Source organism: Tiliqua scincoides, chromosome 13, assembly GCF_035046505.1.
Source record: "Tiliqua scincoides isolate rTilSci1 chromosome 13, rTilSci1.hap2, whole genome shotgun sequence".
NCBI lineage: Eukaryota > Metazoa > Chordata > Lepidosauria > Squamata > Scincidae > Tiliqua > Tiliqua scincoides.
This window is the reverse complement of record NC_089833.1, coordinates 311,395-590,101: the sequence shown is the minus strand read 5'-3', so window position 1 is coordinate 590,101 and position 278,707 is coordinate 311,395. Positions and strand designations below refer to the sequence as shown.

At 51.4% G+C, this 278,707-nt stretch overlaps 11 protein-coding genes and 2 pseudogenes across 21 annotated transcripts in view; 8 read left to right on the top strand and 5 right to left on the bottom strand.

Moving 5' to 3' along the window:
• The first annotated feature begins 5,314 nt into the window (after positions 1-5,314).
• RBBP6 (RB binding protein 6, ubiquitin ligase) lies at positions 5,315-37,072 on the top strand. The gene is made up of 17 exons (XM_066640331.1): positions 5,315-5,828; positions 10,819-10,918; positions 13,941-13,977; positions 19,473-19,517; positions 21,849-21,937; positions 22,073-22,169; positions 22,591-22,730; positions 23,813-23,985; positions 24,513-24,616; positions 24,990-25,309; positions 28,813-28,912; positions 28,993-29,071; positions 29,161-29,218; positions 29,984-30,352; positions 30,698-30,799; positions 31,634-33,367; positions 35,013-37,072. The coding sequence occupies exons 1-17, from the start codon at positions 5,663-5,665 to the stop codon at positions 36,613-36,615; spliced, it is 5,316 nt and encodes a 1,771-aa protein (XP_066496428.1). The 5' UTR covers positions 5,315-5,662; the 3' UTR covers positions 36,616-37,072.
• A 36,324-nt stretch (positions 37,073-73,396) lies between these two features.
• TNRC6A (trinucleotide repeat containing adaptor 6A) lies at positions 73,397-129,506 on the top strand. Of its 7 annotated transcripts, none has more exons than XM_066640348.1 (25): positions 73,397-73,500; positions 77,099-77,146; positions 90,853-90,943; positions 92,271-92,292; positions 102,928-103,329; positions 103,957-104,004; positions 106,216-108,822; positions 109,897-110,061; positions 110,360-110,541; positions 111,121-111,201; positions 112,160-112,211; positions 113,409-113,551; positions 113,853-114,002; positions 115,429-115,560; positions 116,192-116,320; positions 116,411-116,479; positions 120,225-120,414; positions 122,711-122,842; positions 123,736-123,894; positions 125,241-125,381; positions 126,081-126,191; positions 126,321-126,533; positions 127,087-127,157; positions 127,272-127,411; positions 128,349-129,506. In XM_066640348.1, the coding sequence occupies exons 1-25, from the start codon at positions 73,496-73,498 to the stop codon at positions 128,710-128,712; spliced, it is 5,847 nt and encodes a 1,948-aa protein (XP_066496445.1). In that variant the 5' UTR covers positions 73,397-73,495; the 3' UTR covers positions 128,713-129,506. The 7 variants fall into 7 exon arrangements, with proteins under 7 accessions (XP_066496445.1, XP_066496444.1, XP_066496450.1 ...); XM_066640347.1 differs by having other exon boundaries at positions 126,078-126,191; XM_066640353.1 differs by lacking the exon at positions 103,957-104,004.
• A 1,090-nt stretch (positions 129,507-130,596) lies between these two features.
• On the bottom strand, positions 130,597-152,210 carry LOC136663832 (mucin-2-like). Its single transcript, XM_066640792.1, has 10 exons — positions 151,844-152,210; positions 143,667-146,072; positions 142,060-142,172; positions 140,480-140,538; positions 139,941-140,089; positions 138,900-139,062; positions 138,592-138,783; positions 134,284-134,514; positions 131,756-131,909; positions 130,597-131,157 (listed from the first exon to the last, which is right to left on the bottom strand). Exons 1-10 carry the CDS (start codon positions 152,208-152,210, stop codon positions 131,083-131,085), a joined length of 3,909 nt encoding a protein of 1,302 aa, XP_066496889.1. The 3' UTR covers positions 130,597-131,082.
• A 1,763-nt stretch (positions 152,211-153,973) lies between these two features.
• On the bottom strand, positions 153,974-166,405 carry NDUFAB1 (NADH:ubiquinone oxidoreductase subunit AB1). Its single transcript, XM_066640744.1, has 5 exons — positions 166,232-166,405; positions 164,686-164,808; positions 157,286-157,373; positions 155,302-155,411; positions 153,974-154,153 (listed from the first exon to the last, which is right to left on the bottom strand). Exons 1-4 carry the CDS (start codon positions 166,361-166,363, stop codon positions 155,320-155,322), a joined length of 435 nt encoding a protein of 144 aa, XP_066496841.1. The 5' UTR covers positions 166,364-166,405; the 3' UTR covers positions 153,974-154,153; positions 155,302-155,319.
• Positions 166,406-167,942: 1,537 nt separating this feature from the next.
• PALB2 (partner and localizer of BRCA2) lies at positions 167,943-184,093 on the bottom strand. 2 transcript variants are annotated; one of them, XM_066640543.1, is made up of 13 exons: positions 183,961-184,093; positions 181,805-181,864; positions 180,291-180,390; positions 178,024-179,685; positions 176,011-176,591; positions 175,044-175,127; positions 174,684-174,845; positions 172,987-173,072; positions 171,167-171,325; positions 170,871-170,987; positions 169,883-169,970; positions 169,192-169,340; positions 167,943-168,435 (listed from the first exon to the last, which is right to left on the bottom strand). In XM_066640543.1, exons 1-13 carry the CDS (start codon positions 184,081-184,083, stop codon positions 168,207-168,209), a joined length of 3,600 nt encoding a protein of 1,199 aa, XP_066496640.1. In that variant the 5' UTR covers positions 184,084-184,093; the 3' UTR covers positions 167,943-168,206. The 2 variants fall into 2 exon arrangements, with proteins under 2 accessions (XP_066496640.1, XP_066496641.1); XM_066640544.1 differs by having other exon boundaries at positions 179,371-179,685.
• A 200-nt stretch (positions 184,094-184,293) lies between these two features.
• Positions 184,294-192,505, top strand: DCTN5 (dynactin subunit 5). The gene is made up of 6 exons (XM_066640698.1): positions 184,294-184,388; positions 185,904-185,972; positions 186,603-186,721; positions 189,214-189,325; positions 191,449-191,551; positions 191,678-192,505. Exons 1-6 carry the CDS (start codon positions 184,341-184,343, stop codon positions 191,773-191,775), a joined length of 549 nt encoding a protein of 182 aa, XP_066496795.1. The 5' UTR covers positions 184,294-184,340; the 3' UTR covers positions 191,776-192,505.
• Positions 192,506-202,165: 9,660 nt separating this feature from the next.
• Positions 202,166-220,445, bottom strand: ERN2 (endoplasmic reticulum to nucleus signaling 2; the record flags this gene model as incomplete). The annotated part of the gene is given in 22 exon segments (XM_066640791.1): positions 202,166-202,393; positions 203,116-203,183; positions 203,322-203,445; positions 203,760-203,887; positions 204,298-204,445; positions 204,669-204,868; positions 204,996-205,095; positions 206,044-206,233; positions 206,727-206,817; positions 207,335-207,590; positions 208,248-208,421; positions 208,795-208,919; positions 209,216-209,366; positions 209,451-209,529; positions 210,033-210,291; positions 210,827-210,928; positions 211,877-211,999; positions 212,437-212,509; positions 216,083-216,155; positions 216,910-216,943; positions 217,609-217,726; positions 220,422-220,445. Coding segments are annotated over 22 exon segments (2,868 nt in total), but the record flags the coding sequence as incomplete, so codon positions are not given.
• Positions 220,446-227,985: 7,540 nt separating this feature from the next.
• LOC136633857 (5S ribosomal RNA) lies at positions 227,986-228,105 on the top strand (annotated as a pseudogene).
• Positions 228,106-228,134: 29 nt separating this feature from the next.
• LOC136634160 (5S ribosomal RNA) lies at positions 228,135-228,257 on the top strand (annotated as a pseudogene).
• Positions 228,258-229,386: 1,129 nt separating this feature from the next.
• UBFD1 (ubiquitin family domain containing 1) lies at positions 229,387-241,033 on the bottom strand. Its single transcript, XM_066640501.1, has 7 exons — positions 240,977-241,033; positions 239,543-239,824; positions 239,223-239,431; positions 237,934-237,999; positions 237,670-237,775; positions 234,771-234,853; positions 229,387-229,760 (listed from the first exon to the last, which is right to left on the bottom strand). Exons 1-7 carry the CDS (start codon positions 240,999-241,001, stop codon positions 229,650-229,652), a joined length of 882 nt encoding a protein of 293 aa, XP_066496598.1. The 5' UTR covers positions 241,002-241,033; the 3' UTR covers positions 229,387-229,649.
• A 305-nt stretch (positions 241,034-241,338) lies between these two features.
• On the top strand, positions 241,339-252,309 carry EARS2 (glutamyl-tRNA synthetase 2, mitochondrial). The gene is made up of 9 exons (XM_066640500.1): positions 241,339-241,656; positions 242,768-242,923; positions 243,650-243,839; positions 246,116-246,588; positions 247,704-247,812; positions 248,163-248,316; positions 248,921-249,051; positions 249,935-250,070; positions 251,909-252,309. Exons 1-9 carry the CDS (start codon positions 241,602-241,604, stop codon positions 251,990-251,992), a joined length of 1,488 nt encoding a protein of 495 aa, XP_066496597.1. The 5' UTR covers positions 241,339-241,601; the 3' UTR covers positions 251,993-252,309.
• A 2,197-nt stretch (positions 252,310-254,506) lies between these two features.
• GGA2 (golgi associated, gamma adaptin ear containing, ARF binding protein 2) lies at positions 254,507-271,641 on the top strand. 3 transcript variants are annotated; one of them, XM_066640571.1, is made up of 15 exons: positions 254,507-254,620; positions 258,998-259,082; positions 260,408-260,483; positions 260,688-260,786; positions 261,475-261,598; positions 264,024-264,127; positions 266,723-266,803; positions 266,965-267,111; positions 267,607-267,688; positions 267,876-267,977; positions 269,092-269,250; positions 269,522-269,659; positions 269,877-270,046; positions 270,708-270,818; positions 271,227-271,641. In XM_066640571.1, the coding sequence occupies exons 1-15, from the start codon at positions 254,578-254,580 to the stop codon at positions 271,335-271,337; spliced, it is 1,632 nt and encodes a 543-aa protein (XP_066496668.1). In that variant the 5' UTR covers positions 254,507-254,577; the 3' UTR covers positions 271,338-271,641. The 3 variants fall into 3 exon arrangements, with proteins under 3 accessions (XP_066496668.1, XP_066496667.1, XP_066496669.1); XM_066640570.1 differs by having other exon boundaries at positions 267,873-267,977; XM_066640572.1 differs by lacking the exon at positions 254,507-254,620 and adding an exon at positions 259,475-259,671 and having other exon boundaries at positions 259,017-259,082; positions 267,873-267,977.
• A 1,576-nt stretch (positions 271,642-273,217) lies between these two features.
• The window catches only part of COG7 (component of oligomeric golgi complex 7), a 134,588-nt gene continuing 129,098 nt past the window's right edge, over positions 273,218-278,707 (top strand). For both annotated transcript variants that reach the window (XR_010795036.1, XM_066640556.1), the window contains exons 1-5: positions 273,218-273,289; positions 276,631-276,846; positions 277,705-277,853; positions 278,138-278,254; positions 278,648-278,707. The exon at positions 278,648-278,707 is cut by the window's right edge and continues 109 nt beyond it. Coding sequence is in view for 1 of the 2 variants with exons in the window: in XM_066640556.1 (XP_066496653.1) it covers positions 276,681-276,846; positions 277,705-277,853; positions 278,138-278,254; positions 278,648-278,707 (492 nt within the window). In the remaining variant the exon portion in view is untranslated. The remainder of the gene's footprint in view (positions 273,290-276,630; positions 276,847-277,704; positions 277,854-278,137; positions 278,255-278,647) is intronic.

Genomic DNA, 278,707 nt, shown 5'->3' with positions numbered 1-278,707 from the left:
GGGGTACAAAAGCATTGGCAGGGTGCTGGTCTCCCTGGGTAGGTGAGGATTCTGGATGCCATGTACCTGCAATGTTTTATGTTGCCCTCCAGTGCCCCCCTCTGGCAAGTCTTGGAAATTAACCACACCATCAGTATTGTCATGAGCAAATCCTTCCAGAGGCACCACACAAATGAGACAAGGGTGTTTGTGTGCAGACCACGCAGGCTTCAAAACACTGGCTCCTCTGGCAAGAGGAAGCATTTGAGATGAAACAAAAATGAGGGGTGGGAGGAAGGGGCGGAACCAGCACTAGGTTGCTAGCCTCATGCTTACCGACCTGTGCTAACTAACAGCTGGTGGTTCCTTCTAAAATACGCAGGAACCCTCAATCAGGGTCTCTTTCAATTCCTTGCTTCTGGAGTAAGACTGGGGCAAACTCCACCCCACCCCCCACAAAGACCCTTCTCCCTCCCCACTTTCTTTCATTCAGCCCACCCAGCATTCTGTCTCTCTCTCGCCCCCCATCACAGAAGAGACCCAGCATGGTCTTTGTCCAACAGGATGAAGTAGCACCCATGCCACCTCTATCCCCCTGGCTTGAACTGATAGGGCCTCTTTTCTCAGGTACATGCATGAAATCAAGACACTCCCCCTGAGGGGTGCAAGATCCACTCTCTTAGATTGTTTTAAGGGATTTGATACATTCATGGAGGATGCTGCCCCAAGAGCTTGCAGCAGAGCCTTCTCCATGGTCCTGGATGGCTATATAGAACCTCCAGGGTCAGTGGCAATGTACTTCTGAACAGCAGTTGCTGAAAAGCAAGCCCAGGAGAGTATAGAAAAGGCACCAGCAAAGGACATGTGGCTGCTTTCACCCTTCCAAGTATAAGAAACCGGCCACCTGGACATGAGCTCACTGCGCTTGGAAAAGCCCACCCCACAGTGCAGGGGGCAAAGTTCCACATTACCTACAGTGTCCCACTCCACCAGGACTTGCACCCAGACCCCAAGCATAGGCAGGGCCTCTGCAGACGCATGGTGGTCAAGAGCCATTTTGAGTCCGGACCATCAGGAGTACAACTGGACACTGGGTTATCGAAAGCCTACAGTACTGGACCCAGCCTTGACTCTGGCAGAAGGAGATTCTCAACAGAAATGAAAGCAAAGTCTCACTAAACAAGGCCATCCTAGCTTCAGCAGTTGCCTGAGAATTTGGGGCACCCAGGATGATATGGCAACATGAAAGTTATCCCCACTGCTACTCCTTCCTCCAACCTATGGATTTGCAAATAGGAAAGTGGAGTTGAAAGAGAAAGTGGAGTGTCTCAGGCACTCTAGCACACCACTCCATGCCTCTTCTTCTGCTCCATTCCCCTTGAATTGAATGGGGCAGGAGGTCTGGTCTAGAGGGTAGAGCCTCCATTTGCCTGAAGATTAACATCCACAAGGTCGCCAGTTCGAGGCCACCGGCACAGTGCGACCTTGAAGCAGCTGGCAAGCTGCAGCTGAGCTATTCCATCTGCTCGGAGCGTGGGAGGATGGAGGCCAGAATGTGAAGCCAGATCGGAGTGTAACACCTTGAATGTAGTGGTTCTTGAAAGAAAGAATCTTCTTTCAATTTGTAAAAATCCCTGCTTGGATTTAATAAGCCTGCCTATGTAAACCGCCTTGAATAAAGTCTTGAAAAAAGACCAAGAAAGGCGGTATATAAATACTGTATATTATAATATTATTATTATTGAAGAAAATTCTGAAGGGAGGAGGAGGAGGTGTGCCAGTGGTGGGGGCCTCTCATCTACTGCCTGAGGCAAGCACGTCATCTGGCCGCATCAATGGGCCAGCCCTGCCTTACCTGGATGTGAGGTTGTCAGGGTTCATGTTGTCATGAAACAACAGTTTCATGACAGAGGTAGTGGGTCCTTCAGGCAGCAATGGTCAGAAGGGGTGGCCCTTGCCCCCAGCCTCAATTTGTGCATCATTCCTCTCTCCCCCACTGTAAAAACAGTAGTCTTGTGATGCAGCTGCCGGGAGCTGCATGTCTACAGCTGTTGGTAAATCGATGGTTCTGAATTTTTAAAAACAAAAATCTCTGTTGGAAGCACAACACGAGTCTTGACTTCTTCCTTCTTGCTTGCCTGGAAAGTGTTCCATCTTCTTGGGTGTGAGATTCCCGGAAGGATATAAAGAAGTGCCCTGCAGTGGAGGCACAGAGCCACAAGGGGGACCAGGGCGCCTGGGCACATTCTGCAGGGATTCAGCTTAGTGGAAACAGAAATCCTGCCCTGAGTTTGGAGCAGAAGCAGTAAGGTCAAACCAGCACATCTATAATATACAGCATTTGTGTAGTGGTTAAGGCTGCACTCCTTTACAGTGCTCCCTTTCCTGGGAGTAAGCAACACTGAACACAGTTGAACTTATTTCTGAGTAGACATGGTTAGGCTGGCACTAAGAACCTGAGCTGTAAACGAGGATGTCCCCAGTTCAAGTCTTGTTCCTGCCGTTGACTAACAAGGGGGCCTTATGCCAGTCTTTCCCACTCTGCCTCAGTCTTCCCCATCTGCAATATGGGTACCATAATCCATACTTCCCTTACAGGGCTGTTGAAAGGACATCCTGACAATTGATGTCAAGTGTTTTGCTGCACACTCAGAAGGCACTATTTGTCTGGCACACAATGACGGTTAACAGATCACAAGACATTAGAGAACATCACTGGATTAGACAAATCCACAGAGGAGCAGAAGACTGCCACTGGTTACATGCTCATCTGCTTAATGTTCAGTTGTTTGGGGGGGGACGGACAACAACAGCAAAGGCTATTACTAGAGGTGTTCATTTCTGGCAAGGAAGATAGGATTACAGCCCAAGCCTGAACACAATGGGCTTACTTCTGAGTAAGGTAAATAATACTGTCTTCAATCACCTCTAGCCATTACCCTTGTGCCCTGTTTAGGGGGTTCTTGGAACCTTCTGAGTGGCTTCCAAGTAGTCCACCTGGTCCTTCTGTCCAAGCCAGAGAGGACTCTTCCTAGTTTTGTAAGTTTCCTTCCTGCAGGTCTTGGCTAGGCAGGGGCATTTGATCTCAGCAGGCTTCCAATGTGGAAGGCTGGTCAGGCCAGGAAATGACTGAGGCCCATGCTGATTGGAGTGCCGAAGTCCCAGTCCCGCTGAGGTCTGAATTCATCAAGCGGTGAATGGGAACTGCCATGGGGGGAGTAGTTGGGGACTGCTACAGCACACGACAAATGTGATGCCCAAAATTACTAAACCAGCATTTCTCAAACTGTAGATTGGGACCTACGAGGTGGGTCGCTACTTGCTTTCCGGTGGGTCACGTAGCACCTAACACAGCTACCACCGAAAATATGGGAAGATGAGATGCTGGAAATGGGGAAGACCGTGTGGTTATTTGGCTTGTGTCAAGGTTGTTGTTTTTTCTTTCTGCCTCACTTTGCTGTTCGAAATTAGTTGAGAAACAACCCAACTTATTGTTGCATTCTCATGAAAGCAACAGGCTCTAGCATCACAATGACCACACTTCCTGCTTGATGATGTCACTTCTGGCCATGACATCACTTCCAGGTTAATGACATCACTTCCAATGGGCCCAGACAGACTGTCACTTTAAAACAGCAGCACTCAGAATAGCAACCACTGTGGGCTCGGAATGCATTCTCTGTCTGTACCGCATCTGAGCATTCTGCCCTAGTGCTGTGCAGTCCTTTTGATTGGGGGGCAGGGATGCTCTGGGCAGTTGCATCATCTGCCCAGCATCCCAGAAAGCCATATGACAGGACGTCCAGGCAGACGTGACTGCCCAGAACATCCTGATCAAGGGGGACTTCGAGCAGCGTCTGGTAGGAACCGGAAGGTGTGCTCACTGGGCAGATTCCTGCAGACGCTGGATCCAGACCCCAGCACACGGTTTGAGCAGCCCGGCACTAAAAAAGTGGGTCCTGGTGCTAGAATTTTTGAAACTAAACAAAATAGAATCTATTTGGGGCAGAGCTGGATCCGAGGGGAGACCATGGGTGCATGCCCCCCCCAAACTGTTCTGCCAGCAGGGAAGGCCACCTGCCAGGATGGGAAACAAAATCAGGTGCCAGAGGAACACCCACTGGGTGGGGCAAAGGCAAGGTTGGCTGCAATGGGAGCTCAGGTATACCCAGCAGGTAGACCTGGGTTCCAAGTCCAAGTGGAAGCCCAAGTCTACCCGCCAACGATCCTCAGCCATGACAGTCACGTTAAGCCATTTCTGCCCAACGTTGCATATACGTACACCTGTATATGTAGGTGTACAGCTGTGGGCTGGGCAGAAATGGGTTAAATGGGGAGCCTAGGTCTACCCACCAGGGAGCCCAGGTGTACCTGCCCACTGAACCTTGGCCACGGAGACAGTAAGACCTGGTCCAGGTCTTACCCACCCAGTGAACCTTGGCCACCGGGGCGTAAGACCTGGGGAGCCCAGGTCTACCCACTCAGTGATGGCTGGCCAGAGGCCGTAAGTTAAATGGGGAGCCCCGGGCCACCCGCATGGCTGAGCTGGGCTCAGCTCCCCAACACAAGCACTGCTTGGGGGGGGACGGGACGGGTACAGGACAGCCCATCTACCAGGCCGGCTGAGACAGCTGCCTCCTGGCCAGTCTGGCCTCCACCCACCCACCTCCAGAACCCTGGAGTGGAAAGGGAAAGGGAGGCGGAGCAAAAGACAGGAAGTGCAGAGGAGGGGCGAGGCGCTGGGGGCTTTCCTCCACACTTCTCCTCCTCCCAGTCCAGAAAGAGGGGCAGCAAAAAGAAGGGGGGGGAGATCCGCCTCCCCCAGCACCAGCAGCAAACACCTGCCATGCGCTCGAGGGGAGAAAAAAAGGAAACCACGTGGTGGCCGCGCTGCAGCGCCAAGCGCGCTGCGCCCTGTAAGCAGGGACACGGGGCAGGTCACGTGGGCGGGCAGCGCGCGGCGGTGGCAAGCTGCCGGCACGCAGGCGAAGGTCACGTGATGCTCTGCTCTCAGGCAGCGGGCGAGGCGCCCTACAGGGAGCAGGGAGGGCGGGCCATGTGGTGCGCCGCTCTCGGGGAGCGCGCGCGCGCGCCAGTGAGAGAGTGGGGTTGGAAAGTCACGTGGTGCGCTGTTCTCGGGGGAGCGCGCGGGGAGAGAAGGTCACGTGGTGCTCTGCTCGGGCAGCGGGCGAGGCACCCCGCAGGGAGGGAGGGCGCGTCACGTGGTGCGCGGTCCTCGGCCAGGGCGGGGCGAGAGCGGCTCCCTTTTGTCATAATGCGCTGGGTCACGTGAGGCCGAAGGTGGCGCACTGTGACGCATGCGCAGTCCGCCCGCCTCGCGCAGCCTCGTCGTCGCCGCTGTGAGGGGAGGCGGTTCGGTCTGCCGTTCCCTCGGCCCCTCAGCGCTCGCGGCCTCGCAGGGCAGCCCGCGGCCGACCCCTTAGGGAGGCAGGCAGGCAGGCAGGCAGGCAGGCAGGGCGCGACCGTCAGGGACGGATCCCCAGCCCCGGAGCGCGCCTGAGGAGGCGGCGGGGAGGGGAGCGCGCAGGCCGGAGCCGGAAGAGCCGCCGCCATGACGGCGGCCCCGCGCAGGGGCTGACGGGAGCGGAGGGGCCGAGGCCGTTGCTGCTGCCGCCGCCATGGCGGGGCTCTGAGCTGCCCCCGCCGCGCGCCCCCCGCCGCCATGTCCTGCGTGCACTACAAGTTCTCGTCCAAGCTCAACTACGACACGCTCACCTTCGACGGCCTCCACATCGCGCTCTGCGACCTCAAGCGCCAGATCATGGGCCGCGAGAAGCTCAAGGCCGCCGACTGCGACCTGCAGATCACCAACGCCCAGACCAAGGAAGGTGCGCGGGGCGGGGGGGTCTCTCCGGTGTGTGCGAGAGGCGGGTGAGGCAGAGCCTCCCCACCGGGGTCCTTCGAGGAGCGCCGCCGCGTGGGAGGCGCCCACCACCCTCGCGTGACCCGGGACCCCAGGCTGTGCGACGCGCGTGGGTGCTGGGGGCCTCCCACGGTGGCGGCGCCCCTCGAAGGACCCCGGTGGGGAGGCTCTGCCTCCCGCCCACTGCGTGTCCCTGCTGCTCTAGGGCCTCATGGTTCTCGCAGCGGAGCTTTTCAAAGGATTCCAGTGGGGAGGCTCTGCCTCACCGGGCTCCTCACCCACCATATGTCCCTGTTGCTCGAGGACCTCATGGTCCTCACTGTGGCGCTTTATTTTTATTTATTTGTCACACTTTTATACCGCTCTTCCTGCACAGCTGCTCACCTCCTTTTGTCCTCGCAACAACCTGTGAGGTAGCTGAGGCTGAGAGAAAGTGACTGGCCCAAGGTCACCCAGGAAGCTTCGTGACTGAGGGGGGGGGGTTGAACCTGGATCTTCCGGGTCTGAGTCCACCTCCCAAACCACTGCACCACCCTGGCTCTTGGATTCCAGTGGGCTTCTGAGTAAGGTAGATAACATCACTTTTCAAATGTCTCCCTTCCTGGAGAACGACCATTTTGGCCTGGGGTGTGCAAGGAGGGGCCCTTCCCTCAGTCGCCTTCCTGGGGGTGGGCTGCCCCCTTGGCTGGCTGGCTGGCAGGCAGGCAGGCCTCTGCCCAGAGAGTCCCTCTGCAGGCCTGGCGGGAGCATGCTGATGTGTGTATGCTTGCTTACTTACCCGCTTCTGGGTAAGGTAAACAACAACCCCGTTTTCAAACACCTTCCTTCATTTTGGTGTAGAGCAGTGATTTTCAGTCTTTTTCATTTCATGGCATACTAACAAGGCACTAAACTTGTCAAGGCACACCGTCAGGTTTTTACCAATTGATAAGGCACACTGTGCTGGTAATGGGTGGGCTTATATCCCCCATTGGCCCTACTAATAAATGACCCTCCCCCAAATTCCTGTGGCACACCTGTGGACCATTCATGGTACACCAGTGTGCCATGGCACAGTGGTTAGAAATTGCTGGTCTAGAGTGTGCAAGGAGGGGCCCGTCACCTTCAGGGGAGTGGCAGGCAAAGTAGGGAAGCAGGTCTCTGCCTCAGGGCATCAGCAGGCCTGGCCGGAAGGCTGGGGTAGTCTTCTTTTTCATAGATAGAGGTATTTGTTTCCAGGGAGTAAGGTGGAATTGAAACCTTACTGGGTGCTTGCTTCTGAGTAAGGTAAATAACACTGTTTTCAAACACCTCTGTTCATATACAATGCCATTTTGGCCTAGGATCCCTTAGGAGTGGCCTGCTCTCTTCATCACCCTCTTAGGAGTGGGCTTGACCCCATTGACGCACCCAGGGTTCAGTAGTGAGGGAGGGTCGCAGCTGAGCACAGCCAGAAAGCTGTATTAGTTTCCCTTCTCTCAACCATGAACTGGTTTCCCTCATCCCAGCCCCCTCCCCTGACCTTTCTCGAGGTGAGTGAGCCTGTCTATCTGATCACAATTTTATAACACTCAGCCTCCAAGAAGCTCTCGGTAGTGAACATAGTTCTTTCTTTTGTCTTCATAACTTGTGAGATAGGTTAGGCTGAGAGATCGTGATTAGGGGCCAGGGAGCTTCATGGCTCAGCAGGGATTTGAACCTGAGGTTCATCGAGTACTTGATGAAATCCTTAAACCTGGTGGGCTTCTCTACCCTATCCCCATACGCAATGCACCAGCACATACCACCAGGGCTTATGGCACGTGGAAACATTCAGCAGTGATAACTTATCATTTATAATAGCACCCTGGTACTTTCCAGGGGAATGCTAAGCCAAAGTACATCAGCCACACAAAGTAGGGCAGTACTTTTCCCTGTGGTGGGGGGAAGGGAGGGGCTCCCAAGGTTACTGGAATTTGTTGCTATAACAAATTCTGTATATTGTAAAGTATTGTAGGCCTAATAATAATATAGCAGGATGGATGGGGAGGTTGGCATTCTGCATGTAATGTTCTTGAGGTCCAGTCATGATTGAGTGGTTAGATCCCTTAGCAGGGATCCTCTCAGGCAGGTCTCTCAACTTTGCAACTAGTTTGGCTGGATGGATTAACCCAGAATCCTGCCTGTAGTAATGCCCTGTAACAGATGTGTCAGAAGATGTTCACAGTAAACAGAGTAGTTACCATATGAGCCATCCCAAGCTGTTCACCCCCACCTTCTGACAGCTCCAAGATTTCACATGCTGCTTTAAGCAATTGAATCATGGCTAATAGCCATGGATGACCTTCTGGTCTCTGAATTGCATTGTGCTTGGTACTTGATGGTGTGGCACATGCTGCAATGTGACTAAGGCATCCTGAATTTCTGCATAAGTGGGACTTTTTTCAGCATTTTACTCTTTCAGGTTTTGCCAGTGGTAAGTGACAAACATCAGGGTTCTTTGTAGGAGTCTGTTGAATAACCCAGGTTGGTTAAAATGAAATAAGCCCAATTTCTTGACCCTTATTGGATGAGCCTGGTGGATGGTTTGATTCTGATAATGCATCTTGCTTCATCCTCTGGCAGAGTGAGTTGTGCTTGGTTTTTTTGTGTGAAAGTTAAGGCAAGTACTGTATCTGCTTGACACTGTGGAAGAGAGGAATATTATAAACATTACGTTCATTTTGTCTTCAGTTCCTGTGCATTGTGTGGCAAGTCTCTTAAGATTATTTTATGCATAGGTCTTGATTTCTCTGACTTTGCCTTGGACAACTGGCATGAAAACCTGGCAGAAAATGTTGGAAGGGGGCGTGTCTGAAAGATGCAGAGTTGGAACAACTGACAAAGGTTCCCTCTTAAGCTAGATATTGAAAATGGCAGGCTCTCCTCTGAGAGTTTCATTCAAATGTAGGTTAGATTTGTCAGCTCTTGAGATTAGGCAATTGGGTTAATGCTTATTAGGCAACAGGTTTGCAGTAGTTTGTCTGCCAAGGAGTCCAGAACACGCTCATGTTTTTGAGGAAAATTGGGTAATTCCGAGTCCTCCATCCCCCTTTTTTTCCTGGCATGGGTATGACTATGCACATTTAGCTTTGTTTGTTTTTTAAAAGTGCACAGGTGACTCTTAAGAGTGAAAGTTAAATGGCAGCTGGAGTGTGATGGTGCAGGCTGATATGGTTTCTTGAAAGAGTCACATACTGGATTCATTTACTTTTCTATAATGCATTTGTAAAGTTCAGCTAATTAAGACAGCTCTTCTAGAGTAAGACTTTCTCAGACCTCTATAAATTCAGAAGTGCGTTGTGGCAGCACCATCAGAATATAGTGTCTATTGCTTCATTTAAGCATAATCTGCATAACCACATATGTTAATCTATGATTAGGTGCTGTTTGAAAAATCAGGGTGATGCATTTATTTATTTGATTTGTAACCCGCCTGTCTCTCCAGAAGGCATCCGAACACTGAACATATTATTCAAGTTGAAAGAGACGTGGGAGGTTGTGTAGTACAACACCACTATATCTCACTCAATGCATTTAACTGCTATAGCTAGCTTAGAGGTGTGTGTTTCGTTAAAAAAACAAAACACAGCATTTTGGTGTTTTAAGGTATTTTCCAGAAATTAAAATGGAGCACTTTTTCAGTTAAAAATAATACTGTGGCTGCATCTGCTGACACAATATCACCTACCTAGTACACTTTTAAAGTGTTTAAAATGAATAAAAATGAGAATGAGATCAAAACGCAGCATACCATTTTCTGCCTTTCAGATCACGAAATCTGTGAAAAAGTAAAGCTATTCTCAAACACCCTTAGCTATAGTATCCTCCAACCCAGGAGAACTTTCTACTGCACAGAGTAGACTGTTCCCATGCCAGGAAGCTCTTGCTGTTGGGAGATTCTTTCTCATGTCTTGTTTGCACATATTTCCCTGTAGCTTCAGCCCATTTTTTTCTAGTTCTGCCTCCAGGTGCTACAGGGAGCAAGTCCTCTTGTCCCTGTGGCAACTGCAGATACCTGGAGATGGCTCTAGTATGTCCCCTTAATCGCCCCTTCTTTAGGCTAAACATACCCTTTTTGTTCCTCATAAAATTTGTTTTCCAGATCCCATCTCATCATGTGACCTTCCTCTGAACCCATTCCAGCTCATCAGTGGCCATTGTAAAACATGGTACCGGGACACAGTGTTCTAAGTGAGGCCGACTAGGCCGGAATAGAGTGAAACTGTTACTACTCACAGTCTGGATTCTCTGCCACTGTTATTGCAGTACAAATTCAAAGACATGCAAAGGGGAAAAAGAACTCTTTTTGGGTTAACGTGGTTATGGCTAAATGAGGGGACACACTGGGTAATGGAAACTGGTGATTTTGCAACCAAAAACATATTTGCTTTCCTGGGAGCCCTTTACAAGATAGACTGAAGTTTCTGCAAATTTGAGATTTAGTCAGATTATGCTTAATCTTCATGCAGTGGAAGATCTTTACTCACTGTTGACAGTAGTTGTCTCTGAGCCCTAAATATGATTGTGAAGACATTCTGCCATTATTCCTGCTCCCCTTGTTCCTTCTGGAAACCTTATGCTATTTTGCTGCATCTGTGTGTGCCAAATTCCATTTGAAAAACAAATGTTAACAATGGTCTCTTCTCATATTGTCCTTCTGATTTGAATTTGATGTCTTAAGCATGTTGGGTATAATATGTTGTACTGCTACACTTAAATTATCCTTGGCATGCATTATAAAGATCAGTAACTATTATAGACAGTATTGCGAGTTTGGATAAAATGCTGCCTCAGTAACAGTGGAGTAAGAGTTGATTGTCCCATGTCATCGGAATGCACAAAATGTAGAGTTTGGTGGTTTTTCTTAAGCGATGGAGAAACTTCTGCTTTGACTCTCTTCATTGTAGTCATACCTGGTTTTTTCTTTCTCTCTCTCTCTCTCTCTCTTCCCCCAGAATATACAGATGATAGCGCCTTGATTCCCAAGAACTCGTCTGTTATTGTCAGAAGAATTCCTATTGGTGGAGTGAAATGTACCAGCAAAACTTACATCATGTAAGTGTCAGGGTTTTTTTAAGACCTAAACTCAGTTTTCCACTACAATAGGTGTGCCCCTCTAATTTAGTACAGTATTTGTTTACAAGTTCTCATTGTAGTTGGAAAGGCAGGTTTAACTTACAGGTGTTTGCTGAAATATTAGGTAGCTTTGAGACGAGATGCTTGCTGTATCACTCTTACATCCGGAATACATGTTCACTGTGGCATGAGTTGCAAGAATAGACTGCAGATGTTCATTTTCACCTGTGACAAATGTTTATTTTTGGCCTTACAAAGCTTCTCCCTAGCAGGAATGGGGAAAGCAGCTTCTGTGTGTCAAAGCTGGCAAAAGTGACAGCAGTGGGGCTTGTGTGAGACACCTCCAACCCCATCCAAATTTCTTGTAGGTGGTCTAGGAGCGCACGGATAGTCTCAGTGAATCTAGAATTGAATGCATCTAGATAGGCCCATTAGGACAGTGCAGGCAACAAGAAGGTTGCTGTGTTACTGAATGCAATTTCAAAATGTCTTGTGTTCTTTGTGGAATTCCTTGAGTAACTAAGAATATAATCAGTTTAAATGTATCTTTGAATTATTTTTTTTAATGTGATTATTTTTAACTGGCTCTTTTGAAGTAATACTCCTTCCTCCCCCTCCCCCCATTGGACTCTTACTACTTGTATTCAGGAATTTGGAAAGTGACTCAAACTTAGATTGACATCCTGAATGTGCGTGCACTCTTTCAAGTGGCTTTTGGGTGTCAAATTTGAACTGTAAAGAGCATTTTAAGCACAGTTTGGGTTATCTGGTCTTGGGGGAAGAGAGTTTAAAACATACTGGTGTATCTGGAGGGGATACATCCCCCCAGCAGATAAAACAAAACCCTATCGCCACACCCATTACCTTTGTTTATCTTCAGTACAGTCATGTGAAATGTCTATTGCTTTAACAGTCTAGCAGGCAGGCAGATTCCAGAGTGGAGAGTGAACCTTAACAGGAAGCAGGAAGTTGGCATTCGCTCTTAGTCTCCCTTCTAGCCTACTTGCTTGTCTGTTAAAGCAAGTGACATTTTACATGACTGTAGTGAAGATAAATGAAGGTAATTAGTGTGAGGAAAAGCAGTACCAGGGGATGCCTGTATTGTTGCTTTAGCCTTCTTGTATTTAGGTAGCCTATATACACTTTACGTTTTTAACTATAAAAGAGTATATAAATATTATCATTAATAATAAGGTAATTGCACTCATTGTCCTGTTTAAACAGAGAGTGCAAATACTTCTTGTATGCTGTAGAGACAGGAGGAGGAGAGAGGCTCATGGGCCTAATTTTCAACATAACAAATCTGGGCTTTCCTACGTATGGAGCAATTGGGCCAGTCTTCTTATGACCAATTCTTGGATGCAGAATGCTATCCTCCAGTGAGCTATAGGGTTAGGCAAGTACAGAGCATCAGGCTGTGAAAAATTCTAGTAGGCTGTGGCTGTGAGGATTGTGCTGTGAATCTTGTTCTTCTTCCACAAGATTCCACGTGTATTTGTTATAGAGGGAGGTAGTTCAAAATAATTTTGCCCCACAAACAAACTTATTCTAAACCTGAATATCTAGTAACTAGAGTTCACACTTCCCAGTGGCTGACATTCACAGGTACCATGGGTGGTGCAGGGTTTTGCCTATGGGTTCAGGTGTTGCCTTGTGGCTTTAAAGGCAAGTGGGAGTGCAGGGGATTTGCATCTCTGTCTACTGTCTTAAGCATTGTACACCTGTGCGGGAATATTTAACCTAATCATACCCTCAGAAAATCCACCCTCAATAAGCACTCTTCCATTCTGACCATTAGACATCTGACCAAGCTGCCTTCTGTTATGCTTGGGCTGTGCTCTGCTGCAAGGGTGCGTGTTCATAATGGCAGACCTCCTTGCATTGTGCGGTGTCCTATCCCATCTTTAGTTCAGCTTATATGTGCCTGTGGGCTTTGCTTTGTGCTGCTAATAGGAACAGCGATTCAGTGAGCAGTGCAATTGATAAAGGCAGTTTTGGGCTTCCCCCACCCAGCAGACATTTGTGAATTTAACATCAGCCTTTACAATGATGGTTCCTATAAAATGTCAGAAACTCAAGGGGGTTCAATGCAAAGTTGTTCTTACCTTGGGTTACTCTGAGCCTTTATGATGGCAGGTAGAAAAGGCATTCTCCGCAGACCACTAGTGGAGTGTGCACAAACATCACTTTGGACAGTCTTTTTAGCAGTGATTATAAATTCCATAAATACTGTATTTCTGTGTTTAGCGAGGCAGGTTTATCCCCAAATCTGGAAATTGTTTTTAAAAGCTTGTGTATGTCTTGCAATTTGCTGGTTGTATAAGTCCCATGTCTAACACAGTCTCTGGACCATCATGCAGGAACCATTGCCACTTGTCCTTTTTTTTGCAAAATTCCCTATTTTGTCTCCCACCTGATTGTTGTCAGGCTTGACACACCCCAGTTTCCAGCTATAGGATTTTTTCTTTATGTAGTCAGCCAGCAATCTCGTATAGGATGTACTATTCTAAGTGTTAATGATTTATATTCAGACGAAATGTGCATAAATAAGACCTTTATTCCTTATTGCAGAATCCTAGAAACAGTCATCAGGTGGTGATGATTGAAATGTTCGCCACCCCTTTTCAGTCAATATAAGCTACCTTCATAGTCTACTCTCCTGGTCCCATTGGTCAGCTTGGTCAAGGTGTTGGGGATTTGGACTTCAAGTCTGTACTTGCTCAGCCAGTCTAAGGGTACAGCCCTAGCCACATTTTCCTGGGAGTAAACCCCATTGATTATAATGTGACTTACTTCTGAGGAGTTATGCGTAGATTGGGCTGTAATGCTGTGTGTCAGCAGGGATCAGACTCTACTGTCAAACCATTCACACATGATGGTTTCCAAGAATTTTGTAGACATTCACTTTTTGGAATTGGTGGTGATGGCAGTGGTTGCCTCTGGTTTGTGCTCTGTTGAATTATTGTGTCTTTTTCTGACAACCTATATTTTCCCTTTTTAGAAGTCGAACTGATCCAGTGAGTGGAACTTCAAAAGCAGTATGTAAAATCACAATCTCACACTTTTTCCACATGTTTCTGTTTAATTTTTAAAACAGTAATGTAGCAATGATTTACCTTAAATATTTATTCCCCTCAGAAAAACTTTTTATGTTGTAAATACCATGTATTTTGATTCTCTTAGTGAAATGAGCAATGCAGATGATTTTAATGTTAATATTGACCCTTGTGCCAAGTGACATGCTGTATTGCATACTGAATGCTGGAGTGTTGCCTGTATGACTTCGTGTTGTACAGATTATGTATGATCATTTACGGATCATGTAAGTGAAGGTCTGAACATTGACTGCCTTGTTCTACATCTGTGTGTCTTAGTTAGTAGCTGTATGTTTGTATAGGTTGTTGCGTGCTTTTCGTTTTCTTGAAATAAAAACATTTGGAGTGTATCTTTTTTGCCACTATCACATTGTGTCACATAGCGCTTCCCTTAATGGTTTTTGAAAACGTTATCAGAAACCACATTATTGATCTTTGTATTTTCTCAGTGGGGTTCAGACACCTGTTGGAACATCTAGGGTGCTTTTGTGCAGCTAACTGAATCCTCCTTATAGTCCAAAGCCTTGTACACTGGAATATATAAGTGTGCCTTTGCAATTTCCATGAGCAGAAATCCATCTAGAACAACTGAGATCTTCTAAGTCTTGCACTTCCTTCCATTTTTCCGTGAGCAGACACATAACTGAAATTAGTCCCAGGAGTCAACCTGCTACATCACACATTTTACACCACAGAATCCAGACCAGCTCAGTGGAGGAGAGGTCTCCTCTTCTCCTTTCCTGCGCCAGCTTTCTCCAATTCCTTCTTTTGTTTTGTCACTGAATCATCTTTTGAGTTGGGCACTTGAGTGCGCTTTTCTTATGCCTTCCATTGCTTACATAGAAACATATGGGTGATATTTTTCCTTCCATTTCTGTTCACTAATTTTAGTCTGTAACAATCCATTCGCTTTACATTTTGACATTCTGAATTATTTTGCTTAACTTAAAATATTGCAAAGGTGTTCAGAATTACAACTTCGCATATCTTTTGTCTCCTCATTAAGTGTGACTGGTTTATTTTTTCTTTTCTGTTTTTGGTGGTCAGTGAAAATATCAGTGAAGTTATGATCAGTACAAATACTTCATTTTGTAGTGTGACATTTAAAAAAAGTTTGGGTTCTGATGCAACAGGAAACCACAGTTGGAGCAAATTGTGATTAATAAAGCAACTTAACATTTTGTATTGATCTGAGATCCTGGCTGGTTGTCCATGTTTTGTTGACAAATGAACCAATTCACCTTTGTCAGGCTAAGGCTGCAATCCTAACCAACTTTCCAGCACTGACGTAAGGGCTATGCAGCTCCTAGGTAAGGGAACAAACAGTGCCCTATCTTGAGGAGGTCTCCATGACTGCCCCTGAATTGCAGGATGCAGCACATGCCCCACTGGCACAGCTAAGCCAGTGCTGGAAAGTTGGTTAGGATTGCACCCAAAGCAAACTATTATTAGCTATTTGTATACCACTCTTCGACTAGAAAAGTTCACAAAACAATTTATGAAGCTAAACAAAGAAATGGTTTCTTGTCCCCAAAAGACCCCATGGTCTAAAACAGGCCAGCAGAACCCCAGCATAAAGCCACTGGAAATGATGTCTCGTTCTGGGTGAACGGGGTAGTTGCTCTCCTCTTGCTTAGTGTAAGAGGAACACTGCTTTAGAAGGTGCCTCTGTGTAGTTTTGTGTTGCATCTGATCCCGACCCATGGACTGCTTTTGGCTGTTATATGCATCCTTAAGCTGCCTTCCATTTATAATTGCCCATTAATGACAGAAATCAATGTAGCATAATTTGTGTAAGCTACATTTAATGTTTTTTCATAAGCAGTTATTTTCCTTGCCAGCATGTGTACAATCAGACTACATGTTCACAAATAAAGTTTAATGTTCATTTAGAATCATGTGTTCCCTGGCATGTCTGTCATACAGCTGAGTAGCAGTATCACCTGTTCTTTAAAAGTAAAGCAGTTTTGCAAAGAAGTTCACACTACTTTTTACTAGCCTACTTGCCCACACATACCTACATTGTGAGCCATCTCTACTCTGAGGAAAAATGGGTGTGCTGTTGTAAAGCTTCCTAGCTGAGTTACCTGGGGACGATTGTTACCTAGGCCAGTAACCTGTATTGTGGCTGTTTCAAACTTGCTTTAAAGCAAAGATGGATGACTTAGCAGTTGGTGTTGAGCAAAATCTCAGACCTGCTTCTCTGTTAATGCTAATTCACCTGGATGCTATGTCCAAGTAAGAAGTTGCAGAGTAGGGTTTGATTTTCCCTACTCTGCATGTGTGACCTTGCATTGCTTTAGAGTTCTGTCTGGCTGACGAAGAGGGAAAGACTTAGAAGTCTGAGGGCAGAGTTTGTAGGCAACTGTATTAGGCCCCAGTAGAGAGATTGTTAGAGATCACAAGAAACCAAGAAGTTACTGTAATTTAAGGACATCCCTGAACCTTCTGGGTATAAATGCAAGATTTCATTTTCTTGGAATAGCGTTTCCGTGATTGGCAACATAAGACCCTCTACCTTGCCCTGTTCGGTAAACAGTATCTCTTTGTCAGGGTCTAATATTGACAAATGCTATTCTTGGGGAGGCCTTTAGATATCAGAGGGGCAAATGGAAACATAGGAAGCTCAACAGCACACAGGTCTGTCTCCCACAGGCTATCAGCAAAGTATTTGAAACTTACGTTTTGTCGATCTTTGGGACAAATAGAAGTTTGACTGCATGATACAAGACTCCCCCCCCCCTTTTCTCCCACCCAGGAGAGACAGTGGGAGGGGATAGTTCATGTTGCTCCTGTCTATTCCAAAGTCCAGTGTATGAGAACCTCTCCCCACACACACCTGTCCCCTTGCAAAGCACAAAGACAACACAGGAGAAGGGTCATAAGAACAGCCCCACTGGATCAGGCCATAGGCTCATCTAGTCCAGCTTCCTGTATCTCACAGCGGCCCACCAAATGCCCCAGGGAGCACACTAGATAACAAGAGACCTCATCTGGGTGCCCTCCCTTGCATCTGGCATTCTGACATAGCCCAGTTCTAAAATCAGGAGGCTGTACATGCACATCATGGCTTGTAACACGTAATGGATTTTTCCTCCAGAAACTTGTCCAATCCCCTTTTAAAGGTGTCCAGGCCAGGCGCCATCACCACATCCTGTGGCAAGGAGTTCCACAGACACCACAGGTATGTGGTGAGTGTGGATGATGACTTGCTGCTGAGCCATGCTCAGATTTGTGGGTGCCTGGGTTGCCTTCTCTTTTTCACCTTCCACTGGTGACTTTTGCCCTCTCATTGCTCAAAGGCTTGGTCCACTTCTTTGAGGGCTTTGTCCTCCCTTACCAGAATAGTTTAGGGACAGAAACCCAAGTGCTTGATATACATAATCCCTGGTATGGAATTGTCTGTTAATACGGAAGAGGTTACCAGACAATTGGTCTGTGACTACGGAAGATATGTGTAGATGGTTCTACTCTGTTTCCCCCCAGGAATTCTGTGTGGTTAATGATAAGGAGTATCTGTTTGAAGTTGCATGAAGGATGTTTCTGTTATGTATGTGCGTGAAAAGAGCTTCTGTAACTGAAACCTCTCATTGTAATTGGTGGGAGATGTATGGAGGGCCTGTGCATTGCAAGTACTATATTCCTTACGAGGCTCCCTGTTTGATGAGGCTGGCCAGCCAGGGTCATGGTGGTGACCAGGTTTTACTCCTACTGCTGTGCCAAATGCAGGGCTCATTATTTCCCATTAGTCATTTATGTGGGAGGGAAGTACAGTGGTGATCTTGGATGTCTCGGGGTAAATGGTAAGCCCGCTCTTGTTGTTCTGGTGTCTGGGTGTAAGTGACAGGCTCCCCACCGTTAGGGTCGCACATGATTCAGTTAGAGCAGCAATTTCCAAACCTTGGCCAGTGGTGTGCCTGCAAAACAATTTTGGGTGTAGGGATCGGTGGTGAAGTTTTACTGTTCCGTGCTGCAGCCTCAGCCACTTCTACTGCACATCGCCCAGAAGGCTCTGTGCCTGGATTTCCGGGGGGACACAGCTGCCAAACGCGACTCTGTTCAGAGATCAGGCACAGAGAACAGAGGCTGCAGCACAGAACAATAAGACTTTGCCATGCTGCGCCTAAGATTGTCTTGCAGGCGCACTGGATCTGGCCCATGAGCCAGTTTGTCAGTCCCTAAATTAGAGCTATAGGGAACTGTGCTTGCCCCTTCTCTCTAGGCCTCGATTTTTGGAGGCCAGATTATTGACAGTTAGCTTGAAGACTGTGAGAGTGTTTATGTTTTATGTGACATTGTTGATGATGGCTTTCATTAGATACTTACCTGTAGACCCCACACTGAGTTGTAATTGTTGGCATAATGTGGTGTTAAGCATGGGTGCCCTTGAAGGCCAGTCCTGCAAAGAATGTGACATTGGGGACCAGTGTCTTTCTAAGCCCTAATATATGTAAGAGGTATTTATCCCCCTACAAAATCCAGTTCTATCACTTCTGGCATCTCCAAATACAGAGTTTCTAAGAGGTTGCTTCACTGTTATTGATTAGGGTTCTGCAAGTCTAGAGTTTTATCTTTTTGTTACGACAGACCCTTGCTGCTGAACTAAATAACACCCGTAGTTTAGCTCAGGACTAAGAAATATCCCAGGTCCTCAGATCCCTGAATGTTTGCTTGGAATTGGAAATATTTTTTTTCAGCCCTGGTTTAGATATGATCAAGTCAAGGAGGTGCCTGTCATGAAAATCTCAAATTTCTATGTGCCCACAGTAGCAGTGTGTTTCTTGATTTAAGTGGTTGGTTCCTTTTAAAAATACAAACTTGAACAATGGCATAAATAAGGACTTTGAGTCAACACTTTCCTGTATTCTGTACTTTCTATTATAGAGTGTTTAATCAATACCCCATTGCCATCAGCATCCTAATGATTTTTTTCTTTTGAGCACAGCACGAACAGTTCTCCAAAGCATAGACTGCCAAATTTGTTTTAACATCTGTTGTAAATTAAAGTAAACATTTAAATATTTGGTTATGAAAAGATTTTTCCTGTGTTGTGTAAATATTTTGTGAAATCTGTTTTTCCAACAGCATGCTATACATAAAGCATGAAGATTTTAACTATAAATAAGCAATTTCCTTTACTATGGGAAGAAAAATGTATGCTTGGTTATGCTTAACCATGGAACAGAAGCCCTGACAAGCTGACTCCATTGAGTCAATTCAGTTTTCTAGCTCTTCCCCATATAATTGAATGTTATGTATATCTGACTGCACAAACTGTACAAGCAATGATGTATTTTGGCCTCAGGTTGCAGTCCTTTGAAAAATGTCTTTCTGCAGGGCACAAGTCCAAGTTAGATATTTAAACCACAGTAGAGGCTATAAATGTTGCTGTATTTTGATTGTGGAACTTGAATGTGTGTTTAATTTTTCATGAACAGATTGATGACTCTTCTGCATCTATTTCTCTGGCCCAGCTTACAAAGGTATATATACGTATATATATTCATATTCATTCTAGTCAGATATAGCCAAATGGATTGTTGCTTGCTTGGTATTTTAAATGTTTTTATGCTGTGATCTCTATCTCAGTAATCTTTGTCATTGGTGCAAGATGTTTCTCAGGATAGGTACTGAGCTTTGAGCATTGCCAATGTGTGTATTTTGCTGACTATCCTGTAAAGAGTAGTTCCCGCTATGGGAAGATGGAAGGGGAGTCCCTTATCAGCCTCAGCATAATGTTGCAGTTTTGCTCATCTTCAAGACCCAAAGAAGAAGCACTTCTGAAGCGGTTTTATCGTTTCTTTCATACGCTCAGTAATTTTCCGTTGGAAAAATAGCACAGTTTTAAAGAAGAATTTTACTATTTTGGCTCTTTATGGACTCCTAGGATTTCTCTGTGCAACAGCCAAAATAGAAGTATTTTCTTATCCCATGGACAATATACATGATTATTTCTGGATTCTGCACTCAAAAGCCAGTGTTAGAGCAATAATTTGCATACAGTAATTGAATATATATTGTACACGTGTAGTACATGCAGTGGGCAACAGCCATGCAACTAATTTGTTTGAACACAGACTGTGTAAATGTATTTAACTGTTTATAGGAATATACCAATGTGTATGTGTGGCATATTGGCAAATGTGACCTTCTGAAACTGTTGTATATGCCCTGTTTTGCTATGAAACTGCTTGCATTTTCTGCTCAACAATGTGTAACTTTGTCTGGGAAAGCACTAGTGATAACGTACGGCATTCAAAGAAAAAATGACTGCTCTTTAAAGTTCTGATCACTAGAAGCAATTAGTTGCCTGATCCTTTGTGAATAAAGGATGGAATTAATTTTTTTTCCTAAGAAAAATCTAATCTTTCTCTCCAAGTTCAGAATTTGACGTATGTTTGCGAACACAAAATGTATGTCAAACAAGTTATCTAAGGTTTGGTTTCCATTAGTGCTGTCCTTAAATTTTGTCCTCGGTTCTGTAAGCTCGTGTCAAGTTTATTTTTCTGAGATGTGAAGAAATGTCCGAGAGGTGTTTAGTTTCAGAAAAAACCTAAGTATTTCCTGGCAAATGCAGAATATTTCGTAATATGAAGCAGTTCAAAACTGTTACTTACTTTAACCTCTTCAGTGCACACTGTCATTGCATGGAGGAAATGTGCTTAACAGTTTTCTGTTTTATACTTATTGTGTATTAAATGCCATATTTGAATTTTGGTCTATTCCTACTAATGTTTTGTGCTATTGGATGTGTTTTGTAAAACTGTTTGGGTTCAAACAAATTAGCTTAAGTATGTGTAACATAGTCTTCTGTAAAATGTGAACAATTTCATAGTTGTTGATCTGGACTGTTAAGAAAAGTTATGTATTTTAATCAACTGTTTAATAAACTGTTGAAACTAGCTGGTTGCTTTTGTGAATGAATGTATAAAAAGTATGTATGGCTGACCTGAATGTTAGGTGCTTGAATATCTGAGTAATTTAGTAACCAGTCCCTTAGACCCTGCTTGTATCTACATTAGTGTGTAACAAACCATCTTAACCAGTACCAAATTTCTGGAATTGTTAGCTCCACGTGGGAGGTTCACACCCATGACTTGCATCTTAAAGGGACTGTCATCTTGAAAGTTGCGGGGGGTTTCCAAAACATTTTGTGCTGCTATTCCAACTAGCCCAAATTATTCTCTTTATGATGTGTGTTGCAGATTTCTGGCTCCGTTCAGTCGCAAAGACGTCTAAAGGGGGACAAGAAATGCATTTCCCAAGTTATTAAAGGTGGTCTAGCTTCAATTTTCAGGATGGCAATGGTCCTTTTAATATTCTAAAGCATCAATAATACATCTCACAGTATTGCAGAGAGAGAGAGAAGGTAGCAAACAGTGTCAATCTCTGTACAGAATTTAAAATTCATTAGCGCTTTCACCTGAAGATACTTCAGAAAGGCATCTTTTAAAAAAAATTTTTTTTAAACCTATCTCCAGACCACTTAAATGTATTGCAGGAAACTGGAGCGGTTACACAAGTCTCTTTTATGTAAGGTACAAACAGAGCCTAAGGTTTAGTTTGTCCCAGGCCAGGAGCTCTTTCTCCTTTTCAGCTTAGGTGAACAGGCACACAAACATCATGTCATGGCGTAAGGACTCCCTGGAACATCTTCAGGACCATCTTGATATGACCAAGCTTGGTTTTTCTGAGACAACTTCAGTCTAGCTTTTCGCTGCTCTTTACAGGATTGGATGAGTGGTGTTTGTCTTTGACTGGGTGGACTTAACTGTGTTTCTAATGTGTGTGTCAAATGATTACCTATTGAACAGACCGCCAATCTGGCTGAAGCCAATGCTTCGGAAGAAGATAAAATTAAAGCTATGATGTCACAGTCTGGCCACGAATATGATCCAATCAAGTAAGTCTTCATTGTGTCACACACCCCAACAAGCAAACCAAATGGCTAACTTGGGATCAATTTACAAATGTAGTTTTCTATTCTTGAAAACAAGAACCTACAAACACACACGCTTCTCTTCTTGCACCTTTCTAGTTACATGAAGAAACCACTGGGTCCGCCTCCACCGTCATACACTTGCTTTCGATGTGGAAGACCCGGCCATTATATCAGGCAGTGCCCAACCTATGGGGTAAGGGACAGAAGGGGAATTGGGGAATTGTCTTGCTTTCCATTTTCTCTTTTTGTTTCCGGCCATCTTTCTGAAGGGTAGCATCCCATAAGAGTGCCAAAGTGTTGTGAGCTCATAGTATCAGGAGGAGGGTATGTCTTGCCAAAGGAGCCTTCCTAATATTTCTGGCCAAGTTTGGGTTGACATTTTAAACATCTTACATGGAATTCTTTGTGAAGCTGCACCACTAATCTGTTTAACGTCAGGGGTGTAGCAATGTTGAGTTTTCAAAACATGCTGAAAACCACATGCTTTGGAGTGCTTTGTCCAAATGTAAGTGGGGGTGGGGAGCGTCTCGAGATTTATCATGATAACCTACTTCTAAGCTGAGATCCAAAGACAGAGTTGAGATCTTTGTGTTTTTTTCCACTCCCTTCAATAGGACAAAAGCTTTGAGTCAGTTTCCAGGATTAAAAAGAGCACGGGAATTCCCCGAAGTTTCATGATGGAGGTGGAGGATCCAAACACCAAGGGAGCCATGCTCACCAACACAGGGAGATTCGCCATCCCAACTATTGACGCGTAAGTATGTAGGTCTCTGAGGAAATGTTGCCTGTTAGGAGACGTGGACCTCTCTGGAGCAGTGTTTCTCACACGTTTAGCACCAAGACCCACTTTTTAGGATTAAAATCTGTCAGAACCCACTGGAAGTGATGTCATGACTGGAAGTGAAATCGTCCAGCAGGAAAATGAACATTTGTGTCATGCTTTTGGAGCATACAAAGCACTTCACACACTTTTTTTGAGGTAGCCACTGGCTTTGTTTGCGGAGTCCTGCTTTGTGTGGGATCTTATTCCAGCTTGAAAACTGATGCTGTCATAGAAGGGAGAAATATGCTCCAGGTGGTCCTGCTTGAGGTTTCCTCCATATGCACTCTGGGGAGGTCTTAGAAAGTGTCTCTCTCCCTGTCTTCCAGGATGTGCTTTTCTCACAGTAGATGAAGCAAATAATGAAACGAAGAAATAAAAAGTTAGTGAAGGTCTTTATTTGGTTCACTGTGCAGCAGTGGTATCCACACACATCCATTTGCATTAAGATAAAATGTTTTAAATTACTGAATTAGGGTTTCCAACGTTTATTAATTTTGACTGGTCACTCTTATGGATTTTTAAAACATTTCAGTGGACTGATCAGATGGCAATTAGAAAAATATATTTTTAATACAGTACAAAAGCCCCTTTATAAAAACCCTTAAAAAGTAGGCACTATCTTAAGAGTCCCTGAGAGAGAGAGAGAAAAGGAAATATGCATACGTGTCATTTTACATTAGCTGCATGTATGCTTCTTGCTTATGAACTCTGAATTTTATTCATTTATTTATTCATTATTCATATTTGGTCAATGGCTTGAGGGAAATATGTTCCATGAATGAGGTAATATGTCTCCCATTGAGTGCAACCCTAAAGTGGAAGAAACTGACTTGGCCTCATCTGCTCATGGCCTGGAGTTTGCCTAGAGTGAAAAGACCTTGTAGCATCTTCAGGACAGATCTGTTTCAGCCACAATTTACAGGCCACTTGTTAGATGTCATCCAGCCACTTGGGCTTCTCAGTTTGCTCTTTGAGACAAACGAGGCTCTGTTGAAATGGTGGTTTTCTTTCAGGGAGGCCTACGCCCTTGGGAAGAAGGAGAAGCCCCCTTTTCTGCCGGAGGAGCCATCATCCTCTTCTGAAGAAGACGACCCGATTCCAGATGAACTGTTGTGTCTGATCTGCAAAGACATAATGACTGACGCTGTGGTCATTCCCTGCTGTGGAAACAGCTACTGTGATGAATGTGAGTGCCCTGCCCTTGTGCGCAACTGCCTGCCATGAGGGTGAAGAGCGGGGCTGGTCAAGTTACCCCCCATAATGTGAAGGGAGAGCTGGGCAGTTGGGCTTGCTTTCCTCGTTTCAGGTGTTAACTTTCAGTGCAGTTGGAAAAGGCAAGAGCCACCCGGGGTTTTAATCCACAGACTTTTTACTGTGTTCTGTCTTTGACACACAGAACTCTTACCTTTCACTGGCATTTTAAAATATTGTCACATTACAATTGAGACCTATTGCCTGGTCCCCGAAGTCCTGCTCTGTTGTATTTCCTGAAGCAAGAACATGTTTTTAAGGGAGAGTTGGAGGCCTTGGTGTCGGTCTCTTAACTTGCTTTCTTTCAGTGCCTCTTCATTGTGGCATTTACATATTTAGAGACTGGCTGACTGCTGTGAGAAATCTGCGCATTTAACCTGTATTGGGTGTACAGGCATGTGTGTGGTGCCGTTCCAAGATATCCGCAAGTTTCACGTGGTGCTCTCTCCTTTTCCTTCATAGGTATCAGAACATCGCTGCTAGAATCGGACGAACACACCTGTCCAACCTGTCATCAGACAGACGTCTCTCCTGATGCTTTGATTGCCAACAAATTTTTACGCCAGGTGAGTTCAGATCTAGCTGCCTTCAAGCTCTTCCTGGCTTTGAGTGTGCATACTTGTCTGCCCACTTTCCTTGAGCTCCCTTTTTACCTTTGCTGGGCAGATACCATTGGAAAGCTATAGAAGGAGGAGAGTGGGCTGATTAGACTTGGGCCCTCTGGTGTCAACCATATGCCTCACCCCATCCCCAGGTGTCTTCAGAAGGACGACGTGGACAGTCAGCACCTTTGTAACTTTGTCACCAGTGCCTAGACCACCAGCCCCATCTCATGCAATGAACCAGACTGGGTTTTATTGCTGAAGCAAGGAGGCAGTGGTGCAGTCCCCAGAAGTTTGGCTGATGCATTTCTCTCCCTTGACAATTTTCCATCTGTAGGCAGTGAATAACTTCAAAAATGAAACTGGCTACACCAAGAGACTCCGCAAGCAGTCCCAGGCACCCAGACCAGCAGTTCAGCGCAGTGCGCCTTCTGCACACAGACCAGCGCTGTCCAGGCAGCAGGACCCCCTCATAATTCCAGCCACTTCTGTCCCTGCTCACACTGCTGCATCCCTCGCACCGTTGGCTCCAGGCCAGTCAGTGTCTACCTCGGCCACATTGTCAGCCAGCCAGGCATCTGTGAACACCTCTTCTGGAGAGGTCTCGGCATCCCTATCCATGGCGATTCACTCTGACAAGCCAGAAGGATCTTTCCGGTAAGCCTGTTTGCACACACGGTCCCCAGGACAGATGCAGGACTGACTGCTTTGACTTCCTTTCCATGTTCTTTCCTGGGTGCCAGTGGTGCTGCGCATGGCCAGCAAAATGGCTGTCTCCTTGGATAGCAGCAAGCCAGCCAAACATTTCTTTCTTTGGACCTGCTGAAGACTTTAATACCGGAAATGAATGTTCACATTCTACAGGACTCTTAATGTCAAATCAAGCCAGTTCAAACCAAGGGCTTGCTTTTTGCCTGCTCAAGCGTGTTCTTGGAACAGTGGTACTTAAGTGTTGAATGACTGGGATCTCAGCCTCCAGGGCTTGATTTATTTGCACATTGGTTTCTTGTTCTTTTAGGGTGTTCAGGGCAGTGGTCGCCCCAACACCTCTGAACTAGATTAGCCTGATAGGGTGACTTGCCTTAAAGTCTCTGTGAAAGCTTTGAAGCTGGGGATTTTTGACTATTTTTATCTCTTTGGAAAAAGTGAGTCTCTTTGGAAATTCCTTCTGCCCCTCTTTCTCTAGGGCAGGGGTGTCCAAACTTTTTGGCAGGAGGCCCACATCATCTCTCTGACACAGTGTTGGGGGCTGGGGTAAAAAAGAATTAATTTACATTTCAAATTGAATAAATTTACATAAATGAATATATTAATAGAACTTATTAGATGGAACTTATATGAATGAATGAAGGTCTTGCGTTAGCTCAGAGTCTATAAAAGACCTTGCACAAAGCAAGGCTGAGCTTTCCTTTGCTACCACTGCTGCATCACAGATGTGAAACAGGAAGCAGTGGAGGGAGCCCTCATCCCACAGCTCACATGAGAGGTTGAACAGTCACCTTCATGCTGAGAGCAGTTGTGTCGGACCAGTGTGGGATCTAGCAATTCTCCAGAGGCTCATTGGAGACTGTGGGCTCCCCGTGGACCACATTGGACGTCCCCAAGGGCCGCAAGTGGTCCCCGGGCTGGGGTTTGGGCACCCCTGCTCTAGGGCATAGAAGAAAGCAATGGCTTCCTTTTTCCGAGTATCAAATCTGTGTTGCTGAATTAAGGTAGCTACTAGTAAAACACTTGCATCAGGCGCTGGCTCAGTTTAGACAACCTTTCATGCCATAGTTTTGGGTAAAGAGCGTTTCTGGTAGAGGGGATTAAAAACAATAAGATGTTTCTTTAAAAAATGTTTAACAATGTGGATGTTGCAGCAAATTATCGTTGACAGTGGAGAGGGCACAAGGGGTGGGGTGGTTGGGAAGTTCACAACCTGATTCTTAGTCCTGGCTTGGAGGATCATCTCAGCTGAGCTGCTGGATCCAACTGGCCTGAGGTTTAAAAGCCTTCTAGGATTTCATAAAAGTTTTCAAACTGTAGAGTGCTCAGCTCACATGAGCTCAGTTTTTGTAAGCATTGTTGTCTCTGCCTTCTGAATGTTCCTCATGTTGCTTCAAGGAAGTTCTGGTACCAACTGGATTCTGGTGCTGGTTCTACAGCAGCACACTCTGAACTTCAGCTGTGCTGGGTTACAAGTACACCTCAGGCCCTACCTGAGTACAGGCAGGGCTAGAAATAGATTAAAAGCAGCTGGAAAGCTATAGGTTAGAGCAGGGGTGTCCAAAGTTTTTGGCAGGAGGGCCACATCATCTCTCTGACACTGTGTTGGGGGCTGGGGGGAAAAAAGAATTAATTTACATTTAAAATTTGAATACATTTACATAAGTAAACATAAATGAATATATTAAAGATGAACTTATATGAATGAATGAAGGTCTTGCAATAGCTCAAGTTCTATAAAAGGCCTTGCACAAATTAAGGCTGGCTTTGCTGCTGCTACTGCATCACAGATGTGAAACAGCAAGTTGTGGAGGAAGCTCACGAGAGGTCAGACAGTTGCTCTCACGCTGACAGCAGTTGCATCAGGCCAGTGCGGGCTCCAACAAATCTTCGGAGGGCCAGAGGCTCATTGGAGACTGGGGGCTTCCTGAGGGCCACATTGAGAGACCTCGAGGGCCGCATGTGGCCCCAGGGCCTGGGTTGGACACCCCTGGGTTAGAGCCATAGCACAGCTGCCTTCCAGGTATACAGACCTTACTTCAGTGGTTCCTAAACTTACCTGGGTCATGATGCCCCCTGCAGCCTCCTCAGCCAGGTGCTGCCATCTTGGATTTCACAAAGTCTTGCAAGAACCAAGATGGCAGCACCCAAATCTCACAAGATTTCATGAGATCCGAGATCTGAAAACGCTTGAGGGAACAGGTAGGAGGAGTCACCAGGGACATCTGGCAACGCGCACTTTGGGAACCCCTACCTTATTTAACTTTGAACCCTTTGCCTTGTAGGGAAAATGCTTCCAAAGCTTAAGAGTTTCCATGGTGCTTGCTTGCCTCTTTTCCTGTTTTCTAGCGTCTAGGGAAATGGTTCTCAAACTTTTAGAACTCACTTTTTAGAATGAGAATCTGTCAGGACCCTTCGGAAGTAGTGTCATGACTGGAAGTGACATCAGGCAGGAAAGTTTTTAACAAACCTAGGCTGCAATCCTACCCACACTTACTCTGGAGTAAGTCCCATTTACTATCGTTGTTAAAAGCATATACAGTGGTGCCTCGCATAACGAAATTAATCCGTTCCGCGAATCCTTTCGTTACGCGAAATTTTCGTTGCACAAATCACGTTTTCCCATAGGAATGCATTGAAATCTAATTAATGCGTTCCTATGGGCAAAAAAGGTCAAAACGAAGTCAAATTTGGTTTACAAAGTGTTTATTACGTGCTCTTTAAAGGCATACATACTGTACAGAGGATTTCTAAAATTTGAAGCATACACGAAATTTTTAATTTTTAAAAAATTCGTTATGCAAAGCATGGACCTAAAAAGTTTTCGTTATGCGAAGCACGGACCTAAAAAACTTTTCGTTATGCGAAGCAAGGCCAGAAATTTTCGTTATACGAGTTACCAAACTCAATCGAAAAACTCTTTCGTTATGCAAGTTTTTCGCTGTGCGGGGCATTCGTTATGCGAGGCACCACTGTACATAGTAGCCTGTTCAAAGTACAGATCTGTAATATTTCACCAAATGCAGTTGCATAACATCAAGCATATATTTAAAATAAAATATTAAAATGAATGGGGACCCATCTGAAATTGGCTTGCAACCCACCTAATGGGTCCTGACCCACAGTTTGAGAAACAGTGGTGTAGCGGAAGAGCCTTTGACAGATTGCTCTGCTGCAAACAATAAAACAGGAGCAGAGGTAGCCAGAAGGTTTCACAGCCATTCCCAAGCAGGGACTTCTCTGTTTGCTGTATAGGTCTTAGATGTGGAACTGAGAATCCCAGAACTCTTCCCTTTTGCATGGGTGTGTGAGAGACACTGTTTGAGAAACCCTGATCTCGGGTATTCAAAATATGACAATTTCTTGGAATTATGCGATGGTGTTCAGGGACTCACTCTTTTGTGTTTCTTTCCTGGACATGGCTAACCTTGGCTTTTTCTGTTTCACTCCAGCGAGGGCGAAAGTCTTGGACCGGCTGCTGCTCTAGTGGCTGCCCCAGAACACTCCAAGCCGCCTTCCGCACTGTCTCTCAATGCTGTATTGGAGGAGAAGGTAAACTTTGTTTCAAGGCCTGTCTTCGTTTCTGCCCCTCAAAACCGCTGCATCTCACTCTCTTTCTTTCCTTCCTGAAGGGCTTCCAGGTTCCAGTGCTTGGACAACCAGCCTTGCCTGGGCAGCTGGGCTCTCATGGGCATTCAATACCCACCATGGGTAAGTTGTGCTCCTTTTTGCCCTGGTAGTTGCTGTTTTAAATTGGCACCTGTGCCCTCATTAAAGGCCATGTTATCTTTTCCACACAGGGCAGCCAATGAGAAGCAACCCTGTCCGGTCTGCAGGCAGCAGGTCAGGCTGGGAACCGTAAGTACATCCCCAGAACGTTTGTTTTTGTACTCTTGGGTAGCAAGTTTAGAATGTGACAAGCTCGGTCAATAAGAGTTTGTACCTGCAGAGGGAGGTGTTTTGTTGAAAGGAAGCACCGACTGCTACTGGAAGGTCTCGGGTAAAATGTATGGTCGAAATCTAGTTGGGTTTCACACACGATGTTGAAACTATCACTGGGCTGAAGCAGGTGGGAAGTTGTTGCTTGCAGCTCAGAGTCAGGAGTGGGGCTGGAGAGAGCACTTACATTCCCAGGGAGCAGCATTAAAACTTTTGGAGGCAGTGTCAAAATGTTGAGGTACGCACCAGAGACACAGTCAAAACACTCTAGGCCTTGGCACCAGAGGTTTCTGGCCCAGGCGGAGCAATGGAGTCTTGTCATAAGATGCTCTGTGTGATGAGTGCCCTAGAAACGTAGCAGAGCTTTGGAGTGAGATCAGCAAGCGTGTGGGAATGCTGCGCAACTTCCTCTTCCACCTGGAAGCTGTAGAAGACGAGTTTGTGAGTGGAAGGGCTGGAGGAGGATACTGGTGTCGGGCAGAGCCTTGTGTGTGGCAGGGAGGGCCCCGGGGAAAGCTGCAAGTGCAATGCAGGGAGCCAAGGGACAGTTTTGGCCAGAGAAGCATTGAGGCTGGGATGGGCAGCTAGTGCAGAGGGGTGCCATGTCCGTTTTCACGTTCCTCTCTTGCGAACCAGGGACAAGTGTAACACTCAGTGACAAACCGTGTTTTTGGGTTTCTTTAGAAGTTCAAACCGAGGACGCCCGCATAGTGACCGCACACAAAGGACTCAGGCCCCAACACTGCCAGCCTCAACACCAGTCTTTGTGCCGGTGCCGCCACCTCCCCTGTATCCTCCTCCTCCTCCCCACGCACTTCCTCTTCCACCGGGGGTGCCTCCACCACAGTTTCCTCCTCAGTTTCCACCTGGTCAGCCTCCACCTGCTGGTTACACTGTCCCCCCTCCGGGATACTCCCCAGCTCCAGCAAACATATCAACACCCTGGGTACCAACACCAGTGCCAACGGCTCACTCAAATGCCATCCCAACGACACAGGCACCTCCTTTATCTAGGGAGGAGTTTTACAGGGAGCAACGGAGACTGAAAGAGGAGTAAGTATTTGGCGCTGAATGAAGTTCCGTTATATTTCATTCTTCTGTTTCAGTAGAACGCGTTTGCCGTAAGCAAAAATGACATATAACGTGATATTTCACATGTTGGATTTCACAACCAAGAAAAATAACCCTTCCTATACAAAAGCCAGAAAACTGTAATGCTAACAGAATGCCATGAAACATATTTGGGGAGTCTGCTGGTTGTCTCTTGCTTTTTTCGCATTGTTGCTTTCTCATTTGCATGCTGTGTCCTTGTGTTCGAGTTGGGTGTGATTCTCTTAATGTCGTCTGTAACAACCCCCACGTGTGCTGTATCACGATGTTTCTTCTGTTTTCTAACAGGGAAAAGAAGAAGTCCAAGCTGGATGAATTTACCAATGATTTTGCTAAGGAGCTGATGGAGTATAAAAAAATCCAGAAGGAACGCAGGCGTTCTTATTCACGGTAATTCTTTTTATTTTACTGATATAAAAAAGCAGAGTGGAGGGGTGGGGTACAGTTCAGTGCCTGAGCATGCATTTCACATCCTGAAGCCCCCAGACTCGGTCCTGAGAATTGCTAGAGGTGTGTATGGTGATGGGGATATGCTTGAAGGACTCTGGGTAGTAGGTGTGGGAAAGACTCCTGTGCCTGAGACTTTGGAGAGCTCTGTCCTCTTGCACACGGACTATGTGATTCACAGGACTGATGCCTAGAAGGACCCAGGCTTGCAGGTACCATCCAGCAGCTCAGCCTTGGTACAAATGGCAACTGGTGGGAGAACACCCAGGATCCCCTCCCAGTATTCTCAGGCAGCAAACATTTGGGGTTGATTTTCAAAACAATCTTATCTTGACTGTGTGGCTGAGGGCCTAATGTGAAGAGCTGGGCAAGTGACTGAATGTATATAGAGTTCTACAACCGAACAAATGTGTGGCCATAGCCCAAAGAACTGTTGTACGCCCAGCAATGGTCTTGCAGGGCTTCAGATGTTTTTCATAAAGAGGAGCTGTCATAGCTGCTAAGTGAAATTTTAATTTCTGAAACATTTGGAGTTCTGAAAGCAATTTGTGGTGCAGCTTTTGAGAAAGAGTGAGAAGGTTTTCTTGTGGTATTTTGGTAAAGCTGTGAGTTTGGACAACTGTTTGGTGGGTTCATAGGAGTTGTGTAAATTGTGTCCTTCTAGCTGTTTGGGTTGCAAAGGATTCTGAGACAGAAGATGAAAGCTGTGTGCCTCTGCCAGGCCATGTAATCGGCATAAAAACACCCCCTGATGTTTTCTTGTCCTTGTTTCCTAAGGTCCAAGTCGCCCTACAGCGCATCGTCATATTCCAGAAGTTCCTATTCCTATTCCAAGTCAAGGTCTGGCTCATCCCGGTCTCGATCATACTCTCGGTCGTTCAGCCGCTCCCATTCTCGTTCCTACTCACGATCACCCCCGTACCCACGGAGGGGCAGGGGAAAGAGCCGGAATTACCGCTCTAGGTCAAGATCCCATGGCTACCATCGGTCAAGATCCAGGTCTCCCCCATACAGAAGGTATCACTCGCGATCAAGGTCTCCGGTATACAGAGGACAGTCCCCAAATAAGCGTCCTGTTCCTCAAGGGGAAGGGGAAAGGGAGTACTTTGGCCGATACCGAGAAGTTCCACCTTATGACATGAAAGCGTACTACGGCCGATCTGTGGACATGAGAGATCCCTTCGAAAAGGAGAGATACTGGGAAACCTACCGAGAGTGGTATGAGAAGACCTACAAGGGCTATGCTGCTGGAGCCCAACCCAGACCTCTGCTGAACAGGGAGAACTTCTCCCCGGAGCGATTTGGTCCTCCTGGGCCTCGGCGAGAAAATTCTCCTTACATTCGGGGCCGCAGAGATGATTACCCAGGAGGACTTGGCCATCGGAATCGAAACATAGGGGGCGGCTACTCTGAAAAGTTGCCAGGCAGAGGAGAGAGTCACAGCATGAAAGACATAGCGAAGCTGAAAGAGAAGGAGGTTGAAAACCCACCGGGAGATGGGAAGGGAAATAAGCACAAGAGGCACCGGAAGAGGCGGAAGGGCGAAGAGGGTGAAGCCTTTCCCAGCACAGACCTGCTGGAAGGCTCACGGAAGCCGAGAGACCCTGCCCCTGGGGGGGAAGAGAGCAAACCCGACCCACTCTTTGTGCTCCCCAGCAGGGACGATGCAACCCCTGTTCGTGATGAGCCCATGGAGGCCGATTCGATGGCCTTCAAGCCTGTTTCTGACAAGGAGAGGAAGGAGAAGCCGAAAGCCAAGCCTGAGAAGGCCAAGCGCAAAGTGGAGAGCACTGCTGTGGTCAAGAAGGAAGCACAGGCGAAGCTGCCTAAGGCACCCCCTGAAAAAGCAGAGACTGAGCACGAAAAGTCCCCCCGGACAGAGCCCCTGCTGAAGAAAGTGAAGGAGGAGGTGCCCAAGGCAGAGGGCAGCAAGTCCCTGTCCTCTCAGAAAGAGGAGAAGCCACGGAAAACTCACCCCCGAGGCTCCAAAGAGCACCCTGAGGTCAGGTCAGCAAAGGAGGAGAAGGCCAAGAAGGATCACCCCAAAGAGGTCAAGCAGGAGAAGCCCTCGAGCAAGGAGGAGAAGGCCAAGAAGCCCGTGGACAAAAACAAGCCTGTTGAGGCCAAGCCCGAGAAGAGGAAGCGGAAGGCTGAGGAGAAGGTCGAGAAGGACCACGAAGCCATGACACTGAAAGCAGGCAAGCAAGAAGGGGCAGAGCCAAAGCCCTCACCCAAGGGAAAAGCGGAGCCAGAGGGGGACCGAGCCGAGAGGAGCCCTGAGAAGGAGAAGACGGTTTCCCCTGTCCCCCCAGCAAAAAAGATCAAGCTGAACCGAGAGACCGGCAAGAAGATTGTTGGCACCGAGAGCCTCCCACCCGCGAAGGAGCCGCCTGCTGAGAAACCTGAACTCAGTAGCAGCAGCAAGGGGAAGCCCGAGAAGGCCAAAGGCAAGCCGCGAAGGAAGGTCCCTGCTGCGGAAGGACCTGGCTCCACGCTGGTCGACTACACCAGGTATCTGGAAAACGGCTTCTGGCCTACTTGTCTTGTGCTGGACTGCAACTGGGCAGGGTGGCAGGTGGCAAATTGGAACAGCTGGGTTTGGGCAGCCTGGATCAGCCTTGTGGACCAGCCGCGTTGCTATTGATGACCCAGGGCAGCTGCCCTCTGTTCAAACCCCGGAACTGCATCAGCTGAGGGGACTTTCCAGTGGACTGGAGCGTGGGCTTGAGTGGCTTCTTGGCACCTGGCAAATTTAATTTTCAGACTTTTGCTCCTGGTGCTTTATACCAACATTCACTTTGCTTTGGGTTAAGGCATTGGTGTCAGCCTCACATTTCTTGGGGCTCTCATATCTTCAGTTGCCTCTCTAGAACTGGTCTTCTACCTTATTTGTGCCACCACCCCACTGATCCTACCCATCCCTGCCCCTGTTGCCACCCACCCACCCTGCCCCTCTTGCAGATCCTTGCTGATCCAAAATTGTGCACCCAGTGTCTACTGCGCGAGGCTGGGCCACCTTTGTAAGACCAGACCCCACCTCTACCGTGCATGGCCACCAATGAAATTGTATGCAGAGTCTCACAGGCAAAGGCCTCTCTCCTCCACTGCTGTCTTCCTGGTGAAGCCATGGAAGCCAGCCATTTTTGTCTCTGTAGGTGGCCATGACTTCACAGCCCCACTGCAGTTGCAATACTCAGAACATAAGAAGAGCCCCACTGGACCAGGCCATAGGCCCATCTAGTCCAGCTTCCTGTATCTCACAGCAGCCCACCAAATGCCCCAGGGAGCACACCTGATAACAAGAGACCTCATTCTGGCACCCTCCCTTGCATCTGGCATTCTGACACAGCCCATTTCTAAAATTAGGAGGTTGTACATGCACATCATGGCTTGTAATGCATAATGGATTTTTCCTCCAGAAACTTGTCCAATCCCCTTTTAAAGGCATCCAGGTCAGATGCCATCACCACATCCTGTGGCAAGGAGTTCCACAGTCCAATGTGGTAAAGAAATATTTTCTTTTATCTGTCCTAACTCTTCCAACACTCAATTTTAGTGGATGTCCCCTTGTTCTGGTGTTATGTGAGAGTGTAAAGAGCGTCTCTCTATCCACTCTTTCCTTCCCGTGCATAATTTTGTATGAGGCATTAAAGATCACTGTGTTCAGGTTAAAGAACACTGATCTAGTTAACATGTTTTATCATCCATTCTATCCTAATGGTGGGTTAGAAAAGTGACGACTGAGGATGTTTTGGTGGCTCTATTTCCAAAGCTATGGAATATTCTCCCTTAAGAGGTCAGGGGAGCAGCCTCTTGGCTGGCTTTTGGAGAGGTGGTGAACACGTTGTCATCGTCTTTAATCATGCCTTTGGCCAAGCCGACTTTTGTCGCTGGGATTCTTTAACCCACAATTCTGTTCTTCTCGTTTATGTGTTATTGCTTATATTGTGTGTGTGTGTGTGTGCACCCTTTTCTAAATCATATTGAATTGCCAAGAAAAGTGATGGAGAACCATTTAAAATGTAGAGAGAGAAATAAATGGCCAGTTGTGGGTTATTAGCTTTAGCACAATGAAAATAAGTGTGCACACCTTCAGATTGGGAAAGAAGCCTAACCAGTCCCTTGCTCATATTTCCTTTCTTTCTTGCCTTCTCAGTACGAGTTCTGCTGGAGGCAGCCCCGTAAGAAAGTCAGAAGACAAGCTGGATACCAAGCGAACTGTCATCAAGACCATGGAAGAGTACAACAATGACATCACGGCCCCTGCTGAAGACGTCATCATCATGATCCAGGTGCCTCAGTCCAAGTGGGACAAGGATGACTTTGACTCTGAGGAGGAAGACGTGGCCACAGTGCAAGTTCCTTCTGCTGTTGGGAAGCCTGCCAGCGTTATAAAGAATGTCAGCACAAAGCCATCTGCCTCCACTAAGCATGAGGAGAAAGAACCCGAGCCTTTGGAGAGGAGCCAGAGAACCACAAAGGAGTCTGGACGCGAGAGCTTGCAGCCTGAATCCAAGAGATCTAGAAGCACGACCTCGAATGAGAAAGGGAAAGCCAAGGATCGGGAGCACACTGCCTCCGACAGAGACTCTTCAGAGAAAAGGAAGGGGGGCACCCAGCCAGAGAAGGAGCCAGGAGCTCCAAAGAGTGGCACTTCTCACTCCTCCAAAGAGAGCCGGCCCTCGGAAAAGCATGACTCCAGCCACGGGGCCTCTGCCAAGGACTTTGCTCCCAACTGGGACAAAAAGTCAGACCATGACAGCAGCAGAGACCACTTGGGTTCAAAGCGAAGGGACGAGAGAAGTGAGCTCACCCGGAAAAAAGTCTCTCCTTCCCACAGCAGGGAATCTGTTGCCTCTGGGCAGAAGAATAAGCCGCGGGAGGAGCGAACGGACCAGCCCAAAAGGGATGCCGGGGACTCCAAAGGGAACAGCTACAGCAGCCCTCCCAGGGACCGCAGGCAGAATGACCACAAAGCTACCTACGAGTCCAGGCGCTCTGCCGAGCAGCACAAGTCCCAAGAGAGAGGCTCTGGCAAAGAGAGAGAGCGGGAAAAGCGCCTGTCGTCTGAGAGCCGGAGCAACAAGGAGAGGACCACAAGTGGGAGCAAGCCATCCTCACACCGGCGCTGCTCGCCGGAGGCCCGAGACCCAGGGACGGTGCCGAATGACAAAACCACCGCCAAGCCAAAGCCACCGCCCAGCCACTCCTCACGGCTCTCCTCTGATCCGACAAGAGAAACAGACGAGGCCGCATTTGTGCCAGACTACAACGAAAGCGACAGTGAGAGCAACATGTCCGCCAAAGAGGATTCCTCCCCGGGAAGAGCTGCCCGGGATGGGAAGGACAAGGCCGCCGCTGCCGAGAAGCAGCCGCGAGAGACGGTCGCTGCCGCAGCGCCGGCCACCCAGCCTAGCGGGACCCAGAGCCCCAGCAGCCCCAGCGTCAGCCGCAGCCAGAGCCCCTCAGAGAGCCAGGGCCGCAGCCGGAGCAGCAGCAGCAGCGCCAGCTCCGCGGACAGCCAGGACAGCAAGAAGAAGCGGAAGAAGAAGGAGAAGAAGAAGCACAAGAAGCACAAAAAACACAAGAAGCACAAGAAGCACGCCGGCCCCGAGTCGGACGCAGAGCGGAGCCACAAGCACAAGCACAAGAAGAAGAAGAAGAACAAGAAGAGCAAGGACAAGGAGAAGGCCAAGGAGCGTGATGACCCCAAAGCCGCCACGCCCGCCGCCGCTGCCGCTGCCACTGCCGCCGTCTAGGGGCCTGGACAGCCTCACGGAGGAGTCCGTCGCCTGTATGAAGTTTGTTATGATGTGTACACGACGAGAGCCTTGTAAATAATGCCACGACCGGCCCTGTGCTGCACTTACACAATTGCTGCTTGGTTTGATTTTTACATCAGAGCTTTATAAAAAGTGAACATTTTGTACAGACTTGTGAGTTGTGACCATGTAATATGGGGGGAGGGGTGGAGGGTCTTTTTTATTTTAATTTTATTTTGCTGGGCATCTTATTTTTAACCACCGTTAAATTAGTTTTGGGTGGAGTTTACTGTACTGTGAAGATTTTCACATTTAAAATTTTTTTAATTGCCTGTCAGCAAAAAAGGTGAGGCTGATCTCGGTTCTAAGCATTGGCCGGAGGACTTGCAGAATGAAATGACAGCCTGTTCTGTTACTTTTGGATTACAACAATAAACAATTTTCAATACACGAATCGGTGTGTTAGAGTTGCAGCGAGGAAGGGAGTGAGGTTCTGTCTGATGGGAAGTTGCTTGTCTGCAGCTGTACTCGCAGGCCACGGCCGGTTCTCCTGTGTGCAAAACAGGGAGTGCCTGTTCCATGCAAAGGTGGCTACTGAGAAGCTGGGGGCTGCCACCCTGTTTGAAAAGGGTGGGGTGGCTCTTCCAGAAGCCCTGCTTTCACCCCAAGCATGTGTGTGTGAAGATCTGACCCAAGTTAGTTGAATGTTTCCTGGTCCTTATTGGATCTTGTTAGACTTGTGGGTGTGTCTGGGACCATAAGAGTGTGGTCTTGATTTGGAGAGAAGGGATTTCAGAGAGCCTGTGTGTGGCCCTAGGGAGAGGGTCAGAGAGACTGACCTATTGCCAGTGTTACATGAGACTGCCCCATTCAGCCGGTCCTCAGAGAGACTGGGTGTATGTACCTGACTCCTGCAATGACCTCTGCACACTTTTCTGTGAAGCAGAGAGTTAGTGCTGAGCTGTGCTGCCCAGAAGGTAGCATTGCTTTAGAAGACGCACACCCCAGTTCTGAGGTTTCAGAGGAATTGCTTTAGAGGGAAATGGCTTTGTTTTTCTAACTTGGCCATTTTATACCAACTGTGCAGTCAGTTATGGGAGTCTCAGGCAAGCTGTCCGATGGCCATAGAATAGATGGGCTCAGTAATACAACAGCCCAAACTCAAGGTGAGCTGAGCACTCCAGATAGGACAGGCAGAGCAGATTGCCATGCTGGGGCAGGGGAGAGCCTGCAAATGCCCAGGGTAGGCTCTGGAGAATGGCAAACTGATATTCTCAATGGAACATTTTTGTTTTTGTTGCTAGCTATTTGTTTTTAAAATGTGTGGCCCTCCCATCCCAGCATGGACCCAAGGTGGCGTGCAAGAAATCTTGTAAGAAGCACAATGAAAAACCAAAATAGCAGCAGCTAAAACAGCATAACCAAGAGAGCTGTCAGCTGATTTAGAATTTAAAAACAGAACTTGTGATGGTCTGACAATACATGGTGGGAAATAAACTAACCAACTGCAGTTCCAGGGGGTGGGAGTTCCGAAGGACAGAGCCACCAGTGGAAAAAGACCCTCATGAGTTGGTGGTCACCAGAAGCAAAACCTGTCAGAGAGCCTCCCTGATAGATCTTGCTTGGATGGGCAGATTCATGTTAATTTCGGACCAGTTACAGAAACCGTTTGGGTTCAGGATTTTAAAGAAAAGTGTACGTTTTGAATATGGGAAGGCTTAATGCTTCAGGGTTCATCCATACAAGACACTGAATTTCAAAACCAAATTTGCAGTCCTTCAACATTTCTATGTGAGGTGGTGCTGTATTCTGAGTGCAGTTTCATTTTTAAGGATACGCACTGAGTGATTTTGTATTTGATCGTTACTCAGAAATGGGATTCCACCACCACTAAAGAGAACTCCAAGAGAACTCAAATTCTCTGCTGAGAATATTCACTGTCACTAGTGTTTTTGATGGAGGAAACCAGGTGTGTCTTATCACAGTTATCCAACTGGCCAGTCAGTGCCCTTTTTATGTGTGGCATGCAACAGCTTTGTGTGTATTGCTTGTCTCGTGCCGCCTTGCAGATTCCTAACCCTTTCCTCCAGTATGTCGGCCAATAGCAGCTCAGCTTGCCATGGCTACCGGTTGTAAATAAGCATCAGTGTAGACTATAGTGTAGATTACTACGTGGGGAAGAATTGGTGGCTGTGGCACATGTCAGGACCAGTGGTGCAGGGGAATATAGCGGTGAGCTCCTGGCAGCCAAAGGCAGGTAGTTGAGCTGATGGTGAAGTTCAGGGCCTCTCAGAACAGGCAGCATCTCTGAAAGGACTTTCTGTTTGAATGAGGAGGCTGAGTGATGGGATGATTAGAACCAACCAGCTTATTATTAACACTGTTTGTATACGGCTTTTGGACAAAAAGTTCACAAAGCCGTTTACAAGCAAAGTCAACTAATTAAATGGCTCCTTGTCCCCAAAGGGTGATGCAGAACACCCCCAGCAAAATGACACTTTGCTGGGGCAAAGAGGAACGGTTACTCTCCCCCTGCAAAATAGGAGCACCAATTGAAAAAGTGCCTCTTGCCCCATTAGGGGATAAGCCTTTTTTAGCCTTTATAAGATGAACTTCTCAGAATCAGCTGTGGCTGAAAGTGCCACCGGCACCACCAGGAATGCCATACACACACCCTGGGCTCAAATTCTTGGGCCGGTTTTGAGGTGGAACAAGAAAGCCCAGGTCTCTGTGCCTTTGGTCAGGGTTGGCTGGGTAAATATGCATTCACAGGCACAAGATTTCTAAAAGCAAATGGCAGTGTCTCGGCTGGAGCTGCTCCAAAGGGGGGCTGCCATCCTGGACCGATCCACTATGAGGGGCAAGTGGGAGCTTTCTGTCAAGTTCAAAAGGCAAGTGGGAATCTGCTGTGAAAGTCCAGCAGGCTTGTGTTTAATTTCAAAGGCAAAGCCTATGGAATGAGGGGTTTTGTTGTACGAGGTTAAACCTCAGTCATCTTCAGGACACTTGGGCGTTAGTAGCAACCAAAACAGACAAAATATGTTCTCCGGGTTTCAAAAGATATAATCAGCTTCAGAGGAAATGTCCTGCTGCCAGGCTGCTGGTGCTCCTCTCCAGGGCCTTAAGCATCTTTGGGATACAAGGATCACCCAAGTGGTTGACATGATCCCAGATAAAAGGGATGGGACACCCAATAGCGAAGCCTTGGGCAGTCACCCTGGCCGCTTGACCACAGATCCCTCCTTACTGAAGATAAGAGAGGCCAAAACACCTATGATGTCTTGCCAGCTTTGCTCATTGCGACATAAACTGGAGCCAACCTTTTTGGATGCATTAATGGTTTAGGTGGTGCAAGTGGAGCATCCGTTGGGAATAAAACCCCTGTTTTTACATAGTGGCGGAACTTGACCAATACAGCCAGGCAGAGAAAGAGAGCAAAAGCTGTGAATTCTGTGGGCCCTTCTTATCTACAGATTTGAGTATCCACGGATCCTGAGCCTGCAACCACAGGGGGCCTCAAAGGGCCTCCTGGATATAGCTGGAACACTTCCAGTCACATCCAAAGGTGTTCTGAGCCATGGAGAGGCTGTGCACAGCAGAACCCCTCCCAGAAGTTGCCAGTGCAAACTGGAAATGGCTTTTGGTTGTGTCCGGGAGGTCGTCTGAGGAAGCTGGGAGGCTGGTGCATCCTCCGGAAGGCCACGTGTGGCCTTCAAGTGAATAACTGCAGTGCCGCCGCCACCCCCATGGATTTTAGAAGGCATGATTTTTGTAGCCACAAGGGTTCCTGGAACATATCCCTGTGGATCCTGGGGGCCCACTATGTATCATTGTCGTTTTGTAGAGCATAAGTGACTTCAAAGCACCCCTGGAGTAAGATGCAAACCACTGTGCTTGAGAGTACAGGGCTGACCCAGGAGCATCAAAGCCACCAGATGAGAACAGCTTAGTGGAGTCCAGTATTATGTTTCTACCAGCAACCTCCAAGGGCCTGGGAAACTCACAAGTAGTGAGGCACAAAAGAGGTGGCTGCTGGAAAGCACAGAGTGGTCTCAGGCTTAAAAGCAATTGACATTCTGCGGCCACTCCCTTGCGCTTGGGCATTCAGAGACCGGCCTCCTTGAAGACCCAGAGGGTGCATCCAGTCATGGCTTGTAACTTGCTGATGAAACTTCACCTCCCTCATCTGTCCAATCCCTTTTTTCAAGGCATTGAGGCCAGGTGCCATCACCACATCCTGTGGCAAAGCATTCCACAGGTTAATTGCGCATTGGATGAAGAAATGCTAACACAGCAGTTTGTCTGTCCTAACTCCTGCCAGTCAATTTTAGTGGCTATCCCCTGGTGCTGTGCAAGAGGGAAAAGAACCTCCCTCTCTCTGCTTCCGGCACCCCATGCATAATTTCTCAGTTCTCTGGGAATTGGAATCCAGACATCTGGTTCAGTTGGGAACCTGCAAGAGGGGTCTTCCTTGTTGTCTTAGGCTGCTTAATGCAGAGAACGGAGGCGGAGCAAGTCTTTAAACCGCTTTCTCCCATTGCAAAGCCATCAGCAGGCAGGCCAGAAGCACACAATTATGAAATTCTAGGCTAGCTGCAATGCGATGCTGTGGACTCTTTGGAATGCGTGTACATTATGACCCCCATTCACAACTGTGTGAGTAACTTTTCCTGCATTTCAAAATTAATATAGAACCAGCTTTCCTCTGAGCCAAGGAGAATTTCTGCAAAGCGGAAGCAAAAAAGGCTCCCTGCAAGCCAAATTTCCAACCCCTTATGAGACCCATTGACATGTCTGGGAGCTGCACTTCTCTGTTCACTGGAGGACCTTCTGAAATCATGCCTTTCAGCCTCCAAAATGGAGCCACTCGACCGAGTTTGCATCGCAAACACAAAAGCCCCTCAAAACAGCCAAGAGTCTTGTGGCCATTTGTGCCAGAAGAAGCTTTTGTGAACTGCAGTTTATGACAGCTTTTTACTAGAATAACTGGGTTAGTTTTTAAAGTGCTCCAAGTCTCTCTTGGTTTTGTTTGTGGCCACAGCTGAGAGAACCAGGATGCCGAGAGAATGAACATTTGGCATTTGAGATCTGAGGGGGCACCCCTATTTCAAAGGGTTTGGGAGGGGACTGCAGTGAGCAAAGGCAGGGGGCCTCAAAATAAGGCTTGCCTAAGTGGACCTGTGGACTGCTAATGCAAGCCTCCATTACTCCAGTCAGATGCAGCATCTTCTTGACGCCTGGAGCTCCTCATGTGTGGGTAAAAGAGCAGGAAGTGGAGAGAGCTAAACCAGTGTCAGGCAGAGCTGGCACAGGCAGCTGGGGTCCCTGGGCAACAGGTGTTCCCATGGCCCCTTGCCGCTGGCGCATCAGGCGCTGTCCTCAGTCCTGAAGGTTCAGAGGTCAGCGCAACCATGGAGGGGGAGTGGTTTGGACAGTTTGGTTTAGTTGTCCTGTGCAGCTTGAGTCCTTTGCACAGGCCCTCTCTATTAGCTTTGCAAGCAGTTGATATACGGGGCTAGACAGACAGCCAGAGGCGACCACAGCTTGATTGGGGAGGGAGGACTCTCTGGGGTGGGAGGTGGGAGGGGTGTTGGGCTAGGTGGGTCCAGTTCTGAGATCCCACAATCAGCACCTCCCCCCCCATTCCTGTCACTGCCAAACTCACACTTGCATTCTCGGGCTGTCTGTGCAGCTATGAACATCACTTGTGCTCCTTTGCAGAGAGGCATTCACTGCAGAGCCACCTGGCAACCCCCCAGTGTGCCCACCGGAATCTCCCCTCCCTGGCCTGCTGTCTTCCAGAGACGCAGCGCCACGCAGGGCAGCTGAGTGCAGTGCTAGTCGGACTTTGCCTTCTCCGAGGCCGTGTGCCGCCCCTTGCCAGTCTCCAGGGAACCAGTGGCATCCTGCCCAGATGGCATCTGTCTGTGTCTGTGTCTCAAGGACGTAGCGCAGAGCTTCGGAGCGGCCTGTCGGCATCCTCTGCAGTGGACAACGCGTAGCCCGTCTCCCAGGAGCAGAGAGGGGAGCGGCTCCTTGTGTGCCAAGGTGCCAGCTGGCAGGTCGTCGCTGTCTGAGTGAATGACTCGGTGCCCGCCGCCTGCCGCCAGGGATCCCTTCCTGCTGCAGAAAGCCAGTCCAGGGACCTGCACAGGACTTCACTGGCCCCCCACTGCATCCCTGTGGCTGCTTTTCCTTGTGCCGGCAGAGCAGGTAGGAAGCACCCCCTCCTCTGTCTGGGGCACTGTGCACCTGAGTCTAGCACATCAAGGGTTGCAGTCGGGAACAGAAGCATCCTCCCTACCTGTTGGTTTGTGCAGGTGGGCTGCTGGGAGGGTGCAGCTTTGACAGCTCTCACCTGCCACAGCCTGGTCCTGTTTTGCTGGGCCAACTGGTCAAAACTGCTTATCTGTCTGGGAGGGTTGGCACCATAGAAAAACCCAGGCACCTGCCAAGGCCCACCCCTAGCAGGGGCCCCACTGCTGACCTATGGGCCCAGCTGCTCTTCTCTTTGCTATTTCTGCCTATTTAGCTGCCCTCTCTGAGCATGCTGAGAACACCAAGGTTGTGGGGCTCCCTGGGGCAAAGTTATAAATCAGGGCTGTAGGGTATTTTGGAGCCCCCCCAACAGACCCCAAGCTTGCTGGTGGGGATGGGGGTGTGGCTTCCCTCAGCCTCTCAGTGTCAAAGAGGGAAGGAACTCCATCAGCCAATGAAGCATCTTCTAATGGTCTTATGGAGGCATCTGGGAGATACTTCCACCTGTTGGGGGAGGGGGGCTGGGTGCAGCAGTGGCCAATGTGTCACAATTGCCTCGTGCCCTTGCCACCAGTACTAGGGGGGTTCAGAGGTTGGCCTGGCCAGGGAGGCCCTCTGGTGGACATGAGACCAGGTTGGCCAGCCCTGGAGACTAAGCCTAAGCCTAACCCATGTGAAGGTGGAGCACCCTTGGTCTCCCTCTCTGGGCAGCAGTGCAGGTTGGGCTGGGGGGGGAGTGCAAGTGGATAAGGCACTGAAGAAGCGGGCACGGCAGCTCACTAAGAACAGCCGGCCCGAGGGTTCTCCAAAACCTACCTCAGGGCCCCTCATTCTGCCTGTATTTCCCTTTCCCGACTTTTCTTGTAGGGATAGGCAGGCTGCTCTTCAAGATGTGGTGGGTGTGCACAGGGCGTAAACTGCTGTGGGACCCAACCACGGATGGATCTCCCCAAAGAAGTACACTTGGTCTCTTATTTAGACCAGGGGTGCCCAATATGTCGATCTCGAGCTACCAGTCGATCTCGAGGCGAAATGAGTTCTCTCCCGTCCACGCATTCCTGGGAGTGAGCCCCGCCCTGGGAGTGACGCTCCCTGGAGTGACGCATTCCTGGGAGTGAGCCCCTGCCAGGCTTGTGAGCCCAGGGAGCGAGCCCAGGAAGCCCAGGGAGTGAGCACCTGGCAGGCTCCTCCCTGGGAGAGGAGCCGCTGGCAGGCTTCTCTCCCATCCACGCATCCCTGGGAGTGAGCCCCATTGACTCTACTGGGGCTGACTTACCTTTCCCCTGTTTTTGCACTGGTATGTATGGAGATCTGCCCCCCCCCCAACTTCCATCTGTTGGTTCTGTGTGCAAGGGGTTTTGCACTGGTCTTGCTGTGATGTGTATACAGAGATCTTCCCTCCTCCACACCTTTCCCCTGTTTTTGCACTGGTCTGTATAGAGATCTGCTCCCCCCCCCCTTGTATTGGAATAGAGGAAGATCTGGTGAGGAGGTAGATGTGGTGTCAGCAGGCCCCTTTAAGGGTAAGGCCTGGGCATCCAGCAGAGTGTGCTGCACAGCTGCAGCCACTTGAAGGCAATAGGGCCCTCAGGGATATAAGGAGCACCTGAGGCAGGAAGGGCTCCACTTATTTATGTGAGTCAGCCTTTTCCTACATGAAGATCATTAAGTCCAAGTACCGTTCCACCATGACTGATGAACATTTGGAAGTGTGCTTGAGGCTGGCTGTCAGCAATTACTGTCCGACTATGCATCCTTGGCTGATTCACTTCAGTGCAAGTCATCAAAGTAAACTCAAGTAATTACAAGAAATGTTTATAGTTAATTATGTTGTGTTGTGCAATATTGGCTCAGGCAAGGTACACCAACATACATTGTACACATAAATGTTATATGTTATGATGGCGCAAACATTGTAAAAAAACTCTGGTAGATCTCCGGGCCTTGCTGGGTTTCAAAGTAGCTCTCGAGCCAAAAAAGTGTGAGCACCCCTGATTTAGACTGTGTAGCCTTCTTCTAGAGGGCCTTCCTGGGGTGCCTTGTGTGTGGCTCTGTGTGTGAGAGAGAGAGAGCTGGCATCACTCACCTGTGAATCTGAGTAGATCATTCTAGCATGTGGCTCATGGGGGTTCAGGGAGTGATTGGCTTTGTCCCCGAATTGCTGTTCTGCGCCCAGTTCCCATTGGTGGCTCTCAGGGTTCTTCTCTGGTGCTGATCCTCAAGTGATTCTGGAATCCCCTCTGGCAACCCCACCACAACCCGGGGTTCCAGGGCCCATTCCTGGCAGCGCAAATGTTTTGGTGCTTGTGAGCTCCTAGGCTGTGTGACTTCTGGGATTCTGTACAGCAATTCAGTACTGAGAACACCAGACCCCAAAGAGGTCCGCATTTGGCCAGGGGACCCGCATCATGGGCAGACCAGGTGGGACAGTGGTTAAGGGCTCATGCCCGTCCAGGAACCCACCTGGCCAGGTTATCCCTAAGCCACCAGGATGCTGCCAGAGGTAGCAACATCAGGAGGTGGGTGGGGGATGTCTTGGGAGCCCAGTGCATGGATTTTCCCAGGGCCCCAACAACCTGGTGCCGGCATTGCTTATGGCCGTTGAATAGGCTTAAAAATACACCTGCTGCCATCTCAGAAGCTGGGAAGGGAGGAGTTCCTGGGGTTAGGATGTGGGGGCTCTTGGCCCCTTCCTTGCTCAGCCTCCTGCACGATAAATGAAGCAGAAGCAGCAAAGGGCTGCCCAAGTCAGCTTTGCTTGGCACAAGATTTCTCTTGGGCACCATTCTGCTGCTGGGACCCAGCCAGTGGTGTGATCCCTGACCAGGTAGGACCTCAAAGGCAGAGGTGGGTGGAAGGACGGAGGCTGTGTTGGTGGAGAGCAGAGGGGAAGAAGTGGGGGGTCCTGCTGTGGTGACGGCCGTGTGGCACGTGGGACACTTGCAGAGGGGGCTGAGCACAGGGGTGTTTGGGTTCTAAATGCAAGTTGGCTGCCCGTCTGCACTGCCGGCGAAGAAAGAGGGCGGGGCGTGTTGACCAGTGTCTGCTTTTTAGAATAACAGGAACATGCTTGTTTTCTTAAAAGAACAAAACACCAAAAGAGAAGGAACATGAATTTTATGGCTGCTCCAAGGTTCTCAGTTGGGGTTTTGAAAGTTGCTTCCTGTTAAAAGGCAAATGCCCTTTGCACATGTCCAGAATGCCTTTTGTTTCGCTGCTTCTGTTGGAGATGCTTTCTCTGAGCTCTTGGGATAGAGCATCTACATGTACACACACATCCCCAGCTGGTGAGATAGTCCAGGGGCAGCACTGACGGAATCTTGGCTTCCTTTGGAGGATGGTCCCCAGAGGCTTCTGGTGTTCATTTTCTTTGCAAAACTGGAGGTTGAGCATTGGATGCAGGCAGAGAGTGGAACACCAGGGAAGCCTTCCACTTCCAGTTGCCAGGGAAGCCTCCCCCCACCCCATGGTGGGGGGAGAAGAAAGCCAATGGCAAGCAGCCCCTTGTGGATGCTAGAAAAGGCAGTGCCTCCCTCCTCGAAGGCCACTGCCAGAAGGAGGACAGGGAATGCAGCCGGGCTGAGTCCAGCCCTCGGTCCATCTAGCACAGTGCCACCTCCACAAGCTGGCAGCAGTGCTATCCGGGATCTTTCTCTCTCGGTCCTGCTTTGAGATGCTATCTGGTCCCAGCAGCTGCCCTGCCACTGAGTGACAGCCCCCTTCCTAGTACTGTCACAGAGAAGCCCTGTTCAGACAAACAGGGCTGGATTTCACACATACAAGAATGGCGCCAAGGTGGACCCCTAGATGGGGGGGAGAGGGGGGCCTGTGATGCCTCACTGTACACACAGGAGCTGTACCCTGGGAGAGGAACTCTTTGCGTCTGAACGGGAGGGATGCCCCCTTCCAGCACATCTCTTGGGCCCCACTGGCGCCCTGCGCATTCAGGCCTGGCATGTCCAAAATGCCGGTGGCGCAGCGAGAGGGGCAGCAAAGTGCTAGCCCAGCGTGCAAAGGGCCCTCCCCTCCCCCTCAGAGCGGGGGGAGCCAAACGGGTCTGGCTCCGGCTCCAGGGGGCCCTTGCAGGCTGGGTGAGACTCCCTGCAAAACAGCGCTTTGCACCCCCCTCTAGCTACGCCACTGAACTGCCAAGTCACGGCTGGTTTCAGGGATTTGGGAGGAGGCAGCCAAGCACCCAGGACCCACGCACGTTGCCCTGGAGGCTCTGCCCCACCTGCCCCACCCCGCGTGCCCCGCTAGAAGTCTCGCCCCCCCCCTCCCGCGGCCTCGCCGGCAGCCCCGCTCCGTCACCCGAGAGCGGGGCTCCGCCTTCCCGGCTGCTGCGGGAGGACTCGGCTCCGGCGCCGGGGCTCCCTCCTGGGGAAGCTCCGGAGCTCCGGCTCCGCGGCCGCCTTCGCGCCCGGGGAGGGAGGGAAGGAAGGAGGGATGCTCGCGCCCGCGCGCCCTTCGTGCCCCGGCAGGAGGATCCAGGGGGGCTCCCCGCCAGGCTGCGGCTGGTGAGAAATCGGGGCAGGGGCTCTGAGTATTCCGGGCCACTGGGGGTTTCCAGTGCCCCATGGCTGCATTCCGGGGGTCTCCAGGCCCCCCATGGAAAAATTCTAGGGGTTTCTAGGCCGCCCAAGCCACATTCTGGGAGTTTCTAGGCCACCCATGGATATATTCTGCGAGTTTCTAGCTCCCCCATGGCCACATTCTGGGGGTTCCTAGGCCCCCCATGGATATATTCTGGGGGTTTCTAGGCCCCCCGTGGCTACCTTCAGGGGGTTTCTAGGCCTCCCATGGATATATTCTGCGAGTTTCTAGCTCCCCCATGGCTAAATTCCGAGGGTTTCTAGGCTCCCCCATAGTCACATTCTGGGGGTTCCTAGGCCCCCGTTGCAACATTCTGGGGTTTCTAGGCCCCCATGGCCACATTCTGGGGGTTTCCAGACCCCCCCATTGCTACATTCCCCAGCTGAAGCTCCCCCCCCCCCAATGGGCTTGAGCAGCCTGCAGACTTTATTTTCCAGGTTTGTTAAGGGGTGATGCTAAGAAGCAGCTTGCGGCTGGCTGCTCTCTGTGAGGTTTTTGGGCTCATCATGTGACTGCTGACCTTGATCACGTGACAGCACCGACTGATGCTCCAGGCAGCATGTGACCCTAAGAGCTGTGAGCAAAAAAAATTAAATGCAAAAAAAAAAGAATGCGCGGTCCTGTCTCCCTTCCTTCCTCTGCCCTTTCCCACTTCTTCAGTCTGCACCTTTTCAGGCTCGGGAGACCACCTGGGCACCGCTCCCGCTCCCCGCTGCCTCTTGCCTGCTGCCCAAACCCCCTCCATGTGCCATGAGACGCCTGCCCTCCCTCCCTGCACATCATACCGCCCAATTTGGTAAGTGAACAGACTCAGAGCAATTAATTTGCGCAGCTTCTCCGGGAGGCGCTCATTAGCATGCACACCGCACAGCCGGGCTGCAAATACGTTTGTCGCATCAATGGGAAGCCACCCTCACAGTGGGAACGGCTGCCAGCCTGGCGCACATGCTGCACTGCAGAGGGACTGTGGCGGGCTCAGTGCGCTTCACTTGTGCAACTTGGAAATGGGAGGGAGTGCCTGTCTGTGGCATGTGCTGGTTCGCGGAGCACTGTCTGTCGTCCTTGTGACTGAACTGGTGCCTGCTGAGAGAGCTTTGCCCAGTGCGCCAGCTCCTTTTGTGCTTTGGCACCAGCAGGTGAACTGTTGACAGGCAGAGGAGGGCATGGACAGGCAATCAGGGCTGGCATCCAGGTGGCCTTCGTGGCCACTTCCATGGCCGGCAACCATCCCTTCCGATGCCATTTGTTCCGCTTTCTCCCCGGCAGTGGAACGTCAGCTTCTCAGGCGAATGCTTCAGTGCTGATGAGCACCCAAGTATCAAGCTGGTGTCCCAGCACTCCTCTTGTGATGTGGGTCCCCCTCCCTGGGCTCCTTGCTTTGAGGGCTGCCGTTTTGTCAGACACATTCCAAATCCCCCAACCAAAACAGCAGGCCACACTTGCAAGGTGGCTGATTTCAAACTGAGAAGGCGACTGAATCTGCGGCTTTCCCACATTGGCAGGCAAGACCAGTGGCCCGACATTAGGATGCAAGGCCATTGTCATCTCCGTGGAGATGCAATAGGCAGGGGGCTTTGGTGAATTAGCATCTGATGGGGCTGGCAGCCATGCTGGGGGGGGGGCTTTAGGCAGGTGCTGAAGGGTGCTGGTGAATTATTGCCCCCCTCTCAAAACCAACCTTTGTCTCTACAGTCTTTGTCAGCAGGGGGAACTGGAAATGAAATTCCTCCATCAGGTATCATTAGGGACCCCCCTCCCCGTTTCTTTTCCCATGGCAACCTGGGCAGGAAAGGCTGGGGAGGGGCATACATTTGCATCTGATTTGAGCCAAAGCCTTGGTAAGTTTAGACTTCCAGCTAATAGCCTGAATGGGCTTGACACTGGGTCTCAAGTGCATGCAATCATGCAAAAATGCGGCAGCCAGCATGGGGAGGGGGGCCAGGATTGCTTTCATGCATTCCTTCCCCCCCCCCCCATTTCTCTTTCCTGAAACAACCTTTCTCTGCAGAGTGATGGGCAAGGTTGTTGACTGAGACAGAAAGTAAAGCAAATGTAGCTACAAAGTAGCTGCCATTTGGAATAAATTTTAGAGCCAGTATGCCAGTATCAGAAAAGGAAGCATGACTCTTGTGAACCTGGCAGCCGTGACCCACGAGCAGGTCCCTCTTTAAAAAAAGAGTTCCTTCTGGCTCACTGCATTTTCTTATTCCAAATGAATTTTCTCTCCGTTTATGGTGGAAGTGGAAGGCCAAACCTGGGGAGCTCACAAGGTGCTGAACCAAAGCCTAAGTGAAGTGGTTTGTTTGTTTGTCATTCAATCAATCAATCATATTTTTATCCTGCCCTTCCTCCGAGGACCTCAGGGTGGTGTGCGTGGTTCCCCCCCTCCTTTTGTCTTCACAATAAAGCTGTGAGATAGGTGAGGCTGAGACAAAGTGACTGGCCCAAGATCACCCAGGAAGCTTTATGGCTGAGGGGGGATTCAAACCTGGATCTTCTTCCTACCTCCCAAACCCTGGTTGGCTCATCATCCAACAAGCCCCAGGTTGCTTCCACCAGAGGGCCCTCAGTCCCCTGAGGCACTGGTTTTCCACAGCCAGCTGGAAGCAGAATTCAAAGAGAGCTGCTCTGCAGCATTGAACAGAGTGCTCTTTCCCAGCAGGACTGTTCATAGCGGCCAAGACCTTCCGGTCCATTTGTGAACATTCAGCAAAGGTCTCCCTGCAATGTTAATGCAAAGCTTCCTCCTTGCATGTCCTGACCCTTTTATCACTTTCTGCTTACCATTAGGAATGAATGGCCTCTCGAATGTCTCAATGTCAGTTTCTCTTCTCATGGCGGGGGAGACGTTTTTCCTGGTTCCTGTACATCATTATGAAGAGAAAATCTGTAATGGGCAGCCCAATCCTATCTGAAATCCCACGCAATGATGCAGTGGTGCTGGTGTGGCTGCCAGTTTATCCCACAGGGGATTCTTGGCTGCTGGGGTCTCCTCAGGGTTAAGGGGACATTTGTCACCTTGCCCCCCTCTAATTCCCAGCAACCTCTATGGGTCTGGTATGGGACCTAAGCCAGCTCAGCCACTGGTGTGAGTCCGCATTGCTCCTTGCAGGTGGATCAGACCAGGAATGGGTTCAGGATTTAGTCACCCTAGAGATCCTGCAGATATTCCTACCCTTTGGGCCGCAGACCTGAGGAAAGGTGGGTGGAGGGGCTACATCCAGGGTGGCCAGGTCAAAGCCAAAACAAATTATACAGTACAAAACAAACTTATTCCCCAAATCAGTTTGGGTGCCTCAGTCTCAGCCTGTTCAGGGCTGCGTTTCCACGACACTTTCAATGCCCTTCTATTTCCCCAACTTTTTTAGCAAGGGGGGCAGCAACCAGGCAACTTGTCACAGGCCAAATGCAGGCTCTCTGTCTTCCAGTCGGACTGATGCATTTTAGAAATATTATGCATATGAGATCACATGGAAGAATTGATTTGATTTTTGATGGGGTGGGGGCTGAAAGGGGACCAAAACTACCTTACCTGTTTTCACTCCTTAGCCACTACTGCCAGTCTTGTGGCTGCTGTCCTCCCAGTGGCTCCCAACACCCCCCCCCCGAATCATGCTATGTCACTGCATAGCATCATTTGCAGGGGGCTCTCCAGGGAACACTGGTGGTTGCCGCCAGTTTGTCCCCCCTGCCCTGTTTACCATCACCCTTCATTTTGCTACTTGAACATGGTGAGGTCATCTTGGCTCAGCATTCTTCCAAAATGAGCAAGTTCACTTTTGCAGACCACGTCTCTGATGCCAGACCTGCTAAATTAGCCCCACTGGCTAGTTCTGTCTAGCTGAAATCTCTGCAACGGATTCCAGTTTTAGAATTCAAGAGGCGGCATCTTTCTCACACTGTCCTCACGGAAGCTGTCCCACTGCTGACACCTTGTCTCCTTGGTGGAATATGGACTGCAGAATTCAGGCTGTACCCAGATGTTGGGAATTTGCAAGGTTGTTACTCAACAGAGTTCCTGGCAGCTCCTTTGCAGGATGCTAGAACAGTTCTGCAGCAGTGTTTTTCCTAGTCCACTGGTTCCCACTCAGTGGTGTGCGAGAATGCCCATGGCATGGTATCACCCCATGGGTCTGCCCCACGTCTGGACTGCTCCTCCATGCCAATAACTCCTGGGACTGCCCAGCTCTTGCGCAAACTCCTGCACAATCGTGGGCGGCCCAGAAGCGAATGGCCTGGCCACCTGCTGGTGTGCTCTCTCGCCAAGAAGGATGAGAAGTGCCCACTCCTGCAGCTACTGGCTGGCTCTTCTGCTGTCATTCAGCCACCTGGATGGCCGTGCATGGACCTCTCTTGGCACCTGGATGAATCCGGATGTGGTCCATGTGTTTGGCTCAGTGGTCTGTAGTCTCCTAAATGTTAGGCATCACCACCCGAGTCCAAGGGAAGGAAGGGCAGCACAGAGAATCTGGAAACAAGGGGGGAACCCTAAAGAGATGCATTCACTCTGCCAGGACTCAACACACTTGCCACCTTATCTGGATAATCAGCCCACAGCTTGGACGTAATGAAAATACAGTGCAGTAAAGCTGGCCATGTAGCAGCCGCTCCTGTGGAATAATAGTGCCTAATGATGGGCGGAGGGTTCCTTGCCTGAGCCACTGATGATGGGGCATAAGAGCTGCCACTGCCGGTGAGGAGATGCTGTAATTATCTTGGCCTGACACGCTGCAAGCTGTTTATGATAATGAGGCAGTGCCTCAAATCAAATTAACCCACGTTATTAAGCACTCAGTTCGGCGCGCTGCTGTAGCAGCTGCTACCGTCAGCAGCCTTTGCTGCTAGCGCCTCCCTGGTGGGGCGTTCATCAAGAAGCCATTCTGAGCCCTGGACCAGCAAGGCTCAAGCTGATAAGAACATCAGACTTTCCCCGCTGAATCAGGCCAAAGGCTCACCTAGTCCAGCTTCCTGTATTACACTAGATGCCTCAGGGGCAGGGGGCCTAGGAGAGTGGGGTAAAGGGGGTCACTTGTACCCAGGCCCAGGGTCAAAATGGGGACCAAGGAGGGGGCCCAGAAATTTCCTGAGATTTTACGTTTTCCTATCTACTCAGACGTTGCCTGCATGGGATGCTGGGGACACTCCCAGGAAAGAAGATGCTGGGGAGACTACTGATGCCACATGGGTTGGTAGACCTAGGCTTCAAAGACTTTCTCAGCTGTCTCTACCCTCCCCCCACCCTGGTTCGCCCCTCCCTGCCCCTATTCTGCTCTCCCGTCAGCATCCTCCCCCGCTCTTTTTCATCCTTCCCACTTTGCTAAGGGACCCAAAAGAAACTTTGAACCCCCTGATAAAAATTCCTCTCAGAGGCCTGCTCAGGAGCACACCTAAGAACATAAGAAGAGCCCCGCTGGATCAGGCCAAAGGCCCATCTAGTCCAGCTTCCTGTATCTCACAGCAGCCCACCAAATGCCCCAGGGAGCACACCAGATCACAAGAGACCTGCAAGGCTTCCTGGGAATTGTAGTTAAGAACATAAGAACAGCCCCGCTGGATCAGGCCAAAGGCCCATCTAGTCCAGCTTCCTGTATCTCACAGCGGCCCACCAAATGCCCCAGGGAGCACACCAGATAACAAGAGACCTGCAAGGCTTCCTGGGAATTGTAGTTAAGAACATAAGAACAGCCCCGCTGGATCAGGCCAAAGGCCCATCTAGTCCAGCTTCCTGTATCTCACAGCGGCCCACCAAATGCCCCAGGGAGCACACCAGATAACAAGAGACCTGCAAGGCTTCCTGGGAATTGTAGTTAAGAACATAAGAACAGCCCCGCTGGATCAGGCCAAAGGCCCATCTAGTCCAGCTTCCTTTATCTCACAGTGGCCCACCAAATGCATCCTACCTACCAAATGTCCACTACCTGCATCCTGTTGCCACTCCCTTGCATCTGGTATTCAGAGTCAGCCTGCCTCTAGAACCAGGAGATTGCACATGCCCATTGCAGGCCCCAAGGCTCTGTAGAACATCAGAACTTCCCTGCTGGGCCAGGCCAAAGGCCCATCAGGTTCAGCTTCCTGTATCTCACAGTAGCCCATCAGATGCCTCAAGGAGGACACCTGCATCCCATCCCATTCCCTTGCACCTGGCATGTCAGAGACAGGCCACCTTTAAATCCTGGAGGCTGGCTGTTGTCATCATGGCTTGACACCTGTGGAGGACTTTTCCTCCTTGAATCTATCCAATCCCCCTTTCAAGGCTTCTAGGCCAGATGCCATCACATTTTGTGGCAAGGAGTTCCACAGACTAAGTGTACACTGGGGAAAAAACTTCTTTCTATCCCATCTGTCCACCCCATGCATAATGTTATATGTCTCAGTCGTGTCCCCCCTTTCAGGTGCCTCCTTTCTACACTGATGCTCTGCTTTAGCCCATAGGAAGACACCAGTCTTTGCAGAGTTGTCACCTCATCAGGAAAAGGCAGCCCAGGTGCTGGGAGCAGGCCTGGTGGTTGGCTAGTTGCTTTGGCCTGCCAACCAGTGGTTTGGGAAGTAAGAGACCAGGCTGGGTAGTTGGGTTTTTAAAATTTCCATTCAAGTGTAAAACACCTTAGGTACCGAGCCATGGAACTCCACCCACAGACCCCCTTTGGGCTTTGCCTGCACCACCCAGGTGTCGGTACCAGGATTTTAAGCACCCTTTCCAAGGTGAGGCAGTGACCTTAGGAGGCCTTCCTAGAGCTTTGTTGTCCAAGTTGTCTTCTAAGGGGCCTGAGTGGGCTGCCAGTGTAGGCTGCTGCTGTTGGGGAGGGGTCTGGCTGTGGAGCAGACAGCTGAGAGTCAGAGGTACCAGCGACAAGAGTCCTGCTCAGGAACAGGTGCGTGATCTCGCACCACACTGTCCAGGTGAGACTGTGCTCCTGCTCAGTGATGTGACAGAGCCCCAGAGCCTTCCAGAGCCCCCAATTTTCTCCAGATCTGTGTGTGTGTGTTTGTGTGGGGGGCAGGGTGTCTTCATTTACTTTTAAACTCTTCTCCTGCATTGGCCGGACCCCTGGCAGTTCACAAGAAAAAACACTACCACAAACCCATCATCAAATCGTCATCAACAATCACAGATGGTCCAAATGAGGCCCAAGGCTGGAAAACAGAGCAACATCAAGGAGGGGCACGGCAAGGCCAGCTAAGGGGCTGACCAAGGGGGCACCAATTGGTGAGGGGCACTCACCTCCACCCACCCCCTTGCCACTTCTGCTCTTCTTCCTTTTCCCAGGTCTCAGGTTGGCAAAGAGGGGAACAAAGCAGGCAAAGAGGCGGAGAGGAGAGTTGGTGGGCTGGAGCACTTCCTTTTGCAGGGAGAGGGAGGAACAAAGGTTGTGGCGTTATCAGTTCGGGGGAGCCACTGCCGGCCTGTCCATGAGGCCACCTGATGTGGGCTGCATCAGTGGCAGGCTGCAAGGGGTCCCATTTGGGGCATCAGGCAGGGGGGGAGTCATTGGCCTGCTCTCTGCTGCATTGCAGCCCCATTTGGGCAATGGCCAGAGCGCTCCTGCCGCCCAGAGGACCCCTTGGAAGCAACAGAGGCCAGGCTGGATTCTTCATCCCACCAAGTAGCCGCCTTGCCCCTCATCTCCCTGACCACCTGGTACTGGGCCACCTGTCAGCACAGCTGGCAGCAGCCGGCAGTAAAAGAGCAGGCCAGCGGCCCCAGTCCTGAGCAGGCAGGTGGTGTTCTGATGGGCCAGAGGCAGGTGGCCTGGTCATGGACAAGCAGAGGACGGGGTTCTGGAGAAGGCAGGCAAGCCCACTTGGCACCTTTTGCAGACAAGAAGTCAGACTGGGAAGCCAAGCACACTCACCCATAAATGTTTTTCTGCAGTGCCAGTTGAGACCCCATTGGCTCCCTAAACCACCTGACTGGAGATACTTGGCCACAGTTTCCTTCCTGGCATCACTTGGGGGATGCACTCAGGTCAGCCAGATGTGAGCTGCCATGCTGCGGTTCAGAGCCTTCGTGGCTTGAGTTCTCCTGCTCTGAGTGTCCTGCTGCTGGGCAGCACCTGCCTGCCTGCGACTGCATCTTCTGCCCCTCTTAGAATGAGCCTGCCTGTCCTTCCGCCATCAGGCACTGCAACGGTATTTGTCCCCTTCTGTTTCCATGCAGGGCTCTGCAGCAGAACTGTCCTTTAGGAGCCAAGGAGAGACCTACGACTCACTGGCGCAAGACAACACTGACCAGTAAGGACACAACCTTCACTTCTCCTTTCTGCATGAAGAGTCCCCTTCCTAATTAGTGCCTGTCATCCATTGCTTCCCGTTACAGGAGGAGCCTGTGTGGAGGGTCTTAGCTGTTGCATTTGGACTTAGGCATCTGTCTTGAAAGTGCACCACAACATCATCTCCTCCCTTCGCTGTCATCACAAATGACAGACAAAATTGGTTTTTGTCCCTGGCACAGAACTGTACAGATCAGTGGCATCACTATGGTTTGCATCACCCAGTGTGAGGGGACCAGTGCGTCACCCCTAGGATGGACCTCCTTCCGTGCAGTGGACAGGGCAACACCCTGGGTAGTGGGCGTGGTGATGTACTGTAGCCCCGCCCTGCTGGTTTTCTGGCTATAACTTTTGATAGAATAGAGCTATTTCAATGAGGTTTGTTTCATTGCATTCTGCATGAAATTACACATCAATTCGTGTACAGATCATGCCTCCTTATCCACTGGGATTCCGCTCCAAAACCATTCTGGATAAAATGAATAAAGTCAATAAAAGTAGATAAAGAAGTGGATTAAAAAATCAGTGGACATCAAATCAGTGGAAAAATAGCTTTAAAGGCCCACTTCCAAGTTTCTTGCTCCTCCATTGCTGCTCTAGGATGCAATGGTATTGACGCTATACCACATTCAGCCACTAGATGGGGTGAATAATGGAATGAGATTATAATTATTTAATAGCACAAAGTCAGAAAATTGGATTTTGGTACTTTTTTCCCTTGTTACACAGCATTTAAAGGTGGACTTCAGTATCAGTAGTGAGTCAAATCAGTGGATATCAAATCAGTGGATTTGGTCCCACCTGTGTAGCATGATGGTATCACTTGCTGTGCTGTTGGCAACCTTCAGTCTCGAAAGACTATGGTATCGCGCTCTGAAAGGTGGTTCTGGAACAGCGTCTAGTGTGGCTGAAAAGGCCGATTCGGGAGTGACAATCCCTTCCACACTGGGAGCAAGTGCAGTCTGTCCCTGGCCTGTCTCCCTGGCTATGGGCCTTCCTTCTTTGCCTCTTAGCCTCAGACTGTTGGCCAAGTGTCTCTTCAAACTGGGAAAGGCCATGTTGCACAGCCTGCCTCCAAGCGGGCCGCTCAGAGGCCAGGGTTTCCCACTTGTTGAGGTCTACTCCTAAGGCCTTCAGATCCCTCTTGCAGATGTCCTTGTATCGCAGCTGTGGTCTACTTGTAGGGCGCTTTCCTTGCACGAGTTCTCCATAGAGGAGATCCTTTGGGATCCGGCCATCATCCATTCTCACGACATGACCGAGCCAACGCAGGCGTCTCTGTTTCAGTAGTGCATACATGCTAGGGATTCCAGCACGTTCCAGGACTGTGTTGTTTGAAACTTTGTCCTGCCAGATGATGCCGAGAATACATCAGAGGCAGCGCATGTGGAAAGCATTCAGTTTCCTCTCCTGTTGTGAGTGAAGAGTCCATGACTCGCTGCAGTACAGAAGTGTACTCAGGACGCAAGCTCTGTAGACCTGGATCTTGGTATGTTCCGTCAGCTTCTTGTTGGACCAGACTCTCTTTGTGAGTCTGGAAAACATGGTAGCTGCTTTACCGATGCGTTTGTTTAGCTCGGTATCGAGAGAAAGAGTGTCGGAGATCGTTGAGCCAAGGTACACAAAGTCATGGACAACCTCCAGTTCATGTGCAGAGATTGTAATGCTGGGAGGTGAGTCCACATCCTGAACCATGACCTGTGTTTTCTTGAAATCACTTGAAAGTACTAAGATTTTAAAAATGTTGGTGTATAGTGGTGTCACACACACACACACACACACACACACACACACACACCCGTGGCCTCACCCAATGCTGCCCACAACCCCCTAGTGTTGCCACTGGTACAGATGATGAACCGGTAATGTCATGATGGAAAGAGCATTTTCTAATCCTGAGGCAACATTCCCAGAAGTGTGGCTGTTTGGTTTGGATGACCCAGCAGTCATGGGTTCCCCCGTTCCTGGGTCTTTCAGGGTCATTTCACCTATCACATTGTTACGTGTTCACCTGGGTGTTTTAAGTGTACAGCTATAACATGAATACCGCTGCCACACTTGCAGAGATGTGTATCCTACAGTCATGCTTTTAAGGAAGTCATGATTGAGTATATACTCAGAATCATTACCTTAACCCCTTTCTGCCCAGCCCACAGGTGCACACATTTGATCCCTGTTGCATATATGCAACATTGTGCACAGTGGCATACAAAGGTCATTTGGCACCCAGGGCCCATAAATTTTTGATACCCCTCCCCATAACACAAAATTAATAAATCTGGGCTGAGGGAGCTCAAGTCTACCTGCCCAGCAAACTTTGGCCATAGAAGCCAAAGTTCAACCTGGAACTCAGGTCTACCCACCTGGAAGAGGCAGCTCCAGAGGGCAGTCAGAATGGGAGCCCAGGTCTACCCAGCAGGTAGATCTAGGCTCCAACTCCAGGTGGGAGCCCAGGTCTACCCACACAGCACACCTCAGCCACAGAGGCACAGGTTCAACCGGGAACCCAGGTGAACCTGCCTAATTGAGCTGGACTCTGAAGTAAAGATAGTGCTTATGCCCTCCCCAAACACAAATTCTGGATCCTTCCCTGAGTCAGTGACATACAACCCCTGCATCTGGAGGTTCAATGTAGCTATCATGGTTAATAACCACTGATAGACTATAGTTCACCATCAGTGTTTAGAATCCACTTTAAAAGTCATCTAGGCCAGAGTACAACATTCAACCTTCCCACCAATTCCACTGCTAGGGTTGGTGTCTAATAACTCCTGGTGTCACCCCCATTAACTTTATTTATTTTACTATAGAGCAGTACAAGTTACCAAACCAATCAGTAACCAACAAAAAAAGTGGCCAGCTTGATGATACTCACACAACTGAACAGGAGTTCTAGTATTAGCTTTGATACATGGAAAACGGAGCTGGCTCATAATAACATCTTCCTGGTTCCCTGCTGTGTAACACCTCATTGGCTCTCAAAACACTTAGACTCATTGGTCAGTTGTGAGTTAAGGAAATGCACTTTTTGTGGCATGGCAGCCCAGTCCTATCCACACTTTCCTGGAAGTAAGCCCCATAAACTCTAATGGGACTTACTTCTGAGTAGATGTGCATAGGATTGAGCTGTAAGTCAGCTGTGTTTTTCTTTTCTGGTTATTGGGCTACAGCTGTTGATAGAACACAGATATTTCAATGTGGTTTATTTCATTGCATTCTGCTGTAAATCACACATCGAATGGTACATAACGTGATGGTATTATTCCTAAAAACCAACTTGCCAACCAACCAACTCTAAAGTCAGGATGTTTGTGACACCCCCGGTCGGCACAAGTGACTTGTGCTGGCTTAACCTGGAGGTTAGGACTGTGCTGTCGATTCTGTTGATCTGTTTTGAGTTAAGGAGATTTTGTAATTTTTTGTTACATAAGACAGTTGCATTTTTGTTTTCTGGTTTTTGGGTTATACCTTCTGAATGAACTGAGATATTTCACTCTGGGTTTTTTCATTGAATTCTGCTGTAAATTATGCATCAATTGGTGTATAATATGATGGTTTTATTCCTACAAATTGCAATTTTAGCGATTTTGGTTACTAGTGGTGTCACCCCCGTGCAGCTTGGCGCCTGGGGCCCCCTCGGCATCCCCATTTGTATGCCAGTGGTTGGGCAGAAATGGCTTAATTTTCATCTCATTTAACAGGGTCCCTTCACAGGGTTATCCTGTTACACACATGCCTCTATTTTCTGTGCTTTCATCTGTGATGTGTCTCTTTCTTTGTCCCTGCAACTGATTGAGCAAATCGGGTCTCTACTTTTCCTCCCCCGAGATTCTTGCATTCCTGAACATCTCTGTACATGTCTCAACAGTCTTTGTGATTAAATGTTTAATTTAGCTTAGTGGTTCTCAAACTTTTTAGCACTGGGACCTACTTTTTAAAACCCACCTTGCTTTACAAGACTTTTTAAAAAGGTGATATAGAAAGAAATATTTTTATGTATTTACATACAAGGATTGATTGATTGATTGATTGATTGATTGATTGGGGGGCTCAGTCCATTTCTCATAATAAGGAAGCCCTAATGAATAGCCTTGAGGGGCTGAAATCTGTGACCCAGCCTTCATCTGCCCCAACTACCTATCACTGATTGATTTGTTGCTCTTTAAAATGGAAAGGCAGTCCCAGAATGCTGCAAAGACGGAACCAAAATGCATCCTTTTCGGGGAGAAAACAGCTGCCTGAGCAGCTGATGTATAATTCAGTCAGTCCCCAAGCAATTTGAATATTGACATTAGGCATGCTCAGAAGCCATCAAGAAACCACAATCAGCTCCTTCTGAGCCCTGCATTCTGCCTCCTGAGGGCTTCCTTCCAGCCTCCCTCCTTTGTGAATATTTTTCATTTCCTGTGTGCATTTCTGTCCTGCCTTTCCACTCTGCCTGGGCCCACCAGACCGCTTTCTGTGGTTCCAGCCCCCTGCACCCCCTTGAACTCTCCTGCCCAGAGAAGCAGTATTTGGCTAGAGGATGATCAGAGAGAGGGCTGGAGAACAAGCCCTGCGAGGAAAGGTTGAGGGAACGGTGTGTTTAGCCTGGAGAAGAGAAGGCTGAGAGGGGATATGGTAGCACTCTTCAAATATCTGAACGGCTGTCATATGGAAGAAGGGACACATTTGTCCCTTCAACAAAGAAAGTAGAACTATATCCAAGGAGTACAAACCGCAAGAGAGGAGATTCCAGTTGAACATCAGGAAGAAACTCTGGACAGTCAAGGCAGTTCAGCAGTAGGACAGGTTGCCAAGGGAGGTGGTGGATTCTCTCCCACTGGAGATCTTCAAGCAGTGACTCAACTGGCACCTGCTGGAGATATTCTATGAGGATTTTCTGCTACAGGGCAAGGGGTTGGACTAGATGACCTTGTAGATCCCTTCCAACTCTGATTGATTGATTCTGTTTCTAATGTGCCCTGCAAACTTTGGTTTCAGAGCTCTCAGCTCAAAGAAATGATGCCCATCCTGAGCCAGACAGGTACCAAGGTGATGGCCTGGCCAGCCTTGGCCGTGGGCAGTATTGCCTGCTCAGGTGCACCTGGCATTTGGTCAGCAGCAGCAGCAGCAGCAGCTCCAGGCCTTGTGCCGACTGGCCCCATGATGGCAGGCCTGCTGCTCCTGGTCACCCCCATGCCAGTATGCTTGCCGTGCCATCCTCTCAGCTCCATCATGCTGCTGCTCCTGCTGCAGCCTCCCCCCTGCAGAAATCATGCTTGGCAGTGACAGGCCGCCCTCTGGAATCTTCCTCCAGCTTGGAGAAGGCTCAGGAAAAGGGGGGCAATGACCTGCAAAGGGTGAAGGCGGACATCATACGCTTAGAGCCCCAGAACCAGCTGGGAAGTGGTGCCCTGTGCCAACACAGGTATTTCCTGACTCAGGGGAAACCCTGACAAACAGGTTCTGCAGGTGTCCAGCGAGGTCTGTTGTGGTTCGGGAACCACCTCGTGCCTCCTGCTTACCCCCAAAATAAATCTTTCTGATTTGAAAGTTCCTAAAAACACAGAAGCGGTTTTTTGAGTATTTGATGGAGCATCTGAACAGTTCGATTTGGCCCCTCCTTCCTGCTCCACCTTCCCTTCCCCTACAAGGTGGCGAAGAGGGAGAGGTAGCAGGCTGTGGACGGCTCTGGTTCTTTGTTAGGGGCCTCTCCAACAGAGCAAATTGTCATTTGTAGCTGGGAATCTTGGCACTTGAAATGTGGAAGTGGGGCTCTGAACATGCTCATTGAGGGCTGTGCCTGATTAGAACTGGGGCTGCCTGATCTGGGAGGGGAGGGGTTGCATTTTGAGCTTCCCACTGCTAGAACACCTGCCCCCCTCCCTACTTTGAAGAGAGGCAAAGCTGGCTGTGGAGAACATCTATTGGCCACTGTCAGTGACTTCACCTCTCCTCCCTTCTGAAGCCATTTTTAAGGGGTTTCTTGGCAAGGGGAAAGATAGGAGCATCCACAAATTAATTCACATGTTCTATAACCTTACCTTTCTGCTTCAGCCCTTAACCTTACCTTTACATTTTAAAAATAAAAAAAGGACTTCTGATATGTGTGTGTTGGCATCCTTCAGTCTCGGAAGACTATGGTGTCATGCTCTGAATGGTGGTTCTGGAACAGAGTGTCCTCTCCAGTGCGCGAAGCCTGGGTAAAGTAGGTACGGAGGATAGACTGTTACCCATGCAGCAAATCCCCCCTCTCCACGTCACTGAAATGGTCCAATGGAAAGACAGAGGCCAATACGGTTGGTTCCAGCGGCGTCGCAGGAGTTGCCAGAACGTGACTGTGTTCGGCCATGAACTGCCTCAGGGACTCCGGCTCCGGATTTTGCCTCGAGGTTGACTCCTGAAGTCTCTTCCATAACTGGATGTAGCCACAAGGCAGTGGAGGTTTGGGATCAGAGTTTTCCTTCTCTCAGATGAGCTGCCTTCCCAGGCTGACGAGTCCCATCTACCCGGTGGCTGTTTAGTCGCCTCTTACGACAAGTACAGCCAAACTGAGGGCCTATTCTTATCCCCAGCCCCCAGGGGATAGATTTTTAAAAAAATCCCAGCAAATCCCAACTTCTGATATAAATATACACATATGGGGACACAAATGTCTGGGATGCTAAAAGAATGGGTGCAAATATCTGATACTGGGACGCACTTGACACAGTTGTCCAGGACGTAGTGGTCCTGTCACTCAGATTTGCACCTGCAAATCCTGCAAAAGGCTTGCCCAGCATGCATTGCTAGATGCACCCTTTCCCAGTTGGCTCAACTCAAGCATTGCCTCCGTATTTCACAGGCGCTGTGCAAGCCTTGTCTGTAATTGCCTGGCTGATGCATGACTTGCAACCTGACAGCAGGTTTGGCTTGTGATGGATTGTCCTGTGCAGAGGCATCGAGGCTTCCCCCCAAAGCTCGAATGGACCCAAAGCAGCCCTGGCAGCCTGCCCAAGGAGCAGAAATTGGAGCAGCAGGAGAGGGGGCTGGGATGTTGTCGGGTAAGGGGTGGTGGTGACATTTGGAAGCCGAGAGGTCCCGAGCCCATCACCAGCAAGCATGAAGATCTCCTGAGGCTGAGCGACTGAACCCACAACTCTTGTGCCTCATTTAGAACAGACAAAAGATATTTCTTTACTCAGTGTGTAATCAGTCTGGGGAACTCCTTGCCACAGGATGTGGTGATGGTGCCTGGCCTACATGCCTTTAAAAGGGGATTAGACAGTTTGATGGAGGAAAAGTCCATCACAGGTGACAAGCCACCCTTATTGTTTCAGGCGTTCTTCCACCACCCTCCCAGCCCCATGACACTTCTTCCCATGAGCTGTGTGTTGTCCTCAACTGTGGCTCCATAGTAGAACTTGAACTCCTGTCTTTGGGAGTCTTTTCCTATCATGGCCCACACATTCTTTGGGCAGAAACCTCACCACTGTTGGGTTTATTGCCGAGATCCTTCTCTGTTTCAGTTGTGGCCGATTTCCTCTTTCCATCCTGCTGATGACTGTTTTACGGCTGGTTTTTAAATGGTTTTAATGTTGCTGGCATTTTTTTCAATTGCGTTACATTTTCTCCAGTGGAATCTAATTTCTTTTTAATTAACAAACAAATCAATAATCTGTCTTCCCCTCTTGCAAGAAACTAAAAAGATCAGCAATCTTCTTGTCACAGACTTTACCTGTAGGAGCTTCTGAAACCAGAAGAGAACATCTTTCTGGTTTCAAGGAGAGGAGGTGGCAGCAGGGAGGAGAGAGAGAGAGAGAGAGAGCTGCATGCAAGATGTAGATAGATGAAATGTAAATGAATCTGACAATGGAGTGAATAAAATATGAAGGCTTGAATTACTGAAGGGTGGGAGGGGATGTTTCATGCCAATGGCGGGAACAGGCAAAGAGGAGGCAGCCCCTGGAAGCAGAGAAATTGGAACATATCCTTATGATTTGCTTTCAGGAAAAGAGAAGTACAGCACAATCCTAGGCATGTCTACTCAGAAGTAGATCCCATTGGGTTCAGTAGAGCTTACTCCCAGGGATGTCTGTAAAGGATGGCAGCTTTTGTTCCCAGTGAAAAGCCAAGAGAAGCCAAGGGCAGATTTCAAAGATCTTCCTCCCATTCTCTTCTTGTGCTCTTTTTTCCCTCCCCCCTTCAGCAATAAAAACAAGCAACTATGGAATATATTAGCATCAGTTAAAACAAGACAAATTAGTCTGTGATTGCTAAGAGGAAGTAAACAGAGCTTGTCCATTTTGCCTGGTGGAAACATGAACAGACCGGGGGTGGCTCTGTCTAGCCCAGTGTCCTGCTTCCAACAGGAAAGGCCACAGGCAAGCGCAGAAAGCGATTCTGTCTTGCTTGGTCCCTGGCCAGGTCCTCAGAGAGAGACTGCCTCTGGAGGTTCCCTTTAGTGGACGTGGCTAACATCAGGGCTGGCCCTTCTTCCTCCCCGCTGGCAGCCACTGTGGCCTGGAGAGGCAGAGCAGAAGGGCTGCCCCTCCTCCAGGCAGTCCCTGCGCCTCCAAGCCTGGGCTCTGCGCCAGCATTCCTGGGCGCACAGATGCGCTCAGTCCGAGCGGAGTGCAGAGGTCCTCCTGGCTGGGCCGCCTTGGTCTCCATGGCAACCTGCATTCCCGGCTCCACTGCAGTTCTCCTTGCCTGCCTCCTCGGAGCTGCCCGCATTGGTATTCTGCGCCTTTTGTCTCCTCTCGCAGGTTGGCAGGCTGCCAGGACAGGCATTTGAAATCAGAATCAGCCTTTGTTTGGGGGCTAAGATGGCTAGTCAGAATGGGGGCTTCCGCCACTGCTGTCGAAGAGCCTTGCGGCTACACACATAAAAGGCCCACCCACCCCCGGCACCTGGGGGGAGCAGGAGGTGCCTTTGTCGTCCACTAGCTCTGGTGGAATCCGATGGTTGGAGTTGTGGGGACAAACTGTGGGGCACTCCAGTGAAGCTGCCTCCCGCATAGAGTCAGGGGCCTGCTTCCTCCAGGCACTGGCTGGCAGCAGTTAGCCCTGGTTTCAGGCAGAGAAGGGTCTCCTCCCTCCCACCCCTACCTGCAGCTGTCAGGGACTGAGGGCTCAATCCTAACCAACTTTCCAGCACTGGCATAGCTGTGTCAGTGGGGCACATGCTGCATCCTGCAGTTGGGGGGGGGGGTAGTCATAGAGGCCTCCTCAATATTTGTTCCCTTACCTCCGAGTTGCATTGCCCTTACCTCGTTGCTGGAAAGTTGGTTAGGATTGCACCCTAAATCTGTTAAGGACTGAATTTTCATCCACTAGAACTGAGTGTCAGGAAAGTTAGAACAGACAAATGAAAATATTTCTTGATGTGAGGTGGAAAGCTGGACCAGATGGGCCTCTGGCCTGATCCAGAGGGGCTCTTCTTATGTTCTTATGTTCACGGCATGCAAAGAAGGGATGGCACTGCTACGGGGTACTGCTCACAGAGGCCCAAATCCTAACCAACTTTCCAGCACTGGCCTAGCGGTGCCAATGGGACGTGTGCTGCATCCTGCAGTTGGGGGGCACTCACAGAGGCCTCCTCAAGTAAGGGAATGTTTGTTCCCCAACCTCAGAGCTGCATTGCCCTAATGTCGGGGATGGAAAGTGGGTCAGGATTGCACCCAAAATCGCCCACCTAAGGGGATGATTGATCCCAGGTGGTGTCATACACATACACCAAGTAGCCACTGTCTCTGCACACAGCTTCATCCACAAAAAGAGTTTTAACAGAAACGGCAACCCACAGGCAGTTCATGTTTGAAAAATTGCATTGCACGTTTTTGCAATGGGAGCCTCCTTGTAGTCGCTTCAAAGTCTCTCACCTATAAATCCATGAGGTGCTGCAGCCTTTCCACAAAGGAGGAAGGGTGGCCACATCCCTCCTCTGCTTTCTATCCCTGCCTCCCAGTTGGGCCACAACTGACAAAGAAAAGACGGTCTCTCTGGCTGTGACGGGGCTCTCCGGATGAGCTCTGGGACAATGGGATCTTCTGCTGTTTCCTATCTGGACAACTAGCAGCTGTGCAGAATCTGGATTGTGACTACAGACTGGGGGAGGGGGCTTTAGTATTTTCCAAGGAGAAATCTCTCTCCCCCCATTTGACCCAATAAGGAAAACTTAAGAGGCATCCGGCTGGACCAGGGGTGTCCAAAGTTTTTGGCAGGAGGGCCACATCATCTCTCTGACACTGTGTCAGGGGCCAGGGAAAAAAAGAATTAATTTACATTTAAAATTTGAATAAATTTACATAAGTTTACATAAATGAATATATTAAAGATGAACTTATATGAATGAATGAAGTTCTTGCAATAGCTCAAGGCCTATAAAAGGCCTTGCACAAAGCAAGGCCAGCCTTTCCTTTGCTGCCACTACTGGATCACAGACATGAAAAAACAAGCAGTGGAGGGAGCCCTCATCCCACAGCTCACGCAAGAGGTCAAACAGTCGCCCTCATGCAGCGAGCAGTTGCGTTGGGCCAGTGGGGGCTCCAACAAATCTCTGGAGGACCCGAGGCTCATTGGAGACTGGGGGCTCCCTGAGGGCCACATTGAGAGGCCTCAAGGGCCACAAGTGGCCCCAGGGCTGAGGTTTGGGCACCCCTGGGCTGGACCCTGTAGTTTTCTCTAGTAACTGTAGCAGCCTGCAGGGGTTGGGATTTTTTTTAGGGAAAGTGGGTGGGTGGAATGGCTAATCCCCCAGGGCCATTGTCCTGATTCAGATCTCTCACTCTCTCACACACACACACCGTTCCCCACAGCTCCCAAGACTGTGAGCTTCAACCATGAATCTCCATTTTCTCTCATCTCTGATCCTTCAAGTCCAGCAATGGTTCTGCAAGACCAGGGGTCGGCAACCCGTGGCTCTGGAGCCGCATGCGGCTCTTTCAGCCGTCTGCTGCGGCTCCTCTGGGTGAAAGTGGCAAAGGGGGTGACAGGAGGCACCTGTGTTGGGAGGGCAGGATGCTTCCCTCTGCCCCCTGCCTTCCTCTCCCTTCACCCCCACCTGCCCCGCATTGGTTTCCCTTTTCAATTTTGCCCGCTCTGCAGGCTTAAGCTCCCTGTTTTTCACTTCCCCAACTCTCCAGCAGGATGCCCTCCTCCTCAGCCATTGCGAGCCCTTGCAGACTGCCTTTCCCTGAGCAGGTCCCCACTCAGTGCAAAGAGAGGCTTTTCCTCCACAGCAGAGGAGACATCCTATGTGTCTGCTCAGTAGTAAGCCCCATTACAGCGGATGAAGCTTACTACCAGGAAAGGGTGCCTGGGATGGCAGCCTTGGAGCCTGCTCAAGGCCAAGCACAAGGACGGGTGAGTGGGAGCCTGCACCCGCCAGGTCTGTTCTCGAGCAAGCCCCGCTGTAATCCCCGGGCTACTCCCAGGAAGGTGTGGAGGCCTGTAGCCTCAGCTTCCTCCTGTGCAGGTCTACTCCCAAGTAAGCCCCACTGTAGTCAGTGGGGCTTCCTCCCAGGAAGGTGTGGAGAGGACTGCAACCTGAAAGCTCCAACCAACTTCTCTGCTCAGAAGTCCCATTGTAGTCAATGGGGCTTACTCCCAGGATAGTGTGGAGAGGGTTGCAGCCTGAGTGAGGGAGGACAGGCAGGCAGGGCAGAAGCTGGCCTGTGGCTGCCCCCCCCACCTTCCCCCCAGCTCTGGCTTCTTCTCTTCCCCACCTCTGGAGTCTGTGTCCTTTTTTCCTTCCAGCAGCGTGCCTCTGGAAGGTGGGGGGAGTTCTTTAGTATCCATGTAAGATAAGCAGATGTCATAACCGCCATATGTATTGGAATCAAGGAAGATCTGGTGAGGTGGTGTCAGCAGTGGCCCCTTTAAGGGTAAGCCCTGGGCATCCAGCAGAGTGTGCTGCACAGCTGCAGCCACTTGAAGGCAATAGGGCCCTCAGGGATATAAGGAGCACCTGAGGCAGGCAGGGGGTGTGGGTTGGAGAAGGAGTGCAGGTTGGAGGGGAAAGTGACTCACTTGGCTTATTGACTCTGACTGATTTGACTGACTGACTTTGGAATCTGACCTTGGACTGTGACTTGGCTTATTGACTTTGGACTCTGCCCTGGATACTCTGACTGACTTTGTGACTAATGGACTGCTGGAGACACTGGAGTTTGAAGAGTGGCTGCTGTGCCCAAGACCTGCTGAGGACCAAGGGTCTGCTGTAGTGGTGGGAGGCTGCTGGCAGGAGAGAGAACCTCTGCAGGTTGAACAGGCAAGCTACCCTGGAGGTGGGGTCCAGCAGGGCTGCAGGGCAGAACCAGGGTCATTTGTTGGGGGAAAGAAGGGGAGCTAATTTGCTTAAAGTGGGCATAATTCTCCAGGCAGAGAATGGCCTTGGAATCAGGCAAAACACCATAGAGGACCAGGTGTCTGAAAACACAGGACAAGAATGTGTGACAAAACTAACTAAAAGCTACAAGAGGGGGCTACGTTATAAAAATGGGACCTATAAGAGCATAAAGGTTAAAAAAAAAAAAACTACATATCTTCATTTTAGATGTCAAAAGGGTTTTGTGGCTCCCGAGGTTTTTTTCCCTCCGGAAAATGGGTCCAAATGGCTCTTTGAGTGTTTAAGGTTGCTGACCCCTGTGCAAGACAGTCTTCTCAGCCCCGTATTTTGTGACCAGCAGCAACCAGACAGATGTCTCTGGTTCTCCACAAGCAGAGCATGTCCTTTCCCCTTATCCCTGGCATCTGGTCCACCTCCATAGACTGCCTCCATATATGGGGGTTCCACTTAGCTAGCCTGGCACAGAGCCATGACCTATGCCTCCAGCCTCCATGAATGTATCTAATCGCCCTTCTGGGGAAGGGGCAGAGCAGAAAGTCCCAGGGTCTGTCCCTGTCAGCATGGCGGGGGTGGGTGGGCAAGGGCCCAAGCCTGACACCTGGAGAGGTGCTGCAGCCGGTCAGTGTGGACAGTAACAGGCTAGAGAGACCAAGAGCCTGACTTGGGCAGGTACAAGAAGGGCACAAATAATAGCCGGTGCCACCCTTGCCCAACAGCTGGTTCCCAGTGTCTGTGAAGCTGGAAGGTCCAATTAGTGAAGATTCACTATTGGCAGGAGTTCCTGCTTCTTCAGTCCTGAACTCAAGCAGTCAAACCTTTGAGCCAGACCGGGCCTATGCATAAGACCAACTGAGGCAGCTGCATCAGGCAGCATGATGACAGGGGGCGCCACTTCCTCATGACATAATGGAGGGACACATCCCCCCTTTCCAAATCCACCACTCTGGGCATCCCCCACCACTCTGCTGCCTGAGGCATAGGCTGGACCCACAGGAAGGGAGAGTATGGAACCCCTTTCTCCCTGCCTCTGCTCCTGATTTCAGCTCATTCTGAGTAGTGTGGCTCACTGAAGGGCAAGGTCGCATTCTCGTTCCAGCAGCCCTGGGTGGCTCTCTTGCATCCTGGCAGTTCGTAGGCGGTCTCCAGACCTCACTCTTTCTCTCTTTTGTGTGCTGAGTTGGACTGCAGCCAGCAAAATAGGTGAACGGCCTAATCCCATGCATGCTGACGCAGAGGCCAGCCCCGCTGGGTTTAATGGGGCTTCCTCCCAAGTCAGTGTGTGCAGAATTGCAGCCAAGGGCCTGGCACTGGATGAGGTTTTTTGGTTTTTCTAGCTAAGACCTGCTGCTGAAGGCTCATCACAAGAAGTCTAGCCAGCTTGTTGAGTGCATTCCCTGTTGGTTCCCCTCCCAAACATGGGTGGGACTTGCTGGACACCATGATTCCACCAGTATGAAAAGCTTCTGAACAGATCAGGAGGAAAGCCATCAGCCTTGGAAAGTCACAGTGAAGGACTGTGTGTTAAGAACACAAGTTGCAAAGTAGCTCACTTGGAAACTAATCAAAGCATTCCTGCAAATAACAGTGTGGTGCTCATGACAGCTGTAAGCAGCAAATTCAGTCAGTTCTCTGGAGTTTCCCCATACCTAATGTCCCTTTACTGCACCAAAGTTTTGCCATATAAAGGAAGACTGGGGAAGGCGAAAGAAGGAAGATTATGTTCTCAGCACCCCTGCAACACCTCAGCACATTGTGCTAGGTTTTGTATCTCCATACTTGCTGTAAGTCTTTAAAATGCAAGCTGGCCATTGGGAATTCTCTCTCTCTCTCTCTCTCTCTCTCTCTCTGCCTGCAAGCTTGACAGGTAAGAGCAAATGGATAAAAGAGGTGCTGGATTAGGCAAGGGGCCCATCTAGCCCAGTTTCTTGTATCTCACAGGGGTCCACCAGGTGGCTCATAGAGCACAAGACAAAAAGACCCCTGCATACTGTTGACACTCTCTTACATCTGGCATTCAGAGGTAGCCTACTCCTAAAACCAGGCAATTGCACAAACCTATCATGGCTTGTTACCTGGACTTTTCTTCCACCAATCAGTCCAATCCCCTTTTAAAGATACCTAAGCCAGACGCCATCACCACATCCTGTGGCAAGGAGTTCTACAGACTCATTACGTCCTGATAAATAAATATTTGCTTTTGTCTGTTCTAACTCTTGACCAGTGGCTTTGTGGCACTCCCAGTTCCTCCTTGAGGTTCCTTTCTCACAATTACATTGCAAAATGTTTTGAGGCATGGAGTGGAAATCTGCCCCCAAAGTGGATAAGCGATGGTGGATACGGCGATGCTCCACCATAACCAGAATTACAAGCCTGCACTGGCAAAATAATCAGCGCAGACTTGAGAAGCCCCATTGTGGGGCTTGGGGATTTCCTCAGAAGAGACCTTGAACTGCTTCCTGGTGCCCACTGGATGCAGTGGTAGCCATTTTGGTGCCATTGCTCCAGAGGACCCAAGGAAGATTAGGATTGGGTTGTGACTTGGTTGCAGGCTATTGCCTCCTGCCTTGTCTCCTCTGTTTGAGCTGTAAGCTCTTTAGGGCAAGGAACTGTCCTCTTATACTCAATAAAACACCATGCACACTGAGGATGCAATAACACAGGACAACACACATTTTGCCTCCTTAAACGTTACACCAATTCCTGGGTATATTTGGGGTGCTGATTCCAAAAATGGCATCCGTTTTGCCCTATCATGTCTTGTTTTGGAGACACGGCATAACCTCTTTAGTGAACGGTTCAAGCAGCTTCCTCATGAGGAAGCCTACACCATGGCTTCCTCATGAGAAAGCTGCCTGAACCATTCACTAATGAGGCTATACTATATCTCCAAAAACTAGACGTGATAGGGCAAAACGGATGCCATCTTTGGAATCGGCACCCCAAATTCATATCAAACCACCATAAAGTTTGGGAAAAACTTTTCTTACCCTCAATTTTGTAGGCGTGTGTAATAATAAAGGGTCTGGAGATCTGGTTCTGAATGAGCTTCTGATTCTATCACCAGGCTGGGATCCAGTGCCGTTCTCTGCGCACCATAATGCAGTGACGGAACTGCTTTTGCTTAACGATATAACCATTTAGGAAACGTGCTATTTCCAAATAGCACAACAATATCTGGAAATAAATTTGTTTTCCTGGAACTTTCCAGGTTGTTTTGAGCCAGTGCATCAGTGCTGAACGCAGGAACCACTCACAAGCTCTGTGACAGGTTTATGTGCAGTGAAACACTCCATTAGTGGAAGAGGCGGCAAGCAGAACAAGCATCATTTATCTAGATGTATTTAAAAAATGATGGCTTTCTTGCGGCGTCACTAAAAGCCTGCAGCTTGCAAGGGAACAACACTTCCGTTTTAGTGTGGCTACCACGATCTCTGCGCAAGTAATTCTGTTCAGAAATGTGAGAAAGGAAGGACCGAGGGAAGAGTGCCAGGCAAGAGTCCTTTCAGGGATGTGCAGCGGGTGGGAAGGCAGGTAGGTAGAGCCTCCCATGTGGAGTCCTTTGAAAAGTGCTGCAGCTGTGTGAGGCATCTAACCACAGCACATGGGCTGGTGGTACTCGGGTGCCTCACACGGCAATGGCACTTTTCAAAGGCCTCCGATGGGGAGACTCTGCCTCACCTGCCTCCCACCCACTGCACATCCCTGAGTCCTTTGAGATGCTGACATACATGAATTATAATAATGCATTGTATGTCTGCTAACTGGGTAACAGCCCAATCCTATCCAACTTTCCAGCACTGGTGCAACTGCAATGCAGCCCCGGGGTAAGGGAACAAATGTTTCCAAACCTTAAGGAGGCCTCTGTGACTGCACCCCCAACACAGGAAGCAGTGCATACCCCATTGGCACAGCAGCACCTGCACTGGAAAACTGGATAGGATTGGGCTGTAAGACCCCTGCTCACTGAGTAAGAGGCACTTGTGAAGTGGGTGCTCCTCTTTTTAGCAAGGGGAGAGTAACTGGCCCACCTCACCCCAGCAGTGTCTTTTTGAGTGGCTACCTGCTGGTGTTCTTTTGCATCTTTTTAGATTGTGAGCCCTTTAGGGATAAGAAGCCATTAGTTGATTTTTCTCTGTAAACCCTTTGTGAACTTTTAGCTGAAAAGCGAAATATAAATACTGTTAATCATCATCATCATCATCATCATCATCATCATGATGTCTGCATCTATACACAGACCTACACAGTTGTAAACAAGGTTGTTGGGACATGCACTGTTTGACTCACCCAACAGCTGTCTGAGGGCCCAATCCTATCCAGTTTTCTAGCTGCAGTGCAGGCCCACGGTAAGAGAACAAATGTTCCCATACCTTAGGGAGGCCTCTGTGACTACCTCCCCACCACAGGATACACTGCACGTCCCATTGGCACACAGCACCGGCACTGGCAAATTGGATAGGACTGGGCCCTGAGGCAACTGCTGGGCAGCCCAGTCTTTTGCTGCCTGGAGCGCAGGGCTGCCACGGTGCCAAAATGGCTGCAGCAGCATCCTCAGCGCACTGGGCAGTCGCTGGTGGCTCCTCCGGGGAAGGGGACTTTAGTTCTGCCCCTGGCCTCCCCAGCCCCCCAAGCCCCCACCCCGGCCCAGCCCAGTCTGCAGCGGGGCTACTTGATTCTGCGGCAGCTCTGGAGCCGGCACAGCATCACGGAGTCCCACGTTGGGCCGCGTGGCCTGACACAGGGCTCAGGATCTGGTGGAGCTGAGCTCCAGTGGTGCGCCCCTCCCTCCCGCCCGCCCCACCTTCTGACACTTGGGGGTCTGGGCAGCTGCTGGGCAGCAGATCAGGGCCCAGCGAGGCTCGCGCTGCGCTGGCTCCGGTGCTGGGCTCCCCTTGTGCACGCTGGCTGCGAGTGTGTGCGAGGCTCAGGACTGGGCCCCCCCCCGGGCCCATGGATGTGCTGTGTGTACGCATGTGCTATGTACATGTACATATGCGTGCATGTGCTGTATGCATGCATGCGCTATGTGTATGTAGGCACGTGTTCTATGCCTGTACGCATGTATGTATGCACACGGGCATGTGCTGTAGGACTGTATGGCCTGTGTGCTTGTGCTCTATACATGTGTGCACGTGTTCTGTGTACGTGTGCATGTGCTGCACGTGTGCTCTGTGTGCGCGCGGGCAGAGCCGGGAGCGGCCCCGTTGCCAGGGCGCCGTGGGGGGCGGGGGCGGCGTGCCCCGGAAGCGCTGGGCGCAGCTTCCGGGCGCGGTGGGCGGGGCCTGCGACGGAGAGGCTGGGAGGCTGGAAATGGCGGCTCGGAGGGGCGCGCGGGCGGCGGCCGCCCAGAGGACCCTGCCGGGGCGCTTCAGCCGCGCGGCGCCGGGCGCGGGCCGCCGGCACTAGGCCGAGCCGGGCGGGCGGGCCTTCCTTCGCGACGCTCATGCGGTGAGGGGCCCGGGGGGCTGCCTAGGCGGGCTCGGGGCCCCAGGGAAGGCCTTGCGCGGCCGCGCCGCTGCCCCGCCTGGCCCTCAGGGGGGCTGCGGGGGCACCCGCCCAGCTGCCGCAGGACGGCCGGGCCGGGGCCGCGCCGGCCGCGGGGAGCTCCGGGCGCTGCTGAGCCCCGGGAGGGCTGCTCTGCTCGGGGGTGCCGGGCCGGCCGAGGAGCCGGACGCGATGCCCCCGCCTGGCCCTCTCGCTCGCTGCCCCGACGTGTGTGTCGCCTGCGGAACTCCCCGCCGCAGGATGTGGTGGCGGCGCCCGGCCAGCAGGCCTCTGAGCGGCCGGACCGCTGGGCCTGTGGCCGGACCCCGCGGGGCCGAGCCGCCTCTTCCAGCCCGTGTGCTGCAGGGCATTTGGGTGTGTGGAGCCCCCCACTGAGTGGGGGCAGCACAGAGTGCCTTGCCACTTGCGTGTGCACATACCGCGTCCGCCGCTTAACAACGGTTTGCTTAGTGACCATGTGCAGTGGTGGTGGTGGAAGCACAGAAAAGATGCTCTTGGTGAGGCCAGACTCTCCCACAGCCCGCAGCAAAGTGTCTGTTTAGACAACTGAGAGGAGGAGCCTGTGAGGCCAGCAGTGTCTGTTTACACAACAAAGGCAATAGATTGGATTGAAGGATCGCTTAATGACCTAATTGCATAACAGTGGGGATCCTGGCACACACCTTTGTGTGTGTGGTTTGCCTTGGCAACTTTAGCACCTCACAGCAGTGTCATGAATGAGAAGGGTTGAAAACCACTGCTCTAAGTGCTGCTCTAAGCTGGTTTTCTAGAGCAGTGTTTCTCAAACTGTGGGTCGCAAACCAATTTCATGTGGGTCCCCTTTCATTTCAATATTTTGTTTTTCGATATGTTTGACTAGATGCTACAATGGTATGTGACTGCATTTGGGGAAATGTGACAGACCTGTACTTTGAACAAGCCGCTATGTATATTTTTTAACAATGATATTAAATGGGACTTACTCCTGGGTAAGTGTGGGTAGGATTGCAGCCTAGATTGTTAAAAATTTTCCTACTTGATCATATCACTTCTGGTAATGACATCACTTCTGGTGGGTCACAACAGATTCTCATACTGGGTCCCGGCACTAAATGTGTGAGAACCACTGTTCTAGAGTGAATGCAGCTAATTATGATTTTGAACACATTCATGTTCTGGATGTTCAGCAGCGGTTCTCCTTCTGCATGCCCGTCTTCTCCAAGTGCCTTAGGCTCTCGGCTTGTGCTCTGGTCATGGTGATGAGTGTATGTGGGAAAAGGGGGTAGGAAACCATGTGTCCCTCCCTGGTGTGGCAGGGAAGAAGGTTAGGCCAGGTCAGCATTTTGTTCCATGCACTACTGATCCCTCTTCTCAGCTTTCTGCAGGCTTGCCTGGTCCAGCAGTGGCTACAGAGATGAGCAGAAATTCGGCAGGGCTGCTGCATTCTTAGACCCGAATAGCAGCTGTCAGGAGCCCAAGTTGTGGGAGCCTGGCTGGAGGAAAAGATCACATTTGTAGATGGGTACTTGGGTGGGAGGGAGGGAGGGAGGGAGGCAAGGGTCATGTATGGGATGAGCAGTCCAAGGATGCATGGGGGGGGGGAGGAGAACATGGGGATCTGTCCCTGAGGTCATGGGAGTGCAAGGCAGAATCATCTCACTGTTTTGTTCAGATTTGCATCCTACCTTCCCGCCAGGTAGCGGGATCTCCTCTCTTTTTCCTCTCTTTTTCTTTCCATTTTATGTTTGCAACAGTCCTGTGAAAGAGAGAATTAGTTGTCATACCCCCCCTCCCGGGCAGGGGACTTGTGTCCAGATGTGACCCTGGAACTCACTGGTCATTCTCTGACACTAACCACAGGTTTGCATTGGCTATAATTGCATGCACAAAGGGCTTGTGGAAATAATAATAATAATTAACTTTATTTGTATCCCGCCCTTCTCCCTAAAAGGGACCCAGGGCGGCTAACAACATGTAAAAAACAGATTTAAAAAACATAGCACAAATATCAGATAAAAAAAATATTAAAAACACATTCGCGTTAACAGATGCCTTTCCCCAGCAGAGGGGGACTTGAATGGGAATAGGGGTGTTCTGTAGTGGGAGCAAGACTGCAGGCAAGCAGTCCCTCTGTCCTGAAGAGGGGAAGCTATAGGGACCTTTCTGTAAAGCTGCAGACTGGCTGTAGCCAGTCAAAGGATGGGGGTAGATGAGTTAGGTGGTGTGCCGTGTACTGCCTCTGGAGGGTGAACAGTCTGGAAGATGGGGTGAAGCAGACTCCTTCCCTTGGCATGTTGGGAGCACCCCTTAAATGAGTAGGAGAAGATGCATTCAGGAAAGTTCCATAAGGAGAGCACAGAGCCCTCTTTGGTGGAGAGAAGCTATGGAAGCAGGAGTTGCCTCGCAGCAGTAGGAAGTTTTTCTCCCCCTGCAGCCCCAAAAGCATTTCCTTTTTTGAAAGGAGATCCTCAGTAAGCTGCCTGTTGGGTGAGTGATCCTCCCAGAGCAGCAGGATGCTTCCCATGTGGAGCCTGCAGGTGGGAGAGTGTTATATACATCCTGCAGCCCTTGGTTCAAGCCCCCAGGCTGATGGAGATGGGGTGGGAGAGACTTCAGTAATAAGGTGGGAAAGTCTCTCTTTGCCTGAAAAACCTAGATGGGCTGCTGCTAACTGGAGTAGACAGCCCTGGACTAGGTGGGCTCCTGGTCTGCCCTGGAATAAGGCAGCTTTAGATACTTGGCACATCTGACAATTCAGTTGCTATCTACTGCTTCATCAAGCAAATATTGAGAAAGTATAAAAATAGTCTCTCATCCGTTACTGTCACACTGGGTACCTCCACTGCAGCATGACTTCTGTATTAAAAGACCACTGACATATTCAAACACTGTTGTGTTGTTGGTGGGCTTAGACAAGGAGATCAGTTTACTTCTTAAAATTTCCTTGCTGTGAGCCAGGAGACAGGGAGTTATACCCGTGCAAAAAGTGTTTATTGATGTTGTTGGGTGTATATGTGAATCTGTTGCTGGTTCTCCTAGAGCTCTGGCATTCTTGTGTGACTCTTGTCTATGAAGGCCAGTAGTATCTTGGTCTCATCACCTGAGGAAATCACTTACCCCAGAGTTACTTGCAAGTGTTGCAGCGCCCAGTGTTGAGTATAGTCATAAACTATAAACTCATCACACCACAGCAAATTCTGTTTTAAAAAGGTACTAATTGTTTCCTTTTGTCCATAATACAAAGCAATGTGAAGCAACGTAGATTCACTGCCTTCAGGCTGGAGTGTCTGAGCAAGCCAAGGCTGGCCTCTGGCACTGTGGTTGGGTTGATCATCCTTCCTCTTAGTGTTTGGCATATTGGTCACTACACCTTTTTGATCATCTTGATGGTCCTGCCTCTGAGGGAGCTCTTGCCTGCAAGAGCTTCTGAATCCTGTAAACGTACCCTAAGACTGCTTACAACTTGCAGGGTTGACAGTATGCCTGTGTTTTGCAGAATCCTTAATATTTGACTGTTTCATTTTTCTTTTCTTGACAAAGAAAATGTCTTTTTCTCTTTCAGAGTGTTGGAAGCTAAAGCTACCAAAGAAGCTGAAAGAAAACTAAACAGGTAAGACAGATGCTGACCGAAGGCCAAATCCTATCCAATTTTTCAGCACTGGTGCAGGCATGTACTGCATCCAGTGGTAGGGAGTAGCCATGGAGGCCTCCTCCAGGTAAGAACATAAGAACAGCCCCACTGGATCAGGCCATAGGCCCATCTAGTCCAGCTTCCTGTATCTCACAGCAGCCCACCAAATGCCCCAAGGAGCACACCAGATAACAAGAGACCTCATCCTGGTGCCCTCCCTTGCATCTGGCATTCTGACATAACCCATTTCTAAAATCAGGAGGTTGCGCATACACATCATGGCTTGTACCCCGTAATGGATTTTTCCTCCAGAAACTTGTCCAATCCCCTTTTAAAGGCGTCCAGGCCTGTCTCCATCACCACATCCTGTGGCAAAGAGTTCCACAGACCAACCAAATGGTTGGCAGCCTTCAGTCTCAAAAGACTATGGTATAAGCCTACAGCACCCGGTATTCCCAGGTGGTCTCCCTTCCACGTACTAACCAGGCCTGACCCTGCTTAGCTTCTAAGATCAGACAAGATTGGGCATGTGCAGGGTAACACACGCTGAGTAAAGAAATATTTTCTTTTGTCTGTCCTAACCCGCCCAACACTCAATTTTAGTGGATGTCCCCTGGTTCTGGTGTTATGGAAGAGTGTAAAGAGCATCTCCCTATCCACTCTGTCCATCCCCTGCGTAATTTTGTATGTCTCAATCATGTCCCCCCTCAGGCGTCTCTTTTCTAGGTAAGGGAGTGTTTGTTCCCTTTCCTCAGGGCTTCATTGCAGCTGCACCGGCACTGGAAAGTTGGATTGGATTGACCCTGAGACAGCTTGAGGTGTTGGTAGAAACTGGGAGCTTTGGCAGTTGACACCTGCATGATCAACCCAAGAATTGTGCTGGGATTGGGATTATTTCAATACATGTGGTGAAAATATATAAAAGCTTTGTCATAAAATTAATTGAGCAGAGCCACCTTTTATGAAGTGGTGTCTTTCACACCCTTAAATATCTTGCCAAACATATTTTCTTTTGCTACATTAAACTGTTGCCAGAAGCAAGCAAGGGCAAAAAATGAATGCAGGGCTTGTTTGGTTTCCTTTTTAAAAAATGCTTGTCTAGCCAAATGGATTTTTATTGGCTGAGAATAATGGTTGGCCTTGAGCTCTATGCAAGCCGCATTTTGTGAAATAAGTGTTTGTTCCTTGTATGAGTTGCGCTAAGGAGTGCAAGTAACTGCTGGCTGAAAAACTAGGGAATTTTGAAACCCCGCATTACCCCATAGGTGATAGAAATGTCCATGTTTGTTGTACAGGCAGAGGGATAAAATCTATCCAAATAACTTGTGTATGCGTCTGTGTTCTTGTTAAAAAGTATTGCATTAGTTGCAGCTTTCGCAGAGATTTCATGCTTTTTGGGTCTGGGATGGCCCAGAGCATTGGCCCACCAGTACGCGTATGGGAAGCCTGGCCAATTTGCCCTGTCACGTCATTGGAAGCATTAGATTTGCAGCAACGTGGCAATGTATTAGGACAATCTAGGTCCGCATGGTGAATCCTGCTTTTTAAAAAGATGCATGCACATTGCACATCGTTAAGAAAATGCTGCACATATCTAGATTTTTCTGATGCAGTATGTAGGCTGCTATGAATTTTGCAGTAGCCAGTGAGATTTTTTCCCAGATGTCCAGTCCATAGGAGCAAACTGTTGCAGCTTTTCCCAAACTGTAGGTTGGAACCTGATTTCTAGTAGGTCTCACAGAGCCTCCAGTGAAAACATGGGTGATCAGATCACTAATTGCCTCAAGCCCCAACATTGCCTAACTGTCCTGCGAGGAGTTGACTCCTGCAGTTTGCAAGCTTGTGTAAAATATAGGGAGAGAAGTGTTTGAGCTTTTTTTTTCTGGTGTAGTTTTTTCAAGTTTGTCAATGATAGTGTTACCAAAAAGGACTGTTTTGTTTAGGGGAATTAATATACTACCCTTTTTGGAAACTTCAGGATTGCAGGCTAGATAACAAGACAGCGTAATGCGAAGAAATTCCTTTTTAGCTTGAAAAGAGACTGGAAGAAAGATAACTTTCAATAGGATTATATTTTTATTGCGAAAACTCACAGGTAAACATAATGCACATGGAAAATGGTAAGTATATGTAGTACTTGCATCTAGTGTACCTAGCTTTATGGTGGTTGCATGTGAAAAGTATTTGGTGCATCCGAGGAAATTAGGAAAAGGGAAATTTGTAGGGAAGGATTTTAGGGGTCCCTGGTCTGCCAATCCCAGTTGCTAACTAAAGATGGGAGAGAAGGGGAGGAAGAAGGGAAAAGGTTTCAGACGCAGATATAGGTACCTGTCCTGAGGAGCTGATGGATGGGGGGGGGAAGTCCTGGAAGGAGGACCTCTGCCTTGGTGGGGCAGCCAGAGAGAGAGAGAGCTAGCATGTGCCAGCCTTCTCTTAAAAGGGTTTTTGCTGACCTGAATGACCCAGATGTGGCCTAGAGCTGTCCTGGATGTGCATACTCAGTACACACAGTGGGACACGTGGAGCATGCAAGAAAAACAGGATGATCAGGAAGTCAGCTGTCAGCCATGGCTGACCTCCTGGGAGGGGGGAAGGCAGTTTGCATACGGTACTTAAGCTACAATAATAGGAAACATTTAAACAAGGACTTACAGTGATTGAGACAACAATGTACTCTTCCAGACTCCTTGACTAGGGGATGGGGATGTGGTCACCACGAGCTTGACTTGATTGTCCTGTGTGTTGAGGTTTAATGGGTTTGCATAACAGTGACTGGATTAGGAGACACTTTTGCATAGAATACAATGCATACATTGACCTGCAGGGAAATGGGGGTTGTGTAATCCATGTGCTTGTGGTTTTGACCAGGGTTTTTGGAAAAGTGTGCTGGGGGAAGTGTGTCCTGTGTTTTGAGGTTTGGCCTGCATGAGTTTTAGTCCATAATACATAACCAGATATAAAGATCACAACTTAAAAGGAAAAAGGGGATTTTCACTTAACAATAGGTAGTGGGAGCAGGTGAAGGCTGGGTCACACAACTAAGGCTGCAGTCCTAATCACATTTTCCTGAGAGTAAACCTCATTTAACAAAATAGGACTTACTTCTGAGTAGACCTGGTAAGGGTTGTGCCCTAAGCCCCTCAAGCCTTGAGGCTAATCTCTAGGGCTGTCCCTTTATTAGAAATGGATCAAGTTTTCTGAAAATAAATAAAAAACTTGCTTGTAAGTAAATAAATAAAAATATATTTTTTCTTTCTAAATTACTTTTTTTAAGCTTCATAAAGCTTTTATAGAAAGAGAATTGACAACTGCTTACCTGGACAATGCACCTGAAGGCTCTGCTTGCAAGGAGTGGGGCCTCATGTTGTTAGCATAAAACATTGTGACACATGTGGAGGGTCTCCCAGATTCAGCCGGCTGTAGCATTAGCCTTGGTCAATGCATAGGGTGTTGTCAAGTACTGTTTTTCAGTTGTCACTGTTCATCACCTTGCAAAGTAAGTTCTGGGGGTTGACCTGGGGATGGCCTTCAGATAGCCTTGAAGTGCACAAGCAGCTAATCGAAAAAAAGGTAGGTGGTTGTCCAAGATGCCTTCGGGTTTCCCCTTTTCCATCCCGACAGTTTCCCAAATAGCTTTCTGCCCAGTTGCAAATCTGACATCAAGGCACGAGCTCCTGCTTTGATTGGTTTGCTTTATTGTTGTAGGCTGATTCTTCCACCAAAACAGTGATCAGTAAAAATGATCCACAACCATGAAATAATCAAAATGAGGAATAAACTTGTCAGTCATTTTAAAAACCAGAATAATGGCAAAGCAGTCAGTATTTTTTCTCTTGAATGTATAGCAACAAGATAACCCTGCACATTGGTAAAAGGCCAATCCTCGTTGTTGATCTTGGTCTCTTCTTCTGGTTTCTGTTCAGATCCTGAGTCTAACTTGCACTCATAGTAATTCTGAGAGGTCAAGAACTTCCGGCTCCTTTCACTGTTATGTAATCCCAGAGCTGAGCTGCTGAGTTTAATTAATTTTGTTATTGTTCTAAGTATTACTGTGCTATATTATTTATTACTATTATCTGACCTTTCCCAAGGTCAAGACAGTAAACAAAAGCAGAAAAGAATTAAACAGATCAGTAATAAAATTCAGGAAAACCAAGAACTGATAAAATAGGATAAATACTAATAGTAACAAAGTGCTTCATAAGATACTTTCTGGTGTCACAAGAGAAGCAAGATAGTAGCATATACAGGCGTGCCCTGCATTTCCCCTGTTCCAGGGATTCACGCAGATACAAAAAACACAGATATGGGACCTCCCCCACACCTATTAGCATTATTTAAATGCTTACTGAACAAAAAAATTTAGCAATGCAGCAACCTGAACTTTTGAAAAGACTAGATCATGGTTAACAGGAAGCAGAAGGCCCGGATCTGTGAATAATTGAAATTGCGAATACCAGATCCATTGATATGGGAACATGTCTGTCCTCCAGTACTGAGGGAGGAGCATATACTCTTGCTTTTCTATGGGTAGGAGATTACTTTGAGGACAAGGACTGCTGGTCTTCAAACGTTTGAAGGGAGGGCATTCTTGTCCATCAGTTCCTTCCAAGAAATGAAAGTGCAGTGAACCCTGTATTTTAATGGACTTAATAGCAGAGGAGGGGTATTAGTTCATGCTGAACATCTGATTCCCTTTCCCCCACCTTGGTCTGTTAAATACCTGCTGCAGAGCTCCTTGGCACCCCCAGTCTGCTCTCTACAGGTTGCCCTGGGGAACAGAAAAACATCTTCGTTCGTAGAATGTTCTGGTACAGTGGAGTGGCGCTGCCAGGAAAACTACCTCAGGTGGGTAAGGGTGGTTGGGAGCTCCAGGGGAGATGTATCTACCCTCATTCTCTTGGCACTAGCAACACCTCTACCCTCTCCACTCTTGACCAGGCCACTCTAGGAATGGTGGTTTTGTCTCCTCTTTTGGAGAAACACCTCCATTTGTGGGTCTCCTGGGAAGGTGGGGTTTGCTTGTTGCGAGCCTGTTGCGGCCGTTGCTTACCTCAGGGGGCTGAGGAACCTCTTTATGGGAGGAGTTTAATGAACTCCTTGAATTCTCATTGCATAGTGGACAATGTCTGTTTCTGAGGTCCATTGGATAGAGGTTCATTAAATTGAGGGTTCATGGTAGTTGAGAACTGATGTAAGTGAAATAACTTCTGCTGCACATGGCTGTTGTGTGGGGTCTCCTTGTGTGCAGAACCAAGGCAAACACCTTCCGGAATACCTAATGTTGTCTTTTGTTGTTGAACCCAGAGTGTTCTTTGCAAATGAGATTTGAGCAGAGCCAGCAGTGGAAGTGCAGGGCCCGTCCACTTCCTGTTGGGAACAAGTGAATGTGATGGCACTGTCTTCCTATCCAACTGGTGCCAGTCCCTTGTCTGTTGCCTCATGCTAGAAGGCAGACGCCTTAATTGCAGTGCTTCCCCCCTCATAATTACTGTGACCCGTCTTTTGGGTATAGTTCATAGGAAGCTGGTATCTGCATAACTGTGGTAATGAGTGTGAATTATACAACTGGAACAAATTGAAATGATCGTATAGCCTGTTCCAACATTGCCAGGCCCATGTGATGCCACACAAATAATTTCCCAGAAGGAGGTGCTGATTAGTCTCGGTAAATGCCATTGGAACGTGAGTGGCTGCAGCTCGACCTTGACACAGTGCTGTCGCCTGTCATGGGATTTAAGACTGGAAATTATGGTTTAGAATGAGATGCCAGAAACCTGTTGGGGATGGGAATAAACCAAATTCTTCTCTTTCTCCCCCTTATTCTCTATGAAGTTGTATAAGTAGCAAATACCTGACCTTTGTGTTGAGGCTGTTTACAGAAGAGAGCATGGCCGTTTTGGCTGATAAGAGCCCAAGCCAAGAGCCTCTGAGATGGATTTTCAGAGTTGCTACCAAGAATTTTTGGTCTTGTGTCTGGCACATCAGTGCTCCGCTTGTGTGCTGATCGTGCACCGGGGGGGGGGGGGGAATGTTTGTTGTCCTGCATAAACCAAGAACCTTAATTCAAATGCACAGGTGGCAGATATTCAGGTCATGTGGTTGGTATTGCCAGTTGTTCTGCTGGTCTCTTTTCTGAGGGGGCTTGAGCTGTGGATGGGATGTTGTGATCCTCTTTGTATGAGGCCTGAATAAATAAATTAGGCAGAGGTCCATAGCTTTGGACTGAGCCAAGCCAAAAACTCTGCTTGTGAGGACCTTGTTCCTGACCTCACACTGCACCCTGTGTGCAGTTGGGGATAATCCCCTGCTCTTTCCTGGCTCCAACTTGTGGTCTGGAAGGGCTTGTTGGTGTGACCCTGTACCCCTGAGGTACTGTGCAGTGGTCAAGCAACATCTAGTCTCCTCATCTTTGAGCTGGGGTGGGAAAAGGGAATTGCCACAAAATGGTGCCTTCCTCTAAAACTCCCAAAGTTTGGGAGAATGCTGGGGCTTCTATGTCTTGCTGGTCAACCCCCTTGCTGTGGAGAGGGCAGCAGCCAAAACTGTGAAGCCCTGTCCTTGGCAGAGAGGTGCTGTTTGAGCAAGTACATCTGCCTATCCTGTCTTCCTAAATTCTTGTTTCTTAAATCTGATAGATTCATTCCCCCTTTTTCCTCCTCTCCCCGCCCACGTACCAGTCTGTTCTCTGCCGTCAAATCTGGCGCAGAGGCGTCCCTGGGTCTGCCTACCCAGCTTCTCCACATCCCTTCTTTCCTGTTGTCAATCCTACTTGGGATGCTTGGCTTGTAACTGATAGACCTGGCAGACCCTGTGTGATCCCATCAGGATTAAGACCAAACATTTCAGAAGTCCTGAGCCTGTAGGTGGAGCTGTGGCCAAAGTTGTTTGTGTCTTCTCACCAGCCCAAGTGGATGCTGTCTGCCAAGAATCTCTCCCCTTGGAGGAGTCTAGATAGTTTTGATGAGTTGGCAGAGAAAGCAGAAGCTGCTGCTTAGTCCTTCCCAGTGCTTGATTGAAGTCAAGGGCAGTGGTGCTGATTCACCTCTGCCAGCTGGTGCGTTTCAGGAGATTATAGCACCTCATGCTGACCTCTAGCACCCGTTGGATAACTCCTTAGCTCTTATGAGGCATTTGCCTCTGTTGGTCTCTGCCCCCAAATACTAATAAGGTCACCTCAACAAAACTGCTCTTTTGGTGCCCTGTTTATCCTGAAGGAATAGTGAACAATTAGTTCACTATGTTGGTGTATAGGTGGATGCCTTTAATTTATGAACTAAGCTAGGCTTGCCAGATGCCAGCTTCTTCTCATCATGCTCCAGTGCCAAACCAAGCTTGTTTTCTCTCTTTTACCTGCATTCCATTTTACTTATTTTAGACAATTTGAGAGATGTGTCCGTCACCATTATTCTAGGACGGAGTGACATAAGAGGTGATCTGAAAAGGCAATAAGGAAATGAAATCCAAAAGATAATTCAAGTCAGAATAATTCTAAGTCAGAATGCCAGTGCAAGGGAGGGCACCAGGATGCAGGTCTCTAGTTATCTGGTGTGCTCCCTGGGGCATTTGGTAGGCCGCTGTGAGATACAGAAAGCTGGACTAGATGGGCCTATGGCCTGATCCAGTGGGGCTGCTCTTATGTTCTTAACTACAATTCCCAGGAGGCCTTGCAGGTCTCTTGTTGTCTGGTGTGCTCCCTGGGGCATTTGGTATGCCGCTGTGAGATACAGGAAGCTGGACTAGATGGGCCTATGGCCTAACCCAGTGGGGCTGTTCTTATGTTCTTAACAACATTTATGGGGACGGGCCTGTAATGTCCATAGCGGGAGCAGGCCCCTTCCCTGGGGTTGCCACCGGACACGAGGGGCTTACCCGGTCGATGAACAGAGGTCGGCGGCGGATTAAGGGATGGGAGACTGGTATAGTCGCTCGACACAGGTGGTTTAATTGCATCAGCCGTTTTACATTCATGTGGACTGTTACATCACAGCCCACCGTACATCATGCTGACACATGCCGCCACCGTCATCATCTGGTAGGCTCTGGACCCGATCCTGCCCGTTCCTTGGCATTCTCAGCCCGATCTTTTCACCCAGCGTCTCTGTGCCAGGGGTCAGGGTTCTTGAGGGCTGCAACCCTGCTGGTCGGGGTCAGGTTAGCTGGCCTTAGGGGGGGCCCCCCAATACCTCCGTGCCTGTCCCTCAGGCAGCTGGCCACCACGGGGTATAGTTGGCTGTGAACCCCTGTCCTGATAACCCCGTCTCTCCAGAGGTCACCCTCTGGGTCCCGGCTGGTCCAGGGTCAGGGAGCTCTCTCTCCCACGTGAACCTCAGTCCTCTCCCTCTCTCCTTAGGCAGGGGTGGTTTCCCTCTCTCTGGAGAGGAGCCTCCTCTCTCTTCCCTCTCCAGGCTTCTTATGAGGCCAGCCCCTGGGTTGGGCCAGCCCCACCCCCTCTGACCATGTGTCTGCTTGTTGTTCCCAGCTGGTCCTTGCCCCTACTCCCAGGTAGGTGTTCGGCCAGGGACCCCAGTCCTGATGGCACTTGGGTCTTACCCTAGAGGAGGCCTCTACCCTAGAGGAGATCCCTGCTCCTGGAGAGTTTTTGGCCACCCGGGCTGGGCCCAGGTGACAGGGCCCAAACAGTAATGCTCTAAATTCAGGAGCATCTCCTCTAGGACTTGCTTAAGATTTTCAGTGATCTTGATGTCAGAGCATTGAATGAACAGTGAACTTCTAGTTCACTCTCAAGTGTGAGTAAATGCACTTCCAGCCACACAGATCTCATGAATCATATAGTTCCCCTCCTGAGGTCCAGCAAACACTCTGGGCTGGAGTTACTTCAGGTTACTGTTTGTGTGTCTTCGGCTTGTTGTTGTTTTGCTCTTAAAATGAATCTAGTCCTCCTTGGGTGTGTTGGCTTTTCAGCATGCAGCTTGGCACTCTAAATCTTGTCCACAGAGGTGCCTGTGTGTGCAGAGGTTCTGACTGTGCAGCCAAAGGTTTCTTTAAACATGTAAAGGTGTGTTTGGGAGATCAAAATCAGCCTGATATTTCAGAGTGGAGAAGCAACACGTGCTTTTTTGGTGACCGGGGAATGCATGGAAAGAGAGTGGTCAGAAAAGGAAACGGCACCCTCTCTTTCCTTGCAGTGCACCAGAATTGTAAGCAGCTTCTGTTTCCAGCTTGCTGTAAGTCCTTCACCTCAAGGAAGAGTCCCTGAGCTGGCTGGTGGAGGTGCTGTCTAGCAGCAGGCTGGCTACAAAAATACCTTTCGGACTAGTAGGTTGGTTTTTTGTACATCAAAGCTGTGTAATTCTGTGGTCAAATTTGGTATGGTCAGCTGATCCTGAAGGCTTTAGTCTCACTGTGATGTGGTCTTGCTGCAGCAGCCCAAAACTTGGACCTGCATATAGATAGAGAAGTAGTTGCTCAAAAGTGTTGCTTCTCTTGGGTCTCAAGAACTGAGAGTGCTGGGTCAGATGAAGCCCTTTATCCAACCCCTGCCACACGCTCTTCCCCTTCTCTCTCTCTCCCTGCATGGTGCCATTACTGCCAGAATGGCTACAATGACGAGCGGGGGGGGGCGGTGCTTACATAATGTGTTTTAGCACCTTACTTACCGTTTTGCCCCCCCCCCCGGCTACACTACTGGAAGTGGTGCAGCTGCTTCTGGCATCCTAGGTTGGGAAGTGTTAGTTCTTGGCATGGCAGACCCAGGGAGGACCTTCTGATTGAGAGTCACTGCTACTTTTGATGGTGTTCAGTGTTATCTGCTGTTTCCTTCCAGGACTATTGTTTCATATTTTGTCATTAAAAATGCATTTTGTCATTAAAAACTCCAGAACTCTCGGCTTCTCCGTCTGCGTTGCCTCAAATCTTCTCTCTCCCTCAGAAACTAGCATTGGTTTTTTCAAAAATACATTTGTAACCCATATTGATGGTGCAGGACCTGAACATGTGCTGATTGACAATCCTGTAGGTACTTCGTATGTATCTACCTAGATAGTGCTAATTCCCAGTCCTGAAGAAGTTGATTGAACAAGTCTGTCTTGCCAGTCGCCACCAACCAAACCACATAAAGTGGTGGACCCTGAAAGAGGTCTCCCTAAAGAGATTTTTGGGTGGGCATACAAAAGACTATGAGGGTCTCTCTGAATCAGGCCTAAGGAGACCTATCTAGTTCAGCACTCTTACGCACTTGGTTATGGAAAGCCCATAAGCAGGAGGGAAAGGCATACCTCTCTTCCCAGGTTCGACCATACTTGAGTCAATCAGGCCTGTCCACAGTGGCCCATGCCCTAGTGACTTCAAGATTGGATTACTGTACAGCTCTACATGGGGCTGCCCTTGAAGATGGTTCGGAAGCTGCAACTAGTGCAGAATTCGGCCAGAGTGGTTACTGGAACTTGGCGTTTTGATTCTGTCGAACCGCTGCTTTGGCAACTGCATTGGCTGCCCATTCGTTTCCGGGCCTAATTCAAGGTGCTGGTTTTGACCTTTAAAGCCCTTCCTGGTTTGGGGCCAGGTTATCTGAGGGACCACCTGCTCCCATATATTCCAGCCCGCCCTCTTAGGTCTTCTGAGGGGGATTTGCTGCAAGTACTGCCTTTCTCCCAAGTTAGGAGGATGGTGGCATGGGGGCGAACCTTCTCAGTAGTGGTGCCACAACCATGGAACTACCTACCGGGGGAATTAAGATCTGCTTCCTCCCTCATGGCTTTTCAGCGAGGGCTTTAAACATTTTTGTATTTGGGATGTCTGCCTTCTGTGTCTCTGTAGCAGTTCCTTGAGTATTTTTACTCTCCTCCAATTGGTGTTCCCCCCTCATTGTATTTCCAGTTTATTTTCTATTGTTATATTATATTTTCTATTTTTATTCTATTGTATATTGTACTTTTTAAATCTATAAATTCTAAGCTGCTTTGGGCATCTGCTTTTAGCAACGGAAAGGTGGGGTAGAAAACTGTTAAATAAATAAATAAATTTGGAAGAAGTAAGTCTTCCTTGGCTCAGGATTTGGCTCATAGCTCTTTAGGGTTTTAAAAGGGATACCCAGCTTCTTGAATTCTTTCCAGAGACAAACTGACCACCAATTCAGCTAATATAATAGGCATGTGACATGATCATATAGCTTTGACCCATTAACTGCATTTTGAACCAGTTGGAAGTTTTTAAAGAGTCTTCACAGTTGAACCCAGGTTAGGTTAGAGGTCTTAAACACCCCTGGGGAGTAAGCACCACAGCAGGATTTTGTGCACAGGATATAAGTAGTGTGATTTTTGACGATAATGAAATAAATATGCATGACCACTGTCTGTGTTTCTCATTTTTGCCAAAAAATGAAATCTACAAAAAAACCCCTAAAAAATCACCTCTTGATACAAGGCATTTGTATCAGCTGAAGTTGGATTAGTGTTGCAAACATTTTGAGTTCCACAAACTCTCCTGTTTTGACAAAGGGTGTGCCCCTGATGAACCTGAGTTGGTCTACTGAAGAGCTGGCCGCCTGCCTTTGTCTTGTTGGCTTGCCAGTCTTCAGCGCTGAATTACTTCCCTCTGCAGCCTTAAGCCTGTTATTTATCAGGCTGCAGCAAAAAGCTGCTAATGGCAAGTGAGTTCAAGTGTCTGGGCCTCTTTGGACCCAGAATGTGAGCCAAGCTGTGGGGGTGATCTTGCGCTGCTGAGCCCCCATTGCCACTTGCTCAGACCTCTTTCCTGTGGGATAGCTGGGGACTCCAGTCAGGCTGGTTTTTAATGCTGTGGCTTTTTGAGCTGACAGCACCCTGAAGACTTTAGTTGTAATGCAAATTATGATGTGGGGGGAGGTGTGGATTTTTAAAGCCATGGTGTCATTGCCCTGGATCTGTCAACTGCTGTGTTAAATCCCACATATCTGTATAAAGGTTCTCAGTGGCGCTAAATCTAAGTGGTTTTTTCAGTGGTGCTAGAAACCCATGGCAGTGGGGGGGCACTCTCTTCCTTCTTGCTCCTGCGGGTGCCCTCAGTGCAGGTGGATGGTTTGGTTTTGCTCCTAGACGATGTGATCATTGAGGGCATGTGAGGCTTTGGTGGGTCAAAATGAGGCTAATTAAAAAGGGGGAGTAGATTCCGTTATAGCCAGAAGCCTGTTTCATGAATTATCATTTGTCAAGCTTGAGGCAGACCAGCGCCATCTTGTGGGGCCTGCTGTGCCTGTTGCATGGCACAGGCGGAAACCCAGACTGGGTGTGTTTAAAAAAACATGTCTATAGCACAGTACAAGGCCGATCTATGAAATTCAAGATTTCATGGCATGGTGAGGCCACCAGCATAGATGGTGTTAAAGGGATGGTATTTAAAGATGGTATTAAAGACAGTGGCATGGAGGACATCCGGGACTGGTTACCAGACATGTTGGATACATGCTCAGGACATCCACAGTGGGCGAGGGATAGGTTGGCTTCTTGTCTATGGGCTGCCCAGAGCATCTGGGAGACCACTGTGAGATAATGGGGTGCTTGACTAGGTGGCCCACTTTAGTCTGACCCAGCAAGGCTCTTCTGATGTTCTTAAGCCATCTGAAAGACAGCTTTCTTGGGAGGCAGTAGACATCAAGTGCATCCTGTGATCATGTGCATCTTGTTGGCATAACTTGTGCTTTGGTGAGGGCCAAGTGCTACACTGTGTGCTGTGCATGAAATGCCGACGTTTACAACAAGCAGCCATGGAGGCTGCAGTCTTGAGTGGAGCCCCAACCAGGGCAGAGGAGGCTGCTTCCCCTTTCCTTTCCACCAGCTCAGGGTTGCCTCTCTTCCTGGCTTCCTTCCTATCTTGTGGTGGGGGGAAAGGTAGGAGACGCGTATCTCTTCCCCTGTGGGAAGAAAAGCAGCTGAGTGACGACCTTGAGCAGACCAGCAGTTCAAAAAGGAAGAGTTGAGCGGCCTGTCCCTCTGCCAGACCTGTGCTCAAGGCTGCAGCTTGTTATAGTTCATTCGGGGGTTTTTTAATGGACACTGCAGATTGTGACTTTCCTGGGAGGCAGTTGCTTAGTGGTCCCCAGTCATCATTGTTTGTCAAATCCTACCTGGGAGAACCTGAAGGTGGAGAAAGATCTGGACTCCCTTGCTGGAACCTGAGAAGTGACTGCTTGGCTTTGCTTGTTCCCTGCAGTTTACAGAGCCTCTCAGCTGGACTGGAGCAGTTTGAGTTGCAAGTACCTTCTCACTGCTCTCCTTTGAGCCTAGTCGTGCCCCCAATAGCTTCTCTAATTCCTGGGCAGGCTTGACGTGTTGCAGTGGAAGCCCAGTGCTGGCTCCTCACAACAGATGGTGATTATATGGTCTGAGACATCCCTTTTAAAATAAACTTGGTCCATAAGTTCAAACAGAAATTAAAAATGCACCCCTAATTCTATGCAGAATTTGTAGAAGAAAAGCATCCGCATAAGAAGATACTGTTAATATGCATAGGGGAAAATAATATATTGTTTTTTATGTAATGTATAATAATATAACCACGGCAACAGACTGGAATATTTGTTGCATGAAGGTCATTCTTCCATCTATAATATGCCTCTGAAAGCTTAGTCCAGGAAACCCACTGGGCCAATACTTTGACTGTGGGGATTTTCTGCCATGTCAAATGGACAGTGTGTTGGGTCTTATAAGGCTTGTCCAGAATGCCCACTTACGATGTCTAATTCTCAGGGAATTAGTGCAAGAGGAGGAAGAACAGTTGATGGAAGAAAGGAAAAAGAGGAAAGACGACAAGAGAAAGAGAGAAGCTGCTCAAAAAAAGGTGAGTTGGAGGGTGATTCTTACAAGCAAATCTGTAAAGATTGGAAAATGTTCTGAGAGTTGCAGGTGCGTTACTGGTGCGTGTTCTCAAAACACATGTTCTGATCTGTTATGCTCAAGGAAGATAGTTCAGAAGTAAATAGTTCTTCCACATTTCATTCTTGATGTTCCTCATATTTCTATAGGCCTTTCAGATAAGAGTTGGTGGATGGCAATATTTTGTGACTGCAAGACAAAAAGTTTCAAGGCACATTTAATTGCTCTTTGCACAAAGCAATTCATGAAGAGATTCATAGCTGAATGCCAGTTGGTTAGTTCATGGGATAAATACCCAGAGACACTCTGAGTAATTCCAAAGAAGCCCAATGAGTAATGCGTCATTGAGACTCTCTGCTACCATCTCCTTCCTACTGGGGTTTCCAAGGTCTGCAAGTGTTCCCTTATTTCTTCTTCTGTGTCATGCCTGCTTGGTCTTGAAGGCCCTCAAGTTCACATGCAAACCATGAGATCCTACAAACTGCTTGGCTGGTTTCTTGTGCCCAAAGGAGGTGTGAGCGTGAACAGTGACCCCTCGTCCTTGCGACCTCCCCTACCAAACTTCTTTTGAAATTGAGGAAAGTTTGAAAAGCAGTTTGCAATTTGGCATGGGGGTCTACCACTCCAAAGGAAGAAAACCTTGGGTGCCTGCTCTTTGGAGCCAAGCCATCTTATTTAAAATTCTATATTTTGAAGTTTTCTTCCTGGACCAGTAAAGTTCACAGCCCTACAGTTGTGAGGCTTGGGCTTGTTTAAGGATTCCCGTAGACAGGTTGGATCTTGGTATCCTCAGGGGATCCATTCCCAGGACCCCCTGCAGATACTGAGATCCACAGGGGTGGCCACAGGTCGTGTCCTGAGGTCCTCTGTGGGTCCTGAACGCACAGATTCAGAACCTGTATTGGGTCAAATTCACAGGTTCCGAATCTGCAGATGAGGAGGGCCCACTGTATAACTGCAGTCTCTTAATAAGGTTGGATGCATAGTGATTTATCCCCCCCTCCCCCGGGCATATTGCGTAAACTCGTGGTCCTAAAATGCACTACATGTTTTTCAGCTACTTTTGCACTACATGTTTTTCAGTGGCATGTAGCCTTTAATATTGGGGATTCTTTGCAGAAGGAAAGAAAAACTTTAAAGAGTCGCATTCAGTTTGGAAGACTGTAGGAACTGACCTTCCTTCCACCCTGGGAAATGTGCCATACAGAGAAGCTTGCAGCTTAGGGGGCATCCCTGGTCTGTCCAACATGGGTCCAGGAAATCATGACTTATGGCTTTCCTTTTCGTTTCAGGCCACTGAACAAAAGAACAAAGGTAAGTTTTATTTTATAGTTGTTGTTATTACAGTAGGAATCCTCTTATGTAGGCAGGGCTTTAGATGTGCCTTTGGTAGTGGGGAGGGGGCAGAGCAGGAGAGCCATTTTCTCAAGCATTTATACTTGTTGCCTTTTTTATCAGAAAATTTGCAAAAGGTGGGCTGCTGAGGAGCACCTCAGTGAATTCCCATCCTTGTTTGTAAGTCCCCCATACGCTCTGTTCCTATGCTGAGCTTTTCCTTTGCTGAAGAGAGCAGAAAGGGAAAGATAAGGAGAAAATTCCCTTCAGGGTGCTTTCTTCCTCCTGTGTTTCCTAGCAATTTGCCTGTCTCCTCTCCTCCTTATGATTGGAAGCCCTTTCCAAATTATGGAGGGGCTGGCGCGGAGCTGTGCCCAGCACTGGAGTCCTGACTCCTGGAGGAATTCTCTCCATCCCCCGCCCCCCAGGATTGACTGGATATTGCTGCACATTCTGACACTTGTATTCACTGCCTGCAAGGCTAGGCAGCTCCTTTTAAGACCGTGGGGCTTCCAAAATATGAGATTCCACACTTGCTGTCAAATCGATGGTGTCAGGGAGCACAAACGGTGTTGTTTATCATGCAAACAAAATAAGCTGCTCTGCAGTCTCCTTTGCCTGGCAGTTTAAATTTGGGCAAGAGTTGTGTCCAGTAATGGACACAAAGTTGCCTTTTGTCTAGTAATTGCTGCCCTTTCCTTCTAGAAACTTCTGGACCCTTGTCATAATTGACCCTAAGCATATTTACTTGGGAGAATCCCTCTTTGTTCAGTAGAACTTCCAAATAAGTGTGCCTAGGATTTCAGTCTAATAGTGCAGCAAGTATATATGAACTAGCTTGCGTTCAGAGAGCCAAGCCGATGAATCTCTTGCTGTTGTGCTGACTGCAGGTGCAAAAGGAATATAGATTGCATGGCCACAAATTCTGAAATACTCTCCTTGGTTGTAGCAAGTCTCTCTCTAATTGCAAACCATAACATTCTAACCATTATAGCAACCAGTTATAGACATGCTTGTTTAGGAAAATGCAAGCGGGTCCATGGATCTGGTATCCATGGATTCAGTTATCTGTGAACCCAGTTGCCACCTCATACCCATTACAGTACCTTAGTTTTTGCATTGCCATGCTGGAAGCACTGGGTATTTCTGGCTTAGACATTCTTTTTGATCTGAACAACTGGATGTACATGCAATCACCCTGTACGCTAGAGGGCAGCAAATAGGAAGCTGGACAGTTCCTGCTTTCTGTTAGCCTTCCTGTAGTATGCAAGCTAGTTGCTTGCACTTTCATTTCTTCAGTTCAGCAAGAATGTTTAAGCAAGAAACACTTGAGCTGCAAGCGCTATTATGGAAATAAAAAGATACCATTATGGGATCCTGGAGGTCATTATTTATATAGGATTCCCCGTATCCCCAGTTTCTGTTTCTGCGGGGATGTTTCTGTGTGTGTGATGGAATAGAACTCCCATGGATACGGTGGCCTGCCTGTATACGCACTTCAGAATGGGGAAACCTGATTTGAATTAATTACTTCGTTTCTTTTTCCCCTTGGTGTTTTTAATAATTCTACTCAGCTGGAACTTGGAGGCATGTTTGTTTTAATTCTAATTGTGATGGGTGAATTGCGAGGGGCACAATGCGGCATAGCAGAAAAGTGATAGGATAGCAGAATGAGTGGCCCCTTCTCAGTGTGAGAGTGAGGGGGAGATGAGAAATGTGCAATAACAAAGAACTGTAGAAGGGAGCGTTAAGGCCATTGAGGCTGGTTCACGAACTGCTTTAAGAGTGGAAGAGTAATGCCAGCTGCTCCATCCTTTTGAGCAAAAACTGGGTTCTAATTTAAGTATATCTCAGAAGAACAGCCCCGCTGGATCAGGCCATAGTCCCATCTTGTCCAGCTTCCTGTATCTCACGGTGGCCCACCAGATGCCTCAGGGAGCACATGAGACAACAAGAGACCTGCGTATTGCCCTCTCTCGCACCTGGCTTCTCCTGGAGGTGCTTCTCCTGTTACAGCTTCCAGACCTGGGTCGAAAATGGTTCTTGAGCATTTACTCATAAAGTTGTAGAATAAACTGTTGGCTGTTGCTCCTTCTGCTTCACTTGAAAACACTGAAATACCTAGGAAGATCAGCTGGATGAAGTCTTGTACAGAAGCTCCCCTACTTGAGAATGTACCAACTCTCAAAGGCGTGAACATGGCTGGCCATATGTCCATAGCCTATTCAGAGCAATCCTAAGGTCTGCCCTGTGCAGAGAGGGTGCAAGTGCCTGTTCCCAAACATTTGTTTCCACTGTTAACCTGCTTTTTGAGGTCAGACTGCACAATATAGAATACTATACTGTAGGCATATTATAAATGCATGTGTTTTGTATTTATAACCTGTTTGCTACCAATAGTAGTGATGTTGGGCTTATGAACAAAGCAACTTCCTAACAGACCCTGGGACCTAATCTGGGTCAAAAATGTTTGCAAGTAGGGAAGTTCCTGTGTTGCAGTTGGTTGCATGCGGCTCTTGGAGTGCGTCTGATACCTGGAGCGACAAAGTAGTTCCCAAACTCTTCAGTGCGCGGCTTGTTTTCTCAGGTGCATGTATTCAGACCAGTTCTTGCCATCCTTGGTGCTTAAATAGATAAGTGGGGAGATGGTGTGGCCTGATAGAATTCACAAAGTTCCATTTGGCAGTGTTGGAGTGCATTTGACAGTTGGAGACCTGTTTCGTCTTGCAATATCACATGCAAGGGCCTATCAGAAAGATGTGGCATTCTTTATTCTGGTACAGACAGGATTTGGACTGCAGGAGCTGCCACCCAAAAGTTTATGGGCACCCATGGCACAATTTGTGTGCTTTGTTCAGTTGTGGTGCCGCAGAATCTGGCAGTCTGTTGGCTTAAATGAAAGATTCCGAGGCCTTTTCCAGAGCAGGCTGTGAACAGGTGTGATGTTGTTCCTGTATTGTGCATTCCAACCATGTTAAAAGTTTTTTCTTATTAGCTAAGCTTAATTTCCGTGCCCCAAGCATGAGAAGCCATAGAGGGCCCCTTTTGCTGTAAAATAGTTTTGTATATGGTGGTATCAGTGTGGTGGATTTAGACCAGGGGTGTCCAAACGTTTTAGCAGGAGGGCCACATCAGCTCTCTGTCTCTGTTTCGAGAGCAGGGGGGAAAAAGAATTAATTTACATTTCAAATTTGAATAAATTTACATAAATGAATATATTAGAGATGGAACTTATATGGATGAATGAAGGTCTTTTAATAGCTCAAGGCCTATAAAAGGCCTTGCACAAAGCAAGGCCAGCCTTTCCTTTGCTGCCGCTGCTGCATCACAGATGTGAAACAGAAAGCAGTGGAGGGAGCTCTCGCCCCAGAGCTCACGCGAGAGGTCAAACTGTTGGCTGTCATGCTGAGAGCAGTTGCATCAGGCCAGCACGGGCTCTAGCAAGTCTCCGGAGGGCCAGAGGCTCATTGGAGACTGGGGGCTCCCTGAGAGATGGATTTGGAGTCCTCGAGGGCCACAAGTGGCCCCAGAGCCGGGGTTTGGGCGCCCCTGATTTAGACAGTTAAAGGGATGCCTCTGATTTGGATAATGGAGATTTTTTTGTATTTCGGAGCCTTGGGCAAGCTCAAGATGCTCAGCTTCGCTCTGATGTGTCCAGTAGAAAGTGTTCCTTCTTTGGTTAGAAAATGATTCTTACTGAAACTTGCTCGGTTTCCTTTTTCTGGGTAAATCTTGGCCACACCCAAGAAAACCTTTGCTATCTGTGTTCCTGCTGTTAACATCATCTGCACAAGCGGAGACATTTCCTGTTGAAACTCCCTGGTGTGGATTTGCCTGTTTTCCTGTGCCTCTCTGGCTCCGTGGGGCTTAAAAAATTGGCTCACAGCCGGAGTTGAACTTGCAACTGCAGCCATTCTTCCTCCCCCCAACAAATGTTTTAACTTTGCTTTTTTGCACTCCCTACATCACCAGGCTTTCCCCATTTGCACGTCAGCATCTGCAAATGGAGTGTGAGGGAAGTATGTTGCAGTGAGCGCAATTAAAGGTTTGATCCTTGTAGGACAGTGGAGGAAAGCATTTCTGGCTATTAGAAACCAGTCAGATGGCTACAGTCTTGTCCCTGGGCTTGACTGGATGTCATGTAAGCCCTCCTAGCAGTGAAACAATGCCTTTCTTCAGTGTGCTCTAATGAAATCTGCCTCACAAGTTTGGTGTGTTCCCCCTTCTCATCTCTTTGATGATCATAAGTGTGTGTTGGTTGTGTTAAACCATAAATACTGGTGTTTGCATGTGAAGTGCAAACGTATTCTGTGCTCTCCTTCCTGTAGTTGTCTCTGTAGTCGAGAGACAATTACAGGGCTGTTGGTAGTTGCCCATCTGAGGTTCTGCGTGTACATCAGAGGAAGTTTCCAGTGAGTGTACTGGGAAATCAAGATGGCAGCAGGAATGGCACAAAAGTCTTTGTGTGTGTGGGGGGGGGGGGTCCTGGAGGGAACTGAGCAAGCTTGGCAACCTGTCAAGTGGTCGGTTGCAAAATGCCCCTCTGTTCCTCCCAAGTCCCTGGTTATTGTGAGGTGGATGATGGGATGTCCACAAGCATGCTGCTGCTGCAGGGTGAGTGCCTCCTCCACAATAGGAAGTTGTCAAGTGTTTGGGGGAGGGAAGGAAGTGGGAAGAGTTGGCCTGCTGAGGCCAGGTGTAGCAAGAGATGTTGGGGATGAATTCTGATTTGAATTGACTATTTTACTTCACTTTTCTCGTTAAATTCAGTTTGTTTATTGTGGTACCTACTCAGTTCTGCATAGTCATGTTCAGAAACCCTGAATGCTCTTGTCTATCTGCAGAACAAGTATGCTTGTCCTCTCTTCTGTAGCCTCTCAGTTGAGCCTCGTTATTCCTGCACACTGCTGCCTTCTGTTCTCCTGTGAATTTGGTTACCTGGCTTTTGCTCTTGCTGCTCTTTTCTCCCCACTCAGCCAGGAAATGGAGCAGTTTTGGTTCACTGCCATAGAGTGGGGTGGTGAAGTTTTGAAGTGCAGGGGCTCATCATGGCACACACGCACTCTCAGCAGTCTTGTCTCTAGAGCAGTGATTTCCAGCCTTCTTCGTCTCATGGCACACTGACAAGGTGCTAAAATTGTCAATGCACACCATCAGTTTTTTGACAATTGACAAGGCGCACCATGCTGTCGGTGTGGGTCTCACATCCCCCAATGGCCCTACTAATAAATGGCCCTCCCCCAAACTCCTGCAGCACACCTGCAGACCATTCGCGGCACAGCAGTGTGCCACGGCACAGTGATTGAAAAAGGCTGCCCTAGAGCTACACCAAGACTCAACCACAAAAAATCAACTGTAAATTCCTTCATTGGCTTCTTCTCTTGCTACTTATTCCTACTTTAAAACTTCATTTTAAAGACATAACTCATTTCATCCCAAACTCTTGGAGTAGACTACAGTGTTTAAATCAGCTGTATGAAAATGGGGAAAATGAGATTTAAAAACAATGTCTAGAGCACTGTCCTATATCCCTTGATCCAGACATACGTCTTCAATAGACTTACTCCCATGTAAATCTATATAGGATGGTGACCTCAATGTAACAGAAGCTACATAGAGTCTCTCAGTAGCCCTCAGGTAAGTCAGTGGTCTAGAATGTTTAACATACACCCCTATGCAAATTTCTCAATTTGCCTCCTGCTGAGCCAGATTCTTATTCATGGGTATGATACTTTGGAAATCAAATCAAAAGACAGCACCTGAGTGCTCCCGCTGATGTCCATATTTCTGGTGTAGAAGTAGTCCCAGCACTGCGCTGTATCCTGCACTTTGGGGACCAAAAGACCAGATATGAGTAATTAAATAGAATAATAAATGCATAAATTTCTTAATAAGGTTGATGGAACAGACACCTAGGAGTCCTCTAGCATTGCAACCCACATTGGAATCTGATAGAGAGCTTTTGTTCTTGAGCATAAAAACCAGGCCCCCTTTTTCATGGGGTCATACAATATCTGATCTGATCGCATCTTATTCTTATCCATGGAATCTCAGCTCCTGCTTGTTCTGCAGGAAAATTGGCAGGTTTGCATCTTAATTATGCACCCCATCATGTTTTATAAGAACTGCAACTGATTGAGAGCAGAGGCTGCTATCCAAGGGTAACAGTCATTGATTTCTTGAGTGTGTTTGTCTGTGCGTGTTTGGCCTCACCCCCCCCAGTCATGTGACAAGCAGTTTCTCTGAAATTGCCTCTGCACAAAGATCTTAGGAGTCCCCTTGAAAGCTGAGGGAGCATGTTGCAATTTCTGTCAGAACAGAAGTACCCAGACTTAACTCCTCCTCCCACACTGAAGTCTTACCAAGGAATTAGTGTGGAGTCTGACAAGCCAGGAGGCCTGAAAATCGTAGCTGTCTCCTATGTTCTGTCACTCGAACATCTGGTAGTCCTTTTGCATCCCCCCCCATGAACTTAAGTATCCTATTGAGAGTCTGTGGCTTGGACTGTTGATAGGACCTCTCCCCCTCAACATGAATTTCCTAATGCAGAGTTTCTCAAACTGTGGGTTGCAACTCACTTGGTGGGTCGCAAAGCTTTAGCTAATAGCTAATAAGGCAAATACATGGAGCCCTATGGAAAGTAAAACTGAGCCATATTGCACGTTTACTCGTGAGTAGATGAACACTCCTTGGTTCATTGCAAAAGGCAGGCTGAGAGGAATTCAGTGCCACCAGAATGGTCCTGATGCAATGAATGCAGCCCCCCAAAAACACCCAAGAAGGAAGTACCTCTCTCCAAGCTAACAAACGTATTCAGCAGTCTGAAAAGCAAAACTAAGCTTCACGGTCATGTTTAATCGCAAGTAAGCAAATGTGCCTTGGTTGGTGTTGAAGGTCAGGCAAAGGGGAATGCAAGGCTACCAGAATGGTCCTGATCTGATGAAAGTGGAGCTCAACAAATGCTCCAGAAGGCAACCCTCCCCCCCCCCAAAAAAAGGATAAAAAAAGAGGCTTCAGCTGGTAAGGTGATTTTTTTTCTTTTTTAGACTTGTAAAACCAGGTGAGTCCTGTTAGTCCAAACTCCTGCCTGCTCTCCTTGGAACTTAACTTCCTCTCATCACTGCAGGGGTTTTAATGCTGTTTCTAGGGAAGCTTTGAATATCAATGTAACCCAAACAAAAAACATGCAGGATTTAAAACTGATTTCATCCTAAATCACACTGAACTGGTTTAAATATAAGAACTTAAATTGAAGTGAGCATTGCGTAGGACTAAAAATCGTACTGATTTTGGGGGAGGGGGTTTGCAGGCAGGCTACAGATATAATTCACATGGTGGAACTTGGCTGGCTTCCCCATCTCATCTCCCCTTATTTATTTGTTTTAATTTAATTCAGTTATTTACAGTAATTTATTTAAATTTGCTTGATGATGTCACTTTCAGCCATGACATCACTTCTGGTGGGTCCCAGACATACTGTTGTTGGCAGCCTTCAGTCTCGAAAGACTATGGTATCGCGCTCTGACAGGTGGTTCTGGAACAGCGTCTAGTGTGGCCGAAAAGGCCGATTCGGGAGTGACAATCCCTTCCACACTGGGAGCAAGTGCAGTCTGTCCCTGGTCTGTCTCCCTGGCTATGGGCCTTCCTTCTTTGCCTCTTTGCCTCAGTCTGTTGGCCAAGTGTCTCTTCAAACTGGGAGAGGCCACGCTGCACAGCCTGCCTCCAAGCGGGACGCTCAGAGGCCAGACTTTTGTCATTCTAAAAATGACACTGCCCAAACCCCAAATTAAATCACAGTGCTGTGTACTGTCCTATGATGAAGTCACTGGCCACATCATGAACTTCCAGGTTCAGAGGCCAAATGAGGCCATGGTGGATGGGAGGGCTTTTTCAAGTGTGCGGTTTCACATGCAGCAGCTCAGCCACCACACTGGATCTCCTTACCACTATTTGTAGACTCGTGCCATGGGCTTGCTACCAAGTGGTAGGCCTCCTGCAACAACTCAGGGAGTGCCCCATGCAGATCACAATGCACACATTGGAAACCACTGATCTAAGAGAAGCCGTTGGAGAGAGGTGTCAGACCTTCCCAGCACACACGGTGGGTGTTTGTAGCTTCCTTAGTCAGCAAGGTCAACTGTGGATAGTTGCCAGTGAGAAGTATTTTGAGCACTTGGTCTAATTCAGTGGTTCTCAAACTTTAGCACCTGGACCCGCTTTTTAGAATGATAACACAGACCAGCACACATTTTGCTTCCTTAAGCGTTATACCAATTCCTGGGTGTATTTGTGCTGCCGATTCCAAAAATGGCATCCGTTTTGCCCTATAATGTCTAGTTTTTGAGATATAGTATATAAGATATAGATTATAAGATATAGCCTCTTTAGTGAATGGTTCAAGCAGCTTCCTCATGAGGAAGCCTACACCATGGCTTTTTCATGAGGAAGCTGATTGAACCATTCACTAATGAGGCTCTACTATATCTCCAAAACTAGATGTGATAGGGCAAAACGGATGCCATTTTTGGAATCGGCACCCCAAATTCATATCAAACCACCATAAAGTTTGGGAAAAACTGACCCTCAATTTTGTAGGTCTGTGTAATCTGTCCAGGACCCGCTGTAGTGATGTCATGGCTGGAAATGACATCATCAAACAAATTTAAATACAGGTGTGTGCCCCTTAGTGACATTCCAGCTAACGCCAGGATCGCATATCCAACGACTACGTGTGGTCATGTGGTTGTCGGGGGCACACACCTCTGAATGCGAGGGGAGCTCTGCTCCCCTTGCCTCCAGAGGGTTGTCTGAGCATCCCAGAGGCAGCACATGTCCAAGCGCTGCCTCTGCAAGGCTCAGACTGAGGGAAATTGCGTCTCTTACACGATTTCCGGCTTCCTCTGGGAAACCAGAAGTCACGCAAGAGACACGATTTCCCTCAGTCTGAGCCTTGTAGGGCAGCGCTTGGACATGCAGCGCTTGGGCAGCGCTCAGATGGCCCTCCAGAGAGGAGGGGAGCAGAGCATTCCCTTCCCTCTGGAGGGTCCGCATTGTGATCCCAATCTTGGTGGTTAAGTGGTGCACAACTGTAATTATAAAGTAAAACAAATAATTAAATAAGGGGAGATGAGATATGGAAGCCAGCCCTGTTCCAACAAGTGAATTCTCTCTGTAGCCTGCCTGCAATAACCTCAATCCCCCTGCAAAAAAAAAATCTTTTCAGCCCTACCCAGTACCCAGTTTAAGTTCTTATGTTTAAACCGGTTCACTGTGATTTGAGATGAAATCAGTTTCATCTCAACATGTTTTTTAGTTGGGTTGAGTTTCAAAGCTTTCCTCTAAACAACTTAAAACCCGGAATGATGATGAAAGGAAGTGAGGTTGCACTTTGGGGGGGGGGAGGGGGGAGGTCTGGATAAGACAACAACTATTTGCAATAAAGCAGGGTTCCCAAAGCAGCAGAGCCCACTGTTTAAAATGACCCATGATCAAGACCCACCAAGCTTTACAAATCTAAAAAAAGAACAAAAATCACCTTGCTAGCTCAAGTCTCTATTTTTATCCTTTTTAGTGTGGGGAGGGCCGCCTTCTGGAACATTTGTTGAGCTCCACTTTCATCAGGTCAGGACTATTCTGGTGGCCTTGCATTCCCCTTTGTCTGACCTTCAACATGAGCCAACACACATTTGCTTACTCGTGAGTAAACACAACCTGTGTAGCTTAATTTCACTTTCCATAGGGCTGAATACATTTGTCAACTTGGAGGGAGGGACTTCCTTCTTCGGTGTTTTTGGGGAGCTATGTTCATCAGATTGGGACCATTCTGGTGGCATTGGATTCTTCGTGGCCTTTGCAATGGATCAGGGCACATTTGCCTGCTCACGAGTAGACATGCAGTGTGGCTCAATTTCACTTGCCATAGGGTTCCATGCATTTTCCTTCTCTGTCAGTTTCAGTTTCAAGACCCACCAACAATCAGGTTGAGACCCACCGAGTGGATGGCAACCCTAAGTTTGAGAAACCCTGGTCTAATTCATTAACTGGGTCAAACAACTGCTTCTTTGTACACCACATGCAGTATGTGTGTAAATTATAGGATAAGACGCTGTAAATCATGTGTACACAGTCTTGAGACACCCTACAAAGAATAGCCATGACTGGAATCAAACCTGGAGGTGAACCCCTCACTCGTTCTCAGTAGGCCATGCAGTCTCTGTGCCACCTTGTTCTTGCTTTGCGGACCCCAATTCCTGTAGCCTTCCTGATCAGCTGCCGCCTGTCCACCGATGCCCAGTCCCCCGCTTCTCAGAGATCCTTTCCTAGCCAAGCTGAATGTTCATTTCTCTTGCTTATAGCTGCATGTCTGTTGACTTACTATTGCTGACACTTTCCTTCTGAGCAGTTATGTTGCAGTAGCTTCTGGAAATGGGAGGGCGGGTGTCGGCGGCAAATTTTTAATTGTCTGTTTTAGCCGTGGCAGCTCTTTATGTGAAGAAGGACTGTATGCATTTGAAGAGCCTTCCCGTTTTGTGTGAGGTCTTTTTGACCAGTGAAGGTCAGCGGACTGACGCTCTTTTTCTCCTCTCTCCCTCCACCACCTCTTGACGAGGGCAGTGCCAGAACCAACCAAGCCCAGTGCCAGCCAGCCTCTACCTGCCTCCGCCTCCACCCTCAGTCCTTCTGCAGCAGCCAGCGGTGGTGGCGGCAGCAGTCACAACAATAATGCCAAACGGGCTGGGGGCAGCAGCCAACAGCAGCAGCAGCAGCCGGCGGCTCCGCCACCGCAGCAGCAGCAGCAGCAGTCCTCACCGCGCTACCCGCCTCGCGAAGTCCCGCCGCGGTTCCGGCACCAGGAACAGAAGCAACTCTTGAAGCGCGGGCAGCAGTTTCCTGGAATTGCTGCCAACTTGGGGCTTGCCTCCAAACCATTGAACGGCCAGTTGGGAGGGGGCGTCGTGACAAGTGAGCAGCCTGCGGCTGGGGGCGAAGGACAACACAGCAACGAAAAGCTGCCAGGTGAGAGAGCGTGGGGCTTGAGAAAGTCCTGCAAGTGGCCGGTGTTCAGAGTGCCAGTGGCTGGTCAGGAACTCCCTGTTCAGCGGAACCCAACTGTTGTCCTCTCTCTAGTCAGGTGGCCTTCTGAAAAAACTTAGGCCGCAAGGCTGCAGCCTCATCTCTGCCCTTAGCAGTAGAGTGTGCTGGTGCACTGGAGTTGGCCAGTTCAAGCTGGTGTGTGTGAATGCCTCCCCTCTATGTAAACAATCCCCAGAGGCCTCCCACAAATGGAAAATGTAGCACTGGTGGTAGATTCCTCTAGCAGAACCCTCACCCTGACGTGCTGGGGTTGCAAGGCCATTTCTTAATGTGTAGAAAGTGGCGTGTTGGAGAACAGAGTCCCTGGCTGGTGGTGCAGCCCGCTTGGCCAGCTCACAGGCTCCAGGCTTCTTCTTCCCTGTCTCTGCTGTGTTGCCTCCCCTAGGCTTGTAGTCATACTTGGTGCCTTGTGTCTTGGTTTTGAAGCACTCCTCAAGATCTCTTCTTTTGGTTTTAGAGGGCGGGGTGGGCAGGGGGTGGCAGGTGGTATGTGGCGAGGGGGTGGAAACCCAATAATGTTCCTGTGATTTTTTTTGCTTTTCCCCTCAGGCATGCCTCCCATTCGGGACTTGGTCAGCCACTCCCCTAACCAGTCAGGTGATGCAAATCTCCTTCCCTTTCATGTGTGTCTCCATGGGTTTTAGCCACAGGGTGCCAGTTCTTCTTAGATCTCCTTGTGTTGTCACACCTTCATCTTTTGGTTGTCTTGTGTGCTTTGTTTTGGGTGCTCTCTGCTGAAGTGCATGCCTTGACTGAGGGTGATTGGTGTACTTCAAAGTGGTGCTTAGGAACTGTTTTGCTCTTGCTCTGTCTCTAACTGTAAGTGGGGCCCTTCCTGTTGCTCCACAGGAATTTGAATCTGGAGAGCTGCTGAGGCTCACCAAAGGGCTCCTCCCCACCCAGGGCAAGGCTCAAATTGCTTCCCAAGCCTTCTTGCTACTTTGGGAGACCTTTTAGGGCACTTGGGGTGTGAATCTGCTATTGCAAAAATTCAGCCTGAGCCCTTGTGAACTAGTTTCAGCATTCTTTGAATCCTGGCCATACTATATACAATTGGAATAAGTGAGTGTGTAGGCATGACTAGGTCTTAGAATGGCGGTGGGGACTCCTAATCACAAGATTGCTTTGGAAGGGAGGCTGGGTCCTTGCCTGCTGCTGCTCTCCCTTGTTTTTGCACCTGCTTTTCTAGCAAGGTGGAGAGCCTGGCGTGAAAATGACTAGGAGAATCCTCTGGTTCCACCCAAAGCAGGAGCCCAGGTTTGGGTCCTTTTTCAAAGTCCTAGGGCAGAGGTACTTGCAAAGCAAAAGCCTCCTTGATTTTGTTGCTCCCGTTCTCAACGCTGAGATTTGTCTAGGAAAAAATGGGGCGGCATGGCCATTAGACGAGGCCAGCTTGGGTTTTTGAGTAGTCAGGAGTTGAATTGGTGACTTCCCAGGACCCATTTTCTTACTTGGGGTGTGCAACTGGGCTTCATGTCCCTGAGCCTTTCTGCCGCCATTTAAATTCTGGATTATTGCAAATGGCCAGTTGTAGGACAGTTCTCCTTGAGAGAAGCCAAAGCTGAGGGTGAACGACAACCATGACTGAGGTGCTCATTTAAATCCTCAGCCCTAAAGTGCCATTTTGGGACCCAGAACATTGGTTCAGGTAAGGAACAAGGAATGCCAAGTTGTGGAGAAAAAGACAAATCGCACTATTTTATGTCTGACACCTCCAGATGCATCCAGGTCTGACACCTGAGGCACTTGATACTTATTTTAATGAGTGAAGGCATGTTTGTAAAGGGGGGAACTGTTTGAGATAATTTGGGGGGAAACAAATGCAGCAATGCCTTTCACTTTCGTCTAGTTAGGGACCTGAGCATGGAAGACAGTAAAAAATGGATGAATGTCAATTTCAGCCTACATTTTCTTTTGGCTGGCGAAAAACATAACTATGTAACACATGCGAATGTGTGCAAAACCTAAACAAACAGAAATAATTAAGCATGTTGATGAGTGTCATGGAAGGTTGGATGAAATCAGATAAAAGAGGAATTCACATGGATGAGATTGGAATTGTGGTTATAATTGAAAGTGACTGAAAGAGCAAAGCCATGGAAGTCATTACTGTACCAAAGAAAATGAGCACATGGAAGACAGGAAAAGGTTGAGGCCCTGTTGAGCAGGGAGGAGCAGAGTTGGCCTGTCCACTGGGCTGACTGAGGCAGACTCTCTAGCCCACACTTCCCTCCACATTGCCTCTCTCAGGAAGTTTCCTCCTTTTCTTTTTGAGGAGGAATAGCAAACATAGCTGCTGGTGTGCTACCAGGAAGAGGGCAGCATTTGGTGTGTTGCCTTAGACACCAGTCCTGGGCTAAAGAGGAAAGGATGGAGGGTTTCAGCACCACAATGAGGGACACACCAACCACAGACCTGAATTGCTTGCTGGCAGTGGCAGATTCTCTGAACAGTGCTTGATTCTGAGAGTGGGTGCCCACCTGGCATGCAAAACCGCCTTCTGCAGAGTTGGACTGTTGGGGAATTTGCCAAGTGATGTTCCCAAGTAGTCCTCAGAGGCATGCGTTGCTTTGTGGTTGTCTAACCTCCTTGAAACATATATGGATTGAATGCCGTCTTACGGGGAACGTGGGAGAACTTGTGTTATCTTCTGTGTGTTCTTGTAGAGTTTGTGTGGCTAGTTTTCCAGACTGCTGGCCTTGAGAGCCTTGTCACCATTTTGCATTCCCTGGTTGGTGGCATCGGATGTATTTTTGCTTTTTTTGCCTGTCCATTCCAACGTTGCCCTCTCTTCTCTCCTCCCGCTAGATCTGAACCACAGCACATTAGGACCCCATTATGAGAACTCTCACTGGGGCACAGTCTCTTCCAGCAACGATTCCAGCACAAACTGGGACAAAGTGATCGTAGACGGCTCAGACAAGGAGGCATGGCCCTCGATCACTGGCAGTGACTCGGAGCTAGCTTCGGAATGTATGGACACTGACTCGGCCTCGAGCTCTGGGTCGGAAAGAAACCTTGTGGTCATGGCCTCACGGGGTCTGGGCAGCGAGATTGGCAGCCTGCGGAACGGCATTGGGCACGGTTCTCAGACCAAGTTCATCAACGGTAGCAGCAGCAGCAATAACGTGGGCGATGGCAGTGGCAGCCGGCCGTGGAGTGTCTCCCTCAGTGCCATAATGAACACATGCCAGATCTCGCCAGACGCTTCCAACGGCCTCTCCGAAAGTAGCAACAATAGAATGGGCGCTTGGTGCGCCCTCAGTTCTCCATCCAATGGAGGATTAAATCCCAGCACTTTGAATTCGAACGGCAACCACGGTGCCTGGCCAGTCCCGGAGAACAACGGGCATGCCCTGAAAGGGCCTGGAGGAAGCGGTGGCTGCAGCACAGGCGTAGGACAAGTGGGGAACAATCAGAGCGCGGGTGGCCCTGGCCTCGGCGTCTCCTGGGGCAGCCTCCAGGAAAACTGTGATTCTCAAGCCAATGGTACAAGGAAGGCTTCTCGGACTGGGCCGCCTCAGAACCTTAACCCTGAAGTGAACGGACCAAATAATAACACTATGAACTTTATGACCTCTAGTTTACCAAACCCTCCTGGTTCGATGCAGGCGACTGAACCGGCGAGTAGCAATGTGGGGCCCGGGGCCTGGTGCGCGAGCGCCAAGGGCAGTCGCCCTTCGCTCCAGGCCCCTCCAGTAATAAATGGCACTTCCGTTTCTCACCCAAACAATGGTGAGGCCAAGAGCGGCAGCAGGACTCATGGTACTACATGGGGCGCCCACGGCTCCAGTTACTCCGGAGACCAGTGTTCGGACCTGAGCAGCAAAGCCAACGGTGACACTGTGAATGCAACGCTAATGCAGCCCGGGCTCGGCGGAGCCAGTGGGACAAACTTTGAAGTCAACGGGAATAAAGGAACGGGGGCCTGGGAGGCAGCAGGAGTGGCCAATGCCCAGGGCGCCCCCTGGGGGAGCGGACTTGGGATGGGCTCTGGAGGGGGCCGGAGAGGATGGGGTGGCCCCAGCCAAGGCACCAGCCTGGCAGATGGAGAATGGAACAAGCTGCCCAGCAGTCCCCTCCCCTCTGAGAGCACGAATGGGAAGAAGTTTACACCCGTGTGGAAGCCCACTGAGGAGGAGAGTGCTGGTGTGGACTTCCAGAGTTCGGCAGCAGCTCAGAATGTGGACCAGAACGGGGACTGGGCGAAAGCGAGGAGTGGGGACGTGGAAGGCAGTGCTGAAAGCCCCGAGGAGAGACCAGCCCCCGAAGGTGCCAGCCATGAAAAGAGGAAGGCTGACCAGCAAGCGCTACTCCAAAGCATAGTGAACAGGGCAGATCTGGACCCACGGGTCCTTTCCAACTCGGGTTGGGGACAGACTCCAATCAAACAAAACACTGCCTGGGACACTGAGGTGTCCCCGAGGGGGGAGAAGAAGGCTGACAATGGGACAGAGGCCTGGGGAGGCTGTGGGGCCCAGGCCTGTAGCTTGGGGGGGTTTGCGGAGAGGCCAAGCCAGAATGGCCATGAGGCCTCCTCTGGGCCAGGATGGGGTGAACCAAAGTCTGCAGCGAGGTGGGGGGACTCCAAAGTCTCCAGCAGCAGCCAAGGGAGGTGGGAGGAGGAGTCTCCTGTTACTGCACTGGCCAAGGGCAATCAGTCGTGGGGGGGCGGCAAGGACGACAGGTCTTTGCCATCACCCTGGAGCGACGCAGAAAAGCTCAAGCAAGGGTGGGGCGATGGGAAGAAGGCCAACCCTGGGTGGGGGGTGCCAGCTGTTGACAGCTGGGGGGAGAACCTGAGAAGCAATCATTGGGGCGAGGTGAAGAAGTCCAGCTCTGGCAGCAGCGACAGTGACCGATCAACCCCTGGCTGGAACAACGAGCCCAGCAAGCCTGGCCCCACACACTGGGGGTCCGGCAACAGCAAACCCAGCAGCCGTACTGGATGGGAAGAGCCTGCCAAGTCGAACCAAAGCCAGGGGTGGGGGGATCCTCCCAAGCCCCATCGCTCCCAGAGTTGGGGGGAGGCGTCCAAGCCAACTGGCTCCCCAGACTGGAACAAGCAGCAGGAGGTGGGGTGCTGGGGGGCACAGCCTGCCCCTGGCAAACTGCCAGGCGTGGGGTGGCTGGGGGGACCCATGCCAGCCCCAGCCAAGGAAGAAGAGCCCACCGGGTGGGAGGAGCCATCCCCCGAGTCCATCCGCCGGAAGATGGAGATAGACGACGGGACGTCTGCCTGGGGGGACCCCAGCAAGTACAACTACAAGACTGTGAACATGTGGAACAAGAACGCGCTGAGTGGCAGCAGCCGCTCCGACCAGCAGGCCCAGGGGCTGCAGCAGCAGCAGCAGCAGCAAGTCCTTCCTTCCAGTGCTGCGACTGGTGTGGAAAGTGGAGGCAGCAGCAACTCAGGTAAGACTTTTCATGAGCAGTCCCCAGAATCCCTCTCTAAAACGCACAGTGAGAGGTTGAGCTGACCTCAGTGCCTCTGGAAGACGTAATCTGGGTTGGGTCAAATGTTGGGGTGGGCGGTGTAGCAGCACCGAAGGAGGGGGGCTGGGCGTTGGGGAGAGTAGGGCCAGGCCCTCCCTGGTCGACCCCCTCTGGTCTCTAAACCTGCAGCATGGCCTGCCTCAAGGTATTTATGCTTTTCTCCCTGGCCTCCAAGTGTGAAAACATGTAGGAGCCCTGACTTGCTTTTTAGAAGGGGTGACTTGGTGCTGTGCCTGTTGTTGACAGACACTGAGTGCCACCTCAGAGGGGCAGGCTCTTGCCAGGTCGACCAGGCAGCCAGTGGTGTGGTGGGGAGGGCCCCGGACTCTTGCATTCTTTGCTGGGAGACACATCCTTGTGCTTCTTCTGTCCTCTGAGTCAAAGTTGTAGGGAGGCGGCCAGGCCCTGGCTGCAGTGCGGATGTAGATGCCCAAAGTGGCCCAGGAATTAGCCTCTCTGATGATGGAGAGGGAAGGAACAGATCTGTACCCTTCAGGGGTCTTGCCATTTCCAAAGCTGCCATGAGGACTTTCTTTAGGAAGTTAGTGGCGATCACAGAGTTTGTGATGCCTTGAGGTTCGTGTCACAATCGCCACTGCCTGTATACTGGCTTGTTCGTGACTTGATCCATCCAAACTGGAACCTTGTGAATCCCTTTCCTCACGTATCAGAGGGCTTGTCTTTGATGCAGTGGTTCCCAGACTTTTTGAACCGCCGCCTCCCTTGACCTACTGGGCCATTGGCTATGGCTCCCCATTAGGGCTTCAATCCTGTACATTTATTTAGGGCAGCAGGTTTTTCACGAGGCTTCCGTGGTTCCCCAGGGAGCCGCAGCTCACTGCCTTAATGTAAAAAACCAGCTGTTGTGACATTCTCTGAGAAGGTCAGCATGTGTCTTGGAGTATGAGCGCTCTGCCCCCCAGAACTGCTTTCCTCTGCTAGAAACCAGCTCCGGCCTTGGGTCCTGCTGATAGCTTGATCCTCTCTTGAAAGGTTGGGGGGAGCCTCCTCCTGCACCTGTGACAGTAGACAATGGCACATCGGCCTGGGGCAAGCCTGTGGACACTGGGACGAGCTGGGGGGAGTCCGTTGGTGATTCAGCGAGCTCTGGCAACTGGGGGTCTGCATCTCTTGGCCAACAGCCTTCTCAGAAGCCTGGTAGGTGTTGTGAAAGGTGCGAAAGTGACTACATCTCTTAGGGCGTGATGTCATCCCCTAAGAAAAGGGCGGGGCAGACCATGGTGGAAAAGCAGACTTGAGTATGGGCAGGGTCAAGCCCCTCCTGTGTCACTGGCCCTGGGCAAGCTGTTCCAGACTTCATTTTGCCTGCTGTGGAATGGGAATCCTCCGGGGTCTGCATGACGGGGTGGTTTGGGAGGGCAAAGCTCTGCATGACCTCTAGAAGGTTGGGCTGTGTTGTTCAGCAAGTGAGGGCAATTGTCTTTGACACACGCAGGATCAAAGCCTATGCAAGTTCCAGATGGCTGGTGTGGGGGGGACATGCCGCTGCCAGGAGGGCATCAGACCTGCTGGGAGGAAGAGGAGGACGTGGAGATTGGCATGTGGCACAGCAGCGCGGCACAAGATGTCAACGCCTCCACACACTGGTCACCGTACGCAAAGAAGCTGCCTTTGAAGGTGAGCCACTTAAGCTGAAGAGCAGCACCGGGGCGGGGGGCAGAGGATAAAGTGGGGCTGAACCGTGTCAGAAGCAACACTCTGGCCAGGGCCACGGCACCCTCTCCAAGAGTACAGCCCCTTCCCCCTAGGAAGAGCAGGTGGTTCCGCAGGCGGACCTGGGTACTGCGTCACCCTCAGGATTATGGCAAAGGTCTTTTGTGTTGGGTCTGGCGGGTGTCTTGTCTTTTGTCCAGCGCTCACCCTCAGATGTCCCACTGGCCAGATGTCCCACTGGTCGGGAGGGCCGTGTCTGTCTCTGGTTTGTGTTCTGCAGATTTTTTGATCCTGTCCTGTTTTGGACAAGAACTCCCCTACCACACGAGTGTGCCAGCTGGCCAGACACTGCCCTGAGAGTGGGAAGGAGGGCTTGGCCCTGGCCAACTCTGCCTGCTCCCTCCCCTGCTGGCAGGCGAAGTGCTTGGTGTTGATCCCTCCTGAACAGTGTCAAGGCTGTGCCTCCTTCAGAGCTTCGGCAGCCGCTCTTGCCAGTCTCCGGTGGCTTCTGCACTAACAGTTGTCCCATTTCTTGTGTTCCAGGGAACACTGAAAAATGGGAGTAAGCAAGATGAAACGTGGATCAATCCATTTGTCAAGCAATTCGCCAACCTGGGCTTCCCGGTAGGTCTTGCCTCGTGGTGGGGAGGACAGGCCAGGGGGACTGTTGTGCTCAGGGAGCTGGGGGATCAGTCTCTGTGGTGCCCCCTGCCTGCTCAGTGTCCCAGGCCATGTTGCCCAGGGGTTGTGCCCAGCTCAGTGAGCAGACAGAGGAGATGAACAAGTGCTGCTCAGGAAAGGAGCTCACTTCAAGCCGACTTTGGCTTGAGATCATCCCTTTCTAGCCAAGGATCATTTGACTGTGAGCTTCTTCAGGCTGCTCTCCACAGGGTACTCCTGCAGGCTGTGACCCAAAGAGAGGCTTCCTGTTTTCCTATCTCCCCCAAAACTGCTGGTTTGCTTCCACTACCTCCCAGGGAAGGAACCTTGGGGTCTTAGCCAGGAGGCCTTCAGCTTGCTGGCTCCCTCTTTAGGAGTCCTGCCAGGGGTTAGGTCTGCTGTCCCCACTCCTGTGGAGCAGAGTCATCCCCTCCCATGTCTTCCTTTCTTTTCCACTCCTTTCCCTTTCTGCAGCTTGCCCTTTCACCACCCCCTCGCTTCCCCCCTTGTTCTGTCTTGTTTTCTCTCCCGACAGTTTCTTTACCTCCCTTCCCCGCATCATCCTCCTTCTCTGCTTTTCCCCTGGTTTTCTTTCCCCCTTCTTCTGGCCCAGTTACACCTCCTCGTCTTAGCCGGCAGCTGTCTGGCAAGCAGCATCTTGTTGGAGGGCAGTGCTGAACGATTAGGTCACTGCTCTTGCACCCACTGCACAGCAGGCAGCCTTCCCCCAAGGCTCCCCACACAAGAGCTGCCTGGGGCAGCACTGCCCACTACCTTCCTGGCCCTGTTGGTATGCAGATGGAGATGCGTGTGTGCTCACCTGTTTGGGGAAAAAATGGAAGGAGGGCATGGGGCATCCTCAATCCCCAGGACTGTCTCCAAACCCCTTCCCTCATTAGGCTTGTCTCATTTATTCCTCCAGAGAGAATTGCCCGAAGAAATGACCCAGAGCAATAAGATGGATGTGTCTGGAGGTGAGTGTGGGGCCTGCGGGTGGGGCTCTAAGGAGCAGCCAGGGAAGTGGCTGTGGGCGTCGGGGTCAGGCCCCCTGTGGGGCTGGCTGAGGGGGCAACCTGGCTCCTTCCCCCCCTCCATTGCCGCTCCCTGTATTTGAAAAGGAAGGAGAAAGAGAACAGCGTGAAAGATGAAGTGGTTCAGAGAAGAGTCTCCTCTCGCGCCACTGCTGTTCTCCATCTTGAATTGGGGCGCAGGGGAAAGAATTGGTGACAGGGATGGCAGCCAATGTGCTGTCTTGGGCAGGAGAGCGATGGTGGTGACCGCATTTGGCACCCCGTCACTCCTGTCAGGAGGCCTTGGGCCAGCCCTGTTTGTGTCGTATGTTCATTTTAAGGGACGTGATTCAGTTTCTAACCATGCAGTTGTCTGAGGGACGTCTTAAGGCAGCTGGTGGCAGTTACAGCAACTGGGCCAAAATTGTGTGGCTGTTGTTAATGTTTTTATACCTCACCCTTGGGTGGGGGAAAGTTTTCAGGGAAGCTCCAAAATCCGGTAAAAGCAGGCAAGCCATCAAAATACTTGTGTAGAATTAAAAATAAATCAACGGATAAAGGAGAGGCGTCACCCTTTGTTCTAGAAGGGGTTGACACTAGCTGTATTGAAAAGGCCTGTGCCTGGTTTCTGAAGAGACCCTGGGCCTTTCCCCACCGAGAAGGCCTTTCACCCGGACCCCCTATCGCCATACCAGAGGTGGCCATGGCGCTTGGCGCACGGCCTCTCTGTGTTGTACAGAAATGGGCACCCCACCACGTCGAAGCTGTGAAAGGACTTTCGGGTCACACTGGCTGTTTATATGGGGGCCCAGAAACGACCTTGGGGCCCCACGCAGCTGCTGAAGCACTCCTTGGAGATGTGGCCTGTGTTGCTAGGCAAGGTATCCTGTAAAGAACATGGGAATAGTCCTGGCTGAGATCATAAACAAGGAGACCTGTGCCTTCAGCCATGAGCCCTGGTGCATCTGGCTCCCTCCAGCCTGGGAGGGCAGGTGTAATGAAGCAGGATGCCTCCGGGAGAACCCTGGCATTTCTTGTCTTGCGTAGCATTAAACTGGAGATGGCGTGGCAGTCTCTCTTGCAGCGGCAGCTGCCATCAGGGTTTGCGCCATTGGGGCACTCCAGGGAAGCTACCTGACGATGCTGTCCTGCCTCCTCCAGGGATCTTGCCTGACAAGCGCATGGAAATGGAGAAGCACAGCATGAATGTTGGCGATTACAGCCGGGTGATTGGGAAGAACCCTGGCTCCCGGCCTCAGATGCCCAAAGAGTCTTCCATGGATCGCAGTCCTTATTTTGATAAGGTGAGCCTAGCGGTAGCCCCATCACCACCCGAGGACTGCTGACTGGCTTGGAAATTCTGCCCTCCCAGCTGCAGTTGGCACAATGAGTAGCGAAACAGGCCAACCAGTGTTGTCTTTTTGTGTTGTTCAGTTTACCCCATGCCTGACTGTGGACTCCGGTGGCGCTAACCCCCTCTCTCCTGTTTTTCTGCCTCTTTTTCCTGTCACTGTGGGACTCTGCCTGCCTCTTCCCTTCTGCCGTCTTCCTCCTGCTTGGCTCGCTGACTGGTTGTTGATCCTCCCAACCTATCTGTCTAACCAGGACGGTCTTGTTGCCACAGACGATTCCCAAAACATGCAGTTCATGTCCAATCAGAATGGGAAGTTTCCCCTTTCCAACAGTGCACTACCTAACCAGGCCCTGGGCTCCCTTGCAGGGCAGGGCATGCCAAGCCTGAGTTCTGTCAGACAGGTAAGGCTGTCAGCTGCTTTAAACAAACCAAAAAAATAGGCTGTTCCATCAAAGCCACCAGGTCCCTTTTCTGTTTTTCATAGGATGTCATGGGTCTTACTTAATAACCTGGAAACATTTGGCAATTGTGAGTGGCCGCTTCCTGAAATGGCGACTCTCCTGTAGCCCCCTTGGGTAACTTTACCCAGTTATCATCCTGGTGTTGCTGTTGTGCTTGCCCCTCTCCCACCTGTGAGAAATTTGTTGCATTGAGCTGTTCTGAAAGTCCTGCCTTCCCTGGTCTGTGTCTCATGTTGTTGCCTTTGTCCGTGTGTGTGTTCCTGTTTCTCTCCTTGGCCTTGGCATTCCTTGCTTTCTCACTTGCTGAACTCTTCAGCAGCTGATCTAGCAACCTTGTGGGCAGCACCATCTGAAGCTCCTCTTCCTCTGTACCGGGCCTACTTTTGTCTGCCTGCGGTTCAGAGACAAGTCACTCTTGGTGCTCTTGCTGTGCTGGGAACTCTTTGAAAAGTTTGAGGGGAGAGCCTGCTTTCACCTCAGTTCACAAAGGAACAGTGGGAGGAGAGACTAGAGACTTCCCTTGGCCCTGGAGTGTGTCATGAAGCAGGAAACTGGGCGGGGTGGGGAACTGGCTTTGTGGCGCAGCAATCCGAATGGTGTGTTTAAAAATGGGGGCCCAGTTTTGGATCTCCACGGAAGTATGGCAAATCTGCGGGTGGCTTTGACAAGCTGGGTCTGCCCCAAGTCGGCTTCTCCTGAACTTGGAGGGGAGGAGCAGGTTATGCACCTGCATAAGCTGCATGTCCACCAAGTCTGTGGCTGATCTTCGCTGTCCACCCTGTTGTGTGTGCCGTTTCTGCTAAAGGGATGTTGCCCTTTCCTGAAGCTCTGTCTGTACAGTTTGAGGCTAGAATGGCAGCTGTGCTCGGTGAAGGTGTGCATTTTGAGAAATGCCTAAGAACATAAGAGCCCCGCTGGGTCAGGCCAAAGGCCCATCTAGTCCAGCTTCCTGTATCTCATGGTGGCCCACCAAATGCCGCAGGGAGCACACAAGACAACAGACATAGCCTGGTGCCCTCCCCTGCATCTGGCAATCAGAGTCAGCCTACCTCTAAAGAGAGAGAGCCTCCTTTTCACTGAGACAGCTGCGCTATATTTTCCCCCTCTGTTGTGTGTGGAAACACTTGTTGGGAACTTGCTGGGATTAACGAGGTGGGTTGGAGCAGGGGGGTGTATCATACTTCCCCAGCTTGACCAGAAGTCTGATTGGAAAGGGCTGCACATGCAATGAAAACGGATTGACTTGCGCATAGAGGCCGTGGGCTCCTGACAAATTTGCCTTAGGCTTCCCCTGGGATTCTGTTGCTTGTTGTGCCTGTTCTTGTCTGGGGATCGGCTGCCCACTCATTTTTCACTCTCTCTGCAGAATGGCAACCCCAATATGTTTGGAAATCTAGCAGCACAGCCCCGGAGTATGCAGCAGTCTCCAGCACAGCCTCTTAACTCGTCTCAGCCTAATCCACGTGCTCAAGTGCCTCCTCCATTACTCTCCCCTCAGGTTAGGCTGCTTAGGCCTAGGCCTAAAAGTGACACATTCTGGAATGTTGCTATTGCTTAGCAAAAAACTTTTCTTTGTTTTTCATAATTGCTGAAGGAGCAGTTAACAAAAATTATCCAGGAGTGGGTTGCCCTTAATTGATGAGTAATCTAGGCCTGTTCTCATGAGGCAGCCTGAGCGTTAGCTTAGCTCATTTACCTCACCCCTGTAGTTGAAAGGGACCAAAAATTGGCTTCTTTACTCCATTTCTATTGCACATAAACTAGTCAAGAACATACACCAAGCTCCACAAAAGTACATTGAATCTGTGCTCTTTTTTGTGTGTGCTTGGATGATGGTTGTCTGGGATTCCCCCATCAGTGGACATCATCAGTATCTTGCACTTGTTCCCACAGCTGAAGCATGCTCTCAGTTTCAGTAGAGCACTGGGAGGGGGTTGGCTGACTGGCTCAGGGATAGTAGCTGCTGCCCCAGTCCCAGCTGGTTCACCATAGCAGGTTAAAGATCACCACCTTGAAACCCTTAAAGGGTCTGTGAAGCCAGGTGATGCAGCTGGTACGATCTGTTACGCCTACTTTTGTGCTCACCTTCTCACAACCATCGTGTCGCTGTGCTTTTTTCTACTTTGCAGGTTCCAGTATCGTTACTGAAGTATGCACCAAACAACGGGGGCCTGAACCCGCTCTTGGGCCCACAGCAGGTAGCCATGTTGAACCAACTCTCCCAGCTGAGCCAGCTGTCTCAGATCTCCCAGTTACAAGTAAGTGAGATGGCCTTTTCCCTCTCCTTGCATTAAAAACGCCCCCACGTTCTGGCCTCTTTCTAAGCTGCTGTGTCTGCCCTGTTGCAGCGCTTGCTGGCCCAGCAGAGGAAGGTGCAGAGTCAAAGAAATGTGTCTGCAGGTGGCCGAGAGCAGCAGGTATGGCTTTGTCTTCCTTTATTTGTTGGTTGCTTCGAAAAGGCACTCAAGGCACAGTGCACAACAACAACAACAACAACAAAAGAACTGCAGCAGCAAGAGGAGGGAGAACTGTTGAAGCCCTCAAGTGAGGCACAGGCTGAGTGGCAGAAGGGCAGTCTTCAGAATGAAGGGGTCAGGCAGGCCTCTCAGGGGAGTGAGTTGTGCAGACTGGGCCCAGCCGCACTGTGTTCCTGCCAGTCTTGTCAGATGGCGATAGCACCTCTCCAGCCGACCTCAGGAAGTGAGTGGGCTGGAATGAAGCAAGTGGAGTGGAGTCTCAAGGAACCCTGAGCCCACACTGTTTAGGGCTCTAAAGGTTTTCAGGTGCACCTTCAATTGGGCATGTGAACAAATTAGGAACAGAACCAGAGTTATGTACTTTGGTAACCGAACCTCCAGCAGCAGCTCGACAGCCCCCTTCTTCACCGGCTGTGATTTTCAAAGGCAGCCCCTTCAAGTTGCACTGATCTAATCGGGATGTAACCGATGTGCACATGACACCCAAGTCTGCCCTTGCTAGGAAGGCTCATGGCTGGCAGACCAGCCACACCTGTGTGCAAGCAGTCCTAGCCACAGCTGCGCCTTGGCCTTCTGGGGCAAAGCTAGTCAAAGGGTACTACCAGTCTGCCCCCTAGATCCTTTGGAGAGAGGGTCACCGCCATTAGGGTGCGTCTCGTTTTAACTGGAGCAATGTCCTGCCTTCTTCTCCAGAGGGCTCAGTCAGGCTGGCATTGTCTCCACCATAGGATCAGACCCATCACCTCAGTGCTTCTCCCTACCAATCTGCTGTGGCTGCCTCCTGGGAACGGACAGTTCTGTGCAAAAGTGTGTGTCTGTGTGTTGTAGGCCTTGCGCTGCAGATTATGGCACACTCCATGAAATGGACAGAGGCTGCCCTGCGCTCTTAATTCGGGTAGAACGTGAGGGAGTCATGGAGCTGGCAAGTTTGTGGCTTGGCCCAGCACACTGGGAGAAGCAGTGTTTGCACGGAGTGGGGGCATGGGGGGACAGCAGAAGGGAATGCCAGGGGACCCAAGACCCACTACATAGGCTGCCACTTCCTGCAAAGAAAATCTCAGTTCACCTAAAACTGTGTATTGCCGTGGCTGAAACGTGTGTGCATCGCCTTGACTTCTTTTGAAAAGAAATCCTGTGCACCTGACCTCTTCAGTGTTTGACCACCTGATGTTCCTTTCTCTCCGTTTGACCTTCCAATTTGACCTTCCAACTCTCTGCCTGCCTTCCTGTTCACCTGACTGTGATTGGCGAAAGCTGCCTGTGTGGCCTCTCTCCTTTTTCTGACTGATCCTTGGTTCTCTCCAGCCGCCTCATTGGTGAATGAGAGCCTCGGCTTCTGAGGGGGTGTGTGTAGATTGTCTGTTGTGGAAGAACATCATTATTTCCATCCAGTGTTGGGAACACGAGTCAGTGACTCAGATTCAAGTTGTGGAAATGTGTGATTTTGGGTGACTGCAACTCATGAGTCATGCGCTTGGAAGACTGAAAAAGTCTTGAGTCAGGGCCCCACTGACTTGGCACTTGTCCCCACGCATGCTGACTCTTATCTGTCTGTGTCTGGGGGTGCTTGTTTACTGTTTCCTTTTTGGGCAAGCATTCTGATTGGAGAGCAGCAGGGAGTTCCATATGGGAGGCAGGAAAGGGTTAATGTGAGGGGGGGGCTGGGCTCTCTTTTCCCCATCTCTGATAGGTAGGAAGGAACAGATAATCATTGGACAGAGGATGGGCATTATCATATTTCCATTGGCTGAGGGAGGGCAGGAGGAGGAGCCAGCATGGCTGATAGGGGGGAGGGAGCCTCATTGAATGACTGGCTGAAGTGGGACTACTTCTGAGTAGTTCTGCAAAGGATTGGGTTGTTCTAGTAAGCCTCCAGCTGCTGCTTGTGACCCTCTTGCTGCTTCTGTCCCAGTTCTTGCTCAGTCCCTCCCACCCCCTCCTGCCCTGTTTACAGATGGAAGGGGGCAGCAGGGGAGTAATTAAAGAGAACTCTCTCTCACTCACTCACTCACTCACTCACACACACACACACACACACACACACACACACACACACAGTGAGAGAGAGAGAGAGAGAGAGCCCAGAAGCAGCCCTGTTTTTCCCACAACTGGCTTTAGAAGGCAGGGAAGGAGTTCATAGCGATCATGCTTTGCACGGCATGGCTCTGTTACTTGGGAGGAGTACCTTCAGTGAATGACTCACATCCCTGCTAACTGGGTGAGAGGCACTTGTTAAGTGGGTGCTCTTCTTTTATTTGGCAGGGGGAGAGTAACTGGCCCTCCTCACCCAGCAGTGTCTTCTAGTGGCTTCTGCTGGAGTTCTTTTGCATCTTTTTCGATTGTGAGCCCTTTTGGAACAGGGAGCCATTTTTTTATTTTCTCTGTAAACCGCTTTGTGAACTTTCTGTTGAAAAGCGGTATATAAATACTGTTAATAATAATAACCAACTACAGAGGGACTACTTCTGAGTAGAGCGGCAAAGGATCGGATCATCCTGGTAAGACTCGCAGCTGCTGCTCATGACCCTCCTCCTCCCTCTTGCCGCTTCTGTCCTGGCTCTCTCACCAACCCTCCCACCGCATTTACGGATGGGCGGGGATAGCAGGGGAGTGAGTAAAGAGAGTTCTCTCTCTCTCACACACACACACACACACACACACACACACACCCCCAGCAGCCCCTTTTTTCCATGGTGGAATTTTTAAAGGGGGGGTGACTCAACTTGAGTCCATTAGAGTCACTAAAGGGTCACTCAGAGACTTGGAAAGGGCCCCCGTTATGACTCTCACGAGTCGTGGGGGTGGTGACTTCGAGACTTGACTCTAGTCAAGCTACGCTGGGTTTTCCCATCCCTGTTTCCATCTCTGCCCTTCTTGTGCAAGTCCAAGGGAGCCTATCCCTACTCCTTGCACGCTAGTCCAAAAATAGAATTTATTTTGTATGAGTGCGGATTTTCAGCCCACATCAAGAGTAGATACTGTCTGTCTGTCCGTCTAGTCCAATGTTTCTGTGAGATTGTGAGATTCAGGACCCACTAGGTAGGTCATGAGTCAATTTCAGGTGGGTCCCCATTCAATTTCAATATTTTATTTTTACTATGTTAGGCTTGATGCTACCATGGGATGTGACTGCATTTGGGGAAATGTTTCAGACCTGTACTTTTAACAAGCGACTATGTATATTCTTTTAACAGTGATAGTAAATGGGACTTACTCCTGAGTAAGTGTGGGTAGGATTGCAGCCTAGGATTGTCAAAAAATTTTCCTACTAGATGATGTCACTTCTGGTAATGACATCACTTCCAGTGGGTCCTGACAGATTCTCATTCTAAAGAGTGGGTCCTGGTGCTAAATGTGTGAGAACCTCTGATCTAGCCATTTTACAGTTCTGGATTGCCTCTGCTGCTGTGTGAGGTGTGGTAGGGATTTGTTAATTTCTTGAAAGATAATCAGGGCTGCCTGGCTGAACAATGGCTGCAATTGTGTTTGAACATGAGGTTGGTGGGGCCTCCTTCCATAGCTGGGGTCACCCCAGCGCTCGTGTTTAGCATCTTGCCGTGCTCAGGGCTCCTGTTGCTACAGTCCCAGGCAGGCAGCAAGAATGCCAAGTGTGTGGATGTCCTGGGTTGCGTAGACTTCCTGTTGAGCTCCTGCCTCCTTTCCTTTTCTCTTTGTGTGTCTGCAGAGTCGTTCCCTCAATATGCAGCAACAGATGATGCAACCATCTTGTCAGCTCGATCCAAACCTGCTCGCAAAGCAGCAGCAGCTCCATCAGCCTGCCCTGAAGTCTTTCCTGGAGAATGCCGTGCCCCACGACAACCGGGAGCTGCAGAAGGGGCCGTCACAAATCAATGCGTTCAGCAACTTCCCTATAGGTGGGTGTCCTCTCTGCTGTCCCGCATCAGGTTGCCAAAGCTTTGCTAGGGGCTCAAGCCCTCGGGGGCAGCGTTTGGCCTTAGTGCTTCAAAGAGTGGTGGCAGCCACCCTGCTGGTCCCCTGCCCAAGTGAGGAAGAGGAGTCTTGGCAGTCTCTTTTTGAGGATCACAAAAGAAGAGGGGCATCTCTGCCAGGTGTAATAATGTGCAATCTAAATTAAGCAAGGGATGGAAAGAGTGAATAGAGAGGTGTTCTTTTCCCTCTCACACAACACCAGAACCAGAGAATAGCCGCTAAAATTAAGTGTTGTGAGAGTTAGAACAGGCAAAAGAAAATATTTCTTTACCCAGCATGTACTTCGTCTGGAATTCCTTGCCACAGGATGCGGTGATGGTGTCTGGTCTAGATGACTTGGAAAAGGAATTGAACAGACCAAAGGAGAAGTCCATCACAGGTTATGAGCCATGATGGGTAAATGCAACCTCCTGATTTTAGAAGTATGCCAGGTGCAAAGGAGTGGCACCAGAATGCAGGTCTCTTGTGTGCTCTGTGAGGTACCAGGTGGGCCACTGTGAGATTCAGGAACCTAGACTTAGATGACCCTTTGGCCTGAGCCAGCAGTGCTCTTCTTATGTTCTTAATAGACTTCTGTTCAGCTGTGGGTTTAATATTTTTCCTTTTGTGCGAGTTTACAGTATGGTACATTTCATGTCTTACAGTAAAACACTGGAGCCAAAATTCAATTGCAGCATAAACAGCAGAGAATCTTGTAATATCTTAAAGACAAACCAACTTCTTATTGTGGACTCCAGTCCACAGAAGCTTCTGAAAGAAGTGGGCTTGTCTTTTAGGTGATGCAGAATTCTTGGTGGCTTCAGAACTAGAATGGCTTTGAAACCAGCTCCTTTCCATGGGCTTGGTGAGCTTGTGGCTTCTTGTTGGTTGGTTGAGCTCAGTAGCTGCACTCTGGAAAGCAAACAGGCGACAAGCTTTGGGTACCATCTTTTCCTTCTCTGTTCTGTATGGCATGGTTGAGGAGGGGGGAGTTGTCTTGATGGGCTGTCTCCTTGGCTTGTGCTCTTCAAGTCAGTGGAGTCTCTGCTTTTTTTCAGCCTTACTGACTGCTCTGAAAGAGGAGAAAAAGAAATTGTCTTTTGATAGAACTGCACCAGTTAGCCAACTTGCAGCCCTGCTTCTGAATATAGTTTTGAACCTGCTGCCTTGTGACTCCAGAACTAGTTGTCCTTGATGCTCAGACTGTGTTTTGATAAACCTTCTGTCATCTTTTTTTCCCCTCCCATGTCTTTAGGCTTGTTTCCAATTTCCACTGCAGAAATTGCAGGCTTGTATATTTTTCCTCATCCTCCTTTCAGCCCCTTTCCACTGCTGCTTCTTGCGTTTGCTTGTACTGCTCCTGCTCTTCTCCCTTTTTGTTGCCTGCTGTGTTTCAGCAGGTCTTCCGTCCACAGGCTGTACACCTGAGCCTGCTGTGCTTCAGAAATGATGGGTTGGGGGCTTGATCCTTGAGCTGTCCTGTGATCTTCTGGTGTATAGGTTGGAGCTTGGGTGCAAAGGAGGTCCTGGCTGGTTCTCAGCCTTTGGGCCTAGATTATTGGGGAACAAATTGGGGAACAGATAAGCCCAGCAGGAAGGGCATCTTTCCCCTGGCCAGTTCCATGGTAAGCTTGCAAGAGGCAGGTGACTGGAATTGGAGGAGGGGGAGAGCAATCGACACTGCACCCTTTGGCTTGATAACTTGGAGCTTTCTGAAAAGTGAGCCTCTTGTTGTCTCACTGCTGGAAAAATCATGGCATTCACAGTCCATCCTCTGCCTGCAGAGTGCCCGCAGTGAAGATGGTGGCCAGCATTCACGGCAGAAGTAGGGAATAGGAGAGAGTTGTCCTTGGGGTCAAGAGGCCATCATGTTGATGGATACAGGTCAAAAGGACTCCTTTGGGACCTGGAGAGCAAGATGTTTGGGGAGGGGTGGCAGGCCTTGAGAGGAAGCTTCCCTTTTGCTGATTTGAAAGGAAAAGGGAGTTTTGCCGCCCGCATCCTCAAACCCAGTTTGCATGGCATTTTTAACTGAGAGTGCCAAGGGTTGGCAGTGCTTTGCTTGGCGCTGCAGACTCTCCTTCCACCTGTGACGGTCTCCATCCACAGAGTCCTGAAAGTGACAGCTTGATGTGGGCTGAGCAGCCTTCCTGGGAGAAGGTACTGGAATGGCTGTGAGGCTGCCTGGTTTGTGGAAGAGAAGAGGGTCTGATGTCATGGAGACCTTCATTTCTTTTGCAGGACTGAACTCAAACTTGAATGTAAATGTGGACCTGGGCAGTATTAAGGAGCCACAGTCCCGGCTGAGAAAATGGACCACTGTGGACAGTATTTCCGCCAACACGTCCTTGGACCAGAATGCCAGCAAAAATGGTAGGCAGATGTGGGGCATAAAAGGGGCATTCGGTTACCATACTGTTGTTAAGGTCAAGAAATATTGATCACGCACAACATTTTTGTGTTGTGGCTCTAAGTTGAGGCTGGTGTTGCTGATGGCAGCTGCAGCCCTTTTTCATTTTAATTATTTTATTGGCCAGGCTTGTATCGGCAGCTCTGTAAGTGCACATGGTGTCCCCAGTCAGGTTTTCTCCCCTTCTAAAAACGTTACAGTTGCTGTGCCTCTTTTGTCACCTTCGACTCTTGCAGGGACAAGAGTGTTCCCTGGCGCTACCTGCTGCTGACGACTGTTTTCATCTTTAGGGATGCTCCAGGTCATTCAGGGGGAAAGCATTTTTCATTTGGGCCGTTTCTTGGTACAGTCTGGGGTGATGGAGGAGAGAAACCCACTCTACCCTACTCTGTCTGCCGAGGCACAGCATCCAAAAAGTTTTGAAAAAGGAAGTCCTGTCAGTCCCACCTTTACACTCACCTGCGTGTAAAGTTCCAGTTTGCCAGGGGCAGCCACGTGAGTCATTAAAGAAACATCATACAGTCCACCCTTCTTATCCGTGGGGAATCCATTCCAGGACCCCCTACAGATAAGTGAATCAGTGGCCACTTCCAGTTTGACAAGCAGACTAGGAGTGGCTTTCCTTTGGTTATCTGCGGTGAGTCAAATCTTCAGATACTGGGGTGACACTGTGCAAAGCAGAACGCAGCCAGAGTTCGTCTTGGAATGTGATTTATTGAGGAGTAGGGTGAACTTCAGCCTGAAGTGTGAGCCTCTTGGAGCCTCCTGGAACCTTGCTGCTGTTCTGTAGCACTTTGGTACTACAGAACTTTGGTGCCCAAGAAGCTGCTAATCTCTCCCTCCCTCTCTCGTTCAGGTGCTATTTCAAGTGGCTTCAGGCTGGAGGAAGCCCCCTTTGTTCCCTACGACTTCCTGAACAGTAGTAACTCACCGGCCAGTCCTCCGGGATCGATTGGGGACAGCTGGCCATGTGCCAAATCGCCTAACAGTTCTAGCAGTGTCAACTGGCCTCCAGGTGAGCTCCCCGAGGAAGGTGTGCAGCTTGTGCATCTGTCTGCGGATCCAGGTTTTGGGATCTTTGATGTTGGCAACCCTGCTGTCTCCTCCCAGGGGCTAGGAGCAGGGCAGGAACCGTAGGCACCTAACTGGCAGGGGGTTACCTTGAGAGACATTCTCCACATGTCTCTTCTGCTTGTAGCAAGACATAACAGGTTCAGACCCATTACCACAGAATGGCCCAAAGCGATTGAGGGTTGGGCACCAGGAGGAATTTCCCAACGGCGGGCACAGTGGGGGGAGAGTCCTGCAGAAGCCAAAAGGCAGGCAGCTCTTCGCAACCTGGGGATTGAACCAATTTCAGAGGAGGCCTCACCTAGTGGCCTGAGGAGCAAACCAGAGCATGGGGTGTGATGGGCTGAAATGATTTTGGGCTCCAAGCAGAGGAGCGAGCGACAGTTCAAGGCTCTCGCAAGGAAGCTGTTCCCTGGGGTCGGCTAAACTCCCCAGAAATGCAGCTGGGCTTGTTGTGCCAGCCTCTGTGACTGCCACCCCAAGTGTCTGTCTTGCTTGCCTCCCTCTTTCTCATCCACTCCTGCAAACTGAGATTGGGGAAAGGGATGGGAAGGAAGGAAGCCAACTGCTAGGAGGGCTGTGAAGAGAGCAGAAGATGCAGCTTGGTGTACGCTGTGATCCCAGCAACACAGTGAAGGCTTTGGGCATCCAGAGGGGCCTTCATCACTGCGTACCCTGGGATCTGCAGTCTGAACTCCTCCTGGACAGATTCCAGAATTCTTGGGGGCAGTGCAGGGTTTTGGGTGTGTGTTGGAGACATGATGGGAAATTTAATGCTGCTACTTCTTGTATTTATTATTATTATTACTTCTTGCTGCTCCTTCTCTTCCATGTCACAACCCTTCCTTGCTGTCTTTGTTTGGTAAGAGTTGGAGGAAGGAGACGCAGTTGTGGAGGGTTGGCAGGGAGCTCCAAATTGACTGATATTTCCAAGCTTTCAGGGAACTCCTGGAAAAATCCCAAGCTTTTCCCAAGGATTCTCTGGCAAAGCTCAGACCCACTCTGATCCTCAGCAGGGTATGCTGCCTGTCCCTCTGCAGTCTAAAATGGCCTACTCCAGCCGCAGGTGCATTGTGGAGGGTGTGATCCCCAGCCCAATCCTCAAAGGTGCCCAAGAGATGGGAGTAGGAACCTTGTTAGCTGGAGTTGGGTATCAGGATTCATCTCACTTCTCCTTGTGATCATTGGGTGTGGCAGGGAGAGGAGAAACCTTTGGCTTCTGCTTGTCCAGCCCTCTGACTCCCCCAGCCCAACCCCTCCTATATCTTTGTATGTGTCCTGTCATTCTAGAGTTCCGCCCTGGTGAGCCATGGAAAGGCTATCCAAACATTGACCCTGAAACTGACCCTTACATCACTCCCGGCAGCGTCACCAACAATCTGTCAATTAACACTGTGCGGGAGGCTGACCACCTCAGGGACAGGAATAATGGTACGTTGGCAGACTTTGGGACAGGGGCTGGGGGAGGGATTCCAGCCCTGGGAAAGGCGCTTTCCAGAGACCAGAATGCCACTGCAGACAAAAATGTTGCTGTTTTGCCTGACCGGCAAAGTCTCCAGAGGAAGGGAGTTCCACAGGGTTCTCTTGTTGAATGCCTCTTCGCTTGAATAGGGGTAACATGAAGGGGAAGCCCTGAGAGCAGTGTTGACCTGGGGCAAGGGAGAGCAGCTGGGGAGGCCCCGGAAGAAACAAACTCCCACTCCCTTTCCCCCCTTCCTGACATATACCACCTGTCAAAAAGAGTATGGTTGTGTTATTGGAAGCCCAACTCACAGGTTGTGGTGTAGTTGTGAGTGTACACTAACTAGCAAGGCTGGGAGGGGCAACCCAACTGGCACTTCTAGAGAGCTGTGGCTGCTCGTGGCAGATGCACTTTTCGCTACTGTGAGTGGCTGGGTTGAGCAGTGGAGGAACAGCTCCTGTGGAAGGTGGAATAGTGCTGTCTGGTGCCAGGCAGCCTGGGCTTTCTTGCTGGACAGGTGTGCATGGGCCTTCTGAGTACAGCCTGTTCCTGGGCTGGTTGAAATCCGCTGTGTGTGGGGAAGACCAGAGGGCCTCTGGGGAGCCAGGGTGTGGTCCGGGGACCTTGGTGCCTCCAGGGCCGCTTCAGCGACAGGCTTTCCCCAGTAGGGTCATCCTCATCTCTGAACACCGCGCTGCCTTCAACTAGTGCCTGGTCATCCATTCGTGCCTCCAACTACAATGTTTCCCTCAGCAGCACAGCACAAAGCACTTCTTCAGGTGAGAGCATCCCCGCCATCTCCGAGACTGGGAGCAGGACTGCCTGCACCCTGCAAAGCCTGCTGGTGCGGGTGCTGCTTTCTGTTTGTGTGTCTTCACAGCCTCACTTTCTCCTTCTCTGCTCCTCAGCCAGAAACAGTGACTCCAAATCCACATGGTCTCCCGCTTCCATGAACAACACCTCTCTAGCTCACGAGCTGTGGAAGGTTCCCCTGCCACCCAAGATGGCTCCCTCCCGCCCCCCACCAGGGCTGACCGGGCAGAAGCTGCCTCTATCAACGTGGGACAACTCCGTGCGGCTGGGGGGCGTCTGGAGCAATTCCGATGCCAGATACACCCCTGGTGAGTCTTGGGCTGGCACTGAGGAGGCTCTGTCTGTTTTGGGGAGGGGCGCTAGTGTAAAAGGCACCCTCGGTGGGCAGGAGGGGGCGCACAGGTTGTGGTTCTTTTGCTTGTGCAGGTGATGCCTTGTGGGTTGCAGGTCTGGCACGTCCAAGGTTAAGCCATGTGGCATTTTCCCTGCACCAGACGTGCATAGTGGTAAAATTTTGCCCACTTCTGGATCCACGAACAGTCTGAGGCCAGGGCCTGATGACTCCCGCCCTGAAAGGACATCAGGCAGGAGCCCCTGCACTGTTCAGGGCCTGGTTTGGGAATATCTTTCCCTTTATGTTGAGTCACATTCTCCTCTCTGCAACTCCGGCCCTCCTCCAGGAGAGTTTTCCACCTGCCAGCTGCCGCAATAGCCCACAGTCCGAAGTCTGCCTGCGTCCCGGTCAAGAGGCCTGCCCTGTCCAGCCAGGGCAGATCCCTGACCCCATGCTGTGTGCAGACACCATCCCAGCCCCTTTCTCCTGCTCTTCTTAGGGGCCCTGACATTTTCTCTCTCTCTCAGGCACAAGTTGGGGTGAGAGCAGCTCAGGGAGAATCACCAACTGTCTTGTGCTGAAAAACCTCACACCTCAGGTGAGTCCATGCAGGCGACCCAAGAGCGGCCCTGCTCCTGGAGCTGCCTGGACTACCCCCCCCCCCGCTAGCTCAATGGCTGCTAAGTGGAGGTCTGTGTGTCCTGCTCCCCAGATCGATGGCTCCACCCTGCGGACGCTGTGCATGCAGCATGGGCCACTCATCACGTTCCACCTGAACCTGCCCCACGGCAATGCTTTGGTCCGCTACAGTTCAAAAGAAGAGGTGGTGAAGGCACAGAAGTCTCTCCACATGTAAGTGTGGCGCACACGGGACACACACTCACTGCCCCTCTTAAACTGCAGGCATAGGGCACAAGAGCGAAGGCTGAGTGGGAGAGGCTCTGGTGTCCTTGGGTCCCCCGGAAGAGGGCTGGGGCCAGTGTGTGTCTCCAACGGAGGAGGCAGGGCTTCTGTAAACCTGTGCTTCAGAGCCGGGGGAGGGGTCACCCTCTCCAGTTGCTTCCCTGTCCTGAGAGCGGAAGACACCAGGGAGGCTGTCACTTCCCACCTTATTTCAAGAGGCCCTGCTGTCTTCTGTCTGGACCCCTAAGTACTGCCTCCACTGGTTGGTGGGGAAGGGTTTGCTCTTGTCACAAGCTCTTGAACAGGAGAGGATCACTCCTCCCATGGCTCTTAAGCACAGCCAACTGACACATGCCCTGCTTCTCTGAAGTAAAGGGGAGCAGCAGCTCGTCGGAGGGTGCTGTCCACCTTCCACCATGGAGGCAGAACTCCTCATGGTCAGTCCAGGGCTTATTTCACTGTTGGGAGCAATCCCCTCCACACTGGAATGGCGGTTCCTGGGCACGAGGCTGCTCACTTGGAATCCACTGCTCGAGACCCACAGTCCTGCACTCGGCTTCAGCTGCAATTTTGGGGGACTCATTGGAAAGCGTAGTTGTGAGGACTCCGCCCATGTGGTGTGCTTCGTGTCCCTGTGCAGGGTGCAAATGCTAAAGTGCTGCTCACTTGTGTGCCTGGCCTGTGCTGTCCTTGGAAGACAGTGAACTTCACAGGGATGAATGGGGGGGGTGCCAGATGTAGCTGACCTCTGAGGACGCTTCATGCAAGTCCAGCTGTGTCTGCTGGGAGTCCTTTGGACAGTGCAGAGGCTGCTCCGTCCTGTGGGCCCAATTGCACCCTTGGCCTGCCCACCTCTAACCCTCTCTCTCTCTCTGCCCCCGGCCAGGTGTGTCCTGGGGAACACCACGATTCTTGCCGAGTTTGCCAGTGAAGAGGAGATCAGCCGCTTCTTTGCACAAGGCCAGTCTCTGCCCCCCTCTCCTGCCTGGCAGTCTCTGGGCACCAGCCAGAGCCGCCTGGGCTCCGTGGATGGTTCCCATACGTTCTCCAACCGCAACGACCTGAATAATCACTGGAATGGTGCTGGGCTGTCCGGGACGGGCGGTGGAGACCTGTGGGGGAGCCCCAACTATTCCACCAGCCTCTGGGGCTCCCTGGGTAGCAGCGACACCCGGGGTCTAAGCAGCCCCTCCCCGCTCAATGCGTTCCTCTCCGTTGACCACCTTGGGGCTGGGGGGGAGTCCATGTAACCCTCTTTCCTCTCTTTCAGCAAATGAAACTGTGACCTCAAAGCAGCACTAAGTGTGGACTCCCTCTCCTCCCCTCCCCTCCCCTCCCCTCCCCTCCCCCTCTTGCAGTCTCCAGGGGTCACCTGTGGAAATGGTTACTTCGTGCACATTTTCCCCCCCACTTTGTTTTAGCCCAAAAGATACCAGTTTGAATACTTGAATCATGCAGGCCAATATTATTATAATGTGAAAAAAGAAGTTATAGATTTACACTTCCAGATAGTGCTATACCTAGTTTAAAGAAAGACGAGAAAAGCTACGTACGTAGAGTCGGCTTGGCGTCTGTGTGTGTTTCTGTTGAACTCATTCTTTTTTTCATGTGTGATTTGCGGATCATGTTGGAGTTTGAGCTTCTCGATCTTTGCACAGACTCTCTGTCCTTCTCCCTGCCCCCAGCGATGAGAGGCAGTGGCAGCGGCTCACGCGCGGCGGCAGCTCCCGGGGGACCCGTGTCCGTCAGTCCAGACCAGGGTGCCTACGCCTTTCCGTGTGTGCCGGCCTGCTTGCCTGCCGTCGTCGTGGGGTAGCCCTGCGGCGCCAAACAATCTAGTGACGAGACTCACGGAGGATTTTACAAACGCAAGACTGTTGCACCTCTTGGCTCACGATGAATTAAACTTGAGAACGGAGCTCGGCGGTTTCTGAAACCGCAGTGTGCAGCTGTGACTCGCAACCCAGCCTGCTAGCCAGGGCCGGGTCCTGCACTTTCAATAGGCTTTTGGATTTGTTGTCTTTTTTTATTTTTTTTGGGGGGGGGGGGGCTCCTGTGTTTGGGGCGCTGCCTTGTTTACAGAAATTATTGCTTTGTTTATTTGAGAAACGATGTTTACTCTTCCATCACTTAAAAATATTTTTTAAGAAAAATGAAAAAGTGCGGATGACACAAGATGCTATTTTCTATCTCTGGGAACAACGAGCAGTGTTCGGCCATGTTCCACTTTTGTGTTTTCTACTCCCACCTCCTCAATCAAAGAGCATGGCACTCAGGAAAACCAAGGTCCCCAGAACAGCTCCTTGTAGTTTCTTATAGGAAAATGTAACTTTTATTAGCACTGATTACTACTTGCTGTGTGAAAACCTTCTGCCAAAAATTGCTTCAGATCGCTGGAGTTTGACATTCTGCTTTCCAATGCTGTCTTTTAATAGTGGGGGGGTGGGGGGGCTTTGCTCTTAATCTCTAGTTCTTTTCCCCCATTTTTGTAGAGCCCCCCAAGCCACCCCTTGTTCTCCTCCCTCCCCCTTGAGTGGCGCTCTCCCTGCTTTCGTGACTGTGTTCAGTGTTTAACCTTAAAGCTGAAGTAACTATGCAGACTGTAGCCAGGGTCTTTGGGCTTACAGAACTTTGTTGTAAAAATTTTAAATGTTCTTGCAAATACTTTTATTGTGAAAGTGTTAAATCATCTTCCTTTTGAATTTTTTTTTGCCACAAATGGTATTATTATTACCTGAAGCTTGTTTAGTTGGAGGATAAAAGGCTAAACAAGGATAAAAAAGTAATTAACTGTGCTGAAAGACGGCTCATTTCATTGCCTTGACTCTAACTGTTGTGTCTGAAGATGCAAAAGTCGTTGGTGGCTTTTTAACTGTTTACAAATAGAGTGTGATTGTAAAATGTACAGTTGGGTTGTGTTCTGATTATGATATTAAGAAATCATGACATTTTGGGCTGCTTACCATAGAATTGTTTCTGACTTCCATTCTCCTACCCCTTAATGCCATTTGCTGTTTTGCTGCACATGCCTTGTTGGTTTTACTCGGGGCTCACTCAGTCTGAACCCCGAGTCGTTTGCTTTTTCCTCTGACCAGCTTCATTTCTCAAGAAGGACAACTGCAAACTTAAGAGGAGCACATGGAAAAAGTTTTAATGTTTCAAAAACTGGCATTTTAATATCTCCTGTTACAGCTACTTGCACCAGACAGTGAGAACAGGGCTGCTTCCTGCCCTTCGTCCAGCTGTCTTGTTAGTCTGTCAGGCAGGTCTGTGCATCCCTGTGGGACAGGACTTCCTTCTCCAACTTGTTTGGCTTTGCGCTGTTGGTGCCAGCACTGTGTTCCTCCTCCGAGGCTTGGCCATCACTACTCTGAAAGCTCTGCTATCTGATGCCAAACCAAAGCTGACCTCTCAACTCTCGCTAGGCAGGTCGGCCGCTGGTTGATCCTCAGGACTTTGCCTTGAGTAGAACTGACATCCAGATATACCTGCATCGGATCGATGGATTGATTGTACTGTTCAAGGGTTTGCAGCTCCATCACTGAGCTTGTTATGTGGAAATAAAATGTGGTTGGTTTTAAACACTGACAGTTGTTGTTGCCTCTCGAGTCTCTCTGTGATCAGGCTGTCCAGCTTCTCTCCAGGTTGACCAGCTCCATTCCCTCACAATAAGAATGGGGCCTCTGAAATTGGTTCTGTGAAAGAGAGAAAAGAGGCCTCTGCACTGGGAGTGCCTGCAGGATCTTGTGTGGCTGAAAGGATGCACTGAATGGGGAATTGCCTGCACCCAATTCAGGTCCCTCAGTCTCCCATGTCAGGTTCTGACCTATGGAGCTGAACACGGACTGGTAGCAGCTCCCCCTGGTGCCAGAGAAGGACCTTTCCAGCTCGCTCTAGAGATGCCGCCAGGAATGGACACTGGGCCTTTTCTACAAACCAGGCAGGTGTCTTAGTCCCTTGACTAAATGCTGCTGTGCTTTTCTGGTCTGCAGTAGGGGATTACTGAAAACAGTGATGAATGCCTGTGAACACTGAAAGTGCTTGACTTTGGGAGGGCAGGCCCACCTGGAGCCTTTGGCTGAATCTGTCTGCTCCTAAAAGGACCAGCCAGTTGTCCTAGGGTGCATTAATGGAAACCTGGTGCTTGTTAGGATTCTGGGCACAAAGGTTGTGGAGCATTGGCTTTCGAATGCAGGCCTCCTTGAGAGGAACTCTTCCACTCTCCAGGCCAAGGGGCTGCTATGAACTCACCTACCCACCCAGTCCAAATAGTGCTCTCCTGGACTGACTCACCGCTTGCTGCTCGGAAAGCTTGTGTGGAGCTGGAAAAGGGCTCCACTGGATGGGCTCCAGGGGCCAACTGGAGACAGAGACTTCGCTGGCCTTCCCAGAGTCAATCATGGGGTCGTTCACGCTGTTGGAGCTGGTGTCCCAGTTGTAACGAGGACTGGAGAGAGAGAGAGAGAGAGGCACACACAAGCAGCGACGTGGCTTCAAAGGGCAAAAATGGATATGGCTGCCAGTTGTGTCACCTGTGCTAGATCTCCACACTCTTCAGTATGAGGCCAGATAGTGTTTATAACACATTTTCATGGCCTGCAAAAAAATCTGTTGCATGAATGAAGTTTCACTTGGATCTCTTTTGTAATCAGCATGATATGATACAGGACAAAAGAGAAATGTGACAGAATGAGGTTTAGCCAGGCTGACCCCACTCTGGCCACATGGAAAGGGAGGGTGGCAGACAAAACTCGCATGCTTAACTGTCTGGCTGCATGGTTGGGTGAAAAAGTGCCTGGGCACAGCAGCCGCACAGGATCCCAGAGAAAGTGACACTGAAAGTGTGGAAGACTTGCCCCTCCTGGCGTGTGTCCCATGTGTGAAGGAAGTACCAGGGCTCCCTGAAGCAGATCACAACACAATCTTCATTGATGGCTTATCCAAGAACATTCTAAAAACCCTGGTCAAATCCAGGCAGGGCTTCAGCTACAGCACAGCAACAGCACAGCACTTGCTCTCCATCTGCCTTTTGGAGATGGTTTTTTTTCCTCCACTGTTTTCCAAGTTCCTATTTCCAACAGGCCGGCCTTAGAGACCACTTTGGGGGGCTTTTTCCTTTTAGCACCAGATAGTCCACACATAATGGAAAGTTGATTGCAGCACAATGATTGGGTGACTGGGCCTGCTTGGCTTCGCGCCAATGATGAGAACAGTTCTTGTGTTGGATGCTCTCTGGGCACACGCCCCTCATAGGAGGGTCTCCTCTACTATCTCCCCACACTTCCCCCCCTCATGTTCTGCCAGGAGGGGACGCTGTGTGGTCTGCTGCTGGAGCCTGTCCAACGTGTAAATCAGCTCAGGCGGAGGGGAGCGGCTTTTGCGCCTGGGGCTCCCCTTTTCAAAGAAACTCAGCTGAGCCCAGGGCTCAACTGGGGAGTTACTTTGCAATGAGAAAAGGCAGTGCAGCTCCTAGACAGCCCCTTTATCATTGCTGGGATGCGCTATGTACAGCCATGGAACATGTGACATCATAGGAGGGCCTTCGCCGAGAATCCACCAAGAGCCACTTTCAACCCCACCCCTTGACGGCACCAGCCAGAAATTGGGTAGTGAACAAATGGTGACGTCCTGCCACTGTTCATGGTGTTCACTGCCTGCCTCCACTATACTTCACCCCTGTATTCACATGTTACATTGATCTCTTTTCAAACCCCCCCCCCCATACAGGAAACTCCTTCGGACATGGACCTGGTGGCTTCTGTTGCTCTAAAAGCAGGACTGGTCGAACCCTGGCCCGAGGGTTCAGGTCTGGGGTTCGGCAAAATCCGTCCGTGCTGTGAGCCGACCGTTCCGTTCTACTTCAGCGTTGCAAGACATCCCTCTCGTTCAGGGGACAGGGTTGCTTTGGGCAGTTGCATCTGCCTGGACTTCCTGTCGCACAGCTTTCTGGGACACTGGGCAGATGACGCAACTGCTCAGAGCATCCCTGTTCCCTGAATGAGGGGGACGTCACTGAGTGCTGGTGCAGAACAGAAGGAAGTGATCTGAATGGGGACCACCTTTCCATTGCACAGTGGTTGCTACTTTGAGCACCACTGCTTTAAAGCAATGGCTCTCAAACTTTTTAGGGCTGGGACCCACTTTTTAAAATGACACTTTATGGGAGCCTACCTCACTTTATGAGATTTTAAGAAAAGGTGATCTAGAAAGAAATAATTCTATTTTCCAGTAATGTTCATGGGTTTTTTTTGTTTTGGGGGGGGGGATATGACTCCATCCCTAGCTCATAATGAGGCAGCCCCAGTGAATAGCCAGACTCCAGGGGCTTTGTGATGTGACCCAGCCCTCACCTGCTTGCTCTACCTGTCACTGATGGATTTGGAGAAAAAAGATGCTCAAACAATTTTCTCCCTACAGACATTCCTGCAAACTGCAGGAGCTCATCTCTTTGCAGGGCAGTTAGCGGCTCTGAGTTTTGAATAGCCTCAGGGCTGGAGACATTTGTTATCTGATCTTTCCATCACCCATGTTTTCATTGGAGGCTTGGCAGGACCCACCAGAAATTGGATCCCAACCCACAGTTTGAGAAATGCTGCTCTAAAGTACTGCTCTAGAATAGAGTGTCGCTTGTGTAGATTATTTTGCCACCTGGCTTGGGGCTGGTTCAAGTTCAACCCTAAGCAGAATGAGCAGAGGGCAGGCAGCTCTGTTTTACAAGCAAACACTGCAGATGCTCTTTGTTGAGATGCTTGCACTTGTTGCCTTGCTGCCCCTAAACTCAGCTGTGCCCCCCTCCTGCAGGACAGGGCGCTGCCAGTTACCTGGGCCGGCCAGCTGCACTGATGCATGGGGTATCCTGCAGCTGCTTGCAGGAGCAGTTAGGGGCCATGCAGTTGTCTTGACAGCTGCAGCAGTTGGTGTCCAGAATCTGCAAGTGAAGCAGCTCCTCAGAGTTGCTGAAGGCCGGGTTGTCCAAAGAGCTGGCTGAGGCCAGCCAAGGCTCGGACCAGTAATGCGCCGATACGTCATCAAGCCGACAGAAGCGCCGGTAGCTGGAAGGGAGCCAGATAAAGAGAGTCAGCATCCTGCAAGCGCAGCCAGACAGCCTTCCTGGTCAGAGCGGCAGGGGGGAGGGCTCTCTCGCTTCAAGGCTTGTTCCCAACACGATGGCTGCAGGGTGGATCCATGCCTCTTGGCTGCCAGGAGAGGTGGCAAGTGTTGCCCCTCCCAGACCTGGTGATGAGTCAGCCCCTACTCCTCCCACTCTCTGGAAGGGGGGGGGAGAGAGAAAGGAGGTCAGAACACAACAGGAAGTGTGGTGGAGAGGAGTAGGTTAGATGAGTGGGCTCTGGTCCTTCATTCCTCCACACTTCCTCTTGTTTCAATCCAGGGGTTGGGACGGGCAGTAGTGGGGGAGACAGAGGTGGGCGACCTGGAGCAACCTGCTGCCTGAGGCAACTGACTTAGTTGGCCTCAAGAACAGTCCAGGTGCAGGATAGCTCAGGCCTGCCAAGAAATTGCAAGTGCCAACTGGCAGCTTTTTTCCTACTTCTGAGGTGACAAGTAAAGTTCCTCAGTTGCAGCTCCTGACCCTGAACCTGGTGCTGCAGTGTCTGCACTCTCGCCTTTCAGGGGGCCCTTCTGCACTGACCTGTCTGTGGAGGCACCCCTCTGCACGGCAAAGGATTCTGGGGGGTGGCCAGTTGGGCCTCCCCTCTCAATTTGTGCGAGTTGGGAGCAGCACAGCCTGGAACACGCACCTGGCCGCAGAGTGGCGATCCTGCTCCACAGAGAGGGTGTGTTTGTATACCCTGGGAGAACATTTAGAGATGTTCTCTCACTGCAACTTGAAATGACACAGTTAAGAATTCCACCCTCTCCAACCTTCATCTCAGTCAACAGCATCGTATTCCTTTAGAATTGCCCAAACCCCTGAATCTCCTGGCCCAGGGTGAAGAGAGAAGCCCATTGGGGCTAAGACTATCTGCCAGTCCCATCCAAAAGCTGCAAAACCTTTTTTCATCCGCCTGACCAAGAAGTGGCTGATTCCTCAGCGTCTTTTGTTAATCAGTCTCTCTCGCTCATACGCACACACCAAGTCCCCAGCATATGTACGATTCCATTCCAGAGGTTTGTCTGGAAGTTGCAACATAAGTAGGTTGAAACAGCCAGCTCATGGCTGGCCCAGTGCAACTGCGCCTGCACAAAAGCCCAATGCTCAGATGTCTGCAACACAGGCAGCCAGTGCAGATGTATCCGCAGGTGTGTTCCAAATAAATGCATCCACAAAGCAGTGTCTGCAAACTCTGCCAAGCTGAGTTAAACTTGCCTTCCTTTATGTCAGGGGTCTCCAAACTCCAATCAGGGGCCAGATGCAGCAAGCTTTTAACCTGTCCGCGGCCAGCCTCTTGTCCCCTGAAAGCCTCTGGTCCACCTGACTGACCACAACCGGAGCTGTGCTCTGGTTGCATCTGGAGGGTATTCAGAGGGCCGGAGAGGTTGCATGAATGAGTCACTTATCTAAGTTCCATCTTGAATTTATTTATTTAAATATTTAAATTTTTTCCCCAGCCCTCAACACTGTGCCAGTTATTTGATGCAGCCCTCTGACCAAAAAGTTTGGAGATCCTGCTTTATGTGAAAGACTGACATTCATACAAGCAGTTCTAATGCCAATGTGTGACCAGTTTTTAGCCCTTCTGCGCATGCTTTACAGAGTAATCCTATCAGGGCTTTTCGCGGATGGATCTTGCAATCTGTCTGTGTAAGTCCTGGGCCAACTGCAAGAAAACCACTTCACTCCTTGCTTTTTAAAAGTCAACTTTTTTCCCTTTTAAGAATGGAGAGCTTTTTCATTTATACAGCCAATTGGTACAGCCAATTTCATTTATACAGACAAATAAAAACCATTTGCAACTTATTTAAAAACGGTTATGGGAATGAAAGGGGAGGGGAAGTGGGTTCATGACACACGGGCACCAGCCAATCAGTGCTATGCACAGTTGCCCTGAGCTCAGTTCTGGAAAGTTTGAATGCAATATGGTTTCACTGTACGATTAATGCCTGCTTTATGCTCCCGGGCTTGCTCTCTGAATGCCTTACAGCTGACAGCCAAAAATTGTACAGTCCAAGAACTTAAAGTCTCTTTTGAATCATGCAATTCCCCTTTCATAGGGACTCAAGTCATAACTATTCTTCTCTGGGTCACACTAAATTTTGTCAGTGCAAAGGGAGCAGGTTGTCAGGAAATAGGGAGCAGGTTGCAGGAAATTGCATGTTGCTAAATGCATCTTGGGCTTCTGTTATTGGCACTGTGGAACAGCCCAACTTTCTATGTTGTGGGGCGGGGTGGGGGAGTCCCAAAGCTGGTGGCATCAGATCTGCCTCTCCCCTTTCACGCACCCGAGGAACTGTGAAGGACAGTGTGCCGCAGCCTCTGGCTGCCCTAGTGGCCAGCATCCTGGAGGACTGGCTCAAGTCCAGATCTCACAAACATCGGAAGACTACGGGGTGGCGGCAGCAGGTCCACAGCTGCTGCTCCAGCTCAGGAAGCTGCCCCCGGAAGCCCTGGCTATGACATCAAGGGAAAGTGCCTATGCACATGTGTGGGGGGTGGGGGGCGAACTGCACAGCCTGGACTACTGGGATTCCTATTGTGCTTGTCATCTGTGCAACTGTATCCCTAAGACAGAAGAACCTTCCCTTCCAGGGCAAGACCCTTATGGCCACGGACCAAAAAGGTGCAATGTGGGAGGCAGAGCTTCGGGAGGGCAGGCTGGATTGGGGGTGAACATAAGCATACAAGAGCCCTGCTCCATCAGGCCAAAGGCCCACCTAGCCCAGCTTCCTGTATCACAGAGGCCCACCAGATGCCTCAGGGGGCACAAGACAAGACCCTGCATCCTGTTGCCACTCTCTTGCATCTGGCATTCAGAGACAGTCCACTTCAAAATCCAGGAGATGGCACAAACCCATCATAATTTGCAATCTGTCAGGTAACCTGTGACGACGCTCTTCTTCATCAATCTCTCCAATCACCTTGTAGACCTCTAGGTCAGACTCCATCACCACATCCTGTGGCAAGGAGTTCCACAGACTAATTACACTGCATAAAGAAATATTTTCTTTTGTCTGTTCTAACTACCACAACACTCAATTCTAGTGAATGACAACTGCTAACCCCCGAACCTCAGTTGCGATCCACAGTGAGGTCGGCGGACTCTTTTTGGAACACAAAAGAAGTGGGGAGTTCCAAGCTCCCAGCTGCAGACCCCATCAGGAGAGGTCAGGTATAACAAGGGTGTCTGGAAAAAGCTCTTCTCATCTGGGTTTGGGCAGGGCCAAAGTTGGAGCTGTGCCATGTGAATTGAGAAATTCATGGTGACTGGAGGGGAAAAGAAGAGGAAGGGCAGAACCGTGCTTAGCCCAAGAAGGGCTGGCAGGGATGCAGTCCCTGCCCTCATGTAGCACTCCGTGTCTGGAAAGGAGGTGCTGGGGCTCAGACCTGCCTGGAGACGTCCCCTGTGCCCTGCACCCTCACTCCAGTGATGGGGGGTCGGCTGTGGTGCTTCACTGCAGAGAAGGGCTCTGCCTATAGTCAGAAGCACTCATTGCTCCCGTATTCCAGAGATTCAGGCTCCTGAGAGAGCAGTTTCCAAGTTCTGGACAGAAACCAGCGCGCCTCCAATTCAGATCCTCTCCCCCTCCCCACAGCCCTGCAACACACACACACACACACACCCTCCCTGCTCAGCTGCACACTCCACCCAGGCCCCCATTTCCCCTGGAACCTGGCCGAGTGCCAGCTGCGTGCTTTTCCCTGGAGTGCCGGCCTTCCTTCGAAGCAGGAAACCCGCCCATCCTCTCAGCCCAGGGCCCCTTCCGCCCTCCCAGGCCAACCAACAATCTGAAGGCCAGGCTGGCAGGCTGGGAAGTGACAAGGCACAGCCCTGCCACTCGGAGCCCAAGCAGGGGACAGCTTCCACTCCAGGGGGGCTTCGCACACAACACAAGCTGGAGAGAGTTGTTCCTGGGGGGATGGAGGCAGGAGACAGCTCAAGCAGGTGGTCTCGGCCAGGCATTTGGAGAGGCAGGAAAGGCAGAGAAGGAGGGGGGCACACAAGGCTCACCTGCTCTTGGTCTGATCGGCTCTGGCCTCCAGAAGCAGCGTCCGGACCCTCCGGATCACCAGGCCGGCAATGGCTGTGCCCACCACCACCAGGCTCAGCAGCAAGCCACAGGCCACCCCCAGCAAGCCCTGCTGGGTCACTTTGTAATTGCAGCGCATGCCCAGGAACCAGAAGTCGCTGCCCACAGGGCACCTGGAGGACCAAGGGATGGAGCCATCAGGCCTGGTGGCGGCGGCGGCACCCTCCCTCCCAAACCCTAGGCGCATGCACACACCCCATGGATCATGCCCCCCAGGACGAGCACTCACTGGCAAACGGGGATGTGGTTCACCTCATGGGTGCAAATGCCCTGGTTCTGGCAATAGTCCCGGTGGCACTGGGAAGTGCAGACGGCATCACCATCCTCCCCGGCAATGCACTCATAGCCAGCGTGGCAGGAAAAGAGCACAGCACACAGGTCCAGGTGCCTCTCTGTGAGGACAGACGGACACAGAAGGCTTATGTGTGTGAACACGCTCAGCTATCTAGGATGTGTTGCTCCAATTCAGGGTGGGCATCCTCACTTGGTGGGACAGGACCAGATTTCTGGTGGGTCCCACAGAGCCTCCAATTAAAACACAGGGGCGGGTTTTAAGACCAGATAACTAATTGCCTCAAGCCTTGAGGCTATTCAAAAATCAGGTAGCTGCTAATTGCCCTGCAAACTGCTGAGCTCCTGCAGTTTGCCAACTTCTGTAAAAAGGAGATAAAGGTTTGAATGTCTTTTTTCTGTTGTGTTTTTTTTCCAAGTCCATCAGTGACAGCTGGGTCACAGAAATAAGCCCCGCAAGCCTGGGGGCTATACCTTAGGGTTGCCCCATTATGAGAAATGGTTCGAGTTTTTTTGCAAATAAATAAATGAAATATTACTTGTAAATAAGTATATAAAATATTGTTTCTGTAAAGATCACCTTTTTTTAAGTTTTGTAAAGTCAGGTTGGTTCTAATTGAGTGTTGTTTCAAAAAGTGGGCCCTGGTGCTAAACGGTTTGGGAACCACTGCCCTGTGCCCTCAGGATCCACGCTGACCGGCTAAAGCAACCAGCCCCAACAATGCAGCCCCAAGGTAAGGTAACAAACACGGCCTTGCCTGGAGGAGGCCTTCTTGACTGCTCTCCCACTGCAAGATGCAGAGCAGTCTCAGCGTTGGAAAGTCGGTTAGGATTTAAAACCAAGTCATTTAAAACCACGTGGACACCCAAAGCTGTGCATTTCACTGCCAGCCACACCTGTGAGGCCTCTGGGGGGCCGGTTTCATTCAGCTCCTGTGCAGACCCCCACCCAGAAGAGCAGGAGCCCCGGAAATCTTACCTAGCGTCGTGCTCCACAGCACCCTGGCATCAGCCACCCACAGCTCTGGCGGCAAGCGCTCTGCCAGCCACGACCGGTTCAGAGTGGCCCACAAGCCAGAGGCCTCTGCCCGGAACAGGGCATCAAACTCCACAACCACGCTGCCTGGCCTGCGGAGAGGAGAGAAGGCCGGGCTGGGTGAGCTTGGCAGAGAGAGCCAAGTGCTACGGGGCAAGTCTAAACAGACCCTGATCCAGGATGCAGTTGGGAAGCAGGAATGGATCTAGACTGACTTGGGCTCCACTTGGTCTTCCTGTTCCCACGTATGCCACCTGGCCGACCCACTCAATAACTCAGGATGGCCCACAGAAAGGTCCTTGGCAGGTGCTCCACACCAGCGATCCACTTGGAGACACCCCAGACTGTACAGCTTCCAGCTCTGAGCTGGCTTTCCAGGAGCCTGGGTGCCCTGGTGGGTCAGGCTCTGCTGGGTTCTCACCCCTCCCAAGCCCTAGAGACATGGCAGGCTAGAAACCAAACAGGAAAGACAAGACACCTACCGGATGGTTTTCACTTCCAGTCGCTGAAATCCAGGCAGGGAAGCCAAGAGGGGAGCAACCTAGAAAAAAGGGGGAAGAGGTGTGAGGTGTCTGGCTGTACTGCTGCTGCTTTGCATTGTGGGGGGGGGGCGCAAAAGAGGGCAGCACCAGCACCCAGAAGGCTGACAGTCAAAGGCAGCTCCGTGCTGGACCTTTTGGAGATGCAGTTCCCCAACGTCCCCCACAGTGCAGGTGTCAAGGAAGAGGCTTTCTCTTCCCCGCCAAGACTTTAATCTCCACCTTGGAGAAGGTGAGCTCCTAAGCTAGGTGTGCCTGGTCAGCTTGTGGGAGTTCAGGTGAGGCTGCCTTGGAACAGGCATTTCTGGAATACAGAAGTGCACCTGCTGGGCTTTGAGGGGAGCCAAAGGATCTGACCCTTCCTCACTGGCACTTCTTCCCAACCTGTTTCCAGGCTCAATTCAGGGTGCTGAATTCTACCCTTACAGACCGCAGTGGGTCCTTGGCACCAAAGCACTTCCAGAATCGTCTCCCCCAGATATGAATCTGCCTGGGCTTTTTGACCCACTTCTAAGTCCTGCCCAGTGTGCATTGGGTGGGCACAAGACATGGCCTTGTTGGTCGTGGCACCTGGAATTTACCACAAGTCCGCTTGGCCCCAAACCCGGCAAGGAACTCACAAGAGTTGGTTCTTTTCTGCCACCAATATCAAACGGCTAGAATAGTCTGAGGCACCCAAATTTATTTTGTAATCATTTTTTTTTGTACTGCATGGTGTGTTTTGGCCTGGCCTGGCCCCCTCAAAGCCCAGGCCCCAGGGATTTTGCCCCCCCACCCCCTCTCCTCAGGTCTGCTTCCACTGCTCTAGCCCACAGCTCTCCTCACCTCCACACCTCCTCCTCTGCTCTGCCCCCCTCTTCCTTTTCCAACCCAAGGAGTGGGAGAAGCAGAAGCTGGCACATCGCCAGGCACAGAGGAGGTAGTGCTTGGCACAGCCCCCCAAGTGCTGGGAGATGTTGGGCCAGCCCTGGGAGACGGGCAGTTTTCAGCGACTGCATAAGTCCATGGGGAATGACCACCGGGTTGCAGCGCTGGATTCTTGGTCACTCAAACAGGATCAGCCCCATGGCAAGGGCCACAGGAGCGCTACAATGCCACAAACTGGGAGTGTGCAACATGGAGTCTGCTGCCCAAGGCAGTACCCAGGACCCACCTCACCCGACACTGCACCAGAGACTGTCTTTCTCCTTGTCTGCCTCCTTCCCCCTCCCTCCCCAACAGAATTAACTTCAAAAATGGTGATGTGACCAACTGTCTTCTGGTTGGGTTGTGTGGTTGATTTTGGCAACAGCCCCCCCCCCCAAGTTGGTGACAAAAGACACCCAAGACTGAGCTGACATGAACAGGAAATATTCCCCCCCCCCAGTTATGCTCCTGTCATTCCTCTGAGATTCCCCGTTCCATACGTTGCTTCCAAGAGGGGGAAATCACGAATGATCCATCCTCTACTGAACACAAACAGAGCACTTCCTGCCACTGCACCATTTCCTCAGGGGAGGTAGTCTTCTGCCCAACACACTCACCGTTTCATTGATGCTGAGCACCAGACCCTGGTACTCGGCGGAATGGGGATTCTGGAAGCTTCTGGAGAACTCCATGGCCAGGACCAGCTCACAGGGGACGTGCAGGAACGCGGCTGAGCAGGGGTGGGAAAGAACCCCCTGGGCCCAGCTCAGCCCAGGGAGCAGAGAGAGAAAATTATCTTCATGGCACCAAGCAGGGGCAGAGGCTGCAATGGGGCAAGATGGACCCAAGGGTGACGCTGGAACCTCCCTGCCACCTACACCAAGGCACAGGACTGGGCCCACCACAAGCAGAAGCTGTGAAGACCTGGGCAGGGGATTGCTTGGGACAACAAATTCAGCTGCTCCCACACTACCTTTTGCACAGGAATTTTGCTTTTAACAGAGCACCCAAATGAAGCAGTCGTCAACTGAAGCATTCCACTGTTTACGGCATTGTCCTCCCTGATAGTTTGGACCCTGTTGTAACAAGGCCACTAAACAGCCACCTTCCCTTACAGCAGGAGCCAGGCTGCCCCCTTCCTTCTTGCGCCTTTCAGTAGCTCCCTCAGTTGCATTCTGCCCCACAGTAAAGAAGCCTGCTTGCTTGATTGCAAAACACAGTGGGGAAGAGGGAGTCCCTTCTGCGCAAAAGGCCTGATTTGTGGCCATTTCTCTTGCAGGTGAGGCCAATCAAAAGCACAGCTCAGGCTTTTTTCCCCTCTTTTTAAATAGAGAAATAATGGTAGTCCAGGAGCATTTAGTAGGTCATCACTAATCCCCCAGCCTGGGTGGGGAAAAAGCAAACAGGCAGGCTGAACCTGCAAGCACTTTCAATCAAAGTTCCAAGGGACCTTTACTGGATGGGAGTTACTCGTAAGTCAACTCTCTAGAGCAGCATTTCTCAACCTGTATGACAGGACCCACTTGGTGGGTTGTGACCCAATTTCTGGTGGGCCCCACACCAGACGGCTGCTAACTGTCCCGGAAAGCTCGTGTAAGTTTTTAGGGAGATAAATGTTTGTCTTTTTTCTGGTGCGTTTCTGTCAATGACAGGTATTGGGGCAGGTGAAGGCTGGGTCACCCCTCAAGCCTTGAGGTTATTCATTGTCTCATGATGAGAAATGGATCAAGTTTTTTTGCAATCAAGCAAGCAAATAAATAAATAGCTCAGAACCCATCAGCCTATATGTGAAGTTTTGATTTTTTGCCCCAATGTGCATGACCTTACACTTACTGACACTGAAGCGCATCTGCCATTTTGCTGCCCATTCTGCCAGTCTGGAGAGATCCTTCTGGAGCTCCTCACAATCACTTCTGGTCTTCACCACTCGGAAAAGTTTGGTGTCGCCTGCAAACTTGGCCACCTCACTGCTCACCCCTGTCTCAAACATGGCTCCATGTGCCAAATGGCTGCCCCATGGAGAGCCACTTGCAAATCAAGCACCTGCCGTCTCTCTCAACCCCCCACCCCTAGCCTGTCCTTGCCACAGAATGGCAGCAACTATCGCCCACCTCAAGGTTCCCTCCCCCCAGCAGCCCCCACCCACACCCTGCTCTCCTTCCTTCCCAGGGGACAACAGCTGGCAGGGAGTGATGGACACTGGGCACCCGCCTGCCCTACTAACCTTTGAGGAGGGGCGGCTGGTTCTCTGCCACGAAGACTCGCCGGCCCCTTCCACGGGTATCGTCTGGCACAGCAGGTGCAGGGCGTGTGTGGGCGTCCTCTGGCACAGGGGCCACGAGCCAGGTGCTGGCAATGGCAGGGCCACCTCCTGAGGCACCCCCTGGCTCAGGGGCTGGCAGAGGTGGCCAGGTGTTCCAGCTGCTCTCCAGGGGCCCTGAGGTGGCTGTCGTCTGAGCAGGCCCTTTGCTATGGGAAGAGGGGGCAGGTTCCTCTCTCAGAGAGCTTTCTGTGGGGGCACTGGGGCGCCTCCCCCACTCCCACCATGGAGTCCCGGCTGGAGGAGCTGCTGGCCGAAGGGTCCACTGCAGCCGACTGGATGCTGCTGCTGCTGCTGTCGCACTTGTGGGTGCAGCTGAAGTGGGGAGCGCAGTGGACTGGGAGAGGCTGAGCTCTGGATCGTGAGCAGAGTGCACAAGCTTCAATGTGACCCCCTCTGTGGAGAGCAAGGCAATCTCAGAGCCTGCTAGGGACCCACTGCGACTGGCAACCTGGCTGGCAGGGGACTGCACCTTTCTACTGACTGTCCCCACAGAAGTCCCATCTGTGGTCTGAGGAGGGGCTGCCTCTGAGGTGGAGCCCTCTCTGACTGGCTGCTCCACATAGATGGCTGGAGCTTCCTGGGCTTCTCTCCTAGAGTCTGTAGGCACCCACCACCCACTTTCTGCAGGACTGGCCGAGGGCTCTGGAGAGCTGTGAGCCAGCCCAGAAAGGACCCCCTGGAGTGCAAAGTGTGTTGGCCCAGGAGGGGATTGTACAGACCATGTGCTGAAGGGCTCAGAAGGGACAAGGGTTTCCCGAGAGCCCCACGTCTCTCCTGTGGTAATGGCAGGGCCGTCCTGAGGCACCACAGTCCAGAGGGGCCCACTGCTGGAGACTGGAGGAAGGTCTGTGCAACGCTGGTGTATGGTCCTGACCAGACCTGCATCCAGTCTGGGCCCAAGAGTGCCTGGTCTTTCAGTGACGTCTGCAGGGAGCCTTGCTGGACCCACAGACAACGTGGACAAACTGGGCCCCGGAGTCGGGCTGTTGCCATAGAGGGTGTGATCTGAGCCAGAAGGATAAACAGTGGAGTCCACCAGAGCCAGAGGCACAGTTGCCCCCGAGGAGAAGGGTGCAACTTTGGTCCCATATGCACCCTCCTTAGGGGTTGCAGCAGAAGAAGGCAGAGCTGGAGAAGGAGGCAGAGCCCTGGTTACCGCTGCACTTGATGTGCTCCCTCCAGTGCTGTCAGGAACCGCAGCATCGTCTGCAACCTTTGGCAGGTGACCTGTCCCTTCCAGGGACTGTGGCACAGCCGTACCAGGGGAAAGAGGTCCCACAGCCACCTCAGGCTCCATGGGCTCAGCCTCTAGATCTAGCCCTGGTGTCACCTCCAGCTGCGCATGGGCCTGGCTGCCCCCTGGCTGCCGGGGGAGCAGCTCCAGCCCCGCCACAAGTGAGCTGCTGCTGCTGCGTTCATGGGGTGGTGGCAGCCGCATGGACAGTGTCCTGGAGGTGGCTGCCGCCCCTTCCGGCCCCAGGGTCTCAAAGGATACCGTGGAGACTGGGTCTGTAGTATCCCTGGCTGCTGGCCAAGTGGGAACCAGAGGAGTGCCCTGGGTGTCCGTGGGGGGGCTGGTCTCGCTTTCCTGGGACATCCAGCTGCTGGCTCCGCTCAGCCAAGGCCCCCCTGCCGCAAGTGTCCTCAACTCCTCCACAGAGACCACACTGGAAGCTGCATTCCCAGCCGAGGCAGCCCCTGCCGTACTCTTGCTTCCAGGCTCAGGAGTCAGAGTCCACCTGGCTCGGCTGGACACCCACTCCCAAGTGTCCTGCAGCACGAAAGGAACCGTGGCTGGCCAGCCCTCCGCGGCTCTCCCTTCAGGACCTGAGCGACGAAATCCTTCTGAAGTGGAGGAATGGCCAGAAGTGGGAGCTGCCACCTCCTCTGGAGAAGTGGATCCGGGAAGCAATGCCAACATGGGGAAGAGGGTCAGGAATCTGGTGGCGACAGAGGGCGACATTGGCTGAGGCTGCAAGCTGGTCCCGAGAGCACTGGGGGCCCTGGTCCTCTCTGCTCCCCCCGCATCTGGGGTGGGGGGCTGAGTCCTTCCCCCTGCAGTGCCCAACGCGCTGCCGTGTTCCATGGCTGTGGCACCACTTGGCACCCCTCCTGGGCTCACCTCAGAATCAGCAGAAAACGTTGCCAGGCTGGGTGACGGTGAAGAAAAGGGAAGGGAGTTGGCCACAGGACTCTGGGAGCTGCTGCTGGGACGAGGCTCAGTGCTGCCAGGGAAGGGGTGCTCCCGCTCTGGGGCAGTGCTGGGCTCCTGCGCTGGGGAGCCTTCCCACTCCGAAGATCTCAAACCTGCAGGTAGGGCGGAAAGATCAAAAGTTGACTCAGACAGAGGAGGGCTTACACATTTCTTTACCCAGAGTTGCATTAATCTGAGGAACTCCTTGCCACAGGATGTGGTGATGGCATCTGGCCTGGACGCCTCGAAAAAGAGATTGGACAGATGGATGGAGGAAAAGTCCATCACAGGTTATAAGCTGTGATGAGTAAATGCAGTCTCTGGGTTTTAGAGGAAGCCTCTCTCTGAATGCCAGACTCAAGGCAGGGACACCAGGATGCAGGTATCTTGAGGTCTTGAGTGCTCCCTGCGGCACCTGGTGGACCACAGTGCGATACAGGAAGCTGGACTAGATGGGCCATGGGCCTGATCCAGCAGGGAAATTCTGAGGTTCTTATGAGCTTACCCTCCCAGGTTGAAAAACATGGCTGCAAACTCAGCATTCCAGATGCCAACCCCAACCGCTTTTTCCTTAGTCAGTCGCAAGGAAGTTGATGTCTCCTGTCAGTTCTCCAGAGCAGGGCCAACCTGGCCCAGCCAACCCTAGACTTCACTGGGGAGTTTCTCTCTAGTATGTTGTGGGGGTGGGGGGGCAGCAGTGCCATCCCCATCCATGTGCTCCAGATTTGGCTCTCCACCCAGGTGGATGGAAGGCTGGATGAGACCCAGCACGGGCCAGGCGCTTGGAGAGCCCCACATCTGTCAATATTGTGCCGTTAATTTATCGTGCAGCAAATTACTTTTGGAAAGTTGGCAATGACCAGCAGTGGTGTACCTAAGGGGGGTACATTGTCCCAGGTACCACGCTTTGAGGGAGTGTCTTAGAGGCCCCCGAAAGGCACTTCACAGTTTTCCAGTGGCTTGCGCCCAAGTTGATAACCGGCGGGGGGGGGCAGTGCCAGTTGGATTTGTGTCCTCAAATCCCAAAGCATTTTGTGCCATCTCTTACACCAACAAGCAGAACACCTACTGGTAGCCCAGAGCGGGTTCCTCTGTCAGCACAGGGATTTGACCTGGCTGGCACCCTGGAGAGCCACTGCGGGAGAATGGGCATTGCTAAGTGGAGGAGGACCCATTCCCCTGGAGGTGCCAGAGATGCCTGGCACAAACTGGCATCCCTGCGGCATCCACAGGGAATTGCACTAATCCTGCACACTGGCAGTCTCTGGAAAAGCGAATATCAGGAGAGGTCAGGGCCACCCACTTTCCTGTTCTGAGGGGTTGCAGGTTTCCTCTTCCCCCTGCACCAGCACCCTAGAATCTGACATCACGACTCTGCCTTTGTTCTGATTTCTGTGCAGATTCCCCCTCCCACCCCAAACAAGCTGAACGCCAATTCAAGTCAGCTTTCCAGAAACGAAGCTCAAAGAAAAAGTGACTGGGAGTCTGCAAGATCCTTGGAATGCCACTCAAACCAACCTCTCTGAGCTGCAAGATCACACCAGAGCGCCTTGTCTAGATCTTATCTCACTGTGCAAGGAGGAACTGCTAGACCTAAGCTGCTGGACAGGGTGGGTGGAAGAGACCAAAGCAGTGTAGTAGTCGGGCGCAAGTTCATTTGTCCACAAAGGCAGACACGTAGGTTAGAATTCACAGTGCGAATTAAGACAGATTTAAGTCTGCCAAAGCAACCAGAAGCAAATCTGCTCTTATTTTTCAGATTAGTCAACATGCAGCAACGCAATCCAAATAGTTATGCTCTGGTTTTCTCATCCTTCCCTTCACTGCACTCCCCAGACACAGACCTGTGGGGCTCCACAACCCCCTGCAAGCTCCAGAGGCAGCAGGCCACAGGCATTTTATTGTTGGGGGAGGTGTTGGATGCAGGACTCCTGACCTTCCTCCCAAAGGCCCCACCTAAGCCAAGGAGGTGATGGGGGCACAGAGGCTCCAGGGGCACCCCCACTGGCAGCGGAATATTCCAGAAAAGCTCAAATTAACTATCCAAAACAACCATTAAGGACAACCCACCCAGAGAGTCTGCCTTGCCATCTCCGCGTTGCCATGACAACAGGTCCTTTCCTGGCACAGGCTGTTATTTGACGCACACGGTTTGGGGCGGGTGGCAGCCTGTCGCCTCGGCTGCAAGAGGAAGCTGAGCACTGTAGGAAGCTCACCTGGGTCCCTCCTGCACAACAGTGGCACTCAACAGGTGAAGAGGACAGAAGTAGGGGAGACACCAAGCCTCCAACTTCTGGTGGTGAAGGAAGCAGCAACTGTCTGCACCCACGCACAGAGCAGTTGTGACTGCCAGCACAACACACCATTGCTTGCTAACATCCACTCACCCTGGAATGAGGAAGACCCCCCTCCTTCTTGGGGACAAGGCAGGCTCTTGCCTGCTTTCAGACCACTGTGGGCTCTCAAAAGCAGGCAAGCTGAGAGGTCCACTTTAATTTGCAGATCAATCTGCCTTTTCAATCCCCCAAACCAAAGTTTGCTTCCCAATTAAAAGCACAACATAAACAATCAAGAACAAAGAACCACAATTAAACTATAAAAACCACCATCCAGGAATCAAAGGAAGAGCAGGAGGGAAGCAACTTCACCAAAGGCCCACTGGGGAGGGAGTCTCCACCTTCAGCTGGCGTACTAGACAAAGCCAAGTAAAGGCACCCCTGGCCTCAGATGACATCTTGGCACTGAAGGGCAAGGCAGGTCCGAGAACCCCCAAACCAGCCTGCAAGCCTGGCCTCTTAGGAGGAGAACAAGTAGATAAGCAGTGGAAGCAAGTGGACCCGCTGTCAAGCTGCTGCCTGAGACAACTGCCCCAGTTGGCCTAGTGGATGGACCAGCCCTGACATGGATGCCAGCACAGCTCCGTTTTCTAGGAAGGCAGCTCTAGGAACTGATTTCTCACAAAACCAAGAAAAAACAAGCACCCGCATCCAAGACACACGTCTAGAAGACACACATCCTGGTTTCTTCTCAAGAGGGAAAAAGGACAACACTGTCAAAAAAGAGGCTGTAACCCTTTCTCCCCCGCCCACCACAGTGACAAATGCACCCACACTGCTACACTGTCACTCTGAAGATCAGATCATGGCTGGAACTAGGACTGCACATTGGAACATGTCAAGGGAGGATAATGAGCAGACATGTGCAAGAGCGCCTTTCTGGCACCATGATGCAACACATATCTCCAAAATCCATTTGTTTTCACATTTTTGTACCACCCTTCCTCCAGGGACCTGAGGGTGTTGTCTACGGTTCCTCCCCTCCTTTTGCTCTCAAACAATCCTGCTGGATAGGTTAGGCTGAGAGAGGGTGACTGGGCCAAGGTCACCCAGAAAGCTTTGTGGCTGAGCTGGGATTCGAATCTGGATCTTCCAGGTTTACACCAGTTACACCAAACCACTGCACCATCCTGACTTTCAGGCCCCATCCTGGCTCAATGGCTCCAGCAATGGTGCATCTTACTGCAGAAAGACGTCGAGGAACCCCCTATTTTGACTCAATGTCTCCAGGCAAGAGAACCTCCTTTCCTGTGACCCAAGGCAAGGCAAGAAGCAGGCAGTGCTGACCCAGAGGCACCATCCACTTGGGAAGCTCTCCCGTCAATGAAGTGTGCTCACACTTCCTCACACCCACTTCCTCACACTGCACCCCATACTAATCAGGCAACCATTGGAGTTAACAACAACAACAGGTATTTATATACCGCCTTTCTTGGTCTTTATTCAAGACTTTATTCAAGGCGGTTTACATAGGCAGGCTTTATTTAAGTCTCTTATTAAATAGGGATTTTTACAATTTCAAAGAAGGTTCTTTCTTTCAAGAACGACTTCATGCAAGGTGTTTCATTCCAATCTGGCTTCACATTCTGGCCTCCATCCTCCCACGCTCCGAGCAGATGGAACAGCTCAGCTGCAGCTTGCCAGCTGCTTCAAGGTCGCACGGTGCCGGTGGCCTCGAACTGGCGACCTTGTGGATGTTATCTTCAGGCAGACGGAGGCTCTACCCTCTAGACCAGACCTCCTGCCCTACCTACCAAGGCCACCCTACCTACCAAGCTGGCTTGAAACTCCTCTTGCAAGCCATGCCCACAAATATTCACACAGTATGAATCATTCTTTCAACATGGAACAGGACAACATGGAGGGAACGGCACACACACACACACACACACACACACACACACACACACACACACACACACACACTCCAGCACACTCTTAAGGGACCTCCGGCCCTCCTTGATTCTGTCCAATCCCCATTTCAGGCCATCCAAACATGTGGACTCCCAAGCCTCTGCCACACTTAGCTGCCCCCGTCTTCAAGACCCACCTAACTATGTTGGGGTGAGAACCACAAGGTATTGTCTGCAGAGTGTTCAAAGTGCTATAGACACACGAAGTGTCCCTGTTCACCATCAGGAGCTACCAATGGCTGGATTTATGCACAACAGACTCCAAACCTTGGAGTCAGCCACTGTGATGGTGTCCAGTAATGGTACAGCGGAGGCCTGCAGAGCTGTTGGCCTACGAGGTCAGCCGGGACCAACACACAAGCACATGCACCAGCAAAAAAAGTGACGCAAACAGCTTTGGAGAGAGGCCCTCTGGAAGGCTCCTGCCATGGCCTACTGGCTCTCTCTTGGAGCCGGCACCCTCCTCAATGGAAAGCACCCTCACTTGGGAGCAAATGCTCAGTGTCCACCACAGGTCAGGCATCAGTGTGTGCAAGGCACTGGAGTGGCGGCAGAAAAGAAAACATTTCTTTACCCAGTTTGTGGAACTCCTTGCCACAGGACGTGGTGATGGAGTCTGGTCTAGATGCCTTGAAAAGGTCTAGATTGGACAGACTGGTGGAGAAAAAGTCCATCATAGCACATAGGAGAGAAAGTCCATCCACAGCCAAGGAGGGAGGTCCTCCATGCTCCCAGTGGAGATGTCTGAGTGGAACCTGGGACCTCCTTGGGACGGAAAGCTGCCTGCTCCAGAGAAGGAGCACCAGTCCCTCCATCCGCCACACAGAGAGGCTCTGCTCCAAGGTCTGGGATGGAGGAAGGGGGAGCCAAAGTGCTCAGAGAGCTGGAGCTGCCTCCTTGCAAGGAAAGAGGGGCTGTCGCACTTGGGGGGCTTTGAGCTTTGGCGAAAAGGAGACAAAGAGAGGCTGCATTCAGACCCACTTTCCTGGGAGTAAGCCTCATTGAGCAGAAGGCGGCTTACTTCCGAGTAGATCCACGTTAGTCTTCTACAATGACGCCTGGTATGGAGAGAGGCTCCTCCATCAGCCCATGAAACTAAGCAGTGGGAGATGGGGGGGGAGCAGCGACTGCTTCACCCAGCGCAGCATCCCTGGGGGGTTCCTGGGGTTTTCTGGTGGCTCCAAAAGGGGAGGGACAAATCCCTGGGGGTGGCGGGCCCGGTCCACGGCTAGTCATGACCTGGCAGGGGCAGTGGGGGGGCGCCCTCCTCTCCTGGGGGGCTTCTCCACCGAGACATGCCCCGGGGGCAGAACAGGCTCCTTCCTCGCTCGCCTCGCGTCCTCCCGCGGCAGATGCTGCCGTCGGGGATGGAGCCGGGCTCGGCCGCCGACGCCGGGCTAGGGCTTGTCCCCAGGCGAGAGCAGCGTGCCTCTGAGCGTGTGCAGAGGGCCGCGCCTGCCCTTCGCTGCCGACCTTCGTGCGTCCCGGGGGCGCCTCTGCCCTCCCGAGCCCGGCAGGGAGGGGAAGGGAGGGTTGGGAGCGCCTCCTAGCAGCACGAAGCGCCCAGCCGCCCCCCCCGCCCAGGCGCGCCCCGGCAGGTGTCCGCCCGCCCGCCCGCCAGCCCGGGGCCCTTACCTGCGGCGCCCAGCAGGGCCAGGAGCGGCAGGAGGCGGCTGCCCATGCTGCGCCCGCTCCTCCGCGCGCCGCCGCGGCCGCAGGAAGCCCCTCTCCGTGCGCGGGCGGGCGGGCAGCCGGGCGCGCGCGCCGGGCGGGGGGCAGAGCGGCGCCCCAGCCTCGCCGGACCCGCCCCGAGCATGTGCAGAGCGCCGCCGCCGCCCACTGCCGCTCCGCAGGGCGCGCGCCTGCCGGGGCCGCTGCGGCTGCCAAGGGCACCCTGCGGGTGGCAGCAGTCGGAGGGGCTGCGAGCCCGGCTCCACCTGCTCCCCGGGGCCGACGCACCGGCCCCGCCCCCCTTGGAGGCGACTAGCCACATGCAGTCCATGCCATTCTTTCTTGGTGGGGCTCCAGGGCCCTCGGCCGCAATCCTGGCCCCACCAATTGGCCCCACAGCCGCTGCCCTGCTGCTGTGTGGGGGGTCCAGAGGACTCCACAGCCTCAGCCTCTCCCCATCGGCCGCCCTTGAAGCAGAACACAAAAGAAGTAGCCAAACAGGCTTCGATTTCCAGCATTACTGCCCCCCCCCCAAAAGCTCAGGCCGGGAGAATTTGCCCCTGCGCTTCCAGGCAGGTGGACCTTCCCCCCCTTGCACAACTGGCAGCGGAGAGCGTCACCCTCTTCCCTTCCCCATCCAGTGGTTGCAGTGGGCGTGTGGATGGAAACGGGAAACCACCACCTCAGGCAACTGCCTCAGTTGGCCTCATGCACAGGCTGACCCTGTCCTCACTTGCCCCCAGCAGAACCAGTTGACAAGGGGACCGTTGCCATCCAGCTGGTCTCAAGGGCCTTCCAAGCAGCACTCAACTAGCCCCCCAGGAGACTCAGCCCCAGGCTGTCCTGCCCCTCTGGAGGAGCTGGACGTCTGGGCTGAAGCAAACCTGCCCAGGCCCACGGCTTGCACCCTCCAGAGAGGCATTCTAAGACCCCTCTTCAAGCTCCATACTCTCCTCCCCCTGGACATAATTCTGCAGGGGAAATTACACCCCCTTAGGCCTATGGGGGGGGGGTGTTCAAGAGCCACCTCAGAGTGGAGCTCCCTCTGCTGAGTGCCCTGGGATAAAGCCTTTTCCAGCATTTTTTCCAATCAGTCTGCTTGTTGTACCTTTTCTAGCCCCATTTTTGCACTTGGATTCCTTCTTCTCTTGGGGCTTCTAATAAACTGGCTAGGTTTTGACTACTTGCCTGCCTAGTCCATATATCTGAACAAAGGATATAAACATTCTAAACAAATTACAGCCGTACCCAGGCTGCCCAAGAACCACCGTCCTAAGATAGTTGGACCTTGATGTGGGGAGACTAGAGTCTGGAGCCACAGACTGGCCCAGCTCATTCTGTTTCCCCATCTATAAAAAAGAACCATGATGACTTCACAGCAGAGTTGAAGGAAATGAAGTGGATTAAATGCTTTGCGACACCAAGTGCTACTTAAAAGCAGCCAAGATTGGGGGGGGGGCAAAAGGCTTCCTGCCTCAGAGTGCCATCTGTGCTTGGTCAGTAAGAGTATCTGAGGGAGGCTAGAGTGGTCCAGTCACACACCGGGCTCTGCATGTCACCACTTCACTTAAACCACCCTGCGCCCCTCCATCTGGAGCAAGGCCGTTCCTGTCATCCCCACCCCCCACCCCTTCTGAACATTCTTAGGCACAGAATGAGTTGGAGAAATTCTAAGGTCCTAGGTGTGCCAGACTGCTTCTTTGTGTAGCTCCATTTCTGCAGACAGGGCTTTCCCAGGAATGGGAAGGCAGACCCTGGTGCTGGCGGACTCACAGTCTATGATCCACATAAGGGAAACCACAGATGCAGGGAAACCCAGTTGAAGCAGAGAAACTGCAGAAGATTATTCATGACCGAAGCCTTGGGCTTAGTTGTCTGGTGCAAGGACTGTCTGGATCAGAAGAGGGGGCCTGACCGGAGCTGCCCTCCACCTCACAATGCTAGCATGCAGCTCTTGGGCAGGAAACTCAAATGCCCCCCCCCAGACCTCACTGCCTAATTAACTTCAACCTCAGCCTGCATCTTGGCAAAGCAATTAGAGCCAGAAGCCAAAGACACCAACATACACGTACAGAACCAGAGGACAGCCAGGAATCCTTTTCCATACAATTTATTGTGAAGGCCAACATCATATTTATACAGCTTTAAATACAGCCAACAGAACTATGCATCTGACAGCAACAGTGGTTCAGTATGGCATGGGGCGTGCAGGCCCCCACTCTCCTCTGCTTCCAGCTGACACCATCCCAGCCCCTCCGGACAGAACAGAATTCCCTGGAGGACAGAGCAAAAAAGAAATGTATAGGTTAGAAACTTTAAAACCATGCATAGAAGAAAAAGTCTGGGTAAGCAGCAGAGAGGAGCTACAGTTGCCCACCCTCATTGCTTCTCTCATCTCTCCCACCCTATCTGTGCTCAACAGACTCGTGCAGAGGACAGCATCCTGCCAAGAGATGCTCTCTTCTGCACCCTCACCCACTTTTGCCAGAGACCCTTGCATCACCTTACCAGAGCTGAAGGGCCCCAAAGGCTGCTCAGGCAGACCCCACAGTGTGCTGGGAGCCCCCAGACCTGAAAACAGACACGCCCAGGTATGCCCACTCTGCCCAGCAGCACCTTTAACCCTAACCCTTTCCCAGCCCAGAAGCCAGGGCTTCTCAAACTGGGGCATCGTGACGCCCCAGCCAGAGGGCCCTGGACTCTGCCCCCTTAAGGGGCAGGGGCAGGGGAGAGGGCGCAGGCTGAGGGGGGCGCAGGGACTGGCATTTACTTACAGCAGTCTTCCGGTAGTGTAGGGAGCTCTGTGCGACCCTCGGCAGGGCTCCCCAGCCTTCTAAAACTGAAAGTGCAACCACCCCACTCCACTTCCGGTTTTGTGGAGGTGGAATGCGACCACTGCGCTTTCACTTTTAGAAGGCTGGGGAGCCCTGCAGACTCACGCAAGGCTCCCTGCACCCCTGGGAGGCTGTTGCAGGGACAGGTAAGTAAATGCCAGTCCCTGCACCCCCCCTTTAGTGACGTGATCCTGGGGATTGCATCGCTGCCTCCCCCCCCCCAAAACCCTTGCAAGAACTTATACTGCGACTCAAACTCTCCTAGAGAGTTTGAGAACCACTGCCAGAGGCCCCTACCCACTGAGCTGGGAAAGCTCCTGTGCTCAGGACACAGGCTTGGCATCTGAGGCATGAGGTCCTCCTCCCTGCACAAGGACAGGGCTCCCCTCATCAGCTGACCCCCCCTGGGAAGGTCATCGCTCCAAGAGACTTGGGTCTGTGAACCAAACCACACTTGGAGAGTGTCTGCGCCCCCACCCCCTTTCCAAGCTTGAGAAGAAGCCAAATCAAACAGGTTTAGTGGGTCCAGTTCTGCACTGTCTCAGCACCCTCCATTGCAAGTTCCCTTCCACAGGAGCATCCACTTACACAACTTGACAGACACCCTTATTCATATACATCTTTCTTATCAGCAATGTAATCCACAATCTCCTGCGGACACATCAGCTTCTCTGCTTCTACGTCGGGAATTTCAAAGCCTGGAAGGAAGAGATTCGGCTGGTTGAGTTTGGAGTGGCACAGACCTTGGCGGAAAAGCTGGTTAAACACAACAGGAAGAATAAAACCTCAAAATGCAACAATGCCATGACCTGCATTTTGTTGCAGGGAGGGGGGGAAGGACCTAAATGGGTCATTGTCAATTTCAGCATAATAGGCAAAGGAGACAGAAGAGGCGAATGTAAGCCACATTCAGATGTAGAGGTGGAGAGAGGTGAAAAGCGGTGTGCCCCAAGGATCTGTCCTGGGACCGGTGCTTTTCAACCTCTTCATAAATGACCTGGAGACAGGGTTGAGCAGTGAGGTGGCTACGTTTGCAGACGACACCAAACTTTTCCGAGTGGTGAAGACCAGAAGTGATTGTGAGGAGATCCAGAAGGATCTCTCCAGACTGGCAGAATGGGCAGCAAAATGGCAGATGCGCTTCAATGTCAGTAAGTGTAAAGTCATGCACATTGGGGCAAAAAATCAAAACTTTAGATATAGGCTGATGGGTTCTGAGCTGTCTGTGACAGATCAGGAGAGAGATCTTGGGGTGGTGGTGGACAGGTCGATGAAAGTGTCAACCCAGTGTGCGGTGGCAGTGAAGAAGGCCAATTCTATGCTTGGGATCATAGGTGTTCTCAAAACGTATTGAGAACAAAATGGCTAATATTATAATGCTGTTGTACAACTCGATGGTAAGGCCACACCTGGAGTATTGTGTCCAGTTCTGGTCGCCGCATCTCAAAAAAGACATAGTGGAAATGGAAAAGGTGCAAAAGAGAGCGACTATGATGATTGCTGGGCTGGGGCACCTTCCTTATAAGGAAAGGCTACGGCGTTTGGGCCTCTTCAGTCTAGAAAAGAGGAACCTCAGAGGGGACATGATTGAGACATACAAAATTATGCAGGGGATGGACGGAGTGGATAGGGGGATGCTCTTTACACTCTCACATAACACCAGAACCAGGAGACATCCACTAAAATTGAGTGTTGGGAGGGTTAGAACAAACAAAAGAAAATATTTCTTTACTCAGCGTGTGGTTGGTCTGTGGAACTCCTTGCCACAGGATGTGGTGACGGCATCTGGCCTGGATGCCTTTAAAAGGGGATTGGACAAGTTTCTGGAGGAAAAATCCATTACATGGGAAAATCCACATACACAAGCCTTGATGTTTATGTGCCACCTCCTGATTTTAGAAATGGGCTATGTCAGAATGCCAGATGCATGGGAGGGCACCAGGATGAGTTCTCTTGTTATCTGGTGTGCTCCCTGGAGCATTTGGTGGGCCGCTGTGAGATACAGGAAGCTGGGCTAGATGAGCCTATGGCCTGATCCAGTGGGGCTGTTCTTATGTAGATCTTATGTAGATCTGCAGCAACTGTTACCCTGCACATGCCTGATTTCGTCTGAAGCTAAGCAGGGTCAGGCCTGGATAGTACTTGGATGGGAGACCATCTGGGAATACCGGGTGCTGTAGGCTTATACCATAGTCTTTCCAGACTGATGGTTGCCAACCAGAAGAGAGGTAGGCAGGAGCTGAAGCCTCATCTGGCTGTTTGTACACCAACCAGAATGCTTTGCCAGCTCCAACACTGGAGTTGCTGTTCTCTGAGCCTGCAGCTGTGGCCCAGTGACCAAAAGCTTCCAAGAGAACCAGCTCTGCCTCTGAAGTTCTAGAAAACACAGGCTCTCACAATCCACAGAATAAACAGTGCTGAAGCCAACCGCTCACAGCGTTCATTCTAGGGGGCGATACTGGATGCTTCTCAGCCTACACCAAGCTCAAGAACAGGACACCTCTGGCCTTCAGAGTGGCAGGTGCAGCTGAAGATTTAACTGTGCATTGAAGCTACGTGACATTTGCATTACCAAATTCATCTTCCATTGCCATGATGATCTCCACTTGGTCGAGGCTGTCCAGACCCAGGTCTTTCATGAAGTGGGATGTTACTGTCAGCTGGAAGGACGAAAGCAAACCATGAGATCCTTCAACAAAGATATAAGAAGTGTTCACGCTCATCCCGCTAACGTGGAAGGAATGAAATTAGCAGTGCATGAGGGTGCCAGACACCAGGGCAAGAAGAGGTTTTGACATCCCCCCTAGCATCCCCCCTCCCAACTCAATACAGTCACATCTGTTCAGCAGCTACACTAAGGCTGCAGTCCTAGACATACTTACCTAGGAGCAGGCCCCACTGAATGCCCTGAGACTTACTTCTGAGTAGACATACACAGGCTTGGGTTGCAAGCCCCATGGTTAAACCATGGACTTGGCAACAGCTGTCACGATACCACCAATCTAACTCCAGTATGAATACTTACAGTGGCCCCAACGCCCCATACATCAGCTTCCTCCATGGCTCTGGACGCTGAGCCAAACGGTTAAGTCACAGCCAGGGATGTCCTGAGCCCAGCTTTAGCTATGGCAGTCACCACACCTCACCCAGCACCTCACGAATCTGTGAAGGGCTTCACATGTCCTTTCCTGGTGTACACTGCACATTAATTTATTTTGTTGTATAAACCACTTTGCTGAAAAGCAGTGCATAAATACAACACGCTGGTCAGGTCAGTAGGCAGTCTACCCCAGCAAGAAGACTGAGATGGAGCAGCTGGCCTGAGGCCACTCTACAAGTTTATAGAGGCGGTGAGATTCATAGTGGGGAAGCCCCATGAGCCACTCCACAACTTCAAGCCACACACCCATTTTATCTCAGAGATTTACAACCTGCATGTCCACTTCGTAACCAGGAAGTTACAATAAGCAACTAGCTTCTATGCTTTGTTTATTTTAAGGGGTAATTTCTTATCCCAGGAGCACCTTTTTCAAGGGTTGCAGAAAAGAAAAAAATTTGCCCTTCTAGGACAATGTTAGGGACTAGCAATGTCTAGGACCCCTAGTGCACGGGTCTCCCCTTAGGAAAAATCAATAACCATAAACCCTTTTCTTCCTATGTGGATCCTTCTTACAACATTACCAAAGAAATGATCTGAGATTCCTATGGGGTAATTTTCTATCCCAGCTTAATTTCATTTGCTTACCCCCTTTCATTTTTCCATCCCAGCCACACCACACTAAGAGCCCAATCCTATCCAACTTTCCAGCACTGATGCAGCTGCACCAATGGGGCATGTGCTGTATTCTGCATGGAGGAGGCAGTCAAGGAGGCCTCCTCAAGAGAAGGGAATATTTGTTTCCTTACCTCAGGGCTGCCTCAGATTTGGAAAGTTGGATAGGATTAGGCCCTGTGGCTTCCAAATGCCCTTCTTTACAACACAAGCTGTAGGACTAGTTCTCCCAAAGTCAGCTATGAAACGGGGGGCTAAGTAAAGGGGGGCTGGCACTGATGTTCAAACAAACAGAACTGTGGTGTAAGTGCGCAGAGTACAGGTGTGCGCCACAAGACAATCACACAAGGGTAGCGATTGTAGTAAACAGCAGTGTTTACTGTGACACACCATGTTCTTCTATTAAATGGCGGAGGTGAACAACAAGGCTCCCTTATAATGACAGAGAGAACACAGCTAACTTTGCCTGGTGCCATGAAGACATCTTGCAAAGGCACCAGGCACAAGGCAGACATGTCATTAGAGGGAATGCCACAGAAGATTACAGGCCTTGCTGAGGGAGAATCAGCCTGGCTTCTGTAAGGGTAAGTCTTGCCTCACGAGCCTTATAGAATCCTTTGGAAAGGTCAACAGGCACGTGGATGCGGGAGAACCTGTAGACATTATATATCTAGACTTTCAGAAGGCGTTCGACACGGTCCCTCACCAAAGACTACTGAAAAAACTCCACAGTCAGGGAATTAGAGGACAGGTCCTCTCATGGATTGAGAACTGGTTGGAAGCAGAGAGTGGGTGTCAATGGGCAATTTACACAATGGAGAGAGGTGAAAAGTGGTGTGCCCCAAAGATCTGTCCTGGGACTGGTGCTCTTCAACCCCTTCATAAATGACCTGGAGACAGGGTTGAGCAGTGAGGTGTCAAAGTTTGCAGACGACACCAAACTTTTCCAAGTGGTGAAGACCAGAAGTGATTGTGAAGAGCTCCAGAAGGATCTCTCCAGACTGGCAGAATGGGCAGCAAAATGGCAGATGCGCTTCAGTGTCAGTAAGTGTAAAGTCATGCACATTGGGGCAAAAAATCAGAACTTCACATATAGGCTGATGGGTTCTGAGCTGTCTGTGACAGATCAGGAGAGGGATCTTGGGGTGGTGGTAGACAGGTCGATGGAAGTGTCGACTCAATGTGCGGCGGCAATAAAGGCCAATTCTATGCTTGGGATCATTAGAAAAGGTATTGAGAACAAAACGGCTAATATTATAATATATATTGGCAACCTTCAGTCTCGAAAGACTATGGTATCGCGCTCTGAAAGGTGGTTCTGGCACAGCGTCTAGTGTGGCTGAAAAGGCCAATCCAGGAGTGACAATCCCTTCCACACCGGGAGCAAGTGCAGTCTGTCCCTGGTCTGTCTCCCTGGCTATGGGCCTTCCTTCTTTGCCTCTTAGCCTCAGACTGTTGGCAAAGTGTCTCATCAAACTGGGAAAGGCCATGCTGCACAGCCTGCCTCCAAGCGGGCCGCTCAGAGGCCAGGGTTTCCCACTTGTTGAGGTCCATCCCTAAGGCCTTCAGATCCCTCTTGCAGATGTCCTTGTATCGCAGCTGTGGTCTACCTGTAGGGCGCTTTCCTTGCACGAGTTCTCCATAGAGGAGATTCTTTGGGATCCGGCCATCATCCATTCTCACGACATGACTGAGCCAACGTAGGCGTCTCTGTTTCAGCAGTGAATACATGCTAGGGATTCCAGCACGTTCCAGGACTGTGTTGTTTGGAACTTTGTCCTGCCAGGTGATGCCGAGGATGCGTCGGAGGCAGCGCATGTGGAAAGCGCTCAGTTTCCTCTCCTGTTGTGAGCAAAGAGTCCATGACTCGCTGCAGTACAGAAGTGTACTCAGGACGCAAGCTCTGTAGACCTGAATCTTGGTATGTTCCATCAGCTTCTTGTTGGACCAGACTCTCTTTGTGAGTCTGGAAAACGTGGTAGCTGGTTTACCGATGCGCTTGTTTAGCTCGGTATCGAGAGAAAGAGTGTCGGAGATCGTTGAGCCAAGGTACACAAAGTCATGGACAACCTCCAGTTCATGCGCAGAGATTGTAATGCAGGGAGGTGAGTCCACATCCTGAACCATGACCTGTGTTTTCTTCAGGCTGATTGTCAGTCCAAAATCTTGGCAGGCCTTGCTAAAACGATCCATGAGCTGCTGGAGATCTTTGGCAGAGTGGGTAGTGACATATTATAATACCGTTGTACAAATCGATGGTAAGGCCACACCTGGAGTATTGTGTCCAGTTCTGGTTGCCGCATCTCGAAAAAGACATAGTGGAAATGGAAAAGGTGCAAAAGAGAGCGACTAAGATGATTACGGGGCTGGGGCACCTTCCTTATGAGGAAAGGCTACGGCATTTGGGCCTCTTCAGCCTAGAAAAGAGGCACCTCGGGGGGACATGATTGAGACATATAAAATTATGCAGGGGATGGACAGAGTGGATAGGGAGATGCTCTTTACACTCTCACATAACACCAGAACCAGGGGACATCCACTAAAATTGAGTGTTGGGAGAGTTAAGACAGACAAAAGAAAATATTTCTTTACTCAGCGTGTGGTTGGTCTGTGGAACTCCTTGCCACAGGATGTGGTGACGGCATCTGGCCTGGATGCCTTTAAAAGGGGATTGGACAAGTTTCTGGAGGAAAAATCCATTACGGGTTACAAGCCATGATGTGTATGTGCAACCTCCTGATTTTAGAAATGGGCTATGTCAGATGCAAGGGAGGGCACCAGGATGAGGTCGCTTGTTATCTGGTGTGCTCCCTGGGGCATTTGGTGGGCCGCTGTGAGATACAGGAAATTGGACTAGATGGGCCTATGGCCTGATCCAGTGGGGCTGTTCTTATGTACCTCAGCTGCCACAACAGATTTGTGTGGGAGAAAGTCGGTCTTCAGTGAATACTGAAAGCTCTTCAGCAGGGGTTGGCAACCTACGCCACGCCACCCAAAGTCATCCAGCCCATGCAGAGGTCAGCTTGGGAAGCAAAGCCTCCTGCCCAGTTTGCCCAGTTTGCCGGATTGACACTTACCCAGGCCTGTAAAGTCCCTGTACCACATGGGATTTAACCCAGTTTGAAAGAACATGGACATCAAGAAATACTAGCATTCGTATTAGAACTGGAAAAGGTGCAGAAGAAAGCAACTAAAATGGTTACTGCGCTGTGGCACCTCCCTTACAAGGAAAGGCTACAGCGTTCAAGGTCTAGAAAAAAGGTGCCTGAGGGGGGACATGATTGAGACGTATAAAATTATGCAGGGGATGGATAGAGTGGATAGAGGGATGCTCTTTTCCCTCTCACACAACACCAGAACCAGGGACAGCCACTAAAATTGAGTGGCAGGAGAGTTAGGACAGATAAAAAAAATATTTCTTTATCCAGTGTGTAGTTAATCAGGGGAACTCTTTCCCACGGGATGTGGTGATGGCACTTGGCCTACCTGCCTGAGACTGATTTCTGGAGGAAAACCCATCACAGGCTACGATCTGTGATGGATATATGCAATCTCCTCGTTTTAGAAAAAAGCTACCTCTAAATGCCAGACGCAAGGAAGTGGCAACAAGATGAAGGTGTCTTGTTGCACTGTGTGCTCCTGATGGGTGACAGTGAAATGCAGGAAGCTAGACTAGCTGGGCTTTTGACCTGATCCAGCAGGGCTCTTCTGATGTTCTTATGCTGTAATACAGAGTTAATGACTAATAACATCTCCCCCCAAATATCATATTACTGTACAGGACCACATCATATGCTTAAATGATGCTCCAAGTAACTCACAACACCAACAATTATATTTGAAATCACTCAGATCCAGAGATGGCACTTGAGGGGGGACCCAGCCACTGCTGGAAAGGTCCCCTCTCTGAAGGATACATTCAGAGCTCCTAGACCTAGCCAGCTATACCTTCCAGGTGAGGTTATTTGCCATGAAGGGCAAAAAAGAACACAAGAGTGACTGAAACTCACCAAGCAGCCTGTCTACACACTACAGTGCAATCCCATACATGCCTACTGAGAAGCAAGTTCCACTCTATTCAGTGGAGCTTACTCCCCAGGATACTCCCAGAAACATGCATAGATTGCAGCCTGAACCAGAAGAAAAGCCTTGCTGGAACTGGCCACATGGCCACCTAGTCCCACATTCCGTGTCCCACCAGCTGCCTCTGGGAAACCCAGAGACACATCCCTCTCCCATGATTGTTCTCTAAGAACATAAGAACAGCCCCACTGGATCAGGCCATAGGCCCATCTAGTCCAGCTTCCTGTATCTCACAGGGGCCCACCAGATGCCCCAGGGAGCACACCAGATAACAAGAGACCTGCAAGGCCTCCTGGGAATTGTAGTTAAGAACATAAGAACAGCCCCACTGGCTCAGGCCATAGGCCCATCTAGTCCAGCTTCCTGTATCTCACAGCGGCCCACCAAATGCCCAGGGAGCACACCAGATAACAAGAGACCTGCATCCTGGTGCCCTTCCTTGCACTGGCATTCTGACATAGCCCATTTCTAAAAACAGGAGGTTGTGCATACACATCATGGCTTATAACCCGTAATGCAGGGGTGCTCAATAGGTGGATCTCGATCTACCGGTAGATCGCAAGGCAAAATGAGTAGATCGCGGAGCCCTGTCTCTCCAAACTGTTAATATGTCAGTTTCGTCTAGTGACTAGACAAAACTGACATATTTAGCTGACACTAAACCTGAAACTGACACTTTAGCTGCTCTTCAGGCATGCAGCAACAAAACTGACGAAACTGACTAGACTCCAGCAGGGGCTCCATACATTAAAGGGGGTGTCTGTCAGATGCTTCCTTCCCCCCTGGTAGATCTCCGGGCCTTGATGGGTTTCAAGGTAGCTCTCGAGCCAAAAAAGTGTGAGCAGCCCTGCCGTAATGGATTTTTCCTCCAGAAACTTGTCCAATCCCCTTTTAAAGGCATCCAGGCAAGATGCCGTCACCACATCCTGTGGCAAGGAGTTCCACAGACCAACCACACGCTGAGTAAAGAAATATTTTCTTTTGTCTGTCTTAACTCTCCCAACACTCAATTTTAGTGGATGTCCCCTGGTTCTGGTGTTATGTGAGAGTGTAAAGAGCATCTCTCTATCCACTTTATCCTTCCCATGCATGATCTTGTATGTCTCAATCATGTCCCCCCTGAGGTGCCTCTTTTCTAGGCTGAAGAGGCCCAAACGCCATAGCCATTCCTCATAAGGAAGGTGCCCCAGCCCAGCTATCATCATAGTCGCTCTCTTTTGCACCTTTTCCATTTCCACTATGTCTTTTTTAAGATGTGGCGACCAGAACTGGACACAAAACTCTAAGGTGCAGTTACTCTGCAACTGCTACCAGAGTCCTGCTGTCACTGAACTTGGAGCTAGTAAACAAGTCATCATGACTAGTGGCCAGTGACAGACCTGTCCTCCAAACATTTGTCCAGTCCCCCTTTAAAACCATTCAAGCTAGTGCCAATCACTTCCACAGTCTTATTACGCACTGTGTGAAGTAGTTTTGTGGATTCTAATCCCCAGCAAAATCAATTTCGATGAATGATCCTGGTACTAGCATTGTGAAAGGAAAAAATCTCTCTCTCCCCATGCCACACACCATTGTATAGGTCTCAATCAGGTCCCTGCTCAATCATTGTTTTCCCAAGCAAAAAAGCCCAAAACACTATAGTCTTTGGCACCTCTTCCAGCTCTCCTTCTTGAGATGTGGTGACCCAAAATGGACACAGTACTTCAAATGTGACTACACCACAGATTTATAGAGCAGGAGTACAATATCAGCAGTCTTATTTTCAATTACTTTCCTAATGACTCCTAGCGTAGCATTTGCCTTCTTCACAGCTGCCATACACTGGATTGACATTTTCACTGAGCCACTGGGACACCATAACCCCAAGATCTCATTCCTAATTGGCACTGTCAGCTCAGATTCCACTTGTGCTTACGTGGTTGGGATTACTGGACCTAGAGAGCATCACTTTGCACTTGCTGACATTGCCATTTAGTTGCTTGTTCACCTAGGCTTCCATCAGAAGAACCCACCTTTACAAGGTCCTTTTCCTACAAAGATACATTAGCATTTCATTGTGCAAGCAAAGATTCCAGGACTCCAGAAAGGGGGTCAAGAGAAGACTGCAGCAATCTTACCTTTTCTGGATCAATCTTGTCATACAGCTTCAAGACGTAAATGACACGGTCTTTGATGCCCTCCAGAGTCAGTGGTGGCAAGTCGGAATAATGGCGGCACAATGGAAAGAGCGTACCTGAGATCTACAGAAGCACAGGAGATGCTCTCATAAGACAAGAACAGTTATCACCTCCCTGGCATTTACAGCTCACTGCAGGAGAAGCATGAGAGAGCTGTGCACAGATACGGGCAGCATCTGCAGCCCAGCTGAAGTTCTCTGCGCATGCACAAATGGGTCCAGAAGTAAAAGCCAAACCTGCAGCAAAATCACACACACCTGTAGAGAAAGAGAGATGCACCCTGAAGCATAAACTAGAAGGGAGTGATGCAGTGTGGAAAGCTCCCCCACACATCACTTACTGCTCTGGTCCCCAAATTCACAAGGAGCAGGGTGACCAAATACAGTGGAGGATAGAGTGCCTATACCTTTAACCACCACAGAGATGAGGAATTTTTGGCAGGTGCAGTACAACACGGAAGGGAAAGATGCACCTGCCAAAATGTCCTCTTCTAGACAATGGTTAAAGGCAGCAGTTCTCAAACTGTGAGTCGGACCCACTAGGTGGGTTGCGAGCCAATTTCAGGCAAGTCATGTAGCGCCCAGCTCAGCCATCATTTAAAACACACAGTTAAAAAAAACAGGGCACTGAGCTGCTGGGTAGGATATGCTCCCAGTGAGAGATGATGCTTTGCCCTGAATGGGTGGGAAGAGGGGATGCTGGCAAGGGGGGGGGTAGACTGTGCAGATGAAGAAAGATTCAAGCCTGTCTTCTGCTTTGACTTCCAAGCTGGAATGTTTGAATTCCAAGCTATGCAAAATAACAGCAGAGCGTGCTGTGGAATGCGACCCTTAGCTGATGGCGGACTAGTTATGAAGCCTGAACTGATGATGTCACTGCCAGACATGACATCACTTCAAGGTTAATGACGCCAGTTCTGGTGGCCCCCCAACAAACTGAATTCCGAGCTCTGCAAAATGACAGCACGATTGTACAGCGTCATGGGACCTTTGGCTGACTGCGGCTTAGGTCTGAAGCCTGAACTGATGATGTCACCTCTAGCTATGACATCACTTACAGTGGGTCCCAAAGGTTCTAAAAGGCAGGTCCTGGTGCTCAACAGTTTGGGAACTGCAGGTAGAAAGTATATAAGGCCTGTCCTCCAACGTATCCGACCACCCTGGAAGGGAGGCAACCCTGGGTGCTAGAAAGGAAGCCCCGGCAACGACCCCCCAGCAGAGCCCCAGAGGCACCGGCTGCCCTGTGCCCGGCACTGCCACTCCCAGGGAGGACGGGAGCGGCCAGCAGCGCAGGAGACACCGGGTGCCGGCCGGATCCTGAAGCCCCGAAGCGCTGCTGTTGCTGCCTCCTCTAGAGTAAGGGCTGCAGCTCCTGCTGCAAGGACTGGCCCGGTCCACAGCCTTGAGCAGGCAGGCAGGCAGACCCGGGCCAGGCCCCTCCTCCTCCTGCGGGTCTACTCGGGAGCAAGGCCTGCGGGGCTCCTCACCTGCGGCGGCGGTAGCCCCAGCCTGGCCGGGGCGGGCGGGTGGAGGGCGGCGGGGGCCGTGAGCGGAAGGGGCCGCGGGCGGCCGCAACAGCGGCGGAGGACGCGGGAGACCAGGAGGACACGGGCAGCCATGGTGACCCCTCGCCGGCGCCTCTACGCATGCGCCGCCCACAAACCCCCGCGCCTAGGTTTTTTTAAGGAGGCGCATGCGCAGAAGCGGCCGCGAGGGGCATGGCCAGGTCTACTCCGGGCAGGAGGCGCGGCTTTTGCCAGCCCCGCCCCCTTCCCTGAGTAAACCTGGGCGCGCGGTAGAGAGCGCATGCGCGGGGCTCGGCGCGCGCTGATCCTTAAAGGGGCCGCGCTTGTACTTGCAAGGGAGACTCTCGCAGGGTGCTGGTGGGGGGAGCTTTATTGCAATGCCGGCTGCCGCACCAACACACACCCAGGCTGCATGGCCTGCACTGCAGGGTGGGCCGCCAGTGCTGGTGCCAGAGTGCAGGCAAGGAGGTGCTGGGTTCAAGTCCTGCAGGCCACAGGCCAGGGGCTGAGGATGCAGGGGCTGCCCCCCCTCCCTGGGCCACTCTTAGCTCCCTGGGCCATCACTGCAGGGCTATTGTAGCAAGCCACCCAGGCCACAGTCTTAACTTGCAGCTGGGGATGAGGGGAGGGAGGCAGCGTTGTGCATGTGAAGGAAAAGAGCAAGTGGCCAGTTATGGGGGGCAGAAACCCCCCCAGACCACAGGGATGTGGGAGCAGATGCCCCATAAGAGAATCCTCACTTCCACCCCCCACCCCACATGGCTCACCTGCAACTGGATCCAGACAAAAGGCAGCACATCCCCCCCCTTGACAAAGATCAACCTCTGATACGCCATGAATCTGTCCCACCTTTCGTGGCAGTAAGAAGAGGCCACTGGGTCAGTACAAGGGCCCATCTAGACCAGCTTCCCATCAAGGACCCATCTAGAGTGCTTCATGGTGGCTTACTAGATGGCTCAGGTAGCCACACAAGCCCACCAGAGACCTGCACGCTGGTGCCCTCCTTTGCACATGGCATTCTGAGACAGCCTGTTTCTAAAACCAGGAGATTGCAAATATCCATCACAGATTGTAACCTGTGATGCGTTTTCCTCCAGAAATCTGTCCAATCCCCTTTTCAAGGCATCAAGGCTAAACGCCATCACATCTTGTGAAGAGGAGTTCTCCAGATTAACCCATTTTTGCCCGGTCCACAGGTGTACACATTTGGTCCCTGTTACATAAATGCCCCATTGGGTAGAAATGGCTTAATTAATTACATGCTAGGAAAAGAAATATTTTCTTCTGTCTAACTCTCCCAACACTCAAATTTTAGTGGCTATCCCTTGGCTATCCCAGAACTCCTTGGTTCTGATGTTGGGCGAGAGGAGAAAGAACATCTCTCTACCTACTCTATCTATCCAATGCATAATTTTGTATATCTCAATCATGTCTTCCCCCCTCCCCCCCCCCCCAGCAAGGATTTCTGACCATTTTGTACTAGGGTCTGACTCAAAAAAGAGTCCATCAAAAAAGTCCTTCAGGGATCCTAACTCAGATGTGACCATGAAAATGTTCCAGGATTAATGGCACTGAAGTGGAGGGACATAGAACCTCTTTCTCAACATGGAGGCAGACAGATTCCTGAATTTACCACTCAAACAAGCTTTTATTTTAAATTAACTTTACGACAATGCAGAAAATGGCTCGGAACAGTTCAAAGGCAAAAAAGGTGGATTTTAAACCAACATTACAGTTTTGACAGCTCCTGTGAATTCCAGCAGGGCTTGCAGAGGAAAAAATTCCTGGTTCCCTCAAATCTAGAAACTGAGAAATTGTAGAAACTGATGCACAGTCTCCGTTACAGTCAGTCAAGCTGACCATCACAGAATGCATTTCTTTGTCTCTTGGGGGATGCAGTCTTTGCTCCGGTGAAGAATTCTACCAAGGTAAACTGTCAAGGACAGGGCAGCCTTGCTGTGTAGCTGTAAAGGTAAACGCTGCCATCTGTCCTTCTGGCCAGCAGGCAATTGTCCACAGTTGACCACCTGACGAGAGACCAGCTCCCCTCACCACTGGGGGGCAGCAGAGCCGTGCACTGCCCCAGCAGCAGATCCCACACAGCAATTGTTCCAGATGTCAGCACGGCTGCTGCAGAGGTGCCCCTCACGTGCCCTTCCACGCACCTAGCAGAAAAAACAGGGCTTCTGTTGGGTTGTTAACATATGTGCACCCCCGTGGTGCAGCTTCAGGCAGGTAACAAACCGTCCCCAATTGTGAGCCACACTAGACTTGACTGCCTGCTTTACTTCCCCTGTGAATAGGACTGGGGCAGGGAGGAGAGATGCAGTGTCTAAACTGGATCTGGGTTAAGTGTAACCTCATCTCTCTCCCCCAACTCTATCATGGGCCTGTGCGTGTGTTGTTTGGTCTAGAAAAACATGTCCCAATAAAGAAGGGGTGGGAACATCTCCAGCAACAGGCCAAGAGTGCCCCAAGAGCAGACAAGATGGTCAGGAAACACGTGCCCTGTGCTTCAGCGAGGAGGAGAGATGAGGAGGAGAGGCTTGGCTCAGAACTTTCCACTTGCTTGAAAAGCAGCCAAGGCAACGGCGCTTGCCTGCCTGTATTCCAGGAAACTCCGGGACATAAATCATTGGTTTGGCACAGGAGGCTGGCAGGAAGAGGGCAGTGCCCTCCCTGTGACCCGCTGTCACCCGAATGTCAAGAGGAATGGGGAACACATCCTTTGCAAACAGGATGCCCCCCTGTCCACATTAACCCCACTCAGCAAGGAGACACACTACTGGTGGAGGGGTCAAAACCAGGCTGGAGGGAGGACCCATGCCTGGGAAGGCAGGTCCTCTACTTCAGACCATAGCCTGGACTCAGCACAATCTTTTCTCGGTCCCAATTAAAATCCTTCCCCAGCCCCAACTTGCCTTCCTGCAATCCCCCGAGGGAGGGACAAGAGCGCCACCCCAGAACTCCTGGCTGTCTTGGGGTTGAGTGCGATGACCTGGAAGGCAGCGGTCCTGCCCGCCTTGCTCTCCTCCGTGTGCAGCTGACTTAAAACCACAAAGAGGAGGCCCTGATGCGCAAAGGAGAGAGCAGAACAGGAGCATCACTTTCAAAGAGCAAGAAAAGCAGCAGCAGTGAGATGGGGCTGGAGTGAAACGGACTCAGGGGATCAGGCAGCCTTTGGATCATACTTTTATTTCTTGAATTTAATGTCCATTTATAGCTGCCGCTGCCGCCGCCACCACCACCCCAGGGCTCCAGGTCTGTTGCAATGCAAAAGCAACATAGCAACTCTGCAAATGAGCAGAACAGTCATTCAAATGCAAGGCCTGGAAATGTGGAGCCCTTGGAAGCCAATCCACACAAGCACCAAAACAGAACTTGTGACATTTCAAGAAGCAGCTCAAACCTGGGCAGGTCTCCAAAGAAGGCGGCCCCTGACTTCTTACAATGCACAGGGGATCTCTAGCATGGCAGTGAGGAACAGCCCTTGTTGGCTGGCATCGAAAGGGCAGCGTCCACAGCCTCAGCATCCCTGACCTAGATAGCACCTTGCCCAGCTCAAACAGCAACTGTCCAGGTTTTTGGAGCAACCCACTTTCCCAGACATACCGAGTCGGAGAAGGCCTTGTGGCAGACACAGGCAGGGTCAGGCTGGCCCACAGGAATCCTCCTTAGCAGCTGCCCGGTTGACAGGTTCCTGCAGGAAAGGGAGGCACCTGTCATCACTGCCCCGTATTGGGAACACACCATCTCAAAAGCTCTGGTGGCCATTCAGACCTCGCTACCTCCATCCAACAGGTAGCAGGGAGTGGCCAAAGGTCTCCACCTCCCTCAGTGATTCTGGCCTGTTCTTCACTTGTGACATGGGAAGGACAGCATCCCACCGCCCAGGGTGGTCATGAGGGCAAAGACATAGCCCAAGGTGCTACAGATTAGTGGTGGCACTTGGCAACCCCTCTAGCCCTGCAAGAGCAGCAAAACGTCCCCTTTTCAATGAGCCCCAAATCCACAAGGAGAGGTGGAGAGTCCTTCCCTGGCTGCTCCTTGTGATGCAGAAATGCCTCAGTGCCTAACACACAAATATGCAACATAATAAATGAACACAAAGCCAGCCAAAGGAAGCAGCTTCCCAGCTGCAATTCACTTCTTCAGATGAAGACACAGGGAAGTCTCAGGTCGGCTGTGAAAGATCTCCAGGCAAAGCTCCAAGGGGGTCCTAAGTTGAGCCTGCAAACGGTTTTCTGTGCCTTCTTTTCCCCGCTCCCTTAGTGATTCCACAGACTGAGGGACTGACACCTTTTGAGTGTTTCAAAAAAGGTCAACTGCCAAGCAAAGCTTTGGCTGCAGAGTGCAGCAGCATCAAAACCAGTTTGTGCACTCAGGAGTTCTTTCCCTAATCAGATATTTCAACACAAATACTTGTGCTTGGGGGGAGGAAGCCATCTTTTGCAATATTTATACTGCAGGTAACCCCCAAGACGGGCAGACACATTTAGGTTAGTTTACCAAGCCAAAGAATCAGGTCAAAAACCAGAAAATGCCACCCAGAAACCCCCAGGACTGGCCAGGTGGGTGGCACTCTGGGATAGACGCTTACCAAACCACCACACAGTTCGCAGCTGTCAGGCCAACCAGTGCATCCTGTATGCCGTCTACCTCAGCAAAGGTTGAAATGTTCTCTTGGGGAGGCTTCAAGGACTGCCTCTTCAGACTCCTAGGAAAGGGGGATGAAGACTAAAGACACACACCCCATCAGGGATGGCGGAATTCATAGAAGCAGAAACCAGCTCCACCTGCAGGCTAGTGCATTGGCAACAGGTGGCTTTTCCACAAGGCCATTGGCCCCCAAGAGCACTACCTCCCCATCACTCACTTTCCTTTCCCGTTTCTCACCTGCCTGCCTCTGAGAAGAAAATGACTTCAACCGTTTGGTTTGGGAGGGACCCAAAGCTGACAACCAGCCTCCTGTTCTTCAGCCCAAGGATGGCTTTGATGTCACCAACTTTGACTTGTGACTGTTCAGGGCTGCCATCTTCAGACTGAAACAGGAACCTGGAGGCAGAGGGGACAGAAGGCCAGCTGTCCTTTAGGGTGAGCCAAAACAGATATACTCAGAAGGAAGCCCCACTGTCATCAATGGAATTTCCTTCAGTGCAAACATGCACATCTGTGCACAAGCTGTGCAACGCAGCTTGTGGCTGCATTGCAAAAACAGCAGCACAGATTTTACAAAAAACAGGCTGCTTGCTGCAACTTCCAGAATTCTTTGCCTCTTACAGCACGAGAACTACACCTAGGCAAGTTTGTGCTCAGACTGTGCTTACTCTTTCAGAGGACATTCTATAGATTTGCTTCTTCCACAGCTACACAAAAATGCTGTCTTTTCTTGGGGGGGGGGGAAATAACTGTTAAGCTGCAACAGCTTAATGACTGGTTACTAATAATACTGATATTAATGACTGGTTACTAATAATTACCCCTGGGGGCTGGGGATAAGAATAGGCCCTCAGTTTGGCTGTACTTGTCCTAAGAGGCGACTAAACAGCAACCGGGTAGATGGGACTCGTCAGCCTGGGAAGGCAGCTCATCTGAGAGAAGGAAAACTCTGATCCCAAACCTCCACTGCCTTGTGGCTACATCCAGTTATGGAAAAGGCTTCAGGAGACAACCTCGAGGCAAAATCCGGAGCCGGAGTCCCTGAGGCAGTTCATGGCTGAACACAGTCATGTTCTGGCAACTCCTGCGATGCCGCTGGAACCAACCGTATTGGCCTCTGCCTTTCCATTGGACCATTTCAGCGCCGTGGAGAGGGGGGGTTTGCTGCATGGGTAACAGCCTATCCTCCATACCTACTTTACCCAGGCTTCGCGCTCTGGAGAGGACACTGTTCCAGAACCACCATTCAGAGCGTGACACCATAGTCTTTCGAGACTGAAGGATGCCAACAATAATACTGAGCACAACTGCAAGGTCATGATTAACTCCTCAAGGGCACATCACCACATAAGGTAGCTCAATCTCTCCTCGGGGGCACCGAGAAACCGCCACAAAGATGAACTATCTCCTTGGCTTTAAGGAAAGAATCTTACAGCTTTGCAGTCGCCGTGTTGAGAGCAAATGGCTACTGGTGGCCACCAAGTCCAATCCCATGTTCTGTTGGGAGAGGCTGGTTGTGGGGGGAGAGGCTTACTTGCAGTCCCCTATGGGACTCCTCTGAGCTCCACCAGCTCTGTTGCTGGTGGAGCTGCTGGGGGTGTGTCCGCCTTGAGAAGGGGGTTTCAGGATTCAGCTGCCACCAACTCCACCTCAGCCCATCCTGCCTCTTAACAGCGAGAATGTGCTGGCGGCCAGTCTACAGCCTGTTGACAATGGGGCTCTCTTTGTGCTGGCAGACCTAGCAGTGCACTGGCGTTCCCCAGTGACAGAACGCCAGGTGCAAGGGAGTGGCAACTTCTGAGTAAAATAAATAATAGTTTTCAAACACCTCTGCACATAACTGTTCCCAAGCCAACATGGAGACTGGACTCTCAAAGCTGCAGAGGGCAGCCTGAATGCACTGACAAGCACCAGCTGAATACAACATGTGTGGAATCTGCACATCAACCATTACGGGTGGGCACTGCACACAGCTGGTGTACACACAGGTGGTGGCTGAGAAACACACAGCTTGAGAGCCTGTGGCAATGGGCTCAGCCCACACCAGCACAACTCACCTGATCTGTGCTGTCTCCCACCTGCCCAAGGCCACACACAGAATGCTGTGGACATCCGGCAGGGTTACAATCTGACTGACTGGAACCTGGAGAAACAGAGCAGCGGAACTCAACTCCTCCTCCACACTGGACAAATCCTCCCTCCCAACCTGGAACCTCTGAGCAGGGCCTCACCTGCCCTGTTGTTAGCAGCACAACTGCCTTTGTTTTTTATTCTAACTACTGTTTCATTGTAACAAGATGGCTTCAGTATCATTTTAATGAATGGGAAAGCAAGGACCCAAACACTGAATGAATCTGGTTGTGCAGGCAGAACAAAGAGTCCTGTGGCATCTGAAGTACTAATTCATCTATTTCAGCGGAAGGTCTTGTGATTTGCCATCACTGAACAGTGACTGGTCACCAATGCTTCACTTGCAGTTTTTTAAGCTTGTCACAAGATTGTTTGATGTCCTCTTACAAATTCCCTTTGATGTTTTAGCCTTCACTTGATTCTATATCTTTGCATATCTGCTTAGTAGATATTTCACATCATGCACCTGGTGCAGCCACATGCAGCTCATGAAAACGTTTTCTGAAATAAAAGGGTTTGTCTTTCCGGAGCTGGAGGACACAGACTATGTTCCACAGAAAATAACTCGTGACTGCTGGCCCAGAGACAAAGCCAAAGGGTTAAGCCAGCGGTTCCCAAATTGTACATTGCAGCGACATTGCAGGATGCATGGTGGATGTTCCGTCAGCAGTACTATCCACAATGCAACAGATCATGGAGCAAAGCCTCTGCTCCATGGGCTGTGCATTGCGTGTGGCATTTGGGGGGCTTTTTTGGGCCCTCCCACCCTCTATATGCTCTTCACCTATCATTTCAGGGTTACTTCCCAGTCACGAAACCAGAAAGTAAGTGCCAATGACGTTATCGTGTAATTCCAGACTGGCACCAGCAGGAAGATGTTTGCTGTGCTCCAGGTCGGTTTGGGAACCACTGGGTTAAGCCACCAGAGTTTATGCAACTGTGAATATTGTGGGGGCTGAAAGAGTCACAGTTTGCACCTGCAAACTGGTACAGCTGGACAAACTAAGGCATTGAGCTGAGATCCCCAAACTGGAGTAAGGAGGAGGGATGCAAGGGACGAAGTGGAGGACATGGTGAGGCACTATGGGGTTAATAACTGCAGTCAAAATATCCTGTTGTTCTAGTTCAGGGGTCAGCAACTTCGGGCCCTCGGCCAGATCTGGCCAACCACCCAACATCCAGTCCGTGCAGAACTTTGCTTCGGAGGAGCCTCCCACCCAATTTACTATTTACTATTCCAGGCTCACAGATTCCCTGTGCAAGCCGAGCTCCACTTCCAGGAGCTCAGCAACCTGGAAGTTTGGCAATGACATGAGGAAGTCACTGCCAAATATCCGCCCCCTGTGCCCAAACAGGTGTCCGCCCCGCCCCCTGCTCTAGTGGCTCTTCAGATAGTCGATGAGGTGGGGGGAAGTGGAATCCAGACATCACCACAAACGTCTGTTAATTCCTGACAATATCTGGATCCAGATAAGCAATGCCAACAATCGTGGGTACTGTCTCTGTGTGTGTGTGCGTGTGTGTGCGCGCGCATGTGCGTGCCTGCTTTAAATCTAGCACCCGGAAGCAGCGTGATGACAATTACAGCGACAGGCATCCTGGGAGCAGGCCTCTCCCCGCCTACCTCTGCAAAGCGCCAGGTGTTCAGCACCTCCCAGCGGCCAGCCTCCAGGCACCTCCAGAGGGAGACTGAGGCCTCACAGGCGACTGCGATGCAGAACTCGGCTGAGTCAGCTGCTTCCCACCACACGGCACTCAGGTCCACCAAGCAGGAGCTGGAGGAGGCCTGCCCAAAACAAGAGAGCAGCACGGGTTATTTCGAAGCAGGCAGCTGCTCTCCCCACAGAGTTTCCAGGGGATGCCAGCAAGCCCAGCTGCCATTTCCTTTGCCACAGCTGGGGCTCTCCTAGACCCAAGCAAAAGGGGTGGGGCTGGTGATGCAGCTGGGGGGCGGCAAGGGCAACAGCAGTCTCATCCTCCCAACCTTTAGCACTGCAGTCATTTGCAAGTTCCATTCTCTCGGGCTGTCCTGCAAGGCCTCCACCGCATGCTCCACCACGGTTTCAATCTGCACAACAAGACATTGAGATGAGGAAAGGACAATCCACACAGATCATTACATTTTGGCAGGACATTTCCCAGAGTATGTTTATGGGTTTTTGCAAATGAGCAGCACGTAGACAAGCCTTTCCCCCCTCCAAAATGTCATGCTCAAAATACATAAGATAAAACATAAAATTAACAGGATAAAGAGGAGCACCAAAAGCAGCATAGACCATCCATGTCACTAGTCCATCTCCTGAAGTTAGAAGACAACTTTCACTATTCCCAGTTACAACCATTCCCAGCTTACTCACCATTTGTGCTGAGGTTTACACAAAGGATCTTCCCTTAGGGCAGAAGGGTTTGACTTAAACTCTGTTCTAGAGGTGTGATCTTTTATTTAGCGGATTGATAACTGGCAGTCACGGGTGAGCCAATTATCTTGCTGATGTCAGCAATTATCTTGCTGATGTCACAGAAAGGTCATCAACAACTGCTCAGGGGAAAGGTTCACTATACAAACAATTTTTCTGAACATGGGGGTGAAAAACAGTGCATAAACATTCTTGATTATAGTAATTGGGTGCTAATCAATGCAACCTTGGTCATGAAAAGGCCAGCATGGCTGAGCAAAGGGAAACATCTCACACACAGCCTAATGGCTGGAGGGTACTCCTGGTAGGAAGAGACAGTGGTACTGAGCAGGCAGGGAGGATGGGAGAGTTAAATTAACCAGGTAAAACTGGCTGCAGGTCAGGAGCAGCATGCCTGCATTGGGGTTCTGCCCACAAATGGCCCTCTGCATTCTCCCAGGGCTAAGGCACAGAACTTTACATCCTGATCTGACCAGAAACCAGGCCAAAGACAATGATTCCCCAGAGCTGCCTCCCCACCTCACATCCCCTTACCTGTGTGGGAGATTCCTTGCAGTGTTCCACAGACTGGCCAACTGATGACTGGCTCACTTCCAGGACCACACCTGCTGCTTCTCTAGGCCTCCACCTTGTTCCATCTTCAGACTCGGACTGGTTGGCTTTCACTTGCAAAGGGGACGCACCTGGCAATAGCTGGGAGACTGGAGTTGCTCCCACTAGCGGGAAAACTGAAGTGGGCAGCTGGGATTCCAGTTGGCTGGTGACTGCCTCAGGGGCTGGGGAGAGGAGCAGTTCATGTGAAGGAAACCCTTTCCTGTGCAACGGCTGCTGGGCAGAAGGTGACCTGGCTGGCTCCTCCTTCAGAGAAACGCTGCACAGATTTCCAGTTGCTGATCTGTCCCCAGGACCAGCACACTGGAGGCTCTCTACTGATTGGGCAGAGTCAAAAACCTCCAGCTCTTCTATGGCACAGGTTTCAGGTAGGCCACACTCATCTCCACATTTCTGGAGATGCAGCAGGGAAGGTAGGTCCTTCTGGCTGGCTATTTCACTCTTGGCATTGAGAGGCTCAGGATGGCTCTGAGACCCCATGCGCAGGCTGCTCCTCTTCCCACCTGAAAGCACAGAAGAGAAGCACCTATCAAGAGCAGAATGAATCATGGACCACGGCTCAAAGGCTCTCACTACTCGGAAGCTTAATGCCACTCTGCTTCTGCTCCATGAGAGGTGGCCTGGAGGTTCAGATCTATCCTCCAAAGTCTCCTTTACAAAAAAAATTTTTTTTAAATCAAGCATGCAGCTGACAAGCTTCCCAGCAACTCTGGATTCTGCTGGTAGAAGCACCTGTCTGCACGAGAGTTGATGTGTGTGCGCTTCAAAGCCTGGGGCCTCCAGGATTTCTGGAGGACTCCAACCCCTCACCACTCCCACTCCCACAGCCAAGGAAACCCACTCCAAAACAGCAGGGAAAACTGAACATCATAGCTTTTGGGAGTGATGCTGGTCCAAGACACACTGAGGCTTGAAGCAGAAACCTAAAGCCTCTCTTCCCCAATTTCATTTCAATGAAATTTTGCACAGGAAAATGTCTTGGGCCCCAGAGGTTGACTGCATCTCTCCCCACACTCTGCCATCCTCAAAATATGTTGCCTCCCACTGCCCTGGGTGGGGGGTGTCCTACAGATTGCAACTTAATCCGGGACTACACAATTTGCCAATGAAATGAGCCTGAGGGGGTTCGTGAATGTGTACGTCTTCCACAGCTACATGAAGGAGGGGAACAGAACTGGCTGCATCCCTGCTGTCAAATTCTGCAAGGTTGAAACAGCCAGTGGGAAGCTTTGTCAGCTGCCTGACAACCCACCCCCAGCTGAGAAGGGTAGGACAGACATCTTCAAAATAAATGCATTAAAGAATAGACAATAAGCAGGAAAACCAGGGCTCAACTGGGAACCTTTAAAACCAGAGAGATGCGCAGGACCAGTCTGGCTATGCAGCAGCCATAAGAACATCAGAAGAGTCCTGCTGTATCAGGCCAACGGCCCATCTAATCCAGCTTCCTGCATCTCACAGTGGCCCACCAGATGCCTCAGGAAGCACACAGGACACTGTATGCTGTTGCCACTCCCATGCACCTGGCATTCACAGACAGCCTGCTTCTAAAACCAGGTTGGGTATACCCATCATGCTTTGTAACCTGTGATGGGCATGAATCTGTCCAACCTCCTTTGAAAGGCATCTAGACCACATCCTGTGGCAAGGAGTTCCACAGACTTATTACACGCTAGGTAAACCTTCAGCCCCTCAAGCACTCTTGCCAGATGTCTGCCCTACCATCCCTGGAAGAAATTCACCCTGCAGAAGCCAATAGGCGCTGCCCACGTGCCTTCTGCAATCTATCAGCAGGTCAAAAGCAGGGAGGCAGAACACTCCCCCTCCCAGCTGCTGCCAGAGGTTCAATGGCGGCCTTTTGGACCCACCAACTAGGGCACCTATCTGGAGGTGCTCCTTTTCCCTCACTTTTCCAAGCAGTATCTGGGGGCTTACACCGAGGCAAAGGGGCTGCATCCAAGGCCACCAGCTCATCCCCACTAGAACTCCAAGGCCCCTCTTGCTCCTGAGCTCTCCTTTCGGGGCAAGGCGTCTCAGTACTGCTGACTTCCTGGTCTCTCACATGGCTGATGGCAGATTCAGTCCCTGACATGGTGCAGGAGCTCCGGACACCCTCCAACTTGGCTTCAGGGTGCCTGCCGGCAGCAAGAACAAGCTCGGCCTGCTGGGCCTCCTGGCTGCCACTGTCCTCCACAGAGAGTGCTGCACCCTGACCTCGGGCTTCACAAGACCCAAGGCAACAGGAGTCTTCAGGAGTTGGCAGCTCTGGCAATGCACCAGGGACAGCTCTGCGCTCTGCGCTTCCTCGCGGCCTCCTTCCTCTTCTGTGCTGGATGAGGCCCTGTCCCAGAGCACCACAGAGAGGGGGAGGCTGCAGTGGAGAGGTGGTGTCGCATCCGGGGCCCACGCAAGCGCCGGGAGCTGGGAAAGGAGTGGTCCCCAGCTGGTCCTCACTTCCTGCTGGCTCTCGGGACAGCAAGCCCAGATTGGTCCCCCTCTCCTTCCGCGAAGCCCCCTGCCCTCTCCTCCTCCTCCCCAACTGGCCCTGGAGGACCGCGGCCAGGTCCACTTCCTGCTGGCAGCGGGACATGCGCCTGGTTGTCCTCACGTAATACTCAACAGGGAAGAGGAGGCCCTCAACCACTGTGCAGGAGCTCAGGGGGCTTTCCGTGGCGGCAGCAGGAAGAGCCTCCTCTGAGAGGGGAGGCCCAGCTTCACCCTGGCTCCCTAGTCCCATTTCCCCTGCTTTGCTGAGGGAAGAAATCTCTTTGTCATCGAGGTCCAAATTCTTCGCCTTGTCACATTGGTTTCTGTCTTCAAGCGTTTCATGTCCAGACACACGGGGGGCAGTTCCACCTCCTTGGAAAGCCTCACTGGCCCTCACTACACCTGCAGCCCTGCCAGGCTCTTCCTCACCCACCCACACCTGTTCTTTTTCCACCTGGACAGATACTTGTTCCCAGCATCGCACGTCATCACATGCAACAGGTTTTTCAACAGCTGAACCTTCAGGGTTAGCAAAGACACTCTCCTTGCCCTGAGAGTTCACTGAGGGGACTCGATTCTCATTCAACCAGGTGTCAGAAAGCAGATTGGACGCCCCAAGACAGACATTTTCCCCAGCAGTTTCTGGCTGCACAACAACCGCCCCATGACTTCCTCCTTCAGTTGCTGAGACAGCGCTTGGGGTGCTCTGGTCAAACTCCAAAGTGCTGCACCTTTTCTTGAAGACCGGTGAACCTGAACTCCCAGTACTGGCCATTTCGCACCCCCAGTCGTGACCTGCATTTTCCTGAAGCACATCGCAGGCCGATTCTCCCCTCCTCCCCAAAGCCAGAGTCGCTCTCTGCCGTGCTTTGGTTCTACTCCTTGAGAGCCGGTTCTGCTTCCTTTCAGGTCGAGGTCCACTGGAACAGAAGAGCTCACTTTCAGGGTCGGGGGTGCTACATTCAGAACCCGAGTTCTCTGGCAAGCCGTCTCCTCGCACGACAACTTCAGGTTCAAGTCCAACGAATGTTGCTTTCACGTTGCTTGGCTCGAGAAAGGCTCTCGCCAGGACCTGCTCAGTGGTCTCAGGAGATGTCTGGCTGATGGATTCTGTGAAGGGAAATGCAACAGGTAAGCAGCTTTTTTCCATCAAGGAGGCCCTGGCAGACTTTTACTGAGAAGGGTGCATGGATCCTATCCTCAAGTCTGTGTGACACTCCAGCCCACCATCCTCTTCCCCTTGCCCCCCTTTCTTTTCCAAGCCAGAGAGTGGAACACAGTCTGGCATCTCACCAGATATAGGGCAGGTGGGTGGGGCTCAGTGCTTGGCGCACAGTCTCAGGCTCCAGGAGGTCTTAGGCAACGCCTGAATGCAGATACCAAGGAGCTACAGCAGTTCCCCAAAGCTGTGGCTATGGAAAATGCCAGGCTCTTTCATGGAACTGTTCGCCCAGCCATGAACCTGGACAGCTCCCTGTGAGGACCAGGAGTGGGTGACACTAAACCCAGCATCTGTGACAGCAAGATCCTCGCAGAGGAGCATGAGGAAAAGGTGTGCTGCTGCTCCTGGAGACGGGCAGGTCAAAACGAAGAGAATCAGTGCCGCTGCCACCGCTGCCATGATCACCTCCCATTAAAACAGCCAAACTGCAATGCCAATGCCATTCACGCGCAGAAAATGCCACCTGATCTGCTCTGCTCTTCCAGACTGGTACCTTCAGGGTCCTTTTGAGCTTCCTTCTGAGGAAGAAACTCATTTGGCTCAGCAGTTCTTTTCTTGACATGATTTTTCACCCTCTCTGCTCTCTCAGCACGCTAGAAAAATAAAACAGCAAGTGGGGAAGGGAGACAAAATTTATTTTATTTTTTACAATATTTATAAACTGCCTTTCTCAAAAGATTCAAAACAGGTTAAATAGGCAAGCTGATCCGTTTTTCATTCCAATGAGTTGGCCCAGTACGGGCCTAGCTGGACCACTGCGAACACCTGCCACCTCCTCCCATCACCTGAGGAAAACAGGACCAGGTACAATATCATGCATCCCCCACAACAGACTTCTGCAACAGGGCCTCAGGCAGTGGGTAGACAACTGGGCAGCTTCATATTTGGAGAAAATCTTTTACGCATCCAGCCCCAAGCATGATTCAAAGGCTTTGAATTGAGCTCAAAAATATACAGGTAAAATTAAGCGGGAGTTGCACACTTCCAAGCACAGGCCCCAACAAGGCCTCTTGTTGCCAGATTCTGTGCCAGCTGTAATTTCCAAATGCTTTTCCAAGGACTGTCCCACATGCACCATATTACATTAACACAGTCCTGCAAAACTGAGGGTGATAAATTTTTTCCCCTCAAAATTTATGGTGGTTTTAATATGAACTTGGGGGGTTGATTCCAAAAATGGCATCAGTTTTGTCCTCTCATGTCAAGTTTCAGAGATATGACATAGCCTTGTTAGCAAATGGTCCAAGCAACTTCCTCTTGAGGAAGCCATGGCATAAGCCACCTCACAAGGAAGCTGCCTGAACCATTCACTATGCCATATCTCTGAAACTAGACATGAGAGGGCAAAACTGATGCCATTTTATGGAATCAGCATTCCAAATATAACCAGGAATTGGTCTAACTTTTAAGACAGCAAAAAGTGTGTTGATCTGTATATTTATTTATTTATTTATTTAGCATATGGTTAAATAAATAAATATACAGGCCAACACACCTTTTGCTCTCTTAAAAGTTAGACCAATCCCTGGGTATATTCAACCTCAACATATAATCCATCCTCAACAGGAACATGGCTACGATACTATGCATTCTTATCTAGGAGTAAGCCCCACTGACTGAAACAGGACTTATTTCTGAGTAAGGATGCAAAGAATGACACTGTAAGGTGTAACATGGGCCAGAACTGCCTTAAGGAGAAAAGGATCCAGGAGGCACCATGGCTGATGCTGTGCAAAGACACTGGTGGCCACAGCCACTCTCTGCGGACCCAGAAGTCAGGTCTGCCTTTGGCGGCGGCGGCAGCAGCAGGGGACCAGGAAGTACTCCCAAGTGCCTGAGGGGGCCCACAAGAGGGCATTTGGCCAAGAGCCTCCTCAAACCTGGAGCCAGCCCTACGTCAGATCTCCACAAATCAGGTCTTTGTTCATTGTGATTGAGGCATAAATGCCACAAAAATGGAGATAATAAGCAGTAAAGAGCCCTGGCGATAGACCATTGTTGACCCACCTGCAGCCTGTGGAAGGTCTTGCTGTATTCTCTCTTCAGGAAGGCCAGCTGCTCCTTCAGCTAGAAAACAAAGTCCAAGAAGGGTAAGAGGTGAACTAGATTAACCACATCCTAGGCCTTTGGGTCTTGCTGGAGGAAGCAACTGGACAGTCATACCTCACCGAAACAAAGCAACCAAAAGGTGGGTTTGTCTTGAAAGCTCCCATCCAGCAGTCTGAATGAGTTCAGCTTCAATCCCATGCACACTTTGCAAGGAGGAAGGGCCCAATCCTATCCAACTTTCCAGCACTGATGCAGCCATGGCAACAGGGTGTGCATTGCATCCTGCAGAGGAAGGGCCTCCTTAAGGGAAGGGAACTTTATTCCCTTACCTTGGGAATGCACTGAGGCTGCATCCATGCTGGAAAGTTGGATAGAATTGAGCACAGTGGGACTTACTTCTAGAGTTAGGGTATGATGCGGTGTTAGTCTAGAATGTGATTCCAAATTTTATTTAACAGCTCTTGAGACTGATCTGGCATACTTAAGACTCAAGCCCAATGCTAAAACTGGTGCGCATGTGTGTCTGCTTGTGTGCACGCGTGCCCACATGTACGGTTACAGCACCAGGGAGGGAGCAAGATAGGGTTCCTCTAGCAGCTAACAGCCCATTCCACTGGTTGCACAGCTGAGACTACCAGGGGTCCTGTGGGCAACCCTCATGCACTGAAAGCTCTCAGAAGAACAGACTCTCAGGACATCAGCGCAGGGAAGAAGCTGCTGCTGGGAGCAACCGAAGTGCAGGACAGGAGTGACAGGTTCAGTTCTCAGAGGGTGAAATTCACGTGCGACCATATAACCATTTTGTTCCCAAGGAGACAGTTCTTTGCCTGCATAGGGACACTCTTCCAAGTTACTCCAACAGAAAAACTGATCAAAAATGAATCTCTCTGGTGTGAGAATTTCCCCATGGAGACTTTCAAAGAAAGGTCTCCCCACATCAACAAGGCAATAGGCTTGGATCCAACATGTCCAGGGCCAGACTGTGCTCGCTGCTCTCCATGGGGACCCTGAGTGTGCATATTCGATAAAGAGTCAACTTGCTATCCTATATGGCACTTACTTGGAAGTAAGTCCCCCTTGAACTCAGTGAGACAACAGGCACAAAACTGCACTGTCAGTTTTCCAGGTTTCCACAACTGTACAGTCAGCCTGCCCTTGGGTGATGGGTGCCGCTGCCAGTGAATGGTGAGGACATGGCCTCCTGAACCCCAAGTCAGGACGGCCAGCTGTTTGTATAACACTGGATGCCAGCTGCAACCCCTCCATCTTTTTCTGTGGGTGAGCAGGCTCTGGCCTCCCTTCCCAGCCCAAGCCCCCCAGCAGCACCAGGGGTGAAAGGGATCACAGGAAGTGCGTGTGTGACTATCTCCCCCAGGCACTGCTGCTTTCTTGTCCTCTTTCTGGGTATTTTGCAAGAGAAGTAGCCTGGAGACATCGCTGTCAATAAGCACTAGGATGTCCTTTGAAAAGCACTGCCATGAGGACCACAAGGTCCTAGAGCAGCAGGAATGTGCAGTGGGTGGAGAGGCAGATAAGGCAGAGCCTCCCCACCACAGTCCTTTGAAAAGTGCTGCCGTGAGGACCACGAGCAGCAGGGACGTGGTGGGTGGGGAGGCAGGTGAGGTAGAGCCTCTCCCACCAGGGTCTTTCAAAAAGCGCTGCTGCCGTGGGAGGCACCCAAGCACCCTCCACCCCCACGCTTCACAGAGTCTGGGGTCCAGGGTCACGCTTCGCTTGGGTGCCTCCCACGGCAGCAGCGCTTTTTGAAGGGCCCCAGTGGGGAGGCTCTGCCTCACCTGCCTCCCTACACACCGCCCCCCTGGCTGGACCAATGCAGGGTGCTGAGAGCCGCCTGTGGGAGGCCCATGGGTGGCACAGGGGCTCCCCAGCAGGTGCTCAGCGACCCCAGGCCAGGGTGGCCCAGCCCTCTAGGGGCCTATTCAGAGGTAAGCAGCGCGCAGCCAACGGGGCCTACTCCCAGGTAAAGTGCAGGGTCTGCAGCCTCATCTCCTCCCGGAGGCAGTTGAGCCGCGCCTAGTGGCGGGGAGTTCCGCAGGCGAGCGCAGGGTCCACCCTCCTGCTGCCGCCGGGAGAGCGCGGCCAGCCCTGCCCACCTCCTCCTTCTCCTGCTGGGTCAGGGTCTTCCCTTGCAGGGTCTCCATCCCGGGCCGCGGCCGGACGCCCCGCGCGGAGCGAGCTGGGTCTACCCGCTCAGACGCCCGCGTGCGAACGCACATGCGCGCCGACTCCGGCCGAGGCGGGCGCAAAGCCTTGTCTGCGCATGCGCTGTCTTCGATAGGACTTCCGGTGCCCCGCAGCCTCTGAAGACGAGCGCTTCCGGAAGTGACCCCACCTTTCCGCTCCGCCCTACGTGATTGGCTGGATCAGGGGGCGGGTCTTCAAAGCGGGCGGCGCCGATTGGCCGCCGCGGTAGAAGGTGGAGGTTGTGTACGGAAGCCCGGGTGGGACGAGGGGGCGGAGCCTGGAGCTGGCCATGGAGCTGAGCGAGCTGCTCTACAACAAGTCCGAGTACATCGAGACGGTGCGCGGGTGGGGTGGAGCTGGTTGTCCTCGCAGGGCCGTTATGATGTAGGCGGGGCGGGGCGTCCTCGCAGGGCCGTTGTGATGGGGGGCTGGGCGTCCTCGCAGGGCCGTTGTGATGGGCGGGGCTGGTCTCCTCGCAGGGCTGTTGTGACGGCGAGAGGCCGCAGCTGAGCCCCTGCGGTGCCCCCCCCCCCAGCCTGGCAGGTCCCCCAAGGTGGGGCGAGTGCCAGAGCCAGGCAGGCCCTCGGGTAACGGGCAGGTCTAGACCCAGCGTGTGATTCGCCTGTGGAACTCCTTGCTACAAGAGCTGAGGGGGCAGGATTGAGATTACAGAAGTAGGCAGCAGGGCTGGGAGGACAGAGAGTGGGCGCTCCTTTCCCTCTCACACAACGCCAGAACCGGGGACTGCCACTCTTATTAATCTGTGGAACTCCTTGCCACAGGGTGTGATGATGGCTGGAGTGGGTAGAGGGATGTGCTCTTCCCTCCCACACAACCCCAGAACCAGGGCACAGCTGCTAAAACAGAGTGTCGGAAGAGTTAGGACAGACAAAAGAAAATATTTCTTTATTCGGCATGTAGTTGGTCCGTGGAACTCCTTGCCATAGGGATGGTAAGATGGACAGAGTGGACAGAGGTATGCTCTTTTCCCTACCACACAACCTCAGCACCAGGGGACAGCCACTAAAACTGGGTGGCGGGACAGTTCATAGAATCGTAGAGTTGGAAGGGTCCTAATAGGTTATCTAGTCCAACCCCCTGCCTTAGGCAGGAAATCCTCTTAGAGCATCTCCAACAGGTGCTTGTTAAGCCTCTGCTTGAAGATCTCCAGTGAGGGAGAGTCCACCACTTCTCTCGGCAATCTGTTCCACTGCCAAACCACCTGGCCGCCAGGAATTTCTTCCTTATGTCTAACTGAAATCTCCTCTCTTGCAGTTTGTACCCATTGGTAGGATAGACAAAAAGAAATATGTCTTTACCCAGCCTGTCATTAATCTGTGGAACTCCTTGCCACAGGGTGTGGTGATGGATAGAGTGGAGAGGGATGTGCTTTTCCCTCTCACACAACCTCAGAATCTGGGTACATCCACCCAAACCGAGTGTTGGGAGTTAGAACTGACTAAAGAAAATGTATGTTTAGCAACTAACCTATGGCCCTATATAAATAAATGTGTGAGCTGTAGTGACACTGTGACCTCTTAGAATGTGCTTGGTCTTCTGAGGGAGGCAGTAAGTTTTTCTGCCCTGGAGTCCTTTTTGTATTGCTTGCTGAACTTCCACTTGTTGGATTTGGCCTCTGCATGGACAGGTTGGATGTTATTTTCATGGGTTTACGCAGTTCCCTCACCAGGGCTGCAATAGGGCTTCTAGGCCAAGGTAGGCTTCTAGGAGGAAGCACACGTCAGGCTCAGCTGGATCTGAAGACAACAGCCCTGTGTGCAAAACTTGAACTGAGTTCCAGATTTCCTGGAGATGGTTTTTGGCTTGCTGACCACCTTTTGCCTTTTTTCAGGCTTCGGGGAACAAAGTCAGCAGGCAGTCTGTGCTCTGTGGAAGCCAGAATATCGTTCTCAATGGCAAGGTAAGTAAGGCTTATGGAATGCAAGTTTTGTCTTGTTGATATTATAGAGCACCATCAATCGTGCATGATGGTTTATGAGTAGAGTACAGGAAACCTCTGGAGGGCTCCCAGTCTAAGATCACACACAGGGGAGACACTCCAGGGAGACAGAGAAGCAAAAAAAAACTACAAAGTCTAGGGGGAAAAAATCACTGCACATACACAAAAAACTGGAATGAATGCATTTCCAATTCAGCTGTTGTTTTTAAATTTTTCTTTTAAAATTTTTGTACATGGAGCTCAGAACAGTATACATGGTTTCTTTCTTCCTTTGGTCCTCACAACAACCCTGTGAGGTAGAAATGGAAGAGAGTGAACCCAAGGTCACCCAGGAAGCTCCGTGGCTGAGCACAGATTTGAACCTGGATCTTCCAAGTCTAACTCCAAGACTAGAACCATGACACCATCCTGGTTCTCTCTTGGATACTGAGACCATAAATGCCTGTCTGTCATTAAGACAACAAAGAAATAGAAGCCTCCCAACCCTGCTCCCATCTTTGTTGTTTGCGGGTTGGATCCTGGCTTCTCACGGTGTTGGTGACCTGCCAGGTGTCCTGCCGTTGTGCTTGTATGTCCTCCTTTCCCTTTCAGACGATCGTCATGAATGACTGCATCATCCGAGGGGACCTGGCCAATGTGAGGGTTGGCCGGCACTGTGTGGTGAAGAGTCGCAGTGTCATCCGGCCGCCCTTCAAGAAATTCAGCAAGGGGTAGGAGCTGCTTGGGGCTGGTGCAAAGCAGGGTGGTGTGGAGCCTTGCAGAGCAGTCCTTTGCCCGCTTCTTGGTAGTGTGAGGCTGTCACTTGCCTCTAGGGGGCACCAAAGTAATTAGAAGCATGAAATTTTCTGTGTTCAGTACCACTCACTGCCTTTTATAAGCAGCCACCCTTAAAACAGCAGGTTTCTAAGAACCCAAAAATCTTTAAGATACTGTTTTCGTGGATTCACAGCCAAGTTCCCTGATCATCAGACTCTTGTAATTATAATTCAGAACTTCTGCTGGCAAGTTAAATGTGAATCAGCCCCTTCAATTGATCAATCCACTCACCAGTTGATATTAATTTTATGCTAAACAAACTCACTCATCACGTGTCTCTAGCTGTGGTGCATTCAGAACCTTAACCAGAAACAACTTGCAAGCTGCTCTTTGCAGCCACCCCTTGAGCAACCTTCTCTGTCCTTAACATGTTAAAAGATAGTTGATCTCATGCCCCACCTACACTTTTATTCGTAAACTAGAATAGATATAAAAGTTTTTCCCTGCTTTTCCCCCCAGCACCTTTTATTTTCCAACCTCCCTTTTGGCTCTACATTCTTGCCAGTAGACTTGGTGAGACTCTGTTACCTGCCTTCCTTTTTAAACAAATGGTTTTCTGTTGAGAAACATCTATTTTTGAATTTTTTGTATTTGTTTTAATAAAACAAAAAAGTATATTAAAAATAAAAAAGAGAGAAGCATCTGTCTATTTCATTGTCCACATAGCATGCAGGGCCTTTGCGAAGTAGAGAAGAGCCCCTCCTGCCCAGTTGCAGGCCTTGCACTATGATCTTTTCTTCCACTGATGTAAGAACATCAGAAGAGCCCCACTGGATCAGGCCAGAGGCCCACCTAGTCCAGCTTCCTGTATCTCACAGCGGCCCACCAAATGCCCCAGGGAGCACACCAGGCAACAAGAAGACCTGCAAGGCCTCCTGGGAATTGTAGTTAAGAACATAAGAACAGCCCCGCTGGATCAGGCCAGAGGCCAATCTAGTCCAGCTTCCTGTATCTCACAGCGGCCCACCAAATGCCCCAGGGAGCACACCAGATAACAAGAGACCTGCATCCTGGTGCCCTCCCCTGCATCTGGCATAGCCCGTTTCTAAAATCAGGAGGTTGTACATGCACATCATGGCTTGTAACCCATAATGGATTTTTCCTCCAGAAACTTGTCCAATCCCCTTTTAAAGGCATCCAGGCCAGATGCCATCACCACATCCTGTGGCAAGGAGTTCCACAGACCAACCACATGCTGAGTAAAGAAATATTTTCTTTTGTCTGTCCTAACCCTCCCAACACTCAATTTTAGTGGATGTCCCCTGGTTCTGGTGTTATGTGAGAGTGTAAAGAGCATCTCTCCATCCACTCTGTCCATCCCCTGCATAATTTTGCATGTCTCAATCATGTCCCCCCTCAGGCGCGTCTTTTCTAGGCTGAAGAGGCCCAAACGCCGTAGCCTTTCCTCATAAGGAAGGTGCCCTAGCCCAGCAATCATCTTAGTTGCCCTCTTTTGCACCTTTTCCATTTCCTGACCAGAACTGGACACAATACTCCAGGTGTGGCCTTACCATCTATTTGTACAACGGCACTATAATATTAGCTGTTTTGTTCTCAATACCTTTTTTAATGATCCCAAGCATAGAATTGGCCTTCTTCACTGCCACCGCACATTGGGTTGACACTTTCATCGACCTGCCCACCACCACCCCAAGATCTCTCTCCTGATCTGTCACAGACAGCTCAAAATGCATCAGCCTATATGTGAAGTTTTGATTTTTTGCCCCAATGTGCATGACTTTACACTTACTGATATTGAAGTGCATCTGCCATTTTGCTGCCCATTCTGCCAGTCTGGAGAGATCCTTCTGGAGCTCCTCACAATCACTTCTGGTCTTCACCACTCAGAAAAGTTTGGTGTCGTCTGCAAACTTTGCCACCTCACTGCTCACCCCTGTCTCCAGGTCATTTATGAAGAGGTTGAAAAGCACCGGTCCCAGGACAGATCCTTGGGGCACACTGCTTTTCACCTCTCTCCATTGTGAAAATTGCCCATTGACACCCACTCTCTGCTTCCTGGTCTTCAACCAGGTCTCAATCCAGAAGCTGGCAGCATCTCCCAGGGCCCAAGGTTAACACTGCAGCCCGTGGCGGCAGGGTCTGGGGTTGGCAGACACCCTGACTCAATCACAGCGGAAACATGAGGAGAGGCAAAGTAGTGGTAGCAATGTGAGGGGAGGGGGGTGATTCAGGGCATGTCTTGTTCCTCCAGCACTACCTACATGGCAGCATTTATGGAGGGTGCTACTGGCCTGGCTCACAAGCAGAACCAGGTCAAGCTTATCTTGTCTCTTGGCAGTTTAGTGGTGGCTGAGTGGTACAAGCGAGGCAGAGGTGCAAGTTCATAATCCTTTCTTCCTCTCTTCCCTGCTTACCCCTTCCCTAGAGTGGCTTTCTTTCCACTGCACATTGGGGACCACGTCTTCATCGAGGAGGACTGTGTCGTCAACGCAGCCCAGATTGGCTCCTACGTCCACATCGGCAAAAACTGTGTTATTGTAAGTGCGTGCCAGAATTACACCTAGCCTCCCCCCCCACACACACACACCTAGAAGTCCTGACAGCAAGGTAACAGCTCTAGGACTGTCTTGCTTCTGGGCACTGTGGCTCATGTCGCAAATTGCTGCGCCCTTCTTGCCAAAGTGGCACTTCCCATGGGGGCAGGTGAAACCTACCCTGAATTGCTCTTTGTTCATGGGGTTGACATCAAGGAAGAGGCCTGGACTTGCAGGTGGGCCAGAGAATTGGCCAGTGTTGACCTGCAGAAGCAGCATTCTTTGGCTGAGAGAGCCACATTCTCTTGAAACGGGGGTGGCTTATCTTACCTGGAGCGAGCTGGGCTGGCTGTCCCCAGCTGCAGACCTGGTTCCTTGCTGGAAATAGGGCATGGAATTATCCACTAGTAGACAGGGCTCCATTTTCATGGCCAAACTAAACAGCAATTCATTAGGAAACACTGGAGCTCCCTGACACTCTTTCATCTCCTGCACCTGAGCAAACATAGTTAGAGTTTAATTGCTGAGACGATGAATCTTCTCTCCGCCTGGCTGGAGTGCAACTTCAGCAGCTTACGCCTCATGGCAGTTCTTGTCTTGCACACCTGAGGCCAGGAGACATGCTGTGATTGCAAATGGCTTCTTGAGATTAACACAGATTTGGGCCACTTTCTCTGCTTCTCTCCTGTGTGTGCGGGAGCAGGTGAAGGCTGTCGGGTGAATACAAGTCTTCCTCACAACCACAGCTTTTCCAGATCTTTGTTTCTTGATAAGTGGCAGGCAGACAAGCAGGAGTCAAGCAGATCTCTTGGGGCCAGGAGTTCCACAGCTTGAGAGCCACCACCACAGAGACAACCCTGGCATGCCTCTCCTACGTATTTATTATTTATTTATTCAATTTGTACTCTGCCTTTCTCCCCAGAGGGCACCAAAAGTGGCTAAAAAACAATTAAAATACATAAAACATAATACACGAAAAACTATAAAACAGACAATAAAAGCCAAGCAGCAGCAGCAGTAAAAACTGTCAGTTAAAACGTTAATTACTAAGAAGCAGCCATCTTTGTAGAAGGTTACATAAGAACATAAGAACAGCCCCACTGGATCAGGCCATAGGCCCATCTAGTCCAGCTTCCTGTATCTCACAGCGGCCCACCAAATGCCCCAGGGAGCACACCAGATAACAAGAGACCTCATCCTGGTGCCCTCCCCTACATCTGGCATTCTGACTTAACCCATTTCTAAAATCAGGAGGTTGCGCATACACATCATGGCTTGTACCCCATAATGGATTTTTCCTCCAGAAACTTGTCCAATCCCCTTTTAAAGGCGTCTAGGCTAGACGCCAGCACCACATCCTGTGGCAAGGAGTTCCACAGACCGACCACACGCTGAGTAAAGAAATATTTTCTTTTGTCTGTCCTAAGCCTCCCAACACTCAATTTTAGTGGATGTCCCCTGGTTCTGATGTTATGTGAGAGTGTAAAGAGCATCTCCCTATCCACTCTGTCCATCCCCTGCATAATTTTGTATGTCTCAATCATGTCCCCCCTCAGGCGTCTCTTTTCTAGGCTGAAGAGGCCCAAACGCCGTAGCCTTTCCTCATAAGGAAGGTGCCCCAGCCCCGTAATCATCTTAGTCGCTCTCTTTTGCACCTTAACAATGGTTAACAATGAAGGAGCTTTCTTGACTGAAAGGGGAGGGAATTCCACAGTGCAAGCGCCACCACCCAGAAGGCCCTATTTCTGGCCACGATTCCCCCTAACCTTTCCTAGTGGCGGAACAACCAACGCAGTCCTCTCAGATGACCGAAGAGAATGGACTTCTGAAAGTGAACCTCTGAAGGTGGTGGATGCACAGATGGCCCTCTCCAGTGGAGCTTAGTGAGCAAGTGGACTACTGTGGAGTCGTTGGGTCCCCACTGAATTGCCCTGGAGAGCCAGACAACGGAGAGGCCTTGTCCTGCAGCTGTTAGCTTGTGCACAAGTTGAAAGGAAGCAGAATTTGCACGGGTGTTGCTACAGTTTCAGCTGTTATTGGCCACGCGAGGCCCAGGATGTGAGCAGGTGTGGAAAGAATGGGGATGGGGACTTGGTTCCAAGTTGATCAATGCGTGTCCTTTTCAGGGGCGCCGGTGTGTCCTGAAGGACTGCTGCAAGATCCTTGACAACACGGTGTTGCCCCCAGAGACTGTGGTCCCGCCTTTCACTGTGTTCTCCGGCTGTCCGGGTACGTGGAGATAAGAAGGCCATCTATGGCATGGAGGGGTGTTTGGGAGGCATGTGTGGACCAGTGGGGTTGTTTGCAAAGAGGCTGGATGCACAGCGGTTCTCTCTCTCTCTCTCTCATCTCCAGGGCTCTTCTCTGGAGAACTCCCAGAGTGCACGCAAGAGCTGATGGTTGATGTCACCAAGAGCTACTACCAGAAGTTCCTGCCCCTGACCCAGATCTAGAATGAGGAGCATGACCAGAAACTTTGGTTTTCAGCATGGCTGACCCCTCGTGGGAGTTGCGCAGGTGGCTGATGCCGGGATCCAGTGAAAGCCTCTCATCCTGTTGCATTCCCACTGTGTGTGTGCGTTCCCTCTCCCCCCCCCACCCATTTTGTCCATGGTCCCTGGTTTCAGCATTGGAGGCTCTCCCAATTTCCTGTGGGGATGCTGCAGCTGCAGGCGCACTCATGGAGGAAAGGATCATGTCGTGTTTGTGTGACCCCAAGCCAAGTGTGAGCGCACGGAGTGGGCAGAAACCAAACCGAGGGAGAGGGCTGGGGGGGAGGCTGCTGCTTGGGACAGAAATTACCGCACTGCATGAGAGGTGTGGGCTTTCACCTGCTGTGTGCTACAGCTGGCCAGGCAAGCCCCACTCATCCCTCTCGCTCTGCCCCAAGCACGTTTTCCTGGCCCTCTTCCTGGCTGCAGGCCAATCAACTGGAAAGGCAAGCACGACCAAGCCAGTCTGGCCCTCGCCCTTTCTGAACGTCCACTCGTAGCCCAGGGTGTTTTCAGTAGCCGGCACTGGTGTTGTTGGTTCCACAGCATGTACCCTTGTGCCACTCGTTAACCTGCGTTAGGCTGTTCAAATACAGAGATGTGTAGTCGCAGCCTTCAGCCGTGGAGCTGCTGTCTGGTGTGTTTCTGTTTTCCTGGGCACCAATTAAAATACTCCTAAGTCGGTCAAGTACTTTGGAAGCCATCCTTTTTTCTGAATTGGCATTCTGGGAGCAGAGAGGCATGTGCTCTCGTCAACAGGCGGGCTCTTTCCCCAACTGCTGCTTCGTGACAAATAGCCCTGAGGCAGGACTGGTTGCTGGGGCATCGGCCATGTGTGCATTCTCCCAGGGTGCCTTTGGAGGCACCTTGAGATGGGCAAAGGGCATCTGCTTTCTCTCAGGTTCTATCCTCTCAAAAGTTTGCCCAAAGCTGCAGGTCACCTTGTGGACTCAGTAGGAGTGGAGGAGAAGCTTCTGTGGGGGGAGGCCTCCTCTCTCTCCCCCTCCCTCCACGCGATATCTTCCTATAGCACAATCCTAACATCTCTCCACCAGCGCAGCAGCCGCTCCACCAGCCGAGGGTGTCACAAACGTGCCATGAAACACTCGCAGAGCCCACAGGGAGGCCAGTGCTGCCATGTTAATGCTGCAACCTCAGCAGCCACCAGAGAAGATCTTAAATGTGCCAGAGGGGAGGGGTTGGCTCAGAGGTGGGGAGGAGGCATTTTTTGGCAGTGGAGGTTGGATTGGACGGAGCAGGTCCTCTTGGCTTCACATGGAGCTGCTCAGAAAGGTGCCTGTTATTTAGCAGGTGCAGATCCAATATCCCATTAGGGCAGTTACTCAGTGTGAGGAGACAAATATCCCTTCACCCCCAAGGAGACCTCCAGCCTGCTCCAAAGCTGTGCAGCTTAGGATTGGGCTGTCAGTCATGCCCTCCCCTTAACTGCTTCCCCCAGCTAAAAAGCCCCAACTGCTGCAGCCAAGCCTTGCAAGGCCCCAGCCTTTGATCATTTTGGTTGCCTTCTTTGGCACCTTGTCCAGCTCTGTGCTGCTTGAGAGGGCAACCAGAACTGGACAGAGTATTCCAGATGTGGCCACACTAGATTTGTTACGGGGTATTATGATATTGGCAGCCTTATTCTTAGTCCCTTTCCTGATTAAACCCTGGCATGGAATTTGCCACTGCACTCTGGGGTAACTTTTATCTCTTTGCCACAACCCCAAGATGTCTTAACTCTTGCCCTGTCCACTCAGCGCCATTGCACTTCCCCCCCTTGGGTTGGGAAAGGAAGGGGGCAGGGGAGAGTGGGGGCTCAGAAACCCTAGACCACCCACTCTTGTGGAGTGTGATGCTGGCATATCACCAGGCGAAGGGGGACAGCTTTAGGTCCTCTTCCTGGGGGCTTGAGTAAAACCTGACAGGTCTTGGGCTGTCTAAAGATTCAGAAGACTGGGGTGCATACTTTCCAGCTGTACAGAAAAGTTCATCAAGCTGAATGTTTAAAAAAAAACCAAACATCAGATGAAACTTTCTGAAAGAGGAGTGTAAATCAGAAGTCTTCTTTGTGGCTTCTTCCCAGTTACTGTGAATTCTTGAACTTCTAAAGCAGGGCTGGCATTTTGCTCATGCTGCTCTTTTGGTCTCCGTGACAGATAAACAAATGGAGACTAGGAGTGTATTTCTGCGCTGTGCTTCCAAGCTCCTTGCAAGACACAAGAAACCAAGATGCCCCCCCTCAACTAGTCAGCTCTGAAGAAGGGCCCCTCATTCGATGAGCAAGTGCTGGCTTTGTGCTCACAGGGTTCTGGGTTCTGTCTCCAAGTGCTGCAGCAGGATAGGAAAGGCTTCGGTTCTTGCCTCTGGGGTCTTGGGCCAGCTCTGCTGGAATTCTGTGAAATCAGCTTCCAAACTAGGGGCGAAGGGATCTCGGCTCAGGGCTTTCCTGGGACACCCAAGGGGTAGGACAGAGCAGGGAGAGGCAGGTTGACAGCAAAAGATGCAAAGGTTTCTCAGCCGCCCTGCCTTAGACCAAGGCAGTGAACAAGTGCCCTGTGCAGCCTGAACTGTAACTGCAGGCTCCTTGGTTCTTGCAGCCCCCAAGATTGGAGATATCTTCCAGTCTCTCCTTGTGCAGCTTTTAATCTGGCCATGTTTTCAGGGATCCTTGGATAGTGCAAACAATAAATGGACACAATTAAGGGATGACCCTGGTGCAGCCTATCAGGCGGATGTCGTTATTGCAATGCCAGCTCCATACTTGGCACAGCAGGCCAATAAAGGCTGCTCTCCTTAAGGGCCGTTATCAGAGGGAAGAAACCAGAACAAACAGTTGTGAAAAAGGCCAATGAAATTGAGGCTGAGCTGGGGAAGTGAGTTGTGGAACGCCCAGCCGGGGCCAGGACTGGTGGATCTGTCCAAGAGTGACTGGAGGAACATCAGCTTGGAGGCTTAGAGGAGGAAAATGATGACCCTGACAGAGGAGACCATCAGGGCTGTCTAGTGCAACATTCCCTTCCCCACAGTAGCCAACTGGATGCTTCCAGAAGTTCACAGGTGGGGCACAAAGGCAACAGCCACCCCAGTTTGCTGTCCCCTGATGTCTGGTATTCACAGGTAGGTTGCCTCTGCCCATGAAAGTTTCACATCATGAATGTGTCTAATCCAGGGATAGCCAACCTTTCAACTTCAGGGTTCCTGGACCTTTAAAAATTGTGTAGAGGAGGGAATTTCAACAGGTTGTCAACAGATGCAGCTTGTCATCTGTGAGACAAGAAGTTGCACCTGTTGAAATCCCTCTTCTACATACGTAATTGTTGAAGGTCTGGATGCCCTGAAGTTGAAAGGCTGGCCATCCTGGTCTTAATCCCTGGTTGGAGGCATCTAAGCTAGTGGCTATCATTGTGTGCCTTGTGGCAGCAGGCTCTTCTGTCTCATACGGAGAATCGTATAGAATTGTCTCAACAGCATCTTTTTGGATCAGGGGTGCCCAAACCCCGGCCCTGGGGCCACTTGCGGCCCTTGAGGACTCCCAATGCAGCCCTCAGGGAGTCCCCAGTCTCCAATGAGCCTCCTTTCAATGCTGCCCTGCCATTGGTCAAAGCAAGAGTTCAATGTTCCAGGCTATTGTTCCACAACAAAACCTGGCAGCAGCTGAGCCAGGAAAAAAGACTTTGCACCTGCTCAGAGTGTCCACTCATGGCTCTCTTTTTCTCCCCACTGTAACTTCTTAATCTCTTTCAACCTGTCCCAGAAGGTACACTCTCAGTTACAACAGTCTGGCAGCACCACAAGCCTTGTCAAACAATAACACCACCGCCTCCAATACCCATGTGGTTCCCTACACACGTACCAGCAGCAGACTGCAGTAATTGCTCAAACACATTGCCACAGGTTACCTCCTTAGTTCTTGGAGGCCATAGCTATCACCCCTTCACAGGGGAAGCCACAATCTTAAAACACCTTGATTTTATTGAGCTTAAAATTCTGTCTTGTGCTCCCACTGTGCCCCAAAAGAGATTTTTATTTGCTCGTATGGCAAAAGGCAGCATCGTTATATAAAATTTCAATTTTCAGGACATCTCCTATGTTTTTTGTTAGCTGGCTCTGAGAAAGGCCATTGTTTTTATTTCCAATGTTCATGCTGCTTTTTCTTGCTGGGAAGTCCTTGTAGGTCCAGCAGCCACTGTGTGTGGACTGTTTGGCCATGACAGGTCACCTTGCCCGGCGTGCACCATGAAAAGGCTTCTCCCCAAAACAGCTGCTGAGCAGGAACAGAGAGAACACTTGGCAAGAAGAACCCCCTTCTCCAACGCCCACTGCTGCTCTGCAAAGATTTTGGCAGTTCAAATCATATCAATTATCTCACTGATCAAATAGTGCAGGATGATACCCTGAGTCACACTTTTCTTTGTGTGCTTTGGAAAAAAAGTCATGCTCCGGATCCCCTTCCCTCCCGCTTAAAATTCTTTATTGAATAGTAACTAAGAGAGGGATGATATCAATCGCTTAAGACTGTGTAGAAACTCCACAATCCTATGACTGTCAGTACAGTATTTGCACAACTCTGGAATTAATGAAGTAATTATGAGGTTAACATACAAATTTCAGAAAAAAGTTGCTTGCTATTTTGTCAGAGAATAATGCCAAAATAATTATATTTCCCCTGCATAACCAGGCACCTTGACATCACCCTCAAAGGGAATGTAATTATTACTTTTTTTAGAGAGGGCATGGTTAAAAAATTTTTACCTTACAAATCAGATACATCTCACATCTGTAGACAAGAAAGCATTAGCCTCTCTCTCTCTCTCTCTCTCTCTCACATATACCCTCTCCTGGTTCCATCAGCCATTACATACCACTTACTAGCTACCCCATCTGTAAGTATGAGAGGGTTTTAAAGGGTCATATGAAGAAAAGGTGGAATGAGGAATAGATTCTCATTCTAAAAAGTGGGTCCCAGTGCTAAATGTGTGAGAACCACTGACCTACAGGCTTTTGTCACTATACAGCAAAGCATGGAGCCTTACAGAAATGTAAAAGCATTTTACATTTACGTTTTTTACTTAAATGTAAAATCAAAAAGTGAAATACTGAAAGCATCACCCTAGCATTTAAGAGGAAGGGCAGAGATTGTGTGCAAACAGAAGCTTCTACAGAGATTTTCATCCGCCTGGGTCAATTTTAACGACTTTGATGTACCTACTTTGCTGCCATATAAGGGCAGCAAGCTCATGAAAGAACTTGAAGAAAGGCTTGAGTAAGTCTGAATCTTGAAAGCACAGAAAGAAAATTCTAGATTCAGTAGAGATGTGTGCTCCTTCGCAGGATTCACCTTCCTGTTAGTAACTGAGGTGAAGTGCTGCTCAGAATATAATGCTGTTGGCATCCTTCAGTCTTGGAAGACTATGGTATGGCACTCTGAATAGCGGTTCTGGAACAGAGTGTCCTCTCCAGTGCGTGAAGCCTGGGTAGAGTAGATATGGAGGATAGACTGTTACCCATGCAATCCCCCTCTCCACGTCCCTGAAATGGTCCAATGGAAAGGCAGAGGCCAATACGGTTGGTTCCAGTGGCGTCGCAGGAGTTGCCAGAATGTGACTGTGTTCAGCCATGAACTGTCTCAGGGACTCCGGCTCCGGATTTTGCCTCGAGGTTGACTCCTGAAGCCTTTTCCATAACTGGATGTAGCCACAAGGCAGTGGAGGTTTGGGGTCAGAGTTTTCCTTCTCTCGGATGAGCTGCCTTCCCAGGCTAACGAGTCCCATCGACCTGGTGGGTGGCTGTTTAGTCGCCTTTTACAAAGTACAGCCAAAGTGAGGGCCTATTCTTATCCCCAACCCCCAGGGGTTTCAGAATATAAAGCACTGCATGAATTAACTAATGAGAGAAGATTTCTATGCAAAATGAAGCAGCTGATGATGAACAAGCTCTCAAACCTCTGCAAAATGCCACTGCTGCCTTGGAGGCCCGCTGGGTCTGCAGTGGCAGTAAGGGTCTGGATCGCAACCGTGTCCGCATCAATCATGGACATTTAGGGTCATGTCATATTTAGGTCATTTCTGCAGGGAAAGGTGGGTGCAGGGCGTGGCGGGGAGGGAGTAGGGTGGGAGAGGGGTGGGAATGGCGGAGATCAGCTCCACTGGATCCTGAACCCTGGGTTACGTGGCCGGACACAGGACTCTTTGATTCTGTGCTAGCTCAAGAGCCGCCACAGAATTGAATAGCCCCATTGCGGGGCTACTTCCCTTACCCAGGGGAAGGGGACAAAAGAGGAGCTGGTGTTGGCTGCCCAGGGCGCACTCGATACCATGGCAGCCATTTTGGGCACTGCAGTAGCTCCGCTCTCCAGGCAGCTCAGGACTGGATTGCCGAACGCAATCCCTATAGGTATCTGTTAGGAATTCTTCCTTATTTGACTATTACTCACTGGAAAGAAAAACCAAACACCAAGACAAAATTCAGGTGGACAGTGGGCTAGGAGGCAGTTTGCGAAGCACTCTCAGAGATGATGGCGTCATACGAGTGCAACACCACCATGCAATCAGATGCTGGCAAGCTCTATTTGCAAATATTGTCAGTCTTACATTTTAATGCATGACCAACAGTGGACTTTGTACAAAAAAAATACAGACATACTACGACGAGGTATAATTGTGCTTCCCTCTAAAAACAGCATTTTCAAACACATTTGTTTCAATAAAAGGTTACTATTCATTTTACAAGCATCCTTTTACACACATCCTTTTGTGGTGTTCATTTTGTGCTCAGGTGCCTACTCTCCCCCCAAATGGCCTGAGAAGTTACCCTGAAACATGGCTCAATTTAACAACTATTCAGAGAAAAGTTAAGAAGCTTGTTTCAGAGCTGGGTCTAAGAAGAAGCTGTAAAAACATCTTTAAAGTGCCTTTTCTTTTTACAAGCAAGGAAATAGAACGTTCTTGCTGTTTCATAATCTCAAATGTTTCTACACTTGTAAACATATTAGTAACTTACATGTAAGTTGTGGACATGGACTGACTGTTGAGTGGAACCGCCAAACACCAAATTATTCACCACCTTTTAGGAAACAATCAAAACAGAAAGATCATGGATGATGTTTCACCTCCTGTATTCTACATAAGAACATAAGAATAGCCCCACTGGATCAGGCCATAGGCCCATCCAGTCCAGCTTCCTGTATCTCACAGCGGCCCACCAAATGCCCCAGGGAGCACACCAGATAACAAGAGACCTCATCCTGGTGCCCTCCCTTGCATCTGGCATTCTGACATAACCCAATTCTAAAATCAGGAGGTTGCGCATACACATCATGGCTTGTACCCCGTAATGGATTTTTCCTCCAGAAACTTGTCCAATCCCCTTTTAAAAGCGTCCAGGCCAGACACCATCACCACATCCTGTGGCAAGGATTTCCACAGACCAACCACACGCTGAGTAAAGAAATATTTTCTCTTGTCTGTTCTAACTCTCCCAACACTTAATTTTAGTGGATGTCCCCTAGTTCTGGTGTTATGTGAGAGTGTAAAGAGCATCTCTCTATCCACTCTGTCCATTCCCTGCATAATTTGTCTCAATCATGTCCCCCCTGAAGCGCCTCTTTTCTAGGCTGAAGAGGCCCAAACGCCGTAGCCTTTCCTCGTAAGGAAGGTGCCCCAGCCCCGTAATCATCTTAGTCGCTCTCTTTTGCACCTTTTCCATTTCCACGATGTCCTTTTTGAGATGTGGCGACCAGAACTGGACACAATACTCCAGGTGTGGCCTTACCATATTTGTACAATGGCATTATTCTATTTCCATATTCTACCAGGCTCTTTCACATGCATAGCCTGCCATGACGACATAAGAGTCACTCAGCACACACAGACTGTATTGGGAAGACAGCCTGAGCACTCGTGGGGAGAGTTGAACCTGGGCTGAAATCCCAGTTCAGCTGTGGGGTCAATGGATGGCCTTGTGGCAAGTTACTGAACTCCAGTGACCACTCTTCACCAGGACCATCACTATCTAGAACAGAGGTGCCCGAACATTTTGGCAGGAGGGCCACATCATCTCTCTGACACTGTGTCGGGGGCCGGGAAAAGAAGAATTAATTTACATTTAAAATTTGAATAAATTTACATAATTGTATATATTAAAGATGGAACTTCTATGAATGAATGAAGGTCTTGCAAGGCCAGCCTTTCCTTCGCTGCCACTGCTGCATCACAGATGTGAAACACCAAGTAGTGAAGAGAGCCTTGTCCCACAGCTCAGGTGAGAGGTCGAACGGTCATCCTCACACTGAGAACAGTTGCATCAGGCCAGCATGGGCTCCAGCAAGTCTCTGGAGGGCCAGAGGCTCATTGGAGACTGAGGGCTCCCCATGGGCCGGATTGGGAGCCCCCAAGGGCCGCAAGTGGCCCCCGGGCTGGGGTTTGGGCACCCCTGATCTAGAACAATCATCTACTTCACATGGCCGCCCAAGGAAGATATCCACCATGAAACTTGGGGGCAGGTCAGCACCACCATTTGAACTTGGTGTTAATGTCCTTGCTCCCCCCCCCCCCAAGGTAAAATCTAACATTCACTATGCGAGAGACAACAAGCCCAGGAGAGGGATGGCATTTGTTCCTAGGCCAGGGTCCAAACGGGGGCACAGAGATTCCCTGGGCACTGACATTTTCCAGTCTCAACCGACTCGTTGCCCTTACGGATGCGAGGTGACCTGGCATCAGCAGCCCCTGCCCAGGGCCATCCGGCCCGCTCCCCCCCCCCGCCCCCGCCAGGGGCTGTGGATGCCGGTTGGGCTGCAGGGCGAGGGCCACACGACGGGCTTTCTGGGGATGCCCTGCGGCCCGCCTGGGAGAGGGGGGCCCGGAGGGACCTGCAGACCCCAAAAGGAGACCCATCTGGAGGCTGCGGAGCGCCGACGCTGGAGGCCGAGCCCGTCGGAAGCCAGCCCAGGACGCGGGCGCGGCAGACCCCCGAGGGCTGCAGGGAGCGGAGCGCCACCCCCCGACGGGGCCAGCAGCGCGGCAGTCCCGCGGGCGCCGCCCCGCCCCAGCCGCGAATTGCACCGGGCAGCCTGCTGCGCCTCTGAGCACGTGCAGAGTCCCGCTCCCTCGCCCCTCCCCTCGGGGATCTGCCCAGAAGCGCGGGGGTCTCGGCGCCTGGCGGGGGGTGCACTGGGGGCAGGACCGGCCTGGAACGTGAGGAGGCGGCTCCCTGGGGCGCGTCGACAGGAGCGCAGGGGCAGCCGGTCCTCTGGGGGGCCGGAGAAGAAATGGGGTGGGCGCGACGAGGGGCTGCCGGGAGAAAGGAGCCCCTTTCAGGCGCAAAAGCCCGAAGGAGCGGGGAGGTCTGGGACCAGGGAACACCCGGGTCCAGCAGGCACGTCGGAAACTGCGGCCAGGTCGAGATGGAAGGGGGTCCAGCTCCCCCACGGAAGCGCTGCTGGGCAGGGGGAGTGATGTCACTCTGGGGGCTGCTTCCCCTCTGCCAGCCCTCCAGCCCCTCCCCCTTGGTTGGGCCCCACAGCTGTGCACTCTTTCATAAAGAAGAAATCTTTATTTCCACCCATTGTCATGACCCTGTTTTGCCGGCCCTCAGGTGTGCTGTTGGGCAGAAATGGCTTCCAGCCCTCAGGAGGGGGAAGTGGCCTCCTCTCCCTGCAGGCAGAGCAGAAGCAGCACCACAGCAGAAACTGCCCTTGCAAGGCAGGCCCAGGCGAGGACAGCCAGTGGAGGCGGGGGCTGAGTGTCCCACCAGCGGAAGGGCTGTGGGTGCAGAGGGGCCCCTGCTCTCCAAGAAGGCCTCCTTGACACTGGGGGTGGGATCTCATGTCAGACAAGAGCAGTGACACCACCCCAGAATCCCTGCTCAAGACCGAGGGACACAGAAACAGGCTTGCCCTCCCTTGACAGTGCTCAGGTTTCTTCTCCGCAGGAGCCCTGACAGTTGCTTCTTCCAGAAGCTGACACCAGCTGGACTCCAGATATGGCAGGAAGGGGCAGCCTGGCCCTTTAGGTTCATCCAGTCCATGTTCACACCAACAGCTGCTGCAGCGGATGCCTGGTCCGTGGCTTTGGTGCCATTCTAGAAAGGATGCCCTACCCCCCCATCTCACAAAGATGGCTTTACCCCCCCCCCCCAAGTTCTTAGGCTAAAGAAAACTCTTCCTCCCCAGAAAGGTGGAACTCGGGGGAGATGGACATTTGCTGATCTGGGTCCCCCTGGGGTAGACCAGGCTCCAGCATAAATTATGGAGTTGGGGGCCATTCAGCTGTGTACTGGTGCTCCTGCAGAGGGAAACAGCTGGTTCCTCAAGAGTAGGGGGGCACAGGAACTCCTCCATGTTCCCCTTCCATCACGAGTTCAGACTGTTCACAGCCCAGACGGTCCTCCAGGCCAGAGAGCCTCACAGCTTTTGGCCATAATAGGTCTGCAACAGCCTCTCCCCAGCACATCGCTGCATAGCCCGGTGTGTGTGAAGCAAGAGGTGGGGGAAGCGGCCTGTGAAGTACTGGACAAACTCATGCGGGATGGTGCCGAGGGTCTCCTGAACACTGCTGGGCAGTTCGTGGTAATGATGTTTCTGAAAGCGCGAGAGACGAGACTGCAGTTACCAGCAGCCCATCGAAGAGACACCCCATTGGCTAGGAGGGGGTGGACGTGGCCAAAGGCCTGCAGGGTTGGGGGGGAAGAGCCATTTGGTTGAAGGCTGGGGAGGTGCCAGGCGCGAGTGCTCAAGCCCCAGACCCAGAGATATCTGCATTTGGCAGGGACTTAGAGCTGCACGTTTGGCAGTTGCATTCTGGGGTATCAGACCCTCCAAGACCAGGATGCTGGACTCAAGCTGGCAGCACCCTCTCCAGGGTCTCTGGCCAGGGGTCCCTCCCAGCCCTGCTACCAGAGAGGTTTCCAGTGGAGCCTGAGCTCCTTGCCTTGCACTCAGGTAACATGTGGGCCTTGGGCTGGAATTCTGTGGGCTCCCACAGGAACTTCTTACATACGGGTTCTAGGGGTGGTCAGTGAAGGGTGTGAATATGGAGGGGGAATGTGGGCTGCTGGCCTGTAAAGTCCTGAGAAGGGTGCAGGGCATCCACAGTGCAGTGTGCTAAATCCCTCACCCCCATCACATGTGCACACACACAGTTTCCACCAGGCACTATGGGTTTTGTTTCTGTTGGAAATAAAAATGGAGAGGAAGACTGAACCAGTCAACAGAGACCAGTTTGCTGGCCCTGGGAGGTGCAGAATGCACTGGTGCAAGCTCTGAGGGCCCATGGGGGGCGCTCTAGGGGACAGCAAAGGTACCTTGTTCCTCATGGCCCTTAGGAGGTCGCGTACTGAGTTGCCTTTGTACGTCCGGAATTTCCTGAGGTCTAGAGAGTGAAAAGGCAGGTGTGAAGATGTGCTTCCTTGGCCTCCAGTGTGCCATGACCAGAGACAAAGGCTCTGTCGCCACACAGAGACTTGGCTGACGCCCCTTTGGAGGCACCTGTGCAGGTTAGAGGCCATACCTGTCTGCAGCGGAATGGAGATATGGGCCCGCCAATTGCCCCGCACCACCCTGTGGCTGTCAGCTTCCAGGGCAGTCACAATGGCCCCGTCGGCTGGCTCCTTCTCAATGCGGTCGCTGATATCCTGGGCAGAGAGAAAGGCTGGTCAGAGAGCTCAGTCAGCCAGGCCCGCTCTGCCAGAGACCAATTCCTGGCTCCCTCCTTCCCAGAACTTGGCCTCTCAAGTGGCAGCAGAGGGAGAAGCCAGACAGTGACCTGAAGGCTGGGCTTTTATTCACGTATGCCAACATCAGGAGGGCTTTTAAGGCAAAAGGCAGACTAGAAATAGCGTCGCAATTGAAGGCCTTCGACTTGGCAGGCCTGACAGAGCCCACGAATACCTCTGCATCCTGCCCGGGTTGCAGGTGGCGTGAACCTGTCTGGGGGGGGGGGGCTGACCTGGAAGAACTGCAGCTGCTTCTCGTGGCTCCAGAAGAAGGGATGTGCAAGGACCTGGGCAATGGGAGGGCGGGTAGCAGGATCACTGCTGATCATCCCTTCAATCAAATCCCGCTCAACCACGTGGTCTGGGGTGGGGGCAAAAGCGCAAGGAGCAGGTTAGGGCCAGGCCCTGCCAGGAGGTTCTTCCAGGCCCAGAGAGCACCGCATACTGCCTGACTCAATGACAACAACTCTGCCAAGAAGGCCACACTGCAGATTTGTGGGCGGGGGGAGTACAATAGCAAAACCGATCAGGGGACACCCCCAGAGTCTTGGCAGAAGCAAAGGTTGGACTAGAGACCTCCAGACTCGGAGCTCACTCAGCCACAAAGTCTCACCTCCTCTCCTCTGTTGTCCGGAGATGCAAGACTGCCCTAGGGCCTGCAGTGCCCACTCACCAGCCCCAGAAGTGGGCAGAGGCCAGTGGGCTTCCCTGCCCTCCCTCTTTGCAGATGCGGCCCTGGGCTCCGCATGTGGGGCAGGGGGGCCTCCTCACCGTGCATCTCCTCCTGAAGGTGCTCCAGCTGGTAGGTCCCGGAGAGGATATTGGCCTGACGCCGCAAGCTGTCCCCAAAGGGGTGCTGCCCGCCAGACACAACGTAGTAACAGATGCAGCCAGCTGAGAAAATATCCACTGCCTGGGTCTGCACAAGAGAAAAAGGAGGGTTGTGGGTAGGGAGACCTGCTGGTGCTCCCCAGTTCCTCTGACAAGGGCTGCACGTGCTCCACACTCCCTCTGCAGCCTGAGCATGTGGCTCCCAGGATCCGGCTCCCAGCATCCATGCGTGTGGCTGTGCGGCAGGAGCCCTGCAGCAAGGCGGTTCCTCTAGCTATGGCCCAGCAGGGGATGGGCTGATCCCCACTCACAGGGTTCTCCTTTGGGTCCTCCCTCAGCACCTCTGGGGCAATCCAGCCCTCAGTCCCTGGAACGCCTGAGCGGAGGCTGAAACTGTGCCGACCCCACTGCAGCTTCTTGCACAGGCCAAAGTCAGAGATGACGGCTCGAATCTGCCCACGACTGTTGGGGGCTGAGATCAGGATGTTGCTAGGCTTCAGGTCACGATGGACTGAAAGGAAACACACACACCCATCCCCTGAGAGCCCACTGTTAATTGGGGGGGGGGGTTACAGCCTGGCCTGCTGCCCTCTGGCACGTCACCTCTTCGCCCTCAGGTGTGCAGGACTTGCTCTTACCAATGTGAAGGGCATGCAGGTGTGCCAAGCCGGACATGACCTGGTGGAGCAGCGAGACAGAATCCAGACTGTGCCGGCTGAAGGTGGGGCTCTCCACATACTAGAGGGGGGACAGAAAGGCAGCGCAGAATGACCTGGTTGGGAAGCAGAGGCAGAGGACCGTCCCTCCAGCCCCCGTTCAGGGCTGAGTATCACTTTGAAGACACCGGCAGGCTCAAGAAATGGAGACAGTTTCTTCAAAAACGAAGACAGAAAAACCAGATCGCTTTGGGAATCCTCGATTCGTGAGTTGTAACACTCAGGGCGCAATCCTGACCCACTTTCCAGCCCCGACATTAGGGCAATGCAGCTCTGAGGTAGGGGAACAAACATTCCCTTACCTTGAGGAGGCCTCTGTGAGTGCCCCCCAACTGCAGGATGCAGCACACGTCCCATTGGCACCGCTGGAAAGCTGGTTAGGATTTGGGCCTCAGCCATTACGACTTGATTCACAAGTTGAGTCACAAGTCATTTAAAGAAACAAGTTGTAAATCCTTGAGCAAAAATGCCCAGAAAAAGGAAGGGGCTGGGGGTATGTGTAAGTACGCTAGAACACACACGCACTACAGAGAGTCGGGGCTCGAGGCATTTTGAGTCACTGGTCCCAAGTCATGCTGGGATCTGCGACATCCATGACTTAAGTCACCCTGAGTCACCACAAGCAGCATTTTTTGAGGCTCGAGTCAACACAAGTTGAGTGCCCATCCCTGATACGTATATAATTTCCAAGCTACCACTTCTTTCTGGATCTTCTAGTTACGTGAAATACAAGTTGCACTTGGGATGTTCAAATGCGCAACGGAACAGAGCAGTGGTGCAGGGGGGAGCTGAAGGCATATCCCCAGGTACAATGATCAGTGTGCACCAGAGTCTGAGTGGTGGTGGAGGCCTGAGGTCGGTGGGAATCCCTGCCTCTCCTGGTCCTGCAGCAGAGACATATGCACACCCTCCCTGCTCAGCCACAGAGGAAGCAAGCCACCCCCTCTTCTCAGCTCCCTCCTGGGTTCACCTCCTGCAGTGTGGCTGAGCACAGCTCAATGGCAATGTAGTGGAACTGCCGGTCCTTCTCTGTGCAGAAGTAGCGCACGACGTTGGGGTGCTCATCCGACTCGCGCAGCAGGCACACCTCCCGATCCACCAGATGGACGCACTCGGGAAGGAGGCGCTTCACGGCCACTGGGCGCCCATCAAAGTTGCCCCTGCAGGAAGCAAAGACATCAGTGCTTGGCCATGGGAAGTAGCCCCTGCCGAGTCAGACAACCGCTGGTCCGCCCAGGGCTGCAGGGAGAGCAGAGGGAGCTTGCCCAGCCCTCCCTGGGGGGGGGTTGCTTCCTGGGACCAAATCCCAAGCAGGAGCTGGTGGGGGCCCAGTGGGGCCGCCTCTGCCCCCAAGCTCCAGTCCTCCTCCTTTGGTTGAGGCGGGCACAGCCATGGAGGTTCCCAAATAGCGAGAGAGGTTATCCGCTGGAATGGCTTCCAAGCAGCCCTTAGAACAGTGTGGAATTTTTCTGAGCACTTGCTGGAATGCCTGAACCCCAGAGGGACGGGACTGGTGGCTCACACAGTGGGTGGGGGGGCTTTCCTGAAATGGCCAAACATTGGAGGACTGCCCTTCGCAATGGCAATGAGCATGATTGGGAAGAAAACACCCCCTCCCCCCACCCCCGGCTCAGCAGCAGAATGGAACCTCACCTGAACACAAAGGTGCCCCCAGCCCCACGGCCCAAGATGTCCTTGGGGCTGAAGGAGATCTTCCCCACAACAGTGGTTTCAGGTTCTGCACCTGTGGCAGGAGGAAGAGAGCGGAGAGAGCCTGGTGCCGGCCGGGCACCGGGCAGAGCAGCCAGCCTGGTGTCACCCTTGCAGACCTCCTGAAACAGAGAGCCAGGGCTGGCCCCAGGCCTCCGGGCAGAGGAGAGGAAAGTGGGGGAAGCAGCGCAATGGAGGCCCAGAAGTGTCCCTGCTGTTGCTCGTTTTCCTACTCTCTGAACAAAGAGGGGCTGAGAAAGCGTGGAAAAGAAGCGAGGGGAAGGCAGGAGCACTTCCTCTCCTCCACACTTCCTGTTCTTCTCTGTTCCCCCCTTCCTTTTCCAGCCCAGGCAGTGGTGGGAGGAGCAGCAGAGGCAAGAGGGTGTGGCCCGGGTGGTTTGCCACCTGCTGCCCAGGCAGCTGTCTCCATCAGCTTCTGCATGAGCCAGCCATGCCTGGTCTTTCAGAAGCCTGTTGTGTTTCCCCCTCCCTAGCACCGCTTTGGGCAGCCAGGGGTCCGCGCCTCCCATGCCCCAGTTCATATCACCAACCTGGGCCTTCATCATCGTCATCACTTCTGTCAAGAGGTTTCTGGCCAGACCCCCCATTGGCTGATGGTGAAGAGAAGGAAGAGGAAGAAGAGGAGAGGCTGGGGCTCTCTGGAGTGGCTCCCAAGGTGCCACTGAAGCCTGCCAGGAGGCACTCCCCAGAGCTGCGGCCAGGACCAGGACGGGGCCAGCCCAGCCCTTGTTGCTGCAGGAGACGCAGTCGTTCCTCCAGGTACTGCTGCTGTTCTCGGTTCTGCCGCTGTGTTTGACAGGGAGAGAGAGAAGCCAGGCTGCCTCTGGCACCAAACGCTGCACTGTGGTGTGTGCAACGTGGAGAGCACACAGTATTCTGCAACTCCCCCCCCCCCACATGAGGCATGCAATTTGGTATCTGGGGTAGATTCAGTGTAACCCAAGGAACCCCCCCCCCTTTTGTCATTTACAAACAAATAGCAAGTGACTAGTCCTCATGGCTGTGACAGTGGAAGCCAAAGGCAAGCGAAGAGTCTGGGACAGCACAGCAGGGAAGCAGGCACCCCTGCAGGGACTGAAGGCGCCTGGGTGCCGCGTCTCAAACAGGTTCTCCCTGTCAGGCTTCTCACCTCTGGCAGGGCCTGCTCCATTCTGCAAGCCAGGCCAAGTGAGCACCAAGAAAAGGCACTGTCTCGGACAGTGTTTCTCAAACTGTGAGTCAAGACCCACTTGATGGGTCATGGTCTGATTTCTGCTGGGTCCCACAGAGTCTCCAATGAAAACACTTGATGGATGTGATGGAAAGATCAGATAACTCAGTGGTTCTCACACTTTTAGCTGCGGGACCCACTTTTTAGAATGAGAAACTGTCAGGACCCACCAGAAGTGATGTCATGAGCAGGGGAGGGGAGTGTGACTCAAGGCCACTGCGTCACTCACTCACCCAGAGCAAGAGGAAGAGAACCACCCCGCCCAAGACCACCGCAGTGGCTCCAGCCAGCACCAGCTGCCAGGCACTGCTCTCCAGGGAAGGCTCTCCCCGCTCAGTCTCGGAGGGGGGCTCTGTTTTGTGCTGGCCACCATCAGGTCGCTCCTCCAGGCTGTCAGGGTCCAGGAACTGCGACACACACACACACACACACAGAGGGAGTTTCTGAGCACAAGGGGTTAGGGCTGATGTGGCACCAGCAGACCAAAGTTTTGTGCCCCCCCCCCACCAGAATGCTGAGGCCTCTGCCCCACAAAGGCAATGACTCTAGACATGGGTGCTAGCGGTTTGATGCAGAGGAAGGTGGGGAGAAAGGCACTCTGTACATGCTCTGAGTAGTTCTTCCATTTATGCCTTTATTCATCTTAGGGCTCTTACAGCTAAAAGGAGCTTCTGGGACTGAAATGAAACCTGATGCTCCCTTCATGCAGAGACAGGCAGACTTCATGCTGGAACCCTCCCATGTCGCCGCCCCACACCTCCTTCCTTCCTGGCCACTCACGTCATCGAAGAGAGTCCTGGCAGGGGCATGGCGGGGAATGGTGCTGTCTGTGCCCCTCCGCTGGGGGGTCTCAGGGAAGGCTCTCAGCATGGTGGTGTGGACCACGGGGGGCAGCTCATGGTGTCCTGCAGGGAAAGCATGGGAAGACGAGCTCCACTGGGTGTGGCTGCACAGGGATCCCTCAGAGAGCACCTGTCTGGTCCCACGAGGGGAACAGGATGCTAGCCAGGACCCAACCTCCTGTGAATGGGAGGGGAGGGGCTCTGGCTTGGGGGGGGAACTCCAGTTCCAGCCCTCTGACAATTGGGTCCCGCCATTACACATATGTCCTTCCATTGCACATGCAAGCCCAGGCCTGTGTGCATGGACAGTGCCAAAATTGTGCTTCCCCTTCCTGCGAGGAGAGGGGTTGGGGACTCACCAATGAGCAGCCACTGGCTGTGGGGAATCGTGACACTGCCCTGGGGGTATCTGACTTCTGTGCTGGGTGTGATCTCCCACTCGCCAGACTTCTGGAGCGTCACGTCCTCCGTGGTGGGGCCGTCGGTCCGGGCCAGGGTCACCCCCTGAGGCTGCAGGAGGCACAGACCACTCAGCGTGCCGTCCCACCTAACCGCATCTTCTACCCAAGGAAAGCCGGGGGAAGAAGCACTCACCACAAGAGCCACACCCTCGTGCACAAGTGATGTCAAGGCATAGAAACTAGTGGCATATTTGCCCACATACAACGTTGGCCTGAAATAAGGGGGTTGGGGGGAGAGAGGCATGTTAGTCACACAGCAGGGTGAAGCTGCTTCTGCCGGCAGAGACATCATCCAGAAAACTGTGAAGCTGCCCCGGACAATCAGAAGCCTGTGCTCACGGTTAAATAAGCCCGTGGAACTCACGGCCACAGGACTCCCAGTAAGTTAAAAAGCAAAGAGCAGGGATGCCTCCAGGTTTATAGTCAGTGAGTCAATGATAGCAAGAAGCCAAAGCAGGCTAAAATGAACGGTGTGTGTCCTTCCTTCCTGGCCCTTATTCCCTGCCCTCCCCCCAGCCAGTCAGGCACCTCTCACAGCCTCCACAATGGTTCTGCTCCCTGCTTCAGCTGCCAAAGATGTTTAGAGACAGGTGTACTGAAACGCAAGACCCCCCTCTCCTTCCAACCACCCACGCCTGCCACTCTGTCCTCCAGACCTGCCAGCTGGCCAGGCAGCCCTGCCACCCCACCTCCCTCCTCAGCCTGTCACACCCACAGCAGCCTGGTCTTGGCCGGGAAGTCCTTGCCCGACTGGTAGTTCCAGCTGAAGAGGCGGATGTCCTGGGAGCGCAAGGCCAGGTAGCGCAGGCTCTCTGCAGCAACATTGAGGTGGGGCACCCGCCACAGGCTGTCCTGGTGCCAGGTGTAGATGCCCACCACTGGGGAGCCGTAGTCTTGCATCCAGAGCAGCTCCCCTCTCTCCTTGCCCACCGTCACCAGCAGCCCGTCCCCGCTGGAGGCGAAGTGGGCCATGTCTGCACAGAGGGACGGAGGAAAGGCAGTGAGCAGCAGAACGTGCTTGCCGGGCAGCTGAGCTGCTGCTGATGGGCAGGGCGAGCGCTAAGGTCTTGCAAGGCAGCTCTAATCAACAACTCGGGTTGACCAAAACCTTCTGAACGGAGCATTCCCCTTTTTAGAGATTTGACAGCTGGCACAGTCACCCAGTGCAGTTTTAGGCTCTGCCGCCCCCCCACAGGGCAGCCTCCATTCCTTGACCAGCTAAGGGAGAGAAAGGAGCGGGCATCGTTGAGCCCCTGAGCAAACTGCAGCCCTGCCTCTTTCCTTCCTGTGGAAGGAGACGCCTTGGCATGCCCCGGACTGAGGCATCAACTGCCAAGGGCTGGAAAACCTATTCAGAGACCCCGAATATCCCTTTCAGGGAGCTTTGCACCATAAGCCTCCCTGGGAGCCAATCTGGGCTGAGAAGCAGGGGCCAAATCGATGCAAGGCAGGCAAGGGGGAGCAACTGACCTACCCCCTCCTCCTGGTTTCGGCCCCCCCATCACTTACTGTAGTCATTGTTCTGGTCGTGGAGCGGAGCAGAATAGTCCAGGAAGGTGGCGTTCCAGCGCAGCTGGCGGGATTTGGTGTCGTACATGGTGATGACATACTCTGCGGGCAGAGCAGGTGGGGGGTGCGTCAGCCCAGCAAACTTCTCCAAAAAGGGCACCCCCACCCCTTCCCCCAGGAGAGGGACACATTCAAGGCCTCATAAAGGCTGCCTCAGTAGATCAGGTCCAGGAAAATCCATCTGGCCCAAAGCAGCTAGTCATGTGCCACCTCTGGAATCCTTGGGGAAGGACCATAGCTCAGGAGTAGCTGAAGGGCCTGGTTCAACACTGCTTATTCCACGTGTCCCAGAGTGCGCCAAATGCGCCTGTCTGACAAGCCGGCATTCAAAGGCAGTGGCAAAATCCCAAAGCCAGAGGGCGCTCTTGGTCAATGGAGGCAGAATAAATAACCAAAAAGAAGCCTCTTCATCAAAATCGCCCTGCTTGGCTTTTTCCCAGCACACTTCAGACTACCTGGAAGCCACCTGGGCTTCTTTTCGCCCCAAATAAGCATCGCTTTGGAGCAACAGCCCCTCCCAGCATCAGGGAGGGAGGAGGTACCCCTCCGAGGCCCAGTCACAGAAGTCAGGCCTAGCAGTGGCTGTTATTCATGCAGCTGCATGGAACCTCCATGTTCAGGAGCAGTCTACCTCCCAGAGCCAACTGACAACAGGGAGAGAGCCTGCTGCTGTCATATGAAGCTCTGTTAGCCTAGTCTTGCCTACATGGCTCGCAGTATCTCTCCCAGGAGTCAGGCTTGGGGTCCTTCCCAACTCTATCCCGTGACAATGCCAGGGATTGAACCCAGGCTCTTCAGCTACTCCTGAGCTGTTGCCCTTCCCCAAGGATTCCAGAGGTGGCACATGACTAGCTGCTTTGGGTCAGATGGACTTTCCTGGACCTGATCCACTGAGGCAGCCCTTATGAGGTCTCAGTTGCCCAGAACAGGCAACAGTGGGGCCCAGGGGGGGCCCCCTGGGAGACCAAGAGAGAAGGCAGCGTGTCTCACGAGTGCGTCCAATGTATAGCAGAGGCGCTGACGGGCATAGCCCGTCCCAAACCTCGGTGGAGAGAGTTGTCTGTTTCTGCCCTGATGCTGGGTCCACCACAAACCAGGCGTCCTCTTTTCTCCCTGGGAAAGCAGAGGAGGGTTTTCACTCAGTGGCCTCTGCGCCCCTCCCACCAGCAGCATCGCCTCCATCACCCACCTCCTCCTCACCACCTCACACAACATGCGAAAGCTCCACCCCCCCCCCCCACTTCAGTGCTTAATTTCTCAGCAGAAAGGTGCTGGGATTTGTACTCTCTTCTGACCTGCCCATTAGGGTTCCCTGATCATGCATGAGCTGCACACACTAAGCAATGAGGGAACTGGAATGCACTTTGCACTGACTTAGAGGCACTCTTCTGGGGATTGCAAAGGTTCCCAAACACAGAGAGTGGGCCCCCAAGTCGGGAGAGGCCTGGCTCAGAACCTTGGCCCTCTCTTGGCTACATGCCTTGCTCCAAAGCTCTCTCCTCTGCTGCCCCATAGCTGCTCCCTTTCCCCCACACGAGCCAGCTGCATACCTGTGTAGAGAATCCCGTCAGAGCTTCTGCAAGGAGAAGACTGTACCAGCTCCGGGATGGTGAACGGCAGCTTCTGGAGCGGTGAGAGGAGGACAGAGAGAAAGGCCAGGAGTTGCAGACAGGCAGAGCTAGCTTACGATTCTCCCACATCTGCAGTGGGATCGCCTCACCTGGCCCAGCTCACAGAGAAGGACTGCTGAAGCAGCTGCCTCAGGTGCTGGGCTGGTGGCAGCCTGGACAGAGCATGTGTCTCCCATGTGTCCACTGGATCTGCAAGCAGCCCCTTGGCAAAGAATCCAAACTTTATTTATAGGCTAGTGGGTTCTGAGCTGTCTGTGACAGATCAGGAGAGGGATCTTGGGGTGCTGGTGGACAGCTCAATGAAAGCATCAGCCCAATGTGTGGTGGCAGTGAAGAAGGCTAAGTCCATGCTGGGGATCATCAGAAAAGGTATTGAGAATAAGACGGCTAATATTATAATGCAGTTGTACAAACCGATGGTATACCTGGAGTACTGCATCCAGCTCTGGTTAGGGTCTAGGATATAGTGGAAATGGAAAAGGTGCAAAAGAGAGCAACTAAGATGATTACGGGGCTGGGGCACCTTCCCTATGAGGAAAGGCTACGGCGTTTGGGCCTCTTCAGCCTAGAAAAGAGACACCTGAGGGGGGACATGATTGAGACATACAAAATTCTGCATGGGAAGGATAAAGTGGATAGAGAGATGCTTCTCCCACAATACCAGAACCAGGGGACATCCACTAAAATTGAGTATAGGGAGAGTTAGGACAGACAAGAGAAAATATTTCTTTACCCAGCGTGTAATTAGTCCGTGGAACACCTTGCCACAGGAAGTAGTGATGGCATCTTGCCTAGATGCCTTTAAGAGGGATTAGACAAATTTCTGGAGGGAAAGTCCATCATGGGTTACAAGTCCTGACAGGTATGTGCAATCTCCTGATTTTAGAAGTGGGTTGCCTCAGAATGCCAGATGCAGGGGAGGGCACCAGGACACAAGTTGTGTCTGTTGTCTTGTGTGTCCCTGGGGCATTTGGTGGGCCGCTGTGAGATACAGGAAGCTGGACTAGATGGGCCTGTGGCCTGAGCCAGTGGGGCTGTTCTTATGTTCTTAACTACAATTCCCAGGAGGCCTTGCAGGTCTCTTGTTATCTGGTGTGCTCCCTGGGGCATTTGGTGGGCCGCTGTGAGATACAGGAAGCTGGACTGGATGGGCCTATGGCCTGAGCCAATGGGGCTGTTAGGCAATGGCTGCCTCTTGCTTCCCCCCCCCAGGCTTCCTTCTCCCCCAGCTGCCACTGCTTGGAAATGGGGGGGGGCAGAAGCAAAGAGGAGGCGTGTGGAAGAAGAGAGCGCCGCTAAGAGCATATCTGGAGACATGGGCAAGGCCTCCATCCTCCATGTGCTTCTGCTGCCCCCTTCTGCCTTTTGCAAACAGGGGCAGGAGGTCTGGTCTAGAGGGTAGAGCCTCCGTCTGCCTGAAGATAACATCCACAAGGTTGCCAGTTCGAGGCCACAGGCTATTCCATCTGCTCTGAGCGTGGGAGGATGGAGGCCAGACTGTGAAACCAGATCAGAGTGAAACACCTGAATGTTGTGGTTCTTGAAAGAAAGAACATTCTTTCAATTGTAAAAAAGCCTGCCTATGTAAACCGCCTTGAATAAAGTCTTGAATAAAAGACCAAGAAAGGCGGTATATAAATACCTGTATTATTATTATTATTATTATTATTATGAGGAGGAGGAGGAGGAGAAGGGAGGGGAAGGGCCAGGCACACAAAGCGGTGGTAATTGACCCAATTAACATAAGAAATAAGAACAGTCCCACTGGATCAGGCCATAGGTCCACTAGTCCAGCTTCCTGTATCTCACAGGCCCACCAAATGCCCCAGGGAGCACACAAAATGGCATCCTGGCATTCTCAGATATGGATGTAGGAGATCCGGGTTTTCATCCCTGCTCAGCCAAGAGTCTTCCTGGGTGACCCCGGGCCAGTCATTCTCTCTCTCAATCTCACCTACCTCAGAGGGTTGTTGTGAGGACAAAAGGAGGGGAAGAACCACGTACACTAACCCCGAGCGCCTTGGAAGACAGGTGACATGAAAACGTGGAAAATGAATTCATAGGTCACCCCACTTGGGGGGATGGATGGGGGCAGGAAGGGCAGAGCCCCAGGGCGAATCCCTGGCAGCACCTCCCGTTTGTGCTGGGAACAGATCCTTGCCTGTACCCCTGCTTTGCTGCTGCCAGCCAGTTTCTGCAAGAGAAGGATCCCAAGTGCCTGGTGCGCTTCATAGACTCCTCTGAGTTTACCATGCCCAGTTGAGGCTGCCAAGCAAAGGGCTCTTGCCGCGTTCGTTGGGCTTCTGAGGAACCCCTGCAGGGTCACCAAGGAGTCGAGGGCAGTGTGTTTGAGAGCGCATGCACAGCTTCCTGTGGGGGCCCTGATAAGGCCTCTTGGGCTTCACCATCCACCTACATCCAGCCTCCTCCCTTATGTGCCCATTGCTGGGGGGGGAGTGGGCCAGGGCAAGCAAAGCCCTTTGCAGGGCGAGGGTGTCAGTCCTTCCTGGTCTTCTCATGGAGGAATACTGGAGAAATCTGTAGAGAACCCCACCACTCTCCAGAGCACTGCTGGAAACCCCATCTCATAGCCTGAGGGGGGCCCCAGTGAGAATCCTGAGGCCAGGTTTCTTGGTGGCAGAGATAATCCCAGCATGTGGAGGTAGCAAGGAGGGTGGCTCACTTCCTACTTGGGGCAGCTGAGTGGGGAGCACTGGCATGAAGGGCTGGCATGAAGGGCACTGGCATCCATGTGCAAACCCTGTAAGAAGGAACAGGAGCCATGCAAGGACTTCACAGCCTTGAGCTGCACAGTCATGCAGGATTGGAGCTCAGATTTTAAGAGCATAAGAACAGCCCTGCTGGATCAGGCCAAGGGCCCATCTAGTCCAGCTTCCCGTATCTCACAGTGGCCCATCAGATGCCTCAAGGAACTCAAAGATAAAAAGAGACCTGCATGCTGCTGTCTCTCCCTTACATCTGGCATTCTGAGACAGCCTACTGCTAAAACCAGGATGCTGCACATTCCCATCATAGCTTGCAACTTGTGATGGAATTTTCCTCCATAAATCTGTCTAGTCCCTTTTCCAAGGCATCCAGGCCAGACGCATCACCACATTCTGTGGCAAAGAGTTCCACAGACTAATTACATGCTGGGCAAATAAATCCTCCCAGAATAAGCCCAGACCCTCTTTCCAGCTTCTTCCCACGCCCCCCCCATGGTGAGAACCCCCTCCCACGCTCCATGCCCTCCCTACAGACTCCCCCATCCAACGCCCTCCCTACAGTGAGGGACAGCAGAACAACGAAGTATGCAGAATCAAGCCACAGAGACAAATGTCCATTGTTTGCCTCATTTCTTCAGGAGGCAGAAGCATGTGCTCTCTCTCTCTCTCTCTCTCTCTCTCTCTCTCTCTGGGGAATCTGGATTTGTGCATGCAGAATCCTGGCTGTTTTGGTCATTTTGGCTGAGCAAGCAAGCCCCAAGAATTAGCTCAGCTCAGCTGGTGCAACTACAAGGAGCCCATCCTAGACTGGAAAGCCAGCCCCCTCCCCAGCCACTCACCATCAGGCCTTCCTTATTCTTGCCTCCCAGGACATACAAACTGCCGTCATTAGGGTCCGGAAGAAACGCTGGCCTGGTGAGAGGACAGAAGAACAAGGAGAGACTGAAGAGGCTGCCCTCAGAGCAGAATTACCCTCAACAGCTCAGAGTCTGCAGGCACCAGGTAGACAGGTGCTTTCACTGAAAGAGGCTTGTACAGAAGGTGCCACAAGCCTCTTTGCTACTCCTACTGGGTGATCTCACTGCCATCTTTGCCACCGTCAGAAGCACAAGGCTACAAGCACGGCCTGCCCTGACTGCAAGGCCCCGGGCTCCAGCCCTCTGCCTCCAGCCCAGCCTGCAGCACTTGACATTCAGAAATGGCTTGGAATTTTTCAAACATGCTTCCAGACCTCATGAGGCCGGTTCCTATAACTTTCTTTTTGCTTTTTCCAATGGCCCCCTGGATGTGGCAGCTCTGGTGCTTCCCACCCCAACTCTCCCAGCCTTGCCTCCCCCTTTCTAAGAACGCCCTCATCTCTGTTTGCTTCTGCCACACCCTAGTTCAAAAACTGCAGTTCAGAAACCAAAGTCATTGTGAGGATGGCTGCCATGTGCAGCCCAGGCTGGGAACTAGCTCTGTTGGTGCAGTTCTGGGACAGGGAGCCCTTGAAGGAAGGAGAAAAAAGTCAGCCATTCCCACCAAGGAAAACCTGGAAGATCACCCAGTCCTTTGGGAAGGGGCAACAGCAGCACCTGTCTTCCCTTGTACCCCTTCCGTTCTTGGCCGTGCCTCTTCTCCCTCACTGAGACCAAACCTGCTGTTCACTCAGAGAGGCGACACTCACTCTGCTGTGTATTCAGGCACCTGCAAAGTTGGATCTAAAAGGGAGGAGGGGGGGAGAGAGGGAGAGAGAGGAGGCTCACAATTTGCCCAGCATTGGATGCCAGGGAGAAGGGCTTGAGACAATACTTCCAACCTTCTTGGGGTGGAACTTCCAATACTTCTTGGGGTGACGGCCCCAACATCTGTAAGCCTTTGGGGCAATCTAGAAACTCCTTCCAAAGAGCAGGTCGGTGGGTGGTATCCAGCAAAGAATCCAGAAGGGCCCTGTCTGGCAACCACTATTTGGACCAGCCAGGAGCCAACATGCCCGGCCCCATGAGGAGAGGGATCCAGCAACACACACCCCCCCGGGCAGGTTTTTCATTGCTTTCTTTAGGAAAGGGTCTGTGTGCCACCACTCCATTCTGCAAGGCAGCTCACTTCAAAGTTATAAAACAATTTTTTTAAACTTATCATCACAGTCACGAGGCAGCAGTGAAGCCCCATTTGTGGCTACAAACAGAGAAGAGGGGATCAGGATCAGGTACAAGACAGCTCTTGGCCTGCCTGCAGGATGATGGCAGAGAGGAGGCACATCGCCCAACACTGCCAGCACCCTTGCCCAAAGCCCCTCAGAAGAGGGTGGAACCCACAGAAGGGCCTCCCGGCAGGGGAGGAAGGAGGTGCGCTCTGGACGCAGGCAGAGGCCTGAGGTGCTCACCATCCTGTAGCGTCCACTTGACCTCGCCTGTCTTCTTGCTGACCGCATGGAGGCTCCCGTCAAGGGTGGACACAAAGAGCAGCGTCTCTGGAAGGCTGATTGTGCTGCCCATGAGACACTGAGGGGGCAGAGAAGAAGAGTGTCACCAAAAGGGGTTCTCAAGTAGCTGTCTTCTGGATGACTCCAGCCAAGCCAGCCAAGCCAGAGGCTGCTAAATGCTCCCAGGTCAAGCTGACCCTCCTAACCCAAGTCTGGTGGTCGCTAAGGAGCCGTTCAGGCCCCTGACTGGCCACTGTGGACTACAACACTGGCTGGGCACATGCCAATCCCTCCTGGGGACAGGGGCAGCATGGAGGAGAACACTTGGGCGCATTTGTGCTAGTGCTGCATTTCAAAAAGGGCCACAACACACACTCATTGGCTTCTTCCCAAAGAAGTGTTACATGCCACATGTGGCGGAACTAAGCCCGAAGACGGCAGTGAGTCCAAGGTGGAGCTGAATTAGAACCCGTGTCCACGCCCACCCTCTCAGGAGTGGCTCTCATGAGCGGCTCTGTTTCTCCATTTCTGTGTGTATATTGTGGAGGGGGTCCTATGGGCTCCGTAACAAGGTCTGAGCCCCTTGCAGTCAGGAGCCCACACTGGGAAACTGACTTCTTTGGCAGGGGGCAGGGGAGGGATCTGGTAGTGCTGAGGGCCTTTTTGGTGCCTGTCAGGCTTCTTGCAGAGGGCAGTTTGCCACATCCGGGTGCAGACCTGGACACACCACTGCCAGCTCACCCGCTGCGCCTTCCAGCAGGAGCCGGGCACTCCTTCTTGGCAAACAAAGGAAGAGGAGAATGAGAACAAGCCTCTGTGTTGTTGGGGGGGGGGGAGTGGGGGGGACAGTGTCTTGAGTTCCTGGACAGCACTGTTTGGACTGTGGGAGTTAATCTGGGGTGGGGGCCTGCTGGCAACCTGGAGTTGGCCTGGGGGGTCAGCTGTCCAGCAACAGCTCTAGCAAAATCAGGGCTGCTGAAGAAGGCATCCAGGCAGGAAAGACCCTTCCTGTTTCTGGCTGCTGCTGGAGCTTTGCTCCCAGCCTTTCCACCCCATGCTGCCTTCTCCTTCCTCGTGCACTGACAGGCCACTGGAGGTCCAGCCACTGGGCAGGTCCTCCTCCTGCGCAGGGTTCTTCCTCCCTGCTCTCCCAAGCCCCAGAGGAGCTGCTGCTCTGCAGTTGCTCCAGAGGAGACCCAGAACTTCCCCTGCTGGGCAAAGCTTCTGGGGGGGGGGCAGGTGGGCCCTTCTGGAGCGTCTCCCTGCCTGAGCTGCTGCTGGGCCTCCGTGGGGGATCCCAGGCCGTCTGGGGATGGTCCGCACAGGGCCGGGCAAGACCTCCCGATGTCCGAGGGGCCGCTCAGCCCAGGCCCCGCTCCTGCCCCCCTTCCATGCGCCGGCTCGGCCCCCTCTTCCTTTCCGAGCCCTTCCAGCGGAGGGAAGGGGCAGCACTGGGGAGGCGGGTGGACAGGCGGGGCCCAGGCACCGGCCTCAGTTGGCCGCGGGACGGCCAGCCCGCTGCGGCTCTGCCGGCAGGTGCCGCGCTTCGCCCGGCGGGGAGGGGGGGCGGGCGGCTTTGGAGACGGCAGGGACACGAGGCGGCGGCTGCGGGCGAGCTGCGTGGGGGCGCCCCTTCCTGGGGCTGCGCTGCGCAGAAGCGGGCGAGGTCGGGGCGCCCGCCCGTTCCCGGGGCTGTAGGGGAGCGGGGCCCCTGAGTGCGCGGAGGATGCCCCGAGCCCGGACATGCCCTCCAGCAGCCGCCCGCCCGCCCGCGTTACCTGCGCCAGGAGCGCTCCCAGGAGCAGCGACGGAGGCAGCCTCGGGCTTCGGCGGGCGCCCCGTCGGGGCTCTGCGTGTCCGCCCATGCCTGGCGCCCTCGCATGCTGCGGGCCCTGCCCGGCGGGGCGCTGGCCCGGCCCAGACCCTCGCAAGCTCCGCTCCGGCCGGATCTGCCCCGCCCCGCGGCACCTGCGGCCGAGCGCGGTCACTCCGCCCCGTCGAGGCGCTCCCGCCGGGCCCTGCCCAGCCCAGCCCAGCCCGCCTCCTGCTTCGCACGGGAGAGGCGCCCGCAGTCAGCCCCGGGGGCGCGGGCTCCTTCGCCCGGCCCGCTTCGACGTGCGCTCCCCAACCCGCGGGCGCGACCCGGAGGCCGGCCCAGCCAGGAAGAGCGGCGCGGGAGCGCCAGCTTTGCGAAAGGCTTCCGACGCTCTCGGCACCTCCCGCTCAGAAGGCAGTCAAGGGGCGCGAGGCTCCCTGTGCCGTCCGGTCCGCACCTTCCAGGACGCGGCACTCGCCTGGCGCCGGCCCGGCCCGCTCCAGCAGGAGCCCAGGGGGCCGGGACACGCTCGCTTGGCCTTCCGCTGCAGAGATCACGGGCGGGAGGGTCGAGGCCGCCTCCGGGGAGAAGCAGAGGGGGACAAACTCCCCGCTTGTGCTCACCCCTCCTCCGCTCTGTGCCACTGTGGACGCCACTGACAGAGGCAGCCTTGGGGGGGGGCAGGAGGGGCTGGCACGAAGGGGCAGTGCTCGGGGAATCTCCCCATCGTCCAGGCTTTCCTGGACTGAGATATCAGCTGTAGCTGTGGGCGGTCTTCTGCCCTCTTTGGTAGTCCCTGTGGGTCTTCCCCACAGACCATCAGAGAGGGCAGAGAATGGACCACCCATCACTACAGCTGGCACTTCCGGTGTCTCAGTGCGTGGTGGACTATCAAATTTAGTTGCATTTTAATGTGCAGGGGGATGGGGGTGGCACAGGGAGCCTCGCACCCCTTGACTGCCTTCTGAGCGGGAGGTGCCAAGAGAGGTCATAGGCAGTCCACCCACTTCCAGTTTTTGCCTCAGTGGTCCACAGACTCCAAAAGGTTGGGAACCACTGCTCTGCCCTGTGGAGCTGCATTACTTGCTGCAGGGTGGACACTCCTAAAAGGATGGGAACCACTGATTTAAACCATGCCAGAGGCTAGACACTGCGGGGGGGGGGGGCTTCATCCTTCTCTGAAAGGGGGGCTTTCATCAACCAGTGAACCAAGACAGAAGGAAGGTGGGAAAATGAGGGGTGCGTTATGTACCCCAAACATGGTCTTGGCTCCTTAAACCTCCAGCACCTGGGAGCCAATCCAGGCACTGGTCAGTGTGCAAAGGGCATTAGGGGAAGGGACATAAAGGATGAAGGGTTGCTGTAGACCAGCAATTTTCAACCACTGTGCTGGGGCACACTGGTGTGCCACAAATGTTCTGCAAGTATGCCATAGTTAGTAGGGCCATTGGGGGATGTGAACTCCCCACCCCCCCAGCACTGCAGTGTGTCTTTTCAATTGTCAAAGCAAACAAACAAAAAAACCCCACTAGTGTGCCTTGACAATTGCAGCACCTTGTCAGGGTGCCAGGCGCTGAAAAAGGTTGAAAATTGCTGCTTTAGAGTGCAGCAGGTACATTTTTGTCACTTAAACTCAAAGACATCTGATGGGAAGTCCATTCTTGCAGTTTTCTTCCCCAAGACACTAAGAAGTAACCTTATCTCAGGACAGAAACAGAAGCATGTTGTGAGCAAGGCAAGCAAACCCCCCACTCCTTCTTCCAAAGATGCATCACCCTGAATTTCATTTTAGGTTCAATTGTGGGAGTTGGGCCAGAGTGGGAGGGTGTCCGGTGCAACCACTTGCCAGCCTGGCCATTCAGACAGCAAGGCCCGCCATAAGCTCCAGGGGAAGCCACACAACCCTCCTTCCGCCCAGATCATGTGCATGTTTGGTTTAGGAGGACGTTTCTTTACAGCTTCCAAGTGCAGCTACTTGTCAGATTCCCTAGCAAACAGGAACAAAAAACACACCAGAAATTGTTGAAAGAAAAATGTCTTCCAACTTTAATTCCCTGTCAAAATGAGATGCCAACACCCCCCCACCCCCCACGAAGCAGGAAACGTGAGACATTCCTTGATGACCTGCACCAGAGAACACGCAACAAAGAAAGCCTTTAGTTATAAAGTTTAATTGACAAGACCAAGGGATCTTACAGAAGAGAACTGAACAAGGATAACCACCAGACAAAGATACACTCCAAAAATAGCCCAGCAGCACCAGTTGAAGGCTCCACATTTTCACCCGTTTTTTCCCCTCCCTCCCCAACCCAGCCTCCAAAATGAACGTTTACAGCTGGTGTCAGAGCAGTAGCTCTGCAGAGGAAGTGCGATTTGGACAGGAATGGTTGCTTGGGACATGTACATCACTGGCCCTTGCCAGAGCTCTGGAGGGCACAGGCCTCCCTCAGGCACCCCAGGCGAGAACGTCCTCCAGCACAGAGCAATTGCCAGGCCACAGATTCGCCACAGTGTTTGACCTGGATTCAGGTGAAACAACAGCAAGTTGGCTGAACAGACTCCAAAGCAAGGAGGGGCAAAGGCTTCCTGAGGAAAAGCCACCCAGAGCCGTGTCGAACAATGGCCTGGGAGCAGGCTGGCTTGCCGTCAGCCACACCTGCAGCTGCGACACATCTGCCCTTGTCCCGTATTGTGTGGGTGTCTGTTTGGCTCACCTGTTGAGGAACCGAGTCTACAGTACAGACCTCCAAAGGGAGTGAGCCAGGGGTGGGCGTTGGGAGGGTGACTGCACCAAAATCCAGTGATACAGAACGTGGCTGGCAAACTCACCTCTCTCTGTGCATGTGGCACACTTATGCATGAGGCACATTAAGGTTTACGTGCCGCTGCAAGTGTGGAGCAGGAAGTGCTCTGAAGGAAACAAGATCTTGCTAAATGAACCCTTGGCCTACAAGCGCCAAGAAGGAAAAGGCAACTAATGAGGAGGGCTGGAAACAAAGACATTCCAGTCCCCAGGCACTGGCTCCTCTGTGCAGCTTCCTGGGGTACCAGCATCTCAGCACCTGGGATGTTTCCACTCCAAACACCACATCAATCCATGTTGCAACTACATGTGTGGAGGCCCTTTCAAAAATCTGGAGCTCAGCCTTGGGGGCTGCCACTGGTCTCTCTGCTCAGAGAGCAGAAAGACACCCCCCCCCACACACACACACACACTCCTCACCATCCTTCTGCTTCTGAGGACAGCCTCCAAGGCCACTGGTCAGTTCAAGAAAAATAGATCAGGGCAAAGAAACATGCACAGGCATGATCAAAAGATGAGACCCCTCCCCACGTGAGACTGCTGTGACACTGAGGCATTAGTTTGGCCCCAAAAGAGTGGAACAAGGGCTGCAGCCTGCAGAGTGTGTCGACTCCAAAATACTTTCCACCATGCTCTGTGGGGCTTATGACCCAGTTAGTGCGCAGTGCTACACACAAATCTTTCCCAGCCGAACACCCAAAACAGGACTAGTGAAAAGCCCACCTTTGACTGAAGGGGCAGAGCCCCACTGCTGCAGCAAGGGCAACTCTCAGAGGTTCACACAGGTAGCTGCTTTTTGTACGCAGAACTACCTCAAACTCTTGAGATGCCCAGCTGCAATCTAATAATATAGCAGCTGTGGGGGTGGGTTTGGGGGCACGGAAGCTGGGAAAGCCACAGGAAGAGTCAGGCAGGCACTGGGGGAGGCATTTCCATCTGGAACTAGCCAAGGCAGAAACACTAGCAGCGGAAAGTCAAGTTCCACCATTCCATTGTGAGCATCCATGAGACCATCATGCTCTAAGATAGATGGATGATGGAGGAACCTCACCTGCAGATACTCCAGGAGGACTTTCAGGGCCCAGTCCCTAGGATGGCAGCCATTAGCCAGGCAACCAGAGACAACCAACACTGCTGAGACGGATCCAGTCCAGTGAGAGAGTGCAAGATGGCACCCCACGCTGCAGCGGCAACTGCACGGCTAAGGAGCAGGAGGAGAGTCAGGATGTGGCAAGGCACCCCTAAAATGCTAACAAGGTATTAGGCACTTGTAGATGGAACGCACCCTTTGGGAGCCAGTCACTGAGCAGAGGGTTTTACTCCAAAGATTTAACAGTCGTGCTTTGCTAAGTTTCCCCTGCCACGGGGGAATCACACTACTAAATTTTGTTGTACTTGTACAAAGACAATAAAGTATATTATTATTACTATAAAATCAAGAGTCAGTGAAAAAGCCCAGCAACTTGGGCAACAGAGCCTGTAGCTCCCTTGGACAAAGTGGCAACACAAGTGCAGGATGGCCTGTTGTCGGTGGGGCTGCGCAGAAATGCAGCTTGCTTCATTTTGATGATTGCTTCAAGCACCAATTGTCAAGACTACCAGAGCCCTCTGAACTTCTCCAGGCAAAAGGTTTAAAGATTTGATCTTGGGAGCCACAGGAAGACTCTTCTCCACTCATCTCAAACATCAACCACATCAAAACACAATAACATCCCTGCCTTGAAAGCCTCACCTGCTGCCCTGGACTCCTTGTCCTCTGGCTCCAAGCAGGACTTTGACTTCTCTGCTCTGCCTTTGAGAGAAGAAGTGGTCCCCTCTGAATGGTGGGCTGAGATATCCTGGGGAGGGGCAGGATCAGGGTCTTCCCTGGAGGAAGCTCCAAAGTCGGAGCAGGGCTGCTCCTGGCTACCTCTCCTGCCTTCCTTTGTGTGGTGAGGCCTCTGGGCATCTGTTCAACCAGGGGAGCCTCACTTCCAAAGCTGCAGTTCAGGGGCACAGTACTGGAGTGGGACATGTCTGTCCCCTTGCCTGGATCACGGTGCGGAGGCGGGCATGGGCCAAGGCTGCATCCTCTGTGGAAAGCAGCACAGAGAACTGAGCTAGACTGGGTTTGCCCAGCGGGGAAGGGGGGGCGGCTACTCTGTTGAGGCTCTGCAGACACAGCCGGCTGGCCTCCTCAGGGAGCACCTTGTGCAAGAGGCATTCGCACATGAACAAAGCAAGCTTCCTTGACTGAACACGGAAGAGGGAATACAAGCCTGCACAAAGTAAGAGACCTTTCTGCAAACACAAGTTTCACCACACCGACATCTGCAGAGTGGACTGCGTCCAAGCAACTTCATTCAGCCTCCCTCTCTGTTTGGGCCTGAACAGCAACTGTGTGTTAGGCCCAGGCAAGGTTCTGAGCAAGGCTGATCTCTCCTCTTCCTCACATCATACCTCACCAATTCACTAGGAGGTGTGTTCTGGAAACACAAAGCACATTTGAATTGAATTGCAGAGCAGGAACACACTTGCCACCACTGCAGGGGTACTCAGCTCTAGACAAGCACAAACCCTTCCTTTCAACAGAGACGGGCTCGAAGAACGCAAGGGAAAATTCAGTGCTAACATCCATTTCAGCCAACCTGAGCCCCACAAAAATTAAGGTAAATCACTAGTAGAGATGGGGAGGCTTGGAGGCGAAAACCCTGGGATTCAAAAGGCTGCAGTGCTCGCAAGGAGCAGATGGCAGCCCCCTTCAAGGAGGCTGCCAAAGGAGCAGCAGGTCACTTTGGAGTGTCTGCTGCTGGGCATGGAATTTCCAAGGTCAACCTGCATCTTCAGTGTTTGGTCCTAACTAGGAGCCTGTCACACTCCTGCTACAGCTGTAAGCTTTGCTCATTTCTCACCAGCATCAACGGAGGAAGGTTGGAAGACACATCTCTACCACCAAGGACCAAACTCCCTCCTGAAAGGGCTGAGAAGCTTCTTTTGGTTCACATAAAACGTTCCATTTTCTAAATTGCAATGCAACTCAAAGTGGAAGTTAGAATTGGAAGCTACTAGTGGAAGGCTCATTAGAAAATCTCTCTCTCTCTCCTCTCTCTCTCTCTCACACACACACACCCAACACAAATAGCACAACATTGCAAAACTCTGAGGCTAGATCAGGGCCCTCTAAACCCTGGCCCATGGGCTGGATCCAGCATGCCAGGATTAGCCTTCTGGGCACGGTGGTAGTGAAAGCCTCACCATTCCATGCAGACACCCTCCTGTTCTTGCAAACCATCTTTGCACAAACTCATGCACTTCCCCCCCAGAAATTGGGGCACAGAGCCTTGTGAGGTAACAGGCAGTGGGAGTGGCTGCCCTGCATAAGTTTGTGTGAAGAGCAGCTGCAAAAACAGCAGTGCAGAGCGGTAAGGCCTCGCTACCACTGTGTCACACCTGGAAGGCTAACTCTGGTGTGCACCATCAACTGGCTTGTAGTCCACTGGGCTAGATCAAGCAGAAAACAGGTTGAGAAATGTACACCTCAGCTCCCTGACCTGCTTTCACCAACCACTCCAGGATATTTTAAGCTGTGAGGGGGACAGTCCCTTACACAGCCGAGTAGGGTGTGCATGTCTTAATTAGGATAAGTACTTCTTCAGTGTTGATAAAACTGTCCCCTCCCCCAACTTCATAACCCTGAATAACCTAAGGAAATTAGAGGTGGGGGATAACCCCCCAGCCCCAATTCCACCCAAGATACTAGGAGCTTCCCAACAATGTAGTCAGGTCAATTTCCTCCAGTCCTTCTCCAACTGGCCCTCAGCTTTGCTTCAATGGAATCTTGAGGACAATGAAACACGCTCAGTGCTCAGGTCTTGGGGGTGGGTTCTCTCAGAACCTGCATATTTCTGCATACCTGTGGCATGAAGTCCCCTCCCCCCCCCAAGTACACAGAAGCCCCTACTTGGGAGCATCCCTGTATCACTACCCAGCTGAATACCTGGGGTGGCAATTCATCTTTTGGAACCAATTCAAGAAATACTCTTCAAGTTACTCTCTTACTTTCAAGGATGCAATATTTGTCAAGAGTTATACTGTACAAAACATGGTTAGTGTACAGGCTCCGGACAGCCAGTCTTCTCTGCGGCTACCACAGACCCTTGCAGATTTACTCAGAAACAAGCTCCACTAACTTCATTGGGGCTTCCTCCTCCATTCGGACCACAGCCTCCGTGTGAACAAGGCTGTTGAGACGTGCTGCGCAACCCTATGCTGCATTTTACTTGGAAGTAAAACCACTATGTTCAATGGGGTTTACTCCCAAATAAATGTATATAAAATTTCAACCTTTGGCTGGGAAATTCAGTGGAGCTGCAAACAGTGGTTCCCAGACTGGTGGGTTGTAACTGGCAGCAATATGACCACCAGGATGGGTCTAGGGAATCTATAGTCCCCTCTGCAGCCCTCTCCAAACCTGTAAAACACACACACAGGTCTGGTTTCATGATGAAAACAAAGTGGTTCTCCCATTCTTTGGAGGGACAGAGGTGGTCGCAGACTCCCCAGACCCTCTAGAGAGCCATAGCGACCCCCAGGTCAGTTAAACAAACCCTTCCCAGCAGCAGTGCTATTGTGTTGCTGCTCCCCAGGTTTATAGGGTTCTCAAAGTCTGAGTAAGGCTTTTGAGAACCACCGCTATAGTACATTCCAACTGGGAAGTGTAAGCCACACTGAACTCAGTGGAGCTTACTTCTGAGTAGACAAACTCAGACAAACTAGGACTGAACTGTCAGTGACCTGGGACCAGGCACAGTCTCTCACCAAGATCTACCTTGCAAGCATGTTGGGAGGATACAGCAAGGAGGAAGGGGCTTGTGAGTCACTTTCAGCATTTTGGAGGAACAAGGGGATACAAATGGATATATATATATATATAAACTTTGACTGAATGCCCAAATATACTGGTAATTAATACTATTATGACAATTTAATACCATTATGAAAATGCCTATTTTCTGAGTTTTTCATTCAAGTGCTTCTTACCTACGTTCTACTTAAATCCAGATTATGAATACTTCCCTTAGTTCATTCATATGTCAAGAATTTCAATGCCCAACTTTAATTTACACCCCCCCCCCTTTTTTCAACTTGCAAAAGCCAAGATATACTTGGGTGACCTTTGGACAAAAGTAGCCCTGCCACCATCTCCAGTGCTGAGTACACCTGCAACTGTGGTTTGAATAAAGTTAATGTTTTTAAACCCAGCAAGACACTACAACTGTAAGTGAGCAAAAATCATCCAGGGTCTATTCCTCAATCTCAAAAAAGGAACTGTAAATTTAGACTGACTAAAACGGTTTGCATGTTTCCCAAAATGTCTTTTTCCCCCCCTTCCACTCTCTTATTTAATTGCTTGCTCATATTTAATCACTGGTACAAGGAGTACCAGCTTGCTCTCTGGTAACTCAGTGATGCGATTAAATATGAGAGAAGCCAGCCATCCAAATCAAACGTTCAACTGCAGAAGGACCTATGCAAGCACCCTGGCCCATTCATGCCAGCTCCACCAGGGCACACCAGATGCCTGCGGCAGCCTCGCAGAAAGCAAGATGGCCAGCCCAATCAGGAAGGAAAGTCTCTCCGGGCTGTTCAAGAGGTCCCAGTGCACTGTCCTGAATTAGTAAACCAGGAAGAGCTCCCCTCCACTACCCAGTTTCCATTGTCATCAGTATCAGTGCAAGTGAACCGCAGCAACTGTGACCCTGCACATACTTGATCTCGTCTGATCTCGGAAGCTAAGTAGGGTCAGGCCTGGTTAGTACTTGGATGGGAGACCGCCTGGGAATACCTGGTGCTGTAGGCTTATACCATAGTCTTTCGAGACTGAAGGTTGCCAACCATCTCCCTATACTGAACACTATCTCCCGATCTTGTCTGATCTTGGAAGCTAAGCAGGGTCAGGCCTGGTTAGTACTTGGATGGGAGACCGCCTGGGAATACCTGGTGCTGTAGGCTTCTACCATAGTCTTTCGAGACTGAAGGTTGCCAACCAAGTATCAGTACCAATTGTACTGAGCAGGGTGAGTACACAACATGCAGAGCCCCAAGGAGAGTTAACCCCTCTTTCGATGCCAGGTTCACACACACCAGCCACCACCATAAACACCACTGTGGGCCAGAGTTCTGGTTTAAGTGGATAAAAAATTGTCCCATGTTTAATGCAATTTTAACCACTGCTTTGTGTTTGCAAGAAGATTATTGAACATTTGACAACAGGTAATCACCGGAATGAAAAACGCACTCTTAAAAGGACAAGTGGTTGCCTTTGGCCCCAGTCTGGATCCAGGCACTCAAGCAGCACATGGGGCCAACAACAGTTGTACAGATGTTTACATGTTCTTCTTTAAATATTCTGACCTCCCCTTGGGCATGTCAAGCACTCCCCAGTGCGTAGAGGACAGTGGAGAAGAGGAATGGGGCTGTCCAAGTATGCACATGGGGAGCCCCTGTAGATATGGAGTCCTACAAGATATTCTACACTGGGGCGAAATGTAACAGATATCAAGCCTGCACATCAGCTGCAAATTGATCCTGGACATAACTGAGGAGCTGAAAAAAAAATACTCCTTAAGACAGTCTAGATTCCTACCCCTGCCAAAGATGGCAATGGGCGGGGGGTGTGGACAGAAAGAACAACAGAACACAAGTACAAGCCGGCAACAGACCACCCCAGCTGCAAAGTTCACCATGTTATCCCTCTTACAGGAAAAGACAAAAAAGTCTTACTACTGAACTGCTGTCAATACTTGAGGAGGAGTCCAGCATCTTTGGGTTAAGAGTGAAAGTGGTACCTTTTGCTACCAGAAGAGCCACTGGGAAAATTAAGGGCCTGGGAGATATGGCTTATGACACCCCAAATCTGCATACTGCTTTAGAAAGGTCTCACTGAAGGAAGAGAAACACCTATTCCTCTGCCTCCTGGTAGCGCATGGCTCAAATACACCATAAACGTTCCATCAGTGAAGAATCAGGTCTCTTGCCCAAATTGCACAAAATCCTCAATGACCTGCCTGCTTTTTCCTTGCAGACACTAAAAACCGGAAGAGCTGTGCTCAACACAGTTAAAGTGTATTACACACAGTGGTTTGTGAATTAAGATTTATTGATTTCCATCGTATTTGGGTTTTTGTTTAAATACGGTTGAAGCTGGCTGCAGAGAAAAGGGCTGCTGCACTGTTTTAAGTTAAAAAGAAACTAATCGGCGAGAGATTCCCCACCTCTGGCGTCCTCCCAGGCCTCTTAAAGTATGTGGATCCACAAGAAGTTCCAGGGCGACCCACATCCAGGCCTCTCTCAGCAGTGTCCTTAGGCTCATGTCAGTCTCCAGTGCCAGAGGTGAGCGTGCCTTCAAAAATACTGCCACTTCCCCAGCACCGTGTCCTTGATGGCGTCCACATATTGAGTTGGGACCCAGTAGACCCAGTAGTAAGAGGCTTCGGTGGGGCCCAGTTGAAAGGCCTGGAGGAGGAGGAGGAGAAGAGGCGGCTTAGGACAAAAAAACAGCACACAGCTGCCAGGTGGCTTGTTCGAGGCAGGAACAAATCCAGATTTGGCAGTTTCATCATGAGCAACAGCTCTGGGTCACAACCATTGCTCCTCTTAAAAGCGTTTCACAGACACTGTCCCTGAAATTCTTCACTCTGGGCTCTCAGCAAGGCCAATATCAGCTTCCCCATGTAGGAGATGGGGGATGGAGACTAAAGTCATAAGAACAGCTTTGCTGGATCAGATCAAAAGCTCCATCTAGGTCAGCGGTTGACAACCTATGGCCCATTGGTTGGATCCAGCCCACAACCCATAAGAACAGCCCCAGGGCGCATCTAGTCCAACTACCTGAATTTCACAGCGGTCCACCAAATGCCTCAGGGAGCACACAAGACAACAAAAGACCCACATCCCGGTACCATCCCTTGTATCTCGCATTCTGAGTTAATTCGCTTCTAAAATCAGGAAGCTGCACATACGCATCATGGCTTGTAAGCTGTGATGGACTTTTCCTCCAGAAATGTCCTCCAGACATCTAGGGTAAGATACCATCACCACGTCCTATGGCAAGGAGTTCCACAGACTAAATACATGCTGGGTAAAGAAATATTTTTTTTTGTCTGTCCCAACTCTCCCAACACTCAGTTTTAGTGGATGTCCCCTGGTTCTGGTGTTATGTGAGAGTAAAAATAGTATCTCTCTAGCCACTCTGTTTCCTGCATAATTTTGTATGTCTCAATCATGTCCCACCCTCAAGTGCTTCTTTTCTAGAATGAAGAGCCCCAAACGCTGTAGCCTTTCCTCATAAGGAAGGTGCCCCAGCCCAGTAATCATTTTGATTGCTCTCTTCTCAAACTTTTCCATTTCCACTATATCCTTTTTGAGACGTGGTGACGAGAACTGGACACAATACTCCAATGGCTTTACAGTGTACGACTTGTACAATGGCATTACAATATTAGCAGTTTTGTTCTCAATACCTTTTCTAATGATCCCAAGCACAGAATTGGCCTTCCTCACCACCACCACACATTGGGTCGACACTTTTATCGAGCTGTCCACAAGGACCCCAAGATCTCCTGATCTGTCACAGACAGCTCAGAACTATATGTGAAGTTTTGATTTTTTGCCCCAGTGTGCATGACTTTACACCTACTGACATTGAAACACATCTGCCATTTTGCTGCCCATTCTGCCAGTTTGGAGAGATCCTTCTGGAGCTCCTCACAATCACTACTGATCTTCACCACTTCACAAAAGTTCACAAAAGTTTGGTGTCATCTGCAAACTTGGCCACTTCACTGCTTAACCCTTTCTCCAGGTCATTTATGAACAGGTTGAAAAGCACTGGTCCCAGGACAGATCTTTGGGGCACACTGCTTTTCACCTCCCTCCACGATGAGAATTGCCCATTGACACCCACTCTCTGTTTCATGGTCCTCAACTAGTTCCTAATCTAGGAGAGGACCTATCTTCTAATTCCCTGGTTGTGGAGTTTCCTCAGCAGCGTTTGGCTAGGGACTGTGTCAAACACCTTCTGAAAGTCCAGATATATAATGTCCATGGGTTATCCCACATCCACATGCCTGTTGACCTTTTCAAAGAATTCTAGAAGTTTTGTGAGGCAAGACTTACAGAAGCCATGCCGATTCTCCCTCAGCAAGGCTTGTTCGTCTATGCAATGCTATGTCTATTGCATACAGTTCGTTCCACGTTACCCACTGGGGTTCCATTCCTAAACCCCTAGTGGATTTAAAAAAATCAGTGGATTAAAGAAACAGTGGTATCTGCCCAAGGTCTTCTGCCGTGATGACAGATGCAAAGAACTCATTTAATTTCTCTGCCATCTCCAAGTCTCCTTTTATCTCCCCTTTCCCTTCTTCACCATCCAGACAGCCAAAGTAACCAAAGTAATCTGGTTGGTTATAGTGTCATCACCAAATGTCTGGCCCCTTTGCTGAAAAGGTCAGCAACCCCTGATCTAGGCCAGGGGTGGCCAAACTTTCAACTTTAGGGATCCTGGAACTTTAACAATTGTTTTTCTTTTATCTATCCTGTGTTTTAGAATTGCTAATGATGGTACTGTATGTTTAAAATTTTCTGACTTTGTGTTAATTTTTATTGTCTTAAAATAAAAAAGCTGACAAAAATTGTGTTTCTCAGACTGTGGGTCGGGACCCACTAGGTGGTTTGTGAGACAATTTTAAGTGGGTCCCCATTCGTTTCAATATATTAGACTGGTATGTGACTGCATTTAGGGAAATGTTAAAGATCTGTACTTTTAACAAGCTACTATGTATATGCTTTTAACAATGATAGTCACTCGTGGGTAAGTGTGGGTAGGATTCCAGCCTAGGATTGTTAAAAATTTTCCTGCTTGATGATGTCACTTCCAGTCATATTGCTTCTGGTGGGTCCTGACAGATTCTCATTCTAAAAAGTGGGTCCTGACACTAAACACTTGAGAACCACTGGTGTAGTGGAGGGAATTTCAGCAGGTGGAGCTTGCCATCTGTGAGATAACAAGCTACACCTGCTGAAGTTTTCTCCTTTATACAATTGTTAAAAGCCCAGGAGTTGTAAAATTGAAAGGTTGGCCATCCCTGATCTGGGTCAATAGCCTGCCTACAAGAGGAGTCAATCAGACACCTCCAGCATGATCAGAGTCTTCAAGCAACTGGTATCTGAATAGGGACTTTCTGCATAGTCCCCAAATAACTCCTCTTCTCCACTATTTTACCTTATCCTCTTTTAAAGTCTCCCAAGGCTCAGACTAGGTGTTACTTTACAAGCACATAATACAACTGGTTCCGTTTCTTTAAGGAGCTGGATTGAACCCATGACAAATTGGGACTGTAACAAGCAGAGAGGGATGTTAAGCTTCTGTTCCACTACAGTCTGACCCAGACCCCCTTCCCATGGGAGCATTTCTGCCAAGATAATGGCTGTGGGGGGGGGGGGGGAAGATGGACAGATCTGCATCTGCAAAGTCAACCAATCGCAGACTGAAGGTATCCAGAGAAGAAAAAGACAATTCCAGAAAGTTTTAAAAAGCAAATCTGCATATCTAAAAAGAAAATCTAACAACTGTTTTTCAAGCAATAGGTGATATTAGATTTTAGAGCAGTGCTTCCCAAAGGTGAGGTAGTCTTAATAAATGCAGCTTTCAATCTCCCGTCCGACACAAGCCTCTTCCTGTCTTGCATCCCTCCCTTTCCTGCCGATGAAGCCAGTACCTCTGCTCATTTCCAGGTTGCAACCCAGCCAGTCCCACCCCCTGGGATGACACAGATCTGTCCCCACCCAACAAGCGGGAGGAGGAGGGCAGACAAGGCAGTCCATGGCTCCCGCTTTGCTTGCCCAAATCAGGCTGAAGTGCTGACCCGCATGCTAAAGTGGGAGAGACTGTCACTGAGAAGGCTGCACTCTCCACCCTGAGCCAGGAGCTGCTCTTCTGTCAAATACCCACTTCTCCCTTCCCTGCCATTATCTCAAGAGACTTAAGCATCTGCTGATTTTGGTATCTGTGGAGAGTCCCGGAACCAATCCCTGCAGATGCAGCCGAGATCTGTGGGGTGCTCCAATATGGCAACTTGCTGATACAAAGCCACCCATCCAAGCACTAAGCAAACCCAGACCTGCCCAGCTGCAGTCAGGCAGCTGTGGCAGGTACCCCTGAACCATGCACTGGGCACCACCATGGAGGAAGGCATCCGCAGTGGCAGGAGAGCCCCGGCCATGCCCATATTTCTTCCTTCCTGCAAGTTCCTCCTTAAAACTTCCTTTTTGGCAAAGCAGAAAGGCTACTGCACCTCCTGTAACCAAGCTGAAGTGAGGGTTGGAAATGACCAAATATTCTCCCCTGGCTTGTCAGCCCACCTTCCTCTCTTGCATTTGTCTAGACTGCAAGCCCCTAGGGGCCAGAGACCTGTCCTCTTATTCACAGTGTCAAGTGCCACAAGTAGTTCTTGGACATGAGTCAACCACCTACAGCATGGGTCTCCAAACACCGGCCCGGGGGCCAGATGCCCTGTGGCCAGTCTCAATCCGGCCCACAGCCAGCCTCTTGTCCCCTAAAAGCCTGTGGCCCACTTGGCCAGACATGACTGGAACTGTAATCTGATTGCATCTGGAGAGTGCTCTAAGGGCCAGAGAGTTTGAACGAATGAGCCCATTCATTCATTTATTCACTCATCTAAGAGTGCAATCCTAACCCCTTATGTCAGTGCTTTCCAGCACTGACATAAGGGTAATACAGCTCTGAGGGAAGGGAACAAACATTCCCTTACTTTAAGGAGGCCTCTATGAGTGACACCCAACTGCAGGACACAGCACACGTCCCATTGGCACTGGAAAGCACTGACATAAGGGGTTAGGATTGCGCCCTAAGTTTCATCTCTAATTTATTTATATAAATTTTATATTTAAATTTTTTTTCTGACCCTCAACACCGTGCCAGATATTTGATGCAGGCCTCTGGCCAAAATGTTTGGAGACCCCTGACCTACAGGAAGAGGAAGATGAGGACTGTGGCAGCAACAAAACAGAAAAAAGCCCCAAGAAAAATAACCAACATGTCCGACTCCAGCTTGGCTTTCAAAATTGGAAAAAGGAACTAATAGGTCTCTCTGCTGGTTGTCCTTTGCTTAAATATGTCACCACACTGCCAGCAGCAATCCTCCTCCAGCCAAGACTGCTCCCTCTCCTCTTTGCAGCCTGTGCTGACACTATGGTCTTTTGCCCACCATGGATGGACATGTACATGGACACCCCTCCTTCCTCCCCAGGAAAGACAACATATCCAAGACACAAGTCTCTTGATAGGGTATAAAGTCATGCATGTGCTCCTCCCTGTGAAGGGGGTGTGAATGGAACTGAAGGGCAGGCCTTCCTCGTGAACCCCTCCTGAACTAGAAGGACCTCGTCCTGACTGACTCCTGGGCACTAACCATTGCAGCAGCTGAAGAAGGGGAAGTCCCTTACCATCATGTGATAATCCTCATGTCCCTCAATGGGTTCGCTGACCACGTTCTTGATGGAGCCCATTGGCAGCTTCTCTGTTCTCTCTATGGGGAGATAAGCATGTCAGAACATGGACTGGCTGCTGTCACACCCTGCACGTCAAAAAGAGCAGGATGGAAAGATACCCACAAGACAGCATCAACCCCAAACCACTAACAGCTCCCTTCTCTCTCCCAAAGCAGACCCCCACCATGTTTTCTGCATCAGCAAACTCCTTGTGCATGTGTGCATATTGAAAATTAGTTCACTTCCACCTCTCTGATACGAAAGAGAACAGGAATGCACAGATAAAGCTTAATTCTCAAAATCCTGATGCTTTTCCCACTGACACTTTCCTGAGGTGCCTTAAACAGCATTTGACACTGGCTTGAGCTGAGGAAATACATTAATTTGACAGAATTGAAGAGATAAAAGTGATCTGCTGGACCACACAGCAACAAAACAGAGGTGTATTTTGGTTTTTGCAAGAGAAATATCCAAGGAGGAGGATGCATAAAACGCACACATGCACTTCCATTTCCATTTAACACTACTCTGAATCCGTAAGACAGTCATGCGTGAGGCCTCCCCAAGTGGGCAGAAAATATTCCCTTTGGAAAGTGGAAAGATCACCCTCTGTGCCTCTGGTGCTCTCTCTCATTTCCAGACAAAAGGGTTATTTGCCAGGCAGAGAAATGGACCACCAGGTGTGTTAGCTGTGAAGCAGATGAGAAGAAACTGGGAGGGGGTTTCTGGTGGTGATAAAATGTCTACAGCCAAGTAATGGCTGAGAAGGCTTCACACCCCCCACCCCCCAGTGCAGCCTGGCTGGGAGTTTCCAGTCCTCAGTTGAAGTAAACAGCCATCACTAGATTAGAGTATTTTCCTACACAATTTGGGCAAATAAAACAATCTAGTAACCTATATACTTTATAGTTGGGACCCAGCCAAAGCAGCACAAGTCTATGCATGCCTATGCAGAAACAAGCACCACTGGGTCCAAGAGAACTTACTCTCAAGCAAGCATGTATACTAAGGATTGCAACTTCAGTCTGCCAATTTTACTAGGAAATGATTAAACATATACTTAAGTCAATGGGATTTCTAACAATCTGATTGATTAACAGTCCAATCCAATCCACACTTTCCTGAGAGTAAGCCCAGAACCAGGGGACATCCACTAAAATTGAGTGTTGGGAGAGTTAGAACAGGCAAAAGAAATTATTCCTTTACTCAGCGTGTGGTTGGTCTGTGGAACTCCTTGCCACAAGATGTGGTGATGGCATTTGGCTTGGATGCCTTTAAAAGGGGATTGGATAAGTTTCTGGAGGAAAAATCCATTATGGGGTACAAGCCATGATGTGTAGGTGCAACCTCCTGATTTTAGAAATGGGCTATGTCAGAATGCCGGATGCAAGGGAGGGCACCAGGATGCAGGTCTCTTGTTATCTGGTGTGCTCCCTGGGGCATTTGGTGGGCCGCTGTGAGATACAGGAAACTGGACTAGATGGGCCTATGGCCTGATCCAGTGGGGCTGTTCTTATGTTCTAAGCCCCACTGACTCTAATGGGACTTACTTCTGAGTAGACATGCATAGGATTGGGCTGTAAGTGAGGTGCATTACTTCAGGGAGGACAGGAAGGGATTTTTAGGGAGGTCAGTAGCAGGGACCCAGTCTGTGAATAGGGCCGTTATTGAGAAGGCAATCAACAGGACCAGCAATGTTTCTACTACACTTAAAACAAGAGGGGAGGGGAGGGGAGAACCTGCGGAATTTGATTTATATGAGAAAACTAGAAGCCCGTCTCCTCCACACTGTGCAAACTCTTTGCTTTCCCAGCACACATAAACAGAACTTCGGCCAGGATGGAGCAAGGAGGCTACACAGCTTTAAGGCAGGAGACCGAGATGCCATTGCTCAGCATTTCTTGAAGACACTAAATTAGTCCTTCAGGTTCACACTGCTCCATCCAGTTTTTCCATGTGGGGAAAAAGCAGGACACCGAATTCAGGAAGCAAGCTAGAAGGGAGGCTTGCCTGTCCACTTGGAAGACTCCCCTGTGTTCAGCTCCATGAGGCAACCGGCAACCAGTTCCACAAAACAGGCTGAAAAGATTCCCCTCTTCTGTAAGGGAGCTGCTGTGGGCTGGTGTGTTAGCCTGATCTCTACACTCCTCCAAGGGCTTTCCTCCCCAGTAATCTGTGGCAAGAACTGTCCAACTTTAGCCCCAAAATTAAGACTCTCTTCAGTCTACTCTGTCTTGGGCCTACTCAGAAATAAGGCCCCCCCAAGTTCAATGGGACTTATACACAAGTCATTCTGTATAGCAGTGTTTCTCAAACTTTGAGGGAGCTTTACTCCCTCAGTAAGTCTTTGTGGGGGCGGGGCTAGGGCAGCAAAAGTCACTAAAAGCTGTCACTAAAAGCGGGCGCAAAGCACCTCCTGCAAAAAGGCTTTGCACCCACTGTTACTGATGATTCCAAGCTTCAGGAGGTGCTGTGGAGGGCTGCACAAGACTTCCCGCAACTCTTGCAGCCTGCTGCAGCCCTACCTACATAAAGTGAAAGCACCCCCCCTTCGCAATGCTTCCCTGCCTCTCCCCTTCCCCCACCCCTTTAAGGGGGAACCTTTACACGGACTGGTAGATTGCAACCCACCAGTTTGAGAACCACTGCTGTATAGGATTGCAGCCAAAGGCACACTTAAGCAGCTTCTGAATTTTTACAGGCTTCCATTCATTACTGATAAACAGAGAAATCAAGTCTGATAATGGCTTTGCAAGTTGCATTCCAGGATCTGGAAGTTGGTCAACAGTAAGCCCCAACCCACAGAGGGGCTTGCTATGCTTCTCTCCCCTCCAAGACACCCTGGTGCACCAACCTTTAGTGCCAATCCAGAGCTGATCTTGTTCAAGCTTAAAGGTAAGCCGCACTTTTCCACCCGATTTGTTGTACATGCCCGATAAAGGAACAGTCGGCAGGCGCTCCTAAGGACAGTGAAGGCAGAGATCTTTTGCAAACAAGGAAATCAGCTGTCTGCTTTGCAGCACAAATGGGCAGAAAAAACTACCCTCAGATTTTAGAGCAGAAATGGTGGGAGAGTCCCAGGACCGACTCTTCTGGGTTTTGAGACCTGCACACTCACCTGGGCACCCCTGACAGAAGGCATCACGTCTTCAGGTTTCCCTTTATCTAACACTTTCCTGTGTTGCTGTAACAAAGCAGAGAGCAGGACTGACTGAAACATGACATGAGCAGAGGAGGATTTCCATCCTGTCTGCTTACTAATATCTTACTGGGACATTTTTGAAAGGCTAATGGGCTAATATTCCTCGGTCAGAAAGCAGCTACCAAAAAACAGACACACAGCCATTCTGATACTGCACAGAAACATGAAGGTCTCTCTTCTTGATGCTGCAGAATTCACACAATAATATTTTGGTTCTAGTTGTGCAGATGTTCTACAGTGCAACAGCTAGAAAGCATGACCAATGACATACCTTCGTAACATGACCAACCACCAAGGAAAGGGGGTAAAATCCCAAATTAATTCAATTGTGCAAGCAGCTTTGGTCATGGATGAAACACAAATTACAGAACACCATGAGAATGTTTCACAGGAACCCCACATCAAGTCTGGATAGTGCTTAGTAGAACTGGTCCCTGACAGAAGTTCTCAAAGGGCACATTCAGCAGAACTACTCTAAAGGCAACCCAGCCATACAGATGACTCATCAGCTACATGCTGGTTACAAACCCAGATAAATGGGGAAGGGCTGGGAAAGCAACAATGAAGTACTACGCAGCAATAATTTAACCAGAACACTTTATGGCAGAAACTCAACAGAACTCTGGAAGCTGTGCTTGACAGGGCAGCATAGAGGGCTATCACCTATCAAGTTGCCAAGAGTTGGGCACAAATGAATTGTTAAAACACACACTCAAAAGGCAGGAATGTTTGGCTCTTTACTGCACTATGCTGTGGTCCCACTAAAGTCAGAAAACAAGGACCTGGGTGCCAATGAGGCCTAAGACAGTTGGGTTCAATGCCTACTCAGCCATTCATTTCCCGATAGCCTTGAGACAACATATTCCCTGCCGGGTTCCCCTAGACATGCTCAGTCTCGAAGCTCCCTGGTGATCTTAGGCCAGTAACTCTCTTAGCTTAAATTCACTTCACAAAACTGACATGCATGAAAAAAAGAAAAGGGAGAACACAACATGCACTGAGCTCCTTGGGAAAGGGACAGGATACCAATGCAACACAACCCCCCAGGGTTGTCACAAACATGAACAAGGTGCTTTAGGCTAACCTGTCACTGCAGCCCAAGGCCCTTTCCTTCCAAGAGGCCCATGGCCAGACTGTTCTTTCCTGTGGCAGAAGCACACACACACCTTCACACCAAAACCCCCAGGCCTGCAGCAGCCGCTCACCTTTTGTCTGCAAAGAGGCTCCTTTTTTGTCTCTTCTGATTTTACTTCCTGCTGAGCAGCGTCTTTTGGTGTGTTTACTGCCAAGACATCGTTGATAGTTGAGCCAACCACCATTATTTTTGCTCCGTTGATTACTTTGATTTCCCGTAACGTTTTGTCCTCTGGTACAAGTCCTTTGAACATGACCTTTTGCATTGCAGGTGGAAGGCCTAGCAAAGGAGGAATCAACAGGGAACACTTTAAAGCCAGGAATTTCTTCCAGGTGCGATGGGAAGCTCAGGCAGCAAAACGGCCTCTCCACCAAACACAGAAAGTCTCACCTGTAAGCGAGTGGATTTTCTGCTTCAGGTCAGCACCTGTGCTATCAAGCGGGAACTTGAAGTCGTACTTATTTTTGTTCCAGATTACTTTTAGCTCCACTAGCTCCTTTTCCATCTCTGAATCGCCACCGTTGCTCACGGAAGCCTGGGCATCAGTCGGATCACTCTGGGGCTCGTCTAACTCCAAAGATTTCTCAGCAGAAAGGGAATCATTTTTGCCATCATCCCTACAGCCAACCAGTGGATTCTGGGCTTCTGCCTCCATGCTGGCATCATCAGAATCTGCGAGTAAGAGAAGCAAATGAGAACAGACATCATGAAGCAAATGGGATCAGCAGACAAATTCCCTTGTGTTTTAACAAGGTGGGGAAGAACATAGATGCTTGGAAAGCATCCCTCCTAGTCAGGCCCTCTCCAAGACTGAGCCTTGAAACAAGGGAGAGCACCAGGATGCAGGTCTCTTGTTATCTGGTGTGCTCCTTGGGGCATTTGGTGGGCCGCTGTGAGATACAGGAAGCTGGACTAGTTGGGCCTGATCCAGTGGGGCTGTTCCTATGTTCTTAATTACAGAGAGATGTGCATCTGTCTGAAGCCTTCCAAGGGCACCCAGTAAGAACAGGAGCTGATTTTCTTAATGATCGCTGGGGCTCCACAGAATGTACATGCACAGGGTCAGGCCACAGGCCCACCTAGTCCAGCTTTCCGTATCTCACAATGGCTCACCAGATGCCTCAGGGAGTGCACAACATGAGGTATAGCTGGTGGCATAGCTGGAGGGGGGCACCTGGTCTGGCAGGGAGCCTCAGCCCAGCAGGCAAGCGGTCCCTCCTTTCGGAGCCATTCCCAGCTGGGGGAGCGAAACGGAGCCATACGGCTTTCTCCCCGCCTCCCCCCTTATGGCTCCCCCGTATGGCACCACTCAACATTCAGCCACCGCACCCTGCAGCTCGCAGTGGGCTTTCTTCCCCCAACCAGGCCGCTGTCCTTTCAGAGGCAGCCGTGCCAGGTGCCCCCACCACACCCGGTGGCAAGGAGTTCCACAGAATAATGGCATGCTGCATCAAGACGTGGCTCAGTCGTGCCCTCCTCAGGTGCCTCTTTCCAGGCCCAGGAGGCCCAAGTGCTGCAACCTCTTTGGGGGGGTGCCCAGGGCCTCCAACTGCCCCCTGGGAGTGCACCAGAGCAGCTCCCTGTGGGGGGTCCAGGCGGCCTCCCCGCTCAGCGCTGCCCTGGCAGGGGCAGGAGGGCCCCCGGCAGGAGGGGCGCCTCCCCTCCCCCACCCGGGGGCCAGGTCTCCCCCAACCCCCCCACCCTGAGGCTGCTCCTGCCTCACACAAGGGCCGCCCTCGAGCCCCGCCTGCCTAGCCCCCCTCCAGGAAGGGCCCCCCCCGCGCAGCCCCCCCCCCACCGGCGCCCGCTCCCTCTCACGCGCACCCGGGGACGCAGAGGCGGCGGCCATGATGATTGTGTACAACCCGCCCGCAGGGGGTGCCGGGAAAAGCGCCGCGCGGCCCGCGATTGGCCCTCGCCGGCTCCCGTACGCCGCCCCTTTTTCCCCGCGGCCACGCCCCTCAGAAGGGAGGTGCGACAGCGCTCCAGGGAAGCCCCGCCCCTCTCTTGCCTAGCCCCGCCCCTCGGATGTGAATGGGCAAGAGTGCTCCGGGGAAGTCCCGCCCCTACTGCGTAGCTCCACCCCCAGAAGGGAGGGACAAGAGAGCTCGGGGTAGACCCGCCCTTTTCCCCTGACAGGCACACCGCTGAACCAATCCCTGCAAGGCTCCCTTGTTCGAGTTGAAAGAAGGAGCCTGCAAGGGGGGCACGAAGCAGTCCCTCTCTGTTCCCACCCTGAGTGCATCTGAGCATGCGCAAAGTGCCTTCTCCTCCTTCCCCTCCCCGTCAGTCGCCGGGGTAGACTGCCCCTGCGCAGGAAGGCTCGTCGCTTCGCCCTGCCTCTGCGCTAGCCTTCTGAAGTTCCACCGAGCGCCAGCCGCGCGCTGATTGGCCCGCCGGACCCGGAAGGAACGTTGTGTTACCAGCAGGGCCACTCACGTGGCCGCCGATGGGGGGTCCTCTGGGGGTCGCCGTGCGGGTCCGTTTTGCGCCCAGCCCCACAGGTAAGGGCCCCTGGCCCGCCGCGCCCCCGGAGCCCGCAGGGGCTGCAGAGGGGCGGGCGGGGCCCGGCAGTGGGGACAGACAGCCCCATCCTGTGCAGGTCTACTCAGAAGTAAATGCCACCGGCGTCGACGGGGCTTCCTCCCAGGAAAGTGCGGAGAGGGTGGGCTGAAAGGCTCCTTGGAGCCCTTCCAAAGGGGGGAGGGCGAAGCAGGGCAGGGGGTGCCTCCCAAGGCGGCGGCGCCGCTTTTCAAAGGACTCGGGGGGGGGGAGGCCCTGCCCCCCTCCGCTCGCCCCTGATCTGCACTTCCAGAGAGAAAACCCCCTGGACTGTTATGGGGCTGACAGGCAGCGGACTTGAGTCTCCCCAAAGCCTTTGGAAGACGAAAAGTCGCTGCGGAAGACGCGCCTCCCCTGCCTGCCTCCCACTGGACGGAGAGTGTCTGGGGGAGACTGGGAGGGGTCAGTTCCTGGGAAAGTCCTTTGGCTGCTGCCCCCTTCGAGCAGCCTTGTGGCTACATCCAGTTATGGAAGAGGCTTCAGGAGTCAACCTCAAGGCAAAATCCGGAGCCGGAGTCCCTGAGGCAGTTCATGGCTGAACACAGTCACGTTCTGGCAACTCCTGCGACGCCGCTGGAACCAACCGTATTGGCCTCTGCCTTTCCATTGGACCATTTCAGCGATGTGGAGAGGGGGGATTTGCTGCAAGGGTAACAGCCTATCCACCATACCTACTTTACCCAGGCTTCGCGCACTGGAGAGGACACTCTGTTCCAGAACCACCATTCAGAGCGCGATACCAGAGTCTTCCGGGATTGAAGGATGCCAACAACCAATAATAAACCATAGAAAGTAAATGTTAAAAGATAAGGCAAAACCAGCTAAAAGCACAGCCTCAACCTAATACAGCTGTAAAACCAACCTCATCGCCCAGCCCACCACAACTCCTCATGGATTGATTTCTCCCCCACCTGTCCACTGCACACCATTTCCACTTTGAGAAATCCGCATCGCATTGGGAGGGAGAGCGTCTGTCCCCAGCTAGGATGCCTGAGGGCCACTGACCAGAAGGTTGGGCCCCTCAGCTGCCCCCTTCTTTTCCTGTGCCTGCAGGGTTCCTGCACCTGGGGGGCCTGCGGACAGCTTTGTACAACTACCTTTTTGCCAAACAGCACCAAGGCCGCTTCATCCTGAGAGTGGAGGACACAGACCAGAACCGTGTGGTGCCTGGAGCTGCAGAAGGGATCGAGGGGATGCTGGAGTGGGCAGGTAATTTCTTCCCAGGTCTCCAGGTCACCAGAAACAACCACAACATGGTGTGTGGAGAGCCACAGCCCTGCCAGACCTTGGAGTGTCGATGCTGGGTTTGGAGTCTCCTCCTCTGCTTGCTTGCAAAACTGCTTTTGCTTTTACCCCACTTCCCCCTCCTGGACTAAGAAAGAAGCCCTTCCCCTCCCTGCTGCCAGCTGCACAGGTGCTGCTCCTGTAGTGGGAAGGCTGATATGTGCCTAGAACCCTCCTGTGCAAAATGAGCAACCCTGCTTGGGTCCACTGGAACAGTGAGAATCCCCATCCTTTGCTCCCACTCTTGCGTGAGACCAATCCATGCCAGAGTGCAAAAGGGTGTGCATGTGTTTGTTTGAATCTTCATGTGCCTGGCAGCTTTGCTTCCAGCTTTGTACATGCTCACTGATCACCATGCTTGGTGTTGGGGAGGCAACAAAGACTGCCCTACCATCACCTGGTGATGTTTACGTTCCTCCTCCTCTCACTCCCTGGGTTGGAAAAGGAAGAGGGTGGCTGAGCAGTAGTGGACTTGAGCATCTCAAGTGTATCGCCCACCCCTCTGGTCTCCCCCTTCCTTCCAGACTGATGAAGGTGGGCAGTGCTCACCAATGTGACCACCCCCTGTCAGCTTCATGGGTGGGCTGGCCCTGATGGTGTAATAGATAAAATTAGCTTTTTGCCCCAGAATTCTCCCTTTCTTACTTCCAGGCATCCCACCTGATGAGAGCCCTCGCCAGGGTGGTCCTGTGGGTCCCTACCAGCAGTCCCAGCGACTCAGCCTTTACAGGAAGGCCACAGACATGCTTCTCGAGAAGGGGGCTGCCTACCGCTGTTTCTGCACCCCGCAGCGCCTGGAGCTTCTGAGGAAGGAAGCTCTGCGGAGCCAGCAGACACCACGGTGAGCACCAGCCAGGAACTGGGACGGGCCTGAGTGCTGTGGGGTCCCTGGGGCTGAAATACTTCTGCCTGACTTTGGCATGGCTGAACAGATTGCTGCCTTGGTGCCTGGCATTCTTGCAGCAGGGATCTGGGATAGGGAGGGGCTTTAACTCCATATGGGCAGAATCTGGAGGCAGGGCTGGGAGAGCCTCAGAAGAGTCTGCTTGGGGCTTGCTCATTAGGAGGCAACATCCTGTCCTGTGTTGAGCAAGCTGGGGTGCTGTCCGGCCAGGTGCACAGGGTGGCTTCCTCATTAGCCCAGCTGTGGTGGGTTCTGGCCTCCCTGAGCACCGTTCCTCAGCCCCCCAAGGCTGAAGTCCAGCAGGGGACATTGTACTGGAAAGTTCTGCAAAAGGTGGTGTGTGCAGATGAAGAAAGCCTCACAGCTTCTATGGTGGTTCTGCTTTGGTTGACACATTCCTTTCCTTCCCAACTTAAGAAGAATGCCTTCAACATAAATAAATGACCACTGTGTTATGATCAAAGCATTAAAAAGTATGCAAAGGATGGATAGAGTGAGTAGAGGGATGTTCTTTTCTCCATAACCAGGGGACATTCAATAAAATTGAGTGTTGGGAGAGTCAGAACAGACAAAAGGAAATATTTATTTACCCAGGGTGTCACTAACACGTGGAACTCCTTGCCACAAGATGTGTTGATGACATCTGGCCTAGATGCCTTGAAAAAGTGATTGAACAGATTGATGGAAGAAAAGTCCATCACAGGTTACAAGCCATGATGGGTATGTGCAGCCTCCCGGTTTTAGAAGTGGGCTACCTCAGAATGCCAGGTGCAAGGGAGTGGCAACAGGATGCAGGTATCTTTTGTATGCCCAAAGGCATCTGGTGGGCCTTGTGAGATGCAGGAAGCTGGACTAGGGCCTTTGGCCTGATCCAGCAGGGCTCTTATGTTCTTTTAGTGTGGACAGCTCTGGTAGCCAATTAAGCAGATCTGACCTAAATAACAATTGTTGAACTTGACCTTTCCTTTGGGGTTCAGAGAGGTCTCCCTGCCCCTCACTAGTCTCCCTGTTCTTCACAACAGCCCTGTGAGGCAGATCGGTTCCTGCATTTTGGGCATGGGGCTGAGAGCAGCAGCCTGCCTTCAGATCGCCTTTGGTGGTGTCTTTGATCACAGTCTTGGCTGGTCTGCTACAACAGCTCATGTTTGAGGTTGGCTCACAGTCATCTGCTTCTCTGCACATGCAACTGCCTGTCCTCATCCATGCGTGTTAGAAACGGGCTGGGCAGTGGGCAGGTTTCACTGGTGGGGTTGATGGGGTCCTGTCTCCAGGCTCCACAGCCACAGGAATTGCTGTGCAGGGGAAAGAAAGCAGCTGGCTGACTCGGCTTCTTGGTTCCAGCAGGGAAAGGCAGCAGGGTGGATGTCATGTCACATTCTTTGTTGGGGTGTTGGGGTATAGAGCTGCACTGGCTGCCAGTTTGTTTCCAGGCCTCATTCAAGGTGCTGGTTTTGACCTTTAAAGCCCTGTGCAGCTTGGTACCAGCATATCTGAGGGACGCCTCCTCCCGTACTGTCCAGTCTGTTCTCTTCAGTTATCTGAGTGGGCCCTTTTGGTTGCGTCACCATTAAGAGAGGTCAGGGGGGTGACCAGGATAGGCCTTCTTGGTGGTGGTGCCTATAATGTGGAATTCCCTCCCCTTTTAGCTGAGAACTGCTCCCTCATTATTAACCTTCCAGCAAGGCCTGAAGATATTTTTATTCCAAAAGGCTTCGGTAACCTGTGTGACTGGCTTTTAATGTGTATTTTTACCGTTTTATGTGCATTTATAGTTCATGTGTTTTATCTTTTAATGTACTTGGTTGTTAGCCGCCTTCAGTGCTCTTTGGGGAGTAAGGTGGGGTAAAAAACAAACAAGCAAACAAGTCAGAAGAGCAAAATGGTCACACTCTGTATTGTTTGTAAGCTGTTGATCCCTGCACTCAAGAAATGTCACCTTCGAGACCCAACCCACATAAGTCTCATCTTGTAGAGAAGATGAGTGACTTGGAATGTGCAATAATTGCTGTTCTGTGCCTCCAAATGACCTGGCACGGCTTGCAGACTTTGGTCCCCATGTGGGGATGCTGCACTAGTCACAATCCCCCCCTTTTTCCCCAGAGGTCATTTGATGTCTTGGAGAATCAGAATCTGAACCTGAAACCTTGTTCGAGTTGAAGGTGGTTGCTTGTAATCACTACAGGTGTGACTTTTCTCTCTGTTTCCCCTGAAAGGTATGACAACAGGTGTCGTCACCTGAGCACCAGGCAAGTGGCCGAAAAGGTGTCCCAGGGCGCTGAGCACGTGGTGCGCTTCTGTCTGGAGGAGGGCTCGGAACCCTTCTGTGACCTGATCTATGGCTGGAGCAGGCATGAGGTGGCCAGTGTGGAGGGGGACCCAGTGATCCTGAAGAGTGATGGCTTCCCCACCTACCACCTGGCCAACGTGGTGGACGATCACCTCATGGGTATCAGCCACGTGCTGCGGGGTGCCGAATGGCTTGTCTCCACCTCCAAGCACCTGCTTCTGTACAAAGCCTTTGGTTGGGACCCGCCTCGTTTTGGCCACCTCCCGCTGCTCCTGAACAAGGATGGCAGCAAGTTGTCCAAGCGGCAGGGCCACGTGTTTGTGGAGCAGTTTGCACAGGACGGCTGCCTGCCGGAAGCTCTGCTGGACCTCATCACGGACTGCGGCTCCGGCTTTGCAGGTAACGTGGCTCTGGGCTGTGTCCCTCCTCTCAACTGGGCCTGAGCGGGAGAGCCTGACTGGGTAAGACTGGGACCGCCATTGGGATATCCTTGGAGCCAGTTCTGCCTCCATTGGAGTGTATCCTGCATTGGGAGTGCATGGAGCACAGCAGACCTGCTTGCCTCTTCCTGCTCCTTTGTGTCCCTTTGGCCTCTCCCCCCTCCCAGGCCATCTCTGACGCTCTCTCATGCCCAAGCAACCCCTGGTGTCCTGTTTCTGGGCCGGCATGTCCCTGGGACTTGGCTGGGCACCAGAGCCCAGCACCTGCAGCAGCCTGATCGCAGTTTCTAGGGTAGTGGACTTTAACCTTTTTTGTGCCATGACCCCAGTCAGTCAGTCAGTCAGTCAGTCAGTCAGTCAGTCAGTCAATCTGTGAAAGAGAATGAATGAATGAGACGGGGGCCCACCACCATCTCCCCTCCCAAAACCCAGTCTCCCCACACCCTGCCACTGCCCACCCCTGCCACCATCTACCTGGTTCCCCCCTACCTTTTGTGTCTTCACAACAACCCTGTGAAGTAGCAGCCTGAGCAGGGCCAGCCTTAGGAGTTGTGGGGCTGGACAGCGAGAAGAGGCTGTGCAGGTTGATATCAAGAACTCAGTTTTGAGGTGGCAGGACTGTGATTGGATTAGATCTAAGCCCCCCTTGCTTTGAAAGGTTGCCATGACCCCCCCTCCCATGAGGCTTCGCAACCCCATTGGAATCATGACCCACAGGTTAAAGAACACTGTTCTAGGGGAAGATTGGGAAGTGTTTCTTGGTTGAGGGTGTTTGTAGGCCACCTTTCAGCCAGCTTCTCCAGGTGGTTTACAGGTAAAAGCAGAGGAGCCTCACAGGTCCTGTTGAAATGCAAACCACAGCTGGGGCATCCTTGATTGCAGGGCCTCGTCCCTCTCCCTCTGGGCTCGGTTTGGTGTGGGAGCAGAACAGCTGAGGCCATGAAGAAGGTTCTGGGAATTCTGGTGGTAGCTGCCTGCTAGAAAGTGTGTGTGTGTGTTTGTGTGTGTGTGTGAGAGAGAGAGAGAGAGAGTTGTGAAGCACCAGTGCAGGGCCTCACTGGGTCTGTTTTGCAGAGAAGCGGATGGGAAGGACGCTGAAGGAGCTGACTGCAGAGTTCGACGTGGGCCGAGTTGAGCGGCACTCGGCCTTGCTGGATCTGGAGAAACTTCCTGAGTTCAACAGGTGGAGTGGGGGGAGGGCCCAACTCCTGAACCACTGCACTCTCTGGGCTCTCGTGCATCCAATTGCAACGCAGTCTTGCCCTCAAAGATATAGAAACTGGTGGGCTGAAACAGCTGCCGCTTTTGCCCGATAAGTACTTTAAAACTAACGAGTGGAGCCTTTGTCTTTAAACGGGAATGTGTTGGGGCAGCTCTTAGTTCCCTGCTGATTTAAAAGTGGTTTGTCAGAGTAAATCAGGGGGTGACTGGATCTCGGAACCTTTTGTCCACCTGCGTGCTTGGTGACCGTGAGGGATCGATTCGCCCTGAGTGTCGTGAGTGGTCGGGGCAACTGCTGTCTCTCCTGCACAGAATTCACCTGGCCCAGCAGATTGGGGAGGAGAAGCAGCGGCGGGTGCTGGTGGCCGAGGTGCAGGCCTTAGTGGAGCAGGTCTATGGGGACCGACTTGAGGACAGCGGTGTTGCCGAGAAGGGCTATGTGGAACAGGTGCTGCTGCTGAGAAAGGTAAGTGCAGGCAGGCACAGTTTGGGGCAAGCAGGGGCTGCGCCTGCTTCTCTGCCGAGTGCAGCAGGACTTGGCATGCTGCCAGCTGCTTGGAGGCCGCTCTGAGTGCTCTCGTGCAAGCAGTCAGGTGTCGTGCAGGCCAGGCATCAGAAGAGATCCGTGGCTCCATTCCTGGGACTGGAGCGGGGTCAACATGATGCCTTGTTCAGGGGTACGCACAGGCTGGAGAAAGACTACTTGTTCCTGGCTGGCACCACTCCTGTTGTGCTTGTAGGGCCCACGTGGCTGTGAAGACCTTTGCCGCAAGTGGTGCTTTTCCTCTTGTGATTTCTTGTGCAAAGGGATTCATGCCAAGGACTCGTGCTGGGACCATAGTATTTGGCAGTTCCTGTGCACGGCGGTGGGGGTGGCCTGAGAAGGGTCTCAGCTTGGTCCAGCTGCCCTGAGGTGATTTGACCTTGTTGGCCCTGGGAGACCCTGCCAGTGCCACTGGTGTACCTCGGGGTGGGGGAGCTTTGTCTGTCCTCCTGCTGGAAGGGAAGCACAGCAAGGAGAGCCTCACCCCTTTTACTTACCTGGCCTTCATGGGTCCTTCATCCCCCAGGGTCACATCAGCCGTCTGAAGGACTTGGTGATGCCCAAATACGCCTTCCTGTGGATCCGGCCCTCGGTCCCTCGTGAGGAGCTGCAGACTGTTTCTGCCCAGGCCGAAGAGATCGGGAGGTTGGTCCTTGGGTGAGTTGGCTCGGCCTTTGTGCTGGTGCCGAACAGAAGCATTACCCTGTTGTCTCATATCCCTAGTTCTTAAGATCCTTTGGGCTGTTGGTCCAGCTGCCCAGAGGTGATTTGAACTGGTTGGCCTTGTGCCGTGATGGTTTTGCTTGTCTGCCTGCCTGCCTGAGCATTTGCCCAGCTCAGCTTATGAGCAGAGGCTGTTTTGGTGCACAAGAGGGTGTTCACAGAGACTGATTTGCTCTGCAAAACAGGTGGGATGAAATTGCCTTTTGTGCATACACGCATGTGCACCTGTGGGAACAGAGCCAAAGCTTCCGGAAAAGGGTTTGGAGTTGTGGCCTCTGCTTGGCCTGTGTTGGTGCCTTTTGGTTACTCACTTCCTGCTGCTTCCTGACCAGAGCCACTTTCCTCTTCAGTGGCCCCGAGCAGAAAGGAATGTGGAATGGGAAAAGCGCGTGCGACTCTCAGTGCAAAACAGACCCACTGTTAGTGCATCAGGCAGCGTTTCTGTAGCCTCTGCTTTGATGAGGTGCTGAGTACAGATCTCCCAAGGCCCGGGCTAGGCCTGCTTTGCAGGACTTAACCACTGAACTCAGCAGACACAGGCAAGAAACCTCAGTGTTGCAAAAATGAACAGTTTCTACTGTCCAAGACCCTCTTTCTCCATCTGATCCCAAGGTCCATAACTGTGAGGGCGACTGGAGATCTCTCCCAGAGAGGGGGCTGCTCAAGGCAGCTGTGGGGAAGCACTGTGGGAAACGAGAGGCTGAGCTGGATGAGCCTTCTTTGGCCTGACCCAGCAGGACTCCCCTGAGTTTGGAGCCCTGGTGCTGCAGCTCTTGCCTCTGAGCAAAAGTTGTGGCTTTTCTTTTTCTGCATGAAGGTTGCTGGAACGCCAGGCGGCTGCCTGGACCGCTGAAGAGCTTGGCAGAGACTTGCGGCAGCTGCAGGAGCAGATAAAAGGCACCCAGTACAGCAGCATGATGAAGCTGCTCCGCCTGGCCCTCAGTGGGCAGCAGGTGAGTTCCCTTGGAGCGGGGAGGAGGAGCTGGATGTCTTCATGTTGTGAGGACTTGGAAGCAAGCTGTGTGGAGCTTGGCTTGGGAGGCAAAGAACCCTGCCCAGTTTGCCCAGGGAAATGTACAGGGAATGGTGGAGTTCCTGTGCCTAGGCAGGAGGCTTCACAGGCTGGATGGCTGATGGTCCAGCTTCAGCCTGTGGGCTGTCGGTTGCTGACCTCTACCTTAGAGCAGCCCTTCCCCTCCTCAGCTCTCTTGTGACTAGCCGCATGGAGGCTCCACCTTCCGTGGCAGGCTGGCCTGGCTGCACATAGATGGCTGTGCTGCGTATAAGAACACCAGAGCAGTCCCACTGGATCAGTCTGGGCTCATCTAGTTCAGCTTCTTGCATCTCACAGTGACCTACCAGATGCCTCAGAGCTCACAAGACAGCAGGATACCTGCAACCTGTTCCCCTCCCTTGCACCTGGCATTCTCCGCAACCTACTTCTAAAACTGGGAAGTTGCATGTAACCATCACAACTTGTAATCTATGACGGACCTTTCCTCCGTATGAGGAAAGAACATGTTGACAAGTGGGACCGTGACAAATGATTGCTAAGGGTGCCCAGGGCAGACAGGCATCCTTGCATAGGGTCAGTGCAGGGTTGCAGCCCCCGCCCCCTGCTTGCCAAGTATGCCCAGTCTCGCAAACAGAGCACTTGTTTCTTTGCTTTCCAGCTTTCTTCCCAATGCAGCCCTCACCTCTCTTCCTCTGCCTGGTGCTGGGTTGCAGTGGGTGGTTTTTCCTGGCTAGACTGTCTTGTCTTGGGAGGGGCAGGCCTGGGTTCACAAGGGGTGGGGGGAGGCTCCATTAGCCGTTAGATGTCTTGGTTCCTCCCACTGATGTGTGTTCCTGCCCCCCCCCCCCCGCCTGCGAGCAGGGAAGCAGAGGTTCTGTGCCGCTCCTACAGAGTGGTCTGGTTTCCCTTTGGGGAGCTTAATTCTGCAGTGACCTCTGCATACCCAGCTCTCCCCCCACCAGCACACAGGGTCTTGGGCCCCTCTTTGGCTAGACACTGAGTGGTATTGTGCCTCCCCATTCACTATTGCAAGGAATGATCACGGAGCTTTTCCAGCCAAGGAGTCCAGAGCACACTGGAAACTGAATGGCATTTAATGGCAGTAACTGGAAAACAGCAGCAGCAAAAATGAACTAGCCAAGGGGAAATGAAAGGGAAAGCAAAAGCCCCCCTGAGCGTGTACGCAGGTAGAGGCGTCCACTTGGCACTTGAAGAAGCACCACCTCCCAACCTCAGTTTCCTCTCTTTGGTCCAATGAGTCCTTTGGGAATACTTGTAGGATGGGAGATTTAGGATGGGCTAAAGGAGGCGCTTCTTCATGCTTTGGATAGCCTTTGGAGCTCATTGCTACAAGAGTGGGTGATGGTCACTAGTCTGGATGGCTTTAAAAGAGGGGATTGGACAGAACCAGGGAGGTCCATTCATGGCTGCTGGTAAGGGGGGGGCTGTGTGCCATCTTGGCTCAGAGAGGAAAGTGTGACTCTGGGCAGCAGTTGCAGGGTAGCACAGGTGGAAGCGGGGCACCTTTCTCTCCTGCGGGGGGGGGGGGAGGCTTCACAGGAGCAACTAGTGGGCCAGGGCGGGGCCCTGAAAGTGGACTAGACGAGCTTTCTGGCCTGTTCCAGCAGGGCTTTTCTGTTGGTGAAGCTTGTAGGGCACTTTGCTGATAGGACTGCTGAACGGGTGGCTATAATGGCCGTTCCACAGGAGCCCCCCCCCCAGCAGACTTTGCTGGATTACAGGCCAAATCCTGCACAGTAACTTTTTGTGTTTCAGCAAGGCCCAAGTGTTGCCGAAATGATGGTCTCTCTGGGACCCAGAGAAGCGGGCACTCGGATCCAAAGGGCATTGTGCAGCTGACCGCTTTTTGAGAGGAAGGAGGCCAAGGGAAAGAGCAGCCGGCCGTCCAGGCCTTTGGAGAGAGACACGCCTGCTTTGGGGTGTCTCTGCGGGATTCAGGGAGACCCCCAGCAGAGACCGAGCTTGCATGAAGACTTCCTGGAGATTTAGCGACACATCCGTGAGGCAGGGGATGTCCTGCCTCAAGAAGCAGCCTGCTTGCCCATTTCTGCAGACCCGCTTTGTGGGTTCTTAGCACAAAGCAAGGCTAGCAGGGCACTAAAAGGCTGGTTACTGGTTCAGACTAGTCTGGAGGTGCTAATAAAACTGAAACGTTTGCTTGAGCCAAAGTGCTATGATGTGGCGGGTTCCCAGGGCAGGTTTCCATGCTGTTGTGGGACCACTTGGAATTAACTGGAAATATAATAATATAAATAATATACAGTATTTATATACCGCCTTTCTTGGTCTTTATTCAAGACTTTATTCAAGGCGGTTTACACAGGCAGGCTTGGTTCTCTCTTTCAAGAACCACCACATTCAAGATGTTACACTCCGATCTGGTTTTAACATTCTGGCCTCCATCCTCCCACGCTCCGAGCAGATGGAACAGCTCAGCTGCAGCTTGCCGGCTGCTTCAAGGTCGCACGGTGCCGGTGGCCTCGAACTGGCGACCTTGTGGATGTTAATCTTCAGGCAAATGGAGGCTCTACCCTCTAGACCAGACCTCCTGCCCTTGGAAAGGGCCAAGCTCATCCCGGAACACCAGATGATGGAGCCTGCCAGTGTTGGGGAGCTGGCAGCCTGCATGCAGGCCTGGCCCCCTGCAAGGCCATGTGACCTGTTGTCAGTGAGGACTGGCCCCTTTGAATTGCACTGAAACAGAAGACCACCCATGCTTTAATTTAAAGGCATACTGCCTCCCAGCAGTTCTCAAACTTTTTAGCACCAGGACCCACTTTTTAAAATGTCTTTCTATTCGGACCTACCCAACTTTACAAGACTTTTTTTTAAAGCCTAGGACTGTTAAAGATTTTCTTGCCTGATGTCACTTCTGGCCATGACATCATAAGAACATAAGAACAGCTGCACTGGATCAGGCCATAGGCCCATCTAGTCCAGCTTCCTGGATCTCACAGCGGCCCACCAAACGCCCCAGGGAGCACACCAGATAACAAGAGACCTCATCCTGGTGCCCTCCCTTGCATCTGGCATTCTGACATAATCCATTTCTAAAATCAGGAGATTATGCACACACATCACTTCTGGTGGGTCCTGACAGATTATTTTTTAAAAAGTGAATCCTGGTGCTAAAATTTTGAGAACCGCTGTAGGACATAGAGAAGCTGATGGAGATATTATCTACAGCATGATTGCAGAATTTTGCCCTGCAGTAAAGGGGTGTGTGTGTTTTCTAAAATACTCTTCAGATACAAAAGGGGTCTTTCTAACGTGGCCCCCCCCTTTAAAATAGCTTTAATGAAAGGAAGAGAGAGGCTTATCCATGGTTATTACTTTTTGATAGCTAAATAGAACCTCTATTCTGAAGCTCTGTACCAGATGTGTTTTGTGGTGGAAAAGTTGCTGAGATGGAATGCTGAGAAAATGGAAGTTCCTGCCCCAGACTTGCCACTTGGGGTAAAGACACGGGACTCTCTTTTCCGAACAACTCCTGGCGCAAAGAGTCTGGCCTTCTGCAGGGAACTAAACCTTGGGGGGGGGGGTGCAATTGGATGTACTTCCATGCAATTGTAGCCCCTTGCACAGATGCAAGGAGGTGCCTGGCAGGTTCTCTGAGAGGGGGGTGCAGGGGGTACACTGTAGCTGGGCTTGGGGTCAGAAAGGAGCCAAATTCACATTGGAAGGGAGAAGGGAAGGGCCCCCAAAGAAGCTCTGTACCCTGGATGCCATTCCCCTGGGTGGCCTTGGGGCTGGGCCATGCGCTGGCTGTTTTGGCTGTAGCCCCAACGCCGGGTATCCCTGGAAAGCTCTGCCTCGCTGGCATTTGCCACCTGGTTGCTTTAGGAGGAAGCGCAGCAGGGATGACGGGTGTGCAGCCTTTGCCCTCCTACCCGCAGGGGAAGGAGGGAGTCCCAAAAGCTTTCCACCTTGGGGGCATTTCCAAAGAACGAGGCACTTGGGGGGAGAAGGCCCACCAGGCAGGCGCTCCCTTTGCTTGCGAGTCTGGGAGCGCCCGGCCCTCTTGTGCAGCCAACCCGTCCGACGGCTGCCCCCTCCCACCCAGCGCCGGAGTCGCGAGTGCCCGCGGGGACATGAGCCCCTTTAGAGAGTCCTGGGGGGCCCTGCTCCTGCTGATAGCAGGCGGGGGGAGGGGCGCCGCGCCGTGCGCCGCCCGAGGGGCTGGCAGGACTCCGTGGGGGGGGGGGCCGGGGCGCGACTGCTGCTCCAAACTCCGCGCGCTCGTCCTCCTGCCGGGCCGGGCCAGGCAGGGAGCCGTCGGGGGCTGGCTGGGCTCGGCTCGCCTTCTGCCCGCCTCCAGGAAGGGAAGGGAAGGCGCCTGCCCACCGAGGGGGCGGGCTGGGAGACGAGCGGCGCTTCCTGGCTCCGGGCAGCTGCTGTCCCGGGACAGCGCGGGGGCCGCGGCCATGTCTCGGGCGGCTCCTCCCGGCGCGCTGGAGCTCCTGCTGCGTGAGTGCCGCCGACGGGGTGGGCGGACGGGAGGAGGGGGCGAGAGCGCCCTCTGCACGCGCTCAGAGGCCCGTCCAGGCGCGAGTCCCGCCCGGCAGCCGCAGCCGACAAGGGGCTCCTGGCCCGGCCTCCCCCATCCGCAGCAGGCGATGCTTCTCCTCCAGCCGGGTCGCTCCCGGGGCGGGTTCGGAAGCCTGCGGCCTCACCGTCGCGGGTCCCCCGAGTTCTGGCTGCGCGGTGGCGGCGGCGTCGCCGTCGAGGCGGGGGGCTCTGCCCCGCGGGGCTGGGCGCTGCTTCCCCGAGTTTTCGCCAGAGGAGGCTGCGGGGGGAGCTGGTGCCCGGGCCAGCGGGTCAGAGCCAAGGTGGCTGCTCCCCGGGTGCTGAGCCTCCTGCCCGGCCGAGGGGCGCCCTGGACTGGGGGGCAGCGGGCCGCGCCTGGCTGGGGCCCGGGGAGCTGCCGCTGCAGGAGCGGGGGGCGCTTTCCCCTCGACAGGGAGCCCGAACGCGCCAGGCTGGTTCCGGCCACGATTTGCGGGGTTGAAGAGACGAGGGTCCGGAGGCTGTTTGCAGCCGGCCACCGAGGGCGCTCTGCAGTGGGAAGCCTGGCAGACCCCGCCCCGTGACGCCCACCTCCCGTGCTGTTTCACGCCTGTTGCCACCCACCCGTCCTGTTTGATTCCCTCCCCATCCCCGCCTCCAGCCTCCCCGCTCTGTTTTACATTCTGCCAACCCCGTCCCATGCCCTCTCCGCCTTGTTTCACCCCCTTCTGGCCCTGTCAGTGGCCTCACCCGGTGCTGGAGGCACCCCATGCAGTGGGTGGGGCAACGCCCCAGGTGATGGGCGTGGTGATGTACCATTGCCCCGCCCCACTGGTTTTTTGGCTGTACCTTTTGATAGAACAAAGATGGAACACATTCTGCATGAAATTACGCATTGATTGATGTATAACGTGATGGGATTATTCCTCCAAACTCTGATTTTAGTGATTTTCAAAACTTGTAGCATCTCCCACACAAACTTGTAGAGCTGACACACACGTGTCAACTTACTAACAACTTATTGCAGCAGTTCTCAAACTTTTAGCACTGGGACCCACTTTTTAGAATGACAGTCCATCCAGGACCCATTGGAAGTGATGTCATGGCCAGAAGTGACATCATCAAGCAAATTAAAATAAATAAATGTAACTAATTAAATTAAAATAAAAGAAATAATTAAATAAGGGGGAGCCAGTCCTGTTCCACCAAGTGAATCTACTCTAATGTAAGTCCTATTGTGGTCAATGGGGCTTACTCTCAGGAAACAAAGAAAACAGAAGTGATGCACCAGCCAGCTCTGAAGGCCCGACACCGAGAGCCCACCATCCTAGTGAAGGGACAAAAGCAAGCAGTGGACCAATTTACACACCTTGGCAGCACCCTCTCCCGCGCAGTGACAATTGACAGCGAGGTCAACTGCAAAATCACCAAGGCGAGTTCTGCATTCGGCAGACCAACGTGTGGAATCGCCGTGGAATAAGCCTTGCTACAAAGCTTGAAGACTACCGAGCAGTTGTGCTAACTACTCTGCTGTATGCCAGTGAGACTTGGACTGTCTACAGGAGGCACACCAGTCAACTGAACCACTTCCACACAACATGTCTCCGCAGACTCCTGAGGATCTGGTGGCAGGACAGGGTGCCAGATACAAAAGTCCTCTCCAGAGCCGGACTACCGTCAGTTCACACCCTGCTGATGAAAGCCTAGACACACTGGGCAGGTCATGTTGCAAGGAGGCCAGACCACCGCATCCCTAAACAGCTCTTCTATGATGAGCTGTCTCAAGGAAAGCGATCGCACAGGGGACAAAAGAAGCGATAGAAAGACACACTGAAAGCCTCTCTCAAGTCCCTGGATATTGACACCACCACCTGGGAAATCTTGGCACAAGACCAATCAACATGGCGCACGTTGATCCACCAAGGCTGTCAGACATCTGAAGCCAGAAGGACAACCATAGCACAAGAGAAGCGAGCACTCCGTAAAGCCAGAGCTACAAATGCTGCAACAGTGGTGCCTACACATGTCTGCCCAACATGTGGCAGAACATTCCGTGCTTTTATCGGCCTTATTAGTCACCTGCGGACACACCGTGGACAGTCCACAATCACTTAGATGTCAAGGTCTTCTTCGAAAACTATGGACGAACATCATCAGGGTTGTGTCACTCTCAAGAATGTGAGGCTTCATTTGTGGCAGAATTACAGGAGTGGGCATCAGGCACTGAATCTCACCAGAGCCCCCTTCCCCCCCCCAAGCTCCCCAGAGCCCTACTGAAATTTCGTTTAAAACCCTCAAAAAGCAGTGGTAAAGTTGGTGTGAGCAGATTAAAATGAGGATGGCGGTGCTCTATGTTTGCCAAATGCTGGCAATTGATAACCCACTCTTAACCAGTGCTGGCACAGCAGGGCCACACGACCTACACCAGGGGTGTCAAACTTGTTTCATACTGAGGGCCGAATAGCATTCATGATGCCTGCTAAGGGCCAGAAGTGATGTCATTAGACAGGAAGTGATGTCATTGAACAGGTCATAACCAAAAATAAGCACTTTTTCTCACTTAGGAACTCATTAGCTGCAAATGACAGAAGAGAAAATACACAAATCTTGATCATATTTGATCCCATATCAATATGGGAGAGCCCAGTTTTCACATGGGCTGCCATTTCAGCAGTAACACCTCAGCACTACTCAGCAGCTGAGAGCCGGAGGGCCAGATAAAAAGCTTCCACAGGCCGCATCCAGCCCCCGGGCCTTATGTTTGACACCCCTGGCCTACACTGTCTATAGCACTGACATTGGGCAGGCTGGAGGTCTCCTTGGGATAAGGGAACATTTGTTTCCTTACGCCAACCTGCCCAATGGGGCTTCTCAGATCTGTGCCAGCTAAATAGGTGGGCTCCACCTGCCAATCTGCTGGGTCAGGTGACCATCTCAGCCTGCCTCACGGCCGGGCCAGTCCCGGCATCAAGTTCTGGCATCTTCTCCTCCTCCCCTTTGTCTGTGCAGTTCTGCCAGGCAAGCCACGATCCTTGGAACTCCTCCTGGCCTTTGACTGCTCCCTTTTATGGTCCTTCCTCCCACAGGTCTCCTACTCTTGCGACCTCAGAGGCTCATTGGGAGGTCTTCAGCTTTGACCTCTCTTGTGAGCTGCTTCTCCCCACCCTGATGAACTCTGTCTAATAACTCAGATTTTTGCCTTCTGGACTTTTAGCCCTCCTAGTTCTGCATAAGGTTTCCTTAGAGCCAATGGGCCTTTTGTGAGTCATGTAAGGGTGAGCTGGTCCCTTTGCCCCCTTTGATGCCTGTTCTTCCCCCTTTCCTCCCAGTTCCTGGTTGCTGTCACCAGAGGCTCTTCCCTGCCCAGTGTCTCTTTCCGATAAAAACCGATACGCTGCTGCTCCTTCTTGGGCAAGCCAAGCCTGCTTCCTGAATGTTATAAAGGTTTCCCAGCATCCAGTGCCTTAGTGGCCAGGGAAAGTATCCTTGGTTTTTCCACCCTTTCCAACAACAACAACAACAACAACAACAACAACAACAGTATTTATATACTGCTTTTCAACAAAAAGTTCACAAAGCGGTTTACAGAGAAAATCAAATATCTAATGGCTCCCTGTCCCAAAAGGGCTCACAATCTAAAAAGATGCAACACCAGCAGACAGCCACTAGAAAAGACACTGCTGGGGTGAGGTGGGCCAGTTACTCTCCCCCTGCTAAGTAAAAGAGGAGCACCCACTTGAAAAAGTGCCTCTTAACCAGTTAGCAGGGGTTTCCAAACATTTTCTGTATCACTCATGAAGCACCATTTTACTTTCCAGGCCTATAGCAGGAATTTTGATTTTTCAGGGAATAACAAGTTCATTCTTCACCAGGATTCTCAGGCACAAAGTTTAACAAGAAGACAGTTTGCAGCTAACTTGTCAGGTTCAGTGGATGCATCTGCTGTTATGGCATTCTGGGTCTCTCCAGTGTTGTTTCTGCTCCCTGGCAAAATCCTCCTTGACCAGAAGCGGCTGCTGCAGAAGCTTTGCTGGGCCACTTATTACCACCTTCTCAACTGTCAACTTGGTTGTCTCCCCAGTTCTCCCTGTTACTGTCCCCACAAACTGCCCTTCACACCTTGTTAATGCCCTACATAACTGGCAGCCCCCTTAGTTTTGGCTGCTGCCCCAAATCCGAGGTATGGTGGGGTGTGGGAGTGGCTTGCTAAATCAAAGTAGTACCTCACTCTTGGGAGATAGACCTGGAAGAAACTGCTGTGGGTGGGAAGCAGGCTCTGTCTAGGGCAGGTCCAGCTGTGGGATGACTTCTTCTTCCACTCTCTGCATTCCCTGACAGACAAGGCCACAGATCCCAGTAGCCCCGAGGAAAATTGGGAATGCATTCAGCGGTTCATTGACCAGGTCAACGCCAACGATGACAGGTGAGAAGGATACGTGGGTAAGAGGCTCTGCCTGCAGTTGCTTCTCCGCTTCGAGAGGAGGAGGGGGGGTTGTGAAAGGCTTTGTTGGGGAGTGGTGTCGCCGCAGCCTTTTTCTCCTATTTCTGTGCGATGCCAGAAGTGCCCTTTGCTCATGTTCAAAGGCACCCTCCACTGGGACTTGGTGTTGTCCACAGCTAATCTTGAGAGTGTGCAGACCACTCCTGGGCCTTCCCAAGCGTGAAGTCAGGTTTGGACCTGCAGTTGTTTTCGGCTGTGCGGGAAAGTCTAGTCCAGAGCACGGAGTTGTGGGTTTTTGTGCCTCAGACACAGTTCGCTCAGTGAATGAACTCCTCGGGGGTTTTGTCCTGGCAGTGCTGTCCTCTGCTTCATAGCTGTAGATCTGTCTTCCTTTGCGGCACCCAGCGGTCCTTGAGGCTCTTTAGCGCTGGAGATGGACAGTTGCTTTTTGAAGGCAGTTTCCCTTCATGTGGTGTCTGCCCAGATCTTTTTGGCTGGCTCTTAAGGCAACTTGGAGACAATACAAACCCTGCATGCCCTTTTGGCAGGAGGCCCAGGTGTGATGTAGCAGGTAAGCATTGCAAACAGCATCAGTCCTGCTCAGACTCTCTTTGGCTACTTCTTGACGGATGGGGTCCTTACCAAAGTTGGAAGTAAAAGGGTTTTGCTTGGAGCTCGGCCTGAGAACGTGTACAAAGTTCGGCAAGAGGGAGAGAGTGCCTCTGAGCCTACCTGGGGGGGGGGGGTCTGGTTTTTTTTCTTTTTTCAGCTGAGTGGCTCTAGGTGTCTGTTACATCTTGTGGGTTGTAGGCAGGACTGTGGGTTGGACTAGACTGCCATAGAATCAGTAGTGTCCAACCCGCAGTCCTGTCTACAACCCACCAGATGTAGCGGACACCTTAAGCATATCACTGGGGTGGACATTCTTGCTTTTTAACTAGTAAATAGCAGCTGGATTGGTCCCTCTGCAGACCAGGACCACAGAGTTTAGTTTTAGCCTCTGCTCTGCCCTGATCTGGATTGGAAAGGAGCTCCTATTGGCACCACCTTCACTGCCCATAAAATAGGCATGTTAGCCCGCAAATGAGCTTCAGTGAATGTCCCATTTGCTCTGAGATTCTGTGGGACAGAAGCAGAGAGTTGGGTGTTGGAGACCTGGGCTGGGCTGGGACCCCACCTCTCAACCTCATTGACAGGAGTAATAATAACTAAACAGGAATAATATTGGCCTACCTCTGAGGGCTGTTGTGATGGTGAATGCCACAAAATGCTTTTAACGCACCCACATGACTTATCCTGTTCCTCAGCTCCACTGCAGCTCTGAGGTTGCTGGAACACAAGATCCAATCCCCACAGGAGGCAGAAGCCCTGCACGCCCTGACGGTAAGTCTGAACACGAACCCTGCACACTTCCTTGCACGGTGGCGGAGGAGTGTATGTGTGCACAATGAGTGCTTGTGCCACCTCCTTTTTAGCAGTTTAAAGTTTCTTTTTGAGAGAGAGAGAAGGCAGGATGTACAAACTTTTAAATCAATGTTAAATAGATGCATTCTCAGATTGGGGCTCATTTTGCACCTTTCCTTGCAGGTCCTGGAGATGTGCGTGAATAACTGTGGTGAACGTTTCCATCACGAAATGGGGAAATTCCGATTTCTGAACAGCCTCATCAAAGTCCTCTCTCCCAAGGTGGGTGCTGAGCCAGGGTGGGGTAAGAAAGGGAAGCCCCCCCCCCACAGGCCCTTGAGTTGCTGATCTGTGGATGCCAGATAATGATGGGTCACAGCTGCCAAAGGTGCACTCTGCACATGGTCAGTGACTGTCTCTCCAGTTTTGATGCCTTCACGTATTCCGAGCTTGGCAGAAATGGAGATATGGGTATTGCGAGAACCACAAGGGCCCCAGGCATGGCTGACCCAGACATTAAAATGAGAGGGTGTAATTTGCGTCTGTGGTGGATGGTGGGGGGAGCAAGGGGTCAAGAATTCAGGGTGCCCTTCACACACACTTCAGCCTACTACAGACAGGAGGCACATTGACCTCACTAAAAGTGACCCTGCTCACTAAAAGTGAGAATGGGATCATTCTTCTCCCTTGCATGGGGTTTAAAGGGGACATCCCCCTTAACCTGTGAACTCTGTGTGAGAAATAAGTATTTGCTACCTGCTTCCCTCACTCTATACTTGTGTGGAGGGACCCATTCTCTTTTGAGAATTGAGGTTGGAGCGCAACTTGCGGCGGAGGAGCTTTTCTGGTGGAGGCATGCATCCCTCCACTGCACCCCCCCCCAGCAGAGATGCATTGGGCCTCACTAGCGGGGTCTTTCCCTGGTAGCTTCTCCCCACCGGTCCTCACTCTCTTTGCTTTGGGCTTTCAGTACCTGGGGGACTGGTCGACTGAGAGAGTCAAGTCTCGGATCATCGAGGTGATGTTCAGCTGGACAGTGTGGTTTCCGGAGGAAGTGAAAATCCGAGATGCTTACCAGATGCTGAAGAAACAAGGTTTCTGTTTGTTTCTTAGTCAGCCTTGTGCTTCTCCCTCCCCACCTGCTCAGAGTCACGCGGCCTCACGAGGGGGAAGAAGGAAGTCCAGCCCTGCTGGGGACCTCCCAGTGCAAACTGTGTTGGACGGCCACGTGCTGATCCAGTGATCTCCCAGGTTGTTGCTGCCACACTCGTGGCTGAGTCTGCAATTGCGCATTGCCTCTGGCGGAGAATCCTGACAACAGCACTGTCAAATTAGTTGGCATTTCCTGAATTGATTTTCCATGCAGCACTGGCCCAGGGCTTCACCAGGGTCTGAAATGGCATGCTGGATGCTGTCCCTCCTGAATCTGGGGGTGCCAGCCTCTGCTGCTCCTCTCCCAGGGCTTTGGAAACAGAAGAGAGGCTGGAACAGCAGTGGTGAGAAGAAGAGTCTGCGTGTCTCTTCCCCTCTGTTCTCCAGTGCTCTAGCCCAGCAGGGGCCAGCCCCTGGCCCGCAGCCCAGATCTGTCACCTGAAAACGCTGTCCCTGTCATGCCTGGAGCTTCCTGTTTCCACTGTGCTGTTATACCTTTCTCTCCTATCTTGTCAGGAAGTCGCTCTGGTCAGCCACTTCTGCATCCTGTTGCCCCAGCAGGCCCTGTGCCCGGATTTCTGGGCGGAAGCGGCTGACTGGAGTGACTTGCTGATGAGATCAGAAAGAAAGATACGACAGTGCAGTACAGGATGGTAAGATGCGGAAGACTTTCCCTTGCACAAATGTCCTGTGGTCTGGAGATTGCTTCTCTAGCCTACCACTCTATTCTCCACACTTCCCTGTCCTCTCCTCCTTTCACAGTCCTGGGAGTGGGAGGTGGAGGAGAAGCACTGGAGGTGAGGGGGCAGGCATAGGTGGGTGCCCTCCACCAGTCGTTGCCTGAGGTAGCCACCTGTGCCAATGGGGCGTGTGCTGCATCCTGCAGTTGGGTGTCACTCACGGAGGCCTCCTCAAAGTCAGGGAATGTTTGTTCCCTTACCTCAGAGCTGCATTGCCCCTATGTCAGTGCTGGAAAGTGCTGACATAAGGGGTTAGGATTGCGCCCTCAGTTGGCTTCATGGGTGGGGCAGCCCTGCTCCCACCGTTTTTGGATCAACTTTGAGTCAACTTTTGTGTTTTTACAATAAAATGCAACTGCACTGTTAGGCTGGCCAGTGCGGACTGGCAAAACTTGTTCCCCCTCTCATGGACTGCTGTGCCTTTGCTTAAAAGGTTTCTGTTTTACAGGTTCAGCCCCTTCCTTTCATTACTTGTTTCCTGCTCAGTGCAGGTGAGGGATTAGTGATGAATTGCCCCTGTATTAGTCCGCTTCTGTTTTCCCAAGTGCAGCGGGCACCCTTAGCACCTGGTTTGTTTGCGTTATACTTTTTACAGGCAAATAGTGTGACATCACTATAAAAGGAGAAAAGGAAAAAAAAATAGTGCAAGTACATGTCCCTCCTCCCCTGGCTCTTTGCAGGAATCAAAAGCTCATTAAGCGGTTGATATAGCACTATTATGTAGCATCTATATATAGCACTTTATATAGCACTATATCCGCCACTTTCAACCACCGTGCCCTGGCACACTGGTGTGCCACGGGTGAGCTGCAGTGTGCCGTGGGAGTTTGGGGGAGGATCATTTATTAGTAGGGGCATGGGGGGATGCGAGTTCCTGCTGTCAGCACGGTGTACTTTGTCAGTTGTCAAAAAACTGATGGTGTGCCTTGACCATTTTAGTGCCTTGTCAGTGTGCCATGAGATGAAAAAGATTGAAAATTGCTGATCTATCTATATATAGCATCTATATAGCACTATTAGCAGTCCTTCAGCCGGCTGAGCGGAAAGCGATAAAACGGGAAGAGCATGCCAGGAGCAAAGCTTCTGATGAAGATGGTTGGGGTGGGACTGGTGAATAAACGTAATAGGGGCTTGCTGGGTAGTATTGTAGAGTTGTATTAAGAGCTGTGCTGTACAGGACCTTCAGTGTGCATTCTGTTTCCCAAGTGGTGATGGAAAAGCGCTTGCCTCAATAGTGCTCTATAGTAGAAGCCACCCTGGTAACTCTAGCAGTATCTGTGTCAGGGAGTCTCAGTGGCTACAGAATGGAAATCTGTAATGCGCTGGAAAAATGGCTGTTGACATGCATTTTTGTGGCCTGTGCTTAACCTGCTATGCACAGCCTTTGTCTTTCCTGGCTGGCTTCTCCACCTCCTTTTCTGTTTAATGCACAGAAATGGAGAACGTGGGAACAGGGCCGGCCCTTGCATGAGACCAGCTGAAGCAGTTGCATGCCACTTCAGGCCGTGGAGCTCTCGGGCAGGCCTTGACAGGAGGCATTTGCTGAGCCACCCAGCTCAATGTTCTAGTGCTTGTGGCTCACCACTCTCAACTCAAGCATGTCCATACCCTCCCTGCTTTCTTCCAGGAATTGTCAAACAAGACCCCAAACTCCCGGAAGACAAGATCTTACCGCCACCTTCTCCCAGGCCAGCTAGTTCTATCTTTGATGCAGATAGAGAGAAATCCCAGGTAAGTGGCTCCCTCCCATTGTGATAAAGCCCCACACTGCAGGGGAGAGAACAAAGCCTTTATCTGACCCCACTAGTAGCAACACTGGGGGTCTGCAAGATAGGAGTACACATGGGCAGGGCAGGGGAGGTTCAAATCTATTGGGCAACTGTGGTTTCCAAAAGTAAAAAAGTGGCAGCTCGGGGAGGGGGAGGGTGAAGACAGGCCGTGCCTCAGTGCTGTTCCACCTGCTGCCAGGGAATCCATGTGTGTATACACAGAGCAGCAGCACATGAGCACAAACCCTTGCGTGGCTTGGCAGCTGCTGGGCTGGAGGGAAGCTGCAGCTCAAGGCCTCTGTTCAACCCCTGCCCAGGCTTCCACCCTTGTGATGGCAAGCAAGGTTTGCTCCCCATGGCAAAGGTGACAGCTGAGCAGTGGCTGCACTCAGTGGAGGTGCCCTGAACAGCCTTGGGGAGTGCAGCTGTTCTTTGTGCTTTGTTCCCCTGCTCCGGGGCTTGGGGAAGAAGGGCTTGAAGGTCATCAGTGTAGGCACTGAGGTGCCTCATCCGTGTGTGGGCAGATGGCCTCAGCTCTGTGGAGGCGACCACCCAAGCCAGTTGACAATCATGGACCCTGTTCCAAAGGGGGGGATTAGAATCGGGGCATCCCCCACTCCTGAGGCTGCTAACATGACATGTTCCCTGGATAAGTTTACGATGCTGCCATATTTGGGACAACTGAGTCTACTTATGGTCAGCCCTCAAGGAGGGCTGGGAGAGGTGCCAAATGATCAAGGGGAGGGGGCAGCACCTTCCTTGTGAGGAAAGCCTGCAATGTTTGGGGCTTTTCAGTGTGGGAGAAAAAAGGCAATTAAATGAAGATGTGATGGTGACCTATAAAATGACACCTGGTATTTTCTCCCTCTCTCTCAATACTAAAAACATACATTAGTCATCCAGTGCAACCGATTGGCAGGAGATTCAGGATGGACAAAAGGAAGGAGGGGCTTCTTCACACAGGGCTTTATTAGCCTGTGGAATTCATTGCCACAAGATGCGTTAGCAGCCATTAGCTTGAGTGACTGGGAAAGGAGACAGGGCAGCTTCCTGGAGGACAGGTCCCCTCCCCCTGGCTCTTGGCTGTGAACCTCCCGATTCAGAGGCAGCACCCCCTCTGAATGTCAGTTGCTGGGGGGTTGCACCCACGCAGGAGAGCTGTTGGCCTTCGTGCCCCCTTTCCAGTTATTCCTGTCCTGACCATCATTTGCAAAATGGAGCAGAAAGAAAAACCTGACCACCTTAGGCTGATTTTTCCCCCTCCAAAAGAAATTCGGATTTTGATTTTAAAACTTTATTGTGAGAAATGCCTTAAAGCAGCATTTCTCAAACTGTGGGTCGGGACCCACTTGGTGGGTCATGACTTGATTTCTGGTGGGTCCTGCAGAGCCTCTAATGAAAACACTGGATGATGGAAAGATCGGATAACTTATTGCCTCAAGCACTGAGGCCATTCAAACATCAGAAAGATGCTAACTGCCCTGCAAACCGCTGAGCTCCTGAGGTTTGCAATCTTGTGACAATAGAGGGAGATAGAGGTTTGAGTCTTTTTTTTCCAAGTCCATCCATGACAGATAGTGGGGACAGGTGACATCTGGGTCACATCACTAAGCCCCTCAAGCTTTGAGGCTGTTCATTACAGCCATTACAAGAAATGGATCAAGGTTGTTTGCAAATAAATAGGTTGTTGGCATCCTTCAGTCTCGGAAGACTATGGTATCGCGCTCTGAATAGTGTTCTGGAATGGAGTGTCCTCTCCAGTGCGCGAAGCCTGGGTAAGATAGATATGGAGGATAGACTGTTACCCATGCAGCAAATCCCCCCTCTCCACGTCGCTGAAATGGTCCAATGGAAAGGCAGAGGCCAATACGGTTGGTTCCAGCAGCGTCTCAGGAGTTGCCAGAACGTGACTGTGTTCAGCCATGAACTGCCTCAGGGACTCCGGATTTTGCCTCGAGGTTGACTCCTGAAGTCTCTTCCATAACTGGATGTAGCCACAAGGCAGTGGAGGTTTGGGATCAGAGTTTTCCTTCTCTCAGATGAGCTGCCTTCCCAGGCTGACGAGTCCCATCTACCCGGTGGCTGTTTAGTCGCCTCTTACGACAAGTACAGCCAAACTGAGGGCTTATTCTTATCCCCAGCCCCCAGGGGATTGCAAATAAATAAACAAATTAATATAAACAAATATTTTATTTATTTATTGACAAATAATATTTAATTTGTGCAAATAAATAAACAAATTAAATATTATTTTTCAATAAATAAATAAAAATATTAATTCTTTCTAGGTCACCCTTTTTTAAAGCCTTGTAAACCACGGTGGGTTCTGATAGAGTGTCATTTTAAAAAGTGGGTCCTGGTGCTAAAAAGTTTGGGAACCACTGCCTTAAAGGCTTGTTAATACATGTTGAGAACAATCACTTTAATATTCAGTACTTCACACCACTTCCCCCCCCCCCAAGTCTGCACCCAAATTAAGCAGGGTCTCTTTGCCTGCTGTGAGATGCTTCCAGCCTGATTCAAGGTCTAACGGGTATCTTTCCCCCCTTCTCCACAGCTCTTGGCCAGGCTCCTCAAAAGCAAGAACCCAGAAGACCTGCAGGCGGCCAACAGGCTGATCAAAGGACTGATCAAAGAGGTGCGTGTGGCTGGTCTGGGACCTGGTGGCACACTGTGAAGTCTGGAGGCCCCCCCCCCCACTCCAGCCTTGTCTGGGGACGTTTACACCTGCCCTGCTAGAGGCAGGAGGGTTGGCTGCTGCTGGCTGAAGGAAAGTTCTCTCTGTCCTCTTCCTCGCAGGAGCAAGAGAAGTCTGCCAAGGAGTCCAGGAGAGCAAAGGCCGTCCAGGAAGCTCTTGGCAGCGCTGAAGCCCTGGCGGGAATGCTTAATGGCTGCAAGGCAAGCTGGGGAGTGGGGATCCCTCAGGCTTCCCTGGAGGCTCTGCAGGTGAGTTGCTCCCACCCCTTTCCTCTCTCCTTGAGTCTTTGGGTACAGTTCGGAAGGTGCAGCAGGGTGAGGCCAGCTTGTCTGAGGGGGTGCTAAAGGCCCAGGGTCCCACCCACAGACAGTTGGGGGACTAACAAGGAGGTCTCCTTGGGCTGCAGGGACATCTTTCCCTTCCTGCCATTGTGAGACCCTCCAGGGGAGAATGGCCTCTAACTTTCGGATTGTGTCACACTGCAGGCCGCTTGAAGTCACTAGTCCCAGCCTGGCTGTGTGCACGACTGCAGGCTGGGTTTAGAGCTGGCTTCACTCCTAGTGCTGGACTGTGAGCTGAGTTGTTTTTTTTAAAAGCAAGAGTGCCTCTGAGCATGTGCTGTGACCTTTCCCTTGCTGGGAGCACCAAGGCGAAGGCTGTGTGTGGGGGGATGTTGCCACTCTTGCCGACCTGGCTGAGCCATGGCCACGTCTGCTCCAAGCCGGCATTGTGCCCTGCTGTAGGGACTGGAGGCCAAATGTGAGAAGCTGAAGCCACTGCTCTTCCGCATCGCCAGCGAGACGGTGGAGGACGAGGAGGCCTTGGGTAACATGCGAACGGGTGGAGAGCTGGGAGGGAGAGACTCGGGTGAAGATGCTGCTTGGGGGGTAGAGGAAGGTCCAGACTGAGTGGGTGCACTTCACCAGCCCTGGTTTGAGCGCTCTCTGGTGCTCCTTTTAAGAGTGGGGGGAGGCATCTGCAGTGATGGTTTCCCCTCCTTTTCCCACAGCAGAGGTTCTGCAGGCCAATGACCGGCTCACACAGACCCTTGGCTTCTACCAGCAGGTGGTAGGTGCCTGCAGAAGTGCCCTGGCAAGCCCTGCTGACGTCCTGGGTAGGTGTGCCGCCTTCTCCCCTTGGCTGGCTTGGAGCGCAGCTAGTCTGGGAGCAAGAGAACCTGCAGTGGCTGGCCAGTACCTGGTGCTTTCCACCCCTCCATGTGTGCTGCTGGCAAGCTCCTAGTGGTGTGGTGCTCAACAGCCCCCTTCCCTTACAGGCCAGCTGTGTCCCACAGTGCTTGGCTGGGCTGGCGGGAGTGCCACTTGCTCGTGGACCATGGTCTTGCTTGACAACAACAGGAACTAACCCCAAACCTCTTGGCACCTGAGGCATGAAGCCAAATGCTGCTTCCCTCAGTCTGGTGTTGTGCCAGAATCTCCTGGCTGGTAGGCTAGAGCGGGGTCTTCAAACTATGACCCAGGGGGGTCACATCTGGCCTGCCACAAGATTTTATCCATCCTACAGCAATTTAAATTCCCCCCCCCCAACCATGGGGTTGGACAGTTAACACATGGCGTTCAGTCTGCCACACTCCTTTCTATAGGGCCAGAGTGGTATCATCCTGGCTAACCCTCATTATCGGTCACCTGGGGCATAAGCTTTAAGACCTTCAGAGCATGATTGTTCAATGTTAACCTCGCCCCTGCTGATAAAACAAATCAGGTTTCCCCGTGAAGACTTTTCAACAATGCCGTAAAACGATTGCGGCAAGGAAATGGTGTCATTTTTGCACGTGTAAACAAATCATAACAAACCAGGTTTCCACAAGGGATCAGGCAGAGACAGTGTGTTGTGTGTTAGTCGCCTCCACCCTATAAAGCTGGGAGTTCTTTTGACCTGTGAAAATGTAGAAAATATATGATGTGGCCCCCAAATTTGGCTAGTCTGCTGGAGGCAACCACCTCAGTTGGCCTCACGGAAGGGCCGGCCCCCACAGTAGCCATGCAGGATGTGACAGTGAAGCTCAGCAGGTGACTGGCAGGGCTGGAGGTGGAAGGGAAGGGAAGGTCAGCTTTGGAATGGACAGCAGCCCTGTGTGTTGCATGCACCCAGTGGACACAAGAGGGAGGCCTGTCGCCGTCCTGCTCTTCGCCCTGCAGCTGGGCTGCTTCTGCTCATCCCCAGCAAAAAAGCCCTTTCAAAAAGCTGATCACCCGCTGTTGTTTCAGCTGCTCAGCCCCCTCCCAACAGTGCTAGCAGCCCTGCATTGATCAGCTTCATGGAGGCAGAAGAGGATGCGGCAAGGCGAGGAAATGCACAGGTGGCCTCCTCCCACAGCAGACTGCCCTCCTCCTCCCATTCACTGGATGAGGAGCTGATGGCACTAGGTGAGTCTTGGAGCCAGGCTGAAGTCTCCATAGCCGTCTTGGGTCAGGGACTGTGGTTGGCTTCCTGCAGCAGGATGTGGGACTGTTTTCTGGCTTCCTACAGTTGGCAGCGTTGGCAGGTAGTCAGGGTGCAAGGAAGGCCACTACGTGCCAAGAGAGCCCCAGGGGGAGGTGGGCAGAGGTTGAGGGGGCTGCCAAAGGAAGGGGCAGACTTTGGTGGGGAAAGGAATGCTGTGCCTCCTGCCACATGGTTCTCTTCTCTCTTGGCCAGATCTCCTCAGTAGCCCCACAGAGGCTCCTCCATCCTCCAGCACGACCGCTGAAGTGACACCTCTGGGGCCACCCTCTCCACTTCCTGACCAGAGCTCCTTGGCCAGCCTCTTCATCCCGCTGGATTCCATCACACTGAGTAAGTGTGGAGCTCTGGGATTTGCCCTCATGGGGAGCACCAAGTCCCTTCAGCCAGGGCTCTGAGTCTCTGCACTTTCTCCTGGCTGGTCCCCTTTTTCGGTGCTGTCCCAGGCCACGCAGCCACCTCGCCTTGGTACTGCCTGGGTGCGCCAATCACTTCCTCACAGCAGACCTGGGTGCCATCTCTCCAGTCTCCTCTGTTTGGTCCCCCACAGGCACAATTCCTCCAGTCACAGTCTATGAGGGGAAGGGACTGAAGGTCGTGCTCCACTTCTCCAGGGAAGCAGTTCCCGGCTGGCCAACTATCCAAGTGATGGTGCTCTCCATGCTCAGCACGGCTCCTCACCCACTCTGGGACATTGTCTTCCAGGCTGCTGTGCCCAAGGTGAAAGCCCCCCCCCCCACTTGCCTGAGTAGCATCTGTTCATTTCAGATAGAGAGGAGTCTTGATCGGTGGCTTTCAAGCAACCTTCTTTTCTGTGTCATGAAAGCAAGCCACAAATGGAGTGCTTGCCCTTTGAAATCTGATTCCTCCATGGGCCTCAGTGATAGCTATCCAGGTGGAGGCTTCGGTGCCCAGGGGTTGCCAGCCCTTCTTTACCTGCCAGTGTGCCCAGGGTGCAAGGAACTCTCTCGCCAATGATGGCAGCTCAGCCTTCTGGCTGCCAGATGCCTTGGAGTCTCCAGCACTGCTGGGGGTGGTCTGGGAGGTGCCGAGCTGACAGTGCACACCCCACGTGCATGTGCATACCTTTGGAAATGGAGGGGCGGTCTTAAAGACCTTCAGCACAGCACTTTCTGCCCATGAAGGGACAACCTCTCAGGAGCTGGACTGCAGAAGGAGGACGCCCCTGAGAGCTGCAGCTTCTGAACGCTGCGGCTGGGGGTGGGAAGTAGGCCCTGTGATCCTGGTGCTGGAAGCTTCCTTGAAACTTGTTCTCTTGGGGGCACATCCCTTGTGATATGCTGTTGGGGTGGGCAGTGGCCTCCCGTTTCCCAGGATTGGGGCTGACAGTGCCTCCTCTCTTGTCTCTTATCACTGGCAGTCGATGACCATCAAGCTGCAGCAGGCCACAGGCTCCAGGCTGCCGGCCTTCAACCCACTCCAGCCCCCACCCATGATTTCCCAAGTCTTGCTCCTGGCCAACCCTCAGCAGGTAAGTTGCAGGAGGGGCAGGTGGGGCGGCAGCCAGGGAGCGAGACCCCCTTGGTCAGTTGGGCTGTCTGTAGGGAGTGGGTAGGCTCCCTATACAGAAAGTGTCTTCATAGGGAGGAAGGCCTTTTCTGCCTCCCCCATGCTCTTTTCCAAAAGCTGCAAATGGTGAGCAGGGCATGGGGTCTAACAGCAACCTGGGTTGTTCCCAAAGGTTTCCTTTGACCAGAGGTGGTGCTGGGATACCATCCCACACGAAGGCCTTCTCCTCGCCCCTGAGCATGGTGGCCTGTCTCATGCTAGGAAGAAATCCTTTGGGGCAGGAGCGCTTGGTCTTGTGTGGGCAGTGAAGCCTTACTGAGAAAGCAGGGTGCCTAATGTCCACCCACCTTTTTCTTGTTCCTGCCACCAGTTCCCCCTCCGGCTGAGATACCGGCTGCTGTTCACCCAGGACGAGAAGCCTCACTGTGAAGTTGGGGAGGTGACTAACTTCCCCCCTGCAGAGCTCTGGAGTGGGAGCTGAAGGTGGGAGTCTGGCAGCTGGTCAAGTTCACGCCTGCAGAGCCCCCAAAGCATCCTTCTTGTGCCTTTGCCCCCTTAGCTGTTGGTGCATTTGAGGGTGTGAAGCTCTCAGCCGCAGCAGCCCCCACCTCCTGGAAATGGATCCGTATGTTCTGCAGAGAACTTTGCCAAAGAGGCCTCTGTATTCATTCAGACTTTGTAATCTGTTTTGGATATTTTTGGGAGGGGGCAGCAATTGTGAAGAGAGAAACTAATTTCTGACTTCCATCAGGAGGACGGGCTCCAGTTAAAATGCCTGAAGAGTCACCCTCTTATGCACTACGTAGGCTGAGGATGAGTTGCCCTCTCCTGCGCCTTCTGTCTTGTCTTGTCCCTCCACTTGACTGGACTGTTGTGGTTTTATTTTATTCTGTTTTTAGAAGTCTCTGCCCCTTTTTTTCCTGAAATGTTGCAGCACAAAGCAGCTTACAATAAATCTAAAAGCACCACCGATTAAGCACCAGCAACACACATTCTTAAGGGCTTGGTAGAAGAATACCCAGACAGGCAGGCAGCTTTGGAGAGGCAACGCAACCAGCCCTTGCTGGTTCTTGCCTCCGCCCTCACACTCAGCTGGGGACTAGAACCAGCAAGGGCTGCATGTTGCTGGTTAGAGGGACCGACTTGGTATGGGCTGCCCAAGGAGATTGTTACCCACAGTGAGCAACTCCAGGGCCAGCCCATCCCTGACGCCAGCTAAGGCGGTTGTCCCAGGCAGCAGAGTGGCAGAGGATGCCCACCTCTGTCCACTCCTTTGCTTCCTCTGCTTCTGCTTCTACTACTCCCTGGATTGGAAAAGGAAGAGTGGGTTGGAGTAGGGGAGGAAGTGCAGAGGAGAGGGCTGGGCTTTCACATGTCCTCTTTTGCTTCCGCTCCAGAGGGCAGAAGGTGCAGAGGCAGAGGGCGTTAGCATTTAGTGTGCTGCCTCAGGTGCCAGGAGCTCTTAGGAGAACTCTGGTGAATCCACTTTGTCTCCTGAAAAGATCCCTGCTGGATCAGGCCCAAGGAGCCCATCTCATCCAGCATCCTCTTTCCCCCTGGCAACTACTGCCTCTGGGAGTCCCACAAGCAAGTGGATATGAGGCGTGCCCGGCTACCGCCATTGCTTCCCTACAGCTGGCAGGCAAGACACCTCCCTGCTGAAACTGGAGGGCTGTGTGTGCAGGCACACCAGCATGCCCAGGAGGTGGTGATGATGGTCCTCTGATAACTTGATGGATTTGTACCTATGTCTTCTTGAAGCTCTTGGCAATCATCACATCACCTTGCACGTGGGTTGTGGGCGCTTGGGTGCCTCATGTGGTGGACTCCGGTGGGGAGGCTTTATGAAGGACTCTGGTGGGGAGGCTCTGCCTCACCTGCCTCCCACCCACCCCATGTCCCTGCTGCTCATGGCCTTGTGGGGGCGCTTTTCAGAAGACTCCGTGCAGAGGCTCTGCCTCACCTGCCTCCCACCACCCCATGTCCCTGCTGCCCATGTCCTCGTGGGGTCGCTTTCCAGAGGACTCCGTGGGGAGGCTCTGCCTCACCTGCCTCCCACCCACCGCACGTGCCTGGCGCAGAGGGAAGTGCTCGGGCCTGCCTGCGCCCTGCTCTTCCCGGAAGCGGAGCCAGAGGCAGCAGTTCGGGGCGGAGGGAAGTTGCACCTGTCGAGCCGCCGCCTGCAGCGCTGAAAGGCGGAGGAGGCCGGGAGGCGGCGGGCGGGGTCTGAAGGACTCTCGCTGTGGCCGCGCCTCCCTTTGCCGAAGCAGCCAATCGCAGGGCGGGAAGTGCCAGCGAGTGGGCGGGGCCTGAGGGACCACTGTCCATTCCAAGGGGAAGGGCGTGAAGCCAAAGGGGGCGGGATTTAGCGCAGGACAGACCCGCAGTCAAGATGGCGGCTGTCTCCCGGACTGGCTGCTGACGAGCCCGGAGGTGGGTCGGGGGCGCCGCGAGCAGAGGGAGGGCGCTGGGGGACCGGCAGTGGAGCCTCCCGTGCAGGGGCAGTCTACCTGCTTGGGAGGGCGAGCCAGCAGGAGGGCCGTTGCTGCCCCCCAGCTCGGAGCCTCCAGGGGGCGCAGCAAGAGGGAGCGGAGCCTCCATGTGTAGGAGCAGTCAATCCTGCAGCCTAGTGGTGCAGGCCAGGAGCAGGCGCCTGTGGCCAGCTGGCTATGCTCCCCTGAAGTGCCTGGCTGGCCTGCCTGGAGAGGGTGCCCCTTTGCTCTCTCCTCGGCCCCAGCAGCAGCCCCTGTGCCCCCTTTCCTGCGCCAAGGGAGGGCCCGCCTGCACCAGGTTCCCCATCTCCCCCAGCACTGCCGGGGGTCCTCTCACACCCAGGACGGCGCCTTTGCTTGGTGCGTGTTCCTGAGGGGGGCAGGGAGGGATAGAGGGGAGTTCTTTTCCCAGGGATGTGCGGTGGGTGGGGAGGCAGGTGAGGCAGAGCCTCCCCACTGGAGTCCTTCGAAAAGTGCCGCCGCTGTGGGAGGCACCCAAGCATGTGGGTGGTGGGTGCTTGGATGCCTACCACAGCAGTGGCGCTTTTCGAAGGACTCTAGTGGGGAGGCTCTGCCTCACCGGCCTCCTCACCCTTCTGCATGTCCCTGCCTTTTCTCTCCTGCATAAGACCAGAACCAGGGGACAGGCACTGAGCATTTGGAGAGTTAGAACTGACAAAAGAACTATTTCTTGACCCACCATGTAATTGGCCTGTGGAACTTCTTGCTACAAGAGTTGAGGGGGCATGGTGGAGATTTACAGAATTCTGGCATTCTGAGGTAGTCCACCTCTAAAATCAAGAGTTTGCACATACCCATCATGGCTTGCAACCTGAGGGTTCAAGGGCAACACCATGATGGACTTTTCCTCCAGAAATTTGTCCAAACCTCTCTAAGGTATCTACGTCAGATACCATTGCCACATCCTGTGGCAGGTTTCTTGCCTTGTGTGCTTCCTGAGACATCTGGTGGGCAGATCTGTGATACCAGAAGTTGGACTAGATGGGCCTTTGGCCTGATTCAGTAGGACTCTTCTTAGGATAAGAACATAAGAACAGCCCCACTGGATCAGGCCCATCGAGTTCAGCTTCCTGTATCTCACAGCAGCCCGCCAAATGCCCCAGGGCATCCTGGTGCCCTCCCTTGCATCTGGCATTCTGACATAGCCCATTTCTAAAATCAGGAGGTTGCGCATACACATCATGGCTTGTACCCCGTAATGGATTTTTCCTCCAGAAATTGGTCCAATCCCCTTTTAAAGGCATCTAGGCCAGATGCCGTCACCACATCCTGTGGCAAGGAGTTCTACAGACCAACCACATGCTGAGTAGAGAAATATTTTCTTTTGTCTGTCCTAATTCTTCCAACACTCAATTTTAGTGGATGTCCTCTGGTTCTGGTGTTGTGTGAGAGGGTAAAGAGCATCTCCCTGTATCCACTCTATCCTTCCCATGCATAATTTTGTATGTCTCAATCATGTCCCCCCTCAGCTGCTTCTTTTCTAGGCTGAAGAGGCCCAAACACTGTAGCCTTTCCTCATAAGGAAGGTGCCCCAGCCCAGTAATCATCTTAGTCACTCTCTTTTGCACCTTTTCCATCTACACTATGTCCTTTTTGAGATGCGGTGACCAGAACTGGACACAATACTCCAGGTGTGGCCTTACCATCGATTTGTACAACGACATTATAATATTAGCCGTTTTGTTCTCAATACCTTTTCTAATGATCCAAAGCATAGAATTAGCCTTCTTCACTGCCACAGCACGTTGAGTCGACACTTTCATTGACCTGTCCACCACCACCCCAAGATCTCTCTCCTGATCTGTCACAGACAGCTCAGAACCCATTAGCCTATATGTAAAATTTTGATTTTTTGCCCCAATGTGCATGACTTTACACTTACTGACATTGAAGCGCATCTGCCATTTTCCTGCCCATTCTGCCAGTCTGGAGAGATCCTTCTGGAGCTCCTCACAATCTCTTCTGGTCTTCACCACTTGGAAAAGCTTGGTGTCCTCTGCACTCTTCTAATTTCTCTGCCATCTCTAAGTCTCCTTTTATCTCCCCTTTTCCTCCCTCACCATCCAGAGGGCCAACCGCTTCTCTGGCAGGTTTCCTGCTTCTAACATATTTGAAGAAGCTTTTATTATGCCCCTTAATGTTGCTGGCCATGCATTCCTCATGGAGTCTCTCTTGGCCTCCTGCATCACCTTCTTACATTTCTTTTGCTACAGTTTATGTTCCTTTTTATTCTCATTAGGGCAAGACTTCCATTTACTGAAGGAAGCTTCTTTGCCCTTTATGGCCTCTCTAACTGGGCTCATTAGCCATGCGGGCACCCTCCTAGACTTGAGTCGAGTCCTTCTTTTGTGGTATACACTTCTGCTGGGCCTCTATTCCTGTTGTTTTAAGCAGCCTCCATGTAGTCTGGAGAGATTGGACTCTTTTTACCTTCCCTTTCAACCTCCTTCTAACCAAGCCTCCTCATTTAAGGGAAGTCCACCCGTTGGAAGTCAGGAGTTTTTGTGAGAGATTTGCCTGGTACTCTTTCCCTGATGTGCATGTCGAAACAGATCACAGCATGATCACTGTTCCCCAATGGGTCAGTAACATTGACATCTCTAACCAGGTCCTGAGTACTGCACAATATTAAATCCAGAGTCGCCTGTCCTCTGGTGGGCTCCATGACTAGCTGCTGCAAGGCACAGTCGTTTAGCATGTCGAAGAATCTGGTCTCTCTTTCGTGATCCGAACACGAATTGACCCAGTCGATGTGAGGATGATTGAAGTGTTCCCTCATTTCAAGGTCCCAGGTTTCTGGTCTGGAGGATAATAGTACACCCCCAGTATTACATTGCTCCTCAGGCCTGGAACCCACAAAGATTCTATGGTGGAATCAGACCCGCCTTCAATCTCTACTTTGCTGGTTTCTATGTTTCTAGGTTCTTATGTTTTTAATGTTCAAGTAGGTTCTTGCACAATGGGTGGGTAGGGGGTTTGTGCAGTCAGACAGCCTCAGGCCAGATATGTCCTCCAGGCTCTCCCCACCCTTTCTAGAAAGGTTGCCACTGGCTGGCAGCACAGGTGCTTGTGGTCTCCCTTGGCTTGCCTGGGGAAGGGGCAGTGAAAAGTGTGGCTTCACTTCTTTGCAGTCATGGATGCTTCAGAAACACCTGCGCCTGCTGCGCGCAGAGTGTTTGGGACACTTCATGGCTCAACTCCAGGGCTGCACTGCATCAAGTGCCCCCCCTGCCAATTTCTTCCCATCTTGTCCCCTGCCAGGCCATTCCACTGTCATCGTCCCATGCAGGGTTGGAGCCCCACAGGCTGTAATGGATTTTTCCAAGTTCCTGGCGGATGACTTCGAGGTGAAGGCCTGGGTGAATGGGGCCTTCCGGGCAGTGCAGCAGGAGGTGCCTGGCAAGGTGGATGGCCATGCAGCCACCCTGGTGATGAAGCTGCAGCTCTTCATCCAGGAGGTCAACAATGCAGTGGAAGGTGATGATGCCGTCACGGGAACAAGGCGGGATTAGTAGCTGGGTCTCAGGGCAACGGTGGAAGAACCAACCTGGGCCAGGGTTGCTACTGCTCGGGTTGGTGGTCTGAGGGCACAGGATGCAGCCCTTGCAGGGCAAGGTCTGGTCAGTGCTTGGGTGGGGCCCTTCATACCTGCTGCCTTGCCTTCTGCAATGGAAGCGCGAGGGTGGCCATGAGCTCTGCTCATCCATGGTTTGTAGATAAGGTTGTGGCTCATAAAGCAACTGGTCAGAGTCATCAAACTTTTCATCAGCTGAGAATGTGGCCCTGATTAAAACTGGCATCAGCTGGACATTTTTCTCTTTGTGCATGTTGCTGTGAGAAATGCAGCTAAGAAAAGATGCCACCCTAGAAGAGTCCACCCTGCTCTCTGTCACACCCGGAGGAAACCTTTGCCAGACAGTGCCTGCGTGCAACAGCCACTCACTTCAGCACTTTTGGTTTTGCACATCTGCAAACATAATCAGTAGAGTAGTGGATTTAAACTTGGGCCATTAAGCAACGAAGGTTTCTTTAATGAGGGGACAGACCTGCTACTTGCACGCTAGTTGCACGTTTCCCAGAGGTAACTGGCTGACCACTGGTATAGACAAGTGCACTGTGGCGGTGAGGCAGGGAGTACTGTGCCTCCATCAGCTGGACCTGGGTGCCTCTCTGTGATGCGGCTGTGGCAGCCTGCAGCTCCCTCCTGCCCTGCTCTCCCCACCTTTCTGGGCCACAGTTCCTTGACCTTGTTTTCCAGTCACTGGGAAGACCCCTTCTGTGCCTCTGCAGCGTCATTCTGAGTGCCTCCCTGATGGCTGTCTTTTCTTCCTGCAGAGACGAGCCACCAGGCCCTCCAGAACATGCCCCGTGTCCTGCGGGAAGTGGAGGCCCTGAGACAGGAGGCGACTTTCCTGAAAGAGCAGATGGTCCTTGTGCGGGAAGACATTGAGAAGCTGGAGCAGGACACGGCCCAGTCCATGCAGGTACTTGGTCTTCTGTGCCTGGTGTGTGTGTGTGTGTGTGTGTGTGTGTGTGTGTGTGTGTGTGTTTGTATTCTCTGCCTCCAGAACTGCTGGGCACCTGCTCCTGGGGGTGGCCATGGCTGGAGGCTTCTAGAAAGCAGAGCCAAGTGGCTGCTGTCATTCCCTGCTGCCTACTGCTCTTTGTTGGCTGGTGTCTTTCAACGCATGCCATGCTGGGCAAGCACCTCCTGTGGTGGGTGATGGAGCCCACTCCCATGATCCCAGGCCTTTGCTTCTGTCTACAGGTCCTGGTGGAGCTGGACCACGTGAAGTCCCGGATGCAGCTGGCAGCTGAATCGCTGCAGGAAGCTGACAAGTGGAGCACCCTCAGTGCGGACATTGAGGAGACGTTTAAAACACAGGTGGGTCCCTGCATGGCTGCCCCGAGGTGTCCTGTGGGAGGACAAGTTTGGGGCGGGAGCAGAAGCCTTTGCCTGAGACTGGGGCTGTCATAAGCAAACTAGGACTGTGACCTGATACACACACCTGTCCAGGAGCAAGCCCTTTGGAGCAGAGGGGAACTGCTGTGGTGGCACCTGTCCTCCCTGCTTAGAAAAACGTTGCTCATGTTTAGGTTGTGTCTTAAACTGAGAAGAAGAAAAAGCAGTCAACGTCTAGATGATTTCTTTTGAGAAACAAAAAAGGCACTGTCTGTTCCTGGCTCTCCTCCAGGCAAAATGGGGTGGAAGTGGGGTTCCAGGAGGAGTGCCAAGGAGGTACAGCTGACCAGACGGTGGGGCTCTTGTCTGGGGCAGGATGTGACTGTGATCTCGGCCAAGCTGACCGGCCTGCAGAGCAGCCTGGCGGTCTTGGTG

Coding starts and splice junctions, on each gene's coding strand:
- RBBP6 (XM_066640331.1), top strand. CDS start 5,663: ATGTCCTGCGTGCACTACAAGTTCTCGTCCAAGCTCAACTACGACACG. Junction 13,978..19,472: donor TGAGTGGAACTTCAAAAGCA/GTATGTAAAATC, acceptor TTTCATGAACAG/ATTGATGACTCTTCTGCATC. Junction 24,617..24,989: donor CCAACAAATTTTTACGCCAG/GTGAGTTCAGAT, acceptor TTCCATCTGTAG/GCAGTGAATAACTTCAAAAA.
- GGA2 (XM_066640570.1), top strand. CDS start 254,578: ATGTCTCGGGCGGCTCCTCCCGGCGCGCTGGAGCTCCTGCTGC. Junction 261,599..264,023: donor CCAGATGCTGAAGAAACAAG/GTTTCTGTTTGT, acceptor GCTTTCTTCCAG/GAATTGTCAAACAAGACCCC. Junction 267,689..267,872: donor GGAGGACGAGGAGGCCTTGG/GTAACATGCGAA, acceptor CTTTTCCCACAG/CAGAGGTTCTGCAGGCCAAT.
- UBFD1 (XM_066640501.1), bottom strand. CDS start 241,001: ATGGCCGCCGCCTCTGCGTCCCCGG. Junction 234,854..237,669: donor GCTCTGGATTGGCACTAAAG/GTTGGTGCACCA, acceptor ATCTCCCCATAG/AGAGAACAGAGAAGCTGCCA. Junction 229,761..234,770: donor ATGAGGATTATCACATGATG/GTAAGGGACTTC, acceptor CTCCTCCTCCAG/GCCTTTCAACTGGGCCCCAC.
- DCTN5 (XM_066640698.1), top strand. CDS start 184,341: ATGGAGCTGAGCGAGCTGCTCTACAACAAGTCCGAGTACATCGAGACG. Junction 184,389..185,903: donor AGTCCGAGTACATCGAGACG/GTGCGCGGGTGG, acceptor GCCTTTTTTCAG/GCTTCGGGGAACAAAGTCAG. Junction 186,722..189,213: donor TTCAAGAAATTCAGCAAGGG/GTAGGAGCTGCT, acceptor CCCCTTCCCTAG/AGTGGCTTTCTTTCCACTGC.
- TNRC6A (XM_066640347.1), top strand. Junction 126,534..127,086: donor CGATGCCAGATACACCCCTG/GTGAGTCTTGGG, acceptor TCTCTCTCTCAG/GCACAAGTTGGGGTGAGAGC. Junction 127,158..127,271: donor TGAAAAACCTCACACCTCAG/GTGAGTCCATGC, acceptor CCTGCTCCCCAG/ATCGATGGCTCCACCCTGCG.
- EARS2 (XM_066640500.1), top strand. CDS start 241,602: ATGGGGGGTCCTCTGGGGGTCGCCGTGCGGGTCCGTTTTGCGCCCAGC. Junction 246,589..247,703: donor CTGCGGCTCCGGCTTTGCAG/GTAACGTGGCTC, acceptor TCTGTTTTGCAG/AGAAGCGGATGGGAAGGACG. Junction 247,813..248,162: donor AAACTTCCTGAGTTCAACAG/GTGGAGTGGGGG, acceptor TCTCCTGCACAG/AATTCACCTGGCCCAGCAGA.
- PALB2 (XM_066640543.1), bottom strand. CDS start 184,083: ATGTGCGTTCGCACGCGGGCGTCTGAGCGGGTAGACCCAGCTCGCTCC. Junction 173,073..174,683: donor ACACCTGGCGCTTTGCAGAG/GTAGGCGGGGAG, acceptor CTGTTTCTCCAG/GTTCCAGTCAGTCAGATTGT. Junction 169,971..170,870: donor GCGAACTGTGTGGTGGTTTG/GTAAGCGTCTAT, acceptor CCTTTCCTGCAG/GAACCTGTCAACCGGGCAGC.
- LOC136663832 (XM_066640792.1), bottom strand. CDS start 152,210: ATGGACTGCATGTGGCTAGTCGCCTCCAAGGGGGGCGGGGCCGGTGCG. Junction 140,539..142,059: donor TGCTCAGCATCAATGAAACG/GTGAGTGTGTTG, acceptor CCTTTTTTCTAG/GTTGCTCCCCTCTTGGCTTC. Junction 134,515..138,591: donor GCCGATCAGACCAAGAGCAG/GTGAGCCTTGTG, acceptor GCTCCCTTCCAG/CTACCGGCGCTTCTGTCGGC.
- NDUFAB1 (XM_066640744.1), bottom strand. CDS start 166,363: ATGGCTGCCCGTGTCCTCCTGGTCTCCCGCGTCCTCCGCCGCTGTTGC. Junction 164,809..166,231: donor TGGGGCTACCGCCGCCGCAG/GTGAGGAGCCCC, acceptor GTGCTTCTGTAG/ATCTCAGGTACGCTCTTTCC. Junction 155,412..157,285: donor GGCAATGGAAGATGAATTTG/GTAATGCAAATG, acceptor TCTTCCTTCCAG/GCTTTGAAATTCCCGACGTA.